This window comes from Cydia strobilella, chromosome 11 (assembly GCF_947568885.1).
Source record: "Cydia strobilella chromosome 11, ilCydStro3.1, whole genome shotgun sequence".
Classification (NCBI taxonomy): domain Eukaryota; kingdom Metazoa; phylum Arthropoda; class Insecta; order Lepidoptera; family Tortricidae; genus Cydia; species Cydia strobilella.
Genome location: NC_086051.1, coordinates 9,428,490 through 9,716,847, shown reverse-complemented (window position 1 = coordinate 9,716,847; position 288,358 = coordinate 9,428,490). Strand labels below are relative to the sequence as shown.

The 288,358-nt window shown below is 38.2% G+C and overlaps 17 protein-coding genes across 19 annotated transcripts in view; 8 read left to right on the top strand and 9 right to left on the bottom strand.

Annotated features, from left to right (window-relative positions):
• The window catches only part of LOC134745215 (cAMP-dependent protein kinase type I regulatory subunit), a 23,394-nt gene extending 15,793 nt beyond the window's left edge, over positions 1-7,601 (bottom strand). The window contains exon 1 of the mRNA XM_063679212.1: positions 7,441-7,601. Coding sequence (XP_063535282.1) covers positions 7,441-7,593 — 153 coding nt within the window. The 5' untranslated portion in view covers positions 7,594-7,601. The remainder of the gene's footprint in view (positions 1-7,440) is intronic.
• Positions 7,602-8,700: 1,099 nt separating this feature from the next.
• Positions 8,701-66,723, top strand: LOC134745204 (nucleoprotein TPR-like). Its single transcript, XM_063679201.1, has 14 exons — positions 8,701-8,905; positions 17,349-22,238; positions 28,357-28,556; positions 28,729-28,818; positions 29,237-29,375; positions 30,067-30,341; positions 30,761-30,889; positions 31,858-31,968; positions 34,873-34,999; positions 37,642-37,741; positions 38,488-38,669; positions 41,914-42,014; positions 53,632-53,740; positions 65,628-66,723. The coding sequence occupies exons 1-14, from the start codon at positions 8,728-8,730 to the stop codon at positions 65,702-65,704; spliced, it is 6,708 nt and encodes a 2,235-aa protein (XP_063535271.1). The 5' UTR covers positions 8,701-8,727; the 3' UTR covers positions 65,705-66,723.
• Positions 66,724-70,346: 3,623 nt separating this feature from the next.
• On the bottom strand, positions 70,347-71,168 carry LOC134745509 (gamma-aminobutyric acid receptor-associated protein). Its single transcript, XM_063679554.1, has one exon. The coding sequence runs from the start codon at positions 70,999-71,001 to the stop codon at positions 70,642-70,644; it is 360 nt and encodes a 119-aa protein (XP_063535624.1). The 5' UTR covers positions 71,002-71,168; the 3' UTR covers positions 70,347-70,641.
• Positions 71,169-73,649: 2,481 nt separating this feature from the next.
• On the top strand, positions 73,650-76,468 carry LOC134745508 (30 kDa salivary gland allergen Aed a 3-like). Its single transcript, XM_063679553.1, has 4 exons — positions 73,650-73,907; positions 74,685-74,936; positions 75,748-75,912; positions 76,164-76,468. The coding sequence occupies exons 1-4, from the start codon at positions 73,794-73,796 to the stop codon at positions 76,299-76,301; spliced, it is 669 nt and encodes a 222-aa protein (XP_063535623.1). The 5' UTR covers positions 73,650-73,793; the 3' UTR covers positions 76,302-76,468.
• A 2,389-nt stretch (positions 76,469-78,857) lies between these two features.
• Positions 78,858-84,218, top strand: LOC134745507 (E3 ubiquitin-protein ligase RNF146-B). The gene is made up of 6 exons (XM_063679552.1): positions 78,858-79,021; positions 79,093-79,184; positions 79,268-79,421; positions 80,843-81,034; positions 81,503-81,704; positions 83,408-84,218. The coding sequence occupies exons 1-6, from the start codon at positions 79,003-79,005 to the stop codon at positions 83,454-83,456; spliced, it is 708 nt and encodes a 235-aa protein (XP_063535622.1). The 5' UTR covers positions 78,858-79,002; the 3' UTR covers positions 83,457-84,218.
• A 2,326-nt stretch (positions 84,219-86,544) lies between these two features.
• LOC134745506 (2-iminobutanoate/2-iminopropanoate deaminase) lies at positions 86,545-101,316 on the top strand. The gene is made up of 3 exons (XM_063679551.1): positions 86,545-86,731; positions 96,159-96,388; positions 101,091-101,316. The coding sequence occupies exons 1-3, from the start codon at positions 86,643-86,645 to the stop codon at positions 101,231-101,233; spliced, it is 462 nt and encodes a 153-aa protein (XP_063535621.1). The 5' UTR covers positions 86,545-86,642; the 3' UTR covers positions 101,234-101,316.
• A 4,992-nt stretch (positions 101,317-106,308) lies between these two features.
• Positions 106,309-116,320, top strand: LOC134745265 (uncharacterized). 2 transcript variants are annotated; one of them, XM_063679258.1, is made up of 4 exons: positions 106,309-106,746; positions 107,569-107,736; positions 113,141-113,396; positions 116,108-116,320. In XM_063679258.1, exons 1-4 carry the CDS (start codon positions 106,698-106,700, stop codon positions 116,253-116,255), a joined length of 621 nt encoding a protein of 206 aa, XP_063535328.1. In that variant the 5' UTR covers positions 106,309-106,697; the 3' UTR covers positions 116,256-116,320. The 2 variants fall into 2 exon arrangements, with proteins under 2 accessions (XP_063535328.1, XP_063535327.1); XM_063679257.1 differs by having other exon boundaries at positions 107,548-107,736.
• A 2,300-nt stretch (positions 116,321-118,620) lies between these two features.
• LOC134745505 (RNA exonuclease 5) lies at positions 118,621-120,772 on the bottom strand. Its single transcript, XM_063679550.1, has 2 exons — positions 120,597-120,772; positions 118,621-120,397 (listed from the first exon to the last, which is right to left on the bottom strand). The coding sequence occupies exons 1-2, from the start codon at positions 120,649-120,651 to the stop codon at positions 118,725-118,727; spliced, it is 1,728 nt and encodes a 575-aa protein (XP_063535620.1). The 5' UTR covers positions 120,652-120,772; the 3' UTR covers positions 118,621-118,724.
• A 9,474-nt stretch (positions 120,773-130,246) lies between these two features.
• LOC134745504 (acyl-protein thioesterase 1) lies at positions 130,247-136,067 on the bottom strand. Its single transcript, XM_063679548.1, has 5 exons — positions 135,881-136,067; positions 135,764-135,795; positions 135,463-135,676; positions 134,989-135,162; positions 130,247-130,733 (listed from the first exon to the last, which is right to left on the bottom strand). The coding sequence occupies exons 1-5, from the start codon at positions 135,929-135,931 to the stop codon at positions 130,542-130,544; spliced, it is 663 nt and encodes a 220-aa protein (XP_063535618.1). The 5' UTR covers positions 135,932-136,067; the 3' UTR covers positions 130,247-130,541.
• Positions 136,068-137,402: 1,335 nt separating this feature from the next.
• On the top strand, positions 137,403-139,919 carry LOC134745186 (uncharacterized). 2 transcript variants are annotated; one of them, XM_063679176.1, is made up of 2 exons: positions 137,403-137,453; positions 138,007-139,919. In XM_063679176.1, the coding sequence occupies exon 2, from the start codon at positions 138,015-138,017 to the stop codon at positions 138,651-138,653; it is 639 nt and encodes a 212-aa protein (XP_063535246.1). In that variant the 5' UTR covers positions 137,403-137,453; positions 138,007-138,014; the 3' UTR covers positions 138,654-139,919. The 2 variants fall into 2 exon arrangements, with proteins under 2 accessions (XP_063535246.1, XP_063535245.1); XM_063679175.1 differs by having other exon boundaries at positions 137,418-137,556.
• A 6,080-nt stretch (positions 139,920-145,999) lies between these two features.
• LOC134745503 (UBA-like domain-containing protein 1) lies at positions 146,000-157,888 on the bottom strand. Its single transcript, XM_063679547.1, has 4 exons — positions 157,712-157,888; positions 156,255-156,329; positions 148,295-148,537; positions 146,000-147,087 (listed from the first exon to the last, which is right to left on the bottom strand). Exons 1-4 carry the CDS (start codon positions 157,820-157,822, stop codon positions 147,061-147,063), a joined length of 456 nt encoding a protein of 151 aa, XP_063535617.1. The 5' UTR covers positions 157,823-157,888; the 3' UTR covers positions 146,000-147,060.
• A 313-nt stretch (positions 157,889-158,201) lies between these two features.
• LOC134745502 (sodium/hydrogen exchanger 8) lies at positions 158,202-167,866 on the top strand. Its single transcript, XM_063679546.1, has 7 exons — positions 158,202-159,523; positions 159,735-159,891; positions 163,405-163,559; positions 164,489-164,640; positions 165,290-165,418; positions 166,151-166,243; positions 166,561-167,866. Exons 1-7 carry the CDS (start codon positions 158,305-158,307, stop codon positions 166,711-166,713), a joined length of 2,058 nt encoding a protein of 685 aa, XP_063535616.1. The 5' UTR covers positions 158,202-158,304; the 3' UTR covers positions 166,714-167,866.
• A 1,130-nt stretch (positions 167,867-168,996) lies between these two features.
• Positions 168,997-170,062, bottom strand: LOC134745500 (probable prefoldin subunit 4). The gene is made up of 3 exons (XM_063679545.1): positions 169,898-170,062; positions 169,588-169,809; positions 168,997-169,400 (listed from the first exon to the last, which is right to left on the bottom strand). Exons 1-3 carry the CDS (start codon positions 169,928-169,930, stop codon positions 169,248-169,250), a joined length of 408 nt encoding a protein of 135 aa, XP_063535615.1. The 5' UTR covers positions 169,931-170,062; the 3' UTR covers positions 168,997-169,247.
• Positions 170,063-183,544: 13,482 nt separating this feature from the next.
• On the top strand, positions 183,545-268,393 carry LOC134745129 (uncharacterized). Its single transcript, XM_063679096.1, has 11 exons — positions 183,545-183,726; positions 193,252-193,464; positions 209,181-209,351; positions 220,990-221,171; positions 223,423-223,566; positions 227,913-228,078; positions 256,412-256,567; positions 261,127-261,192; positions 264,753-264,902; positions 267,382-267,568; positions 267,810-268,393. Exons 1-11 carry the CDS (start codon positions 183,631-183,633, stop codon positions 267,893-267,895), a joined length of 1,617 nt encoding a protein of 538 aa, XP_063535166.1. The 5' UTR covers positions 183,545-183,630; the 3' UTR covers positions 267,896-268,393.
• On the bottom strand, positions 246,296-247,340 carry LOC134745199 (uncharacterized). Its single transcript, XM_063679195.1, has one exon. It carries the CDS (start codon positions 247,015-247,017, stop codon positions 246,613-246,615), a length of 405 nt encoding a protein of 134 aa, XP_063535265.1. The 5' UTR covers positions 247,018-247,340; the 3' UTR covers positions 246,296-246,612.
• Positions 268,394-270,030: 1,637 nt separating the features above from the next.
• LOC134745264 (uncharacterized) lies at positions 270,031-271,630 on the bottom strand. The gene has a single exon (XM_063679255.1). The coding sequence runs from the start codon at positions 271,496-271,498 to the stop codon at positions 270,464-270,466; it is 1,035 nt and encodes a 344-aa protein (XP_063535325.1). The 5' UTR covers positions 271,499-271,630; the 3' UTR covers positions 270,031-270,463.
• Positions 271,631-274,715: 3,085 nt separating this feature from the next.
• LOC134745263 (uncharacterized) lies at positions 274,716-275,309 on the bottom strand. Its single transcript, XM_063679254.1, has 2 exons — positions 275,201-275,309; positions 274,716-275,051 (listed from the first exon to the last, which is right to left on the bottom strand). Exons 1-2 carry the CDS (start codon positions 275,210-275,212, stop codon positions 274,770-274,772), a joined length of 294 nt encoding a protein of 97 aa, XP_063535324.1. The 5' UTR covers positions 275,213-275,309; the 3' UTR covers positions 274,716-274,769.
• Between the last annotated feature and the right edge of the window lie 13,049 nt (positions 275,310-288,358).

Genomic DNA, 288,358 nt, shown 5'->3' with positions numbered 1-288,358 from the left:
GTTTAATATTGGTTCATGCAACACACTTATTTAATTAACACATTGGTCTGCCAGTGCCAATAACATATAACCAATTTTAACATGTAGCAATTTTGATAGCACAGACTGCACAGTCTGTGCTATCAAATCGCTGCAGAATTATCTTGGCCTGACTCTATTTCCTCTATGGCCAATTTGAACTATTCATATGAGTATCAGTAAAGTTCATTTCAATACAATAGGGTATTCTCCTACTAGTCAAATCAGTTTCTTTTTTAGAACTGTCAAAACGATTTGCTAATATGAAATTTATATAAAACATTACACAATATGAATTCATGGTCAACTCACCTACTTTTTATATTGCTATCCGATTTATTAAATAGAACTTGTGTTTAAAAATAACTGTTATCTATCTATGTTTTTCTAATAACTATCTGGTGCTTTACTTCATGCATAGTGTGAAATAATTTATTTTAAATACAGTCGAATACCCTATACAATACAATTAGCTTTTAATCACTGACTCAGTTATAGTTTTGTTGTGTTTCTTTATTATTGATTTTTAATTTTCGCTAGTCAGGTTGTCGGGGTTTCCGACAAAACCCTCTAAAGCTTTCCAGTCTTCTCTGTCTTATCCACTTTGGTGGGAAATCGTCCTCCCATCTCATTTTCGGGTGTCCCTGACCTCTCTTGCTGTGTATAGGGAACCAATTGGTTATATTTTGTGTCTATTTGTCTATTTTCGATCTTGACATGTGACCTGTCCACCTCCATTTTTTTTAAATATTTCTCTTGCATATCTGATTTTAGTTAGTTTTTTCCTGATTGTTGTCAGTCTCTATCTGTCATCTATTATTATTCCTAGCATACTTGTTTGGGGTCATCCATTAATTACATCACACATTTAGGGGGAGGGAGGGGGTCAAAAAATGTGACATGTTGTGACAAGGGGGAGGGGGGAGTCAAAAACTTTGTGACGTCACCTTAACCGCATCCTGCAGCCGAAAATGGTTTCGATTTTTAGGGTTCCATACCCAAAGGGTAAAAACGGGACCCTATTACTAAGACTCCGCTGTCCGTCCGTCTGTCTGTCTGTCCGTCTGTCACCAGGCCGTATCTGTATCTCATGAACCGTGATAGCTAGACAGACAGTTGAAATTTTCACAGATGATGTATTTCTGTTGCCCCTATAACAACAAATACTAAATACAGAATAAAACAAATATTTAAGTGGGGCTCCCATACAACAAACGTGACTTTTTGCCGATTTTTGCGTAATAGTACGGAACCCTTCGTGCGCGATACCGACTCGCACTTGGTCGGTTTTATTCTGTTCGTTGTACAATTAAATAACTAGTTTCTGCAATGATCAATCCTAATCGGTTTGTGGGGTGTTTAACAATTCTAATATTGCTTTATAAAAAATATTTTTTTTTAAATAATAATCCCTAATTTGAATTGCTTCTTTCTGAGAAAAAGAAAATTGCCAAATATGTGACGTCACACCAGGGACCTCCTTCCCTGGTGTGATGTCACATATTTAGCAATTTTCTTGCCAGGTGTGACAAGGAGGGAGGAGGGGTCGAAAAATAATGAAATTTGTGTGACGTAATTTATGGATGACCCCTTTCCATGCCGTGTTGACAAACCTCAATCTTTTGTATGTTTTTCTTAGTGCATGCCCATGTTTCACAACCGTATGTCAAGCATGGCAGTAGACAGGTATTGTAGTTTGGATTTGATTTTCATTGGTACACTTTTGTTTTTCATTATCGGTTACATAGACCAGTATTTGTTCCATGTGTTATTAATCCTTCTGTCTAGTTCTTTGAGCATTTGATTTTCTGGTGATATCACTTGACCTAGATAGATATATTCTTTTACATATTTTATTTCATTTCCGTCAACTATTATTATTTGTATGTCTTTACCATATCACGGGACCATGGGGTCCCGGACCTTTGGGAGGCGTACGTGGGGCCGAAGCCAACAGCGCAGAGACCCTTTAATCTAAAAGCAAGGGATACACGTGGCGGATACCATCCCCGAAAGCACAATGTGATACATCCGGAGATGGTCATCGCCAGGTGCAAAGACTATAGTAGGAGCAAAGATAGATATAACTCCGTAATAGATGGATACAGTCTAAGGAAAAAACGTGCCTCGAAAATCAAGAAAATTTGACTTTCGATTAGAGGGCGCTACTAGCTTTGGCCTACTGTCGTATAGATGGCGTTGATGGTTTCGTTTGTTATTTAACAATTTTTACGCATATCAGTAAAAGAACATGGGCCAAAATCATAAAAATAATTAATGCAAATAAAAAAAATCATTTATCCATATTTAATACATTTTATCGTATTTTTATAAATCTTCATTTTTAGTTTTAAAGTGTGTCGACAGATGGCAGTGAATTTACTGGGGTTACAAAATTTATTATGACAGTACCGCTCTAGTATAAGTTACTCTATGGTAGGAGATACGTTATATATGGTCGACCTTCACCCATACGTCTGACGGATGAAACTTATATTTTATGAAAGAAAATATGTTTTTGAACATAAATAAATAGGGTTGCCTAAAGAAATATGGTCAAGGCTATTTTAAATAAATTTTTGAAAAAAATTTTTCTTTAAATTTCACCGATTTGTCTAACGAACGAAATAACTTCCAATGGCAAGTATACAACTTGTACAACTTGAATAAATTAGGTTGCCTATGTTTTTCCGGTCACTATTATGAGGTTGCCGTGTTTAAACGGGTGAGTTAAAATCGATAAGTGCACCCATCTGTCTGACGCTGGAATTATATATCAAAATAATGGTAATTTTATTGCGAATACAATGGTATAGGGTTGCCTGCAAAAATCCGGTCACAAATAAGGGTTGCCAGGCTTTAAAAGAAAATAAGAAGGAAAGACTTTTAGCGATAACTCAAAAACGGCTTAACTGATCACGATTGTTTTAACTATTTTCGAATGTGTTTATTAATCACTATTTTTGTGAGTTTTTTCATAATTTTTAGATGCATGGTTCAAAAGTTAGAAGGAAAAACCCTTTTTTTTCTTTTCTAAATAATTATTTCCGAAATGATTCACTTTATCAAAAAATGTTGTTTAAAGACCCCTATTTATTTTGAAAGACCTATCTAACGACACCCCACACTATAGGGTTGAAATAATAAAAAAATTGTCACACACATTTTGTTTCTTTCAAAGCGATTATTTCCGAAAATATTCACTTTATCAAAAAATGTTTTTCTAAAATCCCTATTTATTTTAAAAGACCTATCCAACGACATCCCACATTATAGGGTTGAAACGAAACAAAAAATCCTTACATACATTTTGTTTCTTTCGAGGCGATTATTTCCGAAAATATTCACTTTATCAACAATTGATTTTTGAAAACCCCAATTCATTTTAAAAGACCTATCCAACAATATCCGGCACTATAGGTTTGAAATGAAAAAAAAATCCTCACATACATTTTATTTCTTTGGAAGGGATTATTTCCGAAAATATTCACTTTGTCAAAAAATGTTGTTTAAAGACCCCTATTTATTTTGAAAGACCTATCTAACGACACCCCACACTATAGGGTTGAAACAATAAAAAAATTGTCACACACATTTTGTTTCTTTCAAAGCGATTATTTTCGAAAGTATTCACTATCAAAAAATGTTTTTCTAAAATCCCTATTTATTTTAAAAGACCTGTCCAACGACATCCCACATTATAGGGTTGAAACTAACCAAAAAATCCTTACATACATTTTGTTTCTTTCGAGGCGATTATTTCCGAAAATATTCACTTTATCAACAATTAATTTCAGAAAACCCCTATTCATTTTAAAATACCTATCCAACGACATCCCACACCATAGGGATAAAGTGAATATTTTAGGAGACAATCGCTTCGAAAGAAACAAAATATGTGTAACAATTTTTTTTATCGTTTCAACCCTACAGTGCTGGATATTGTTGGATAGGTCTTTTAAAATGAATAGGGATTTTAGAAAAACATTTTTTGATAAAGTGAATATTTTCGGAAATAATCACTTTGAAAGAAACAAAATGTGTGTGACAACTTTTTTTATTGTTTCAACCCTATAGTGTGGGGTGTCGTTAGATAGGTCTTTCAAAATAAATAGGGGTCTTTAAACAACATTTTTGATAAAGTGAATCATTTCGGAAATAATTATTTAGAAAGGAAAAAAAGGGTTTTTCTTCTAACTTTTGAACCATGCATCCAAAAATTATGACAAAATCACAAAAATAGTAATTAATAAACACATTCGAAAACAGTTAAAACAATCGTGATCAGTTAAGCCGTTTTTGAGTTATCGCTAAAAGTCTTTCCTTCTTACCTGTTAGCCTGTTGTTACCTGGTTCTATTTTTTCTTTAAATATTTCTTTGTAGTTTTACATGTATGTAAAATGTATAATTTTGGTGCAATAAAGAATATTTACTTACTTACTTCTTATTTTCTTTTAAAGCCTGGCAACCCTTATTTGTGACCGGATTTTTGCAGGCAACCCTGTATTCGCAATAAAATTAGAAAATTACCATTATTTTGATATATAATTCAAGCGTCAGACAGATGGGTGCAATTATCGATTTTAACTCACCCGTTTAAACACGGCAACCTCATAATAGTGACCGGAAAAACATAGGCAACCTAATTTATTCATGTTGTACAAGTTGTATACTTTCCATTGGAACTTGTTTCGTTCGTCAGACAAATCGGTGAAATTTGAAGAAAAAAAATATTTTCAAAAATTTATTAAAAATTGCCTTGACCATATTTCTTTAGGCAACCCTATTTATTTATGTTCAGGAACATATTTTCTTTTATAAAATGTAAGTTTCATCCGTCAGACGTATGGGTGAAGGTCGACCATATATGCCGTATCTTAGACTACTATTGCAGTGCATAGCTATAATGGGCTATGGGGGGAGACTAGCGGACAACTGCCGTGACAATCAGTCTCAAAATTGTGTAAGACAGGTGGTGACTCGCCAACTCATTTAGTGGGCCCTACAATAGCCACACGCACAGTGCGACAATAGGGCAACACTTCAGAGCGGCTGTGAGGTTGTCGAGAGGTGAGTCTGCGGTAGCCAGATCCTGGTGATCCGTTCAGCAGGCCGCCGGCGTTATGACATTTTATACTTCCAACCTGGAGCATAGGTCCCGCTCTTGCGACTCCCTCTGGCCGGCCAGTCAAGGCAAGCACAAGAGGCGAGGGCCAGATGACAGGGCCCTCCGGAATAGGGGTCCGCGGTGTCGCCACTCACCGTCAGCTCGCCACAAGCTGCCCCCGCGGGTCTATTATTATTAAAGCTTTATTTGTTCTACAGTCAGGTTATTATTATTTTTGTTTTTCTTTATTTTAACTTTGTTTTGGGGCTGACTGCACATCCCATCTGCTGGGTGAAAGCCTCCTCACTTTTTCTCCACTCATCCCTGTCTTGGGCTTTTGGGAGGTGTGAGGGTGGTGGTCTAATTCCCCACGAGGACCAGTCGGCTTGGGGAATGTTGTGTTTGTTTGTTTGTTTAATTGTTGTGGTTGTACTTATTCGTTTTTGTTTTCCGGGTGGTGGGGATTTCTAGTTTTTTGACTGTGCTTCAATGGGTGAGTTGCTTCTATTCGTTTCATGGTTGAATTTTTATTGCTTTGCAGGTTGATAAATTTTTTTCTGATTGTCTGCTCTCCCGAAGTTGTTCGGTGGTGTGGAAGGGGGTGAGGATGGTACCCTTTTCCTTTTATCATTTTTCGGCTCGATTTTATCTATTATTATTAGCTTATTGTGTTTTAAAATAGCGTACTTTCCTGTCTCTCTCGCTTCCAACATTTTTGGTATGAGCGCTTTTCTTTCTTCAAGAATCTCTTTTGTGTAGTCCTCCGTTATATTAATATTTTTTGGGAAGGATTTCTTATTTCTAAGCAACTCCATTTTTCTCCATTCTAATGTTAGAGTTAGTTTTATTGGTCTGACTGTAAACTATTATTGGGTGGTAACCTTTGTTTTGCTTGAATTGATGTAGAGGTCTGTTTTTTATTAAAGTTCATGTCAGTATGTTATTATCCTTTCGTTTAGTACATGCGAATTGACTAATTGTACCTTTCCTAGAATTGGCCACATATGATTCCTAGTTTTTGTTGTATCTTATATTTAGTACAAATAAAAAAAAAAATTATACTTTTTTTTTATCTTACACAGTTCGATCAACCTAGCCCCAAACTAAGCAACTAGCTTGTACTAGGTGGTGTTACTAGGCGAAGATATAGGTACACATACTAATATCTCTCTCTCTCTCTCTCTTTAGCCTTTTTCTACCCTTTGGGTGTAGGCCTCCTTCATTTTGCGCCATTCGTCGCGGTTCTGTGCGAACTGGAGCCACTGTTTCCCCGCAGTCTTCTTAATGTCGTCGTCCCAACGCATCTGGGGTCTACTTTGAGGACGCTCTTCCCCCCATGGTCGCCACTCTTGTAGTCGTTTGCTCCACAAATCGGTCTTTCATGCTATATGACCAGCCCATTCCCACTTCAAATTGACTACGCGTTTTATAACATCATTGACTTTGCTCTGTTGTCTTAGCCATTCATTTGTTTTGTTTGTTCAAAAACAAAACATACTAATATAGATAAATACATACTTATATACATAGAAAACACTCTTGATTCAGGAACAAATATCTGTGTTCATCACACAAATAAATGCCCTTACTGGGTTTCGAACCCAGGACCATTGGCTGCAAAATATTAAAGTCAGAGACGCGTTATTATATTTTGGAAGCAATGGAGACTACCAGTATGGAAATTAATATGTATTATAAATTAAACGAATGCTCTAAAGAAATGTACAACATATATGTATTAAATCGAAAAGTAAAGTAATCTGACACAACTGTTAGAAAAACATTGATGCTTAGCAATCATCATTCTAAGATAAAAATGAGGTTTTAATACAAAGGCAGGGTCACTACCCACTAGGCCAAATCGGTAGTCAAACCGTTGTCCCCATGACCGAAACCAGGTCAGTGGTTAGAAATGAAGGCCAATGTTAGGGCACAGGGTCCCATAACATTTTTTTATGACAATAATATTTATTTTTACAAATCCCATTGCTAAACTTAACAACTTCTCTGCCATGCAATGAGCTACACTCCTTTCCAATAAACATCATAACTAATGTATGATCCGCTGAAGTAGATTACATGTTATCATATTGTCTTTTATCCTAATCTTGTCATTTTTATCAGACTTTGTGACATTCGCTGATAAGAATCTTGATATAAACAAAACTTTTAAATAGGGAAGAAATAGAATAAAATGTTATGTTTTTTTTAAATAATAATATTGATTAGTTTAGTAGGGATTATTAAGTACATTCATTTTTTTATTTAAATAAAAAAAATTGACATGTTCCAGCTAAATAACAAATCGACTTACCCGTTCCAATTTTTGAAAATATTGTCTGAGAAACGTAACTGGATTTTCTGGCTTATTAACACAAAGCTGTACAATACAATCTTTTAATAACAATTGAATGTTATGGCTTTGAATGTAACTTTCACATTCGTGTAAACAGTGTTCTTCCTCCATTTCTGAAATTATCTATCCATAAAATAATAATAGTTCATAGCAGTCAACAAAACTTAATTATTTCTGATATTTTATATACAACCAAAGGTTCTTCATTCTTCGATCGAATTTATGAAATTAATGAAAGTGAAAAGCTATTGAAAAGCAGATTAGCAGAAATGTAATGTCAAATCAAAATGTCAGCCAGCTTTCCCACAGATAACCATATAAAAAATAGTGTAGGGGTTGTGTTAGTACAAGTTACAAATAAATAAAGGTTCAGACAGTGTACACACGTTTTTCAAAACTATAGCCGTAACAACCGCACCGCACCGCGACCTTGGTGCGCCGCACCCATAAGTGAGAGCGAGAAAGAGATATCTCGCTTCGGCTTTAAATGATAAATCCGTGAGCCTGACACTTTGATAGAGAAAGATAGTCTTATTGCGATTCCTAAAAGAGGAAAGAGAAAATAGTGCCATGCTTTGTCCTTATCACCGACCGGGTGGCATCATAGGTAGGAGGCGATGGCGAAATACCAAAATGTATAAGAGTGAAAGAGAAAAAATCCTATGCTGCCCAAATTTTATATGAATATTCTTTCTCTTACCCCCGGTCGCTCGGTGGCGCGTCTATAACTACTTGTATATACTATGTCTATGGCTTCGAGCCTTGGGGCTCGAGGGTTTGAGGAGGGAAACGAGCCACGAGCGAGCCCACGGTTTACACCCGCGTCTCGTGGCGCGGCTCGTAGCTCGGCTCGTCGCTCGGACGCGAATGTAAGCCGGACTACGTAGTATTGGCGTGAGCTTCCACACTACCGCACCGAACCGTCAAAACGGTGCGATCATACCTTACAGACTGCCGCACACATGCGCCAGTGTTGCCAAGTGTCCCATATTTCCATGTTTTTCTTTTTTTTCATGTGAGAATGTGACAAGGACAGACAATAATAGCGCTTTCTCTGCCACTCCTACTAAAAGTTCCAAAGTGCATCTCGTTCGGTCATCTGGCCCATTCCCTGTTTCAACTCTATAATTGTACCTCTGTGCTGTTTGCTTTGCTGTCGTTGTAGCGTACTTATACTACTCTTTGAGCGTACCTCTAGCGTACTTTACTTTAACTACTTTATCTGTGGCTACACTTACATCAAAAATGGAAGCTGCGGGCACTGACGCCGGCGCTAAAAATCATTTGCAAAATGCTTTATCCGAGACAGAAATCGCGAATTTGCCCGCAGCTGTCGCGGATAAAATCAACACATACATTGACCAAAAGTTTGAAGAATATTTAACTTCCAAGGCACTCCATGAAACCAGCAAAACACAAATAGGTAAGTACCCGGTGTGTCTTCTGATTTTCAGCCGTTTTGCATTTAATAATAATGAGAATAATTTGATGCACTATCTGGTTTTATGTATACACTAATCACATTTTCTCTAGGTTCCACTGCTGTGGTTTGAATATAATTCATTTGTAATGTTTTACATGTAGGGTAGGGTTAACTTTTGAGTTGTTCAGTTCTGAAATTGTCTGTTTCACAATAAGAATGATTTATTGCAGTACTATGTACATTTGTAGATGGTAATCATGATACAATTTGTTTGAACAGTTACCCATTTCGGGTATGCAATACTTAATTAACTTATGAACTAGACTTAAATAACATGCAAAGATAATACGCCTTTTTTGTTACCAAGTACTTAAAACTATTATGTGTGGAACATAACAGTCTAACTACTAAATACGTACTATAAAAGCAAGAAATAAATGAATACTGAATACATATTGCTTTGTTCATTTTAGTACCAAGGAATCAGTAGGTAAATGTATTATAGTCATAGTTTTGAATGTGGCCTTAAATACTGCTCCATCTATCAAAAGCATTTTTGTACAATGATGTCAGTACAGGGTTATCAACTGGTGGTGGTGAACTATGGAATAGTGTTGTTAGAAGACTTTCGAACCTTATAGTAAAAGCATTTATCTACAAATAGGAAATAAATCATACTCAAATTACTCAATTTAACATAATTACCTTTTATTTCAAGGACTGAGAATAACAAATATATTTTATTACAAAATACGATCACAGAGTTACCTTGTTGATTCGTTGAGCCCCAAACTAGAAGTGACCTTCCTCAGAATGACTGGCTGTATTTATACCCCGTTGACAGATAAAAAATATATTAAAAGAAGGTAGAATTACAACGCTTCGTTTATATCTACCTGTAGTCTGTTTATTCAATAAAACGAAAGTAAGATTAACTTATTTGTTCACAACCACCCATAATTAGTTTGTTATTGTTACTAAACTCCAAACGAAGCTTACAGTCGGCCATTCTGAAAAAACGAAGTCCTCTCGTTATATAGCATTATTACACCAATCAAGCCTATTAATAACTATATATATAACTCCATTCATTCACAAATAAATTAATATTTGTATCTAGACCTACAAAAACACTAATACATATTATGTATACCTACATACAGTTTTAGGAAACAAAATTAAGGAAAAAATATATATATATAATTTCATTTTCTTGTCTAATTCGTTCGGCCATCTTACCAAAGTAATTGTTCCATCAATTACGTACAATTAACAATCATTAGGTTAGGGCAGACCTTTAGGTAAAATCGTAAGTTTAAATATCGGGTACTTATTCTAGTTTACTAAACGTACAATCATACATATTCGAAAGTCCATAAATACTTAAAAATCAGCCCTAAATAAATAAATATTTATAACCTGATTAGCTAAACACTTGTTATTATATTTCTCACAAGTCTCTTTCAATTACAATATGCCAGTTTCGTACTATACGAGTATTAATTAAGTACCTATTACACTTGATCATTGGAGTACTTGTGGGAAATGTATGCCCACTAAAATATAACTTTTTTTGGGCTATTTACATAGTGATGAATTGAGCACACTCCCAGTTGTCTTACGACTCATTTGTGTGTCAATTTATGCCTTCATCAATGATCATCATCTTGGATTTAACACACTCCAAATTGTCCTTAAGACTCCTTTGTGTGACAATCCAAGATGCCCATCTATGGTCTACACGCCGAACTGAGCACACTCCCAATTGTCTCACGACTCATATGTGTGTCAATTCATGCCTTCAACAATGTTCATTCTGGATTTATCACACTCCAAATTGTCCTTAAGACTCATTTGTGTGACAATCCAAGATGTCCACATATGGTCTACATGCCAAACTGAGCACACTCCCAATTGTCTTACGACTCATATGTGTGTCAATTTGCAGCATAACCAGTATCATTATCCTATCAATAACTTAGAAATTCATTGTATTATCATCATTATCATTGTTACGGTATTATTTCAGTCATCATCAACATCATAATCATCATAGATTATATTTTTTTAACTTCTATTTATTATCAAAAACTATCCTCGTCAGTTCCTCGTATTGTGGTTAACCTGTCTCCAGTCTCTGCCTATAGTACATCGAACAAGGACTCGGGCTCTTAATATTGGAATGTGTTGCGACTTAATGCGTCAACATGGCTCATGCAACTCCCTGGCCTGTATTCAATGAAACAATCGTATTCCTGCAACTGTAGCCACCGTCTGCTAATACGAGGTATCATATCTATACACTGAATAGCAACTTCAGAACTAATCGGTGAAATAAATTTAATTTCTTCAATATCATGGTTCAATGAAGGTAATTGTAGCAGAATTAATTTTACATTTGTTTTTATGAATATTAAACCATCTTGCTCCGTAAAAGTGTGTCCGAGTAATATAGGATGCTTTAACAAATGATCTGGCACTATCAATACTTCAATCGAAGCTTTAACTACTTGCAATCGTAAAGTGCATTTACCGATTGGTTTTATATAGCCGTTGCCAAATCCTTCTAAAAACTTCAAATTATCCGTGGAATATATGACTGATCCCTAATCCTAGAAAAACCACTATGTCTAATCAATGTACCCTGACACCGTAAATCTACAGACACATCTTCGGTTTGACATTAACTAATATAGGAAGAACGTACTTCTTATCTGGCAAGTTTAACTTCTAACACAGACTGTTCTGCCTGACTATTATGGTCGCTGTCGTTGTTTGTTTTGGCTAACCGCCTGCAATTAATACTCTGATGTCCTAATCGTTTGCATACAGTACACGTTATCAAGGGTTTTGAACATTTGAAACTTGCGTGACCAACCTCATTGCAGTTAAAACATTTAATAGTATTCAATCGCTCATTATCTTTTTGTAGTTCACTCGATTTCTTAATGAAAGGGAAACTCCTATTCTTTGAATCCTCTATTTTTATAGACTTTAGGTACGCTAACAACTCTTCTGGTTCATTATATTTACCAGCCTGGGCTCCTAACCTAACCCCCTTATCGTCTAACCCGTATATGATACAATCTACAGCTCGTTTGTCTGTTATTTCACATCTGTTAAGTAAATTAATTTTATGATAAAAATATTGCTCAAGTGTTTCATTATGACTTACTTTTCTGTCCAACATTTCATGTAAGAGTTGCGCGTAATTCTGAACGGTGGGAAATGTTTTCTTTAAATTTTCTTTCCATTCCGGCCAAGTGTAGTTGAGTGAAGGTAAACCTTGGTACCAGACTTTTGCAACACCACCCAATTTAGGCAAGGCATAATGAATCAATTGAGTTTCCGTCCAATTGTACAAAGTCGAACACTCCTCTACTTTCTTAATCCATGCGTCTATTGTTTGCTCTTTACTGGCCGGATCGAATTCCGGAACTGCGTTGGCATTCATTGAAAAATGATTCTGATGCTGAGATGTAGATGAGGGCAACGATTTCATTAAATCCATAACATCTTGCAAGGTAAATGTGTTTACGTTCCTATTTGACCTATGTTTACTATTACTTCGGCAAATCCTAACCACCCTATCGTCTGTACTACTACAAGAACTGGAAGCACTTACGGTTGACCGTCGCTCGCGTCTTCTTTCCCGTCGACTTGCAGACGGCGTGTTGTATCGGCGGCCTCTGGTCGCCTCGCTCCTGCCCGGCGACCGCAATCGCTTCCGCGACGATCGTGAACGCTCGCAGGATGAAGGTGAACGTTCCCTTAGCGCTCGAGAATGCCTTAACGGCGTCCGTAAACGCTTTCTGGGCGTCCGTGAACGCTCCCTTGCCGACCGCGAACGCGGCCTTGATGGCCGTTTGCCTCGCGGCCGTGACTGGATCCTGCTGCGTCGTTCACGCCGTTGCCGCGTGTCGTGTCGTCCTCGTTCTGGCAGCTTCTCACGTCGCCATGCTGTGCCGCCCAGGATAACCGAACCCTCACGCATATCCTCATCGGCATGTTCCTCCGACATTATCCTGTTTCGAACAAAACCATCCATTAGCTAAAAATACCTTTACACTTGAAGAATTATTAAATATAACGGTTAAAGTAAATAAAACTTATCAAATTATATATTGGTCTTAACACTTATAAAAACATTATTAAATAATATTAAACTACATTAAAACTCTGACCGAATGGTATGTGGGCTTGTGAATCCCCATTTCTGAACTAAAAGCATTTATCTACAAATAGGAAATAAATCATACTCAAATTACTCAATTTAACATAATTACCTTTTATTTCAAGGACTGAGAATAACAAATATATTTTATTACAAAATACGATCACAGAGTTACCTTGTTGATTCGTTGAGCCCCAAACTAGAAGTGACCTTCCTCAGAATGACTGGCTGTATTTATACCCCGTTGACAGATAAAAAATATATTAAAAGAAGGTAGAATTACAACGCTTCGTTTATATCTACCTGTAGTCTGTTTATTCAATAAAACGAAAGTAAGATTAACTTATTTGTTCACAACCACCCATAATTAGTTTGTTATTGTTACTAAACTCCAAACGAAGCTTACAATAGACTCACAAACCTTGAAGGTTCAAGCTTTGAAGACTCTAGCGTTAAAGGGTTGAGGTTTGAGCTCAAAGAGGGTTCAGAACCTTAACTACTCAAGCTTTTAAGAGTAAGTCTTTAAGACTCTGGCGTCATAAAGAGCTCAGGCTCTCAGAACTCTGGCCTATTGAGAGCTCAAACCTCCCGAACCTCTAAGGCCTGAGTCAAGCGTTAAGAGCTCAAACAATGAGTGCTCTGGGCATTAAGTATTATTATGTATTAGCTTCTGCCCGCAACTTCATCTGTGTGGAATTAGTAATTTGGGTAGCTTATGTAGCTTCGGATGTGCTTGTGGGTGTCACAAATAAATGTCTCCTGTCCTCTCCCCCTCTCCTATTCTCCACTTCTCCTAGCCTCCTCTCCTCTCCATAAAAAATCCTCCAATAAATCTAATAATTACCTGTCACAGATTGATCTCATTTGTTTAAGGCTTTTAACGCTTTCTAAATGCTCTTAACTTTATAGACTTAAACCTTTGTACACCTTTAAAGCTTAGGCCTAAAGACTTGAGTTTTCTAACTCACAAGCAGCAACACAAGCTTTTTAATTTGAGACTTATTCGCTCGAGGCTTTAAGGTTTGGATCAAAATCTAAGTAATTAAGTCCGACTCACACTTGACTGCACATTTCTAATAGGTTTTCCTGTCATCTATAGGTAAAGAATTTTAGACCCAGTAGTTTCGGAGATAAAGAGGGGGAATGGTAATTTTTTGCCTATTTTCTTGAATAACTTCTAAACTGTTTATCGTAAAATTTGAAAAAAATATATTTACACAAAATAAGCTCTTTCATTTGATATGTAACAGGATATAGTTTGAAATTTTTTATTTCTTAATTATCTCATTTACCCCCAAAAGTGGCTCCCATGTTTAAAATTAGTTTATTTACGTTACATATCCATCTTTGGGTCACAAACTTACAAGTGTACCAAATTTCAACTTAATTGGTCCAGTCGTTTCGGAGAAAATTTTCTGTGACAGACAGACAGACGCACGAGTGATCCTATAAGGGTTCCGTTTTTTTCCTTTTGAGGTACTGAACCCTAAAAAGTGACCATAACATAAAGTATTTGTTAATATTAAGAGCTACCCCCCCGTCCAACCCCCCATAGCGCGGAATCCCATGGTTATGGAGATATCCATGGTTAAAGTTTGTATGAAATTACCATGAAATAAAGGAGTAATGTCATAGCAGATGTCGAATTTCATCATATCATCGAAGGTATTATTACCTTTTATACCACACCACCATCCTCAAGGTCACCATAATCTCAGTCACGAAAATGTTATGGTCACTAAAATCTCAAGGTCACCAGAATCTCAAGGTACCCAAAATGTCAAGGTCACCTGATGATAAACACCATCATAAATGGAAGGACCTGGGACTCAATTTAGAAATAGGTTCAGCGATTTAAGCCTTAACCTTAAGAGGTAACTTACAGAGAGACAAACGAGTTATTTGCGCATTTGTAAAATTAGTAGTAGTAAGCCATTTCCGTGAGTAGAAAAAGACGGCAAATTTAAAAATGTATGGTATGCCTTTTTCTACTGACAAAGTTGTTTGACCGGCTATAAATATTACATTTTTCTTTCCTTGCTCGTAAGTGTAAATATTGAAATCGGATCTCGGCAGCCGGGTCCACAGTCCACACATAGCGAGGAGCCTCGCGAGAAGATTTCCTCGCGCGGCAAACGCCCGGCCTCGCGCGGCCGCGTGCTCGTGTAACATTTGCCTCAGCACGTTTGCCTCACCCGAGCCAATTTGCTCGGCAAGATGGCGTCATTCAGTCAGCTGTTCAAAATGGCGCCTCACGTACTGACTGCCGTGGCTTGCGTTTCTGTTATTTTGCTTTTTAAAGCAATTCATAAGAAAAGAAAGAATCATAGGAGATTTTGGGGGTTTTTCCGTGTTTTGACAACTTTTGACGTAAGTAGTGTAGTGTAGAAGTTTGACGAACAAAATAATCACACGCATCATAAACAAACACGTCTACACTGGCGAGCATTCCGAAAAACCGCCGCCGCTCGGGCGAGGAAACCGCGCGCGCCGCCTCGGCCGAGGCACGTCTACACTGGCCGTTTTGTGCGCGAAGAAATTTCCTCGCGAGGCTGCTCGCTATGTGTGGACCCGGCTATTCAATAAATTACTAGGTTTGGGTATAGAGAAATAAGTAAGCTTAGAGTGCTCATGGACCGCGAGCCAGGCGCAAATTTCGTCAGTCATCGCTTCCCGGGCGAAAACTCGTATAACGGTTAACGGCTAACCCTCGTGAACGTCAGCTGCCGCTCCGTTGGTGGGTTGAGGAATGGCAGCCACCGAAACGCGTAACACGGTCTTTCCACCGCGATACAACCGGCTGACGATTTGTTTTATTAACAATAACATCTAAACTATTATCTGACAAAGTATCAAGCGGGAGGCGATGACTAAATTTTTTTTATAGACTATTTGCTGCCAATCCTCAACCCACCAACGGAGCGGCAGCTGACGTTCACGAGGGTTTATCATACATAGCCGTTAACTGCAAAGACAAAAACCAATCAACTTAAATAATAGTCCAATAGAACAGGTAAAATCGTTTAAATATTTAGGCAGCATAATTACTAGTGATTCCAGATGTACACAAGATATTACTACTAGAATAGCGATGGCTAAAAAAGCTTTTAACGCAAAGAAGTGCCTATTTAAAGCCCGGATATCAGACAATATACGCAAAAGGCTCATAAAAGTGTACATCTGGAGCATTGCACTGTACGGAAGCGAAACGTGGACAATGAGGCAACGTGATAGGAAGAGGCTGGAGGCTTTTGAGATGTGGTGCTGGCGTCGAATGGCTAAGATCAGTTGGACTGAAAAAAAAACCAACGAAGAGGTTTTACGTATAGTAGGAGAAAAGAGGACTTTGTTAAGAACTATAGATAATAGAAGAGGAAAGATGCTTGGGCACCTGATACGACACGACGAATTTATCAAAAACATCATAGAAGGGAAAGTTGAAGCAAAGAGGAAGGAGGGAAGACCAAGGAGAGCGTACATGCATCAAATAAAGGAAAAACTCAACGTCGTGTCGTATCAGGCTGTCAAAGAGAAGGCAGAGGACCGCGAAACATGGAAATTGCTCCACCGACAAGAGACTTACTCTTAAGTATATGATGATGAGCCGTTAACCACTATACGAGTTTTCGCCCGGGAGGCGATTGGTCATGGAAATTTGTTCCTGGCCCGCGGTCTATCACTTCATACATATAGATAAAAACTCATTTTAAGCAAGTTAACACTTATTAATAAAAAGTTTGAGCATACCATCAGGGCTCAAAAACCGTTTTATTTTTCAAATCGTTTTCGTTTATTCACCCGCGAACGAAAATAATTTCGTTTCCGTTTGCGGTTACCGGTTGAAGAACTGCTCTATTGAGATACCAGTTTATACCAATTCGCTCGCCTTACCTTTTTGAGCCAATTGATAATATCGAAGCAAGATGAGTAAGTTATTACTATATTTTTCACGTATGACAACGAGTTTAACATAGTCTCCGATAGCCGAGAGTAACCGGTATTATCGTTCCTCGCGAACCATAAAATTCCGTTTCGTCTTTTTACCGGTTAGAAGAAAGTACGTAATTTTTTAGTTCGCGTTCCGGTTTTTATTGAACGAAATAATATAACGGTTTTGGAACGATATTAACAGATATTTCAATACCGGTTCCGAGCCCTGCCTTCTATTATAATTAAGTAAGGAAAGCCATGTATGGAGTGAGATCTTACATATTTCTCTATGGTTTGGGTGTGCATTTTTTATAGTTTACTATTTGTTGTTTGTTGCAGGGGACAAGATATCTGAATTGGAAGGAGCAATAACTGAATTGACTGCAAAGTACGAAGATGCTGCAAAAAAATTGCTGGTTGCTGATGAATCCGTTGCAGAACTGGAGAAGCAACTTACAACATTAAATGCAGAACAAGACAAAGCGCGTGATAAAATTGCTCGTTTGGAAAATGAAGCCGTATCTCTTAAAAGCGCGCGCGATGCTGCAGTGGATGAAAGAAATGACTTAACACGTATATTGGAAAGGCGAGACACGGAAATTGAACGGGTAACGGCCAATGAAACATCGCTTTCACAACAACTGCGTGCAGCTATTGACGCAAAATGTGAAGCTCTTGCCCTTAATGACGAGACCCAAAGTAAAGAACTAGCTTTGCAATATCGTGAAAAACGAATAGACCAGGAAAGAACTCTTCTTAACTCTCAAATTTCTGGATTGACTGAAGAAGTCAACAGACTTACTTCAGAACTACAAACCGTAAGACTGAATAGTACCAGCAGACTAGTTAATGTCGAAACCCAATTAGCTGAAAAACTCGAAGAACTGAACGCCGCCAATGAAACGATTGCTCAGTTAAATGAGGTAAAAAAGAATTTAAATACCCGCGCCGAAAATCTAACACAGCGCCTTCTGGAACAAAGAGAAGTTGAAAACAAAATGACAGATAATTATAAAAAAGAATTGGATGCCAAAACGAAATTGGCCGATTTATTCAAAACGATGCATGATGATGCTGAGGCAAAAACTATGGAGCTAACTGAAGGTATTTCGGAACTGCAAAAGCTATTGAATGAAGCCACAGAAAAATATGGTGAATTGGAAACGAAATATAAGCAGTCCGAATTAGATCACGAAGAACTGATGGAGAAAAAGAATGAAATCATTTCTTCTTTAAAGAATGAACTAGAACATGCAAATGATCTTTTAAAGGCTGCAAATGCACAAAATCTTGACATGGCTTTAAGTGACTTAGCTCCATCTGCAGCTACGGCTAGCAAGCTTTTGAAATCAGGAATGTCCCTAACTCAAATTTATTCACAGCTAGTAAAAGTCACTGATGAACTAGCACAAGAAAAAGAAGAAAATAGACGTCTTAACATAACCATCAATACTATCGTTCAAGAACTGGAAGAAAAGGCTCCAATGCTTCAAAAACAGAAAATAGAATATGAAGAAGCAATCGAAAGTAATACAGCATTATCTCAGCAAATTGATTCATTGGTGATTGAATGCAACAGGCTAAGAGACGACTACAATGAGTCCTCTAAAATTGCTAACCATTATAGTCGCGAAAACACTAGACTCAAAGGAGAGCTTGCAGATTTGGGAAGACAGGTTTGCTTCTTGTTGAAGGAAATTGAACACAGTCGCGGAGGGTTACTTCCTAATGGCGACCATGATGCCTCTAATACTGCCTCAAATGCAACAAACTCGTCAGATTTAAGTTCATCTAGGATCATATCTAAAACTTTAGTAACTTTCAGTGACATACAAGAGCTACAAGCAAACAATCAAAAACTGCTGCGCATGGTCCGCGATTTGACTGATAAGCAAGAAGAATTCGAGAGACACAAAGAACAATTTGAGACAGGCGAAATGCAAAATAAAATAGAGACACTGAAGAACAGAGTTCTAGAACTAACTGAAGCTCAAGATCGCCAGACTAAAATGGTGAATGGTCTAATTAGACAACGTGACATGTTTAAGAAATTGTATCATGACCTTATGAAAGGCAAACGCCACGAAATGAGTTCCGTATTGGAAGATATTGACATGGAAAAAGGAGACTCATTTACTATGGATACTACTGAAAAACCCCTAAAACCAGCAGTTCAGACACCTGCTCTAGAAATAAAATTAAAAGAAACTGAGAAACACCTGGAACTATTGAAAGAAGAATATAAAACATACAAAGAAGAAAAACTAATAAACGAGAAAATGTTGTTTGAACAAATTGATAACATGCGACAAGAGATATCAAAACTGACGGCGGCAAATAGCAAAAGCTCATCAACCTCGGAATATAATAACGAGAGACTAAAAACCTTGCAAACAAATGTTACTACTTATAAAAAGCAGATCGCATCACTGGAAGAAAAGAACAAAGCTTATAATGCGACCATTGCTAAGCATGAAGTTTCTCTGCAACACTTGCGTGATGAGGCACTGAATGCCCAGGGTAAACTTGCTGCTGCTGAAATACAAGTAGAAAACTTAAGATTGGAATGCAAATTACTGAGAGACACTGAGTTACGACTGCAGACTGAAAAAGAAATATTAAATCGAGAACGTCAGGGTCAATCTTTATTGTTGAAAAACCTTGAATTAATTAAGGCAAGCTTAGAGCGAGTTGAAGTTGAAACCCGCTCAAAAATTGAGTCGCGCTTAGACGAAGCAACGAGAGAATGCTCTGCTTTAAGAAGGAGGCTACAGGAAGAACAAGACAGATTTAGAGAATTAGCGTCGCATCTTGAACGTCAAACTGAAACCGCTAAATCGCGTATGCAAGAAGAAAAAGATGCAGCAGACCAACTGAGAAAGGAAATGGCACAACTACGTGCAGATTTCTCTGAAAAAAATAAAGCTAATGAAGAACTTGCAAAGAAACTTAAGATTGCATTGACACCCAATTCAGATGGTTCGTTTGATTCTATGAAGAAGATAAAAGAGTTGGAAAACAAACTTTCAGACAGAGAGGCAGAAATCCAATCTCTACAAGCACAGTTGAATGTAGCAAGGGAACACATTAAACAGTACTGTGACATATCAGAAGGCGCCGAAAAAGAGCTTAAAACACTTCATACTGAGTATGAAACATATAAGTCTGAATCAGAGGCGAAACTTTCTGACTATACACAAAAATTACAACACCTTGAAGAAAAATGTGGTGAACTTGAAGCAGAGCTTACTCTACAAGCTAATGGAGAGCAGTCTACTAGTAATAATGCTCTAAGGCGAGAGCTCGCAGAAGCTAAAGAAGAATTAAAGACCGCATTAGCTAATTATGATAATTGCCAGTCGGAGCTTGCAGCCATGCGAGCAGAGATAGATAAAATGTCAGAAGCTGTCAATAAAGCTGAAGAAAAATATAATCATGAAATGATGCTTCATTCAACTGACATTCAAGCTTTGTCTAATGTGAAAGAAGAATTATCTAGAGCTCAAAATCAAATTAATGAATTAGTTGCGTTAAAAAATAATGCTGTTGAGAACTTAGAAACGGAAAAAGCTGCTTGGGCTGAGAGAGAAAAAATGATTGCTGCAGAAAACGCTCAGTTGATGGAGCGGTTTAAGGATCTGAATGACCAGAATTCATTGTTACATAACCAGATTCAAGCATTAGGCACTCAGTTGTCCGTTACGCATGCCTCAAGATCCATGTCGGAAAGCATGAACGAATCAGCCAACGATTCGTCCATGAATGTTTCGGTTTCTGAGGAAGATGGAAAATCGTCAGAACAATTGTTCCAAATTGTAAAGTTCCTTAGGAAAGAAAAAGATATTGCTATGGCGAAATCTGACATTCTTAACGCAGAGAACATGCGACTGAAGTCGCAGTTGGAAATTGCGGAGAAACAACTCGATAGTGCCAAGTTGACGTTAGCTACTGAAAGAGAAAAATCAGAAATAAGCATGGTGACTGTGAACAAGCAATCTGATATTCTTAGAAAAGTCGAAACACTCAATGCTTTGACAGATAGCAACAGAATTCTTAGACAAGAACGTGATACTTTAACAAGTCGCGTAGAGGAACTTACTGCATCAACCAGGCAGCTCGAAGAGAAATTAGCTCCACTGCAGGAAAAAATCAATGACATGAGTTCAAGGAATGAGACATTACAATCCGAAAATACATCACTAAAAGCAGATTCTGCTCGTTGGCGAACTCGTGTCAACGCTTTAGTCGAACGCGCCAACAAAACCAGCCCAGAAGACTGGAAGAGGCTTCAAAATGAAAGGGAGACTCTAGCGAAGATGTTAACCAGCGAAAAAGAGAACAACAGAAAGGCAAATGAGGAACTTGGAGCACTTAGAGTCGAGAAGAGTAAGTTAGAAGAGCAATATACAGTATTATCGCGGCAGCAAAGTACTGTGGTTGAAGAAAACAAGAGGTTATCAGAGGAAATAAATACACTCAGGGATGACATAGCTAGAGTTACCGAGGAACTTACCAAGGTAAAAACAGAGCTTGTTACAGCTCTTGAAACAAATGCTAAGCTTACTGAAGAAGTAGCCAGTAAAGATGCTTCTCTCAATGATATAAGAAACAAGGAAATGCAAATTAGAAAAATAGCTAAGAAATACAAGGTGCAGTATGAAGAGTTAGCTAAGACCGTTGAAGAAGAAAAGAAGAAGACAGAAGGGGAAGCTGCAGCCGCCGACGCTGCTTCGGCCGAGAGCGCTAAGAAGATGGATGCACAACTCACTGAAATACAAGCTCAATTAGAATCTGAGAAAGCCAATAATGAGAAATTAAAACAGGAAATTGAAAGTCTTAGAACGGCAAATACCGACAAAGAAGAGAAGGCTAAAGTAGTATTGAAACAAGCTAAGAATAAGATAGTTCAATTGACTGAGCTGAAAAATACACTGAGTCGCGAATTGGACGAGTCGCGTACCAAAATAGGTGCTATTGAGCAAAGTAATCGTGATGAGCAAGACGTGAGGTTGGCTCTGATTAAGTCGCAGTACGAGGGCCGTGTGTCGCGACTCGAGAAGGAGCGAACGGAGGCTCAAGCGGAAAAGACTCGAGAGATCGAAGCGCTACAACAGAAGGTTACGATGCTGCAACGGCAGCTTCAGAGCCAAGCCTCGGCGTCCAAGCAACAGACTGCTACCGAGAAAACCACAACGGACCCGCCCACGGCGAACATCAAACCGATGGCTGGTAAGTTCAATGTCCCATAATTTGATGTTGCCATAATTCGGCTACGACTGCTGCCTCTGCCTAGTTTACGACTTCCTATTTCCTGTCAAATTAGCCAGTTTTTTCCTTCTATACAAATCTACTAGAATTAGATACTACTAAAAATCAGTCATTATTTAACTCGAGGGGCCAGCCTGCCAAATATGTTTCCTTGATCGTTAGAAATAGTTATTTTTAATACAGTTGCTCAAAAAGTGCTACTTTGTTTAGCATGCGGAAAGTTGGTATTCGCGAACTAGTGCTTTTTACTTTTCCAATTTTTTTTAATTTATACTTGTTCCAATTTATGACTACTAATTGATGAGTGTTAATATTAGTTTCCTTTAAACGTCGTAATCAACATAAAAACCTACTGTTAATGTAAGAATACGAAAAATATACATATTACATATTTTATTACTTACCTCTTCATCATTATAACACGTTTATTTTTAATATTGAAGATTGAAAAACCGTTCATAATAAGTTGTCTGCATGGAACGGAATAGCTATGGAAGGTAGAGGTAGGAATAGCTGCTGAAACGCCTGTCAAAGAAGAGGCGTTTTTTCTTACTGCAAGCTAAGTTTCCAAAGGCACCATTCGATATTGTTTTTATTCCTTACTTGTTGTTTTTCTTATTTTTTCGCAACTGTATTAAAAAACGTCGTTCGATACACGTGCGGAAATGTCATTCTTCACTCGTCCCGAGTCTTGCCACTCGCCTACGGCTCGTGGCAAGATATCTCGGTACGCGTGTGGTAATGACATACTTTCCGCACTAGCATCGAAATATACTATTGTTTTACAAGGGCTCGGGTTTTATTGTTTTTGTTGTTTAACCTCTCATGCTAATATTGATACCCGAGCAAGCGAAAGATTCAAGGCACGAGGGTTAAACAAATTTTGCCACCGAGTGAAACAAAATTTTTCACCACATCAACACAAGGAAAATACTAACTGTAAAATATCAAATAAAATCAATTCAAAATGAATGTTCATCATCATCATCATCATCATCATGTCAGCCGATAGACGTCCACTGCTGGACATAGGCCTCCCCCAAGGCTCGCCACTCCGACCGATCCTGTGCCGCTCGCATCCACCGAATTCCCGCGACCTTCAACAGGTCGTCGCTCCATCTCGTTGGAGGCGTACCAGCAGTTCGTCTTCCGGTACGCGTACGCCACTCCAGAACCTTCCGGCCCCACCGGCCATCAGTTCTGCGAGCAATATGCCCCGCCCACTGCCACTTAAGGTTTGCAATTCTGCGAGATATGTCGGTGACTCTAGTTCTACTGCGGATATCATCATTTCTGTCTCTATCACGCAGAGAAACCCCGACCATAGCTCTCTCCATTGCCCTTTGCGTGACCTTGAGCCTTCATATGAGGCCCATCGTTAGCGCCCACGTCTCAGATACGTATGTCATCACTGGCAACACACACTGGTCAAAGACTTTTGACTTAAGACACTGCGTCAATTTGGACGAAAAGATACTGTGGAGCTTCCCGAACGCTGCCCACCCGAGTCGGATTCGACGAGTGACCTCTTTCTCGAAGTTGGACCTACCTAACTGGACTGTTTGTCCTAGGTATACATAATCGTCAACAACTTCGAGCGCAGAGCCTCCGATTAATACGGGAGTTGGCACAACATGGACGTTAGACATGATCTTCGTCTTGTCCATGTTCATTTTCAGACCAACTCGTTCAGATACTCTGCTGAGATCAGCGAGCATCGCACTGAGGTCTCAGCCATGACTACGATATCATCGGCAAACCGAAGGTGAGTGATGTACTCGCCATTTACATTGATGCCTCGTCCTTTCCAGTCTAAAACCTTGAAGGCATCCTCAAATGCAGCGGTGAACAGCTTTGGGGAGATTACGTCTCCTTGTCCGACTCCCCGCTGCAATGGAATAGGCTTCAAGCTCTGGCCCTGTAGTCGGACGGACATGGTGGCGTTTTCGTACAAACACTTAAGCACTTCGATATACCGGTAGTCAATTTGGCACCTTTGGAGAGACTGCAGCACAGCCCAAGTCTCGATCGAATCGAAGGCTTTCTCGTAGTCCACAAATGCAAGGCAAAGGGGGAGGTTATACTCCTCAGTCTTCTGTATAACCTGCCGCAACGCATGTATGTGGTCTACGGTACTATAGCCTTTACAGAAACCTGCTTGTTCGGGAGGCTGGAAGTCGTCAAACCTGCGTGCGAGACGGTTCGTGATGACTCTCGAAAACAGCTTGTAAACATGGCTCAGAAGTGAGATGGGTCTATAATTCTTCAGCAAGGTGTTATCACCTTTTTGAAGAAGTGCACCACCACACTTCTGTTCCATGCTTGCGGCGTTTTTCCTTCGCGCATGACGGAACTAAACAGCGTCTGAAGGGCCTTAAGGACCCGCCAAAGGTTTACCACCCCCCTTCAGGAGTTCGGCCGTAATTCCGTCATCACCTGGGGCTTTGCCATTCTTAAGCTGTTTGAGAGCCATACTAATCTCGTACAGGCTGACGTCCGGGATATCTTCGGTATAGTGTCGAGTTAGTCTAGCTCTAGGGTCTCTAGCTAGATCCATGACGGGTGCTCGGGTTGTTGTGTATAACTGTCCATAGAACTTCTCGACTTCTCCCAAGAGCTCAGGTTTGGATGAAATGATCCTGCCGTCGTCGGTCTTCAGTTTTGTCAGTTGGCTTTGGCCAATAGACAGATCTCTGGCAAACACCTTCGAGCCTCTGTTGCGCTTAATAGCCTCTTCAATACTGTTAGTATTGAATCGGCGTATATCGCGCTTCAGAGACTTTGAGATCTGTCTGTTGAGCTGCCTATAACGACAACGTCACCTTGCGACTGCAGAATCATCTCACGCCTCACCTCCATGAGCTTGAGAGTGGAGTCCGAGAGTGTGTTGGTTCTTGTAATACCGCCGTAAAGTATCTGGGCGTTACGCTTGATGAAAATCTTAATTTCAAAAAGCACATCGAAATAATGTCTACTAGAGTCAGAAAGGTGATATTTATTATGAAGCTGCTACGAAATTCTGCTACGAGGGAATTGCTTAAAATTGTATACACTTCGATATGCGAATCCATCCTGTCTTACTGCATTGGCGTGTGGGGTGGCTCCACTAGCTCTGCACTACTGCCTCTCGAAAGGGCCCAAAGGTTTGTGCTCAAGGTCATTCTTGGGAAGCCTCGGTGGTTTTCAACGGTCACCCTTTATAAAGACGCGGATGTTCTTAGTGTGAGGCAATTAATGATCCTACGAGTTGAAACTCACGTGCATCGAAAATCTATAAATTCCGAAGAATATCTTACCCTAATCCGTAATCGAATCTTCAAAATTCCTACTCCCATCACACAATCCGCATTCGCGAGGCGTTTGCCTAACTCCCTGCATCCGTATATTTACAATACAGTGGTAAAGGCCTGCAACATATCTAAAAAGTCTCCTCTTGAAGCAAAATTCGTAATTAAGAACTGGTTGAAAAGTCTTAACTACAGTCAGACTGAAATGCTGCTGAAGGTCGTCACCTAATCACTTACGTATGCTAACAATCTATGTAGCCTTACATGCACAACCCAACACACACACACACACACACACACACACACACACAGACATACTTTTTCTTTAATTTTTCTTTCTTTAAATTAGTTAATTTCTTTAATTATTACTTCTATTAATGTCACCTAGTTTTTTACTTAACCTCTGGTTGTATATTGCGAATCCGGCTACCACGTGACAGGCATAGCCTAGTGTGGGGCCACAGGATAATATCTAATGTTATTAAGGTTTTTTCTTTTAAATAAATATTCTTATTCTTGTACGACGAGTCTTGAAGAACTTGGACCCGACCGTATGAACAGCTTCCACAAACCCGTCGTTGTAATCGTCCATGTCGCTAGCTAGGCATTCGAACCGGTTTTGAAGTTCGAGCTGAAAGCTCTCGGGGTTTTGGAACTGGGCCGGTGCCGGGCGGAGCGTAGACTTTATCAGTCGAGATCTCTCCAGCCTAAATTGAATATTCAGTGTGCCTCTTACCATACGGTGATCGCTCCCGGTTTTGACCGAATTGATCACAGAAACATCACTGAATATTTGCTTCTTCGTCGACATGATAAAGTCGATCTCATTCCTTGTTGCACCGTCAGGGCTCACCCAGGTCCACTTCCTGTGCTCACGTTTCCTGAAGAAGGAGTTCATCATATAGAGTCCTTCCTTCTCCATGAAACCAGCCAGTAGGTGGCCCCGGTGATTCCTACGCCCCACTCCAAATTGCCCCACTCTCAGCTCTTCACCGTCTTGTTTACCCAGCTTAGCGTTGAAGTCCCCCATAACAACTGCGAAGTGAGTTTTGGAGCTATGCATGGCTCTGGAGATATCCTCATACATAGCCTCCACCTCATCGTCGGAGTGTGTCGAGGTCGGTGCGTAGACCTGTATGACCTTCAACGAATAACGTTGGTTCATGCACTGAGTACAAGGCACGCTACCCTGTTCGACACACCCTCGATCTTCACCACGTTGTTTACGAGGGACTTGTGGACGATAAACCCGACACCTCCCTGGGACTGTTGTTCGCCCTCCTGGAAATAGAGCAAGTTGCCGGAATTCAGAGTTATCATGTCCTCCCCCTTTCTACGGACTTCTGATAACCATATGATTCCCCAACGTAACCTGCTTAATTCTTCCTCCAGTTCTAATAACTTTTCGTCGGTCCGCAGCGTTATTGCCAGGGCCCAGGGTTGTCGGTTATGGTAGCCGGGCCTCTACCGGTGATTCACTGTAGCACCCCCTGCCCCGCCATTACCCTGGCCGCTACCGGAGCCAGGAATATTCGGGGCGGGGCAGGAATAGCCGGGGACTATTTTTTTTGTTTTTATCCCTTGGGGGGATTGCCGTAGTCGCCACGCTTGGCAGGCGGGTTGGCGACCGCAGTTTGATAGAGGTAGTTCTCGGAGGACGCTGCTGCCCATCCACCGGATATCCTTAAGTCGCCTCTTACGACACCCACGGAAAGAGAATAGGGAAAATGAATGTTATTATATGTATTATTTATCATTATGTTCAAAATCATCATTTAAAAGTCAATTCTACCAGCCAACATAAGGAAACAACTCAAAATTTGCATTTGATTACTTTGCCCCACACATGGACAAAATGCAACTTTCTCATCACCATCAGTTTTTGAACAATCAAGAGAGCCTTTAGCTGGTGTGGTGGAATAGTTATTTGTGCAACAAGAGAGGAAAGTTGGTTTTTCTTGCGAGTGTTTATTTTGAGTCCCGAGAAAGCGAAAGATTATTCTAAGTTAGAATCTTGACCTTAGCGAGGGACTCAAAAACACGAGATGTAAAATAACTTTGCTCTCGTGCTGCACACATAATTTTTCACCTCAGTAGTGAGAACATATTAAAGGTTAAAATGTATTTCGAATTACACAGAATAATACAGAGAAAAAAAATTGTAATAAAAGTATGAAGTGGCAGTTCATGGCCTTCACTAAATTAAAAAGCTACTTTGTTTCACTCCAGGGAGTGACGAAAGTAGGCTTGTTCGAGCTGCTGAGGTGAAATAGTAGATTGTTAACCAAGGGATGAAATGCACTCATTTCTGCCGAGGTATTTTGGCGCTCGAACGCAGTGAGAGCGCCAATAGTCCGAGGCTGAAATGATGCATTTCACCCGAGTTAAACACTCTACTTTTCATTTCGAATACGAGGAAAGTAAAATGCATGTGTTTTCTTTAAGACATGACTAAGTATACATTTTTATGGTATTTCTTAAGGGTACTTTCAGTTAACAATTTATGCAAAAGTATCGTTATTTATGGAATGGACAGTCAAATATCAGAATGGAAATTGTATAACAAATCCATTTAAACTAAAATTTCAATTGCTTATCCTAAAAAAAATTAAAAAATCGTACTTCGAACGTAAAATGCTCTAGTGCAGACACGTATCATTTTCTGCACACCTTTTAGAACAACAACGACCCTCTTTCAGAGCATGAGAAATGAAAACAAAATTGCCAGAGAGTTAAGAACGGAGGATTTCCAGTTTTGTTATTACAGCTCGCACAACTAACTTTCGTTTTAGGCGTAGCCCAACAAAGCGCACACACGATGGCGCGCGGGCGCGGCGGCGAGACGCCGCTCGCGTCCATCCGGCCCATGGCGCAGGTCGGCCCCACGGCTCCGCACGACGCGCACACCACGGAGTACATGCCTGCGTCATCCTCGCGCCCGCTGCCCCGCGCCGCGCTCGCTGCATCCACCGCCCCGCCCGAATCCACGCAGGTTTGTGCAAGTCTTTTACACCCGACGAGACGCCACAGTAGCAGATGTATGAACACGCGCTACCTAAATACTAATCAATGTCTAAACAGACTCTCACGCGCAGTGCGCCGGCAGCGTATCTTTAATCCTCCTCAAATATTTCCTAAAAATAAACAATGTTCTTGAATTTCAGGACATGGACACCAGCGAAGCTGGTATGGGCAGTTCAGGTTCTAGTGACAGTTCTGCACAACCTTCGTCGCATTCCCAAGCTCCACAGCAAGTAAGTTGTTTAATACATATGTTATAGATAGAACAATCCGTATATCTACGTTATTTACATAGTAGATTCCTGTCTATAGTACTTAAGCATAAAGTTTTGCGTTCACTTGGGCGGCTTTTACATTTTAGGGTTCCGTACCCAAAGGGTAAAAACGGGACCCTATTACTAAGACTCCACTATCCGTCTGTCTGTCACCAGGTTGTATTTCATGAACCGTGATAGGTAAACAGTTGAAATTTTCACAGATGATGTATTTATGTTGCCGCTATAACCACAAATACTAAAAACAGAATAAAATAGGGCTCCTATACAAGAAGCGTGATTTTTTGCCGTTTTTTGCGTAATGGTACGGAAACCTTCATGCGCTCGTCCGTCTCGTACTTGGCCGCTTTTACTAATAGTCGTGTTATTATTGCAGGCCGTGGCACTCGTGCTGCCGCGTATCGAGCAGCCGAGCGGCGCGAGCTCCGGCGCGGCCGTCTCCGGCTCGGCGTCCGGCTCCGCCGCAGTCACCAGCGTTGCCGCACCGGCTGCTCCTTCTTCTGTTTCGTTACAAGGTACTGTTATTAAGCTCACACACATTTGCTTGTAGAATCGAGAACAGTTTATTGGCGACCATAAACCGTAGAGCGGACAGCTAGTGAAGGCCTTCAACAAGATGGATCGAAGACGACCGTCGCACTAGTAATGCCGCGTATCGAGCAGCCGAGCGAGCTCCGTAATTCCGGCTCGGCGTCGGCTGCCGTCACTAGCGTAACTGCAGCAGCTGCTTTGTTGTAAGGTGACTACTATTATTAAGCTCACACATTTAAGATTCTTGCTAGTGGGACCGATGGGGCAACCACAAACCGTGAGCGCACAGCCAGTGATGGCATTCGACAGGATATGAAGGAACTCCTGTTTGAGGGAAGTGTACAACCGGTCATTGAGGTCATCCTTCAGGGAGGCATAAGCCCTTTAGTGGACGCTTGTCGGCCGATTTGATGATGAAGTGTGTTTAACAAAGTTCCTTGGGATTAAGTGAAAAACTATTTTAGTGAATTGATTTCCAGCCTTTCCAGATATTACCTCTTTGAGGTTTTACATGGTTTACATTTTACCCGTATGGGCCATATGATATGTTATGGGTTACCTGAGGGCCACGGAACGCACGTTGGACGTTGACGCCGACCGCAATTAATTTGTTTTATCAAAGTATGGCGGTCGGCGTCAGTTTCCATAGCGCTTCATATTGACATTGTTGTTTAGGCGCGACCAGCGGCACGCCTACCTCCGCCGCCAGCGCCCAGCCCTCCGGAGGCGTCAGCACGTCCCACGCGCCCGCCGGTGTCAGCACCACGCACCCGCCCGGCGTCAGCACGTCGCAACCCCCGGCGGGGGTCAGCACGTCCCAGCCCCCGGCGGGGGTCAGCACGTCGCAGCCCCCGGCGGGGGTGAGCACGTCGCAGCCGCCGCCCGACGCGCGCCCGCCCAAGCGCAGGCTCCAGTCGCGCCCCGTCACCGCCAAGCGGACCAGGGTGCAGGTAACTACTGATCCCCGACCCGAACTACCCTCCTCTCTCTAGGCCCGATCACCGATTGACGTCCTGCGATGGGTGAACGAGAACGTCACGTGCGATAGAAATGTTCCTGTCTTGCAATGTCACGTTGTACGCAGCGTATGATCTAATTAGATAATACAATTAATAGAATCAGGTGTTATTTTGCGGAAATCCATACTCACAATATCTAGCCTAGTGCAATGATGACAATATTTATTCTTTAAAACCTTACACACACATCACAATTTTGCATTACCTTACATATTGAGAGTGGCTCATTTATTTCATTATTTGCTCTGGCGGTCCAAAAAAGCCAACAGACCTCAAAATTGTTAATAATATTTTGATAATACAACATGTATTATATAATAAGCTCACAATCCCAATTAATTTTAAAGCAGGGCTTCGAACGGTCAGTGGAAGTAGAGTATCAGGTGCCGACGTCGTCCCGCTGCGACCAGGACGACGAGGGCGTGATCGTGGTCGACTCCGAGGAGGACGACGAGCGCTGCTCCGGCACCATGTACAGGGTACGATCTTATCTTTTCTATGCCTGCTCTACACTATCGGCGATGATCGGTGATAGTATCATCGACGAGATCATCGTGCAAGCATCCACACGATCGCCTGTCAACGCAACCACCCGGCGATTCCCTTTGATGCATGCCCAAAAACCGACAACTCACGGGTCGCAGGCGATGATAGACGATGACTGGCGGGGACTGCCGAGTATGCCCTCTACACTATCGTGCCCGCCAGTCATCGTCTGTCATCGCCGATAATGTAGAGGAGCCATTACAGTGAGCTCGGTGGAGATGCGGTAGAGGAACACTAGCTGTCGACGTCGTCCCATTATAGTACCTCATCCGACGAGTGCCGCTATTAGATACTCAAATTGCGATAAATATATGATACAGCACATTTTAAACGAATACTACGTTGATACGGACAATTTTTTGCCAGTTTACTGGGGTGTTTTTTAGGGTTCCGTACCCAAAGGGTAAAAACGGGACCCTATTACTAAGACTCCGCTGTCCGTCTGTCACCAGGCTGTATCTCATGAACCGTGATAGCTAGACAGTTGACATTTTCGCAGATGATGTATTTCTGTTGCCGCTATAACAACAAATACTAAAAACAGAATAATATAAATATTTAAATGGGGCTCCCATACAACAAACGTGATTTTTTTGCTGTTTCTTTCCGTAATGGTACGGAACCCTTCGTGCGCGAGTCCGACTCTCACTTGGCCGGTTTTTAAGTTTTTATTGAATTGCTTCATTGTACTAGTGATAGAAATTTTAAATCTTTTTTGCTAAATTACAACTCCACATACATCAGTAGTGGCGAGGCTTAAATATGACCCAACTCCCACTATCTTGTCAATTAATTTATTGTTGACCCTGGGGGAAAAGTGTATCGTTATGATTTTCCAACACATCAAGTCACAAATATTCATAGACAACTAGAATTACAGTTATTTTTTCTATACAAGCAGGAAGGCGAAGAAGACGAGGAAGATATGGAGGAAGAGCAGGAAGTGGAGGCAGGCGAGGAGGAGGAGGAGGTTGAGGAGGGCACCGACGGAGATGCCAGTGCGGCGCACCAGGTACATGTTACACAACTACTAACAGCATCAGCTATGAAGACTATATAAAGGAGCAAAATCTATGTATGAAAAGTGTCCATCAAAAAACAGTAATTAGGCGGCGCCACCATACACCGAAATGAAATGTCGTAGACCTAGTATTTCATATAGATGTGCGACCGTGAGGGACAGAACATACGCGATGCGACAAAATTAAAAACACGTTTTAACATTCCTGACAACATACCAAAAACAACCTACGTAATTTGGTCGGGTTATTTCGGTCGCGTTCGATCGACACGGACGCCGGCTGCGTCATGTGATTGCACCATGTTCGCCTGGTGTTACCATTTCCACATTTTTGAATTTAGACCAACGTGACTTTCTGTTTCGGTGGTTTCGGTTTTCTTATTCTTTCTTGGTTCCGTGGTGGTTGCTTGGTTCAGTTTCTTGGTTCGCTGGTCTGGATCGCCATCAAATAACAGGATTGATCTTGTTTAAATATTGTTTGGAGCAGGTGATAGGAGTAGTACAGTGAAACACCTTATGTGTGATAGTATATAAGAACCTATATTCTCTAAATGCCTGCCTATATATACATGTTAGGTTGCGCTGACTCAAGCAATATGCGTTTATGTCGCAGTAAACCAAATCGTTACTGCTAAACACGGAAAGTGGACATTTGCCACATTACAGGCTGGACCACACTATAATATGCTAAATGCAGTACAGCTTCTAATTATTGTTTATACTCCGAAATATTTTGAGCTAAGTAATATTATGCTTCATAATTTCTAGGAACACTAACTGTATTTATGAAGTAACAGATGACGTCAATCCAGTCCAAATGAGTAACATGAGTTGTTATTAGGGTTCTGTACCCAAAGGGTAATAACGGGACCCTATTACTAAGACTTCTATGTCTGTCACCAGGTTGTATCTCATGAACCGTGATAACTGAAGCTAGCGTAATAGCTATTTCTGTTGCCGCTATAACAACAAATACTAAAAAGTACGGAACCCTCGGTGGGTGAGTCCGACCACAGATAAATAAATAGTTACTACGTAACAGATACATCATTCCCATATAAAAGCGAAAATACCTACGCTATAATAGCCTACAAAATCTTAATAATAATACCTGCTTCTCAGGACGAGAAAAAATGTACCATATGTACGCGCACAAAGAGTCGTGACTACGTTGCCCGCCGTGCGAGTCACGTGCCAACGCGTCATCGTAAGAATGCGCTAGGGTTGTACCTATGATGATTATTGTAATAAAACGAATGTCAACCACATTTTTTATTAGTCAATCACATATTTAAAAACAACACTTATAATACCTGACTCGAAAAACTCCTTAATTTACGATTTACGTACGCATGTTCAAAGAAATAAATGGTGACAAAATTCAAAAAGATAGATTTAAAATTAGTATTTTCACCTTTCTTCGTCTCTAGGCAATGAAAAAAACGACAAACTATCCTTTGTTTTTTGACTACTGAACAATATGTGAACAATAATTACGTGGTTTTGGCATTTCGAAGTGTAAGCACGGGAAACGTGCGGTGCGGGCGTTCGGCGGCCCTCTGTCGGTTGTATCGTCGACGATACGCCGAGCGGTAGGCATATAGCGCGTGGCCTTGGGCGAGTGACGGAGACCTGGTCCGACTCGCACTTGTCCGGTTTTTTAAAAATATATGTTAGGGTTACTGTTATAGTAAATTTTGTAGTCACAGTAAATTCACTGCCATATCTATTGACACGATTAAAACTAAAAATTAAAATGTTTAAAAATGCCAAAAAATTAATATATAGTTTGTCAAAGGACTGTCTCATTTCAAACATAGACAGAGAGAATCATACTATCATTGTTTATATACTAGACTACTAGCACCCAAAAGAAAAGGATAAGTATAGTTTTTTTTTTCTGGATCCATATATAAGATAAAGATAAAAAATATATAAAAAATGTTTTTATTGCACAGAACGAATACAATTGTAGTACATAGTAAGTACATATCACAAGTTACTGAAAAGAGTTGGCGCATAACTGACTTGACATTCGGAGGTTCCAGGAGTCCCCGCACTAGGCTAGGCCTGTATCGCGGGAGACCAGATGTACGTTTTTATGTCATGCGAGTTAACTAGAATAGTACATTTTACAACTAGTGTGAAAAGACATTTCACACGTGTTGTAAACGACGTTTTTTAATACAATTGCGAAAAAATAATAAATTAATATATCATTAGTAGAATCATACCACCAAACCAAACCAAAACCAAAAGTACCTATATATACAGCTAAGATACGCGAGCTGCCGCAGCCCGCGATACCTTCATACTCGTGCGCGCCCCGGCCGCGGCCGCCGCGGGCCCGGCGCGGGTTGGTCAACGACACCTCCTCATAACTCATGAGGCCCTGGTACCTGCTCCGCGCTAAATTCAATTTTAACTGCGTTTCGAAAGTATAGTTTGGAACTAAAAAGTAAAAAGCACTAGTTCGAGAAATTGAGCTTCTCGCACGCTACGCAGCCACAAAAAGTACCACTTTTTGAGCAACTGTATTAAAATAATATTTTTAAAATTGAGTACAAAAATGAGATTCAGGTTTATATACCTGGATTAAGATAAATGCAATTTCTGTTATTAGTTATTACATTATTGCTATTAAATTTGTTTCTAGGTTAGAAGGTTATAAGGTTATATATATGGATAAATTAATTTTTTATATGTTCTTTCACTGATATGTGTTAAAATTGTTAAATACCAAACGAAACCGTCAACGCCATCTAGCCGAGAATAGGCCAAAGTTGTAGGCGCCATCTGTCCGAGAATCAATTTTTCTTGATTTCCGAGGCACGTTTTTTCCTTGGACTGTATTCATCTTATACGGAGTTACATAGGTCTTTGGTTTGAATGCAGGAATCTCCCTTGCAGTCGCCGATGGGCGGATCGGAGGGCGAGCTGAGCGGCGCCGGCGCCGGCGAGCCCGACTCCGAGCCCGCGCCGCAGGGGCCGCAGATCGAGGCCATCAGCAGCGGCACCGAGCGTACGTATACCCATACCTAACACTCCGGCGAGCCCGACTCCGAGCCCGCGCCGCAGGGGCCGCAGATCGAGGCCATCAGCAGCGGCACCGAGCGTACGTATACCCATACCTAACACTCCGGCGAGCCCGACTCCGAGCCCGCGCCGCAGGGGCCGCAGATCGAGGCCATCAGCAGCGGCACCGAGCGTACGTATACCCATACCTAACACTCCGGCGCGCCCGACTCCGAGCCCGCGCCGCAGGGGCCGCAGATCGAGGCCATCAGCAGCGGCACCGAGCGTACGTATACCCATACCTAACACTCCGGCGAGCCCGACTCCGAGCCCGCGCCGCAGGGCCCGCAGATCGAGGCCATCAGCAGCGGCACCGAGCGTACGTATACCCATACCTAACACTCCGGCGAGCCCGACTCCGAGCCCGCGCCGCAGGGGCCGCAGATCGAGGCCATCAGCAGCGGCACCGAGCGTACGTATACCCATACCTAACACTCCGGCGAGCCCGACTCCGAGCCCGCGCCGCAGGGGCCGCAGATCGAGGCCATCAGCAGCGGCACCGAGCGTACGTATACCCATACCTAACACTCCGGCGAGCCCGACTCCGAGCCCGCGCCGCAGGGGCCGCAGATCGAGGCCATCAGCAGCGGCACCGAGCGTACGTATACCCATACCTAACACTCCGGCGAGCCCGACTCCGAGCCCGCGCCGCAGGGGCCGCAGATCGAGGCCATTAGCAGCGGCACCGAGCGTACGTATACCCATACCTAACACTCCGGCGAGCCCGACTCCGAGCCCGCGCCGCAGGGGCCGCAGATCGAGGCCATCAGCAGCGGCACCGAGCGTACGTATACCCATACCTAACACTCCGGCGAGCCCGACTCCGAGCCCGCGCCGCAGGGGCCGCAGATCGAGGCCATTAGCAGCGGCACCGAGCGTACGTATACCCATACCTAACACTCCGGCGAGCCCGAGCCCGCGCCGCAGGGGCCGCAGATCGAGGCCATCAGCAGCGGCACCGAGCGTACGTATACCCATACCTAACACTCCGGCGAGCCCGACTCTGAGCCCGCGCCGCAGGGGCCGCAGATCGAGGCCATTAGCAGCGGCACCGAGCGTACGTATACCCATACCTAACACTCCGGCGAGCCCGACTCCGAGCCCGCGCCGCAGGGGCCGCAGATCGAGGCCATCAGCAGCGGCACCGAGCGTACGTATACCCATACCTAACACTCCGGCGAGCCCGACTCCGAGCCCGCGCCGCAGGGGCCGCAGATCGAGGCCATCAGCAGCGGCACCGAGCGTACGTATACCCATACCTAACACTCCGGCGAGCCCGACTCCGAGCCCGCGCCGCAGGGGCCGCAGATCGAGGCCATCAGCAGCAGCACCGAGCGTACGTATACCCATACCTAACACTCCGGCGAGCCCGAGCCCGCGCCGCAGGGGCCGCAGATCGAGGCCATCAGCAGCGGCACCGAGCGTACGTATACCCATACCTAACACTCCGGCGAGCCCGACTCCGAGCCCGCGCCGCAGGGGCCGCAGATCGAGGCCATTAGCAGCGGCACCGAGCGTACGTATACCCATACCTAACACTCCGGCGAGCCCGACTCCGAGCCCGCGCCGCAGGGGCCGCAGATCGAGGCCATCAGCAGCGGCACCGAGCGTACGTATACCCATACCTAACACTCCGGCGAGCCCGACTCCGAGCCCGCGCCGCAGGGGCCGCAGATCGAGGCCATCAGCAGCGGCACCGAGCGTACGTATACCCATACCTAACACTCCGGCGAGCCCGACTCCGAGCCCGCGCCGCAGGGGCCGCAGATCGAGGCCATCAGCAGCGGCACCGAGCGTACGTATACCCATACCTAACACTCCGGCGCGCCCGACGCCGAGCCCGCGCCGCAGGGGCCGCAGATCGAGGCCATCAGCAGCGGCACCGAGCGTACGTATACCCATACCTAACACTCCGGCGCGCCCGACGCCGAGCCCGCGCCGCAGGGGCCGCAGATCGAGGCCATCAGCAGCGGCACCGAGCGTACGTATACCCATACCTAACACTCCGGCGCGCCCGACTCCGAGCCCGCGCCGCAGGGGCCGCAGATCGAGGCCATCAGCAGCAGCACCGAGCGTACGTATACCCATACCTAACACTCCGGCGAGCCCGAGCCCGCGCCGCAGGGGCCGCAAAAATTACTTCAAAACAAGTGACAAATTCTCTGAAAATCGACTTAATTTCAACGTAATTTTGATACTTAAACAATCTACAACATTTGCTGAAACTATTCTTATACATCAATTTGTATAATTTACCACCATAATTTTTTGATGAATTTTTAAAAAACTGCCCCTTTTCTTCATATATTACCGGTGACGCACGCTCGCGACCTCATTATTAAAAGGCAAGATGAGAACACGTGCTAATAGAAACCAATACTTGTTATTTAGATATTACGTAACCAAACGTGTATAATTTGAATGACTAAATCTATCAATTTTAAAATGTTGCTCCAAAATCGACTACGGCCTCTTAAATGTAATGTAACATTAAAACACAAGTTACGGTATGTTCATAATGTGACATGTGACGTCCATGCTCATGAAAGTGGCGAAGTGTGAAGTAATCGACTCTATTTTGGTATACAGCCAGCGGAGCCCTGTCGCTCGGTGGCAGCGGCGGCGACGACGGCGACGACAGTATTGTTCCCTCCACCCCTACCCTCTACGTACCGAGACGAAACGACGGGTAACACGACATTTTTTTATTATTCTAATTTTTTAGATACTTTTCGCATCTACAGTGTGTAAATCCAATACAACTAATAAATTAAACTAAATATATAATTTATCTGTGTAATCAACTAATCATTAATTAAGAAGTTTTTTAAATTACACTTCATTACAACCCCGTAATTGATTTTTGATAATTTACCGAGCTGCAATGTATCGCAAGTGCAAACATTACGAGATACGAGCTTTTTATGGTAACTGCCGACAAGCTTTGACAGTTACTTTAAAAAGCTCGTACCTCGTAACTTTTGTGTTGCTTTACATTGCGGGCCGAATTGTTTTGTATGGTTAAAACATTCACTGCCCCCAACGCACATGTGCGTTCACCGCCATACAAGTTTGTTCCTAGGCCACGCTCCCTGGCAGTGAATGCGTTAAATTTTTTATTGCATTTCTAAGAAAAAAATATCTCAATATACTTATTAGGTCCTATGCTGTTTAAATATTCGCCCGTATTAGATTTACCTACACACTATTTCTATTTCGACTAGGATCAGATTGTGCGTCGGCATAAAAAATTACTTCCAGGTCCCACAGACGCCATTTCATACTAAATGTATAAAAAAACCCTGGGAGTCGAGATGGCTAGAACTCTAGGGGTTGAATAGCCCGGCGCTCCCAACTATTATAAAAATGTCAGAAACAGCTGCACGCTGACCGTACGCTTTTGCTGGTTGGCTAATTTTTCTCCTCCATGTTCAGGTTCGGCGAGGCGGTGGTGTCTCCTTTAGGTGCAGGCGGGGCGACCGGCGTGGGGGCCGCAGCGGGTGCGCGCTTCACGTTCGCGGAGGCAGGCACGGCCTCGCACCACGACACGCACGCCGACCTGGCCGCCGCACTGCCGCCCGCCATGCCCGCGCCCAGCCCCGCCATCTCCGACTCACGTATGTAACTCACTTACTTCACGGTCGCGGAGGCGGGCACGGCCTCGCACCACGACACGCACGCCGACCTGGCCGCCGCACTGCCGCCCGCCATGCCCGCGCCCAGCCCCGCCATCTCCGACTCACGTATGTAACTCACTTACTTCACGGTCGCGGAGGCGGGCACGGCCTCGCACCACGACACGCACGCCGACCTGGCCGCCGCACTGCCGCCCGCCATGCCCGCGCCCAGCCCCGCCATCTCCGACTCACGTATGTAACTCACTTACTTCACGGTCGCGGAGGCGGGCACGGCCTCGCACCACGACACGCACGCCGACCTGGCCGCCGCACTGCCGCCCGCCATGCCCGCGCCCAGCCCCGCCATCTCCGACTCACGTATGTAACTCACTTACTTCACGGTCGCGGAGGCGGGCACGGCCTCGCACCACGACACGCACGCCGACCTGGCCGCCGCACTGCCGCCCGCCATGCCCGCGCCCAGCCCCGCCATCTCCGACTCACGTATGTAACTCACTTACTTCACGGTCGCGGAGGCGGGCACGGCCTCGCACCACGACACGCACGCCGACCTGGCCGCCGCACTGCCGCCCGCCATGCCCGCGCCCAGCCCCGCCATCTCCGACTCACGTATGTAACTCACTTACTTCACGGTCGCGGAGGCGGGCACGGCCTCGCACCACGACACGCACGCCGACCTGGCCGCCGCACTGCCGCCCGCCATGCCCGCGCCCAGCCCCGCCATCTCCGACTCACGTATGTAACTCACTTACTTCACGGTCGCGGAGGCGGGCACGGCCTCGCACCACGACACGCACGCCGACCTGGCCGCCGCACTGCCGCCCGCCATGCCCGCGCCCAGCCCCGCCATCTCCGACTCACGTATGTAACTCACTTACTTCACGGTCGCGGAGGCGGGCACGGCCTCGCACCACGACACGCACGCCGACCTGGCCGCCGCACTGCCGCCCGCCATGCCCGCGCCCAGCCCCGCCATCTCCGACTCACGTATGTAACTCACTTACTTCACGGTCGCGGAAGCGGGCACGGCCTCGCACCACGACACGCACGCCGACCTGGCCGCCGCACTGCCGCCCGCCATGCCCGCGCCCAGCCCCGCCATCTCCGACTCACGTATGTAACTCACTTACTTCACGGTCGCGGAGGCGGGCACGGCCTCGCACCACGACACGCACGCCGACCTGGCCGCCGCACTGCCGCCCGCCATGCCCGCGCCCAGCCCCGCCATCTCCGACTCACGTATGTAACTCACTTACTTCACGGTCGCGGAGGCGGGCACGGCCTCGCACCACGACACGCACGCCGACCTGGCCGCCGCACTGCCGCCCGCCATGCCCGCGCCCAGCCCCGCCATCTCCGACTCACGTATGTAACTCACTTACTTCACGGTCGCGGAGGCGGGCACGGCCTCGCACCACGACACGCACGCCGACCTGGCCGCCGCACTGCCGCCCGCCATGCCCGCGCCCAGCCCCGCCATCTCCGACTCACGTATGTAACTCACTTACTTCACGGTCGCGGAGGCGGGCACGGCCTCGCACCACGACACGCACGCCGACCTGGCCGCCGCACTGCCGCCCGCCATGCCCGCGCCCAGCCCCGCCATCTCCGACTCACGTATGTAACTCACTTACTTCACGGTCGCGGAGGCGGGCACGGCCTCGCACCACGACACGCACGCCGACCTGGCCGCCGCACTGCCGCCCGCCATGCCCGCGCCCAGCCCCGCCATCTCCGACTCACGTATGTAACTCACTTACTTCACGGTCGCGGAGGCGGGCACGGCCTCGCACCACGACACGCACGCCGACCTGGCCGCCGCACTGCCGCCCGCCATGCCCGCGCCCAGCCCCGCCATCTCCGACTCACGTATGTAACTCACTTACTTCACGGTCGCGGAGGCGGGCACGGCCTCGCACCACGACACGCACGCCGACCTGGCCGCCGCACTGCCGCCCGCCATGCCCGCGCCCAGCCCCGCCATCTCCGACTCACGTATGTAACTCACTTACTTCACGGTCGCGGAGGCGGGCACGGCCTCGCACCACGACACGCACGCCGACCTGGCCGCCGCACTGCCGCCCGCCATGCCCGCGCCCAGCCCCGCCATCTCCGACTCACGTATGTAACTCACTTACTTCACGGTCGCGGAGGCGGGCACGGCCTCGCACCACGACACGCACGCCGACCTGGCCGCCGCACTGCCGCCCGCCATGCCCGCGCCCAGCCCCGCCATCTCCGACTCACGTATGTAACTCACTTACTTCACGGTCGCGGAGGCGGGCACGGCCTCGCACCACGACACGCACGCCGACCTGGCCGCCGCACTGCCGCCCGCCATGCCCGCGCCCAGCCCCGCCATCTCCGACTCACGTATGTAACTCACTTACTTCACGGTCGCGGAGGCGGGCACGGCCTCGCACCACGACACGCACGCCGACCTGGCCGCCGCACTGCCGCCCGCCATGCCCGCGCCCAGCCCCGCCATCTCCGACTCCGCTCGAAACGGAAAGTACGGCTGAAGTGAATGTCACTACGGCGTCATCTACTTCAGCTGTTAAACTCGGGACACGATTTTTTTTTAGACTACGGCTCGTTAATAAAATAGCATAGTTATATTGTATGATAATTTTTACATCTCGTATGAAAGTTTACAGTTCAGTCCTGTATAATCTCTGCCGATTAAGTATTTTCTACTTTATGATAGGAAACTCGTACCGTGCCAAACTGTGCCGTGCCGACTGCCGAACGCTTGCTATGCTCTTGATGTGTACGCTCTCAGCACGGTTCACGTACATTCCCAAACGATGAAGTCTTTTTAGTATACTATAGATAGATAGAGTTAGACCAAGAAAAGTCTGCAGCGATTTTGATAGCACACGCAGTGCAAGTGTTATTTATACGTCATAATTCCATAATCGTGTTAATTTAAACGTTTGACGTTTAAATTAACACTTGCATTGCGTGTGCTATCAAACTATATCTAAACTAATCTAACTCTATAGTTAGACCAAGAAAAGTCTGCAGCGATTTTGATAGCACACCACTAATGCCCGTTCTCGAAAATATTCAGAAATTTTGTAAAGTAAACCTCGTGAAGGGTAAAGTACCTTGACACCTTGGTACCTTGACATGACTCACGGTGCAACGGTTAATTTTCATAGCCATTCTAGAAACTACTCTTAATATTTACAAATACGTTCAATGCGTTTTGATGTTATAGGATCGGAAGGCAATGAGAGTCGCGAGTGGGAAGAATCTCGCGTGGAGGAGGAAGCGGTAGCTGTCAGCTCTCAAGGCAGCGAACCCTCGTCTCCACACCAGGTTAGTTTAGTAGCTACAATGAATCGTAGCGTAAGAGCGTTTTCACATTGTACGATCCAATATCGGATAGCAGTAAACTATATAACGTATGTGCTTTCTATATTTAATAATACATTAAACCTTTTCGACGCCGTGTCAAACACAAGAGCTGTCATGCAGACGCCACGTCACCGAAGTGTCAAAACTTAAATTGAACTTTATGCATATGCATGTAGGTTTATGGTGCTCTGTGGTCTATGACCGATTAATCGGTCTTTGGCGTTGAACCTGCGGTGCGTATATATCGGTCATTGGCGTCCAAAAGGTTAATAAATCTGCATGGCAGAAAAAAAAATTACGCAAAAAGGAGGAAAGGAGGACTTCATGCCACAGGGCACTTTTTAACTTGCTGTTTTTCTCATCATCAGGGGTCATCTGACATAAAATTGGCACTTATAATTTCAGACATGTCGAAGGGACATGACCATGACCCCTCTTAGCTGTCAGAAACCATATTTGTGACATGAAGATAATAATCCGTCATGATATTTACGTCCACCATGTAAACACAACACGGTCGTTTTGTTTTCTTTATCATGAATCGTTACTTTCTGTCCTGAATATTTTAAACACGAACGAAAGGAAAAAACGGAACCCTTATAGGATCACTCGTGCGTCTGTCTGTCACAGTCTATTGTCTCCGAAACTACTGGACCAATTAAGTTGACATTTGGTACACATATGTAAGATTGTGACCCAAAGACGGACATGTAACGTAAACAAATGAATTTTAAACATGGGGGCCACTTTTGGGGGATAAATAAGAAAATTAAAAAATAAAGTTTTTTAAACTATATCGTGTTACATATGAAATGAAAGAGCTCATTGTGAGAATCTCAAATAGAAAATAGCCAAAAAATAACCACCCCCCCTCCCCCCCCTTATCTCCGAAACTACTGGGGCTAAAATTTTGAAAAAAATACACAAAATAGTTCCTATAGATCACAGGAAAACCTATTAAAAATGTGCAGTCAAGCGTGAGTCGGAATTAATTACTTAGTTTTTGATCCGACCCCTAAGACATTTAACTCACGTTTCACATAAAAAATACATTATTAAAAATTGTGTAATGTACGGAACCCTTGGAACGCAAGTCCGATTTTTTAAATTTTACGAGTGTTTATTTTATTGTAAGCGACAATAGCGACATAATCTATGCAATTGAAACGGTCCCCTTAGTATGACGAGTGAAAGAGAGAGAGTTCAATTGCTAATTAATTTATTCGACATTGTGTCAGCACGAACTACGTTTCTGATTAAGAAAAAATAAAGTCATGCATGACTGATAAGAATCGTGCTATCAAGCGATTATGCGCATTTTGATTTAATTAGACATTTGCGTTGGTGATCAAGGTCAAAAATAGATTTACAAACATAAATCCTCCACACATTTGTTCATAAAACACACAGTGTACTTCTAATAAATCTAGTCGGTCAACCAACTTATATGAAATCATTTTGTTAGAAGCTTTTTCAACCCAATCATAGCTTGGTTTCGTAAATCTAGCTGTAAAATGTAATATATGTATACATATTGCTGAACTTCTAGAATCAGTGGATAATGATATTTCAAGTAGAAGGGAACCAACTAACTACATCAATAGGTAATTTACGAGCTATGCGTTTGGCTGTGTTGTAATAATGCTTCCAATAACCGAGCCCCGAGCATTACTTGGCATTACTAATCGTCATATCAACGTGTGCAACGGAAATCGTCGCGTCAGCGACTGCTTAACATAATGGCCGTTCATCACCGACTGAATGATGCGTTTGGAAAAAAGACTATTCATAATAGAAATCGCTTTGCGGAGATAATATGCTACTTATGCTAGTAATTTATGCCAACGTAATCGGTTTAAACTTGAATGTGTATTGCACTGCCGGATGGCGATTTCGCTAGCATGCAGCTGGCGCGTTTAAGATATTAATTGTAAACTAAGTGCCAGTTGCACCATCCGCACTTGACAGACTGATCAACGTCAACCGGCGCGCCGCGGCGGTTTACTATAAAACTTTCCATACAATGAAATTTAGCGAACTCTTTAACGATCACAAACAGTTGGTGCAACCGACCCTAACTCTTGTCGTTAAATTTGACTTAATGATTCGGTAAAAAAAATATTGCTATTACCCCTAAACCCCTACTATCCCTAAAATTATTATGAATGCGAATGTAACTCAATGTATCTGTCTGTTTCTTACCTCATCACAGAACCGCTTCACGCTTAACCTCAACGCAGACCCGCTGAAATATTGTATGGAGATAGTTTTAAGCCCGGGGAAGGCTACGTAGAGTAGTTTTTTCAGTCATCATCATCATTCCACTCAGAACGCAGACGAAGTTGCGGGCAGAAGCTAGTAGTAAATAAATATCCATACTAATATTATAAATGCGAAAGTCTGTCTGTCTGTGTGTTACCTCTTCACGCTTAAACCGCTGAACCGATTTAGTTAAAATTTGGCGTAGAGATAGTTTGAGTCCCGGGGAAGGACATAGGATAGTTTTTATCCCGAAAATCATCCCTTAAGAGGGTGAAAAGCGGGGTGGAATCATGGTGGAATTGAGATAATAAATGAGTTGCCTAATATTTGTGTGCACATTATGCTCAAATTGAATGATTGCTAATATAAGACTTTCTCCAGGCGCTATTCTTACTCTAGCTGGGGTTACTAAGTCTACGCAGACGAAGTCGCGGGCAAAAGCTAGTAACAAATAACCTAGATGTTATCCGAGTGTCATCTTTATTAAGTTGTCTATTGACTTTAATTAGCATTTATAATTAAGGCCTCGTTAAACCCCTATGCCAGCTGTATAAACTCTGAAGTGGCTGTAAACATACGTGTAAGACTGTAAGGCATAAATACCTACCTGTTTCAATTTGCAACTCTACCTAGTCGGCTCATAAGTTCTGTCATATACATAGTATCAAATAAAATCAAAAGTTTAAGTTTATTCCGTATAATTTGTACAGCGTTTGAAAGCTTATAAACTAGAGAATCTAAATGTATAACATTTATTCAAAATGACCGCCATAATTATCTACACAGGCTTGAAGTCTTCGTGGCCAGTCGTCAATGGATTCACGCACCACTTTCATGTCGATATTGGCCACTGCCGTAGCAAGAGACTTTTTCAGCGAGTCTAGATTTGCATGAGGTTTTGAGCACACCTTTTCCTCTAAATACTGCCATATTTTATAGTCTAAAGGATTAAGATCTGGGCTAGAGGAGGGCCAATCTTCATGCCGTATAAAGTCGATTTTATTGGAGGCGAGCCAGGCTTGTGTAGACTTTGCCTTATGGGCTGGAGCAGAGTCCTGATGGAAAACCCAATGCTGGTTTAGAAACATCGTATGGGATAGTGGTTTCACAATATTAGTCAACACCGTGTCTTGGTACACTTTGGCACTAGTTTTTACTCCTTTCTCACAAAAATGCATACTAGTGACGCCCGCATAAGAAACTCCCAGCCAAACCATCACCGATGAAGGGTGATGACCTCTTTGAATACGGGGAATGCTATTAGACGCTTCTTTACTATTGCGAGCGTACACTCTATCATTTTGTTTATTACAGTTTTCTTCTATGTCAAAAATTTTCTCGTCCGAAAACAGTATACAACGGTGCTTATTTTTAGCGTACTTCTTCAATAAAGCTTTAGATCTTTTAAGCCTTAAAGCTTTAAGCCGACCATTGAGAAGATGGCCAGTTTTTCGTTTATAAGCACGAAGTCTCAGGTCTTGCTTAAGCACTCTTTTCACCGTGTTTTTGCTCAAACCCATCTGGAGGGCCATAACTTTTTGTTTCATAGCGGGATTTCTGGCAATGCGTGCCCTAATTGCTTGTACAACCGCTGGAGTCCTAGCTGTACGCGGACGACCGCTTCTTTTCTTGTCATTTAAACTAGAGACCTCACTGTATCTTTCTATGGTACGATACACAAATCTTAGAGAGAATTTTAAATTTTCAAGTAGCTTAAAAATTTTAGTCGGCGAGTGACCACAACGATATAGTGCAATTATTGCGGTACGGCTATCTTTAAGCGTCCACTCCATGTTGAAGAAAACAGAAAATTGCAAAATTATTCGCTCCGTGCAAAGCGGGTGGTGAGGGAAGCCGAAACGATCACAGCGCTCACTACGGCTAAAAAAGTCAACTACGTCGGGAGGCATGTCCTGTCAAATGTATGATTTTGTAGTAAACATTCGATGTTTTTAAGATAAAAATGGTCTACACAGCAAGCTGTGTTGTTATAAATTGTGAAAACACTAGCAGAAATAGTGACTGCAAATTTTATAGATTTCCTACAACATTGTGGAAACAAGAACAGCGCAATAAATGGATAATTGCCGTAAGAAGAATAAAGTAAGTCACCTATCCTAACCTCTAAAATCATACCTTCCTTAAATACGCAATAATTTGATTTATGTTGTAATCGTATGAAGTTTTGACGGTGAATTATTTTGTTACAGTCCCGATGGATCTATGGCACCCAAAACCGGACGACAGAATTTGCAGTGCTCACTTTATCAGTGGTAGAAAAGCTGATGAACAAGCCAGTCCCAGTTATGTTCCAAGGATATTTCCCCCTGAGTACAAATCAAGGCGGATTGACGAAAATGCCGCAATATCGAGGTTTCAACGTTATATGGAACGAAGAAACGCGAAAAAAATAGAAGCAGTTAGTGCTAGTGCTAGTAATACAAGTGAGTTTGAATTGCTAGAAAATAGTGTTAGTGTGTCTTTAAAAATTGATAGTGAATGTCAAGTGGACCTATATCCAGATGGACAAAATCCAGGAAAGACGTTTACCTGTAACAGGTACATATTTTATGGAAAAGAAACATGTGATGCTGAAGTTCAAACAGAAATAGATATCAGTACAAAGATTATGAAGGATTTTAAAATAACAAAACACCGAGGCTGTAATACTGCTAAAAGTATTTCTGTGGATCGAGCCACCATAACTGACAATAAATATTTTGCTGGATTTCAATCTATTAAAACCGATGAACAGCTTCTAGATCTTGCAGGTGTTACTCTTAACAACTTCTACTTTTTATTAAAAACTACACAAAAAAATCACAAATATATGGTGAGCGAAAAAGATAGACTTCTACTTTTCTTGATGAAAATGAAACTTGGTGTCACATTTTCAGCACTGAGTGTTTTGTTCGGTATTCATAGAACAACAGTGTCAAGAATATTCTGCTCATACGTTGAAGAAATAGCAGCTGCTACATCGAATTTGGTTTTTTGGCCAAACAAAAATGCTGTGGAGCAGACAATGCCAGAATGCTTCCGTCCAGAGTATAGTAACACTCGAGTAATTATTGATTGTACAGAGTTTCCTATAGAAGTACCATCAAGTGTCGATAATCGTGTGTTATGCTACTCACACTATAAGAAGGGTTTTACAGCTAAAGTGCTTATTGGTATTACTCCAGGAGGCTTCATTTCGTTCAAGTCAAAAGTAAGTGGTGGAAGAAAAAGTGACTCACAAATAACAGTAGAGTCAGGATTAGTCGACTACTTAGAAAATGGGGACATTGTATTGGCTGATAAGGGATTTCCGGCAATAAAAAAGGTAATTGATGAAAGTGGAAAAGAAATTGCTATTATTATGCCACCTTTTCTCAAGAATAAAAGTGAATTTACAAGAGAAGAGACAGATGCAAATTATAAAATAGCTCGAGTCAGAATTCATGTTGAAAGAATAATGCAGCGACTAAAAATTTATCAGATTTTACATAAAATTCCTGAAAATTTATTTTATCACATTGATGATATTTTACATGTTTGTTGTGTACTGGTAAACCTGCAACCACCTATATTTTCCAACAAATAAAACAACAGTTTTTTTTACAATACTTATGTATTTGTACATTATTGAAAAAGCTATTAAAACATTGCATTTTAATTTGTTTTTATTTCACACATAAAACCTGTAAATGTTATGTTGCTTTTCATGCCTGATGGACCCTTATGCACATGGAGCACAAGGAACCATTATTAGGCATTGAACGCCACATATTTATAACATGGGCCCGTGGACCTATGAAAATGTGATAATCAATTTAAGGTATGTTATGACCTAGCACTGGACTGATCAAGATCTTCACAAGTCTACTGTACAGTCAAGTTCATAAATGTGTGTAAATTTTATCACCATATTGCAATGGATTAGGTGAAGAAATGTATGCATATTTATGAATTCGACTGTACATACCTACCATTTGTCATATATTTAGGTATGTTAGGATTCTAGGATATTAAAATGTTAAGTTCCTTACTTACATTTAGAAATGTGTATTGCAATTTTGAACTTAGTGTGATACTGCAATATTCAGCTACTTTACTATACCTATAAGTACATATAAAAAAAACAGTAATAAACATTTTCAATTACAACATTTAAACATTAATATAATTTAACTCTGTTAACTAAAATTTTATAATTAATCAGTATTTAGTACAGCTAACAACATAAATAGGTGATTCTTTTTTACACAAACATCTTTAATTCAAAACATAACACAAAGACTTGGAAGAGGAAAACAATGTAGAAGTTGACTTATGTCATTTATATTTAATAATGATGCTAACTGTACTTATTGAGATCAGTAATAGTTACCTTTTATTACATATTTGAAATGTTAATTACCTAACATTGTATTAATTATATTTTTACCTGTAAAACTACGCTGGTTTTTCTCACTTTGGCTTGTTCTTGTAGAATACAAGAGCGGTAGATAATAAGCAAAGTAAAATTCTTCACTTTTTAAAATTGCTGCTTTAATAAAGTCTTCGTCTCTGTCTACTCTTACTATGCAACTACCTTTTGGTGAATATATAAAGAGATCACATATAGTCATACCAGTGACATACATTTGCACTTGGATTTGGGTATAATATAATTTGCTTCTTTTTAGTTCTGGTTCATCATTCACAAACTCCAAATATTGCACGTTACATTTTTTTATATCAAAATCTACAATAGGTTGGTTTTTACAAGATATAGGACATTTAACTTCTACTAACATTCTGACACATTCATCGCATACAACTACACCGTCTACACTAGTGCACAACCAAGGCTGATCTTTGCTAACAATCACTCCGAGTCTAATTACTCTGCAGGTTGTCAAAATTTGGTATTCTTCCAATACATACTTTTCATTATTTTTACCATACTGAGTAGCTGAGCAATCAATTGGATTTGGAAATAAAATCTGTTGTGCTAGTCTCTCCACTGTTTTTGTTTTACGTACTTTTATGTTGTGTACATTAGTACTGGAAGAAGTTCTTAGCTTCCTCGCCGAGTACCACTCTTCGCACATTGATTGTTCTATTGTGTCACTACATAATTTAAAAATGTCTTTATCTTCCAACACAACATTTGTTTCATAAAAGTTTTTTAATGTTTTTTCTATAACTAGACTAGAATCACTTTTGTATACTTCAAACTCTTTTCTAAAAATATTAAAGTTTTCAAGGCATGTCACACAATCTTCTCTTTGAATATTAATATCAGTCTGTTCTACTAAATTTTGGACAACTTTGCTAACGGAAATTTCAATATCTTCTGCACAATTTTTTGCAGCAGCTTCCAGTACACGTTTCAAGGCACAATCTTCCTTAAAATCTCAGACACCAAACTGAAAAGCCTCACACTTGTGTTTTTTTGATGTAGGATACATTTCGTGGAAGTATCTGCCTTTGGAATACTTTTCGTTCGTAAATTGTCGGACACTTGGCTTGCCCCATCTTTGTTCCTGGCTGGTTTTAGTGGAACTCTCTTCATGATTGATGTAGTAAATTAGTGCTGCAATGTGCTTGCATTTTCCACTTTTGTTATAAACACAATCGCATGTTACACTTGTAACATGACGATTGGTATTAAGAATTAAGGCTGTCTTGTACGCTGTCGCCGTCACAGAGGCTTGACGAACCACTCTGGCTTTGATCATGTAGCTCCTGTCGCCTTGCCGGATGTCTTGCACCTCCACTACGTGCCCAGCTAACACCAAATTTTTGCCCTTATTCATTGTTTCGGGCTGGAAGATAATTTCATGAGTAATGGCACGAAACCCTGTTTCCGTCACAAGCACGTTCATTTTTAACTGAAAACCACAATGCTAATGTAATTGGCAATACAACCACCGTCCAAATATGTCTAATATACTGTAAAATCATTAGATTTCATTGAAATTATTACGATGTTTACTTACTTCTCGTTTGAAAATTTTGTGACAGATTATCCCAAAGTTGCGCCCGCTAGGCGGCGCTGTCGTCGTGCACGGTCCCAATACTACTCAAATATTTAATAAAGATTCGAAATTCAAATGCAGAACGGTTTTTGTTTTAGGAGTTCCAAATTTAAATTTTAAAGGCCAGTGACAGAACTTATGAGCCGACTAGGTATACACAATCAAGAACGACGTTCGTTCCGCATGGCTGACAACCATTGTACTGGACTTTTGTTGTTGTACTGGCATGACTGGCACTCTAGTGTATTAAGAAATATATGACACATTACATGTGTGTTATCGATACAGTATGTAAGTTTTGGGTATAATACAAACAGTGACAATAGTTTGTTACTTTTATTTATAAGTTATGCTTCGATGAGTTAATACGATTTTTTTTAATTGCTGATTAAATAGTACGGTCGGCGTGTCACACAATATGAATAGCGCGCGTCAAAAAATTTACAAATAACATTATTCTTGCTGCATCACACATACCAAGATTTGAAGCCAGTACCAGACTACCAATCTACTACCAACCTACTAGGCTAAACTGGTTGTTAATTTTAATGTTACTTCTTATGACTAAAGCTAAAGACGCCGGTTCGAATCCGGCCTTCACCACTGGAGGGCTTCGTCACTTTTTCTTTAATATATGTCATCTATTACAGTTTATAGTTACTTCTTATGCTTTGAAAATTTGTCTTTGACGATATTTCTAATCGACGATTCAAGTGTTTGTTGCTAGGTCTACTTGAATAATAATAGATTTTACAACAAGGGCATAAAAGCGATCCATTTTTACCCGAGGCAATTTATTGGTCCGCGCCCAGCGAGGACCAATATAGTCGAGGATAAAAATGGACATTTATGCCTGAGTTATACACTCTGCTTTTCACTTCTCATGCTCGTAAAGTTCGATTTTAAGTCGTGCGTAAAAAATAAAAACATCTATTACGACCCTTATCGACTCAGCAATAAAGTCCAAAATCTGCCATACAAACTGCCAGCCCTGCCGGCGCGCCCCCAACCGGCGCACTACCGACCGGCGTGCCCCGCGCCACGGACCGGCGCGAGTACAATTTTTTTTAGTCTTGAATAAATACGGTAAAATAACCTACAATATTGGATATTTTTGTATATTTTATTCACAATCGAAGTGAAAAGTAGAGTGTATAACTCAGGCATAAATGTCCATTTTTATCCTCGACTATATTCGTCCTCGCTGCGCTCGGACCAATAAAATGCCTCGGGTAGGAATGGATTGTTTTATGCCCTTGTTGTACAATCTACTATTTCACTTCAATTGTCGGTAAAGTACCTATATATAAAAATATCCAATATTGTAGGTTATTTTACCGTATTTATTCAAGACTATACTCGAACCTGGCGGGGGCCCGGGCAACGCCGGTCCGGGGGGCGCCGGCGGGGCTTGCAGTTTGTATGGCAGATTTTGAACTTTATTGCTAAGTCAATAAGGGTCATAATAGATGATTTTACTTCATGCACTAGAGCTTAAAAAGCGATTTTATGTCGTCTACGCACGACCTCTAGCCGAACTTTACGAACATGAGAAGTGAAAAGCATATTTTGTATCTAGAATATTTATTTTCACCTCAGCAGCTCGAACAAGCCTACTTTCGTCACTCCCTGGAGTGAGGAAAGTGCGACTTTCCTCACTCCACGTGAGTGAAACAAGTAACTTTTTAATTTAGTGAAGGCCATGAACTGCCACTTCATACTTCTATTAGAAATTCGTGTTTTTTTTTGTTTCTGTATTATTTTGTGTAATTCGAAATACATTTTAACCTTTAATATTAATATGTTCTCACTACTGCGGTGAAAAATTATATGTGCAACACGAGAGCAAAGTTATTTTACATCTCGTGTTTTTGAGTCCCTCGCTACGCTCAAGATTCTAACTTAGAATCACTCGCTTCGCTCGTGATTCAATTATATAATCTTTCGCTTTCATGGGACTCAAAATAAACACTCGCAAGAAAAACCAACTTGCCTCTCTTGTTGCACAAATAACTATTGTATTGTATGTCGTGTGCGGGCTGCATTAAATGGCATTCTATGCACTAGGCTAGGGCATAAAGTCAAACATCTATTACGACACTTATTGTCCTAGCAATAGAGTCCAAAACCTGTCACACAACCACCGTGCAGCGAGGCGCGCGTCGTCCCAGCATTCGGCGGCGCACGGGCTCAAGTACTAATTTATTTAGTCCCGAATTTAACCTTTTGGACGCCAATGACCGATATATACGCACCGTAGGTTCAACGCCAAAGACCGATTAATCGGTCATAGACCACAGAGCAACATAGACCTACATGCATATGCATAAAGTTGAATTTCAGCATAGAGTAACTTATACTAGAGCGGTACTGTCATAGCAAATTTTGTAACCCCAGTAAATTCACTGCCATCTGTCGACACACTTTAAAACTAAAAATGAAGATTTATAAAAATACGATAAAATGTATTTAAATATGGATAAATGATTTTTTTTATTTGCAATAAATATTTTTATGATTTTGACCCATGTTCTTACACTGATATGCGTTAAAACTGTTAAATAACAAACGAAACCGTCAACGCCATCTATACGACAGTAGGCCAAAGCTAGTAGCGCCCTCTGAACGAGAATCAATTTTTCTTGATTTTCGAGGCACGTTTTTTCCTTAGACTGTATCCATCTATTACGGAGTTATATCTATCATGGAGACTGTATAAAGGAGCCAAATCTCTATGTATGAAAAGTGTCCATCAAAAAACAGTAATTAGGCGGCGCCACCATACACCGAAATACTACCAAAAACAACCTACGTAATTTGGTCGGGTTATTTGTTGCCTTATATGGTTCATGTTAAACTCATGTCCCAGAGCCTAACTAGCGCCACCGAAGAGATTAGGAACTATTATTTAAAGCTTAACGCGGTCACTTTTACAACAATTCTGCCATAAGAGATTGCGATCTTTTCTATACCATCCATAATATCTATCTTTGATTTCAGTTTTGACACTTCGGTGACGTGGCGTCTGGATGACAGCTTTTGTGTTTGACACGGCGTCGAAAAGGTTAAACATCATACAATACGCCGACATATGTATTATTTCGGTATATTGTCCTCGCAATCGAAATAAAAAGCAGTGTACAACTCTAGCATAAATACCAATACAATCCTCGATCTATATCAACCCTCGCTTCGCTCGGGACGGGACCCATGTACGGCTTCGAATGAAGTCGTTTTATGGTCTGGTGTGGTCTCGTACAATGTAGCATTTACGGTGACAGTTTTATAGATATACATCGTCCTCGCAGGTCGCCGAAGAGGGGCGCGAGGCGGAGGCGAGCGCGCCGGCGGGCGCGCCGCGCCGCGGGCCGCCGCCGCGCGCGCTGTCGCCGCACCAGCGCTGGATGCGAGCCGCCGGTACGTAACACATTACATTACACAACACAAACCCCCTTGCCTTGTACTAATTAATGAACTTCACTCATCTTTATTACGTAGCGAAATCTTGCTTGTCATCGATCCCAAAGGTCAGGGTTCCAAATTATCCAGATACGATTATAGTCTTTGATAATTATTGCGATAATTATCCGATAAATGTCGAATAATTATCCCAGGTATGGATGGTGCTATATTTATTTTCTTTGAATTCTTTGATAGTAAAAAATAATGATTGGGGCGTATTTTGCTATGTACAAATAAAAACGGACCTAATATTGATTCGTTTTTTTTATTAACCATTGAAATATAAGATAATCATCATGTAACAATCTAATTATATTTCGTAAATTTTAGGTTATAACCGAATCGATAATTATCAGGCACAAAAATCACGATAATTATCAAGATAACTATCAGGGATAATTATCCTTTCGAACCCTGCCAAAGGTCTGTCAATACGATGGCAGATCTGCTTTTATTTTACTGTTTTTAATCACTCGAAGCGCACTTACATAAAATTCACGCATTGTGATTCGCTACTTGCCTGCAGCCTTCTGTTCTGCTTCAAAACACGAATGACAAATATACGAGTATGAGACTGAGACGGAAACCCTCCTTTGGAGTTGCAGGCGTACATAGGCTACGGAGACTGCTTAACATCAGGCGGGCCGTATGCTTGTTTGCCACCGACGTAGTATAAAAAAAAAACCCTGCACCCCACCTTACCACACGACCACACGTAACACGTTCAGTAATCAGCAATCAGTGTTTATTGCTGTCATAGGTATACAAGTTGGTACATTTTATTGGTTCAGCTATGAAACCCTGTAGGGCAATGCAATATAACTTAAATCTAACTTAATTACTATGGCTTAAAGCTATCCCTAATACATTGCTTATAATGACCACGCATCATATTATATTATATTATATACATCTTTCAAACGGTTACAGATATTTTTAACTTGCGATATCAAAACTACTATACTATACATGTTTTGTCACAAAGAAATGCAAATATTTAAAATGTCATGTGTATTGCATGCTCAAATTACTTATACCTACTCTATTACAGATGTATATCATTGGGATATTCTTGAATAGTATAATATGCCTTAGGGGCTAAAAAGGTATACAATGCAGTTTTAAATTCTTTAATGTTTTCTAGTTTTAGGATGCTTAAGGTGGTTCGACTAGGTTACCCAAAGCTTAAACCCCGCTAGATGGCGTCACTTTCGCAAATTTTCAGGTTTTATTTTTTTGTGGAATAGTGTTGGTATCTGTATACTTAAAACTATGTTTAGCGCACTCTTTACATAAATATTGAACTATTATAATAAACATTGAATACTTCATTAGTGCAAAAAACACTTTTAAAGTCGACAGAGTGTTTCTGTCATGCTATTTCCTACTATTACTCACACACGCAAACAGTGTTTCCGCGATGCTTGTAGTAGACAATTTCATGCAGTGTAAGTATGCTGCAATGGCGTTGCGGTATGTTCGTGGAAATACGTGCAAGAGGATTCGGGTTCGAGACTGGTACGTCAGGGGTACTTTTTTTTGTCCTTTTTGTGTTATCTTATGTTTCTTATACCTTTTATTCTTCGAATTCTTGTCCGATTCCGATATAATCGAAATATATTTCAGTGATATCTTAAACGGCTCTAACGATTTCGATGAAATTTGCTGTAAGGGGTTCGATCTAGCTAGGTCTTATCTCTGGGAAAACGAGCATTTTTGAGTTTTTACTTATGTTTTCTTTTTCTCCCGGATATTCAGTATTATTAATAAATTCGTTTATAACGTTTTATAAAAATATGTGACGTTTTGAACTAAAAGGTACCACATTGTCGGTTGTCGATTAGGTTGATTTCATTTTGAAGCTTTATGGAAATATGACAACAATAAGTAGGTACCCGTTTGGTTGAAAACGCCACATATATTGAAAACCTGACTTTCACAAATCTCACCTTTTTGGGTTCTTCCAACTCAGAAAGGATGGAGAATACTGACGATTCTTAGTAGCACTAGCCCAAGGAAGTCCTTGTTTGTAAGTGTCAGGTATCAGTTTTTTTTTAAAGCGCTAAATATAGTTCTACAAGTAAAGCAATCCCTTACTGCCCAGCCTCTATAGTATTTTTCAAACTGGAAGGGTACGATGATAGATTTCATCTCCATACAATTTATAACCTAATAATGCCAAATGTTGCAAAATTATATTGAATTGAGATCTATCATCGTACCCTTGCAGTTTGAAATAGTTATTTACGATACAAGTGCGGAAAAGAAAAAATTCGAAACGAGTGGCGACAGATTAAAACACGACCGCAGAGAGTGTTTTAAATCGACACGAGTTGCGAATTACCTATTCGCACGTGTATCGTACAACGTTTTACAGTACATATGGCCCTTTAAACTTTCGACATATGCATGAAAAGTGCTCTTTACGCACTAGGGCGAGAAAGTTGCACCATATGTACTGTAAAATACTTTTTAGTACATATGGTGCTACATATACGTTACCGCCCTAGTGCGGTAATTAGTACAATACGTGCATATGTCGAAAATGTAAAGGGCCATAATTATGTACTGTAAAACGTTGTACAATACACGTGCGAAAAGGTAATTCGCAGTTCGTGTCGATTAAAACACTTCCTTCGGTCGTGTTTCAATTTATCGCCACTCGTTGCCAATTTCCTACTTTTCGCACTTGTATCGTAATTTACTAATAATAAAGTAGTAATTGTAAAATAAAATTAAAACTTTTTTTATATATTTTTTTTTTGGATTCAAGTAGGTACAGTGAGTAACAGTAGAACAACATTGCATGGCCTTCTAATTATAACTATTATAGAAAACGGGATATTTATCATGTTTATTTATATTATTTATTTCTCGATATTTTGGCCGGTCTTGCAAGACCAGTCGTTGTGGAGATCCCTGGGGAGGCCTATGTCCAGCAGTGGATGTCTTGTTGATGTAGATGGATTCACACAACAAATGAAATAACATTTTTTCATATTTGTTATCCGTAGTTGTCCCTGTACCTGAAAGAAAAATAATATCATGATAGCACAAAATCTCTAATGTTATAGTAGTGGAGTCAATATAAAGTTTAAGTTACATTAAATGCACACTCAAATTTTTCTACATGGGTGAATTCTATATCATATTGAATACCCGTCTGTAAAGTAACAACTTGATATCAGTTCCCGTTTTTGAGAAATAAAACTTTTTTTTAAATCTTTTATACTACTTAAACAATAATTCCCACATAAGTCGTCAAATTGTCAATAAGTCAAATTGTCGTTTAGATGTCCAACCTTTCGTACCAGGTCCGCTTATTTGTTTTCTATTCCATTTAGTCGAAAAAGATATTCAAACAACAAGTATTTAGTAAGAGCATGTAGTACTTATAATAAGAAATATTTACATATAGACATGTTTCACTTAAATCCCCGTAAATTTGTATCTGCAATAAAAGCATCAAAATCAAATAAGCAAACAAATGATAACAATAATAAAAAAAAAAAAAAAACAAATAAAATAAAAAAAAAACTAAACAACGAGCACTAATTTTTATTTATTATTGTTTTCCATTTATTTTGTTACACTAGCAGCTCTTGGAGCTGATGCGTGTTAATGTAGTAAATCAGTTTAAAATTTCTTCTTCTTTCTCTTTTTTTTTTAAATATTATCATTAGTTTACTTGTTCATAAATTTTGTCATTAAATTGTATAATCTTAGTTTCAGTTTTAGTTTGTAATTGCCTTGTTAATTTACGAATGTGCATGTACTGCATGTTGTTTCTCTCAGAGCAATAATTGTGTTACCTATAAGTGGAAACTGTTCTGGCTGTTGTGTCAACTCAATTTGTTAAACTATGTGTGTGATTATATGCTGTTTGTTTCCCTTTGCAATAAATAAAAAAAAAAAAAAAAAAAAAAAAAAAAAAAAAAAAAAAATAAGATATTTTTTGTAGAATGGGTTATGAAGCTTATACGACTACACGGTCAGAATATCTCTCGACAATAATGTAAATTATAGATTTATTGAAACAAATTATTATTTTGTAAGTTTTTCATGACCGAGGAACTCCCACACCGAGAGAAAAGTTTACTATGGTGGTTATGAAGTAGTTGTATCGATCATGTTTAAAAATCTCCCGAGTCACTACTATATTTGTAGAATAGCAGCAAGATTTTGGAAACAAACAGCAAATAATGTTCTGCACAATTAATGGACATTTCTAGTTTTTTGCCAGTAACTGCACAAGTTATGGAAGAATAACGTATTCATTTTTCTCTCGATAATTAAATCAATTTCCAGCATAAAAAAATTAAAAAGTATGCGGTATTTCCAGGCATTCACAGAGGCCAATTCGAACTTTATTTAAGATGTCAATAATATATCATTTTGTTATCATTCGCCCGACCGTCTCGCTCGCTCCAAAACATATTTTAACTAGTACGAGCGAAACGCACACGCAAATTAAAAAAAATGATATCTTTAATAACAAAGTTCGAATTAGCCTCAAGGTATATTAGGAAAGTATACCTTATGGCTTATGGCATTGCGTTAAGGTTCAATAGTTCAATGCATTAAGTGTCTGTCTTTATATGAAAAACGATAGCTGTCAAATTTTTATATCTATTCACAAAACGTTTAGAATACTGGATGCTGTGTCAGATATAAATAGACCCTTGAAGTCTTACAACTATCTATTATGCTTGATCTGAATCTTACTGGTTAGTAAGGACCGTCCACTTAGTTATACTTCGAATAGCCGCACGGACAAATTATAAAGCTAATTTCGAATTTTAAATTTTGACAATTCACGAGAAGAGTAACGTAACGTCAAACGATATGTTTGTCCCTTTTCAACGATCCTGTCATCCGATGCTTTTAGTAGCGGGAGCTGTGTGAGTGAAAAGACGCAAATGTCAGCAATTCTTACCGCTTGGTATTTGTCAGCGAGCGCATCGCGACATGAAACCAGTATGAACCTGGCCCTCGATTACGTATAATTGTAAGGAAACTTGGGATCAAGTTATATTAGTCTAAGGTCTAACAGTTGAGAATAAGACGTGCTCTGAATACACAGTGTGGAATTTTTTTATGGGCCCTGAAGGGAAAGTGCCTTAAAACCTTAAGTTAGCTCATTTTATTTTTAAAAAGAAACAAAACTGCATTCAAAGGTTTTTTGAAATTCGCTTGTCTCGCCTGGGAATCGAACCGACTAAAAATTCCAAACAATAAACACTCCCTATTTTATTCTACTAGTCGATACCACGTCGATACAGTTAATGTTAATGATAACATTTATTCAAGAAACATTAGGTCTTACACTCGTCTGTCGTACAAAATTTCCATAAAATCGAATATTTAGTACTCAAGAATATTTTTAGACAAGCAAAATTGAAAAAAAAAAAAATTAAAAACCTTTGAATGCAATTTAGGTTCTTTTTAAAAATAAAAGAATGTAACTTAAGGTTTTCAGAGAATTTCCCTCCAGGGCCCATTAATTTGATTATTAAATTATAGTGGTAAGTAAGCGCATTGAGTATGCACTTTTGTCTCAGGCGATGCCGCTTGGCACGATTGATTGTTCCTTAGGGCAAATAAAACTGATTCAGCCCGGTAGCCACGAGATCGTAACGCCCCCCAAAAGGGGGGTGAAAGGGTCGGCTCCCCAAGTCCAATCTATGCTATATTTCTTCCTGTTCTTAGCAACTAGGGCAACTTATATATCATTTTCGTATAATTTAGGAACGAGGAATTCATTTTTGAAAAAATTATTAGACCTTTCCATACAAAAAAAATGAGTTGTTTACAAAAAATTTAAATGTTATGTAATTTTTTGTGACAATTTTCCCTGTTACAATTACAGTGTGGCGATTTGCACTAAATAAAAAAATGGACAATGTAGCCCATTTATTGTTCATTCTGGAAAATATCACTTTAAAGGAATAGCTGCCGAAACGCATGTCAAAAAAGAGGCGTTTTTTCTTACTAAGCGGCGTTTTAAGTTTCCAAGTTTTTATTCCTTACTTGTTGTTTTTATTCCTCACTTGTTGTTTTTATTATTTTTTCGCAACTGTGTTAAAAAACGTCGTTCGATACACGTGCGGAAATGTCATTCTTCACTCGTCCCGAGTCTTGCCAAGATACCTATCTCGGTACTCGTGAAGTAATGACATACTTTCCGCACTAGCATCGAAATGTACTATTTATTTCATTTGGGCACCAAGAAGTATGTTGGTAGTAAACCTTTTTGCGAGTAAAATAGTATGTAATAATGATTTAATATAATATTGTTAATTAACTAAAGTTTCATTATTGCGTCATTTCATCTCATAACTCTACTACCCATTGAATTGAATGACCTTTTTCACGTTTTCTGCAGCAATGCAGTCGACTGCAGCAATATTGAAGCGCGACAATGCTGTCGACTGCTACGGCAGTAGCCGTAAATGTCAAAATCAAATTTCCTGTCTGGATTTTGACGTTCATTTAAAATAAATAATCAAAGGGGATCATCGATTTTGGGCCCGGAGGACAAACTATCGCGTATATTATGGTACACTACACAGACGGTTACAGTAATTATAAACGCATTTGATTACGGAAAAAGATATAATATTGGGTGTAAATGAAACGGGAATGTATTATACAATAAAATAAATTATATCTATTATTAATTTCCGTAAATCACACCATCATTTTTATTAGCATAGTATAGCTTAACGCTCAATTTCGCACAAACCGTGAGGTTTTCACTAAGGAGTTTAAAATTCTCTTTGCACTAAACTTTATGGTTGGTAAAAAAGTCTGTATTCTAATTTGGCACTAACTGCCACTGTCTGTCATTGCTATGTCATAGCGACATAGCCTCATAGCTGACATACGTGAGATATATGCCGCAATGTATGCATTGCGCGTTTTATCGGAGCTTTGCCTGAGGTGTGTTAAGTAAGCGCGCAATCAAAATTAAACATGCGTAAACAATCTTTACGCGTACCGATGAAACTGGGTAAGTTAGTCATGGGAGAATTAACGGTCGACCGCATCGCGAACTCTCGGCAGTTCAAGCGGACCGATCGTCTACCGCGAACATTGAAGTGAGACGGAGATATGGAAGTCGATCAAACGTTCTCTACAGTGAATCAGTACCCGTCAGTTAGTGCCTGCGTGGGTAATTTAAATAGCTTGGACGTCGTAATAATTATGGTTGTATTCCATACAATATTACATATACATGAGAATTTTTTTGTTATTACACTAACATGAGTAAGAGATTTATGAAGGTGAAACAAAAGTCTAATGTCCATTTTCTATAAGCAACAAAAAAAAAATCGAAACAAAAATGTTTAATAGTAATTAAACGGATTCATTTACGTTAGAGATTTTTTTGTAGAATATAGTAAATATAAAGAGCTTAATTAACATGTAATTTTTATGTACACATTAGTTGTTATTTTTATGTAAAAAAATTTTTTAATAAAGAAAGTTATTGGGGGCAGGTTTCTGTGCCAAGCTGGAAGAAAATATAAATACTTAATGAGTATATGCCTGAGAACAGCATATTAGAAAATCTCTAGTGTGGGGATTGATGTTTTGGTTTATTTCTCTCTTTTAGTAATAATTTGGATTTATAAAAACAAATTGACATATTTTGTGGAGATTTTTTTCAAAATATATTATTTGTAACATAGGTAATCACATCTCAAAAAATCTCTAATGTGAGAATTAATGTAGATTTCTCATACATTTTGAACTATGCGGACCGGCCTATAGGAAGAAAGATGATGCAACAACATGGATTCTAATAAAGTTATCATTTACTTACCTAGTAATAATTGTGTTTTTTATTCATAGACAAAATTCCATAATTTTCATCCCGAGGAAATGTTTTATTTTACTTTATTGCAGTGAGGATGTCCTGATTTTTTCTGGCTAATGAAGGAAAACATTTTATTTCCAAGAATGCCCCTTCATTTTGCACAATACCTAAAAAAACCTAGAGTTAGTGACACATTGACTATTCGGCAACCAAAACAGTAATAATTACATTATATAGGTATTGTTCACTGCTTATTATCCTACCATTACGGAAGAAGTGAGAATTATTTTCTAAAAAGATCGGCACGAGAAAATTACAATGTACAATGAAGGAGTGAAACTGTACCTTACGAAACTTCACCATCATGAATTCCGCTTCAATTGAGTCTGAATTTTCCTGGATTTTCGCGGACCAGAACACCGATGATTTTTGTAACTTGATTTAGACGTTGCTATCATTTTCAATTTATACAAACATTAGTCACAATAAACATGACCCTATGTGTCAGTGTCAACACTGTCAACAAAAAATGCACTAAACATGACGGCACTGCAAATCCTGCCAGGTCGGCCAGGCAACGTCGCCAACGTCATAGAGTGGCAACGCCGCACACAACGTATTGGTACACGACATTTGTGACACACACATACGTAAAATTGATGAAAAAATTACGTTGATTTATGTATGATTTCTGTATGAAACAAAGTTTTTCTATTAATTTAGCGCAAACGAATATTCGAAAGTAGATAAATGAGCAAATATTTGTGTAGTAATAGTGTGTAGTGCCTTAATTAAAGCAGATTGAATTTTGTATGAAAATCGAACCACCTTAATGGTAAGTTATTAAATATTCGGGGCGTCATACCAATTATGCTTTTAGACACAAAGGCGGTTCTGGATGACTTATAATTAATTTTTTCCTGTTGACGCAGGCTATTGTATTTTGTAAATTTATTCATATTACATTTGACATAGGTTGCTATTTCATACACATATAAACAAGGGACTGTCAGTATTTTTAATTCTATAAAATGAGGTTTACATGAATCCATGGTTGTAATACCGCATACTGATCGTAGACATTTCTTTTGACTCATAAAAACCGCTTCACGATCAGTGGCATTTCCCCAAAACATTATCCCATACCTTAAAGTAGCCGTTACATGTGCATGATAGACTGTCAGTACAGCTGATTGATTAACTACTTTCCTTAAATTATACAATGCATAACTAAGTTGATTAAGTTTTGTACATATAATGTCAATTTGATTTTTCCATGTCAGACTACTATCTAAGCTTAAACCTAAAAAATTTGTAGAGTCAGTTTCATTAATTATTTGGTCTTGGTAAGTAGTAGATTAGGTGTATTTTTGGTCCGCAAATTAAAGTTCATAAAATTAGTTTTTTCAAGATTTACATGTAGGTTATTCTTATTAAGCCAATCAATAATACTATGTAGGGCTTGATTGATATTGTCCTGATGGACCTGCATGTCTGTCTCCGTAAATATAATTGTGCTATCATCGGCAAACAATACCATTGGGCGGTTAACGGCTTTAGGCAGGTCATTAATGTATGCAAGAAATAGGAGTGGACCTAAAACACTGCCTTGTGGTACGCCGTAGCTTATTTCTTTAAAGTTAGATACATACTTGACTTCCTTTTTGGTCTTTGGACATATCCCATCGATTTGGGTGCATTGTTTACGTCCACTTAAATATGATTTAATAAGTTCATAGACATTGCCCCGTACTCCGTATTTGTATAGCTTTGACAAAAGTATTTGGTGGTCAACAAAGTCAAAACGCCCCTCTACCGGCATCCACTTGGTTGCTAAGCTAGCCCACCTCTCCGGATGCATGCGGTAGACGTGACCGGCCCAGTCCCATTTGAGCCTAGCGGTTTTCTCGCCTACGTCAGCGATCTAGATAATTATTTCAAATAAATTTATTCGAAGATAAATTCAATCACAAATAGTGCGTTGACAACTTTTTAAAGATAAATTATCTAGATGAAGATAACTGACCTATGTTATTGAAGTAAGCTTATAATTTATAGTTAGTACATTACTACAGAGGCCGAATAGAATAGACGGCCGGCCGGCCGGCCGGATAGTTATGAGGCCGGCAACCCCTTTTCACGCCGAGGTATGTATTGTGATTTTCTCAAACATGGTATGAAATAATAATACAAACATGATAATGATAATGATGAATTGATGATGATTGTTTAATGTCGCAGTCGCAATGTGATAGGTTTTTTTTTAACGCATTAACGCATACATTTCGGAGTATGTTTGAGAAAAATAAATTATTTAAAATCTATCTAGAACTAATTTATCTAAAAATGAAACTGATCTAGATAAATTCAAAATAACAAATGACGGATTTTTTAGTTATTTCAAATAAAAGATGATTTATCTTTTATCTTCCCGGTTATTCGTAAATAGATAATTTTTGCCCAACTCTGCGACAGATACGACCGCTAGGTGGCGCAAGCGTTAGCAAGCGTCCGTTCACTCCGTTCCGTAGCGGCGCGCGGCAACTACCAAAATTGATGTGGGCTGCATGTACTTGTAGCGACGCAACGAAATCGCGGAGTGAGCCACGCCTGTCTTAAACTCAAAGCTTATTTTTTCCTAAATGCTACTTAGAAAGGGACAAGATTTCCCACGTGGTCTCGCTCGACATGTTTTTCTCTTTAGCAAGCGAAATTGAACTTCAACCAAATATAAATAACCAAATAGGACATTCTATTTATTGACTAGTTTATTTTTGAAAAACATCAAGTTTTTTTACCACACCAGGTGGTAAAGGCTCTCTTGATTGTTCAAAAACTGATTGAACTGAAGAAAGTTGCATTTTATTCACATGTGAGGCAAACTAATCAAATGAAAAATTTTGAGTTGTTTTCTTGCTGTTACAATTGACTTTTAAATGATGATTTTGAATGATAAATATAACATTCAGCTACCGTCGCCAGCTCAAGTGGCTTCCCATACGTCAGCGCCGATCCTTTAAAATACTCTCCTCACTCTTCTCTATCTTATTCGAGCCCTCCACTCCAGAATATCTCAAATGTAACTTCAGCTTTATTACCCCCCGCCCCCCGGCCAGGCTGCGAGCTGCGCGCTGCCCGTTCTCTTAAACTCTCTGTCCTCCCTCACCATACCGGTTTTCTCACGTCTTCTTTCGCTGTTCAAGCAATCCGTCTTTGGAATTCGCTTCCTCTAACGATTAGACAAGCCCCAACCAAGCTGACTTTCAAACGAATGCTCTACAAGCACCTGCTAGATACTGTCTAGTGGGACCCCCCCCCCCCCCTCCTCTCCCTTCCCTATTTATGTATGTTATATAATAAGTTTGTATATGTATTTATATTGTTTATTTAGGTAGTTTATAAAGGTAGGTTAAATATTACTAGTTTGTATATTGGCGTTAGTATTAGGATTTATATTTAGAACATTTTTTTCGCATCGCACTGCACCCACCTTAACTAATTTCTGTTTGGCCCAGTGGTTGACTGGTAGAGAATGCCTCAAGGCATTAAGTCCGCCTTTTGTACTTGTTCTTGTGCAATAAAGTTTAAAATAAATAAATAAATAAATTCATTTTGAATCGATTTTCTTTGATTTTGTTTGATATTTTTCAGTTAGTATTTTCCTTGTGTTGGTGTGGTGAAAAAATTTATATTTCGCTTGGTGGAAAATTTTTGTTTTACCCTCGTGCCTTGAAGCTCGCAACGCTCAAGCCACATATTTTGACTAAGGTGTAGAGTTTGTGAAGTTAAGTATCTACAAGAAATCTGTCAATTTCTTGACAGTGCGAGCCTTATGGTGTCTTGGCAACATTTTACATGAAAATGTTTTTGGTGGGATCAATATTAGCACGAGAGGTTAAACAACAACTTTGCCCCCTTGTAAAACAAATAACTAAAATTACATCATCAAACATTTTTTAGAGGCGAAAACTCCCAAAAAAAAACACATAAAAAAAATATAAAGTTCCTTTTTTTTTTCAGATAGCGAAAGCGGACCCAGAGGGCGCGGCATGAGGCCCCGCGGAAGACCGTCACGGAGGGCTCACTATAGATACTAAGAATGACATATTCATATTCACATTTCTTCCCACATATTCATAACTATTTTCTTAATAATAATAAGTCAGGTATTAGTTCCACGTACTTTGTTGTTGTGGACATACATAATAGAAATGATTGTTTTGCTATTACTGTGATTATTCTGATAATGGCTAGGATGAACAATAGTGAGTGAATGCGTAAATAAATGGGGCCGACTTATTGTTTAGTAAGTAAAGTATTAAATATATGTGACATTTTCAACCAAACCTATAATATTGAAATAGCGACTTATCGACAACCTACAATAAGTACCCTTTTGGTTGAAAATGGCACATAAACTATCTATTGAACGAGGCGTCATATATCGTTCAATGCGTTTTGCTTCAAGTACAACCAGCAGCAAAAGTAAATTAATCTGCCTATAACCCTTTCACTGCGCATAAAGGGAAATACATACTTGTTATGCGCTACCGCCACGTCATATCGACAAGCCGCGAAGTGAAAGTTATTGGCCGATTACGTTGACAATTGACATACGATTTTACTAATATAATATGGTATGGTACCTATTATACTTCTTATAGTTCTTAAGTGGAGTAATATAAACAGAGCTTTGCGAAATTTCTTTAATTTGGTTCAAACTAAATGATACTTAATGTAATGGTTCATGATGGGGTTCTAAATAGTTTTTTTTTACATATAATTAATAATATTAAAAGGTTACAAACGTTCCTTTATTGTATGTCATGTTTTTTCTGTAAAACTCGTAACATGTACCTATCATTTTATTAAGTAGGGGTTACGCTTGCAGGAAACGTTTGTCGTGTAAAAATGAGGAGCTTGAGTTCCTTAGTGGTTTCGTGGTTAATAATTACCATCAGTATGTGACATTTAAATTCGTAAAATTTATAATTGATTAATGTATCCAATTAAAAAAACATTTATGATAAATAAGTCATTATTATAAAGTAAGTTAAACAAAGCAATTCCATTTGTAATAATTTCCTTATAATTTACCAATAAAAAACTAAAAGTTTGTGGTATTTTCATTATTCTTTGTATTATATATATATAATATATATATATATATATATGTGTGTGTGTGTGTAAAACACCTCTAAACGCTATTATGTATAAGAATGTAGGTTGTAATTGTATGTAGCAGCAAGCATCGACCTGTGCCCTGTTTATCAAAAGCTTGTAGCTTGTAATACAAGCGGAACTCACTTTTTGACAGCTTCTGTTAGAAAGGGACTTCCGCTTGTATTACAAGCTACAAGCTTTTGATAAACAGGGCACAGCACAACTAGCACAAGTGAAAATGAATTGTTATCGCGGCGCAGTTAGCGGCTTGCCTACGCGTCCTCGTCCTTGGCATGCCTAATGCCTAACGATAACATAGTTAATCGTGTGCCTTGCAAACGATACAATTCAATCATCTATCAAATTAACTTCATTTTTAGGGTTACTTACCCAAAGGGTAAAAACGGGACCCTATTATATTACTATACTATAGATGGATACAGTCTAAGGAAAAAACGTACCTCGAAAATCAAGATAATTTGATTCTAGATCAGATGGCGCCACTACCTTTACCCTACTCGCGTATAGATGGCGTTGACGGTTTCGTTTGTTATTTAACAATTTTAACGCATATCAGTGAATTTTAAGAACATGGGTCAAAATCATATATAAAAATAATTAAGGCAAATAAAAAAATGATTTATCCATATTTAAATTAATTTTTTGATATTTAAATTTTTAGTTTTAATCGTGTGCCGATGGCAGTAAATTTACTGTGGCACAAAATTTACTATGACAGTACCGCTCTATCCTATTATATCCTCTTTGCTAAGACTCCGCTGTCTGTCACCAGGCTGTATCTCGTGAACCGTAATAGACAGTTGAAATTTTCAGATGTTGTATTTCTGTTGCCGCTATAACAACAAATACTAAAAAGTACGCGACCCTCGGTGGCCGAGTCCGACTCGCACTTGTCCGGTTTTTGTATTATTTTGTAGTACTGTAAATGATCAAAATGGCTTCAAGAGTCATTTGTTTATAACGGGGCAAAGTTGTTGTTTACTCTTCGTGCCCGTGCCTCGTGCTCAAAAAAATCAAAAATTGATTGTCTCGCTACGCTTGTGGTTCTAAAAGCGGAATCGAGACCGTTGCGAAAGTTTCAAGGCACGAGCTTTGCTACTGAATGAAACACTATTTTTCACCACACCATTTTTCTTTAAAAACTGATGGGAAAGTTGCATTGTATCCACAAGAGGCAAAGTAATGCAAATTTTGAGTTGTATAGTTGGTGGAATTAACTTTTGTTAGTATTTTCCTCGTGTAGGTGTGGTGCCTTTTTTGTGTTTTACTCAGTAGCAAAGTTCTTTAATCCTCGCAATGCTTAAGAGTCCATCGACGTGCTCACTAGCGCCACTGCTAAATAATTGTGATTATTTCAATTTAAATTAAATAAAAATCTAATCTACGTTTATATTTTCCTCTCTGGATATTAACATTATTGAATATATTATTTTAACACAATTTGTTGTCATATCAACCACAGCTACGTTCACGTTTGATTTTTATCGAATTTTTAATTAAATAAATTATAAGAGTTAGGAGCATTTAAAAATTTGTGTGAAATCTGTTTTTTGCTCCTAATTTTTACAATAACCAACAAAATCGAAAAAAGTCAAACGTGGGGGCATAACTATGGTTAATATACATCAAATTATGTAAAAAAAAACACTAGCTTTTGCACGCGACTACGTCTGCGTGGAGTTAGTAATTTAGGTAGCTTTTTTATCCAATCTGCTTTTTATCGATTTCCCATACAAACTTCCACCCCCCTTTTCACCCCCATAAAGGATGATTTCTGGGATAAAAACTACCCTATGTCCTTCCCCGGGACTAAAACTATCTCTATACCAAATTTCAACTAAATCGGTTCAGCGGTTTAAGCGTGAACAGACAGACAGACAAACACAATTTCGCATTTGTAATATCAGTATTAGTATAGATAATGTCGATTTCCAGAGAGGAAAATGGGGACTACGTTTGTATGGAGAAGCGGCCGTCCTTTTAAGCGGCAAATCAAACCAGGCATGTTGCCAATATTCGCATCCGCAACCGCGAAACTTCCGCATTATTTTCAACATCCGCATCCGCATAAAATCGATGCGGAGCTTAATGCGGATGTGGTGTGGAACAGGTAGGTACAGGAACGTCTTAGCGGCGGCGTAAGTGCTAGGTAATTTCGTCATTAGTCAATAGAAATCTCGTTTCGTTTTTGTGATTCGTCGATCGAGCACTTTAGCCTATGACGGACAGCGACAAGAAGTGAAAAGTTTGTTTTATTTGGACTTTAGTATAGAAATGCGATTGTGGGGCACCTATATATATTCTTGTTCAAAAACTAAAAATTTCGTTTTTTATAAATAAAAATTACTAAAGTAGTATTTGACGTTTTTCATGTGCCTAATCTCGACATAATTAAAAATCCGCATCCGCGGATGTAAAAAAATCGGCATCCGCAACATCCCTGAATCAAACCAATAATACCATTGCGCTCGACGAAATGTATGAATGAATTGAAACATGACCATAACACAACCTGTTTAACTATTTATCATTATAAATAAATATCAGCTAAAGTAAAAAACATGAACTCAAATTTGCATTAAATTATGTACCTACTTGGCACTCTTATACAATGCTAAGCGCTGCTTTCAATGAATATTGAGGGCCTTTCCGAGCTGGTGTGGTGAAAAAGATGGAATTTTCTTCTAGGTAGGTATTAAATCAATTACTATTATTACTAATTTAAATTTATTATACATTTATGTATGTAGAATAAATTAACGTTCAACTAGGTTTAAATTTTGCATAGCCATGGAATTCTTTATATACCTACCTACTGAGTGATTTTGTTATGTCTCACCATATGCTGAGAGGTAAATTGGATATCCAAAGGTATAATTTAATTCTAAACTAGCGACCTGCCCCAGGCTGCGCACGGTTGCAATGCTGATGTATTATACATATAAACCTTCATCTTGAATCACTATCTATTTAAAAGAAACGCATCAAGTCGGATGCGTAGTTTTTAAAATCTAAGCATACAATAGGAACAGACAGACAGCAGGAACCAACTTTGTTTTATACTATGTAGTGATTAAGTGTGATTCCAGCAATTTATATAGGTGTCTAGTGTCCCACTGTAGCATTAAAATGACTAGGCCGATTTTGATAAACAAGTTGTCAGTTGATTCATCAATATGGACTCATGAATCATGCATTTTTAATAACCTTTCATACAGACGGAGGAGTTATATATGAACAAATCTGTATTTTTATTTTTAAATCATCTTATTTCTATGTTAAAAAGATTTTTTAACATTAAATATCATCGTATAAAAAGGGTATTTTTATAAATTGTATATACAGATGTCAATCACAATGAAAAAATCAACGATGATCACAACTCTGGTCAACGTGGCAACGTGGGAAGAGTTGTGATCATCGTTGATTTTTTCATTGTGATTGACATCTGTATATACAATTTATAGATTGTAATAATGTGGTACGTCCCACAATAAAAAAGGAAAAATATATTAACATTTAAGGGTATTTTTTATTTTAAAGTGAGAAACAATATTAGTTTTTTTGGGTTTTTATTATTATAGAGAAATAATTACAAATAACTAAACCAAACATAGAGATTGAAACAATGCATCATTATATTTTACCCATATTTTGTGTAATTCTATAAATATACCAGTGTAATTTGCAAACCTGTGTCTGGAATTAGCAAATAAATCAATATCACCTTTAACACATAATACAAGAATATTAACTAAGCCTTAAAACTAGGTTTCACCATATGGTCAAATAATTCTACACATAATATTTTAATAATTAGGTATACATTTAAGAATAGATATTATGAAATTTAAGCATATTTGCCATAAACGTTTTCATCAGAGAATGCTATGTACAGGAAGAAGTCTTCATCGTGGTGTTCTTGGTAAAGTGAGCCCATAGTCGCGGAGGTGGGAGGGATAACATTGTTGACAAAGAAAAACAGCGCGTCCTCCGGCCGAAGGTGAATGCGTTTCCTGATCAGGAAGTAGAACTGGCCGACGGTCAAATCAGAGGGCACCAAATACTTCTTCTTGTCGAGGTCTCCCAAACGTGCCTTCGGGGCTTTCTCCACGATGACAGGCACGCGATCCGGATATTTTCTGCGTATTTTCTCACCCTCGGTCTTCCTCTTCTCGAAAGAATGCTCTTCCTTGTATTGGAATTTCATTTTGGAATATTAGCACTATAATTTCCAAAATAATCACAACAAAGCCAAATTCGATATTGCGACTTGTTTTTTGTTTTTTTGTCTTTACAGGCAATGACGCAATCAGCTGATATGACAAGGACGCGACTACGACGCTACGCTAGCTCGATTCGATTCGATCTATCATGAAGTTTGCCAGATAAAGCAAGATATTTTCCCTATAAAAATACGTTTACAAGGTTCTTTCTCACTTATGGCTCCTGTACACCATGGCCCAGTGTAGACCAATCCAAGGGACGCATTTATGCGTTAGAGGGAGCAAGTGATATTGCTATCTCATTCCACCGCATAGCGTCCCTTAGACTGGCCTACGCTGGGCCATGGTGGACAGTAGCCATTAGTTTTGAGAGAGAGAGAGAGAGAACATTTATTTATTTTCATATATTTCCTCTCTTGTATGTTTTTCTTATAATTATCTAGTGCTTTATTTTATGCATAGTGTGAAATAATTTATTTTAAATCCAGTGTAATACCCTATTTCTAGGAAACGCGTGAAACCTTGCAACACTGAAATTTGTGCTGAAGAATCATAGACATAGCTATACAAGTTGTTATAGACGCGCCACCGAGCGACCGCGGGTAAAGGGTCCTCCACACTCATGCACGAATCGCGGCACGAAGCCGCGAAAGCGAGTATGGAGTCTAGTTCGCTAATCAGCGAAATCGACTCCACACTCGCGTTCGCGGCTTCGCGTCGTGTAGTCTGGAGCGCCCTTTAGAGAAAGAATATTCATATAAAATGTATACTATGCAATTTATCCGTTTTGCATGTCCAATGTCTTTTCTCTTTCACTCTTATAAATTTCGGTATTTCGAAGGCATAGACCTAGCATTACATAGACCAGCTATACGCGTGCGCTCGTAAGGGATAGACATAGATGACGTCATAAACGTGGGGATACCATGTTGGTAAAAATTACCCCAATATTTGATATCACGTTGGGGCGATTACCCTGGAGGCAAAGTTAGCTTGTTTGACGGTATTAAAAAATTGTTAAATAAAATGTCAATGGGCCGTTCTTTTTAGGCGTATAAACAATGAAATACCTCCTATAATGCGCGCAGGTGGTACAAAACTAAACATGTTTAGTAAATAAAACGTAAACTAAAATGTATTATGGGTTTTAATTTAAAGAAATCACAAATCGCAATCACACCAATTAATGTACACCACATTTAATCTTCACAACATTTGTTTATTTATTTTTTGGAATTAGAAGTACGAAAAAACTTCGAGGTCAAAATTACCCATAAAATTATGATATTTTCATCTGGTATCCCTAACATGATTGTTATGCAGCTAAATTAAGAAGAAGTTTAAAAATGGCTGACCTCAGACTCCTACCTACCTACGTAATTTGGGCGGATAATTTTACAAATAATGTTTTGTTAATTTGCGTAAATAATTGTGATATTTTTATTGAAATCGTTTGATTCCACATTGCTTTGAGTGTAACGTAATTTTACGATGTTATTCTCACATATTGCGTTAAGAGGAAGGTGTAAAATACCGTACTTACGTGTGAAAGGTTATGTTCTCATATTTTTGCTCAGAGCGGTTATTACAGCCGATTACAGAACAATTCACCAGTATTTTATCAAAGTTCAAGCATTCAAAACGCTAACCATCACTATATTTCATAAGAGAAAGCACAATTTCATACAAAACAACGATAATTAAACAAGCAACGAACAAACATGACATGTCACGTACTTATTTGTTTGCCACAACCTCGGTTGTGGCAGCGGTGGAAAAGTGAAACTATGACAAGGACAAACAATAACAGCGCTTTCTCTGCTACTCCTACTGAAAGATACATAAGACTATCCCGTTCGGTCATTTTCCCCCACTCCTCATGACCGATCCAATGTTCGAAGGTGTTTCGCCATAGCCTCCTTGCTATGATGCCCACATGCAAAGATAGATATAACTCCGTAATAGATGGATACAGTCTAAGGAAAAAACGTGCCTCGAAAATCAAGAAAATTTGATTCTCGTTCAGAGGGCGCTACTAGTTTTGGCCTACAGTCGTATAGATGGCGTTGACGGTTTCGTTTGTTATTTAACAATTTTAGCGCATATCAGTGAAAGAACATGGGTCAAAATCATAAAAATAATTAATGCAAATAAAAAAAATCATTTATCTATATTTAAATACATTCTATCGTATTTTTATAAATCTTTATTTTTAGTTTTAAAGTGTGTCGATAGATGGCAGTGAATTTACTGGGGTTACAAAATTTACTATGACAGTACCGCTCTAGTATAAGTTACTCTATGCCACATGATGCCATAACCGGACCATGAAAAATGCCCGGTCGGTGATAAAGACAAAGCATGGCACTATTTTCTCTTTCCTCTTATAGGAATCGCAATAAGACTATCTTTCTCTATCAAAGAGCCTGTCAGCCTATTGTGTCATTTGTGTCTATCAAAAATAGTGAAATATAATATTATATTATTTACGCACACATAATTAGTTTTTGTAATTTTAAGTACTTAAAAATAATTATATAGAAGTTACAACTGCACTTGTTCGTGCCTTGATAAATAATAATTGAGAAAAAACACTCAAAAAACATTAAACCATAACTTTTGTCTATGGCAACTTAACAAGCAAGCGGGCAACGGGCAAGCCTTGTCGATTTGCTGAAGCGTTGCTTTGCTTGTCTGCCTCGACTTTATTAAAAACGGCGTGGGTTTACCTTTATAGGGCATTTTAATCATATATCACATTTGAACCACTTTAAATATGCGTAAACGTAAATCTCTCAAGAAAGACGAAGATTCTGAGGGCTCAGAGCCCGCAGGCGAAGGCGAGCCAGAAGAATTTCAAGACTCAGGAGAAGATTGGACGCCGGACCCAGTAAGTTGAAAATGTTGAAATGTAACATGAAATATTGTGTTTATTATTTAAATATATTGGTTATGATATTGTGATTATTGATTATGAAATTTCGCGCATCTTATTTCATGCGCCTTTAATGACAACGGATATTTGATTTTTGTATATGATGCTACAAACAGTAACTGCTTAGGTTAGGTTTTATTCTTGCTGTATTGGTGATTGCAGGCATTTAAACTATTATGCTTTAAGCGATATTATACTTTTTAGACCATTATCTCCAATTCCCGCCAACTGCTCATGATGAAACCCAGCAGTTAGAGTTAGACCAAGCTAAGTTGGCAGCGATTTTGATAGCCTAGAATTTGCAAGTGTTATTTAAAGGCAATAATTTCATAGAAGTTTGACATCACTACATAGTATGAAACAAAGTCGTTTTCCGCTGTCTGTCCGTCTGTCCCTATGTATATCTTTAAAACTACGCAACGGATTTTGATGCGTTTTTTAAATAGATAGAGTGATTCAAGAGGAAGGTTTATATGTATAATTTGTAAAGGTTTTGTGTAAATTAGTTGAACTACCCGTGCGAAGTCGGGGTGGGTCGCTAGTTTAAAATAATACTTGCACAGTGGGCTATCAAAAGTGCTGCCAACTTAGCTTGGTCTAACTCAAGATTCTTTGGCTCTGAATTCCTAATTAATAGTATAAAATTTCTATTAGTAATTGTTTATACATATCACCATTTGTGTTCATTGTTGTAAAGACAACAATATTTTAAATTTGGTTGTTTTTTAACAGAATGAACAACCAGGCGGGCGTCCTGGTCGCAAGCGGTCATCTAAAGGACCATCACTGAACAATTCAAAAAAGAAACGCAAGGACGATTCCTCAGAAGAAAGTGAAGGTGAGGGTGAAGAGGACGAAGAAGGAGAAGGAGAGGAGGACGAGGGAGAACTGGATGAGGAGGAGGGCTCTGATGACGAGAAGAATGGATCTGATGGAAATAAGTCCGATTCCAGCCAATCTAAGGATGTACCAAAGCACTTCCATGTAAGATTTTTTTTTACATCCATTGTTTATTTATTTATTTAATTTATTTAGAAACAAACAGTCTCTTATATTAATAACTTGTTACAATGTAGGGTAATGGACTTATAGACCTACAGTTTCCTAAAAAATAGTATGAAAACCATGTGACATATATAAATACTAAATTAAACTAGAAATATAAATTCCAAGTTGTCAAAACAATGTTACAACAATACTCTTTCATTTTAACAAAAATAAAACAAGAATGGAAAAATAAAACAAAAATGGATAAAACTAAAATGGATAAATTGTAAACAAAACAAAAGTGCAATTAAAGTTAATTTTCTAATTAAAGCCTGTTAAAGCCTATTAATACACTTCAAGGTCAGGCGTTTGAAGGTACAAAACTTGTTATTGAAAATATCTAAATTTTGAAATTTATTATCATACATCCTGCAAGCTCTTCTAATGAAACCGTTTCACGCGTATGAAGTTCGACTACGGGGAATATAAAAGAGGTTCTTCTTTCTACATACTCGCTCACAACGACGGGGTACTCTAAAGGAAATAGATTTTAATAACTCAGGGGCGTCGATAATGTTGTTAATGACCTTATACAGAATAATAACATCAGTGCGTTCGCGACGCAAGCTCAAGGGAGAAATATTATGTCTTTTTATAGCGGTAGTGTAATCTATGTATTTATTACCAGTGCGGTAATCAATTGCTTTTACAAACTTTTTTTGCACTTTTTCTATTCTATCGCTATGAATTTCATGTTAAACGATCATATTTTATTATATCAATATTTTTAACTTTTTTGCTTTTTCAGTCTGGAAACTTTGTACTATTGAAATCTGATGTCAAGTGGGACGGAGATACAGTAACATCAAAATTGGATGAGTTGAATTTGTGGAAAATTGATGGAAAAGCACTTCTACAGAAATTTATCCCTATGGAGTCTAGTGGGAAGATTTTGCACAAGTGTACTTGTGTAGTAAGTATTTTATATAAAATACATCATTGCCATCAATTATGATTTTCAGCTCTAAGGGCCAGTTGCACATTGGTGATTGCACAAACCAGGGATTAACCGGTTAAACATGAAGTTACCATGGTTACCAGCACAATTTGACACTTGGTTAATTGTTTAACCGGTTAACCCCGGATTAGTAGGATGGTGCAAGTGGCACTTAATGTGCATTTAATTATTTGGGTATGGTTGTAAATATGTGTCTTGTTTTTCAGTATTCAGGATGGAATGTGGACAACCGTGACAATTACTACCCTATTACCGAAATATTGGACAGGAATCCACGCACTGATTCTAAGGAAATATGTGTAGCTTTAGATCTAAATGATCTTATCAAGGTTCGAGACAAGTAGATTCCTGATGTTTTTTTACTTAATTCAACTAACTAGATAAGAGGAAATAAATTAATAAGAGATAAGGATTCTTTGGCACTTCATTCCAGTTTACTTTTGTGTAATTCAAACATTTTATAACAAATGGGGATTAAAATGAATGTTCAATAAAGTAAATCTTAAAATTGGTCTCTTATTTCCATCTTTCAAGCTTATATCCCAGTGATTTTCTTATTAACTTGACTTAATATGTGTTCACTGTCCGTGCCCCATATATGGGTAACATGAAGCCTATTACAAAGCCAAAAGGTAAACAATTTAGATTGGGACAGTTAACATGTTAGCTAGCTGCAGGCCCCCAAAGTAACATATATTTAGTGCAGCTAATAGGTGAACTTTCAGCTTGGGCTGATGGAGAATTATAGCTGTACAGGCCACTAAAGTAGAAGGAACGCAAATTTTGGGCTTTAAAAAGTAATTTGAGTGTATTTAACAATTTATATGCCTAATCGTGTTGGTAGAATTTTAACAAGTTCGTAATGCCTGCCACATATTATATGCATCACTCGGCTGTAGCCGACTTGTGCCGTTTTAGCCAATTTTACAGTCTGGCAAAAAAGAGCGGAAATTAAAAAGTGGCAACACTGTGGTGTCGTCCCGTTTTACTTAGATTGATTTGAAAGGGACGACAGTACAGTGCTGCCACTTTTTAATTTCTACTCTGCTTTGCCAGACTGTACTTTCAGTGGAACAGTGACGGTAAATGGAATGAGGGCTATCGTTTTTTTGCTCACCAGTTGGCGCCTCTGTTGATGGTGGTCCAAAAGACAAAAGAACAGCTGTCAGTCATTTAAGTGACATTTCGAACTATGGAAAAGACCACCATCTACACTAGCGCCCCTAGCGGCGAATTCATACGCGTTAGCCCTCATTAGGGTGAGGTGATTATTTGTGTCGCGCATACAATGAGGGCTAACGCGTATGAATTCGCCGCTAGGGGCGCTAGTGTAGATGGTGGTCTTTTCCATAGTTCGAAATGTCACTTCAATGACTGACAGCTGTTCTTTAGTCTTTTGGACCACCATCAACAGAGGCGCCAACTGGTGAGCAAGAAAACGATAGCCCTCATTCCCATTTTTCTCCAATGAGGGCTATCGTTTTTTTGCTCACCAGTTGGCGCCTCTGTTGATGGTGGTCCAAAAGACTAAATAACAGCTGTCAGTCATTGAAGTGACAAGTGACATTAGACATTTTGAACTATGAAAAAGACCACCATCTACACTAGCGCCCCTAGCGGCGAATTCATACGCGTTAGCCCTCATTTGGCTTGGCCGATTTGGTAAAGGTTAAGTTTAGGTATATGATATACCAGCGATGGTTCTAAGATGTCGCTGTTATACATTTCTCTAGGATTTTTAAAATTAGACAGTTATGTACGGAACCCTCAGGCAGAACCGCAACAAAGACATCTAAAGGACATAGTTTTTTTTAACTTAAAGCTCGCTCCAGACTACGCGGCGCGAAGTTGCGAACGCGAGTGTGGTGTCGATTTGATTAGCGAAATCGACTCCACACTCGCGTTCGCGGCTTCGCGCCGTGTAGTCTGGAGCGGGCTAGAGACAAAATAGTTGCGGACACAAAAGTCGCTCTCGTGCGCGCATCACAAGCAACTTAGTCGCCAGGCGATTTATTTGTCGAAATCGAAAGCGACAAAAAAATCGCCTGGCGATTAAGTTTCTCGTGCGTGCATACCCAGATTCATGTTCCCATCATTCCGTAACAGACTACCGCACGGCTTTAAGGAAGGTGTGTAGCGTAACTTTTTCGATGTTGGCCTAGGGCCGATTTAACAAAATTTGTTAACATTTCATCATCATCATCATATCAGCCCTTTATCGCCCACTGCTAAGCATAGGCCTCTCTTCCAGTACGCCACTTATCCCGGTCCTGAGCTAATCTCATCCAGAAGTGACCCGCAATCTTCCGGATGTCGTCCACCCAACGAGCCGATGGACGCCAGGGGCTTCTTTCATTCGAAAGCGGCCACCATTCCGTTAACATTTTAGTCCACCTGCCATCACTCTGCCTAGCAACATGTCCCGCCCAACTACATTTTAGTTTGGTAATGGCGAAACCAACGTCTTGCACCTTGGTGCCTCGACGGATCTCGACATTCCTTACTCGATCTTGAAGCTTGATAAAGCGCGCTCCATGGCTCTCTGTGCTACGCGGATTTTATGCACAGCCTCCTTAGTGAGCGTCCATGTCTCGGCACCGTATGTCATGGTGGGCAGGACACATTGGTTGAAGAGACGAGTTTTCAGGCATTGTGGAATGTTAACAGGGTTCAGGATGTCCGCTAATTTATTAAATGCCGCCCAATCCAGCTGGATTCTCCTGGAGATCTTCTTCTGCTGCCGTGCTTTGTCAAATGATAGAATATGTTAACATTTAATGTTTCCGAACGAACGACTGATAGTGGTTATATACTCTTTGGATGGAGTTTGAGTTTTATGACAGCCTGACAGTTCCTTCCATTAATTTTTTGACATAATAAATTAATAATATTGTTTGGGTTTTGAGTTTTTGACTAGGTGACCCAGCTTTTGAAGAAAGTTTCTACTAAATATTTGATATATTAGTGTAATTTGAAAGCAATATTACCGTAACGCGTGTTTGAATTGTCTATTATTGTTATTTAAATGTGTCATAAGTTAACGCAATGAGTAATGACCCGCAAGGTAGGCTAATTGCTACATTAGACACCATAGAAACAAAATATGGGTTGTAAATTCACATAAACATTTTACAGTTGCAGAGCAAGATTGCGCAGTTTGCTTACAAAAATGTCATCATCCTACCCAGCTTCCTTGTGGGCACATCTTTTGTTTTCTTTGTGTAAAGGTGAGCTGAAGGAAATTTTAAGTTTACGGCTTACAATTCCTAATAACTTCCTGATTATTAATTCTTATGAATATGTTTCACAGGGAGTGGCAATTCAAAGTAAAAAGTGTGCTATGTGCAGAGCAGAGATCCCACTTGATTATTTGGACCATCCAGTACTTTTAGAGAAAGCTTCCCCTCAAGCTAGTTCTGAGGAAGTGAATGAAGGCTACCAATGGTATTATGAGGGAAGGAATGGTATGTATCTATTAGGTTAATAATAGTATAGGCCTAAATCCAATGTTGTACATTCTGTAAAAGTATAATGTAATGTGTCTTTTATTAGTATAGTAGTAGTAGTAGTAGTAGTAAATCACTTTATTGTACAAAACAAAAATTGTTAACATGAAATTCATATAAATTTAGGTACAAAGGCGAGCGTATCCCTATAAAGGGATTTCTTCCAGCTAACCTTAGAGTAAATGAATGGAAAATTCGAATTAGATAGATAGACAAACTTACAGAACGTACAATAATATTTAAAAAGGAAAACTACAATATTAACGTCTACGAATAACTAAAATACATCAATAGCATTATGCAATAAAATAAATATGTACTAGCATACATAAATATATATATATATATATATATATATATATATATAATATATATATATATATATAACATATAAATAAAATATATATATTAGCACTCAACCAAATCACAGTTCGTGGGAAAGCCAAAGCTTTTTCAGATTAACTTTGAGTGATGCTACAGACCGGGACCGTTTGAGCGACAGGGGCAACTCGTTCCACAACTTCACCGCGCGCACTGTGAATGAATTTGCGTACGTTCGAGACTTATTCGAAGGGATAGCAAGCGTAAGATTAGCACTAGAACGTAAGCGGTGATCACTTCCTTCAGCCAGATAGTTAAATCTCTCGGTTAGGTAAGATGGGGAACAGGGGTTGAAGAGTATGTTGAAAAGCAACGACAGAACATGCACATCCCTGCGCTGGCGGATCAGTAACCACCCGAGCTGCTTACGAAAATCAGAAATGTGGTCATATTTACGGAGGCCATACACATACCTGATACAGACATTTTGTAAGCGCTCAAGTTTATTCAGCAATTCCTCATTAAGATCCAAGAACGCATACATGTGCAAGTTGCTGAAAGTTTCCAAATGTTGGAAAAGTTCTCGGAAATTTAACAGACACAGACACAGATTGACTAAGTCCCACAGTAAGCCCAACGGGGCTTGTGCTATGGGTACTCAGACAACAATATATATAATATATAAATTCTTAAATACATAGAAAACACCCATGACTCAGGAAAAAATATCTGTGCTCATCACACAAATAAATGCCCTTACCGGGATTCGAACCCAGGACCATCGGCTTCACAGGCAGGGTCAGTACCCACTAGGCCAGACCGATCATCAAAATCAATCAATTTGAGGAAAATTTCACAGGAATTTTCAATTCCCATACAAGTATATGAGAATTTTTCCATGTGGAAATATTGCAATTTTAGAAACTTTCCAACAGCACATCTGTAGTTATAAGTGAAAGTGAGGAATCTCTTTTCAAAAGGGCTTGTTTTTGTATGGTGTTCATAGAGAAATAAGCCCTTTTGAAAAGACTCCTCAAGTAATCATGTATCTTTATCAGGTTGGTGGAAATATGATGAGAGAAGTAATGTTGAATTAGAAAATGCATATAATGCTGGAAGCCCCGAGTGTACATTACTACTAGCTGGAGCTGTGTACAGAATAAACTTTCAAAATATGGTACAGATGCGACAGAATGATAGGACCAGGAGACGCAGAGTTCAGAGAGACACCCCTGCACTGCCAGCCAAAGGTAATCGTGCATATATTCATTTAATTTTTAAATTTTTCCGAATACATACTTTTGATTAAATTATTGTTTGCTTCCGAAACAAATTGTCCTACACCAGGGGTCGGCAACCTTTGAGAAAAAGAGCCAGTAGCAGTAGAAATCACCAGTCTTAGGAAACTCAATGAGCCACAAATGTTGATTTCAGGGGTCTAAGAACTTCAGTGTTCATTTTTTCGGTCGAAGAGCCGCATGCGGCTCGTAAGCCGCGGTTTGCCGACCCCTACCCTACACAATGGTCCAGTGTTGGAGTAAATCACATGAAACCAGGATCAAACAAAACTATCTGTTTTTTAGGTTTCCAAGTATAGTGACAGTAAGCTTGACAAATAAGTATTACTGTTTTAGTATTGTTCATATCCAAAAAAATTTTTGCAGTCAGTGATGGCCTTTAACAGAAATACTCTAAGTGACAGCCTATTTATCTTTCAGGTATTGCTGGTATAAAGATTGATAATCCCAGTAATGAAGCTAAGAATGAATCTGATGCTTCAAACACTATTGATCTAACCAGCAATGACAATGACAACAGTAGTGACGCTGAACCAGTGGAGATTGTAGATAGTGATGATGATGAAGTCAGTGAGATTACTTCTCAAGATAATGAACTCAATGAATTAGTTCACAGAACCAGGTAAATACGAAGGCAATGCTTGAATTTTAAATTATTTTATGGTTTAGACTCACTTTTTTTAGTCACTCGCGCCACATGCTTCGGAGAGCTTAGGTCTCCTTTCTCAAGCACTAACAGTGCAAGCAGCGTTCACGAAGTGTACCGCGTACCGAAGAAGAAAGGAGACCTAGGCTCTCCGAAACAATGTTAGTATGTCTAACAACAGTTTAAATTCGATTACAGCATTTACAGCAATGCTTGAAGTTTAGCATGAACGGAAACTTAATGTATTCATAGTTTTGCTTTTATGTTTGATATGCTATTACCATCACGAACTGTAAAACCTGTACCTACTCATGTAAATACACTGCAGTTGTTACAAGTACAATGTTAATAACACTGCAGTTTTTTTGTAGGCTTTAAATATCCAATGTTCAATGTAAGTCTGCATCTTCTCAAATGACTTTTTCGCCTAAGATGGTCATCTGTTAAACAAAAGCCATTGTTCCTTTTATGTGAGCGGTCGCCCATTGTGTACCATTGTCTCTGACAATGGCACGCGCTCAGACTCAATGGTACACAATGGGCGACCGCTAACATAAAAGGAACAAGGAACAATGGCTTTTGTTTAACAAATTACCATCTTAGACGAAAAAGTCATTTGAGAAGATGCAGACTATATCCATATTTAGTACTTGCAGAAAAATGTTTGTCTGCAATCTTGAATATATTTGGTTTCTGTCCAAAGTTCTATGTTTAATACAAGCTTTGAATTATTTTCCCCATCATTTATAAATAATAACTACTGAGATAAAAGAAATAGTTACCACTATTATGGGTTATTTATTCCCATTAGTTACCTTGGTGGTAACTAGTGGGAATTTTTATTCTCAGTTCTTGTTACCACCAATTTTTTTTATTGTTTAATACTGACAAAAATACCTACATAAATGCATAGTAGATTTAACTTCCGATTAAGTAAACTGCCCTAAAACTCAACAAACGCTAATTAATAAACATTTATTGGTATACCACTGATTTAAACTTTCACGATTTTTACTCATTATTATTCACAACGACGGGACTTAATCGCGTAAAACAAGTTTTAAATTTACCTCCGACGTTTCGAGGACGGCGTTGTCCCCGTGGTCTCGGAGAAGTGAAGTGAGTCTTCTCCGAGACCACGGGGACAACGCCGCCCTCGAAATGTCGGAGGTAAATTTAAAAATTGTTTTACGCGATTAAGTCCCGTCGTTGTGAATAATAATTTATTGGTATAGTTACCTGCAATAATATGTTACTCTTCGAATGCCGCAAAAATATGTGACATGCTCTTATGGCTGTACAAATAAGGTCGTCAGATATTTTTGCAGCCTTTATTGTGTAACATGTAATAAAATTAAGAGCTATATTTACACACACACACACACACAGTTTACTGCATCACCTGTCGTCCTGTCGACGTAAAACATTCCCACTTCATATTCGTATTTATGTATGTAGTTATTTTTATCAGTATTGAACAGTACAATATTTTAGTGGTAACTACTGAGAAAAATACCTGGTGTTAACAACTGGGAATTTTTTTGTCACCTTTTACCACTGGAAACAGGTGAGGAAAAAATTCTCAGTTGTTGTTATTACACTAACAACTTGGTGGTAACTAGTGGGTATAACTCAAAATTCTGTCTTACCTTTGGTAAATTTTCTATTTTTTTTTATAGTGCAATCAACTTATTGGATCCCACCAGGCATGCAAATGAGGACACATGATTTAAGACATACCTATGATTATTAACTTTTTAAGGTATTGGTCCTAAGTAATACAATAGAATCCACTTAATATGATTATGTTTAAAATTATCTTCTTCATAATATGCCAGTCCCTGTAACTTGAGCAATCTGTATGTACTATGTAGTATTTATGTCATACATTTTTGTGGCAATATGCATTTTTTCACCTGTTCCTTTTATAAGATGATTCTTAAGCGGGTTTTACTGTTATTATAGTAGACTGCTTAGACCAGGAGTCCAAATATGTTATTTTAACAATAAATTTGACCTAAAACTAGTTTGCTGTTGCTGTCCTGGGCTAAGCTCTTGTTTGGCCACTTACTTTCTGCAGGTTGGACTTTTGGTTTGGAGACCTCTGGTATAGAGCTAGGCTAGCATGTTGATATACATTTTTGTGTAAAATAGTTACTTATTATACCTCCACAGAACAAATACTTACATGTAACATAACAGAAGACCTAAGTAAATTTCAATTCACATATACATTTGTATAGCAAGCTATAAGAAATGTTAAAAATAAATCTGTTTTCTTTTTAACCTGCAAAATTTCTGAAGTTAGTCATAGTTAAAGAAAATTGTTATTTTATGTAGTTGTAACTAGGTTATTTCAACCAACATTGTTATTTTTTTTTATATATAACCCTTTACCAGGCTATACATATATTTCCCACATACGGCACTTCAAACATGTGTTCTATTTTTGATGAGTAAGACCGACATTCTATTGTCATTTTTGAAATGTCAGCCTGGTCAAGGGTTATGATGTAGTTTAAATAAATATACTTCTATGTAGATTTCTACTATTATCTTTTATTCAAATCTTCATACCTAAATTTACATGAGAACATTTTATGCTAAATATTCTATAAATGTACAATAAATTATTGATCAAAATTCACCAAGCACGCACAGGGCTTTGTGTAGCATGAGTCAAAATCCATGTGTTGTGAGGTTTGGGTTTCATAGCCATCTGTTTGTGACGAGGGAACTTTGGGCATATAACATACGATCTCTGGTCTCGCACCACGATATAGCAGTCCTTGCAACGCCTTCGAACGCGACCTTTCACTTTGAACGAACAAACTTGACTAAATATCGGCGAAGAGGTCGGTAATAGCTTTTCTTGAAGAACAGGGCTTCGAAACGTACTGAAGAAAGACGGTATCATGTTAAGAGTTCCATTAGGTATAGTTGGTTTAAGATTTGATACAATTTTTGCTAATGATATCAGTCTCTGCATTTTACCTGAAAAATAAAGACAATCTAAATGAGATACTTAACATAAAATAAGTAAAAAAATTAAACGGTTTCGTTACAGTAATAAAACTCACTTGTTTATTATACTATGTTATTAGTAATTATGGAAAGAGTAAATATTTGAGGTTATATTTGAATTATTTTATTGGTCACGACCTGTCAGTGTCAATTGAAGTGCGTCCGGGTGCGTTTTGAAATTTTCATTTTTTAATCACGCGACAACGCACTAACTTCGCGCTATTTTCAAAAATATTCGTGTAGCATATCATTCTCAGCGCCCTCCACACACGTGCGCGAAGCCGCGAACGCGAGTGTGGAGTTTTGCGGCTTCGCGCCTCGTAGTCTGGAGCACGCTTTCTATAGAAAGGCAGAAAAAAAATGAAAAGCCGTATTAGTGCAAATATTGCGAAGTAAATTTTTTCCTTCAAAATATGCGCGACTTTCATTCACTATTAGGGTATGCGCGCACGAGCAACTTTTGTCTCTCACATCATGTGGGTTAGTATGGAAGTGCGTACACGTAGCGACGCGACTCCCTGGACTTTTTTGTCCGCGGGTTCGAAGACAAGCCGAATATTGGTTTCAATGCAAGTGCGTGCACGGGCGACAAAAAAGTTGCCGGTCGGCCAGCGAAGCGAGCCGCGAACCACGTTCGACGTGTTGCCTCTCTGTCGCACTTGTAAATTCGTATGTAAGTGTGACAGGAGGCAACACGTCAACTTCACGATTCGCAGTTTCGCGATCAGCTGATCGAGTTTAAATGCTAGTTATCTATGGCATCATACGTGATTTAGCTATTTTTCCATTTTGTTTTGTAGTAAAACCGTAAAATATAGCCGCTTTATATAATATAATAATTATTTATCTTGCCACATATGAGTCAAAATAGTGTGTAATGTAGAGTCTTGCCAGTTCGCGCTTCGCGCCTCCTTTGACGCGGGCTAAAAAACCGACAAAAAACGGGGAACTAGGCGCGATGGCGTGAACAATCTGCGAAATCGATGCCACACTTTCGCGGCTTCGCGCCGTGATTCGCGCATGTGTGGAGGACCCTTCAGATCAACGTTCAGTAATCAAGAATCTAGTGGTCAGTCCGGACGAGACAATTAAATTGCCAATTAGATCATAAATTAAATTGGTGTCAATCTCATTGAGCGTCCACACGTACAAAATTTAATAGTGGGATCTGCGCGGGAATTTAATTTTTGCGTCCGCATCACCAATTAAATTGTCAATTCAATCAAATTGTGTGAAAAATAGTCCCGTCTAGAATGTCTAGATTCATTATTTTAAAGTGTATACTACACTACCACCACCACATACTAAGGCCCCATACTCACGAGCGCTTTTACAACGCGCGTTAAAAAAGCGCTTAAATCTGCCCGCACGCTAAATTCGATTTAAGGACCAAGGCTCGTGCAAATGGGGCCTATCGCTTTCTCGCTCTTACTTATGGGTGCGTCCCCCACGCAACGCTTTTTAAGCTCTCGTGCGTATGGGGCCTAAAGCCTCATACTCACGAGCGCTTTTTCAACGCGCGTTAAAAAAGCGTTTGAATGACACAAATGGAAACATGTGTATGTTAAACAACAACTTTATTGAAATAATATTTATTGAAATAATCGTCACCATAAATATCGGGATCGGTAGAAGGTTTTGCGTTCTTTAAAATTTATTATGTTTCGTTGACATCTGTGTGTCACCGTCACCACTTTTATCTATTAGTGAATGTTTTTCATTGTATTCTTGTTTGCTTAGTTGATAATACTCTTGAATAATAACGTTATCGCGCCGACGTTGAACTTTTAACCCTGGTCGTACAAACTTCATTAGGAAGTTGAAATATAAAGGCGTCGTGGAACTTCTTTTTTGAAACAGTTTAGGAAATACAAATAAGAAGTATTCAAAATGAGTCAAGAGAAGGTTCATGTCCACAACAAGGCGACGAAGACCATAGTTTCTTCACCGCACATATACAAGCCCGTTGGACCTTACAGGTTAGTTAAGTGTTGGAATATAATTGATACAATAGGTATTTTTTACTGTGTAGAAAAAAGTATTCAAAATTCATGAAGTAGACTCCCAGCATTGATGACAACTTGTGCCTATCGGATTTGGTTTGGACAAACGAACTTCAGTAAGTAAGAGTTGGCACGATTAAGGTAAGAAATATCACGTTGTTCCATGGATCTGAGCGCGCTCCAGACTACGGCGCGAAGCCGCGAACGCGAGTGTGGAGTCGATTTCGCTGATTAGCGAACTAGACTCCACACTCGCGTTCGCGGCTGCGTGCACGAGTGTGCAGGGCCCTTTGGAGTGACGGGTGCGTTCGGAAATTTTGAACTATGTTGCGTCCGGTCCATGTTGGGCAGATTGCTGGGTGAGCGTATAGTTATTTCAAAAAGTTGAATTTTAAATCATTTGCGAAATAAACCTGCAATCAATTGGGCTCTTGAAAATGTAGGAAATTATACTTCGGGCAAACATTATTAATATAATTTCAACCAAAAAAGGGGAAAGATTTTCGAGGTTCTAATAATCGGATTTAAAGTCCCCGATTCGCGCACGAGTGTGGAGTCAAGTTCGCAGATCTGCGAAATTGACTCCACACTCACGTTCGCGGCTTCGCGCCGTAATTCGGCACGAGTGTGGAGAGAGCTTAAAGTTTTGGGAGATGCGATAGGTAACCGCCTTGATAAGGTTTAAAGTCTAAAAGTAAATAATTACTTAATGCAAAATTCAGTATTTCTATTTTACCCAGGCGATGTTATCTAGATGAAGTTTATGATTAGTCATCAGTCTTAGTCGTGTTTTTTAGGGTTCCGTACCCAAAGGGTAAAACGGGACTCTATTACTAAGGGTATGCGCGCACGAGAGCGACTTTTGTGTCCGCAACTATTTTGTCTCTCACATCAGTCACATCAAGTAGGGTAAGTATGAAAGTGCGCGCATGTAGCGACGTGACAAGCGGGAGACTTTCTAAAGGCCTAACGCGAACCACGTTCGACGTGTTGATTCCCTGTCACACTTACAAACAAATTTACAAGTGCGACAGAGAGGCAACACGTCGAACGTGCTTCGCGGTAGGCCCTCTGGCCGACCGGCGACTTATTTGTCGCCCGTGCGCGCACTTGCATTGAAACCAATAGGGAAGGAGACAGTTTCGTCGCTGGCTTGTCACCGAACCCGCAGACAAAAAAAGAGTCACGTCCTCCTGGGAGTCACGTCGCTACGTGTGTGCACTTCCATACTAGCCCATAGACTTGATGTGAGTCTGTGAGTGACAAAATAGTCGCGGCGACAAAAGTTGCTCGTGCGTGCATACCCTAAGCCTCCGCTGTCTGTCTGTCTGTCTGTCCGTCTGTCACCAGGCTGTTTCTCATGAACCGTGATAGCTAGACAGTTGAAAGTTTCACAGATGATGTATTTCTGTTGCCGCTATAACAAAAAATACTAAAAACAGAATAAAATAAATATTTGAGTGGGGCTTCGAACCGGCGTCTTTAGCAATCCGGGCTAACGCCTTGAACCCCTAGGCCACCCCGCCCCGGTGGAACCCGTTCCAATTTCTCGACTATATGCCATGTCCCTAAAATAAAAAATGTAAAGCCTTATGTCGGATATGGCTTAAAAATGCCCTCAAATCAAACCTTTAGAACATATAATACAAAATAACACATATAACAACTGTTAGACCAGGTTTTATCTGTATTTATAATAAATGATACAGTCCTTACTGTTAAAAGACATGTCTAATATTATATACCTTAGTTGCACTAGGTAAAGTCAGTGCCATGGTGGTACATACGTTCCGTTCGCAATTTGAGTCGGATTCCGCTGTATCGCGTGCCAAGTCAAAGGCAAGGGTGTTGATTGATGGTTTTGATTGCTACGTTTATAAAGGCCTAACATCTTATTTTGTACAAGCTTGAACATAGTCCGTCAGGTCAACTCAGGGCGTGGATCTTAAGGGTCCTCCACACTCGTGCGCGAATTGCGGCGCGAAGCCGCGAACGTGAGTGTGGAGTCTAGTTCGCTAATCAGCGAAATCGACTCCACACTCGCGTTCGCGGCTTCGCGCCGCGTAGTCCTGGAGCGGACTTTGCGCGTTTGTTATAAATTAAAATCATTTATGGGTGATGGGTGACATCGTGTTTAGGTGCGGGCACTTAAAAACATGGACTTCATTCAGGCGTAAAAGGGCCCACGCACGGTGGGCTGGATGGCTCGAAAAGAGGACATTCGCACTTTTTTCAGAAAATCATTTTTTGAAAAATGCTATCCAATAGAGAATTATATGAGGAACAATAAATGTGGTATACATTTTTGCGAAATAAGGCATATTGACAGCAGAAAAAAATAAAGTCTGTTTTTTTGTATGGGACCCAAAAATAGGTATCTTGTTTCTCAGAAACTATTAGAGGTCCCGTCTTCTACCTTTCAAGACTTTGTTTTTCTACTTTTATAGAGTAAGAAACGATAAGCAGATTTTCTATTCAGGTGCTGTTTTTTTTTTTAGTCCAGTAAAAGTTAACACATTTTCGATTTTTTCGTTTATGTCTTTTTTGGGTTTTTACATTATATTTCGATAGTTAAAAGTAAAAATGATAATAACACATAGTATATGTAACGTTTATTAAGTTATAAAAAAATCCTAAGTACATTTTTTACATTTTTCATACAACTAAAAAGAAATAATCTAATGTTTTACAATAGACACATGTCATTTAAAATAAACAATAAACAACAAAAAACAATATGGTTATGGTATAATAATTACGATACATAAATAACATTTCTTAAAAAAATACATATACCTAAATACAAAAATTACTACACTTAGTGAAAAAGTTATTCATTGATATTTTCTAACATTTCAAAAAGATTATATTCATGGTCGTCGCTCGTATTATTTTCTATAATTAGTAATTCTAAAGCTTCGGGTGAGAGTTTTTTAGCTTTCTTAGTTAGTCGTGGCCTTAGAAGAGTTATTTGTGGATCAGAAGATATAAGAAAGTTGTGCAAAATATCTTCATTCGTCATGGTTCTGCTACATTTTCTAGCATGGTGTTCTCTCACATTGCGAAAATCTTTGTTCCTCGCTTCTGATGCTTCTTCTGATAATTTTCCAATTGGTAACATGCCGAAATGCTTAATTATGTCAGCCCCATGTATTAAAAGCTTGTGTACGCTAGATGGCATATAATACCACGCGTATAACTCTTCACTTGTACACAAAACTGCAGTTTCACGACAATAGTCAGAAAATTTTGTTATATTTACATGTTCTCCAGAAGCAATCACTTGCAAAATTACATGAAATCGTTGAATCACATTGACATCGATTCCCGTAATACGGGCTGTGATTTCAGGGTTGGAGAAGAAGCGTCTGGCAGTGTTACCATCGTTTGTTGTTCCAGCTCCTTGCTTAACGACATCAATTAGTAATCCCAGTTCAGATTTAAATTCGTCTTGAATCCGTTTCTTCGCTTGTTCCTTCAAAATCTTGTTCTCTTTTGCTGCGGTCCATTTCTTGAATTGCAATCTGTAAGCTAAAAAAAATAATGTTATTACCAAATGACTCAAAGTAAAGAGTGTAAAGCAAAAAATACGTTTATAATAAAAAAGTTAAATTACCTATATGAAGTAAGTATTCCATACACCTAATCCAGGCATGTAATGACGACAACCCATATTGTAACATATCCTCTCTGATAATTTTTTTCATTTCCATTGGTTTAGCACGGCAAATATCACATGAAGCTGTTGAAGTTTCTGACAGATATGAAGAAATTTTCCCATCAATCATTGTCAAGTGAAGCTCGTGTTCTACTTTCGTAGAAGATTCAGTAATTTCAGTATACACAAGGGCATCTATTTCCGCCTGTGTTTCGGATTTATATTTTTCAACCATGCTTTTTGTTTCCTTTGTAAACTGAAACATAATTGGACGACAAAACCCAGTAGATGATGGTCTATCATTCTCCCATACAGTTTCACCATCACATGTTAACTTAAGTGGTACTAAACTAGCCATAAAAACGCTTGACACATCAAATTCACTTTGCGTTTTCATTTTGTAGTTGCTTTGTGCAGAAGCTCCATCAAAACCCCATTTACTCTGCAGCTTCAAAACTTTGTTTTCGTATTCACCTCCAATCGCCTTCAAAGGCCTTTTGGCAGTTAAATCTAATAAAGCTTGTAATTTTATTCTGGCACCATCTTCAGTTATAACAACATTTTCATTCGAAGGGTAGCACATTTGTTTTTCGTTCTGAATGGCAAAATATGATGGATATAAATTTACTCCTTGGTCACTCGCTACATCACGTAAATTAATATACTGCCACTTAGTAAGTTTCAATGAAGTCATTAAGGCTAAAGCTTTCTCTGGTGATAGTAACTTATTCATTTTTTGTTTGTGTATGTAGTCATCTACATTTTTTATGTCTTCTGGGTGATGCAGCAAATAATCAATAATCTTGTTTAAACTCGCGTGGCCACCCTGCTTTAATTGTTTACAGTTAACTGCACTCACTTCTTCGGGCGATAAGGATTTGCTTATCCGCTCTAATCGTCTTCTCTTCTGTCTCGTCGAAAGGTCTTCAAAAGTTTTCCGTGAAGATGAAGGTGTTGCGGGATCAAATGAAGATTCCACAATGTTTTTATTTGGTGGAACATTTTCAGCGTCATCGTCATCATCATCCTCTTGAAAGTTTTCGGCCACCGACATATCATCTTTTGGCCAACATATGGCCCTGCTTAGCCATTCCCTGTTATTCTTCATAAAATCGCCACGAATGCGATTAGACTTTCTCCATCTTCTTTGGATATTTGAGCAGTACCTTTGACAAAACTTCACATATAACTGTTCTTGTTCTTCAGATAAGTTTAATGTCACCTTCAAGTATCCATATAACTTTGTATTGTCCGATAAAGATACAATATTATTCAACACGTTAAACAAATCAATATTGTTAACAAGACTTTCCATTATTATTAGTATAGTCAATTCCGTACTAACTGAGAAACGATAACCGAGTATTGTTTTCGAGAAACTAATTTATGTGTTAAGTATATCACCCTTTTATTATAATTTTAGCTTATCCCCACTTAAGTGAAACGTAATCTGGGGTTCACCCTTAATATAAAACTCATGAATGTTAGGTAAGAAACTACTACCTAATAGTGTAAATCACTAATTAATAAGAGCATCGCTACATGGTGATAATCTCATCAATTAGCGATGAGCATCGAGGGGCATTAGCAATGACATCATTAGTTAACTGAACTCTTCTAAATTAAGTATTATGCATATTGTTTATCAGTTAAACAATTGTAGTAAATTAACACGCATTTACAATACAATAATCTTTAACTAAAGACATTATAAGATATACGTTTATGCAATAATTAAGTGGTGGCCTATTAGTTAAATCGTTATTTTAAATGAGTCTTATTTGACCATATTGTAAAATATAATTAACATTTTATGATTCATTTTGTTTTTGCGAATAATAATTGTTTCAAGATAAAAGAATACTCACTATTTCGTCTTCCATAAAATGATTGAGTTGTAAATAACTAACAACAAATTTGAACCAAAATCAACTGTTTCCCAAAAAAAAGTAAAAATCGTCGCATCTGTAAGTTGTTATTAATATTATAGAATTAAACTATCAAAAAATATTGTGGCATCCCAAAAAAGACATAAACGACAAAATCGAAAATGTGTTAACTTTTACTGGACTAAAAAAAAAAACAGCACCTGAATAGAAAATCTGCTTATCGTTTCTTACTCTACTATAAAAGTAGAAAAACAAAGTCTTGAAAGGTAGAAGACGGGACCTCTAATAGTTTCTGAGAAACAAGATACCTATTTTTGGGTCCCATACAAAAAAACAGACTTTATTTTTTTCTGCTGTCAATATGCCTTATTTCGCAAAAATGTATACCACATTTATTGTTCCTCATATAATTCTCTATTGGATAGCATTTTTCAAAAAATGATTTTCTGAAAAAGTGCGAATGTCCTCTTTTCGAGCCATCCAGCCCACTGTGCACGCCACGTCTGAACTTGGATCTTCGTCTAGCTCCAGATGCGGTTCTCAAAATTGAATAAAATCAAACGTTTAAGCCGATTATTGCATTCTAGAAACTAATGGTTTTAATTCATAAAAACGACGGTTTTGTACCTGACTATACAGAGATAATGGACCCCCTGCATGGAATTCTGTTTGCAAGGGGGTCAACTATCTCTGCAGCTGACTGTACCATGAGTTCCATGAGGTACTGTTTTGCGGCTGAATTGAGATGATTTTTAGTGTTCCGTGCAAAACTTTGTTTTGACAAACGGAACACTTATGGGATCACTTCGGGCTTGCAAATCAGTTAAATGCGTTTTTCTCAGAGACCGTTTGACGTAGATACCTAAAATTTTAAATAGTTATAGCAATTACCACATTTACCTCCACTAATATTGAAAATAAGTCAAAACCGCTTATTTCTTATTTTAGGGGGAAGTTTAGGGGGTTGAGAGGGGTAACCAGATTTTTTATTTCATTTGTAAGAATCGTGTGTGGTACCATTAGAAAGCTTGCAAAAAATTTAGTCGATGGACTGATTTTGACTTCATTTTAGACTGCAGTAGTTCGATAAAAAATGCATTTAAAGTTGCAAGTTTTCATACAAAAATATTCGCCTCTGTCCTGGGGTTTTTCGCAAAAACTATAGCTAACAGGCAGCTAACCAGACAATAACCAACTAAAACGAGTATGAAGACGGCGGGAAAATTATCAGGATAACATAACCTTTACTAGTTTTTTGACTGCAGCCTGATCTTAGGTTACTTAGGGAATCAGTACTTGCTAATTCTGCACTTTACAATGGTTGACCCTTAAAAAACAACCTTATTCGAATAGAAATAAGTTTAAATTTGGAACGGAATTTTTCACATATTTAAGTCATTTAGTAAATTTGTTTGTGGAATTTATATGTGCATAGAGTTACTAAATCGTAGATAGCTAGATAAATTAATTTAATATTGATTTAATAGTGTTGATGATTTCAAATTTTGACTATGACTGACAGTTCAGTTTCTGATTAGTCAAAGTGGTCAAATTATACTGTCGAGTTAAGTAAACCTGGATAAGGGTTGTGTGATGGACAGCTATGATTTAGGAACCTAATACATATTACAAATTAATGGTAATTTATATATACAATATGGTACAACACAGGTTCATAGCAATAATGTATGTAAATAAATAAATAATTATTTCAAATTGATTGCAGTTAAAACTAGTTTTGACTTTTCGGGAAAACTTTTTGGCATTTTCACTAGGTGAAACTAGTTTTCACTGTAGGTATTCTGCCAGAGTTAAAGGATAGGTGCGACGATGAGCAAAGCGAGGAGTATGTTAGGCTAACCGTGACCAATCAGCGTGAATTCGAGAGAATGGCGATGAATTAAATGTCGCATAATTTATTACAGAAACGGGATTTAATAGAATGCACTTACTTTTATCATTTTGGCCTGACGTTTTGAACGTCACATTACGTCCGCGGCTACAGGCAAACCAAATCAATATAGATAAAATGTATTTTTTCTTATTGTTACTTTCACATACCTCTTATTAAAATTTTCGGTAAAGGAGAAACGAACTTAAGAGACAAAAACTGACTTTTCATTTTGAGTCGTGTCCAGTCTATAAGTTTCACATACCTACAATAATCATAGGTTATAATAACATGAGGTTTTATACCTACTTACTGTTTTTGACGTATTTAGTTATTTAGTTTTTACATACGAAGTTGTCATTTTTATTGTCAACTTTGACGTATATTGTGTTTATTTTGGTGTTTGGTGCCTAAATAAGGATATAAAGAGCGATTTTATGCTACTGGACGTGAGATATAAGAGGGACAGTAGGTGTCTACGACACGGATATCAAATAACGCCTCCCTCTGTGCATCCTATTAGACGCCGCGGCAACAGAGATTGCCGCAAAGTCCACCGTCGCCTTCGGTAATGATGGGTTCTTTGACCACGTTCCCCCAGATTATATTATATTATTATAAGAGTTAGGGGCGAAAACCAGGTTTCATACAATTTTTGAAAAACTCCTATAAGCCGGGCATAGCTATGATTAAAATATATCAAGATGTGTAATAGTTATTTGTTATACAAGGGTGCAAAGTTGTATTTTACCCGCGAGTGTAGAATTGAAACACGGGCAAGCGAAAGGATTCTATAGGTGAACCACGAGCGAAGCGAGTGGTTCTAAAATTGAATCCTGAGCGTAGCGAGTGTTTCAACACACGAGAAGTAAAATACATTTGCGCCCGTGTGTAACACAAAACTTTTCACCTCACTATAGCGAGGAAAGTGCAACATCCACAGGCGTTAGATCATCTTCATCACTGGAATCACTCATTTCTATACAATATTATAACAGAAAACTCTGGAAGTTGTGTATTTTTACGCGAGTCGGTGAGAAAAGGTTTTAAGTAAATAATTTGTTGACATTTCTGATGTATGAAATGTCAACGATGCGTTTTGAAATTGCATCGACTCAACTTGTGCGTTCAGAATCATTATAAAAAAACAAACGTTTCTTAAGGAATTTTAAGGTTTATGACTTAAATTCATTAAATAAAGCTAAATTTGGTATTTTTTATTAGCTTCTCAAACCATTTATTTAATGATAATTAATATCGAACGAACCATTATCATGAGCGTTTTACGTTTTGTTATCTGTCAAGCTACTTAAACACGCTCCATCCAAGGTCAAATTACTTTCCCCACTAGTGGATAAAACGCGTTTTTCCCCGCTTGTATTGAAGGATAAACGACAACTTTCCGAGCTAGTGAGGGGAAAAAATATTTTTGCGCCTGTGGATGTTGCACTTTCCTCGCTATAGTTAGGGGAAAAGTTTTGTGTTACACACGGGTGCAAATGTATTTTACTTCTCGTGTGTTAAAACACTCGCTACGCTCAGGATTCTATAGTTTAACCACTTGGTTACTATAGAATCCTTTCGCTTGCTCGTGTTTCAATTCCACACTCGCGAGTAAAATACAACTTTGCACCCTTGTATAACAAATAACTATTATCATTTCATAGTGTTTGAGATATGCCTAAACTTTAATGCGTCATAACGATGCGTACAGTCACCTGCAATAATATGTTGCTCTTCAAATGCCGCAAAAATATGAGACACGCTCAGGCTCTACAAATAAGACCATGTCAGATATTTTTGCGGCCTTCGAAGAGTAACATATTATTGTAGATGACTGTACGATAGTAGATAGATTACCTACTCACGGAACTCTTTGCTGCCGCAGTTGTGACTGCGGGCTTGGCCTAATTATTTTGTGTTAATTAGGTTCTGTATACTTACATTATAAATTGCTGATTATAGCCAGGCCATCCTCTTGGACAATAAGACACTGTACGTGTCAGGCACGCTGGGCCTGGATGCCCAGGCACAGCTCGTCTGCGGCGGCGCTGAGGCCCAAACGAGGCAGGCGCTCACCAACATTAAGCACGTGCTGGAGGCCGGCGGCGCTTCGCTGGAGTCCGTCGTCAAGACCACCATCTTACTGCTGGACATGGCGGACTTCCAGGCTGTCAACCAGGTTTACTCAGAATGTAAGTAGTTTGGCACCCATTTATTATTAGAGGCACTCATTTTATCATAGGTATCAGACCGCATTAGTGACAACACAAAAAATTCCCAGAAATTCAGATGATGCTCCCGGAGCCGAGTGTTCTATAGGTCAGCACCAAAAGCTGAAGAAGCTGGTACAAAATCCTGCGTTGGCCACCGGGTGCCACCGGGGACATCTAGTACTTATTCTCATTTAAGTTTTAAAACTAACCTTCTCCTAATACGGTTCAGGGTGCCTAACCAACGTGCCAATCGTTTACGCTCCAATAGCGGACGAAACGCAACGTCTCTGTCGCACTAATATGGAAGAGTGATAGAGGGAGATGACTACGCTACGCTACAGAGCGTAAACGATTGGCACGTTGGCTAGGCACCCAGGTAGGTAGGTAGGTTTCGAAATACACGGTTTACCTTACCGTGCTTTATTTATTCCTTGTCGTGATGTTGTCCCCAATTGCGGCAATTAACACTATTTCATTGCCAGCGTTTAGGATCTCCGTGACATAGATTTGTTTCCGCGTTCCGTGTTAACTGCTTATTAAACAGGCGAGCTTAATATTAACGATTGTTATTTCATTTGTTAAGAAAGAAACAACTGTTTCAATCAACGGTAATGTTTTGCCGTTTGTAAGAAAACTGCGATGAATTAAATAGTTAGGTTAGGTTAGGTATAAATAGCAAGAAAACTGTTTATTAAATTAAGCATATATGAAATTAGAATATACAAAGACGAACTGCATTCCTATTCCTACTGAATCTGATAGAGAAATAGTTATTTGTTATACAAGGGTGCAAAGTTGTATTTTACCCGCGAGTGTGGAATTGAAACACGAGCAAGCGAAAGGATTCTATAGTTGAACCACGAGCGAAGCGAGTGGTTCTAAAATATAATCCTGAGCGTAGCGAGTGTTTTAACACACGAGAAGTAAAATACATTTGCACCCGTGTGTAACACAAAACTTTTCCCCTCACTATAGCGAGGAAAGTGCAACATCCACAGGCGTTAGATCATCTTCATCAACTGGAATCACTCATTTTTTTTCCGATATTATAACAAAAAACTCTGGAAATTCTGTACTTTTACGTGAGAAGTTATTAAGAGCGCTATTATATTTCGGCGTTGAGCGAGTTTAGGTATTTTACGCGCTGCGGCGGGCTGTGCGAGCTCAGTATGCCGATCCCTTCTACCACGTTTTCCCTCTCGCTCGCACTACAATGATGGATTAAATAATCTTGATCCTTCGTGAAGCATACTGAAAACAATTATAACGACACTAACTGTACTTAAATTTTAAAATCCTAATTATTGTTATTTGGTACGAAAATACTAAATCCAGTGCAAATGTACTTACTTTTGTATTATAAAAGAATTATTTTATACTAGAAAGAAATTATACTCGCTTGTTTACATGTTTCGTCATTACATTTCGTACAGGTACAGGGTAACCGTACCGCTTGGGTAGCGAAACTATTTTAGCTATATGTAGCAGTGTTGGCCGTAATTGTTAATTTTAATTAACCATTGATCAATTGCATTAACCATTAGTTACGCCATTAACCAATTGCATTACGCACCAATTGCATTAAAGTTAATTCGAATTAAATTTTTGAGACGTTAATGGCCATTGAAGTTAAAGTTTTGTTTAGTGTTGTTTGACATATCAGTCAAATTTGACAGATTGACAGTTTTTGTCTTCTTTTTGTTTGACTGATATGTCAAACAACACTAAACTATGTCACTTAGTACCAAACTTTAACAAAACATGTTCAATTCAATTTTTCAGGTAGTATGGCTCCATCGATACTGTCGATGATTTCGCCAACGTCAAAGTGGGATCCACGTGGGATCGAATTAATATTTCTTGATTAAAACATATCGGCCATCGGCCATAGCCAGTGTACGGTAAACAATAAAATTATGGGCCTCTAGGGCTCTAGCCAGACACGGTTAGAGGTAGAAATACCAAATGCTCTTAGAGCACGACGTTGTTCGGTGGTTGTTGTAGTTGTCTCGTAAAACCGATAGCTGGATTTTACGAGAAGCACGTGGACTACCGGCCGTTGACTCCAGAATGGTGGTTAAACACGCTTTGAGATTAATTCTCCATTCACTGCACACTACCACATTAGATTATTGAATAATAAAGCTATCGATATTACACATTAAACAATATTAATGAGCAAAAAACAAAGAAATTAATCACGAGGCTACTATCAAGATGGCGATCGAACCGGAAGTCAACAAAACATGTTAATTTTCACTAAAAATGACAAAAACTGTCAAACTGTCAATTTTGACAGTTTTGACAGATGTGTCAAACTACATTTTCCATCCCATGACTAATGTTGAAGGTGCTATCAAAATCGGACAAACCGTTTCGATTTGGGATCCAAAACTGTCAAAAATGTCAATTTTGACAGATAGTATAAATCTACACTTAACAATGTTACTTGGTGCTAAATTCTATCCCAAAAAGATAATTTTCCCTGAAAATGACAAAAAAACTGTCAATCTGTCAAATTTGACTGATATGTCAACCAAACCTTAGTTCCACTAGGTACTGCCAGGGTTCAGCATCAGCTCTATCATGGGTACTGCTCTCCTAAGTGGTCATCAAGACGAGTCGGATGACTAAAACAGCGTGTGCCTATGTTGCACCAAACCTTAGATCCACTAGGTACTGCCAGGGTTCAGCATCAGCTCTATCATGGGTACTGCTCTCCTAAGTGCTCATCAAGACGAGTCGGATGACTAAAACAGCGTGTGCCTATGTTGCACCAATCCTAAGTTCCACTAGGTATTGCCACGGTTCAGCATCAGCTCTATCATGAGTACTGCTCTCCCAAGTTGCTCATCAATCGAGTCGAATGATCAAAACAGTGTGCGCCTATGTTGCACCAAACCTAAGTTCCAGTAGGTACTGCCAGGGTTCATAAGGAGGATGAGTAATACATACTCAAAACTTATACAAGTTCAGTCTTAGTTATATCGGAGCATCGTTTATAATGGCGTAAACGCCATCGACAATAAGGTCCCTTTTTATAGGAAATACCACATTTTATTCTGTTTTAGTATTTGTTGTTATAGCGGCAACAGAAATACATCTATGAAACTTTCAACTGTCTAGCTATCACGGTTCATGAGATACAGCCTGGTGACAGACGGACAGACAGACAGACAGACAGCGGAGTCCTAGTAATAGGGTCCCTATATATTTAAGTGGTGCTCCCATACAACAAACGTGATTTATTTACCGTTTTGTGCGTAGTACGGAACCCTTTGTGCGCGAGTCCGACTCGCACTTGGCTTTTTTTTTTTTTTACTACCTATAAAATGTCAGGTAATTTCAAATATTTTTATTGTTGTTCGTAAGTTTGTTATGTTACTATACTATATTATAATACTATAACAACAAATACAGTACTCGGATCAAAGTTTCTCAGTCGCAGTTTACACGCACACAGTATAGCGTTTTACACGGCGCCTGCCGCACACAACGATATAAAACCTCGTTGTCGCCGTCTAAAACGTGCGGAGCCGACCGACACAGGTCCGACCTCTTCAAGCTCTGCCGCGGTACTGAGATCGCCAGCGCGCGTCATCGGCAATATAGAGTCGTTTTCAAAAAATTGCCAAAAAATTAAAGTAGAATTTGATAAACACAAATGTATACCAACAGTATAAGCAAACGTTGTAGATTGCTCGTGTATAAAAATGACTTCGATACTAAGTAGATTTTCGTAGGAATTTACACTTGTTTCGAAGAGAAAATTCAATTCGTTTAACATTGATTTTCTCTTTCTTAAAAGCATGTAGGAAGAATATCGTTCGATATTCCTAAAGTACAGGATATTAGTAATACAAAATATCCAACTTTAGCAGAGTAAACTTCTCAAAATTTACAAATAAGAGCTCACAATTCAGTGCTTCACGCGGTTTTTCGTAAACGTCCATCAGAAAAAAAATCATTACTAATTTAATTAGTCCTTTTTCTAAAATGTACAACGATATTCCTAAAGATAAGAAGACGCTCTTACTGGAACAAGTACTCTTTATTTCTAATAATGAGCGTAAAATCTTAAATCTTGTCGGGAATATCATCAATTTTACATTATTTCGACTTTTCTTGTAAGAACGCTCTTAAGTAAAATTTTCGTTGACAATGTTGACATTTCTGACGTATGAAATGTCAATGATGCGTTTTGAAATTGCATCGACTTAACTTGTGCGTTCAGAATTATATTTAACATAATTATTAAAAAACAAAGTTTATTATGGAATTTTAAGGTTTATGACTTAAAATCATTAAATAAGGCTAAATCTGGTAGTTTTTATTAGATTCTCAAACCATTTATTTAATGATAATTAATATCGAACGAACCATTATTATGAGAGTTTTACGTTTTGTTATCTGTCAAGCTACTTAAACACGCTCCATTCAAGGTCAAATTACTTTCCCCACTAGTGGATAAAATGCGTTTTTCCCCGCTTGTTTTAAAGGATAAAAGACGGCTTTCCGAGCTAGTGAGGGGAAAATAAACTTTCCCTACTTCTTGAAGGTATGGTGTACCTATATCTGCTACCTATACTTATCCCAAATTTGTATTTCTGCAGAGGTCTTAGATTCAGTGCAGTAGAGTAGACTATTAGACGAGTTGAATAACTGTTGTTTATTGTTCCAGTTTTCCCTAAAGACTGTCCAGCGCGTGCGACGTACCAGGTGGCCAAGCTGCCGGCGGGCGCGGCCGTCGAGATCGAGGCCATCGCGCTCAGCGGCGACCTCGTTGTCGCCGAGGCGGGCCCGTGCCCGTGCTCGAAGGAATGACTAGCCGGAGACCACAAAATTACATCCAAAATATAAATTTGTACTCTGTTCTCACGTGAATATATAGTATATACGAGTTTTAACTCTCCGAGACTTTGTTTACCTAATCATTCATTCATTTGTTTTTTTTTCACAAATGAGTGAGTAGATATCGTACAGGGATCATCCAGTCATTACATCGCATGTTTAGGGGGAGGGAGGGGGTCAAGAAAATGTGAAGTCCGGTTTACATTCCCGTGCGAGCCACGGTGGTAAACGGTGGGGTGGACTCGTGACTCGAGGGGTAGAGGGAGGAGGGAGACGAGTAACGAGCCCACCTACACTCGCGTCTCGTGGCTCGCACGCGAATGTAAACCGCGGACTTCACATGTTGTGACAAGGGTGAGGGGGAGTCACAAACTTTGTGACGTCACTTTAACTTCATCAGTAACCTATTTTTTTAAATTCGTTGTAAAGTTAAATAACGAGTTTATGGAAAGATAATCGTTTCTTTTTCGTTTAATTTTCTTGCCTAATTGATTTTATGTTATAAAATTACTATCTATCTTCTTTTAGTGACTGCATGGCATCGGCCAAAACAGCTTCGGACGTAGTTGTTGGGTGTATTTAAATTGTGGGCATGAGATCTTACCTTTTTGGAACAGAAAAGACAAATGAGAACACTTAATCAGATTTTTCTATAGGGCCCTCCACACTCGTGCGCGAAGCCGCGAACGCGTGTGGAGTCTAGTTCGCTAATCAGCGAAATCGACTCCACACTCGCATTCGCGGCTTCGCGCTGCGTAGTCTGGAGCGGGCTTATGACCTTATTACCTAAGTAGGAGGGTTTTACTAAAGAGGATGCGGAGACGGTGCTAAGTGGAGCAGAAAAGGCAGGAAAGCGGCAACCGGGATAAACGCTAAGAAGAGAGAGAGAGAGCCCTAATTAGGATGATCCCTTGACCCCTATGATTATGCGTTGACTACAACCACCCGAAAGGAACTCTCGTTTGGACGTAAACGTAATTTAGCAAAACTACGAACAAGGATCCACCCTCTAAAATTTGTCATTTAAATGAATGACCTTTCTTTTTTACAGAAAGTTAAAATTCTATTGACAGATTTTTGTGGATCCTTTTCCCCAAATGACGTCTGTTTATCCCTCCTCGTTCCTCGTTAGTCGTAAGTACCCGCAGAAGATAAGGTGATCCTAGTGGCATCATTTGGCAAATTTCACAGAAGAGAGTGTTATTCGTGACAATCGTGACATAACATATTATGATTACTTGAGAGAAGAACTTACAAAAGTGCGAGTGTGCGAGAATATCTCACTCGAGTTTTAGCTTATTATTAGGTACTATATGATCTGTACCACTAGTTTAAGTTCCAGACTTAATAGTTTATTGTTCTCTCGGTAAAAAACGCAAATGAAATTTGGACAAACATCGGCCCGGCCCACCTCACCTTAAGTCATTAAAATGTAAAATCTAGGTAAAGAATGCCAAAAATCTGAACATAAAAGCTGGTTACAGCATACCTATACCTAAGTCCTATTATATTACAACCACGCTACCGTTCGTGTGGCCCTATTCATATTCGTACCTAGTAAAAATCAAATAGGTAAGTAGATATAGGCCAAGCAATAAGAAGGTATAAAGGGGAAATGCAAGGAACACAATTTTTAACTTCGTAGCTTTGTTTGGACTAGTTAGGAGATGAACATATCAAAAGTCCCCGGCCGTAACCCTGGTGCTGGGGGGGAGAGGGGGGTTTGAAGGTTCCATTTTTCGGTTTTTCGATTATATCTCGGAAACTATGCGTCTGAGCGACTTGGCCACTTATACCAGATGAAAAAGTTTTATTCAGTCAAGTTTTTCGATATCTTGTATAGTTTTTGAGATATCCGCTCTTGAAGGTTTATTTAGGGCTCTCATTTTTATCTTGATTATCTACATCAGTAAAGCTGCTAGGCCGGGTTTGGTAACGTTTTCGTATAAATCGGGGGTGCTGAATTCATTTATGGTATCAACAATACACCTTTCCTAAGTAAAAACATATAAACTTTAAACAAATAACTTTTTTTTAACTCCTCTTCACGCTTAAACCGCTGAACCGATTTAGTTGAAATTTGGTAAATAGGTGTTTTAAGTCCCGAGACAGGATATAATATAGTTTTTATCTCAAAAATCATACTTTGAAGGTGTGAAATTTGGTGTGAGGGGAATTCAGCTTCTTCGCCGAAGTTGAATTCCTGAGGTTAATACTGTTTAAATTTAGGTTTGAAGTCATGTTTGGTATCATTATCAACTAAATCAAACATGTAGACCATCCCAAATATTATTTAAATAGGTTCAGCGGTTATTGATTCCCCATACAAATTTCCACCCCACTTTTCACACCCTTTAAAGATGATTTTGGTTATAAAAACTATCCTATGTACTGTCCCGGGACTCAAACCATCTCTGTACTAAATTTCAACTAAATCGGTTCGGCGGTTTAAGCGTAAAGAGGAGTTTTATAAAAAATCATTTTTTAAAATTTTGTTTTTACTTAGGAATGGTGTCAATGTTGATACCATAAATGAATTCAGCACCCCCGATTTATACGAAAACGATCCCAAACCCGGCCTAGCAGCTTCACCGATGTAGATAATCAAGATAAAAATGAGAGCCCTAAATAAACCTTGAAGAGCGGATATCTCAAAAACTATACAAGATATCGAAAAACTTGACTAAATAAAACTTGTAACAAATTAAATCTCTTTTCATTTTGTATAAGTGGCCAAGTCGCTCAGACTCAGTCCCAATCCCACACTTGCGTGCTATGGACTGTTCGAAAATTAGTACAAAATGCTCTTTAAAAATACGACGGCAAATAAACGCATTAGATTAACACTAATGTGCCGACAAACATGGTACGGATTGCGCTAAGAAGGTTCAACCGTGTATGTTGAGGTGTGTTATTATTAGGTACCTACAAAAAGTACGTTCATTGTCGTCGTGTAAGGCAATCCAACGTACATACTTACTTATATTTCATACTGTTATGCTGTACAACTATTTTTTTTTAAATAAATAAATATAGCCGCATATATATCCTTACCACCATATTTATCCACCAAAATCATAGTATGCTTCTAAATCTGGCTTGGCACCGACTTCAAACATATCAGTTGGTAACGCATATATGTAAAAAAGGATAATATTTAATTTCAGCCTTTTTGAAGTCGGTTTTCTTAAAAGTCGGTTTGTAAAAAGTTTTTGCTCAGCCGTTATATGTACCTATTACTCTTTGCAGAATAGTATCTTTGTTATATTGGCAGTGTCGGGTGCTTATTTCTGGCCTTTTTCGCGATTGTAGGCAATTCTGATAATCTTGCTCAAGGGCTCGTTATAGTAAATATTTTGCTCCGGTCAGTTCAGGTTCAGACGTTCTAAGTATGGAGTAATTTTTTCGCCTCGACGAGTGACGTACTGAACTACTGACTGACAAATAGCCAAGTATGAGGGTGTTTGCAAGAGTAGATAGACGCTGCGATGCCTGCGATGCGGGAGTTCTTTGAGGAGGGAGACAGTGGTCCGAAAGTCGATCTACGTTATCGCCAGCATTTTCTCCAGCTCTAGGTACTTATATCTAAGGTGCACTGCATATATGTCTATTCATCAGACATGGAAGGAGTTTCGCCCCATACTTAGTTGTATGTTTCTTACCATTTAATTATATGAATACACACTAAACTATACACAAAAACTTAATGCCCAGTTGAACGTTCAATTAGTAGACAAAGGCCAAGGTTCTCGCTACTCGCGGTAGTAGTATTAAATTAACATTCCGATGTCCATACCCACCACAAGACCTGCTTCTAGATAAGAACATTTTATGCTAAAGCGGCCTACAATCGCGCTCGTTATGCAAAGGCAGGCTATATTGTATTAGTATGTTACATTAATTAACTGCGAAAGTAAATTACCCTTTCTTAGGTACACATTCGCAGGGCAATGCTTAAGTAACAGTTTTTTAATCGTATGCAGGTTAAACGGTAGCCTTTAGTTCATTTTTGCTTTCGAAATAACAATGTTGCATTTCCGGACGCGTGCCATGGTCACATTAGAGTCGCGTTAAAATAACAAAAGTTGAATCCTAAAGGGTATTTTGCTATTTAAAAACGGATTTAGAATAGCAACAGTATGGCCGTGAAAAGAGAACAGCGGGCGGGTTCGGTGTGTTGTTCCCTACCATCTTTGAGCGCACCAGTTCAAGTAAGGTCTCTCTCTAGCTAGACCCGCAACAAATCTATTTATGCTGGTGTTTCGAGTCGAATGCTCCTGCAAACAATTGGAGTATAGGGCGGTCGTACGTCGTACGGGACGGGCGGGGGCGGCATTTATCAACTCGAGGTAACTGTTGCGTGTACTCACACCCGTTTTGTACATAGTTTGAGAACAAAGAGCTTACACTTGACCAGCCTTTAATTACACCTTGGTGTGTGAGATCATAAATAATTTGCTGATCTATTAATCAAAACGCAAGATTTTTTGCCTACGTAGTGTATACTTAGGTGCCTTTTCGTTTCATTTTTATACTACAATGATGTCAAAAGCATGCTATTAGTATTAGCCGATGGTTATATATATAAACTGTAATATGCCTGACCGCGTAATATGGATGGCCATAGACTATGGACTTAGGAGTACTAGAAGTCCCTCAGGGTTGCAAAAGAAAGGCAAGGGCAAAGGGTAGAAAGTGAGGAAATGTTTGTCACGTTAAGTACATATTCAGTATTTATTTTGGGGAGGCTCAGCCAGAATCAAACTCAATAGACGCTATCTATGTATCTTTAGGGGTAAAGGGGTATCACAATGCGCTCTACTTGAAATGTGTAGCCTAAAAGTAGGTACCTATAATGGTACAGTTGGTGTTAAATTTTCTTAGCGCCACTTGTACCATATAACCCCGGGTTAGGTTAGGTTAGAACCTAACCTAACCCGGGGTTATCCGGTTAAACCATTAACCGGATGTTGAATTTGTACTGGTAACCATGGTAACTCCAGGCTTAACCGGTTAACCCCGGGTTAGTGATTGGTGCAAGTATAGGAATTCGACGTCACTTTTTTATGAATAAGTTCATCTAGAGTAACACAAAGCCTTCACATTGAAATTCCGCCCGTGGAAGCAAAGGTCTCGCTAAATATGCGCGTCAAAGTAAAGGAATGTGTTACGTTGGTTTAATTGGAAAAACGCGATGGGGGTGCGAGGTCAGTTGAGTGGGCTCCCTCCTCCCATAATAGGCAGTTACGATACGATCTCAGGGCGAGCAGTCGAGCTGGGTGTTGGTGATGCTCGGCAGTGCCGCGTGCCGCGCCGATCGCCCCAGCGGTCGCGAACCACCGGTTCGCCGATTGTCACCAAACATTGGCAATTTTTGAGTGTAAAATACAGAAACAACTTTACATATGGCTGCCGGCTAGTACTGGACCCATGAAACATGGGCTGCACGAGCAGCGTTCCAAGTATAGCTCCAGCGAATGCCACAGGTTTGCATTCGGACGTTCTATTTTTGTTTGTTTTCTTTGGGTTGACCTTTGAGAAGAAAATCTCAATCCGTTTTTATGGAATATTTAAGACTAAAACAGGGTTTACAGTAGCAGAAAATAAATTCAAGCTATTTAATTCATTATTTTACCACTTTTTAATACTTAAATGGTAATACTTTTTAACAAATTAGTAATATTTGTTAAATTATTTTTTTCGGTTAGATAATCAGTGTTTAACTATTTCTCGTACACTGTAGGTTGGTTGGTGGGGCCGGGACCTACTCTTAAATAAGATACATTACAAGTACGTGAAGGCAATCATACATACATATCAAATGGTATTCTTTGTTTGTTTTGCTAATCAATGTGTTTTTGTCGCTCTTGAGTTGCTAATTGTAGCAATATTAAATGAAGTTGGCCCTTTCCGCGCCTTTATTACTACGTCCCTTTATTGTTACGTCCTGTAGTTCTGTATTTACATACATATCTAATATCTGATCAGGTACTTGATTAGCTACCTTAGTTATTTCTTAATGAGTTTGTCCTTGATTGCGCGTAAAGAAATTATACCATTTTAAGCTTTAAGTTAGTAGCCAATAAATCCAAGGTTTTTTCACTACTACAATACTATTAGGTACCTAAGCTAATCTCGTAGCGCTACGCCGTAGCAGATAGCTATTACCCGCTTTGTAGCAAAGGCGTTAGCGTAACACGTAGCCGTAACGTAGTGAGAACGTACGATGTAAAAGTTAAAATAAGTGTAATTAAAGATTATTAATTACTAAACATTTCATTTTTCAGAAAGAAATATATCATTTGCAGACGAAGAAGAAAAGCCAACGGAGGAATTAAAGAAAATGGAAACCCAAACAAAAGCCATTATTGAAAATAAGGTGCTTCCTAATATGTGTGATAATTTAGATGAATCAATACTATTGTCTCAAACCGGCAAATCTATATTAGATACTGCAAGTCAGCGAATAGATAAAGGTGAGAAGCTTAGAGCAACACGGAAGGGAGGCGGCATTCGCACTATTTCCCTTCTGCCGAGCTTGTACTGCGAAATACTGCGAATGCCGCCTCCCTTCCGCAGCTGATCTAGCGCGGTCAGTTCCTTGAGCAGTACTCGGGCTGTGGCCTTGCAGGTCATAACTGAGCTAGCTGTTGCTAGAAACCGCAGCACACTGAACACCACAAGCAGAGAAAGTACAGTTAGAAGCCAGAACAGAAGTAACTGTCTAGACTCTAGACTATACAGGACGCGTAGTAAGAGTGAAAGACAGACATAATTTGAAAGACACTGATAATAAAAAAGCTCTCTTCGAGTACGGTTAGGTTATGCATTTAACTTGGACTTATATTTTATTGTAATCTTTACAATTACATAATTTTATATTAGAATTTTATTACTAAATTTAAGTATATTTAACACTAGGCTTGTGTAGTCTTCTTCTTCCTGCCCTTAATCCCAACTTCATTTGGGGTCGGGCCTTCTTGTGCGCTTGCGCCAGGCCAGTCTGTCCTGGGTTGTCAACAATGGGATATTCTGGGTTTTTAGGTCCCTCTCGACGGTGTACCACCAAGTGGAGGGCGGTCTGCCTCTGCCTCTTGGTCGCTGCGTGCTATTAATGTCCAGCACTGTTTTTACGGGGTGGCTATCGTCTCGCCTCATGACGTGCCCGTACCATCTTAGTCGCCCCTCCTTGACCTTCTCGGTAGTACATGTACTAAAATCAAAAAGACACGATTCCCTTCACTGTACTAGACCGAACTATTCCCTAATGATTCTGCTCTTAGTACCTTTTAGTACACTACACGCGAACGAAACAGAATGGGAGCGAGGACCGAGGAGTGACAATGACAGCAAAGCGATCCGAGTGATCCGACTCATCCGACCGAACTAAAACTAAACGTCGACTCTCTGTGTGCTACTGTACCAAAGAGGATATAATAAGATGAGCGATACTGTCATAGTACATTTTGTAACCACTGTAAATTCACTGCCATCTATCGACATACTTTAAAACTAAAAATGAGGATTTATAAAAATACGTTAAAATGTATTTAAATATGGATAAATGATTTTTTTAATTGCATTAATTATTTTTATATGATTTTGACCCATGTTCTTTCACTGATATGCGTTAAAATTATAAATAACAAACGAAACGCCCTCTATACGAGAGTAGGCCAAAACTAGTGGCGCCATCTGATCGAGAATCAAATTTTCGTGATTTTCGAGGCACGTTTTTTCCTTAGACTGTATCCATCTATTACGGAGTTATATCTATCTTTGCTATAAGTATCTATTAAAAACCAACACCGATAAAGTACAAAAAGTGACAAACGTATTCTATATTCCATCGGGCCGTTGCAATGTATTTTAAATAGAATGGAACCATATAAATCGCCTACTGTTTTATAACATGAACATAATTTAAAAAAACACCGCAGAAATCACCAAAACACATACATCATACATGTTCGTACATGTGTTGTGATCGTCATGAATAAATATCTTTTATCTTATCTTATCTTAAGGGTCTCCGGCAAGCTCGGTTCTCCATACAAACGTAGTTTCCGTTCTCATTTTAAAACGACTAGCTAGATTGCTCTGAAACTTTTTGTACTTACAATATATATAGGATAAGGTGTGTCGTCTGTAATTAGTTTATGTAGCTTCAGATACCATAGTTAAATAAATACAGCGAATTTAAGTTTTTCATACAAAACTTGTTTTTGCTCGATTTTGTTTGTTTTATAAACTGGAGCTATATAGACTAATTTCAGACCTAGATATACCTCATGTCTTTGTATGCGCAAAGTTTCAGTACAATCCAACACGTAGTTTTAAAATGAGAGCGGAACTTCGTTTGTATGGGAAGGTGCAATTCCGACGAGCTTGCCGGGGACTCTTAAAACGATTCTAATCTAATTCCAATACGGAATAACGCCCCAGATCAGAGTTCAAGGTGACGATGAGAACAAATTGGTGCCAACAACATTCCACCTCTAAACTCCTTACTAAACCACGAGCACAAAATCCTTTCGTAGGTAAGCTACCGCTACTTGTTAAAATATTACAGGCATTTAATATTGCAAGGGGCACGAACACTACGAACAGCGATCTTTCGCGATAGCTCGCCCTCTTCTCCATTAAGCATTAGGTCAAATTATTTATGAGTGTAGGTATTTAGGCACATTGGCACGCTACACGCGGGAACTAAGTTAGCTTGTAGTGCTACTTACAATGTCTAAGTACATTATACTTATACAAACAGTACAAATGAATGCTATGCCTGATAAAGTAATGTACTTGTCTTATACCTATACTTCTTTCTTTTCCTCTGAACACATTTCCTAATGGGAAAATAATTGGCAGTAGTTTACATTACCATTAAATGAAGTATAAGTTACTAAAGTGCTGAAATGGAACAGGACGACAAATAATAGACCATATATGTTCAGCGAAAATAATTAATTGGAAAAATTATAGAATTTGCGCTAATCTAACTTTTGTAACGTGATAACGTGGATTTGCATTTAAAAATGTATGAATTTAAATCGAATATAATAAATATAATAATGGACAGGAGACCAGAATCTCTGTATTATGTGTTATGTTATGTGCAAAGCAATACAACGATTTTAGTATTCACGTTTAATTGCAGTTGTCACTTATGTGTAGGGGGATCATACTCGATAATTTGTTACACGTTTCGTGTCTCCGTAGGTACTATAATTTTATCATCAATAGTAGCGAATGAAACAACGCCCCAAAAGTATCTGATATTCCGGATAACTTATCCAAATATGGATAAATATCTTCAATTTACGTTTAAAAGTATATCTTTTACATGGTTGTACATATAGAACCATCAGTTTTTGTTAAGCTGCATGTTGCAGAATGGTAAATACTTTTGACACCTTGATCCGCTAGTTTTGATGCTGATACGAAAGGCGAAATGCTACATGCTAGAATTATTTGTAGCAAAAATTTATTGGTAGGTACTCTACCTTTTATAAGTATTTTTTCTTGATCCTAGGATAAATAACCGAACTCATTGTCTTACTATGAGGCAAGGGCCCTAATGCCCTATACATCTAGCACTTTTCCGGTTGCATCCTAAAGAAACCAGGGGTGTACGTCTGCACCTAAACTTTTCTCTATAAGCCAGGATTCGAATCCTCGACCTTGGATTTGAAAGTAATGCCTAACCAAATTTGCTATCACCTATATACCACTGGTCTGCGTGTAGTGCAAGTGACTTAGATATGCATATATGCATACTGGAATTTAGATTTGTTAGATACTTGGAACTGTCAAAGGGGCCCACTGATTACCAGTCCGCCGGACGATATCGGCCTGTCAGTTGTTTGGAATTCGGAACTGTTAAATTTTTGTTCTAACTGATAGGCTGATATCGTCCGGCGGACTGAGCAATTCCAGTATAGATGCCCCAGTGGGATAGATGCCTCGATTTTAATTTCTACTAGTAGCAGAACTGTTAGACTAAAACTCCACTACATAATAGCAAGCACTCCCCCTGCAAGCCTCAGGGCCGCTGTTAACATAAGCGCGAGCGTATACGCGTTTCAGGTTTAAGAATCTTTATTCTCAAGAAGATATAACAAAACTTCATGAGAAAAATTTACATAAAAAAGTTGTTAATAAATTATGTTATTATAGGTGTTTAAAAGAAAGAATGGCAACGCGCATGCGACACCTCTGGGGTTCATCAGTGAATGTTACTTTTGACTCGCTTGTGATTCCTGTTTTTTATCAATAGGTTTGGGTGCACTGAAGCGTAAGCTGCATGGATAAATATATTGTATTTTAATTTTATTATTACTTATTTTTTTATTGAAAAAGGCATTTATCCTCTGCAAAAAGTATAGTTGCCCCGATTTTTGATCGGTATAGATGCCCCAAGAGCATCCCTAGGGGCATCTATCCAAAACTATTTCAAAAAATTGTTATGTAGCAGAGGGGCGAAATATCTCGTAAATATAAGAGGAAACAGGGTGCTGTCCCGCGTAGCATCGCCTAGTCAGAAGAAAGCATGCAAGCAGCCTTTGAGAAAATGAAGAAGGAAGAAAAATGAATCAACGATATAACCAAAACATCCGGAATACCGTCTAGAATACGACGACGACGTTTTCAAAATAATGAATGTAAAAGACTGATAACTTTTAATTTAGCTTGTTTGATTTCAAAGGGCATCTATCCTCTGACCCATTTTTGCGATGAGTCATCTATCCCTCACGGTAGGCATCTATCCCATTTTTAAGAGGTCAACAAAAACACGATTTATACAAAATTAGTGAGACTTAAATTAAAAATAAGTACAGTATACGTATAGGACACATTGCTATAAAATTATGAATTATTGAGTTATAAAGCTATTTCAAACAGTGGAGCATCTATCCTGGAATTACCCTAATCAGTGGGCCCCTTTATTTGAGTATATTTGTAACTAACAAAATATGGATTGTAATATCGTCCGAAATAAATGTATTTTTTATTTTATTATTATTATTTATTTATTTTTATTTTATTTTTTATACGACCCTCGTTATCACTGTTATCAGTCACTGTTAGACAATCGACCAAGTTTTAAAAACGTTACATTGTATCAACTTTCTTGTATATCACATGACTTGAATATTTTCACAACCTCGTTAACCTACGTCTAGCCTTCGCACTTGTTTTATTTCACCAACTTTATTTCGGTATGACGTGACGGTATATTTTTAAACTTCGCCACCATAAACACAGCAGAGAAAGAGCTAAACAATTATATGCAAATTTGCCTAACGCTTGCGAACCGGGTCGACTTACGGTATCTGTTTTTTTACTCTACATTTTTTCTTTCGCCGTAATTTAGTTTCCCCCGTCTCACGGCGTTTGTTTTTTTAATTAACTAGTTAAATTTGGCACATTTCCCCTGGTGTTCGGCTGAGCTTGTAGTAGGTATTGCATAGGTTCTGCAATCATCACCAGCGATAATGTTTTACACATCGCAGCGCGCAAAATGTATGGCGTACTCTTACGTCTACGAATATTTGTGGGCTCGTCGTTGTGCAAGAAATTTTTGTAGATGGCTGTGGCTGTACAACAAATCAAGAACTGGGGCCCGTTTCTCAATAGCTTATCGTAGCTTGTAACACAAGTGGAAATCCCTTTCAAACTAAAGCTGTCAAAAAGTGATGTCACTTGTATTACAAGTTACAAGCTTTTGAGAAACGGGCCCCTGCTCTGATGATCTGACAAAAGCCCGAGGGTCTGTAATAAGTAATAAAGCAACTCAACCCGAACGAATATGAGACTTACAATCGTCTGGCCGAACCTGTGAGCTTATGTTTTTGACTAATATATGTTTCTCTTTTTTAGATGTACAGACGGATAGTTTTAGGATAGATAACCAAAACGCCTGGGATGAAAGTTTTAGATTAATGCATGAAGAAAAAGAGCACACTCCAAACTTAGAAGAAGTGGTCGAGCAAGTGGTGGAGATGTTGCATTCAGATAACAACACAAAGAGTGCGAGGAATACTCCAGAAGAGCCGGCAGCTACCCCCGAGGTCGCGGAGGTCAGCGAAGAAGTCGACGCTGACGCTGCGGACACTGCAGAAGAACTAGACATAAAGTAAGACTGTGAGCTGTAGACCTCGCGATAAGCTTAAAAAACTTAAAAATTAGAAATACATAGTTCATTGAGTCACTATCGTAGGGAACTCACAATGGTCTTAAGTGCCATAGACCCTAGTGGCGCTTAAGAGTCCGTCGACCGTCCAGTGGCGCCCTCATTAGGGGAATTAAACCATTTCATTGCTGTATAAATCAGTATTTTAATATTGTTGTCCTGCATTCGCCACATTTTAGTAAATTCAAACAACTGTAAATAAAATATTAACTTTTTAGCATGATAGGTTAGATTAATTTATTTGTAAATTACTTTAATAATTTTTGTTCTAACAATTACTACCCGCAATAATCTATGTCATTGTGTAATTTTCGCGCTACATGTTGTTAGAATACTCGTATCTAACTGTGCCGGCTACCTACAGGACAGGCTCTGCCTAGTGTAGGAACCATGTATAAATTACTTCTGATTTATATTATTCGAGTACCTGCTTTATGTTTTATGATTATTATGTTTGATCAACATCATACTCGTATATGTACTGAAATAAAGATTTACTTTATTGTGCCCCAACTTTTAGTCTTTATCACATAGTTTTATTTTGCTTTATCAACTAAACAGAGAATGCCCAACTAGCAAACTAAGTCGTATAAGCTTCACTCTTTCGACTGTGAAGTCGAAAAACAGTCTTATGAAAGATCTTCGTTATCAAAAAGCCGTATTAAAGCAACTCTCTCGACTGTTTAGCATTGAACGCTTTTTGGCCGCATAAACTTGTCAAATAAATGTGCTCTCGATCAACTCATATCGCTTTTACTCGATAATTGTATCTCCATCGCCTTCTTGACGGTCGTATGAAGGATGTATAAAAGTAACCAAATTGCTAAGTTGTCGTCAAAACAGCTTTTATAGCGCCATGTTTCGACGTTCAGTTCTTACAAGCACAATTGCTGGGTAAAAGCGGTTCATTCAACAAAATAGTCGTATAATGGCTGTCTGAAAGATTTTCTTTCAACTTGAATATTGAAGTTGAGAAAACGCTGTTTTAACGGCTATCATACAGCTAAATAGTCGGATGAAAGCTGAGTGAGGGCATTAAGGGTGACAAGTACGATGACAAAATGGCGAATTCATATTGACTTTAAATTAATATTGTTTCTGACAAATTTTCTACTGAAAAATCTTGCGGCCCATAAATTTTTTAACTAACATCGAAAAATTTCATTCCGCACATGAAAGGACCTACGACCTTGTGTCGTCAAGAGTTACATAATATCATTATGGCTGGCGTAAAATTCAACATCATGAGCATAATATACTCTTTACCTTTTACTTTTATTTTCTGTCACTCAAATTTGACAAACGTCACGGTCTTCAATAGATGCCGAGAGTGCCGTAATGCATGCGCTCTCACGACCAAAGAGTCGAGTGATTGCAACCGCGCTGCTATATTACCTACGATAAATAATCTCGAATGAAAGCGATTTTGATGGCTATCAATAAAATTATCAATTATCTTTCAACAAATTTGGCTATTCATACGACACTTACGATATTCTTTCAACTAAAAAGCTTAAAGAAGTGCGCCCAAATCGCGTTGAGAGAACGTGGTCAGATCCTTCTTTCGACCTTTTACAGACCTATCTCTCGACGGAATAGCTGAAAGAGAAACGTAATGCTGCCTTTCTTACGACATAATTTGCTAGTTGGGTGGTGGTCACATTTTTCCGTTTAGGTGATAAAGTCAAAAGTAAGTAATATAAAACTATATCACATAGATAAGTAGGACAACAATATTAATATACTGATTTATACCGAAATTAATTGGTTTATTAGTAAACACATTAAACACAATTCCCCTAATGAGGGCGCCACTGGACGGACGATGCCCTCTTAAGTCTTTTATGCCAATGCCAATTTTTGTCACAACTACAGAAAGTTTTTGTCTAAAACTACCGAACCCGCTCACTAAATTTCACGAGATTTGGTTGACAAATGCGTTACCTGCAGAGGAGAACATCCCGACATACGAAAACATTTTTGCCCAAGCTTGGAGACCTTCGCTAACGCTCAGTCAAATACAAGGTTGTCACGAGGAAACCGAAAGATTTTAACCACGCTTTTCTGAGGCCAAAAGAAGGAAAAAAAATAATAAGTTTAGGTCAAATTCGCAAAAAAAATAACTTTTTTGATTTTTTTTTTCGATTTTTCAGATGTATTTGTACATAAAAAGAAAATATTATTGGTAAACTTGTCACTTAAAATGGACTTTTACTTTTTTTTTCGTAAAACGTAAGTTTTTTTTTACAAAGTGTTACTTGTCACTTTTTGACATTTATAAATAAGGTTACTTAAGACTACGTCCCACAGTGGCAACATCGTCATCAAAAATGCGTTTTGCACTATGTAACAATAAAAACTTGTTTTTTTTTTAAATTGGTATTAACTCTGAAACTAGGCAAATTATAGAAAAGTTTATAGGACATTTTAGTCTGTAAATATGATCAGTAATACGCTGTTAAAATTATTCGGTATCCTCATGTTACACCGTGTATAACTATTGTTCTTGCGAATTTATTACAATTATACCTACAAGGTTATAGTCGACAAGGAACTTATATTTTATCGCCTGTTCGACCATCCGTGGCGTTTTAGAGGTCGGAAATATTATTGTCCTATACAAATTTAACATAAATATAGGAATATTTTTCCAGTTGCGAGCATTTAGAAGAAATGGTCAGCCCGAGTCAGTCGGAGAGCAGTCGGGCCACACGCTGGGAAGCGCTGGCGGACATCGCGGCAGAGCTGCCGCCGTCACTCGCCGTCGACCCTCTTACCGGACAAATCTACACCTTAAAGTGAACAATGCTCAGGCGCTGGTTGACTTCAGGGCCTAGTTAACTCCGGCAACCTTTAAAACTCTAATTCAATCTACCTATAATATATTCATGTGATAGTTAGGTAGGTTAAGGTACCTACTGCGTTTTACGATGTCACTCAATGTCCTAGCCAGTCTGAGGAGTAGTTTTAGGGCCCCAATTTAAAACCATGCTCAACAACAAGCTAAAAGTTTGTACTGGTTACGGGCTCTAAACTATATCTTCGATCGTTTCTTGTTAGGCATATGACTAGAGCGCTTCGGTCTAAAGTGCTGGCGGGAGGATATATTAATTTTATACCTCAAAAAAATCGTTGGTTGAAATTTACCTAGATGACATCAACGACTCCTTTTCAAAGTTTAATTCAATCTATACCATAGGTGACTACCTATACTATAGTAAACTTAGGCTCTTCCGAACTTATCGGTGCAGAACCAGTGCAAATAGATAAGTATGCATTAATTCTAGCTGATTGGCGCGGAACGCAGGAACGGGACGTAACATTTTCAATTAGGCACAATCACACAGGCACTGGATCTCGGTCTCAAGTTATACCTACCTGGGATGAAATAACAGATGTAAATGTACCAACGCATTCTTTGCCAAGGGGCGTAGCCTAGGAACAAACTTGTATGACGGTGAACGCATATATGCGTTGCTGGTTGCTGCATGGCAAGTGGCAGTGAATGTGTTAAACATCTATGATGTGCCGAAATTCACTTCGTAGTTTTTTATTGAGTTGCGTTTGTTGTGAGATTATAAAAAACCGGCCAAGTGCGATTCGGACTCGCGCACTAAGGGTTCCGTACCATTACGCAAAAAACGGCTAAAAAATCACGTTTGTTGTATGGGAGCCCCACTTAAATATTTATGGCAACAGAAATACATAATCTGTGAAAATTTCAACTGTCTAGTTATCACGGTTCATGAGATACAGCCTGGTGACAGCCGGACAGACAGACAGACAGACAGACAGAGGAGTCTTAGTAATAGGGTTTTACCCTTTGGCCACGGAACCCTAAAAACGTAGTCCTTATTTTTCTCCCTGGATTACGTACCTATATTAATATTATAGAAATTGTAAGTATTAAATTTGATGTATAGGTACAGGGTGTAACAAAAATAGTGGGGATCCGTTTAAGGGCATATTCGGTATCGTGTTCTGATTAGGAAAAAGTAGAAAAAAGTTTTTGACGCGTTTTTTTTATGTAGAAGGCCGTCTAAGTCGGTCAACCATCCATACAAAATTTCTTTAAATTTTCCTTATCAGAACACGATACCGAATATGCTCTTAAATGGATCCCCAGAATTTCTGTTACACTTGTCTTGTATTAACCACCGCTTTTTTTATTGTTATATTATAAGTTAAGTGTAAGAGTTAAGACATGTTAAAAATATGTATGGAATTTGTTTTTCGCTCCTAACTCTTATAATAACCCAAAAATCGAAAAAGTCTATATCCAGGGAGGAAAATGGGGACTTCGTTTGTATTTGTATGGAGAAGCGGTCGTCCACTATCATATGAAGGTCACTGAGGGCGATCTGCCAAACTTTCCTAAACATGTCAAACGAATAACAAAAGTGGATTGCTTCACTGAAATGCAACACAATACAGAACCACGAAGTGAGTTGCGGCATAAGGATAGTAGTCTACGCAAAGGTAGCAAAATCCCATGATGAAAATATCTAATTTTTTATCTCCTAATTATGTATTACTTATAGTGTTCCAAAAATATAAAGATTTTGAACTTGAAAGATGATAGGATAAAACCACTAGGTCAATCAATATACATTCTTGTTCCCATACTGGGTGTTTTATTCTACCTAATACCTATCTAATAATTTAGTTTACATTGAAGGCCCTTGTTACCTAAGTACTTTATAAATAGATACTAGGTATAAATGGGATAGATTGAGGGTGTATGTGTATGTATATTACGTATCTGTCTGTATACAGAGTGATTTTGAAATCGACACATTTCCTTTAAGGAACTAATACTAGAGTTAATTTGCAACATAAGTTTTAAGAAAATATATTTTTAAAATTGTTTTCTTATAGCGTTATTCATAAACACGTTACTGGCCTTAATTAGCTATGCATCGTTTGTCTTTATCTGCCATTTTGACTTATGTCACATGTAAGAAAGGGATAAAGCATAATTTAACTAAATCAAACCCATAAATTTTTATGAATAAGGAGGTTATTTTCTAACTTGCCATCAAAAAATGAAGGGCCATCATGTCAAAAGTAGTAGATGAAATAAACTCTAGTATTAGCTCCTTAAAGGAATATGTCCATTCAAAAGGTATCCTAGAAGAGCATTTTAAATAATAAAATTCTTCAAATGTTTTATACCAAATATGATATTTTGGTACATAGATACATGTTTCATTGACATAAATCAAATGTGTTCATTAGGCTTAATCTAACTATAATATCATATTAGGAAAGCTACAAACTACTTTTGATCTTTATCATAGCAAGTCCATTATCATCAGTGGTTCCACCAAACACAACGGCACACAGCGCTGCATGTGGCAGACTGTTCCACACGATTTGTATCCAGTTATCTATTTGCTCTATTTGTTTACTCTCATTTTCACTATCTATGTCTAGTTTCAAATGCGCCATAGAAAAGTTGTACTCCTTTACAGACTCTGCTAATGATGAAATCACTTCCTCAACCCCATCAACAGTTTTCAGTTTAACCCTTTTCGGTTTCACTTTTTTAAATTGTGAACTTAAACTTTCTTTAGCTTGGGTCAGGTATGTGTGATAATCACCTGTTATGTTGTCACAGCCAACAACTAGAGAAGTTTTCTTTTGCTCTATCATATGGTTGAAGATTGATAAAGCATATTCTTTTGCAATTGCCAATTTAAAATTCTCCTTGTATTTTTCCCTGTTGGTATGCACAGCATCTCCAAATTCTAAATGTTTACCAAGTTTAAGCTGTACTAGTTTGAGTGATGCCAGTGAGTCTTCTACAGAACAATGGCCATTCTTACCTGATTGGATATCTAGTTTCAACAATTCTCTTGCTAATGCTTTGAGCTTAGGTTTGCGAGTTCTTTCTCCAGTAAAATTAAAGATTACACTAGTATCTATTACATATGGATGCATCATCCTTAAAGCATGCAAATCTAAGTTTAAGGATTGTCCTACTAATATTGCATCTGCTGGCAACAGTTCTCTGATATCCTTTTGGACATCTTCAAGGCGCTTGGTCACATCACTCAATAGCTTCTTTGTTATCCCAGAGTATCTTGTTAAATAGTCTGTAATATCATTATATGGCTTTACAAGGGAATCATAGATCATATTGTGCTTTTCATCTACCAAGGACACTCGAGTCAGCTCAGAGCCTGCATTGGTAATGCACATTTCACAATCTAGACCAAACATGGGTGATTTATCTGTAACTGGCATATACTGATCTTTTGTCATGACATAATCTGAGTAAGCACTCTCCAGCTTGCCTTTTAAAGGAACTGGGTAAGATTCCTCTATCAGTTGCCATGCTGATAGCATTAGTTGTGTTCTTGGGAATTTATCTTCTGAACTGATTTCAAGTGGCTCATTGACTTCCCCTGTGATGGGAAACACTGCCCTCATCATAATCATCAAGTCTTTTCTTGCTTCTAGAGCCAAGTTCATACTTCCATACTTTTGAATCAGAATATCTTTTTCATTTTCTGATAGAGGAACTAATGCTAGTTCTTGCACCAGAGAGCCTCCATACACCGATGGTGTAAGGACTTCCACATAATCTTCAAATATTTTTTTAGTTTTAGGGAATTTATCTTGTAATTTATCCCAATGCTGCATAGAAATGCCCTCCAGAACGAGACATGTAGTTTGTTTGATATTATTGCATTTGTCAAGCACATACCACCGGGGTGGTTGCGCTAAGTTTAGATTCCCCAGCAATGAGTGCAGTAACACGTACTGTATATCAGTCAGGGTCAACGGGATTCTTTCACTACTAGGAGTACACAAGGAAGAGGTCTCACCTGAGGTTTTTAGCCTAAACTTAGGCATATGCTTTGGACGGGCCCGTTTATTATCATTTACGTCTACGGCGGAGTCACCGGTTCCATTTTCTTTTCTTAAAACATCTTGCTCTGAAAGGTTAGAAAAATCGTTTTAGTACATTTGCATATATTTCTTAAGCCTGTGATTACAATGTTTTAATGTACCTTGACACCAAGCTGAGTAGAAACCTTTTCAGTGACCTTTTAAACCGTTTTTGTGACATGTTTTTGTAAATTTTTTGCTGTTTAAGCGTCCTGAATAAATTTTATTCTATTCTATTCTACTTACGTTGGCTATTAACGTTGCCTTTACGTCGTTTTTTTGGGGTTGGACAGTCTACCATTTTTTAAGATATTGTTGTAAATTGCCTTCAGAATATATTTTGCTGTACTTTATTTTATACTAATTCGTAAGTAATCGTAAACAGAGAACACGACACGCGCCCAGGCTGTCAGTAGTGTCAGTGTCAACTGTACCACTGGCACTACCACATTCACATTACCACAGAACAGACTACATATTACTACAGATACATAGTATACAGTGTGTAAATTTAATACGGGCCAACATTTAAACGGTGGTTAGTATAGTACCTAAGAAATAGATTGAGATAGATTTTGCTTAGAAATACAATGAAAATTTCAACCATACAAAATAATTCGGCCCGCAATGTAATACACCGCACAAGTTACGGGATCGGGATACGAGCTTTTTACACGACTGCCCAAAAAAGGAGTGTATTGTTTTTAAAGTAACTGTCTACGCTTGTTGGCAGTTACTATAAAAGCTCGTATCTCGTAATGTCATGTCATCTTATGTTTCTTAATGTTTGCAGTAGGTACTTTTGGTTATTGCCGAAACCGAGCAGATTGCCGTGAGTGATTTGGCTGTGTTATGCAGATTAAAATAATAGATATTTAAGTGGAAGAATTAGACCAACTCGAGCGAGTTGGCTGCTTTTAACCGGTTTGAACACACATTTTATCGTTGATCGTTTTAAGAATTTTCTTATAAATCTGTGTAATGATTTGCTAAAAATTAGTCGCTTTAAGTGGAATGTAGTTCAAAAAATCTATTTTATGGTAGACTAGCTAACTCATTTCAGCAAAAAATGGCTTTGGTCGCATTCTGCATAACCAGGCCTCCTTCACTTGCTCAAAGCCACGCGCTATATGCCTACCGCTCGGCGTATCGTCGACGATATAATCGACAGAGGGCCGCCGAACGCCCGCCTGAGCGCTCGCACCGCACGTTTCCCGCGCTTACGCTTCGAAATACCGAAACCACGTAATTATTGTGCAGTAGATGGGTGTAAAAGTCAAAAAACAAAAGAAAATTTGTCGTTTTTTTAGGGTTCCTTACCCAAAGGGTAAAAACGGCACCCTATTACCAAAGATAGATATAACTCCGTAATAGATGGATACAGTCTAAGGAAAAAACGTGCCTCGAAAATCAAGAAAATTTGATTCTCGTTCAGAGGGCGCTACTAGTTTTGGCCTACAGTCGTATAGATGGCGTTGACGGTTTCGTTTGTTATTTAACAATTTTAACGCATATCAGTGAAAGAACATGGGTCAAAATCATAAAAATAATTAATGCAAATAAAAAAAATCATTTATCTATATTTAAATACATTCTATCGTATTTTTATAAATCTTCATTTTTAGTTTTAAAGTGTGTCGACAGATGGCAGTGAATTTACTGGGGTTACAAAATTTACTATGACAGTACCGCTCTAGTATAAGTTACTCTAGATGCTATTACTAAGACTCCGCTGCCGCTGTCCGTCTGTCACCAGGCTGTATCTCATGAACCGTGATAGCTAGACAGTTGAAATTTACACAGATGATGTATTTCTGTTGCCGCTATAACAACAAATACTAAAAAGTACGGAACCCTCGGTGGGCAAGTCCGACTCGCACTTGGCCGGTTTTTTCATTTCCGAGAGACGAAGAAAGGTGAGTAGTATTTTAAATCTATCTTTATGAATTTTGTCACTATTTATTTATTTGAACATAAGTAGATAAATCGTAAATTAAGGAGTTTTTTGAGTCAGGTATTATAAGTGTTGTTTTTAAATATTTGATTGACTAATATAAAATATACGTACAAACGAATGTTGCGAATCAACATTCGCAACATTCGTTTTATTACAATAATAACATAAGTAACAGTACAACCCTAGCGCATTCTTACGATGACGCGTTGGCACGTGGCTCGCACGGCGAGTAAGGCAGTCTCGGCTCTTTGTGCGCATACTTATGGTACATTTCTTCTCGTCCTGAGCAGCAGGTATTATTATTAAGATTTTGTAGGCTATTATAGAGTAGGTATTTTCGCTTTTGTATGGGAATGATGTATCTGTTACGTAGTAACTATTTATTAATCTGTGGCATAACTATGGTCAACTCGCGGTCGAACCGAACCGCGTCCTTGGTCCGGCCCGAGGCCTGTTCGATCGCGTGTGTGACCATGTGTGACGTACGGCGGTACGTCCGTTAAGGACACAGCTATAAGTGGGAGCGAGAAAGATATATTTTGTACGGTACGCCCGTCTGCAAGCAGCTAGATTTGGACGTAACAGAACTTACATGCGATTTTTGGTCGCGCGTCTAATATATAGTATAATAAACTACCACACAATATAAAGGAAGAAAAGACAGAACATCTATTTGTAAGAAAATTAAAAGAAACCCTTATTAACAAGAGCTATTACACTGTCGACGAATATTTAAATGATAAGTTTTAAGATGTAATAAGATTACAATTTAACATTTTTATTTGTATTATATAGGTATAAGTTAAGTAATATTGTTATGCCCTTGCAGGGCTCATGTTTGAAACCACTCATTGTTATTTGATACCCATATGTACGTACAACATGAATGCAAATAAAGAACTTGAACTTGAACATTGTACTCTGTCTTAGAGGATATAACCAAACGGAGACGCCATGTCTGTAATTGTCTGTACAAAACAGTCTGCCGATTTTTGCGGGGGAGGACCACGTCAAATGTATACGTAACGTAAAAACAGGCCAAGTGCGAGTCGGACTCGCGCACTAAGGGTTCCGTACCATTACGCAAAAAACGGCAAAAAATCACGTTTGTTTTGTCACGTGTCTTTAAAAAATCCGTAGGGGTCGGATCAAAAAAGTAATTAAGTCCGACTCACGCTTGACTGCACATTTCTAATAGGTTTTCCTGTGATTTATAGGTAAAGAGCTATTTTGTATAATTTTTTCAAAATTTTAGACCCAGTAGTTTCGGAGATAAAGAGGGGGGGGAGGGGGGGAATGGTAATTCTTTGGCCATTTTCTTAAATAACTTCTAAACTATTTATTTTAAAATTACAAAAAAAATATATTTGAGATTCTCTTAATGATCTCTTTCATTTGATACGTAACACGATATAGTTTGAAAAACTTTATTTTATTCTCATTTACCCCCCAAAAGGCGAGGCCCCCATGTTTAAAATTCATTTGTTTACGTTACATGTACAATAATAAATAATAATAATAATAATGTCCGTCTTTGGGTCACAAACATACATATGTGTACCAAATTTCAACTTAATTGGTCCAGTAGTTTCGGAGAAAATAGGCTGTGACAGACGGACAGACAGACAGATGCACGAGTGATCCTATAAGGGTTCCGTTTTTTCTTTTTGAGTTACGGAACCCTAAAAATGTGAGACTGTGACAAGGACAAACAATAACAGCGCTTTCTCTGCTACTCCTACTGAAAGATACATAAGACTATCCCGTTCGGTCATTTCCCCCCACCCCTCGTGACTGATCCAGTCTCGATCCAGTTATACTAAATTCATGACAGAGAGTGACTAAAATAGCAAGACAATTTCGTAAGTTTCCGTGAAAATACGATGGAAAATAATTGTGCACTACATCAGTAATTCTGTACACGGTCGTAAACGACTAAGTTTGCAGTGCTTGGCAGTCTTATCGCTTACAAAGCTTGCTAGTTTCCAGGTATTTCCAATGCCGGTGGCCGGTATAATGATATCAAGGTACTGTCTTCCGAGACTCGCGAACCACGTGACTGACACAAGCCTACGTCATCGTGAACCTGTGAACAGCATGATGACGTAGGCTTGTGTCAGTCACGTGGTTCGCGAGGCTCGGAAGAGAGTAGCAGGCGGAGTATATTAAATATTATAATGGGGTCCATATTGGGTCCACTTTATGCAGAAAGCAAGCCGCTTTGCCCAGTGATACTAGGGACCAATCTGAATGATTTCATCCGAGGAAACACAAATTTCGTCCACTAGAATTCAAGATGGCGGACCTTTTCCAAAATGGCGGCTGCAAAATTTAAAAAAATTGTAGACACAAAACGGGTGCACCGATTTTAGTGATTGATATATCAATCAATTCGTATTGACACCTGAAATAGGAAAAAAAAATACCATTTAATAAATTAAAGATGGTGGCCGAATATTAAAAAAAAATATGTTTTTTTTTTGTTTTTTTCCTTCTACTGAAAAAAAACTAAATGTTCTATAGTATGGTTACATATTCTTTCATTTAAATGAAACCTGATAATATTAGCTACAAAATAGAATAAAAAACTTGACAATCCGTTAAGTAGTTTTTTAACTATACGCATTACAAAAAGCGCGTAACTCCCGTCCGGAACGGCCCCCTCGCGTCAAAACTGACAACTTTGATGATATTTCTTTATATTTAAAGGTAAATAAATGTATTGCCGCTTATTATTTGTGACGTTCCACGGAAAAAGAAACCTTATGGAGGCTGGCGCTTACGTCGCATAGCACCGCGATAGTATTGGAGCGGCGTTAATAGCTTAAGCGCCAACCGCCATAAGGTACCTTTACCCGTGGGACGTCACATTTACTCCTCTTTATCATCTTCGTCCGATGTGGTTTGAACTGTAAAAAAAAAGAAAATTCATATGAAATCAGAACAAAATATACCTACGTAATGTAATTAAACTGAATTATATAGAAATGAACTACGCCAAACTGTCCCGCCCCTCCAGTACTATTTCAATGTGTGTAGTATCAATGAGGATATAATAAGATAAAGCGGTACTGTCATAGTAAATTTTGTAACCACTTTAAATTCACTGCCATCTATCGACATACTTTGAAACTAAAAATGAAGATTTATAAAAATACGTTAAAATTAATTAAATATGGATACGTTTTTTTATTTGCATTAATTATTTTTATATGATTTTGACCCATGTTCTTTCACTGGTATGCGTTAAAATTATAAATAACAAACGAAACAGTCAACGCCCTCTATACGAGAGTAGGCCAAAACTAGTGGCGCCATCTGATCGAGAATAACATTTTTTGGTTTTCGAGGCACGTTTTTTCCTTAGACTGTATCCATCTATTAAGGAGTTATATCTATCTTTGGTAGTATTGAGGTTTCATGAAGTGCCTGAACAGTATATAGCATTAATTCAGGATATGTATACCAATGTCATCACCCAGATAGTTTGTCCAGCTGGAACCTGTGAAAAGTTTGAAATAAGCAACGGAGTGCATCAAGGGTCAATATTAAGCCCGTTATTATTTAACGTCACCATAGATTACCTAACAAGGGCTCACCAAAAACCAGTGCCATGGAACATATTATATGCTGATGACGTCGCCCTAATATCAGATAATGTCGAAGACCTCCAAAAACAACTAAATATTCGGACTAAATCATTAGACGAAAATGGTTTGAGAGTAAGCCGTAAGAAAACAGAACACATGTCATGTTTGTTTGACGGTACAACAGATCCCAACTCAATCAAGCTCTACATAAATGATGTCCCACTGCCTACAGTGAGAGAACTTAAATACTTAGGGTCAATAATCAGCAACGATGGTAAAATTGATAGACGTAACTCATAGAACCATAGTAGGCATGATGAAGTGGAGGCAGTTGACCGGTGTTGTGTGATAATGATAACAGAATGCCTTTAAAAATAAAGGGTAAATTATATAAAACCGCAGTGCGACCCGCCATACTTTATGGAACCGAATGCTGGGCATCACCAAAACAACACGTTCAAAAACTGAATATAACAGGGATGCGCATACTTCGCTGGTCAGCTGGAGTCACCCGGAGGGATAGGATCCGTAACGAATACGTGAGAGGCAGTTTTAAAATCGCTTCTATTGAAGAAAAGCTGAAGGAAAAGCGACTACGCTGGTATGGTCACGTACTCAGGCGGTCTTCAGATCACATGCAATGCCCTTATTCTTGATGATGCCTCTGTGCCATTGCCACCCTCTTGGGGTTGGAAGTCTTCTAATGAAAGTTGGGAACCGCAATGGTCTGAAGCCAGGGAGATAGGGCATGAATTATCATACCTGGACCATTGCGGTTGTAAAAAAGGTTACGAAACAATGCGCTGCACGTGTCGGAGGGTGGGTCTACCCTGCACAGTGCAATGCAGAATGCAGCACATGCAAAGGCAACTGCAAAAACGAAAGGTACTTATAGATAAACTACGCCAAACTGTCCCGCCCCTCCATTACTATTTCAATACTACACACATTTGAAATAGTAATGGAGGGGAGTGACAGTTTGGCGTAGTTCATTTCTATATATTCAATTTTATTATATTAGGTAGGTATATTTTGTTCTGATTTCATATGAATTTTCTTTTTTTTACAGTTCAACCACATCGGACCAAGATGATAAAGAGGAGTAAATGTGACGTCCCACGGGTAAAGGTACCTTATGGCGGTTGGCGCTTAAGCTATTATTAACGCCGCTCCAATACTATCGCGGTGCTATGCGACGTAAGCGCCAGCCTCTATAAGGTTCCTTTTTCCGTGGAACGTCACAAATAATAAGCGACAATACATTTATTTATAGCTCAGTAAATATGTATTATTTTCTTTTTTTATAATATCATGAAATATCATGAAAGTTGTCAGTTTTGATGCGAGGGGGCCGTTTCGGACGGCTGTTACGCGCTTTTTGTAATGCGTATAGTTAAAAAACTACTCAACGGATTGTCAAGTTTTTTATTTTATTTTGTAGCTAATATTATCAGGTTTCATTTAAATGAAAGAATATGTGACCATACTATAGAACATTTAGTTTTTTTCAGTAGAAGGAAAAAAACAAAAAAAAACAATTTTTTTAATATTCGGCCGCCATCTTTAATTTCTTAAATGGTATATTTTTTCCGATAACAGGTGTCAATACGAATTGATTGATATATCAATCACTAAAATCGGTGCACCCGTTTTGTGTCTACAATTTTTTTAAATTTTGCAGCCGCCATTTTGGAAAAGGTCCGCCATCTTGAATTCTAGTGGATGAAATTTGTGTTTCCTCGGATGAAATCATTCAGATTGGTCCCTAGTATCACTGGGCAAAGCGGTTTGCTTTCTGCATCAAGTGCAGCTTTCGATGAAAATATCGCCGTAACCGCTAGTACTATTATGGACTAGGTACACGAGGCGGGCGTATAGTAGCATCAGGGTACAGTATAATGATGTATATCGTATCCTGATACAAAAGCCTAGATACTGTAGTGCATCAGACATGTTTGCGACGGCCAGAGTACCTGACTTCTTCGCGATTCTCAGAGCCAGAGTAGCCTCCTTTTGGGAAGCTATTAGAAGTTCCAAAAACGAAATTCTGAGGACGATAAGTGAGAACCCAAATAGTTATGTTTTTAGGCATTGGCTATCTGTTCATCAGAATGAGAACCGGAAATAACAATATTGAGTATTGAATTATATTTAATACTCAATATTTTTATTTTTATTTTCGTTAGTTTAGCTAGTTTATAGTTAGTTATTAAGAAGTGTATGGGTTTTTTTTAATGCCTGCAATAAAACATTTTATTATTATTATTATTATATCTTTGATACGCATAACAACTTGTGTCATGATCATCATTACGCATACAAATCAAATGCCAAAGCAAAGCAAATTTTTAGCCATAATATTTGATGCTATACTTTGCAATTGTCATACACTTTTTGATCATATACATTTTAATTATCATGAATTCATCATCATATCATCATCATCATCATCATCATATCATTTATTCATAAAAACAATTTTACATTGTGTTTGGATGAATTAAATGTCATTCAAACTAAAAGCATATTTATCGATACTTATAATCATAAGCAATTTCACATATTCCAAATAATATTATTATATCTCTCTTTCAGCTACCATCGTGACATGGTTTGGCCAAAACTATGTTTGGGGAACTTCAACTTTACCACCTAAGTTTGACGATAAAATCTGGAGCACGAAAAAAACCTTTTCCCTAATCTCCGTCCAAACCCTTAATTCGACGAAGCTCCTATTTCTGCGTAGTTTGTGTCCTTTGGACATGTAAAGAAACCTAACGAACCTAACCTACCTACTATTTATATATATATAAAAATATAAAACCGTTACTCCTACTGGAGGGGGCTCCTCTGCTTTGATCTTCTCTTTTATACGGTCTTTGTGTGGTTATAATTATGACTAAAGTAATATTTGCTTCATGGCCTTCATGGGTTCCTCACAAACATACATATTTATTATTCATGCTTTGTAACATTTATGAAAAAACATATTATGACCACTAAATATATGACTATTTTATGTCTATATTAATAGTATGCAATGCACTGCAATACTTCGAACGAAAAACCATTATGGATATCAAGCATATGACTTAAAATTTTATGCGAATTAAATTAATGACTAAAAAATTATGACATAACTCATTTATGACAAAAACCCAGTTATACACAGGAATAATTCTGACTAAAGATATTTATGACTTACAATTTTATGCATAAAGTGTTATGACAATTAAAAATATGACAGTAAGTTATTATGCGACCAGAGGGAGCCCCATTATAATGGTATAAAGCACCCAGGCCCGGATAAAGCAAGGATGTTGCGGATGCCGATTTTTTGACATCCGCGCACGCGGATGCGGATAATTAAAGGCTCACAGCCGCGGAAGTGGATGTCAAGATTAGGTACATAAAAAACGTCGAATATAAAGAGCCCTCCACACTCGTGCGCGAATCGCGTCGCGAAGCCGCGTAGTCTGGAGCGGGCTTAACACCCTTCGCCCTACAACCGCATTACTATAGTAAAGTCCAAATAAAACAAACTCATCACTTCTTGTCGCTGTCCGTCATAGGCTAGTGCTCGATCGACGAATCACAAAAACGTAACGAGATTCCTATTGGCTAATGTCGAAATTACCGCCGGTCCGGGCCGGTTGTCGGAATTATTTACGCCGCCGCTAAGACGTTCCTGTACCGACCAGTTCCACATCCGCATTAAGCTACGCATCGATTTTATGCGGATGTTAAAAATAATGCGAAGTTCAATATGATGTGCCAGGTCACATTATCAAAACTTAGTAGAGTGGACCACGGAGTGGACAATGGAACATGTCTTTGGTGCTGCAAAAAATATAATATAAGTAACGTTCTATTCTAGAGCCCAATCTGCTTATGAACATTCAACTTCATTTTATTGAATTTCCAGACAAAAGAAACAGCCTTATCCATTAGGAATGTAGGTGAAAAATTCCCCTAACAGCGGTTAAACGTCATTATGACGCCATAATTACGTCAATATGACGTCGCTGACGTCATTTTGCTACCTGGGTCACTAACAAAATCTTGGAAAGGTGTACGCACTACGCGTACAGCTACATAAAATACTAAATTGCAAGAAGGTTTTGGATCCGGTTGTCTTTAAATATAAGTAAAGTGCCACATATTTTAATATAGCCACCTGACCTTCCAACCTAGAGAGGGAACTAGGCCTTATTGGTTGGGGCTCTTCATGAAACTCGGTTTGGAGCGAGCTGAGGTTGGAAACCGCCACCTCCGTTTTGACACTTTTGAATATAGCAAGCCTTTTACCATTTGAATACTAAATAGATTTCAAAGAAAAAACATTCATGTAGATGTAATCCTCGAACTTTATTTTGTACTAACTTCACGTAACTCAAAAATATCTAATTATAAGTACTCATAGATATAATATACATACTATATTTGGTAAGTCGCGTCGAAGACCGCCATACTTCGTTTAGTTTAGACTAGACCAATTGGATCTCGATTAGTGGATTTATGAATTTGCTAATACATTTGGGTACATGCTATTTCATTTTTTGTAGGTAAATTTTATTTCATAAGGATAAAAATAATCAACTTTTTTGAAGCGGATCTTTCGAAATATAGTATACTTAGTATTGTTTATTTAGAGGCAGGTATCGTCCTTTCAATGAATGCCCGCATGTCTTTAAGTTCGGTCTCTGATGACGAGTGTGTCAGTCCCTGATATGTGGTGAACTCGATGTTCTTCATGAAGGTCTTGAGGAAGGAGGCGGTCATTTGACCCCACTTGAAGGGGACTACTGGGTCGCAGTCACCGTGGGCTTGGAATATCTGAAATAACAATGTAAGTATTCAACGCTCGGGCACAGTGTAAAAAGTATACAGTGGACCGACGCCTTTGACGTGTACGGAGCTAGAGTTAAACCAAGAAAAGTCTGCAACGATCAAGTGCAAGTGTTATTTTTACGTCATAATTTCATAGAAGTTTGACGTTTAAAATAACGCACTAGTTGCACTGCGTGTGCTATCAAAATCGTTGCAGACTTTTCTTGGTCTAACTCTAGTAACAATGGCGAATGTATGCAGCTCGGGTGCGCGCGGTACACCCCTCGCCCCTCGCACCGCACCCCGCACTATGGAAGGTAGACGAAAGGAAATGAATCTTCATGTATCAAAAAGTGAACGTAAAAAACAAGACGGCGTCACCATACACTGAAGTACCTAGACCATATACCTAGTATTTTATATATATGTGCACCCGTGCGATCGTGAAGGACAGAACATACGCAATGCGACAAAAATAAAAACACGTTTTAACATTCCTGACAACATACCAGAAACAACCTACGTAATTTGGTCGGGTTATTTGCTGCCCCTCCCCCATTTCATCTCTACATTATTATACCTCTATGGTTCATGTCATAGAGTCTCCTATATATTACAATACTCTTTGGTCTCAGAGCCTACCTAGCGCCACCGGAGAGATTAGGAACTATTATTTACAGCTGAAAGCTGGTCACTATGGAAGGTATAGAAAGGACGACAATCTCTTAGCTTTCAGCTGTAAATAATAATAATGATAATAGGCCCGCAGGGCAGCTTGTGGCGAGCTGTTGGGGAGTAACGACCCCACGGACCCGAGTGCTCCCGAGAGTCGGTCAGGGTCTCCGTCTCCGGCGTGTCTTTGTCGGTCGGAGTGGACCCCAAGGGGACCCGCAGGACTCTCAGCTCTGGCTTGCCTTCATTGGCTGTCCAGAGAGGAGTCGCTAGAGCTATATGCTCCAGGGGTGGAAGTGAAAGATGCATAAGACGCGAGTTGGCACAGTGGCTGCTAACAGCCACTGGGTAGAAAGCGGCGCACACCTCTCGACACCCCTGAGCCGCTCACACCGGTGTTGCTCCTGGTCGTCATCACGACGGCAGTTTCAGGGGCCCATCTAGTCAGCGGCGAGTCACCGCCTGCCTCGATATCGTGTACAGACATTGTTATGGCAGGTGTCCGGACCTCTCAGCAATAGCCCAATCTTTTGACCAGCCAAACTTCAACACCATAACCGGCACTCTTTTCCACTGTGTTTATAATAGCCCCTACGCCTGTTGGAACCGATTTACAGGTATCTATTTGTACCCGTGAATGGGTTCTAGCAGGTGTATTACATAACAGCAAACTTCTCCAAAGGGCCTCTACGTGTTGGATCTGTATCCCCACGGACGCCTATCAAATGACCGGGATGTATATACCCGTGAGTTTATATGAGATACAAATAATAATAATAGTAGTAATAATAATAGTTCCTAATCTCTCCGGTGGTGCTAATTAGGCTCTGGGACATAAGTATAACATAAACCATATAAGGAAACAAATAACCCGACCAAATTACGTAGGTTGTTTTTGGCAGTATTTCGGTGTATGGTGGCTCCGCCTAATTACTGTTTTTTGATGGACACTTTTCATACATAGAGATTGGGCTCCTTTATATTCTCCATGCTGGTCACTTTTGCAACAATTCTGCCATAAGAGATTGACATCCTTTCTATACCATCCATACCCCGCACGATTACCCTGTCTTTTCGATTCGTCAAATGACTGTGACTCGGCTATACAAGTATACAGGATAGATTTCGTTCCACACTTTCAAACTTTCCTGAGAAGTGATGCTTTATATATCGGCATTTTTCCAAAGGGTTAAGGTCACGTTGTATAGCTACATAAACTAACACATTTGCATAATTAATAATTCAATACGCCAGGTCTTAGGTCTTGGTTGACTGCACTAACTTGGCCTTGGAGGCAAGTGCATTTGAATGCGTACAATAGAATTTCAATAACTAGGTACGTAAAAATTAAGTCAGGTCCCCACAGAAAACCAGCGCCACGGTTTGCCGCGGCATTATGCTGAGTGGGGATCCTATTTAGCGTCCAAATGTTTTTTTATGTTTGCATGCCTTTCTTTTTTATTACAAGCTTTTATTTAACTTGCAATGTACCTATGTAAGTAAGTATGTATGTAATTATGTTTGTACAGTCGCCATCAGATATATCGGAGCGGCCGACGTACGCCTCTATTGTCAAGGCGTTAAGTGCGTGTTCAGATATTTGTGAGCACCTTGGTCGCTCCGATATATCTGATGGCCACTCTACGGGTCAAATCTTGCAAGTTAAGTTTGACCTACTTCCCAGTTTCCGATGAAGTTGAATATTTGCATACATATGTAAATCAGGTGACAATGTAATATTATGGTACCATCGAGCTGATCAATTAAATTTTAATTTTAATTAACATCCCAAAAATGGAATTTTAAGCCTAAAAATAATAATGACATTGCCGTAATTAACTACTAAACACCTAAAAGATTAATTAGGTACTTAATTAAAATGCCATACAAAGATTTCAACATTATTTCGTTAATTATCTCAATTTCACCCCGCTTTTTACTTTCTTAAGGGATGATTTTCGGGATAAAAACTATCCTATGTCCTTTTTAGGGACTCAAATTATCTCTATGCCAAATTTCATCTAAATCGATTCAGCGGTTTAAGCGTGAAGAGGGAACACACAGACAGACAGACAGACAGACTTTCGAGTTGTCTTCTGGCAATGCAGAAGGATGATTGGTAAGAGGTGGGGACTCAACCCAAAAATTACTCTCTGGCTCTATAAGACAATAATCCGCCCCTTACTCTGTTACGGTGCTCTGGTTTGGTGGCCAAGAACAAACCTAGGCAACGTACAAGACAAGCTACAAAGACTCCAAAGGCTCGCATGCGCGGCCACCACTGGCTGTACGAGGTCCACACCGACTGCAGCCATGGAGGTCATGTTAAGCCTTCCACCGCTGCACCTACACATACAACATCATAGGAGCTCTTCACACAACTTGCCTGGATAAGGTATATGACGAATTTCCAGTGCTCAATTCGGGCACGGATCGGATTCATAAACAAGCTATCTTCGACAAAAGGTACAAAATACAGTTATACAAGGACGACAATTACGAAGGACTCAATCCTCGGGAGCTCAGAATCTTCACTGATGGGTCCAAAACAGACAGCGGATCGGGCTCTGGAACCTTCTCAGAAGACCTGAACATATCAATCACCACTCTGCTAGGAGCCCATAACTCGGTATTCCAAGCTGAGTGCATGGGCATCCCAAATGCGGCGGCTGCCATCACTGCAAGGAAGGTAGTAGGATCCTCCATCCGCATACTCTCCGACAGTAGAGCCGTCTTGATGGCTCTAAAAAGCCATATAGTCACATCCAAACTTATACACGAATGCCACAAACGACTAATGGAGGTATGTCATAACAATAAGATCACCCTACAATGGATCAAAGGATACAGCGGATCCCGGGGTAACGACGCTGCGGACGAGCTTGCCAGGCAAGGATCGAGTGCGGGAGCGATTGGCCCAGAACCGATCCTCCCGATACCGTTTAGCAAGGTACGCTCAATGCTGCCGGCACGTACAGGGAAACTACACACAGAACATTGGCTAAACCAGACTGGATGCAGACAGGCCAAACAAGCCATGCCTGGCATCATCGGAAAGCTCACAAGGGTGCTCCTTTAATTAGGAAAGACCCGACTGAGCATGGTAAACAGTGTCATAACAGGTCATGGACTATTTGACAAACATCTTTTTATAACAGGTGTCACAGACAGCCGATGCAGAGGATGCATGGAGACAGAAGAAACAGCCTCTCACATGGTGCTGGAGTGCAGCGGAGTGGCCCCATACAGGGCAAAACATCTCGGATCCCCGAGGTTCTACTCAACATCAAAGGTTTGATAGGTTTCCTCGAGGAGCTGGGCTGGCAGGACTAGCCCACCCCCATGTCACGCAAAATAGGCGCCAGTCATCGAGTTGCGGAAAATCGCCCGAACTACAATACAATACACCACAATACTATACAGACTTTCGCATTTATAATATTAGTATGGATTATCATGTATAGGACACAGAACTAGACTAGCTGGTTGCCCATAGTAAAACACACAATATAATATTTTCAATCAGAAACTGTTTCACTATGAATCTATGGCTAGAGCCTCTGTGACTAAGATAATAAAAAAATCATACCGGTAAGTCCAAAGGAGCCTTGACTGCATCAGGGAAGTAAGCATGTCTCGGAAGCCAGCAAGACAGAGAGATAACTCCCGCCAGTGGTTCAGGGTAAGTCAGGGCGGAATGTAAAGCTAAAGCTCCACCTTGGGAGAATCCACCGAGTAGCACCCGGTTTGCAGGAATGCCAGCCTAAAAATAGTATTTATTATTAAATGTGTCTTTAATCAATAAGTTAAGATTTAGGCAGTTCATGTTAAATACAATAACATGTAGTAATGTTGTTATTAATTTAGTCATCTTTGTATCAGCATTATAAACATTTCATTGGAGTATGTAACAATTTTCAGGATTCATTGTTTAATTCCATAGTCTTTTAGCACACGCAAAAACACTTTTTAACAAGTTATTTTACCATAAAAACCGAAAAATTAAATAAACTATTAGTAAAAGAAAAATCTTTTGTGTAATTCGACTTTCTATAGTACTTACTTTAATCTCATCCAAAATCAAACCATGAATTAGGCCTGTAGCCCTCATGATTCCATCTTCATCTTCAGGGGCAGTTGCGTCCAGCGTTCGCAGGTCGAACCACGATGGCATCCGGAACCCAGCGTTCAGCGTCACTGGGATCGTGGCAGCCGTTGGGCAAATTACTTTTACGTGAGGCCCCCTTATTGCGGCAATCGTGCTCGCCCATCCGTGGCTAAAAAGTACTTTCCGATTATCTCTTTTTATTCACGAAACTTGATCTACGGTATAATATCAAATCATTAAACAAATAAATACTAACCCAGTATCACCAAGTCCGTGTAAAAAAATAAGCTGAAACATAACATACCATAAAAACAGGACTTTAATCTCGCTAATTTTATCTCATATCACTAAAGTAGAATTTCATGGGACTTACGGAAGCTGTCTGTTTTGCAGTTGCTGCAATAATCACAGGATTCGGTTCCATTTCGTAATGAAATTATTGAATTTGTGATAATCAATACAGTTTTCCGCTACTGCAAGTACTTCAGACTAGTCTAGCTAGCTAGACAGCGGCTAGCGGAGGTGCGCTGTGAACTCTGTCTGAAGAGTGAAGCTGCTTACTTTTACTTACAGTGCTTTACTGTCACTGCCACAGACAATAGGAATTAGGAACTGTCAGTTTTGACTTTCATTTATTTTGTAGTCCATATAATAATAATAGCTGCGGCGCAGCGGTTCAAAGAGCACAGATTGAATAGGATGCCCAAAAATTGCCATTTAGGGGAAGTAATTTGTGTATAAGCGAATTTTGGCACAATTATAGAGAATGGTGTATTAAACAATATATGTAACTCCGTTAATCGAAATGTTAACTTCGTTAATTAATAATTAACGAGTTAATGCCCAGCTATGGTAAATATGTAGCTGCACCCACCGGGTAAAATTGTATTGATTCTCACTGTCCTTGTCTAACATCAACATGTACACATACAATTTATGGCTATTAATATAAAATAAAAAATATCAAAAAATACATACTAAAAGTACTGATGGATGGGGGTGGCGCTAATGGGTAGGAGGGTTTAAAAGTCCCTTTTTTTAGTTTTTAGTTAATAACTCTTAAACGGTAGCGCATAGCAAAAAATGTTCTTCTACATAAGTAATCTACATAAAATTGCCTACGAGAAAGATCCCGTACAATTTATCGCTAGGATCAATATTCAGAGAGATATTAACGCGGGAAAGTTAATTATAATCAATTCTAGTCCGAGCAATTTTCGTAAATAACTCCTAAACGGTGGCCTATAGCTAAAGAAATTCGTATAAATAAATAATCTACATAAATTTTTTTGCAAAAAACATTTGGAACACTTTTCTCTAGGCTCAATATTTAAAAAGAAAGGAAGCAAGTTAATTACAATCAATTCAAAGGTCACTTTTTTAATTTTTCGTAAACGGTGGCCTATTGAACTAAGAAAAAATAATATAGAGTATAGTTCGCTAATCAGCGAAATCGACTTCACACTGTTCGCGTTCGCGGCTTCGCGTCGCGTAGTCTGTAGTATATTTTAAGGTTCCTACACACTCATGCGCGAATCACGGCGCGAAGCCGCGAAACCTTTACAAATACCTTAAGTCGCTCCAGACTACGCAGCGCGAAGCCGCGAACGCGAGTGTCGAGTCGATTTCGCTGATTAGCGAACTAGACTCCACACTCACGTTCGCGCTCGAGTGTGGAGGGCCCTTTACAGACTAACATATATTATATATGCATTTTATAGACTTAAAAACTAAACAACGGTGGTGGATTTATGGCTTAGGTTTATGGTGGGCTACAAATCTACTCGTTGCGTATGTTCTGTCTGTCCCTCACGGGTGCACGCGGTAGGCCACTTCTATAGGATCCTACATTCTATGATCTTCAATGAATGTTGCTAGCTTGCTTTGTACGCAACAACAACAACAACGATTCTTAATCTGTGGGCTGTGGGAGTGATAAACAAAGCGTACGATATTCATATTATTGCATTTCCTTAATTATTCACTGATTTTGTGGTTATTTATAGTAATAATTAGCGCTGGCAGATTATACGACCTTTTGATTAAGCGGTAAGTGACTGGACAAATATAATATCACGATAAGAAAACGGATCCGTAAGATTTGTTCTAGAAGTTGACAGATATTCGTAGTCGTATTTGCTTACTCAATACTTATAAACTATTTTTATCTTGCATGCTATTCAAATTTAATTGTCATGTGTATGAATCACTGTATGCAAATGTTTACAAAACTATCGGCCATACATGATCCTGACAAATAGTACGCGGGAAACAGTGATGTCTATTTCTTACGTGTTGTTTGTCGCAATTGACAGACAGATTCATCCATTTATTTCACACATACTCGACCTCACTTTCACAAATTCATGTCATGTTTACTAGATTAGCGAAATCCGCCATGCTGACAAAATTAAACTGAATTTATAAATTTGAAATGTTTCATCACATAACCAATGTGTTTTTTGTACGTGGTATTACCTTAAGCTTTTCTATTTGCAGTTTGCATAATGGCTAAAGAAGACATATCACTACCAGTGGAAATGGGGAAACTTGAAATTCAACCTGTGAAAAGCAAAAACAATACTGATGCTAACCCATTTTTTCACTCACAGCCACAGCAACGAAGACATTTGCTCTCAAGAAGCACTCAAACATTAAGGTGCCACTGCTCAACCCAAATAAACAAAAGTTCCATGTCAATCTGCAAAAAGAAAAATACCAACAAAATTCTTAAAAAACCAGTCTTGAAATTGCTACAAAACTATTGTAAAGATATTGAAGAATCTCACAACTGCTGTTCATATCCTAATAAAATAGTGACTCCATTAATAGGTGTAAATTCGGAAAATTCTGTCTTGTGTGCCCTAGTGCAAAACTGCAATCAATTGAGAATATCTTCTGAACGGGACAATGCTGCAATTGCATCATCAAGCAATGATACAAAATGGTGGAAAAAAGAGTCACCTTGCAACAGTATTCAGAGCAGAGAATCCGCAATGGACAAAGGTAGATCCGGCCCCTCTTGTTCCCAGGAGGCCCTGAATCCACCATGTGATGTCACTATTGATGAATTAGCTAGTTACTTTGAAACTTTTGTTCATATACCTAAAAAAATGTCTTCTATGGCTGAAATGATGTATATTTGAACTAGGTTTAATCACAGTAAGACCTTGTGTTCAATTAGTGGTCCATTTTTACAGGCCATTTTCTTCAGTTTAATTACTTGAAACACAAACACTTGTTGTTTGGTCGCTTTGCTCGGAAAACATATAAAAACTCAAAATGCGCGTTTTCCCAGAGATAAGACCTAGCTAGATCGATTTTTCGCCCCCGAAAACCCCCATACAGCAAATTTCATCAAAATTGTTAGAGCCGTTTCTGAGATCCCCAAAATATTAAATATACAAGAATTGCTTGTTTAAAGGTTCATGATATATTTTCATAATAGAAATTTGACATTATTGATGACATTGCCACACTCTCATTGCAAATGCCATGCAGAGTTAGCTTGGTCCTGGTCTGACTATGTTACTTTTTATATCATGTGAAGCAATATAAATGATCTAACATAGTTCAATAGAATCTGATACTTTGATGCATGTAGATTTTGCAAGTAGGAAATAGCAAAGGGGATATAATATTATAGAGCGGTACTGTCATAGTAAATTTTGTAACCACAGTAAATTCACTGCCATCTATCAACACACTTCAAAACTAAAAATAAAAATTTATAAAAATACGATAAAATGTATTTAAATATGGATAAATGATTTTTTTAATTTGCATTAATTATTTTGACCCATGTTCTTTCATTGATATGCGTTAAAATTGTTAAATAACAAACGAAACCGTCAACGCCCTCTATACGAGAGTAGGCCAAAGGTAGTGGCGACATCTAATCGAGAATCAAATTTTCGTCATTTTCGAGGCACGTTTTTTCGACTGTATCCATCTATTACGGAGTTATATCTATCTTTGGAAATAGTTATTTGTGCAACAAGAGAGGAAAGTTGGTTTTTCTGGCGAGTGTTTATTTTGAGTCCCGAGATAGCGAAAGCCTCTATAATTAAATCACGAGCGAAGCGAGTGATTCTAAGTTAGAATCTTGAGCGTAGCGAGGGACTCAAAAACACGAGATGTAAAATAACTTTGCTCTCGTGTTGCACACATAATTTTTCACCTCAGTAGAATGTATTTCGAATTACACAGAATAATACAGACAAAAAAAAGTAATAAAAGTATGAAGTGGCAGTTCATGGCCTTCACTAACTTAAAAAGCTACTTTGTTTCACTCTAGGGAGTGACGAAAGTAGGCTTGTTCGAGTTGCTGAGGTGAAAAAATTATTAAAATTTTTCTATTGTAGAATAAAGTGTTAATCTAGCATAATAAGGCCCAAGACACATTTGTAAGTTTTACTTACGTAAGTAGGGGTGTCCATACTTACTCATCTCTCATTCTGTAGTATAGCTGCACAGCTATACTACAGAATGAGAGATGATGAGATGTTAATATCGTTATCTCATTCTAACAAATAGCTTTGTCCCTACTTACGTCAGTAAAACTTACAAGTGTATCTCAGGCCTAACGGCCCGGCCACGACATCGCGCGGCGGCGGCAGCGGCGAGCGGCGGCCATAGGTGGGAACGAAAGGTCCGATCGCTGTGTCTCGCTCCAACCTATGGCCGCCGCTCGCCGCTGCCGCCGCCGCGCGATGTCGTGGCCGGGCCGTAAGGTTTAATTAGGTAATGAGTCTGAGCAGTCCCAATAATGTGTATGTAATTACTTTGTTTATATTTGGTGCCACCTATGATAAAAGCGGGTTATGAAACAAAAAACAATATTTTTGTAAGTAGATAATCCATTATGAAAATAATTCTTTTTTCTCTGTCTGGTTCTTGTCCTTGGTTAATTTATATTTTTGTGATGAATATTAGCATTTAGAAAGCTTAAGCCCTAGGGGATGACACAGGCAACTTTATAATTATTTGGAAATACAAGGGCAAGGAAGGGGAAAACTGACAGTTTTAAAATATTAATTATGTAGCTTAACGCTGCAAATATTAAGTCAGTTGACTGCCAGTTTTATAATTAAATCAAACCATTATTAATTGAATTGAATGTGTAAATATTATAGGTACCAATTGTTGAACAATAAAATATTTTATACAAAAGATAAAATTATTTTATTTAAATGCCCTTGAAAACGTGAGAAATTGCACATGAATAATTCCTGGACTTAATATGATACAGCTCTAGACTTAGGGTTCCGTACCCAAAGGGTAAAAACGGATGATGATGACGGAGATGTATTTCTGTTGCCGCTATAACAACAAATACCTACTAAAAAGTACGGAATCCTCGGTGGGCGAGTCCGACTCGCACTTGTCCGGTTTTTATGAATTTGATGCTATTTTAAGGATTTCATAACTAATAGTTGAATGTGCTTAATGAAGTTATCATCTTAGCATTGTTACCAATTAGTTGTCGGCCAAGGCTGCAAATCCGCCACTGCTACTTCTTGAGACCTTTCTAAATACTTAAGTCCTTTGGAGACCCTTTACATCTCTAAGGATAAATTGATGCTTTTAGTCAGTGTATAGATTCTTCTTTCTGAACAAGTTTCGATTCTACGTAGCTTTGTAGCAATCCGTTGATTCGCGTTGTTCACAACTTTCTTTAGCTTGACTCTGGCCTGTAGTTGCCATTTCACTCTCCGCGCGACTTACACTATTCGAGTGCTTGCTCAATTTAAAAATAAGCTAGAATAAAAAAACGGAGGTGAGAATGAGAAGAGGTGACACTAACTGCAGGTCTACCCACTTATTTCAGGCGGTTGGTAAAGAAGTTGCGCGGTGATTTTTCTAGTAGAAGGTTGCTGAGTTTTGGGACTCAAACTAGTAGGTACTTAACATAAATTACTTTCTGATGTAATGTAACCTACGCCGCGTGCCGCATTATTTATTTACCTCCCACTAGAGATATACGAGAATCAGTCTCTCTCTATCACTCTTCCAAATTAGTGCGACAGTGGCGTTTCGTTCGCTACGGAACGTAAGCGATTGGCATGTTGGCTACCCGGCCAGCTCATTATTTATATTGGTGCAAATCAATTTTTTCTAGGGCCAGGAAATCTTGATGCTATTAAACAGCATTCTAATTCTGTGGCCCTAGTGAATAAGGGTACAAGTGTCGGGCAGCGCAGGTGTAAAAGGGCGTAAGTTCCACGTAACACTTATGGCCTTTTACTCGTAACCGTAAGCTGCGCGAGACTTTTGTACCCTTTTTCACTAGGGCGGTAGGGCCACAGAATTATTTATCAGGATGGCGATTGCGAAGTAAGAAGAATAAAGCAATTTCTATGCCTACCTTGTAAAATCTGGGTTTCTCGTATAACCATAACAATAATACAGAGGTGATCACGATACTAATTGTAAAATTTAAATAATTAGTTGAATACCTATATGCATTAAGAAATAAATCGCGAAAGCAATGATTGTTTTTCATTTCATCTGTTTTACTTCACATTGCACACAATTGATATGACAGAAGTCTAAAATTTGATTGATCACTTGCTATCACAGAGGTACAATTAATAGATCTTATAAATGCATGAGCACCAAAGAGCTACGTAGAGATGTGGCCTCGCTCTGCATTTTCTATCGCGTGTATAACGGGGAGTGCTCCGAGGAATTGTTCGGATTAATCCCTGCAGCTTCTTTTCGCCATCGCCCTACGCGACAACATTACCATCCTCACCAATTAGATGGTTGGCAGTCCTCAACTGTGCGTTTTTCTAGAAACTTCCTGCCTCGCACAGCTAAACTGTGGAATGAACTGTCGCCTGCGGTATTTCCGGACCGATATGACCTTCAAACCTTCAAGAAAAGAGCGTATTCCCATCTTAAATGCCGGCAACGCACTTACAACCCCTCTGGTGTTGCGGGTGTCCATGGGCGGCGGTAATCGCTTACCATCAGGTGATCCGTCTGCTCGTTTGCCTCCTATTTCATAAAAAAAAGAATGTAATACTCACATGAGCACCGACACGAGGGTCTACCGCGAAAAACGAAAAGCGTAATTTCTTTATCTGCCTCTCCTGCAAGAGCGATAGGGAGGCAGATAGCGAAATTTCGATTTTCATCTGTTGTGGTAGGTCCTCTGGTAGGTAGGACTGCAATGTAGGAAGTGTGTGAGCTATATCCTACTCCGCAGTCCTGCGAGGCGGACTGCATTGTAGGTGTGAATGGGGGGCTTTACTAGGTACACTTATGTATACGTCACTTATACATATTGACTAGCCTCCGCGGCTTCGTTTGCATTGAGAATGAGGATTTCCGCGATAAAAACAATTACCTAGGTCACCAAATAAATACCTAGTTATTTGAAAGAGAAAAAAATCACAAATCGGTGTCGTGAGTGTTGCGATATTTGGTGTTGCGTGTACTTAGGCACCCGACTCAGGAACCAGGAACAAATATCCGTGCTCATGACACAAATAAATAATGTCGTTACCGACATTTGAACCCAGGGGGCCTTGGGGCCTAGCCAAGATGATAATCGTTTGTAGAAAACTAAACGAAACGCTATTGTCTCTCTATCACTTGCATATTAGTGCGACATACCTAGCGTTTCGTTGTCGTAGCGCAAAACCGAACAGTTGGCAAAGATCACATAGGCTACATACATCTAAGGCTCTTATCGTTTTAGAGTAGTTTTTAATTTAATAGTAGTAGGATTTAATTTAATTTATTTTAATGTAATTTTAGTCAATTTAACTTTAATTTAATCTTAACTGTAATATAATGATATTGTCTTCGGTTACCGCGATAGTTACTCATGAAATAAAACTATGAAAACGGATTATATCGCGTATATTGAATTTATAATACATCCCGACGTTTCGAACGCTGTAAAGAGTTCGAAACGTCGGGATGTATTATAAATTCAATATACGCGATATAATCCGTTTTCATAGTTTTATTTCATGTAATATAATGATTTTATGTAATAATTATAATGTAATATATTATGATCCTAAGTTGATTGAAATAAATTAATGTATTATTATTATTATGATAGGTTCGAATGAAGACCGACGACGGCAGGATCATCTCATCCAAACCTGAGCTCTTGGGAGAAGTCGAGAAGTTCTATGGACAGTTATACACAACAACCCGAGCACCCGTCATGGATCTAGCTAGACTAACTAACTCGACACTATACCGAAGATATCCCGGACGTCAGCCTGTACGAGATTAGTATGGCTCTCAAACAGCTTAAGAATGGCAAAGCCCCAGGTGATGACGGAATTACGGCCGAACTCCTGAAGGCGGGTGGTAAACCAGTCCTTAAGGCCCTTCAGACGCTGTTTAGTTCCGTCATGCGCGAAGGAAAAACGCCGCAAGCGTGGAACAGAAGTGTAGTGGTGCTCTTCTTCAAAAAAGGTGATAACACCTTACTGAAGAATTATAGACCCATCTCACTTCTGAGCCATGTCTACAAGCTGTTTTCGAGTCATCACGAACCGTCTCGCACGCAGGTTTGACGACTTCCAGCCTCCCGAAAAAGCAGGTTTCCGTAAAGGCTATAGTACCGTAGACCACATACATGCGTTGCGGCAGGTTATACAGAAGACTGAGGAGTATAACCTCCCCCTTTGCCTTGCATTTGTGGACTACGAGAAAGCCTTCGATTCGATCGAGACTTGGGCTGTGCTGCAGTCTCTCCAAAGGTGCCAAATTGACTACCGGTATATCGAAGTGCTGATGTGTTTGTACGAAAACGCCACCATGTCCGTCCGATTACAGGGCCAGAGCTCGAAGCCTATTCCATTGCAGCGGGGAGTCAGACAAGGAGATGTAATCTCCCCAAAGCTGTTCACCGCTGCATTGGAGAATGCCGTCAAGGTTCTGGACTGGAAAGGACGAGGCATCAATGTAAATGGCGAGTACATCACTCACCTTCGGTTTGGCGATGATATCGTAGTCATGGCTGAGACCATGGAGGACCTCAGTGCGATGCTCGCTGATCTCAGCAGAGTATCTGAACGAGTTGGTCTGAACATGAACATGGACAAGACGAAGATCATGTCTAACGTCCATGTTGTGCCAACTCCCGTATTAATCGGAGGCTCTGCGCTCGAAGTTATTGACGATTATGTATACCTAGGACAAACAGTCCAGTTTGGTAGGTCCAACTTCGAGAAAGAGGTCAATCGTCGAATCCGACTCGGTTGGGCACCGTTCGGGAAGCTCCACAGTATCTTTTCGTCCAAATTGCCGCAGTGTCTTAAGTCAAAAGTCTTTGACCAGTGTGTGTTGCCAGTGATGACATACGGATCTGAGACGTGGGCGCTAACGATGGGCCTCATAAGAAGGCTCAAGGTTACGCAAAGGGCAATGGAGAGAGCTATGCTCGGAGTTTCTCTGCGTGATAGAGTCAGAAATGATGATATCCGCAGTAGAACTAGGGTCACCGACATAGCTCGCAGAATTGCAAACCTTAAGTGGCAGTGGGCGGGGCACATTGCTCGCAGAACTGATGGCCGGTGGGGCCGGAAGGTTCTGGAGTGGCGTCCGCGTACCGTAAGACGAGCTGCCGGTAGGCCTCCAACGAGATGGAGCGACGACCTGGTGAAGGTCGCGGGAATTCGGTGGTTACGAGCGGCACAGGATCGGTCGGAGTGGCGAGCCTTGGGGGAGGCCTATGTCCAGCAGTGGACGTCTATCGGCTGACATGATGATGATGATGATGATGAGGTTCGAATTACACCTATTTATTTATTATTTGTTGTAAATCGACATAAAAATTAATTAAGTATTTCGACATTTTAAGTCCGCGACAAGCTCAGTTCTCCATACAAACGTAGTTACGCTCTCATTTTAAAACGACTAGCTAGATTGCTCTGAAACTTTGTACTTACAATGGGATAAGGTATATCTAGGTCTGTAATTAGTTTATGTAGTTTCAGATACCATAGTAAAGAAAAACAGCGAATTTAAGTTTTTCATACAAAACTCGTTTATGCTCTATTTCGTTTGTTTTATATACTAGAACTATATAAACTAATTACAGACCTATATATACCTCATGTCATTGTATGTGCAAAGTTTAATTACAACCAACACGTAGTTTTGAAATGAGAACGAAACTGTTTGTATGGGAAGGTGTAATTCGGCCGAGCTGCCGGGGACTCTATTTTCAGATATATTTATTTTGTTAACAAGACACTGTCTTTGTCGACAGGACACAGGACAGGACGACATTGTTGTTAACTCCTCGTGCTTATATTGCGATCCGAACAAGAGCGTAACATTCCAAAATTGTATCTCGAGATTCTCGAGCGTAGCGAAGTCGAGATCGGTCTTGGTCGTGGGAGCGACATAAACTATCTATGAAAACGTGAAATGCTAGTGCTTGCCACTTAAGTAGCGAATGAGGTAAACATAGTGTGAACGTCAAGACGTTCTGGAACTGGAAAACAAGTAAAACTTCTTTTACATAGGTAGGTACCTTTTATAATCGATAAAAGAAAATATTGATAATTTTAGGTTTTTTACACTCATGATCTTCAACACATTGACTAATTTAGAATGAATCTTATAAACATAAGATATCAAAATATATAAATTAACAGGAAGTACCTATTTTAATTATTATAAGATCTGTTTCAAAGCTATGATCTAAAACATTTACAAGTATAACTACGTTACGTAGTATAGTATAGTACATTATATAATCGCCAAAACGAATATTAATTGAGCATAACAATTTGAAATTAGAAGTCAAAGATGAACTGGTATATAAGGTAACCTATCTGTTATGTTATGTTAAATTTATTATTAATATGTAAAATTGTAATGAATGTATATAAATTGCTAATAAGAAACCTAAAATTGTACAGGCTACCTATAACCTAAAATTGTACAATGCTACTTATAAAATTATTTCAAATCTGAGAATTATGCAGATATCATTAACTGTGTAGGTGTAGGTGGTAGTAAGAGACTATTAACATCCCACTTTCTTTATATTGCATTGTTTTTGATTACAGCATTTAGTATTGTCTTTTGCGAAATGCAGCTTATCCATTTACTACATACACTCTGTTGCATCCAATGTTTTCTAAACAGTGATTACACTTGTGTAAAAAATGTTCGACAGTATAACACTTACCAAATAAAATATTAACATTGATTTCAAACGTTTTACCTTATTATACAGTAATTAATTATAATATGATTTCATATATGTATTGTACAATACCAAAATATTATTAGGATCACAGGTATAAATTTTGATTACCAAAAACTGTAACACAATAATTAAATAGGATGTTCTTGTGCATATTGTTTCTGAAACAACTGTATATAATAAAGATACAATATTTTATAATATATTTAACATGATTGACTACAACACCCCGATAGTACGCGAGCGCACAGCAGCAGGAAGTCTCGTAAAGTAAACATTTTCGTACACAATTCCACAGCTCACAATGCGCACCATTAGAAAAATAAATTATAGATGCTCCTAAACTACTACTTTCAAATTTATCTTGGCATGTGTTCACTGCAGACCTGAAACACATCATTGTCAATTAAATTAATTGTTTTTGCATCTTTAGCTTTCCGTAACAGGTTTTACAGGTACCTATTTCCGAAGATTCTCATATTACCTACTACCTGCAAATATGTAGTAGGGGTAAAACATAGAGGTTTGGGAAAAGGCCAGATAACCGAACGAGATGTACTTATGGAACTTTCAGTAGGAGTAGCAGAGAAAGCACTATTACTGTTTGTCCTTGTCACAGTCTCACATTTTTTTTATTCCCCACCATAAATTTAGTATGGTTTATGGTGGGTAACAAATAACCCGACAAAATGATGTAGGTTGTTTTTGGTATGTTGTGGCAACCAAAGTGATTTGTGACATTATCTATAAAAAGGGACCTTATTGTCGATGGCGCTTATGCCATTAACTACGATGAATATAATAGTAGGTTAAAATTCTGAATTCTGACTCACCTCGCTTCGCTCGGTTTGATTTCCAATTTAGCGATTAAGTTTCTGTAAATAAGTGAACATTCAATCTTGCTGTCTATAGTGGCTATTTACCCTGGCAGTACCTAGTGGAACTCAGGTTTGGTGCAACATAGGCATAAGCTGTTTTAGTCATTCAACTAGTCTCGATGAGCACTTGGGAGAGCAGTACCCAATATAGAGCTGATGCTGGACCCTGGCAGTACCTATTGGAACTCTGGTTTGGTGCAACATAGGCACACGCTGTTTTGATCATCCGACACGTCTTGATGAGCATTTGGGAGAGCAGTACCCAAGATAAAGCTGATGCTAAACCCTGGCAGTGCCTAGTGGAACTCAGGTTTAGTGCAACATAGGCACACGCTGTTTTGATCATCAGTCATTAAGACGAGTTGGATGATTACAACAGCGTATGCCTATGTTGCACCAAACCTGAGTTCCACTAGGTACTGCCAGGGTGTATAGACAGTAGGCACTATAGAAAGCAAGATTGAATGTTCACTTATTCACAGAAACTTAATTGCTAAATTGGAAATCAAACCCAGCGAAGCGGGGTGAGTCAGAATCCAAAAGTTTAACCTACTATTGTATTCATTGTAGTTAATGGCGTAAGAGCCATCGACAGCAAGGTCCCTTTTTATAGATAATGTCACAATTTACTTTCACATGAATGAAAAATATGAATCACAAAGAGGGAATCGGCACATAATGGTGCGAAACCTAAAACTTATCTGAAATGACTTACTGCGGTGGAGCAGGAGAGTGGTGCATAATTGTTCTGCGAGTTGGGTGATCCGGGGAACGCGTTCATCTGCATCTGCACCTGCGGCGGGGGCGGCGGGTGCGTGGCCAGCGGCGACACGGGCGGCGCGGCGGCCGGCCCGGCGCCGCCCGCCGGGCTGCCCGTCGTCGACAGCCGCGAGAACGCGGCCAGCGCGTCCGGGAAGTTGGGGGGCGTCGCTGGGGTGTTGCAGGGCGTCATCAATTGCTGGAACGGGTCACAATACAGTTTTGGTTTTGTTGTAATCGGAAAATAAAACTGCTCCTACTGTCCGCGCGCCAATTCCGTGTATTCGGAGGTGGAGGGGGGGGGGGGGGGAGGGGGGGGGCGCGCGGCGCACCCGTACGTACAAAACGACACCACTCTTGTCATGACGCCCAACATTCCTAACATTCCTCAGCCGTGCAGGGAATTCGCGCGCGGACAGTAGTAACAGCCCTATAAGTAGTCTACTCGCTAAATTTGATATTTAATTGTTATACACTGAGGACCAAGATTTTCATACAAAAAGTGCCTAAGGAAAAATGGGCATTGGGGCCATTTTAATGTAACATCAATTAATCAATAAGCAGTTTATTGTCATTGGTTTGTGTTAATCAGTCAGTCAGTTTTGTATTTTAAAAAGTTAATAGCATTTCTCTGAATTTGAATATATATTATTTGGGTAAAAACTTCCTATAGCATTCTTTATTTTTTTAGTCTTTAACAAATAATTATTTTTCACCTGCTGGAACCTCATATTATCTTTTTCAGACATTTTAACTTTTTTATTTATATTTTAACTTTAGCATTGTACACTCACCTGCAATATCTTACACTATGAAGCGCTAAAATGCCTGATCTCTGATATCTTATTAGTAGAGCCATAAAAGTATGACATATACCTAGTCGGCTCATAAGTTCTGTCACTGGCCTTTAAAATTTAAATTTGGAACTCCTAAAACAAAAACCGTTCTGCATTTGAATTTCGAATCTTTATTAAATATTTGAGTAGTATAATTTTGCAATTTTCTGTTTTCTTCAACATGGAGTGGACGCTTAAAGATAGCCGTACCGCAATAATTGCACTATATCGTTGTGGTCACTCGCTGACTAAAATTTTTAAGCTACTTGAAAATTTAAAATTCTCTCTAAGATTTGTGTATCGTACCATAGAAAGATACAGTGAGGTCTCTAGTTTAAATGACAAGAAAAGAAGCGGTCGTCCGCGTACAGCTAGGACTCCAGCGGTTGTACAAGCAATTAGGGCACGCATTGCCAGAAATCCCGCTAGGAAACAAAAAGTTATGGCCCTCCAGATGGGTTTGAGCAAAAACACGGTGAAAAGAGTGCTTAATCAAGACCTGAGACTTCGTGCTTATAAACGAAAAACTGGCCATCTTCTCAATGGTCGGCTTAAAGCTTTAAGGCTTAAAAGATCTAAAGCTTTATTGAAGAAGTACGCTAAAAATAAGCACCGTTGTATACTGTTTTCGGACGAGAAAATTTTTGACATAGAAGAAAACTGTAATAAACAAAATGATAGAGTGTACGCTCGCAATAGTAAAGAAGCGTCTAATAGCATTCCCCGTATTCAAAGAGGTCATCACCCTTCATCGGTGATGGTTTGGCTGGGAGTTTCTTATGCGGGCGTCACTAGTATGCATTTTTGTGAGAAAGGAGTAAAAACTAGTGCCAAAGTGTACCAAGACACGGTGTTGACTAATATTGTGAAACCACTATCCCATACGATGTTTCTAAACCAGCATTGGGTTTTCCAGCAGGACTCTGCTCCAGCCTATAAGGCAAAGTCTACACAAGCCTGGCTCGCCTCCAATAAAATCGACTTTATACGGCATGAAGATTGGCCCTCCTCTAGCCCAGATCTTAATCCTTTAGACTATAAAATATGGCAGTATTTAGAGGAAAAGGTGTGCTCAAAACCTCATGCAAATCTAGACTCGCTGAAAAAATCTCTTGCTACGGCAGTGGCCAATATCGACATGAAAGTGGTGCGTGAATCCATTGACGACTGGCCACGAAGACTTCAAGCCTGTGTAGATAATTATGGCGGTCATTTTGAATAAATGTTATACATTTAGATTCTCTAGTTTATAAGCTTTCAAACGCTGTACAAATTATACGGAATAAACTTAAACTTTTGATTTTATTTGATACTATGTATATGACAGAACTTATGAGCCGACTAGGTACAGTAGAACCCACTTTTTAAATAACAATATAATTTCTGTTTTACTTAAAGTAATTATTTATTTTAGCTAGATTTTAATATGGTTACTTTTCTTGCAGTGATAATGCTTTTCTTTTAATTTTTGGCATCACTGAACTAACGCTAACACAAATGAAGGTAAGAATTTAATAACTCACAACAATTGAAACTTAAAACAAATCAAAACACCGCAGCAGATAATGAGCGAATGAAATCTAAGTGTAGGTAGGTAGGAACCAATTAGCTGACCGCTTAGTCAGGGCTACAAACTTATCGGGACAGGCGGAGGTGTCGCCTGAATCGCATCCCATTGTGTAATATTAGTACAGCATGGTTAGTCCCAATTTGTTTACCCGCATACAGTTGCTAACATTGTACGACGATGCAAGGTGTGTAATATATAATAACTAGAGGCCCGTTGCAGCGTCAACACGCCGCTAAAGTATGGTTCTAAAAGTTAGGTTGCCTGTCCACTGGAGCGGAGCGGTAAGAGGGAAAAAAATCCAGCAATCGGAGATTTTTCGTCGCTTCATCGCTCCGCCACCTCGCTCCGCTCCTGTAGCCTAAGCAGCTCCCAAGCTCCAGGCAGCCTAAGACTGAACGCTTAATGAAATCAGGAAATGTGACGTCTTCAGATGAATCACTGGCTGTCACTATCTATTTGATGCTGACTATACCCACAGAATATGATACTATACTAATCCATACTCCATACTAATATTATAAATGCGAAAGTCTGTCTGTCTGTATGTCTGTGTGTTCCCTCTTCACGCTTAAACCGCTGAATCGATTTAGATGAAATTTGGCATAGAGATAATGAGTCCCTGAGAAGGACATAGGATAGTTTTTATCCCGAAAATCATCCCTTAAGAAAGTAAAAAGCGGGGTGGAATTGAGATAAAATTAACGAAGTGCCTGCTAATTTGTGTGCATAATATGCTTAAATTTAGATTGCTATGAGAATTTTTCCAGGCGCTATTCTTACTCTAGCTGCGGTTACTAAGTCCATGCAGACGAAGTCGCGGGCAAAAGCTAGTAATATTATAAATGCGAAAGTCTATCTGTCTGTCTGTCTGTGTGTTACCTCTTCACGCTTAAACCGCTAAACCGATTTAGTTGAAATTTGGTATACAGATAGTTTGAGTCCCGGGGAAGGACATAGGATACATTTTATCCCAGAAGTCACCCCTCAAGGGGGTGAAAAGGGGGGTGGAAATTTGTATGGGGAATCAATAACCGCTCAACCGATTTAGATGAAACTTGGTATGGGGATGGTTTGAGCTGTGGGAAATGATATAAAATAACTTTTATCCCCGAAATCATCCTTTAAGGGTGTAAAAAATGGGGTGGAAATGTATAGTGTGGACCAATTTGGGGGTGAAAAAAGGATGGATTAAAAAGCAGATTTGTTTAAGAATTAAGATACCCAAATTACTAATTCCACGCAGACGAAGTCGCGGGCAAAAGCTAGTTTCTTATAAAATGGCGACACGTTTTTATAATTTTAGCGTATTATATTTCGGTCTCGTAGCACCTACCAGCGTGTTTTGTGATCGTTAGTTTTGATGCAAAAAAGACATAATTATTGTCTATCTTTTCGCATCTTTCTAAACAAAAAATCATGATACGCGACCGCGATATGATACGGTAAATCAAGATTTCGTGGATAGGATGCCTTCTTGTCATTTGGCTCCCATGCCTAAAATTTCATAGGGCTAGAGTATGATTTATATTTAATTATCTTTTTCCTATTATTCATGAGACTGAAGTTTACAAACATTTTACAAACATTCCGTGACATTCCGTGTCTGGGCTATACCGCGAAAATCGAAGTTCAAATTGCGGGCATCTTTCTCTGTCATTCTAATTACGCCTTCATTGGAGTAAAAGAGAAAGATCCCCGCAATTTGCGAATTTCGGTTTTCGCGGTAGACCCTCTGACCTAATAATAGACTTAGTATATACACGTAGTTATAGACATGAAACCGAGCGACCAGGGGTAAGAGAAAGACATATTCATGTATTGACAGTTTCATGTATGGCAGCATAATCCTTTTTAGGGTTCCGTACCCAAAGGGTAATAACGGGACCCTATTACTAAGACTCCGCTGTCCGTCTGTCTGTCACCAGGCTGTACCTCACGAACCACAGAACTATATCAAGATAGAAGAAAAGAGCTCGGCAATTTGTAGAGAGACCGAGCGTGTAACATTTTGCGTAGGTACTTTGACGTCACGAGCGTAATTTAGTGATGCGAAACATAAGCCGCGCGAAACGATTCAAAAGCATCGATTCACAGATCGATTAGAACACGGCATCGATTCTAAAATATCGATAAGAACCGACAGAGGAAATGATAATTCACGTTGACGATTCAACGGAGCCACGCCGTTCTATTGCCAAAGTAGTGTTTAGTTTTTAAGTTTATGAAATTTATACGTATGTCAGTCTATAAGGTATATGTAATATGGGTCTTGTTGCCCGAATTAAATTTTAAAATAAAAATCACAGAACTATATCAAGATAGAAGGAAAGAGTTCAGCCATTTGTAGAGAGACCGAGCGTGTAACATTTTGCGTACGAAACCATTTTTTACGACCAGTTGCTTCAATCCATTTATTTTTAATATTAGGATCATTCGGAAAACTAAAACAAAATTGCAGTATAGAAGTAACCATAACCTGTTTGTTAATAATATTTGCTTTGCACTACGTACATTATATAGCTGCATAATAATATAAGAACGTAATTATCATTTCGTCTGTTTTCAAAATCGATTTTAATAATCTAGTAAGAAAATCGCAGTGTACAGCACTATTCTTACTTTTGACAGAAAATATGAGAAATCGGCCTTGAGCGTGACTCGACAGTTTGAATAGCTTATTTTTACATCGCTAGTTTTGAACGCACGCCAAGTCTGGCTCGTCAAATTAAAGTCGCAATGGAAAGCTAGCGTTGGCACACAATCGTCCGCTACTGTTTTGATGAAAATAATGAAATAAATAGTGTTTTAATTAATAACAGATATTTAAGGACAAATTATACTTACCTATGAAAGGAAATACCTCCATTAACAGCTCCAACTTTATTGGTAGTGTTTCAACAGTTAATTATTGCGCAACAAACCCTTTTGCTTTTAAAACCTGACGTCGCAAGCAGACATCGATCGGGAGCAGACTGAAGCAGGCCTCCTTCACTCGCTCAAGGCCACGCGCTATATGCCTACCGCTCGGCGTATCGTCGACGATAAAACCGACAGAGGGCCGCCGAACGCCCGCCTGAGCGATCGCACCGCACGTTTCCCGCGCCTACGCTTCGAAATGCCGAAATCACGTAATTATTGTGCAGTAGATGGGTGTAAAACTCAAAAAACAAAGCAAAATTTGTTGTTTTTTTTCATTTCCGAGAGACGAAGAAAGGTGAGTAGTATTTTAAATCTATCTTTATGAATTTTGTCATCATTTATTTCTTTGAACATAAGTAGGTAAATCGTAAATTAAGGAGTTTATTGAGTCAGGTATTATAAGTGTTGTTTTTAAATATTTGATTGACTAATAAAAAATATGGTTGATTCGCAAAATTCGTTTTATTACAATAATAACATAAGTAACAGTACAACCCTAGCGCATTCTTACGATGACGCGTTGGCACGTGACTCGCACGGCGAGCAAGGCAGTCTCGACTCTTTGTGCGCGTACTTATGGTACATTTCTTCTCGTCCTGAGCAGCAGGTATTATTATTAAGATTTTGTAGGCTATTATAGCGTAGGTATTTTCGCTTTTGAATGGGAATGAGGTATCTGTTACGTAGTAACTATTTATTAATCTGTGACTGAAGTTCGCGGCTTAGTTTTTTTTATTTACTTTTTTGAAAGTATGTACAACGACTGGACCGCGACCTTGGTACCGTCAAAATATCTCTTTCTCGCTCTCGGCGTACGGCAGCCCACCTTAAGCGCCTAATACATTACCGCAACGCACTGGTCATTGTGCGATGCACCTATAAGTAAGAGCGAGAAAGAGATATTGCTTTCTCGCTCTTACTTATGGGTGCGTCACCTTGGTGCGGTGCGGTAATGTGTTAGCCGCTTTATAGCCGTATTTAACAGACTTAACCGTACTTAAAAGCCGTTAGAGACTACCACACCTCACCGCGACCTTGGTGCGATGCGGCGCACGTATCGATAGTGCGCAAGGTGGTCACCGTACGTACGTTAACGACGCAGCTATAAGTTAGAGCGAGAAAGAAATATTATAGCCGTATTTAACAGACTATCGTAAAAGCCGTTAGAGACTACCACACCTCACCGCAGCCTTGGTGCGGTGCGGCGCACGTATCGATAGTGTGCAAGGTTGTCACTGTATATATGTTAAGGACGCAGCTATAAGTTAGAGCGAGAAAGAGATATTTTGACCGCACCAATACGGCTTTTCGAGATATTCTCTTTCTCGCTCTCACTTATGGGTGTGGCGCACCAAGATCGCGGTGCGGTGCGGTAGTCTGTTACGGATTTTACACACGATCGCACATACGCCGCACTGCACCAAGGGCGCGGACCGATGCGGAAAATGGGGTTGGCCGGTCGAAATAATTAACAGAGGGCGCCAGCATAGCTTGCCCTGTCAATCCCTAGAATTGTGTCAAATTTTTGTTTTTTTAATACCCTGGATGCCAGCCCTTTAAGCCAAATCTTATAGAAAAAGGGGCAAGCTATGATGGCGCCATCTCTGCAAACCTTTGACAGTTGCCAACCCCATTGGCTGACCGTTTACCTTAAAGATCCGACATCATTTAACATCCTCATAAGAACAAACCTCGCCGTACGTGCTTTTTGAAGTAAATATAGATGCTTTTCCCCACCGATTTGTATGGTTTATGGTGGCCTGGTGGGCTACAAATTCTGTCCCTCACGGGCGCACGCGGTACGCTACTTCTATAGGATCCTACCTTCTATGTGCCAAAGCAACAATAAAATAAACATGTGTCATTTTGATGAGTACGATGTGGATGACACATGTCTGACATATTGTCAAACACAATAATAAAATTTTATGGTGTTTTAATATAATTTTTAGTGTGGTGTATGCATGTTACAGTCTCAAAACAAATATTTGAATGGATTGGATACCTTACATACATTGGACATAGGTTTGAGTTCAATTCAATCTCAAGTCAGAACAAAGGTCATGTGGTACATTTTTTCAAATTAACTTTTTAGTACTTTTTCGGAAAAAAATCAAAAAACTAAGAGCTTATTGCAAATCTGTAGCATGAGACGAATCTAATGACATATAATTTATTAAAATCGAACCATAACTGTAGATCTGATGGGATGAACAAAAATCGGCCTCGCGTAATTTTTATTTTTATTTATTTTATTTTATTGAAAACACATTTACATGACTTTACAGTATAAAACTAATGCGCCATGAAAGTTAATTACATTTAAATTACAACTAGTACTATGGTATATTTACAACACTAAATTACTACAGTTGAGCACCTATCATCCATCAGTAATATATATATATAGATAGAAGATAGATAATACCTACCTAAAAAATGTATGAAAACAGGCCTAAAGTTGCAGGAACCGGCGTTAAATGGCGTATTATGCGGGCTCTACTGTAGTTTTGTATGTGACTATACATACAGAGTAATATATATGTATGACATGGGGCCTCACAAAATTTAAACAATTAAGATGTACATACCTGACGAAAAGGTGCAGCAATGCCATTTGCCCCAGCTGGTATGGCAACCTCTTGGAAGAATATTGATAGTGCCGTCTGTAAGCAAAACAACAGAGATTAGTATGCAATACCTGATTTTTAGGGTTCCTTACCCAAAGGGTAAAAACGGGACCCTATTACTAGGACTCCGCTGTCTGTCTGTCTGTCACCAGGCTGTATCTCAAAAAACGTGATAGCTAGACAGCTGAAATTTTCACGGATGATGTTATTTCTGTTGCCGCTATAACAACAAATACTAAAAACAGAATAAAATAAATATTTAAGTGGGGTTCCCATACAACCAAACGTGGTTTTTTTGCCGCTTTTGAGCGTTAAGGATTTGCCACATTGGATGCGTTCTACTGGTAGCGGTCAGGTCAAACTTCAATGGCTGCTGTCAATGCTGTTCATACATAATGCGGGTTTGACCTGACCGCTGCCCGCAGAACGCATCCAGTGTGGCAAATCCTTAATGGTACGGAACCCTTCGTGCGCGAGTCCGACTCGCACTTGACCGTTTTTTTTTGCTTTCTTTTGATTAAATTTATTGTTTTTAATTACTTATTCCTAAGGTATTTTAAAGTCTCTTGACGCCTAATAAACATCTTTTTAGCTTGGTTGACATATTTTTAGCACCTAAGATAGTTATTTAAGTTAACCATAGTTATAAGTTTTATTTAACAACTAACAAAATATGGACAATGTCTGAAATAAATGAATTTAATTTAATTTTTTTATTTATATTATTTTTAACAATATTTTATTGTTATATGTTGAAAACTATCCCTCATAACTAGGCAGAAAGCGGGATATAATTGTGCTTTTCTATTCATATCTCTGTAATTGATGTTTATATTTATATTTGTACTTACATACAAATGTAATATAACAAATAATGGCTCCTTGTGCTTTTTATTAATATATTCGTTTATCTTTGTGGGTATGTAATTATGTATTAACTCTTATTCAAATTATACTCCAATGTTTTTTAACCTACAAAGCAGATAAATGGCGAGGAACGTGCATTTTATAATTATGACCTCGAAATTATTATAAGTGGACTAGTAAAACAGATTAACAGTATAATTTTGGGTCAAAGAAAACTGCATAAAATAAGATTTATGATAAACATTTACCGATTTGTTATCAAACATAACATTGTCAGTCGCCATGAATACACCTACCTACATACCTACTTATTGCGTATCATTTCATTCATCAACATAATTATACAGATCGAGTAATGCAGGTGTGATTAGAGGAATATTCCTATTGGGTTAATGCTCTATTTTCGCTGTTAAGTGGATCACAAAAATAAACAATCAGGGCGACACCATTAATACATCTATATCAAATCAAGGCTATTGCAAAACACTTCGTCAAATTATGTAGCAGCCATTTCATGATTACTGTTTGTTTACATATACTAGGAAATTTACCTCAAATTGCCAATGTGCAGCTTGAAGTAGTTGTTTAGCTTGTTCTCGGGCACATCCTGCTGCTAAAACGAATTGATTTATCATAACTTGCTCACGTAAAGCTGAATCCATTGTACTAAAAATCAAATAATAAGTCCACCACAGCCGGAGTAGGAAATAAATAGTAAGTAAATGATGTCAATTTCTGTTGTACTATGAGTAAGTGTGTAGGCGTACTATTTGAAATAATCGGCGCTAGTGATATACATAGAGTAACCTAGTGTAAAAGAGAGATCCGATTAGTACTTATTTTTTGCCACTTTTCCGCAGCACAGACTAAACAAGGAATAAGAAATGTCATTAAAAATAAATCAGGTGCGTTTTAGCTGAAGACTTAGCAGTGTCTTTATGAGTAGGTGAAACAGCTTCCGTTATCACAAGACAGCTGTCGCTGTCACTTGCGTCATCTATCCTTCAACCAGTTCAACCTTCAATTCCAATCTACTAAAAAAACATAAATCCCACTTGCTGGTTGCTGGGTTATCAAGGCAACGTTAGCCATATCTTGCAGTGATTGTAAATAATACGATCGAGTACATTCTACAACATTCAAAATGGTCCAGTTTAAGTTTACAGTGATATTCATAAGCTTTTTTCTTGTGTTCAAGTTAACCTACGCAACAGATACTAGTCAAGTGTCTACAAACGAAAGGCAAAATCGTGGATCGATATCCGAAGAGACATTACAGTCGCAATTGATAAATACTTACGGCAGAAAGTATGACCGTATGTTACAGAAACTTTCGAGGTCGAAAAGACTAAGTGAGGGTAATTCTAGCGAATCAAGTAGTATTTCCAGTGAAAATGGAAACTCGTCCAGCAGTTCATCTACAGAAAGCCCGCACGTCGTTTATGAATTCGGCGCCTCCAATACTTCTTTATTCGCGGTGGTGCCAGTTAACGTTTCGCCGTCCGCACCACCCAATGCGTCCTCCGTCGGACCTTCCGACGCCGCGCCACTGCCGGAAAAAAGTTCTGCTGAGGATGAGCACAACAGTTCCATGGCTATATTCTTCGTGTTGTGTATTTTGGCTCTTGGAATTCTCTTGATACACATTATGCTACAAACTGGCTTCTCCTATCTGCCTGAGAGTGTTGTTATTGTTTTCCTCGGAGCCCTAATCGGAATGATCATAAACATGATGTCCATTCGTAACATCGCGAATTGGCGTAAAGAAGAAGCATTCTCACCAACAGCCTTTTTTTTGGTACTTTTACCACCTATAATATTTGAGTCTGGATACAATTTACACAAGGGTAACTTTTTCCAAAACATTGGTTCAATATTGCTATTTGCTATTGTTGGTACAGCTATATCTGCATTTGTTATTGGAGCTGGGATTTATTTGTTGGGGTTAGCGCAGGTGGTGTACAAGTTGAGTTTTGTGGAATCCTTTGCCTTTGGTTCCCTTATATCTGCTGTAGACCCAGTGGCTACAGTGGCTATATTTCATGCCCTGGATGTGGACCCTGTGTTGAACATGTTGGTATTTGGAGAGAGTATACTGAATGATGCCGTGGCTATTGTTTTGACGACTGCTGTGCTCGACTCCAATGATCCATTTATGTCCACTGGAGAGGCCATTCTATCTGCCATTAACAGGTTTTGGTTAATGTTCTTTGCATCAGCTGGTATTGGTGTCCTCTTTGCACTGGTCAGTGCTCTTCTATTAAAGCATGTGGATTTACGCAAAAATCCTTCTCTTGAGTTTGGTATGATGCTGGTCTTCACTTATGCACCTTATGTCCTGGCTGAGGGTATACATCTTTCAGGTAAATTAAATTTTACTTTTATAAATCCTTTTCTTGGTAACATATCTTACAAATTTACACCTTTTTTTGTATATTTTCCATTGAGCATTTTTTTGTTCTATCAAGCGCAAGCAAGGCTTGAACACCTGATTTTATTTAATTTGCCAAGAACAGGTTAGCCATTAACCAAGTTATTATGTATGTAACTACAAATGCTACTTTAATGTTGCAGGTATTATGGCAATTCTATTCTGTGGTATTGTGATGTCCCACTACACCCACTTCAACCTGTCCACCGTGACACAAGTGACCATGCAGCAGACAATGAGAACATTGGCATTTATTGCTGAGACTTGTGTCTTTGCCTATTTGGGATTAGCCATTTTCAGGTAATTATTTAACTGATAAAGCATAAAAAAATGTATATGCATACTAGTGTCTGACCGAAGTGTCGTTTTAATGTTATAATGTTTTGACAGGTTTCATCACAAAAATCATGTTTCGGCCCAACAATTTCGGCTAAAAAACTGCCGAGTGTTTCGGCCGCGTGGAAACTGTATTTTCGGTAGTGTCTGGCTGAAGTTTAGGTTTCGGTGTCAGAAGTTTTCGTCATAAAAATCATGTTTTGGTAAACTAGGGCAAAAAATTCGCTTTCGGTCAGACACTAATGTATACCTATTTCAATGTTCTTTCCTGTTTGTAACTTTGATAGCCTGACTTATATTTTTATGTATGATAATATATCTGTCGGCGGCAGATCGTAAAACCGGGCATATCGAGATATTCCTAGGCATATCATGAAACTCCGCCATTTCACGATCTGACTAGCGACTACCAGCCATATCGTTCAAACCTCAACGTTTGACGATTTGCCCGGCGACGTTTAGGCATATCAAATAAGTAGGGTGTGATATTCCTAGGCAGATCATGAAAACCTGGCATTTCAGGATCTGCCTAACGACCACTAGCCACATCGTGCAAACTTTAAGTTGTGATATTCCTAGGCAGATCATGAAACGCCGGCATTTCGTGATCTGCCTAGCGATCACCAGCCATATCGTGCAAACCTCACGGGGTGATATTCCTAGGCAGATCATGAAACGCCGGCATTTCATGATCTGCCTAGCGACCACTAGCCAAATCGTGCAAACTTCAAGGTGTGATATTCCTAGGCAGATCATGAAATGCCGGCATTTCGTGATCTGCCTAGCGATTACCAGCCATATCGTGCAAACCTCATGGGGTGATATTCCTAGGCAGATCATGAAACGCCGGCATTTCATGATAGGCACGACCACCAGCCATATCGTGCAAACTTCAAGGTGTGATATTCCTAGGCAGATCATGAAATGCCGGCATTTCGTGATCTGCCTAGCGATTACCAGCCATATCGTGCAAACCTCATGGGGTGATATTCCTAGGCAGATCATGAAACGCCGGCATTTCATGATAGGCACGACCACCAGCCATATCGTGCAAACTTCAAGGTGTGATATTCCTAGGAAGATCGTCGCATCGAAATCGCCGTGAAGTTGTGCGAGTGTGGAATCATACGTCAGCTCCGCGAAGTCGCGCCGCGATTTACGCACATAGTCTGGAGGGGACTTTACCAATACACAATTTTCACAAAAGATACGTACTTACAGGGCCCTCCACACTCGTGCGCGAATCGCGGCGCGAAGCCGCGAATGCGAGTGTGGAGTCTAGTTCGCTAATCAGCGAAATCGACTCCACACTCGCGTTCGCGGCTTCGCGCTGCGTAGTCTGGAGCGGCTTACGATATTCCCTCACGCCTACATTTTTTAAATTTGCTATGCACTAATGGGTACGATCTGGCAACACTGGCGGACGCAGGGCCACATAGAATGCAGCGCCACCAGTGGTAAAAAATGCAATTATTTTACGATGCGCCCGGTATGAAGCTAGGAATTTCGACGAATACATTGCTCCTATCGATTTGCCGCATCTTTTATAGGGCATATCGTGATTCGCCTGGGTTAATCTTAGTCAGATCATGAAATGGCGGCGTTTCATGATATGCCTAGGAATATCGCAATGAAGTTATTTTACGATGCGCCCGGTACGATTCAACGAATGCAACTGGTATGATCGATCTGCCGCGTCTTTTATTAGGCAGATCGTGATATGCCTGGGTTAGTCTTAGTCAGATCGTGAAATGGCGGCGTTTCATGATATGCCTAGGAATATTTCGATATCTACAAATGTACACAGTACTGCAATAAATCAATCTTATTCTTGACTTATATTGACCGGGATATAGACCGTGATTACCTTTTGTATTATTTGTGAGCTCCCGATATTTCGACGCAGTTACATGCATCATGTTCACGGGTGACTGAAGATAGCGGGTGGGTGTCAAAGTTGTGTAGACAGCGCTCTGTCTACCCTCATTCTTGCGCGTCGGCTGCGTTCACGCAGTTTGGTGTCACTACGCGTATTTGATTCGGATATCACTGGTTTTTTACACAAAAAGATCACAGGATTCCACACATTTGACAGTTTAAACCCATCTTCACGATTGAAATTTTTGTATTTGTGAATTTCAACGGCTTCTCTTACCAATCTTGGTATATACCTATAGTGGCGTTCTGTCGAATTACCTTGGGACTATGCAACTCGATCCAGTGATTTGTGCCCGACTCAAGGAGATGCTGAGCAATAGCTGACTTGCGAACGTCATTGTTCTTGACCGCAGCAATGTGTTCTTTAATTCTGCAGGCAATAGTGCGTTTGGTCTGCCCAATGTACGAACTACCACAGCTGCACTCAACTTTGTATACACCAGGTTTTTCTAGGGGAAAATTGTCTTTAGGCGACCGCAGAAATTGTGCAATTTTCCTGTGCGGGGTGAAGATAGTTTTTACAGAGTAGTTATTTAGTATTTTTGATATCTTGTCTGTCACACCCTTGACGTACGGCATAAACGCTGGCTGTCTCTCAACGCGATGAGTGAGGCGCGTGGTGTTTGTGTCCCTCTTGTCAATGTTAACTCTGTAGCCATTCATCCTCAGGACACTGAACATGGTTCAGCTCCTGGTTTAGATGTAGCGAGTCACACAGAGCGTGTGCTCGATTAGTCAGTGATGCCACAACCGAGTTTAACTGTCTGGGATGATGGTGCGAGCTCGCGTGTAAATAGCGGTCCGTGTGAGTCGGTTTCCTATAGACTGAGTGTCCCAGTATGCCACAACCTGTAACATTCAGTCTCACATCCAGAAACGCAATACTCCTTTCTTGTTCCATTTCCAATGTAAACGACATGGATCGGTGCATGCTATTAAGGTGTCCTAGCATCAGTTCAGCTTCCTGTTTACCACCCTTAATTATGCAGAACACATCATCCACGTACCTCTTCCAAATTTTAACGGGAACTGGGGGCGCAGAAAGGGCTAGGTGCTCAAAGTGTTCCATCCAAATGTTAGCCACCACTGGATTCACCGGACTGCCCATCGCTACTCCCTCTGCCTGTATATAATATTGTTGGTTGGTAACGTTGAAAGTGAACGCAGCCGACGCGCAAGAATGAGGGTAGACAGAGCGCTGTCTACACAACCTAGACACCCACCCGCTATTTTCAGTCACCCGTGAACATGATGCATGTAACTGCGTCGAAATATCGGGAGCTCACAAATAATACAAAAGGTAATCACGGTCTATATCCCGGTCAATATAAGTCTAGTGAAACTAACCGTGAATCATTCAAAACTCTAATCTTATTCTTATGCCCGATTTTACGATCTGCCGCCGACATATCAATCATATTCAAAACTGTTTTAGTTTTGGTCTGTACAATAAATGAAAAATCCCATTGCATAAAGTAATATTGATTAGTTATTAGTATAAATATTAAATAATATTAGTTATTATTATAATATTTTCAGTTTCAAGCACCGTGTGGAACCAGCTCTAGTGGTTTGGAGTTTGGTGATGTGTCTCCTCGGCAGAGCTGCAAACATATTCCCATTGGCACTACTCTGCAACAAGTTCAGAGAGCACAAGATCACTAAGAAACAGATGTTTATTATGTGGTTCAGTGGTAAGTACTATTATAGACACAGATTAATCTAAGTTTTCTAATATGTTTATTGATTATAGGGTATACTACCCAGTTCAGTTCAGTTCAGTTTTTGGTTCTTATGGCATCTGTCCATTGGGACAATTTTGCCAGCATCAAGGTTGTGGGAGCAGAATTTCAGTATCAGAACTTGATCCAGTCCGTGTAGATGCTTGATCGGTTGAAGAATCTAAACTACTATAGGAATAAAAATAGAAAAAATGGACGGCCAGAAAAACCAATAGAAACTATAGAAAGTAATGAGCCAACTGCCAGGATCAGGTTTTTTTTTTTTTTAAAAGAACATTACAGGAAAGTTTGGGTAAACAAACAGGTAAAAACTTTTAAAAGGAGCTAAAGCTTGATATTAAAATCTTTCATAAACTTAGCAAGGACATAAACAAAGGTAGTGTTAACCAAAGTAAGGATATGGTTTATGTTAACAGGACGTTGAATATAGTCAGGAAGAAAATCATAAAAACTGGCATGAGTATTTGGACAGTTGAAGAAGATGTGATCAAGGGTTATACTACCCAATAATTGGACCTTTAATTAAAGTATTGTTATTGGTCCGCAATTTTTGTAGGAAAGTCACCAATTATTCCCCATCAAACCTACCAAAATTGAAGGGGCCAATCCAAACAGGGGGGTAGGAATTATTAAAGAGTTCGAGGCTTAAAGAGCATCCAGGCCATAAAAAAAAAACCATGAATTTGACACTATTAGTAGGATTGACAGGTAAAAACCTATGCTGGCGCCACCTGTAAATTACTTCGACTGGCGAACCCCATTGGAACAGTGTTGTATTTATTTTGTGTCGTGCGATTTAAAAAGAAATTCGCCTTTATTTCCCACTCTACTTTTTAGGAGTATAAATCGTGAGGCCTTTACAAATGTTTTCATGTTGTCAGGACTCCGAGGCGCCATATCGTACGCGCTGTCCCTCCATCTCGGATTCTCGGACGAGACGCGCCACGTGATTATAACGACCACCCTTATTATCGTGCTGTTCACCACGCTGTTCTTTGGGGGATCTACTATGCCCCTGTTGAAGTTTTTACGGGTAATTGCTATAAATTCAATAGAAGCAGCATTTTAACACTGTGTAAAGTCCATCTCATAAACAGTAAACACACATTTTTACATTATTTCAATGAATGAAGGTTGAGAATTGTATACATAGTTATGACCTTGACTGACTGTACACTCGTTTTCTTTTGTGAGTAAGATGCCTAGACAATAATTATAAATTAATTAAAATATTGTATCCTGTAGACTTATCGAACAGTCAACAGCAGAAGTAGTTAAGCCAGCTAGCTGATCAAAATGATCCCGGTTTTATTAAGTTTGTGGTTCTGAATAAAAAAAAATTTAACACCTTACCCGCGTAGATAATTCTACTGCTCTAGACCAATTTTAGAGAAAATAGAATGTATATGACCTTATAGTGTAGCAATAAAGTCGTGTATACATTATAGAAACTGAGAGCCTACCGCGAAATTCGAAAACTCGTTGTCTACCTCTATCTTTAATCAATTGTTTTTTTTACTGAGGTGTGCCAATAAAGAGTATATCTAACGGTAGGCCCTCTGGATGAATAGGTATTTCAGACCTTGAGGGTAAATTGACCTCAGATAACGAACATCAATTTCGTCGTAGTATTTTTGAGCCAGGGTAACTCGGAATGTGTCTTTATACATTAAACATTGTAGGCCAACAAGAAAACAAAGAAATCGCGGTCATTGCGTAAGCAGAAGGAAGTGAGCTTGTCCAAGACAAAGGAGTGGGGCCAGGCCATTGACTCGGAGCACCTGTCGGAGATAACTGAGGAGGAACTGGAGGTAAGAACTAAGTCTAGTATCATATTCAACATATTTGTGGGTTCCCATGTGTCCACGCGCTACGTGACTAAAGAGGGAACAGATGGGAAAAATCTTGCATATTTTTTAGATAGTCCCATGAGAGAGTTCCTGATTGTAGAGGTGTAAAGTCCACGAGTTTGACAGCTGAATTAGGTGGTACTGCTCGGCGCCATATGGTTTATGGTGGCTGTAGATGAGACGCTGTTGTGATCGCACAATGTACCTACTCTGTAATGTACTCTGGTATTGAGGGTGTCCATGGGCGACGGTAATCGCTTACCATCAGGCGATTCGTCTGGTCGTTTGCCTCGTATATCATAAAAAAATGTACGGGATTGTAAAGCGACATCTACAGCTTGTCTAATTCGAGGTTCGATTTTTTTCTTAGACTACCTACACTTCTACTTTTACTCACTTTTTGGTAAAACTTTAGAAGTTTAGCTTGTAACAAAAAGATATGCGTTAGGTGGTTATCACACAAATGCGGTTTTCGGGTTCAGCGCGAGTGTAATAAGCGCCTTATTAGGGAGAAATATATTTTTTAATTCAAGATCTAACCCACACTGTCCTAGAAATACTATTTAGAATATGTTTTTGCATCGCTATTACATTATATCCATACATTAAACCGCTTGGTCATGCGCACGAAAACAAGCGTAACGTGACCGGAAACAAACCCAAGTGACGTAAGGTAAAAATTGCCGTTTTCAGGTGAATTACTCGCATGCGACCCGCCTGCGCGGCTTCGTGAGGCTGGACATCAAATACCTGATTCCGTTCTTCACTAGGAGATTCACGCATCAGGTAATATGGAAAATGATGACTACAGGTAGCAAAGGTTTAAACTTCGAATGAAGTTTTGCAGTCAGTTCTCGTTGTTTATTAATTTCAAAGTTCAAAGTGTTTTTATTAATAATATAGTGTAATTTATTAGTTGTATAACATTTAAATAAAGGTAACAAAATAAATTCGCGATAGACCCGATTATAAATGTGATTTAATATGATGGGCTTTAGCCCTGAAAATAATACCTGAGATCCATTTAGTATATAACACAATACAGAATTTACCAGTATATTATAATATTAGGTGAAAAAACTAAATTTTCTTTTTTAAATCAGGAACTGAAGGACTGTAAAAGCCAGATGACCGACCTGACCAACCAGTGGTACCAGGCTATACGAATAACAAACGATCGCGAGACGGATGAAGAGGACATCTTGCCGCAAAGCTCTCTGTCTAATTCCAACACCAGTCTCCAGAGGGGTGTCTAAAATATATGTCTGTAGCCGTGTAGCGCAAGCCAGTAAGCTATGTAAGTAAATGCACAGATGAATAATGAAGACTACTAATCTCCATATGAACTAGCTGAGATATTTTTAATAGATGACAGAATACTTAAAGCCATCCCAGCCAGGTCAGACCAGAGGGGTTCTTATGCTTCATCTTCAATAAGGCCGTTTCTATCCGAATTTCAGATGGAAGCGTCCTTATCGCACTTGAGGCATAAAGCACCCTTCTGTGATGGAAAGCCACATTTTATGGAACTAAGACCTCGGATGTGGTGACGCCGTCAATTGTAACTCTTTATTTATCAGGAAATTAGGGAGTTTTTATCAATGACTCATCTGTTGTTAAATGTTAAACATATTGATTTAATCAATGTTGATTGTCTGCGCTTCTAATGTTGAACGTATATTTGTGATTTTTGGATTATTATAGAAATTATAATTTGTTATTATTGTAATTATAATTGAGTATTGTGACAAAGTCAGTGATTGTGATAGCATATTGTTAGATTTTCTAAATAGGTTGTATAATGCATATTGAAATTAAAACAGTGCAATGATAGCTTTTTGTTTATTAGAGGGCTGTAGGTTCAGAGCTCTATAAGGGTTTATTTAGTAAGAGTCGTTGCATAATTTTCATATTATTTTATACCTAAAAGTATTTTTTTTTCAGTTTGTAGTTTTGTAAATATTTGTACTTAATTATTGTACTTTATTTTGTATGTAACGTAATGTACCTATAAGATAGTTTTATAGTCATTGTGAGTACACAAATGTGATATAAGTTATTCTTTAAACAAGTGACAACCATTTGTATTGCAAATACGTTCCTACTTAATACTTATATTTTATATTAATTTATAAAACAGTGAGGGGGATATTTCAGTCCTGAACTGGAACATTTTATTGTTGAGGTGAGAGTGTAACAACATTATATATTTATTAGTTACCATTATTTATTATTTTAATGATGATGTTAATGAGTATATTGACGATTTTTTAAATTATTAAAAAAAATACGAATAAAAGCAAAAACCGCAACAGGGTTGGCATTTAATAAGCACTCTTATATGTTCTTTTTAGGGTTCCGTACCCAAAGGGTAAAAACGGGCGGACCCCTATTACTAAGACTCTGCTGTCCGTCTGTCTGTCACCAGGCTGTGGCTGTATCTCATGAACCATGATAGCTACTAGCTATCATGATTAGCTAGACAGTCTAAATTTTCACGGATGATGTATTTCTATTGCCACTATAACAACAAATACAAAAAAGGACGGAACCCTCGGTGGGCGAGTACGACTCGCACTTGGTCGGTTTTTATTTTTAATATGCTACGTTAGTAGCAAACAAGTTGGTCTGGTTCTTAACCCCCTGTATGCTTATAATAATTATAATATTTATTAACCCCCTGTATGCTTAGACAGGGATCTGGAATTTAAATCTATTGTTTTAAATGGCAAGGTCACTTTTTCATTGATCAAATTTGACAGGCGGCCGCATACAAAGGGTTAACCTTTTGGACGCCAACGGCGGATATATCGGCACCGCAGGTAAAAAAGGGACCCTATTACTAAGACTCCACTGTCCGTCTATCTGTCTGTCACCAGGCTGTATCTCATGAACCGTGATAGCTAGACAGTTGAAATTTTCACAAATGATGTATTTCTGTTGCCGCTATAACAACAAATACTAAAAACAGAATAAAATAAATATTTAAGTGGGGGCTCCCATACATCAAACGTGATTTTTTTTGTCGTTTTTTGCGTAATGGTACGGAACCCTTCGTGCGCGAGTCCGACTCGGACTTACTTACTTCGCTGGCTCAGTGACCCGAAGTGGATCTTGGCCTCCGATACTATACGGTACCGATACGGTTTCGCCATTCATTCCTATCCTGTGTGACTCTGACTTGGCCAGTTTTTATTGTCATATATCGAAACGTCGGAGGTAAATTAAAAACTGTGAATAATAATGAGTAAAAATTGTGAGTGTAAATCAGTGTTTTAATGTTTGAACATGTTAAACCTTTCATATGCGCATGTCAAAAAATTGCCATATAAATAGCAATTGTGACAACTTCATGTTTAAGTTGAATATATATGGAGCATGGAGCAGATCTGCGCCTAAGCATACGAAAGGTTAAAAATGTAGTATCATTTATATAAGCACAATTAAATATATTTTTAGTGTTCATTTAGAATGATAAATATAATGGAGTAATTTGTTTCACTGGCACAAAAGTTTGAAGGATAATAAAACAAATAGTATTTGAAACTAATATCATTTAAGCATTAAGTAATTGGTTATGTAAATATCTTAGCAAGGTTACAACATGTTGATTAATATCTTGCAGTTATTGAGGCTGCAGTGAACATCTGCCATTTCATACAACTTGTAAGAACATTGATACTAGTTATTGTTGTACAAGTCATAATAAAATGTAAGTATTTTATTCAATAAAAATTGTGACACTGCTGTGTTAGTTTTGTTTCAATATCTGAATATTGCATTTAATGCGTCATTCCTCCTCATTTTCCAAATTAATATGGCTTCCGAACTTTCCATAAAGGTGTGCCTTCAGTTCAGCCATTTGAGACTTGAGTTCCTCACATTTTACCTCTAATTCAGCTATTTCATTTTCTTTTTTCTGTTTTGATTCTTCTAATGATTTCTGCAAAAAATGATGAAAATGATTTCTTGTTAGAATCAATTTATTTTTATTAACAAAAGCGGAGGACAACGCAGTCTTAGTAATCGGGTCCCGTTTTTACCCTTTGGGTACGGAACCCTAAAAGTGAAAGAATAAGAAAAAGAAAATTGCACATTAGGTGACTATAGTTGCTAATAATAATATGTACCATGGTGTCTTCAAGACTCTGACAAATGAATACTTCTCCAACTAGATAAGGGATCTTCTCGCTGTCGTCAGCAAGCGCCAGCTCTTCGACAGCTTCTTCTAAATTCTTCATGTCGTTTTGTATTACTTTCAGCTCATCTTTGTAATCGTCAACTTTAGCGTTCAGACGCGCAAATTTGTTAATTTTTTGTTGATCTTCAAAGGAAATATGGACGTCGGAGTCCTGAAATTACATGAATATTGTTAAATCAAACGAAAATGACGACAGGTGTAGCAGTGTTGAGGAAATTTGATGTAGTGGAATTACTCACCGGTTGAAATGTTCCTTTTCCTGAATTGGCCATGGTGCTTAATAATAAATAATGTATTGATCTGACCGATCGAGGTTCTTTTAAATTAAATTTCCACAGGATTTTCCCGTTTCGAAAATCAAAAGTAACCTCTGAAATAAATGTAAACTTTGACGTTTGACTTTGACGTTTGGCAATTTGTCATTTTTTTAAAACAATTATGGCCTGGATGCGAGTCCTTTAAGCCATGGCAATTTGTCATCTCTAAGGCGTTTTAACATGATCTAATGGGTGTAACACACCATCGCACCGCACCAAAGTCATTGTGCGACGCAACCATAAGTAAGCTTTCACGCTCTTAGTTATGGATGCGTCGCACAATGACCTTTGTGCGGTGCGTCGGTGGAGTGTGTGTTACGACCTTAATGCTTGCACACCACACGGATCATGTTATTTGCACATGTTCAGGTTCAGCCACTTGCGCAGATTATGGGCTACCAACCTCACCGATATCGCTTGTGCTACTAAGCTTGTGATAAAATGCTAAATTTGCTCGATCGATTGGATTTGCCACACTTCAGACATACTGCGAACGCCGAAGTTCGCAAATTGCGGGCATATTTCTCTGTCACTGTAACTACACTTTAATTGGAGGAAAAGAGAAAGATGCCCATAATTTGCGATCATACGGTGTTCGCGGTAGGCCCTCAGTGGTCGGCAATCTTACAGTCCGTTAACTCTTAGAACGACATTCGTTTTTCGGGTAAAATCGGACGTAATCGCGTAATAGAAAGTGACAGTTTCTTACTGATTTAGTCTCGATTTAGTTGCAATCAACATTCAGAGTGCAATCGTATTTTCAGCCTTAAAATATATAGAGTAGTTAATACCACCATAACTAGTAGGTAAACAATATATTTAATTTCATAACTAAATGGGGACTCGTCTCAAAAAGGGTACTTATTTCTGTAAATGGTCAATCACGGGAAATCATATATAATGTATACAAATATTTTTCAAAAGAAGCGGAAACTTTTAAGAATAGTGATACGTGTAAATATTTTAATAAAATTCAAGACCGGGTGATAGAAGCAACAGGAATTTCAAAACATACATAAAGAAAAATACTAAGCGAAGCCGACCAAAAACCTCCGTCCATGCCCTTTGAAACGCCAAAGAAAAAGAGACCAAAAAAGGACTGTTAAATCTGAATAGTTTTGATTACGATGTAATCAGGAGGATGGTATATGATTTCCATAATAGATTCAAAGAACTTCCGAATTTGAAAAATTTGCGGTTGAAGCTAATAGAAGCTATTAATTTCAAGGGTTCTACAGTCACGCTACGAAAAAGGGGATTTCGGTACTGTAAAACAAGGGATAATCGAAAAACTTTGATGGAAAAGCATGATATGCGACTGAAAAGGACCAAATATTTAGATAAAATTAAAATAAGCAGGAATGAAGGAAGGGACATAGTGCATATGGACGAGTCGTATATACACACGTCGCACGTTGGTAGCAAAGGTTGGCCAGACTCAACGCAGGAATTAAAAAACCAATTTCCAAAGGACAACGTCTAGCTCACGCCGGCAGTGAATGGTTTTATAGCGGAAGCCGCTCGACCCCAATTACAAAGAAATACCGCAAATCGATGTACAGGTTAGCCGTTTGGCACACGCATACTAGAGGTCAAAACAATTTTTTTTCCTAAAAAAAAATATCGGGGGGGGGGGGGGGATGGTAAAACATTATTTTTTGTACGGGAATTTTTTTTTTTCTAAAACCTATCGTGTGTGGTATCATACGAAAGGGCTTTTTGAGGCGACTGTAAAAATGTATCACATCATTACATTTTGGCCATTTTTTTTAAATTAAAACAAAAAGAATTTTCGAAACATACCAAGTTTAGGCTCCTCCAGATACGATATGGCTGATATTTTTTTTGTACAATATACCACAAATGATACGTGATATCCTCATATCCAACCCCAAGAAAGCAATTTTGAAAATAATATCATTAACATTTTTTTTTTCAATTTTACAAACTGACACAGTTCTACTTCAATCCCTTTTTTACGAGACTTATGGAACTGTACTGCAGATGCGGTGCATATTAATCATAAAATGATACGTAATATCCATATATCGAACGGGAAATACCTCTTTAACCCTTTAACTGCGCCTTTTCATCGGTTGGTATAGTTTTGTTTTTGACACAAAATATCAAGATTGTATCCTTCAGATACGATATACCTTATCGATTTTTCTTTGTACAATATACACTATACGTAATATCTTGATATCTAACCTCAAGACAGCTATTTTTTAGCCGACGAATTCAGTGTTAGTTGTTGATAATGCCCCATATCACAACAAGTACACCGAAAAACTGCCCAATTCTAATACCAGGAAACAAGACATGATAGATTGGTTGACAACACATGATATTCCAGTAGACCCCAGCTTAACAAAACCACGAATTTACGATATTATCCTGCAACACAAACACAAACATTATACAATATTCCATAGATAAAATACTGGCTGAACATGGTCATTCTTTTCTGCGTTTACCTCCGTACCACCCAGACTTTAATCCTATTGAGAATATATGGGCCCCATTAAAACAATACGTAGCTCAACGTAATGTTGACATGACTTTGACAAGCGTAAATAATCTACTTCAAGAGAAGGTCAATATGATTGGTCCAGAAGATTGGAAAAAAGTTTGTCAACACGCAATTAAATGTGAAGAAGACTTCCGTATATATGAAAATAAAATAGACGATTATAGTGACCGATTTATAATTAATACAAATGACTCTGATGTTGAATAGGTAGTTTTAAAAATTACAATAATATCACCAGGCGCGGATCCAGCCCCCAAAAAAGGTTGTGGTCACAGCCACACGAAAATCGGCAAGTAAGAGTCAGAGTACGAACTCGCTCATGAACAATCATTACTCTTGAACGATCATCCCGATCTCAATAGATCGTATAAGTGTGACGTCACATGTGTTGTGTATTAGGGGTACCCCCCTAATGATTCCCCTACCAATGTTTCGCAGATTATCGATTCACAGACAACATTTCGCCAAACATCTAACTTTTAGACGACATTTGCTAGTTTTACCGTTCAATTCGCTTCTGTGTTAATTAGAAAAACAATTATTGTAAGATTTTATGCATTTTTTTTATTAAAGATTTCGTTAAGTAGTCGACAAGTTCAAATCAAATGGTGAAAAATAAATATACTGCTCCTAAAAATACTGTCTAGATATGTAGGCCTATTCGCGAAGCACATAAAAAATTGGAAGAGTTATATAATATACTAGCTTTTGCCCGCGACTTCGTCTGCGTGGAGTTAGTGATTTTTTTATCAAATCTGCATTTTATCGATTCCCATAAAAACTACCCTATATATGTCCTTCCCCAGGACTCAAAATAATTATCTCTATACCAAATTTCAACTAAATCGGTTCAGCGGTTTAAGCGTGAAGAGCACAGACAGACAGACTCTCGAATTTATAATATTACTAGTTTTTGCCCGCGACTTCGTCTGCGTGGAATCAGCAGCTAGAGTAAGTTTAGCGCCTGGAGAAAGTCTTGTAGCAATCATTCAATTTGAGCATAATATGCACACAAATTATCAGACAACTAATTAATTATCTCAATTCCACCATGATTCCACCCCGTTTTCGGGATAAAAACTATCCTATGTCCTTCCCCGGAACTCAAACTATCTCTATGCTAAATTTCAACTAAATCGGTTCAGCTGTTTATGTGGGAAGAGGTAACACACAGACAGACAGACTTCCGCATTTATCATATTAAGTATGGATGGTAAGTATTTTGTTTTTTGCCAATATATCGTAAACTATTAATATTTAATAAATGAAAAAACATTTCTAAAGGTACTTATTAAATTTGTATAGATTAGCTTAAAATAATTTATAATGTAATTTAATATTATGAAATAAATCAATCTGAATCTAAATCTATTTAAAAATTAAAAAAAAACTATGGTGTATTTTAAACATGTTATAGTAGATTGTTAACCAAGGGATGAAAGGCACTCATTCCTGCCGAGGTATTTTGGCGCTCGAACGCAGTGAGAGTGCCAATAGTCCGAGGCTGAAATGGTGCCTTTCACCCGTGTTAAACACTCTACTTTTCATTACGAATACGAGGAAAGTAAAATGCATGTTTTTTTTAAAACATGACTAAGTATACATTTTTATAGTATATCTTGAGGGTACTTTCAATTAACAATTCAGGCAAAAGTATCGTTATTTATGGAATGGAGAGTCAAATATCAGAATGGAAATTGTATAACAAATCCATTTAAACTGAAATTTAAATTGCGTATCGTAAAAAAATTAAAATAATCGTACTTCGAACGTAAAATGCTCTAGTGCAGACACGTATTATTTTCTGCACACCTTTTAGAACAACAATGACCCTCTTTCAGAGCATGAGAAATGAAAAAGAATGTTACTGTTGTTGGGCAATTATTAATTAACACATTTTTCTCGAAATTTCGGCTTTGTTGTAAATTAATAAAATGTTAAAATAATTGGCGTAAAAATATTTTTATACATAGTTTTAGTTTACGAAAAAGACGTAAATTCAAGATTTTTTTTTAATTAATAATTGCCTAACTTATAAAAAATATATCTTTAAAATAAATTTCTAACAGTAGTACATGCTTTGACGTATTTAATATACACCACATTTTTTCAGTTTTAAATGAATTTTGAATACCTTATAATTAATAGAGTTAGAGTAGCGAAAAGGAATCTTGAGCGTTGCGAGGGTTACAAAAAATTTCACCACACCAGCCCGTAGAAAATATTTACTGTAAGATATCACACAAAATCAAATCCAAAATCCAAATATTTATCATTCTAACTAAATCATCATTTAAAAGTCAATTCTACCAGCTAACAAAGAAACAACTCAAAATTTGCATCTTATTAATTAATTTAATTTAAAAATTGTAATAGATGTCATATATTCAAGAAAAAGTGACGAAGCCCTCCAGTGCCGGCCTTCACCACTGACACCACCACCACCACCATATGACATCTATTACAATTTTTAATTTATATATAGTAGTGTGACTACTTAAAAAAACACAAATCAAAATAATTTGATTTGTTCCCAAACTTGTTAATTTAATTTAATTTAACTTTCTCATCACTTTTTGAACAATCAGCCTTTACCAGCTGGTGTGGTGAAAATTTTACAGTTAAATTAGTAATTTAGCAATTGCATTACTTACAACATTGATTCATTGAGTCATAAATAGCACTTTTTATACATAGATAAATATAAAACTGAACGCTACGCTAACTACGCTAAAAAAACTCCTACAGCTGTAAATTAAAAGCTGGCATTATTTTAGGAAATTGTACTAATATTTGTGAATGTTTAAGATTTATAACACCCATAACTCCCACAAGCTAAAAATAATTGCCCCTGTTAGTAAATAATCTTTATTCTTGCAAATAATTAGGACTGTGGCCAGCTGATATTAACATGCAAGAATTTCTAATGAATACCACATGATCACTCTACTTACTGGTATTTCGACCAATGGTTATCTACTCGGGTAATCGTGACGGAAAACGATCATTCTATGAAAAGTAAATCCGCGTATCAATATTTCTGCGAAAGCGTGTGCGAAAAATCGGCGTAATTTTACTCGGGGACTCAATTAAGGTTGTGGGCATGCCCATCGTGCCCACAACGGTGGATCCGCGCCTGAATATCACAATTTTCCAATTGTATAATTTTACCATAAAATATGAACTGAAATATTATGTGACTGTAATACGGTGTGACCAAAGATAGATGTAACTCCGTAATAGATGGATACAGTCTAAGGAAAAAACGTGCATCGAAAATCAAGAAAATTTGATTCTCGTTCAGAGGGCGCTACTAGTTTTGGCTTACTGTCGTATAGATGGCGTTGACGGTTTCGTTTGTTATTTAACAATTTTAACGCATATCAGTGAAAGAAGTCAGGGGTCAAAATCATAAAAATAATTAATGCAAATAAAAAAAATCATTTATCTATATCATAGAGTAACTTATCTCGTTCACTCGTTTCGTATTTCCTCTTTTCCGCACTTGTATCGTAAATAACTATAAATTACATAGTTTGATGTAGGAGGTATATTAACCACAATAGCTATGCCCCTTCGTTTGACTTTTTTAGATTTTCTGATTATTATAAGAATTAGAAGCGAAAAACAAATTCCATACAAATCTTCAAATGCTTCTAGAGTTAAACCAAGATAACTTTGCAGCAATTTTGATAGCACAGACTGTGTAAGTGTTATTTATACGTTATCACTGCACAGAAGTTTGACGATTAAAATAACACTTGCACTTTGCTTGAGTTATCTTGGTCTAACTCTAACTGTCATAATAATTCGAAAAAAAAAATCAAACGAATATGCCCCTGCTGTGGTTGATATACCTAACTTAGATCAAATCGTGTCAAAATGTTTATAAAACCGTTACTTCCACTGGAGTGGGCTCCTCTCCTTCGATCTCATCTTTTATACGGTCTTTTGTGTGGTTATAATTATTGTAAAGTAATATTTGCTTCATGGGTTCCTCACAACCATACATATTTATTATAACATTTATGAAAAAAACAAATTATGACCACTAAATATATGACTTAATTTTTTATGTCTATATTAATAGTATGCAATGCACTGCAATACTTCGAACGAAAAACAATTATGGATATCAAGCATATATATGACTTAAAATTTTATGCGAATCAAATTAATGACTAAAAAAAATCATGACATAACTCATTTATGACAAAAACCCAGTTATACTCAGGAATCGTTCTAAAGATTTTTATGACTTACAATTTTATGCATAAAGTGTTATGAATAACTTTATTAGAAACAAGGCGTGGTTATGTGCTTTTCCACGTGATTGTACAATGTTTTTTATTTTAGACGAATTTATAAACAATGATTAATTTATGATGCAAATGTATAGCAGTATTGTCTTTGTAATCAATAGGTGACAGCATAACGCTGCGTCTTACGTAAGCGAACAACTCGCGAACGCGAAGCGAAGCGGCGCGGCGTGGCGCAGCGGGCCCACGGCGTTCGCGTTCGCAATGAGATCGCCCACGTACTCCACGTAGGACACTTCTATAGGTATCAAAGAATTGATTCACCCTGCGCCGCATCGCTTCGCTTTGCGTTCGCGTGTTGTTCGCCTACGTAGTACGCTGCATGACTATAATGACAAATGTTACGTTACGTAACCTGCGTAACCACCGTCTATATGAAAAAAAAAATCGAACTTGATTTGACTTTCGCAATACGCCTCCAGTGTCCGTAATTATATTTTTCACATCACCAATTCGAAAAAGGGGTTTTTCTTCCCTGCTAGGAGGGATCAAAGTGGCACTTTTCTTCCCTGCTAGGAGGGATCCAAGTAACACTTTTCTGTTCTAGGACACTATTAAAAATTTTTTTTGCACATTATTTTTTTAGCTTAAATAATATTTTTAACACAGTTGCTCAAAAAGTGCTACTTTTCGTGGCTGTTTAGCGGGCGGAAAGTTGGTTTTCGCGAACTAGTGCTTTTTATTTTTCCAATTTTTTTAAATTTTTACTTGTTCCAATTCATGACTACTTATTGATAAGTGTTAATATTAGTTTCCTTTAAACGTCGTAATCAACATAAAAACCTACTGTTAATGTAAGAATACGAAAAATATGCATATTTCATATTTTATTACTTACCTCTTCATCATTATAAGTATTATAACACGTTTATTTTTTAATGTTGAAAAACCGTTCTTAATAAGTTGTCTGAATGGAACGGAACGCCTGTCAAAGAAGAGGCGTATTTTCTTACTGCAAGAATGTTTTAAGTTTCCAAAGGCAACATTAGATATTGTTTTTATAAATATACGATACACAAATAATCGTAAATAACGATATTTAGGTAATAATAGTACAATGTTTTAATATTTACAATTGTTTCTGTCTTATAGAACATGCATGCATTTGAAAAAAAAAAACTTTCATTAAAGTGGGTTCAATAATAATAACAAAAAACACCTCTTCATAATGTCAATGTCGCCATAAATGTTATAAAAAAAAAATGTCAATGTCAATGATGTCAGTGTCACAGAATTAATAATATAAAAGTAGTAGTAGTAGTAGTAGTAAATCACTTTATTGTACAAAACAAAAATTGTTAACATGAAATTCATATAAATTTAGGTACAAAGGCGAGCTTATCCCTATAAGGGATTTCTTCCAGCTAACCTTAGAGTAAATGAGTGGAAAATTCGAATTAGATAGATAGACAAACTTACAGAACGTACAATAATATTTAAAAAGGAAAACTACAATATTAACGTCTACGAATAACTAAAATACATCAATAGCATTATGCAATAAAATAAATATGTACTAGCATACATAAATATATAGTACTAAATAAATATTAAATAAGTAATAAATAAATAAATATATATATATATATGCACTCAACCAAATCACAGTTCGTGGGAAAGCCAAAGCTTTTTCAGATTAACTTTGAGTGATGCTACAGACCGGGACCGTTTGAGCGACAGGGGCAACTCGTTCCACAACTTCACCGCGCGCACTGTGAATGAATTTGCGTACGTTCGAGACTTATTCGAAGGGATAGCAAGCGTAAGACTAGCACTAGAACGTAAGCGGTGATCACTTCCTTCAGCCAGATAGTTAAATCTCTCGGTTAGGTAAGATGGGGAACAGGGGTTGAAGAGTATGTTAAAAAGCAACGACAGAACATGCACATCCCTGCGCTGGCGAATCGGTATCCACCCGAGCTGCTTACGAAAATTAGAAATGCGGTCGTATTTACGGAGGCCATACACATACCTGATACAGACATTTTGTAAGCGCTCAAGTTTATTCAGCAATTCCTCATTAAGATCCAAGAACGCAATGTCACCATAGTCTAGTAGAGGGAGCAAGAGAGAGCGGGCAAGAGTCAATTTGGTATGAAGAGGGAGGAAATTCTGAAGTCGTCGAAGAGAGTGTAGGGAACCAAACATTTTTTTACTCACCTCAGCCACGTGGGGTTCCCAGGAAAGCGTCTGGTCCATGATGACACCCAAATTTCGGACAGTAGAGGAAAAGGGGATTTTAGTCCCATCAAAAAAAATGTCAGGTATCACCATGTCTGAGAGCTTAGCTACATAGTAAGGGCCACCAATGACAATTGCCTGCGACTTCTGGGCATTAATCTTCAAACCGAATTTGCACGCCCAATCCCGTATGGACTCTAAATCAGAATTGATTTGAGTAATAATTGAAGCACGATCATCTATATTAGCCGCTGCATAAATCTGTAGGTCGTCCGCGTAAAGATGGTATGATGACGTAAGTGCTTTCGTGATACCATTAATGAAAATAGAAAAAAGAAGTGGCGAAAGTACTCCTCCTTGCGGGACGCCAGCGGAAAGCTCACACCATTCTGACAGCTTGTCGTCGACTCTGACACGCTGGCGTCTGCCAGTAAGGTAGCTACGAAACCAGGATAGAGTGGTTTGGGATATGTTAAGACTGCTGAGTGTGCCCAGAAGGATGTCAAAGTCCACTGTGTTAAAGTTTCGAATTCATTCGAATTCCATTCCTTACTTGTTGCTTTTCTTATTTTTTCGCAACTGTATTAAAAAACGTCGTTCGATACACGTGCGGATATGTCATTCTTCACTCGTCCCGAGTCTTGCCACTCGCCTAAGTGATGACATACTTTCCGCACTAGCATCGAAATGTACTATTGTAACATCATAATTACCTCATAGGTGATGTGAAAAGCAGTATGTGTCACATGGTAGCAAAATTATTTCCATCTTGGGCGTAACACACTTGAATCCCTCACTACGCTCAGGATTCTACTTTAGAATCCCTCGTTGCTCTCGGGATTCTATTATGGAATCCTTCGCTTCGTTTAGGATTCAATGTACGCCCTCGCCGCAAATATGTCATTTTGCTCCCTTGTAACACAATCTACTATTTATAGAAATACTAGCTTCTGCCGGCGACTTCGTCCGTGTGGGATGATGATTGATAAAAACTATCCTGTCCTTCCTCTCCAATTTTAACTTCCGTCTGTAACAAGGTAGCTTTTTTGTAGGTAGATACTTACTACTAACATAATTAAGAAAAAGGAAGTATGAAGGAGACACTTACTCTGTATTAATCTTTACTTTCGTGATTTTTAGGGTTCCGTACCCAAAGGGTAAAAACGGGCCCTTACAACTAAGACTCCGCTGTCCGTCTGTCTATCCGTCCATCTGTCACCCGGCTGTATCTCATGAACCGTGATAGCTAGACGGTTGAAATTTTCATTGATGATGTATTTCTGTTGCCGCTATAACAACAAATACTAAAAACAGAATAAAATAAATATTTAAGTAGGGCTCCCATACAACAAACGTGATTTTTTTGCCGTGTTTTGCGTAATGGTACGGAACCCTTCGTGCGCGAGTCCGACTAGCACTTGGCCGGTATTTTAAATAACTATCACGGTATTCAATGACATCAATTAAAGTTCGCAAAAAAATTACAAACATTTCACAATTTATCTGCGTCTGAAGATCTTGATCAAAGAAACTATGCAAAAACAAATTATAAGACATAGACATCTAGACTTCTTTGTTGTGAATGTTGTGATTACTTTATACATATATAGCTTAATCAAACGTGTTATTTTAATGCAACAACAAGATATGACGATAAGGATTTTTTTGTAGAAGAAAGTGTTTTTTTTTGTTCTGTTTCATACAAAAGTCAATTATAACAATCTTTCAATCATGACTATAATAAAACTACTGTCACTCCCTTTTTCACAAAGCATGTATTATTAAAAACGAAGTCTAAATATCAATAATCAACTATTTGTAAGACTTGTGAAAAACGCGGGGACGTTTGAAACGTTTCAATTGTCCCCAAGTACGTTGTTTCAACCGTCCCCACGTCACATGTTTTACTTCAAGGACCAATATTCTTTACAAACAACACTCCATCGCTGTTTAATGACAGTTAAAATATTCCATAATTCCCAACTCCAAAAGAATTCAAGTACTTAAAATACATAAGTAAAAAAATAAATAACGAAAAAGTATGCGAGCACAGGTCCTTCACTTTATACCGCGCAATTTTTGAACGGCTCCTCAAGACTGCTGCGTTGCTCGCGCGCTCGCTAGTATTGCGCTACATGCATAGGTATTGTAATTTAAAAAAAAAGACTTGTTTCAATCATAACGTGTTTCAATTGTCCCCATCCTACCCTATTACAAATAGTCTTCTCTTCTTAGTAAAAAAATTAAAAATACGTACAAAGCGCTAGCCCCCGTTTAATTCTGACAGAATGGTAACTACGGAATCCTACACTGAGCATGGCCCGACATATGCTCAGTGTAGGGTTCCGTTCCGCCAATTTTTACTTTTGTACTTATGTCATAATATTTTTCTACTGGGTAATAGGTATTAGGTATATCTATTGAAATCTAGTCGAAGTGCAGTCACATTTGTCAGACGCACGTTGATGTCATTTGTTCTATAGACTGAGTAAGTAATTAATGCATATTATAGTTTTCTAAATTGGTGCATTATGAGTATAATAGTTCACTAAATCGTTGTATAATTAGTATTTAAATTCTGTTAGAAGTGGTGTAATAAATAGAGTAGGTAACACTTAAAAGTATTCTATTGATAGCTTGATAAAATGATAGGTAAATATTGAAATAGAAATTCATGCAACGAAGTGGTAAAACCAATTTAGACATAAATGACCGATTTCCAAGACCGAAGTGATCCCATAAGAGCTCCGTGAACAAAGTTTTGTACGGAGCTCTAAAAATAGAGGAGGGAAAGTAAATCCCTTAACCCTACATATAAAGTGGGGATTTTACACAAACGTAATTTGCTTAAGGTACGGAAAATCACAAGTCTCGGGGGGCACGTAGGATACGGATGGTATGTAGATAACTGTAGCTATCTTCTGTCGAAGCTCTGTTGTACATGTCTCTAAGGCAGCGGTTCTCAAACTTTTTTGGCAACGGAACCCTTTTGGAAAGCGAAATATTTGACGGAGCCCCAAATTAAAAATGTTCGTTCGTCACTATTGAAGAGCTGGTTGGCTGGTATTGGAGAGCTGGTTATTGTTTATTTTGTCTTTTTTCTCGCGGAGCCCCCTTTGGGCTGTGACTCCCTAGGGCTCCAGGGGTTCGCGGAGCACACTTAGAGAATGGCTGCTCTAAGGTTTACCCACAAGCAGTTGGAACGCCTACGTCAGTCAAAACTTATAATTTGATTTCCGACACTTAGCTACTTACACTAAGTACTTGAATATTTTAAATATTTTTGCCCGTTTTTTAGGGTTCCGTACGGTAAAAACGGGACCCTATTACTAAGACTCCGCTGTCCGTCTCTCTGTCACCAGGCTGTATCTCAGGAGCCGTGATAACTACAGTTGAAATTTTCGCAGTTGATGTATTTCTGTTGCCGCTACAACAACAAATAATAAAAAGTACGGAACCCTCGGTGGGCGAGTCCGACTCGCACTTGTCCGGTTTTCTTCTTTCGGCTCTGTGTGTGTAGGCATAACAAAAAATATGTATATCGGTACCTATTATACACAGACCACCCCGGCGGTTTTCTGTGCTATTATAAGATAAGTATCCAAATCGAATGTATTTTACAAGCTTTTATTATTACAAGCTTTTTATTAACTTGCAATGTACCTATGTATGTACTTATGTAACTATGTTTGTACGGGTCAAATCTTGCAAGTAAAATTTGACCCTCTTCCCGACCTCTAATGAAGCTGAAAATTTGCATAGCCATGTAAGTCGGGTGACAATCTGACAATGCAATATTATGGTACCATTCGAGCTGATCTGATGATGGAGACAGGAGGTGGCCATAAGAACTCTGTTCTGTGATAAAACAACAAAACCTAATTGTGTTTGGGGTTTTTAGAATTGTCTCGATGAGTATTAGTTGCCTGTGGAAAAAAAAGTACAGTCAGCGATAAAAACTTGTACAAAAAATTATTTTTTTGCCAAAAACTTATTATTAGCTTGCAATGTACATATGTACCTATGTATGTTTGTATGGGTCAAATCTTGCAAGTTAAATTTGACCCACTTCCCGGTTTCCGATGAAGATGAAAATTTGCATACATATGTAAGTCGGGTGACAATGCAATATTATGGTACCATCGAGCTGATCAGACAGGAGGTGGCCAAGATAAGAACTCTGTGATAAAACAACCCAACCTAATTGTTTTTGGGGTTTTAGAAATTGTCTTGATGAGTATTACTTACCTGTGGACAGAATAGTACAGTCAGCGATAAAAGCTTGTATCAAAAATATTTTTTTTGACAAAAATTCATTTTTTTACAGTTACCTACACAGATCATAATTATGAAAAAATATAATTTACAGAATATGATTTTGACAGATCACAAATAGCATGTTGAGCTCAAGCGCATGTCGATGACGGCCAATGTGACGTCGGCACTTCGGCAGCTAGGGAAGTGAACGCGGCGCGGGCGCCAACGGCGGCCCCACCACGGCGCTGCGCCGCTGCGCCTACTCCGCTCCGCAACATTCACCCGCGCGCACTTCTACTTCGAACGTCAGACATCGCGCGCGCATACAAACATTTACCTTTAATCGTGATCAGTATTAAATTGTGATGGAGAAAGAACATCAGCCAGATTCGATGGCTACGATCACCATGAAGCCGGAGTACCCGCCGTCGGAGTATAGCGCCTCATCAGAACCGCCACCGGTATGAATTAACCTGTTACCCGCTTTGATTTAGGATGTTAAGCACGTAACGCTCACGGATCTGCTTATTGTCATCCATTTTTTTGGTTGTGACACTGTTCTAAAATGAAGGTTTATCTTCTGAGAATTGCCGATTGAATAGACTGGATAAAGGAGTGAGACGTCAGTTGCGAAGTAAAACGGTTCGATGCGGGAAAGCGCCTTTCTCTTGCGCTGTGCTGAGCTGACGTGTTAGTGGCTACTTGTTTGTAAACAAGGGCTTATTTGCCCTTGATATACCTACACATTCTAGTCGAAAAAATGTTTGCCTAACTTTAGTATTGCAAAAAAATCTTGCATTAATAAATCCATGTATAATGTAACAATTAATTCACAGACAACGTTAAACAGTTTTAGTAAGGTACCTATTCAATTCAAAGTATGTAGGAAATAAGTCTAAATAGACATTCAGGACATTGATTACTGCATGGTATAATATTGTACGTTATTAAATTAACTACAATAATTTCGATTAAATAGTACTTATTATATCGTCATTTAAAAGACGTATTCAACATACTTTTACTGGGAAGGTGCAATAACATTACCATTATGGTACCTTGATTCATAATAGCTCCTAAGTCTATTGGCTCCATATTTAGTCGTCATGGTTCTCTTGCCAAAGGCAGCGGCAGCCGGGGTCAAGTTAGATATTATTTGTCTGCGGTAAACAAAAAACATATAATAACATTTATTGTCAATGCAATGTACAGTCACCTGCAATAATAAATGTTACTCTTCGAAGGCCGCAAGAGTATGTGACACGTTCTTATGGCTCGACGAATAAGATCGTGTCAGATATTTTTGCGGCCTTCGTTGTTTAACATATTATTGCAGGACTGATGTACCTATACAGAATTTATATAAAAAAGTTTAACTTATCTAGATAAGCTGTCATTAAATAGTATTTAGACATAGGTCAGCTTAATGGCTGTTCGTGACAGATTTTATCAATTACCTACTTCGTAACAAGTGGGATGTTTAGCCATTCACAACAAAGGCCGGTAATAACTATGACAGTAAAATTCAAGGTTGATGACTGACGTGTTACAAAACTACTTATAGGGTATTATGAAAACTAGCCTTTGATGTTTTCCTTTTCTACTTAAGGCAATGTCTACACTCTACACTAGTATATTAGTTGCCATAGGCTTTTGGGTGATTTATGACATTGAGTATTCTAAGTATGAAATCGAATAAAATCTAAAATATTGCTAGCAATATTATAACTAAGAATTATGGCAGAATAGTTTCAAGTAGATAAATAAATCTAGCATGTTTATTACTTAACCGTTGTTCGGTCAGTATATATATGAATAATATCCCACATTGATCAAATAGTATTAATACAATTTAAGTATCGAAGTATTTTTTTCAGAACGCTATCTTTGGATAGGAATGTAGAGTAACGGTTTTATTATGGTAAATATTTAAATCGTATTCTCACTAAAATAATAAACATGACGTTTATGAGTAAGAACAGCAAAAACGAGTTTACTCGGCATACTTAAATTACTTATTTATGATCAAGTTAGTCTAACCCACAGCATGTGTTTGGATGTTTGTTGTTCTTATATTTCTTAATTTTCTTAATCGTAAATGTAAGCAAAAACATCAGGAATTATGATAGCGGCTCCCGTCCCGGTCATGCAAATGCGTTTGACGTAGCCACCTAAATGAATTCTTAAGCGTTCCTTTCCGAGAATTGCGTCGCGTACGAATGTGGGAAAATCATTGTTCTATTGTTCCTGGCCATCCATTAACATTGCCAGTTATCAGGCTCCTGCAGCTCACGTATTTATCTAGCCATTATATTACTGAAACTTCATCTCCTTAAAAATAATTGCCTTGATTATATTATAGTTACAGGTATCTAGTTTCTAAACAGATATGGCACCAAAAGGTAGGTTAAGCGTCTCGTATTGAATATATACATTCAGTTTCGCATTAAAGGTTGTTTAGGGACCTGTCAAAATAAATTACCAAATAACTACAATGATACATACCTACGATGTTTTTAAGGATATATAGGTATCCAAACATCAACAAAGAAAGATACCTGTCTGCTTAACTAAACATACTTGAGCAACTATTAGTCAAATTATTGTCCAATTCAGACCTGTAAGGTGCGAATTTTAGCACTTATTGAAAATAGGTTAGCTTACAGCAGTAGAGATAAATAAACAATAAGAGCAATTGCAGTGAAATCGTTAGTATACTATAGTATAGGACCGTTGACCGAACGTGGCCGCAGAGCTGCCGCGGTCTTGCGTCACGTCTGAGTCGTCTGACGTCCGACTAGCCATCAGCTTTCCACATCCTGCTCAATGTAGGTGCACAAACAAATCGTTGATTCCAATGATTATTAATGCCAGTCTAATTATTACAATACTTTCCGTGTTATAATTTCGAACGCTCAAAAAATGCAGCCGCATCGTCCGCATTAAATAAATGAATAATGTAACTTTATGCAAATCATAAACATTTCTATTACGAAGCTGTTAGTCGAACAAATTCATATTTTTAAGCAGAACAAATTTCCATAGCTCACGATGTCGGCTTCGCCACCGTGTACAGTTTAGTTTTCCACAGATATCTACCTAAAAAGGTACAGTCAAGGGCATAAATATATATACATTCCCAAAGTTTCAAAAAGATGTGTACGCTCTTACACCTTAGACAATAAAGTCGTGTTCACATATTTTTGAGCCATTTGTCTGGATCGATATTTTTGCCTTCGACTGTACCTGTTTAGTTTTCGTGACGCTACTAATATATATTGCTGGTTTTTACACCGTTGACGTGATATGTAAACATATTACCAGCAGACCCAACAGTAGATATTAATTCGATCGTTGTAGGTACCTACATTGAACAATCATTATGAATATCAATGAGGCTGTTTATTCGAGACCGAAGCGCACAGACAATGGTCGAGAGACGTATTCATATTTTATAAATAAGATGTTAATTCGATATTTTTTTCATTTCGTCTAGTACGAATATATTTGAGTGCGAGCTGTGCGACCGACCGCTAAGATAAATATAAAATGAAAATCAAATTGCAAAATCTTAATACGCTTTTGGCTCTTTACTTACTGCGTTGGACATGTACAATATGTACATGCTAAGTCACCCAACACTCCAAATAATAACAAAGATATATTCGTACTTACGCCTACCGACCACTATCTGGGTACCATTATAAGTCTGACCTCCGATTATTGATGCTTGTTACGATTGGTGAGGTTAAGATACACTAGGCTCACAGTCGAGTTGAGACAAAATGTTTTGAGAACGCCTTCAGTAGAAAGTGGCTATTCTTAATATGGCTGTTGTTATGATGCACGAGATGGTTTTAAGTATAAAGCCATTAGATAAAGCCGCATTCACATTTGCCTGTCGTGTTGTGTCGTGTTTGCACCAGACAAATGTAAACGCAACTATATTAAATGTATGAAACCTATACCCGTCAACACAACACGACAGGCAAATGTGAATGCGGCTTAAGCCTCCACTGGGAACGATCATTATTCAAATATTACTTTAATATGATACCGAGACCAATTGTTTTTTTTTTTACCACACCAGCTCGTAAAGACTCTCTTTATTCAACAAAAACTGTCGAGAAAGTTGCAATGCACAGGAGTGGCAAAATAATGTGGTGCAAATTTTGAGTCGTTTTCTTGTGTGATAAATATTTAATAGCGTTCATTTGGATTTTATTTGCTAATCTCGCATTGGTGTGGTGAAAAATTATGCGTTTCACTCGGTGGCAAAGTTGGCTTAACCCTCGTGCCTTTAAACCCTCGCAACACTCAATATTCCACTTTTCGAACCACTCACTACGCTTGTGGTTTAATTTTGGAATCTTTCGCTTGTTCGGATATCAACTAGCACGAGGGGTAAACAACAACTTTGCCCCCTAGAAAGCAAAGCCTTTTAAATTTAAAGAAATAATCTTTAATAATATTGTCACGTAGGTAACTTCTTTGCTATTCTAGTTTTCATTTTTTACTTTGAATATAACCTACATACATATTTTAATATTGCTTATCAAATATATTTTCGATCTCTGTCACAATCCAGAAGGCCTTTACCTAACCCCTAAATTATACATACATATGTAGATATATCACAGACCTGGCATTTTTATGCTTAGTTCTGTGAGGTATTTACCTACCATCCAAATGTCAGGGTCTTTTTTAGGGTTCCGTACCCAAAGGGTTAAAACCGGACCCTATTACTAAGACTCCGCTGTCCGTCTGTCTGTCTGTCACCAGGCTGTATCTCATGACCCGTAATAGCTAGACAGTTGAAATTTTCACAGATGGTGTATTTCTGTTGCCGCTATAACAACAAATACTAAAAAGTACGGAACCCTCGGTGCGCGAGTCCGACTCGCACTTGGCCGGTTTTTTTTATTTTGACCTCCCCATTATCACTCTTTCAGCTAGGCAATTAACAGTTAACTAATTTGTAACAATTGGCAACCCGTCATGATGCAGTCGAGTGGCCGCTGAGAAAAATAACTTCGTTTTTTCACAATACATTAACAGGCGTATTCGGATTTTTATAATTAGATCTAGATCAGTTATGGATCAGATCTGTCAGTGTGAAGTGACTGAAGTGACATTTCTGCAACCAAAAATGTCACTTTTGACTGATCCAGACCTAATTATTAAAATCTGAATACGCCTGTAAGTCTATGCTCGATAGTGATTTGTCATGTTACTTATGTTGGTCTGCCGTGCGTCTCTACTGTTACATTATTTTAGTTTTCGATTCGCGTGTGTGTTTACATCTTATAAAATCAAGTTAAACATGCATAAAATGCGCAGTGGTAGATTCAATTCACCTCAATAAATATTTCTCTTTCGTCATTCAATTTAATGAACAATTATTTTGCGATTTCTCTTTGCTAAAAGTAAATGCCAGTTATGTAAAAAACAAATATTACCTGATTGGCATGAAAATAATTACCGTCTAAAAGTGACGGTGATATAGTTTACCTACTTAGTTAGGTATACACGGTATACATATTACAGATGAGAACGAGCTTCCATAATAAAACATATTATCAATGTATTTTGTTTAACTATACGGAAATTCATTAGCAGTTTCTGGTTTCCTACATCGTAAGGAAATATTGCACGTAAGCTTAACGTTTTATATAAGTGAGTTAAACAGTTTTGTAACAGTTGAACAACTGCGAACGTATGGTTGAACGCATGACCTAACATGAGTTCTTTTATTTATAAAACATCACATTTATGATAATATAATATACAAAATCTCTTTATTTTGAACGATTGATTCAAGTAAATGATCGCACTAGCGGCGAGGCACTTTAGCAGAGCAAATTGTGAAGATCGAAATCGACGGCATTTGCACTCACGAAAGATGTTGATGGATTTCTCGAATGCAATCATGGAAGTACTTTCACTGGCCCCTCTGCCCCCCCGAGGCCGGCGCGACTTCGTCCCTGCAGTACGCAAGTTATGTAACACTGCAATTCTGTGGAAACAGATTCGGAGTTGTTAGTAAACCGTCACTTCATTAACTTTGCCCCGCTAAAACAACTTCATGGCGTTCGAAGTGCGAATTGGTTCTTTTGTGATGAGCTCCGTGGGTATTCAAGTAAAGTGAAATACTTTGCGTTTTTTCCAACGTAATTAATGAGAGTTGCTTACATAGAACTATTATGTAATCTTACGGGTCCTGACCTACGACCTACGAACCCACACGGTATAGGTAGTCGTTTTGTTCATAGAAAGAACTTTTTACTTTATCACTATTTGTCTACCACTTCAATGCAACTATACCTATATAATTAGTTGAAATAACTCAGTACAACCTAAATGTAGGTGCTTGATATTTTTAAATAATTAGGAACCTTAGATACATACCTAATACACTATAAGATTGTTTTAAAGTGATGTGGTAATACGCCTACCTCATATTTTGTTTTAAGCTTTGTTGTACTTACGTATCGTTAGTTACCGAACTAATTAATCGAAATAATCAAGATACAGACGAAGGCAAAAGTATCGATCCAGACCAATGGCTCAAAAATATGTGAACACGACTTTATTGTCTAAGTTGTAAGAGCGTACACATATTTTTGAAACTCTGGGAATTTATATATATTTATGCCCTTGACTGTACAACGGAACTACAGTCATATTTAAATTGTAGAAGAATTATAGAAGATATTAATTATTTCAGTTTATTTTCGAATCGTAATCAAGCCAAAGGTAGCTGAACTGAGTGTTAGCGACCGGAAAGTGTTGCTACAGCCAAAACTAATCGATTTTAAACAATGTTTTTTTTTTTAAATTAAATTATTATTTAATGATTCTTCATCTACATGAGTATCGGCTTTTGCACATTCCTATATAGGTATAGAGTCGTAACATAATTATTATGTAGGTACACGTATGTTTAAAATGAATCGTGTCACAACGGACGTTGTAACGAAAATAGCATGAAATGATGTACCTATCATTGACGGTGAATATTCGGGTGGGACACGCAATTTCAATTTCAATTCCCAGCTATAATTTGACATGAAAACACACAAAATAAATACAATAAACATCTAGGCACTCTAGTTGCACCATTTCTCAACATCTGTCGCTGCCATATTATTTAGTGTAAGTATTCAAACACATTGTTGGCGCGATTAACATATTATACTCATACCAAATTTCAGCTTTTTACTCTTTCTAGTACTAACTATCACAGAGCTAAACCGCGGACGGGCACAGACACAAGACAGACATGGCGAAACTATAAGTGGTCCTAGTTGACTATGGAACCCTAAAAAGGTGTGTTAATAAAACAACCTTTCTATAAAGCAGTAATTAATTCCGTTTATCGTCCTCGTGCCACTCTTATTTCGTGCATACATACATTGATAAACATATGTTTGTCTTTTTTATGTCATCATACTAGCCCCACCTAATTCAACTCGTATTATTTTTATATGATACGTACATACATTATTTAGGGTGACACAGAACAGTAGTTTATGCAACTGATAGGTACATAATGAGAGGCCTTAAAACACAAGTGTGGTTTTATGAAACAAGCGTCAGCGAGTTTCATAATAGAATCACACGAGTATTTTAAGGCCTAATTATGTACAGTTGCATACACTACTTTATCTACGCACATATCATAAGTACTCTAAGATGGGTTCAGAAGCCGTAGAGAAATGACCTGCATTGCTACTAGTGCTACCTGTAAAATATCTAAAGACTATAGATATTAAAATAATGCAATAAAAAATAAATTTGAACAAATACAGAAACAAACTACTCATATTTTCAACTAAAATGTAAATTACAAACATCACAATTCTACTTTCGTAACAGCAAAAAAGTCAAAAAACCAACAAACAATAACAACAGTAGATAATGGCGGCAATAGGGTATTTGACAACATTAAAAATATATAACGAATTGCTGTCATCCTGAAAGATAATAAACTAATAATAGTTATTTACGATACAAGTGCGGAAAAGAGGACGACGAGTGGCGAGAAATTGAAACACGACCGCAGGGAGTGTTTTAAATCGACACGAGTTGCGAATTACCTGTTCGCACGTGTATCGTACAACGTTTTACAGTACGTATTATGGCCCTTTAAACTTTCGACATATGCACGAAAAGTGCTCTTTTACGCACTAGTGCGAGAAAGTAGCACCATATGTAAAGTATATTTCACTATATTTGAATGTAAATTATGTTTATTTTTTGGAAAATAAACGAAAGAAAATTTAATATTTTTTGAAATTTCATCAGGGACGTGAACGCTCTGTGATTGGTTAACGCTCGGATGACGTCACACGTCACTTACATTAAATACCTAGATCTTGTTTCGTTAAATAACAAAATCCGCTGCTTTAATTACCATATTTATTTACAGTTAAATATTACTTACATCGAAGTGGTCTTTACACATAAAAACATTTCTATGCGCTAAAATGCTCTTTGGGTCTCTTCGCGCTAGTTTTAAACACATATTTCTTTTTTTGGGATTCGTTGGAATGGAAACAAACGATTTGTCTGGTTTTTTTATAGTCGTACTTGAACATTGCGGCACTATACACCATTTATATACCATTTTACAGTGAAATAATGAATTCAATGCACATAAACCATAAGATTAACTAAGGTCATTGACTGAGTTTACTTGCGCGTGACGTCACACGTGTCACGTGATTAGCCCCTTTGCAAAAACAGCGTTTAAGGCGCGTTCAAAATAAATAAACTTTAACATTGTTTTTTTTTTAAATATTTAATACAGGAAATTTTACGGAAATATCAATGTAGTGTAATTATTAAGTCATAAACAATCAATTAAAACCATTTTCAAAAATTAGTCAAATAGCCTATTTGATCCTCCGTCAAGACGAATGTTTTTTTTTTAAATTATAGACAAACGAATGAAGTCCCTATTCTCATGTCACTCGGGAACAAATGTCGTGCGGTTTTTATTAAAAAAAACATACTGAATTGACGTTTCGTTTCGATACTGTTTTAATATCTATGGATACTAGAATAGGGACCCACTTAAGTTCCGACAGCTGTTCAAAATTTAAACTCATAACCTTACAAAAATCTATAACGTAATAACATTAAAGTACAGATTTTACCTACTATCACAGATAATAAAGTTCTCATAGTAAAATTGGTTGTAATAATGCTGGTCATTTCCTACGGTTTCTGAACGCATTTTAGAGCACTAAACGATATGTGCGTAGATAAATATAGTTAGTAATTTCCCATTCCTGTTAAAAAATCAGACACTATAAGGTTAAGCGCAAATACCTAGGTACCAATGTATATCAAATACCTATTTATAAATACCTAGATCCTTTAGAGGATATGGATTAAATAACCCAACAGACCAATGGGGTTGGCAACTGTCAAACGTTTGCATAGATGGCGCCATCATAGCTTGCCCCTTTTTCTATGAGATTTAGCTTGTCAAAATTCTTCTTTTTTTAATGGAATTTTATGCCCTGGAATTGGATGCCAGCAGCCCTTTATGGCATCCAATTCCAGGGCATAAAATTCCATTAAAAAAACAAAAATTTGACACAATTCTAGGGATTGACAGGTCAAGCTATGCTGGCGCCATCTGCTAAATACTTCGACCGGCCAACCCCATTTTAAGTATGCCGACATGGAGAAATTCATTGTCTCGGGCCAGACTCGAACACGCGATTCGCTTTAAGAATTGTAATGCTTGACGTTAGATGTCGGTAGGCGCCTCCCTAAGGCGCAAATGAAGGATATGGTGGAAATATTCGCTGTCATCGGGTAAGAATGAGCCGCGAGTTTTTCCACTTTTCCTTTATTTCAAAGTATTGTCGTATCGCTTGCTGCTTAATTAATACTTAATACAAAATTAATTGGTTGATTTACTACTTTTGTTAAAGAAATCGAATAGCGTTTAACATTTGTGTGTGTTACAGGCATACCGACAGCGGCAGTCGTCTTCGGTGCAGATCGCGAGGATCGCGGCGCTGACGGTGGTGGCTGCCTCTTTCATCCTGGGCACGTTCATCCTGGCCTCGAGCTGGATCTCCGCCCGCGCCTCTTGCCACCAGCTGGAGCAGCTGGACGCCATGCTCGACAAGGAACTTGCCCTCGAAGGCAGAGCATACGGAAATGATGCTCTTGTGGCGGTGAGTACTTAATGAGTCATTATTTTAGGCTAAATGTATCTGACGATAAAAAATCCCATATGGACGCTACCAATCTCAAAATAGGTATACACCTATACCCATGAGTGGGATGATCAAGGCAACCATCTTTTTTGACAAATCCCGTGCTATAGCGTAAACCTCGAGAAAGCCAGAGCATTTAAGGAAAATAATTTCTCTAAAACCCACTTTTCCATTCAGTTACTGGACCTCATTTCTTTTTAATTTCTTTGGATTGAGGCATTATTAATCCTAATATCCAGCGTATTGCTACACGTATACCTGTGTTAATATTGACAATGGGCTTTGAAAGTCTACTTACCCTGAAGTTACCTATCGTTAATTTACTGCACAATGTAAAAGAAATACATCTGCAAAATAAGTAAAAGCTTTTTAAATAACTTCATTTGATGCCAGACATTTACGTCGAAGGACTAATAAATTATTAGTAATAATTCCGGCTTCTAGTTAGTCACATGATTGTATAAAATAATACTAGGTATATAGTGACTAATTCGTGCATCTCATCTTTATTGTGTTCAGTACAGTGGGATGTGCAACACAGACAAGCAATCTCGTTTAGCTTAGTCGTCAGCCTTGAGTCGCCGCTTACGAGCTTTTTAGGACGCCTCATATCGCATTATCCATAGACACCACTGACGGCATTGCAGTGATTCGTTCTGTGTCAACGAGTCTTGTTATTGTACGCGGGATTATTTACTTTTTATGCCGGTAATGTTATGTTTGCCGGAGTCATTATGTAATATTTGCGAGTCTGTCACAGTCGTAGGTACTTATATGCCAGAAGGTATGTACATTAAACTAGCGTTGTGATTGCTACACGGAGATGTTCACTCGCAGGCCAGCACCATTCGACGACGCGCGACGCAATGACTAGTTCACCTTGAATATGTTCTCGAGTGTTACGCAAAGATGCGATTCGAAACATAGTTTTTTGATTTAACTCCATTGATGGTGCAAAACGATAAAAGGTTAATTATTTAAGTTAGCGCTACCTAGTCTCATCGTTTACATGCAAAATCTAATATAGACTAGGCAGAGTTCTATCTGTTCTATATGAAGTAGGTTTTTGCCTTAAATGCGCCCCGGGTCTGCATAATATATGTGAATTATACGACATTGTCGTTTTCCTGGCGAGCGATTCGAAGTCACTATTAGATTGCACACAAACAAGTCGAATGACTGCGCGTGAGAATAGAGGCAGACAAAAGATTTAACGATGTTAAGTTTCGAGTTTCGAAACTTAAAATTTGGGCATCTCACACAGTCACACTTTCATTTCCAGTTATGGTATCCAAAATAGTCATAGCTCAATAGTTAACAAATGCAACTACTTATTTCCGCTTAGTTAACTTGCAGACAAACATGGTATAGGCAGGCGACGCAGGCGTGTCTCACCGCGATTTCGTCGCGTCGCTGGTATAAGCATATTATACGGTAGCGGAAAATTTTTTCAGATACGTTTGCATTTTTTTTATTAGTAATTTCTCAAAAACGGGTTTAGCGATTTCGATGAAATTTACATCATAGGGACGTATGGAAAGGACAATTCGATCCAACTAGAGTACATTTTAAAAATAATTAGTTTGCCGGAGTTTCCGCGGTAGCCCCGTGGGTATTAAATTTTAAAGTAATGATCTGATTTAATTTTCAAACCAGAGGCTAACGAGGGTAAAGAATCGATCCATCTAGATTCTAGGTTTTATTGTTGGTAAGATTAGCTTTTGAGTGTTTTAATATAAGAAATAATTGGTATGTGTGAAGTCCCCAATCCGCATTGCGCTAACATGGCTGCCTGTTGCCACGTGCTGTGGGACGTAAGTAAACGAGTACATATATATGGTCGTGACGATGATACAATTATTGTTTATATGCCTGTTGTTTAACCTCTCCTTTTCTGTATTCTTTGTGTTGTTTTCTGTAATGACTAATGAGGTGTGCAATAAAGAGTATTTGTATTGTATTGTATTGTATTGTACCTATATGATGTAAAGTCTAATTTCACGAATTTTCGAATGAATGCGCGCAAGAAAATAGGAATATGATAGATTTTTTGCCACTACTGTAATAAATGTGCATCAGAGTAAAAGGTACGTACCAATACCTGTTTCTAAGATTGCATCATTAGTGCCGGGTGCAGTGAAGTGAAGTGAAGTTAGCCAAAGGTCATGTCAACCACTAATGAGCTTTTATGGGATTAATGGCTACGGGTTATTATTATGTCTGACTTCATGCCGGCGACATTGCAGCGAAAGTTGCGCCGACTGGCCATTGAACCCAGGTCGCCAATAGCGGATGCATCTTCGTCTCCGGCACACAATTTCTTGTGCATTTCGAATATAGCACTTGCGTGTAAACCTCCGCGTGAAAGTGTATATTTATCACATAAGTTTATTTGAAAGGAGAAGAACGAGGGAGCGCATAATACAATAACTCCTACAAGATGTCAAGAGGATTGTTGACATTTTACCTATTGTAAGTAGGTATTTGTACAGCCGTTGAATTCAAACTGAAGAACACGTCATAACATATCTTCTTAGTGATTTTTATAATTGGCATGATGACAGTAATTTAAAGTCACTAAAATATTATATTTATTTAATGAAACATTAGTCGTAGAATACGAAAAACGCATTTATTTTTTTATATTTGGCGAGATTGGTAAATGTTTTGTTAAAATAAAATTACAGAAGGCGGTTAAAAATACGCAGGTCCCCCATGATTCGGTGAACACCAATCAGAGCGAATGACGTCAAGTTCATGTAAACAAATATCCAAAGTACTGAAAGTACTGGTTCTACTATGGTTCTCCTGCTATTTTATTTACGATTCAAGGATTCAATTTAAGTAGTTTAAACCTAATATTAACTAATAATAATAACTTGAATCATGGAACAAGGATTTAAGAGTGCTAATTTGCCTAGAATCGATGTGATGATGCTTGGAGAGTTTTTACAATCAAACGAAGACTTTTGTTCAGCAGAATTTAGAAATGTCAAAAGTTCCTTGTAAGTACAATAAACAAAATTTATAATTATATAAAAATCATACTAATTTAAGTAATTAACAAAATCCTCATCCTGTAAAATCGCTTTTTATATGTATTCCATAGCAGGTTAATATTAGAATTTGCCATTACAACACTGGTGTAATTTGAAACCTAACCTCAAAAACCTACTCTTATGCAACTTTTATATTAAAGTTACGCCTCAAACAAGATAGATACTGTTAGGTATAGAAACTAAAAAATAAATTAAATACTTACATCGAAATGATGTTTGCAAAAATAAAGATGAGTCTTAGGCAATACGGCCATTGTCTCACCTTGCAAGTTTAAGCTACTTGTTTCGTGTTGTTTTATTGTGTGGAACATGCATAAATAACTTATTAGGAGGTGTTATTGATGTATTATTACACTGAGGAACCGCACAACTTTGGTATTCATATTTAATAATACGAAATAAACAATTTATTTAATAAGATTCTAAGGAACGCCTAGAACGTGCGTGTGAACTTGACGTCACTAGGGACGCCATGAGACTTACAAGCGTTTTGGAGTGAATTTAAAATCTAAAAACTAAAATGTAGTTTTTACATACTAAAACTTTATTAAATGCAGAAATATGTTATTCATAGTGCATAATTTATGATTCTTAACATTATAGGACAGTTTTTCAAAATCAGTCATCATGCCTATTTTCTCTGAAAAGCGGATAATATATATATATATATATATATATATATTTATTTATTTATTAACAATATATTTCCACGGCATTACAGACAAGCCAATACACCGAGAAATTAAACATTGCAAAATACTATAATATATGATTGTCTGCAACGACTGCAACTTCTACAAGAGACAGATACAGATAGTACTTAATAGTACGGGCAGGGACCGTATGATCTGCTACGTCATCTGATACCCTGATAAGCCCCATGGCACACGTTCATAAAAGTGATGATAAGTTACGAAAAAAATGTAAAAAAAACCGGCCAAGTGCGAGTCGGACTCGCGCACCGAGGGTTCCGTACTTTTTAGTATTTGTTGTTATAGCGGCAACAGAAATACATCATCTGTAAAAATTTCAACTGTCTAGCTATCACGGTTTATGAGATACAGCCTGGTGACAGACAGACGGACAGACGGACAGCGGAGTCTTAGTAATAAGGTCCCGTTTTTACCCTTTGGGCACGGAACCCTAAAAACTAGAATTTACCGAAAGCACAAAAAAAAGTACCACTTCCGGTGAAAAAAAAAATTACGTCATCTGATACCTAGATGAGACTGGTGTCACTGGTGGCAACAGATAGGAATTTATATGTAGCTTTAGAAACTACTCGTCTGCCAGTTCCTGTATGGCTGGAAGTGCGTCTGCCGAGCATTTCAAAGTTACGTCATTAGTAGATGGGGACACCTTTGAAATGCTTGGCAGACTCACTTCCGGCCATTTGAGAGCTGGCAGACGAGTGTTTTCTGAAGCTACATAGAAATTGCTATATGTTGCCAACAGTCTCATCTAGGTATCAGATGACGTAAATTTCACTTTTTTTCGTACCTTTAAAGTGCCCGGCAGACGCACCTTTATGAACGTGTACCATGGGTGATGGGGCTTATCAGGGTATCAGATGACGTAGCAGATCATACGGTCTGGGCTGAGCTTAGTCTATTCTGCTGGCGAATACTGCGCACCAGTCTGGCTCAATAGTGCACACACAGAGAAAGTTGATGTGCAACTGCGTAATACCATGCGATGTATATCGGGTCCATATTGGCTCACATAAAATTACTTGTCATATTATTTTTCATAATAACGCTTTTTGATCATAATAGTAGTAGTAGTAGTAGTAGTAGTAAACTCTTTATTGTACAAATATACACATTAAAAATTACACGGTACAAATAATAAGATGTACAAAGGCGAACTTATCCCTTAATAATCATTTGTCATAATTTTTTTGCGTACAAATTTGTTGTATATAAATTTGTATTACCAAAATCATTGCTCATAATTATCTGTAGGCAGATTTTTTTAACAACATAATGTCATTTCCAACTATTCGTCACGACTCATAATGGTTTTTATAATAAACTTTTTAATTATAAACTTAAATTGTATAAGTATTTGAAAGCATAACATATAAAGTATGGGTGTATTGGAACGTACACAGCGATTTTTAGAAAATTAAAAGTAATAAATAAAGCCAATTACATGTAAAGTTATTATTTCATACCCAATTTAATTTAATTATTATTATTAATTTTTATTAGTCATGTCCCCGCATTTTTTTATTTTTCATGTACCTAGCCTATTAAGCTATCTCGGCCCGCCAAGGAGTCGACGAAGCCCCGCTTCGCGGGGCTCCTTTTTCCGCTCTAAGGAACACAAGAAACCTAACACTCCTCCTCGCTTCGCTCGTCGTCGTACCTATCCCGACTCTGGGACTGTATTTCTTTTTTGATAGCAAGTTGAATGTGGTGTGGATGCAAGATACCTGACAGTTTATAAATAAAACCAGGTAAAGTTTAAAATAAATATTACATAAAATTTTATTACTTAAAATCGTTATGTTAAAAAATTAATATGATTTAAAATTTTATTATTTAAAATCGTTATATTAAAAGAATATATGAAAATTAACATTACTATTACAGATATTTATTATGATTGACATTATTAACATGAATGATTTGGTGTTACGATAGTTATGCGCAAAGACAAGTTATAAGTAATGATCATTATGATATAAAATTATATAACAAACATTTTCGGACTTCCAATAATCGAAGTCGCAATTTTATGTGAACTTTGGCGCACCCATGTATATCAGGTACGGTCAAATCCACACCCATACAAATGGCTCCCAGCCCTAAGCCACATCCCACCACCTCATCTTAGACGACAGTTGGCACTGGTAAAAGAAGCGAACAAAATACACAGTGACCCGAATCTGCCGATCCACCAGGAATTCCTTAACCCACCACAGCATCGTCTGAAGTCCCGACACCCGCCCTATCAAACCGCTCAAACCCTGACGCAAGGTGGCTTCAATATCGGAGGAAGGGGCTGGCGATTACGACCCAACGAGATGCTCCTCGTAGGAGGAGAAGCGGTCCAGGTTAAGGCCCACATAAAATATCTGGGTCTCATTTTGGACCGCAAGTGGAACTTTGAGGAGCATTTCTCACAATTGGCTCCTCGTCTTGTCGGCACGGCATCTGCATTGGGCCGACTGCTGCCAAATGTGGGAGGACCCCAAACCCTATGCCGGCGCTTCTTCGCAATGGTGGTGCGAAGTATGGCGCTATATGGGGCGCCGATATGGGCAGAGCACCTCAAAGACAAAGCAAGGGCGCTCCTCCGAAGACCGCAGAGGATAATAGCCCAGAGAATGGCCAGGAGCTACCGCACGGTGGCATATGAGGCTGCATGCGCTCTCGCGGGCACTTTGCCATGGAAGCTCGACGCCAGGCTCATGGCGGAGCGGTACAGAGAGCGGGTGGAGGCCAGTAATAATGACGATCGTCTGGCCCCACAAGAGATTGATGCAAGACGAAAGGCGCCAGCCAAAAGGGAGCGGGACCGGTGGAAGGACCAGCTGGAGGACGCCCCATATGGTACCCGCACCATAGGGGCGCTTCTACCGTCGTTCGACAACTGGCTAGACCAAAAAAGAGGGTGCCTAACATATAGGCTGGTGCAGGTAATGACTGGACATGGCTGCTTTGGTCATTATCTGTACCAAATTCAGCGGGAACCGTCAACAGTCTGCCACCACTGTGGCGAAGAGGACGACACTGCCCAGCACACCCTTGCGGATTGCCCAAGCTGGGTCTTAGAGCGCCACGAAATGGTGGCAATATTGGGGGTAGATGATCTCTCTCTGCTCAGTGTGGTGTCATGTATGCTGAGCAGCGAGAGATCGTGGAATGCCGTCACGAAATTCTGCGATTTGGTGCTACAGAAAAAGGAGGTAGCGGAACGGGAGCGCGAGGAGCGAGCAAATGCACACCCGCTCCGGCGTAGACGGTTGGGGAGAAGGCGGTTACAATATATTAATCGCCTACTCCCCCAGTAGGGCCTGTGGGATGGGGATCCACAACATAGGGCCTTACACGTCTGGGGGAAGGTTCAGTGCGTTGCCGATCCTTCCCTCCTTTGGAACGAGGGTGCCCCCGGTATTCTAACTGGGGCAGCTGGGGGGACTACATGGTGGAATGGTCTGCGACCCCGTGGCCTCTCCCAACAACGGTAGAGCGGGCAACGCCGCAGGGGATGTTAGTGGGTATTCTCTTCCCCTCCCTCTGCCTTGCAGAGGGAGTTACGGGAGGAGCGAGTCCCACATACCACCCCCCAATGGGCTTCTCCAGCCCGGGGGTGAGATGCGTAAATGCATTTACCCCTGCATCAAAAAAAAAGGTGGCTTCAATATAAAAGACGCTTGGAAATATGAGTGGCAATCCAACCTGCCAGACCCCAGCCTAAATAATTACGACCCTACCAAAAAGCCGTATGGCTTTTCAGCATCTAGGAACTCTAGGAAGCAATGGTGCCAATTAAACAAACTTCGCCCCGAACATGGACGCTGTGCGGACTACCTGTTTAAGTGTGGTTGGAGAGACTCACCAGCGTGCGACTGCGGGGCCCCGGTACAGACTATACACCACATTATGCATAATTGCCCGATACGGAAATTTATCGGAGAGGTCCTAGATCTTCACTCACCTAATGCACACGCTGCCCAATGGGTGAAGAATTTAGATATCATATTGTAATTAATAATTAGCGACTGTGTATATGCCATACGAATAAATAAATAAATACGGTCTCTGCCCGTACTATAACTAGAACTGTGCTCATTTACGCCTTTTGTAAAACCAGTTATGGCCCGCATTGACTAGCATAGTGTCTCTGTCGTTACAGTTATCCGTGCATAGATTAATATTGTTTTCGTATTTTAAAAGAGTGGCCATACTTTCTTTTCCTCGTGTATTGTTCGCAAGTCGGCTACGATGTAAGCGCTCACACTTATTGTCATGCTAAGATTGCTAAGTGGCTGGCTAATATAAAAGCGATTGTCACGCCACTGCTTTTCGTTAATTTTGGCGCCTGACGTCAATGTCACGGATGCGAAATTAAAAGGAAAAGCGGTTTAAATTTAATTTCGAGGAGTTGTGCCTATCAAGATGTCAAGTCTGCTTGTTTAGATTCAGGATCAGATAAACTAAACTTTTTGCAAACATGGCATTTCACTTTTGTAGCAATTTTTAATTATTTAAAGATTTTATTACGTAGGTAGGTACTAACCTACCTGCGAAAATATATTGTACTTGAAACCATATCTAAGAAATGTAATACAGTTTAAAATGTGGCAAACCCAAAACATTATTACATTGTATATAAACATTAGACAACCATGAAGTCCTTGATTGACCCATCGTGAATTTCAAATGCGTATAGTATTCTGCTATCAGGCATGGCTGTAAATTTCAGCATAATTGGGAATTTTAATGAAAGTTAGAGGGTATAATAAATTGATAGCAGTTAAATAAGAGCAAAGATAGATATGACTCCGTAATAGATGGATACAGTCTAAGGAAAAAACGTGCCTCGAAAATCAAGAAAATTTTATTCTCGCTCAGAGGGCGCCACTAGCTTTGGCCTACTGTCGTATAGATGGCGTTGACGGTTTCGTTTGTTATTTAACAATTTTAACGCATATCAGTGAAAGAACATGGGTCAAAATCATAAAAATAGTTAATGCAAATAAAAAAAACCATTTATCCATATTTAAATACATTTTATCGTATTTTTATAAATCTTATTTTTTAGTTTTAAAGTGTGTCGATAGATGGCAGTGAATTTACTGTTACAAAATTAACTATGACAGTACTGCTCTAGTATAAGTTACTCTATGATAAGAGCTAATGAATAATTAATTCTAACACAACTGATACAAATTCTTGAAAGAGGATGGGTTTATTGGGACGATTTGCTAGGCATGTACATGTTGTTGCTTACCTTACATGTAAAGTGTAGATAAAACCGAATCTACAGATGTAGTGTATAATTGTTTTCCTTCGTATTTTCTCGGAAACGTTCGTATTTGTCATGCTACTTCAGTCAACCTCAGTACTTTTTGTACCGAGACTAACTGAAATAACAAGAGACGTTCGTACGTATCTGTGAAAATACGTAGTAACGCTACATGCAAAGTTTCATGATTTTGATACCACTATCATAAATATCATAATGCGGTACGGCACGTATTTTTTTTACATGTTTATGCGACCAGCTGAAGGTCTTTCCACCGCGAGACAACCGGCTGATATTTTTATTAAATTCACAATAGCATCTAAACTATCATCTCACTATCATCTGACAGAATCAAACGAGAGCTATGACTAAATTGTTTTTTTTACGTGTTTCGGTTACTGCCATTCCTCAACCCACCAACGGAGCGGCAGCTGACGTCCACGAGGGTTCATCACACAGCCGTTTACCACTATTTGAGTTATCGCCCGTGAGGGGATTGGTCATGGAAATCTGTTCCTGGCTCGCGGTCTATATATATATATATATATATCTCCAATTTGAAGACCGATCTCTTTTAGACAAATAAACATGTTTGTATTTGTACTTATTTTGCGTACTTCTGAAATGCGTATTCTTCGTTGGGCAGGAGGAGTTACCCTTAAAGAGTCCGAAATGAATATATTCGGGGTACCTTCAAGGTGGCACCAGTTACCGAGAAGATAAAGGAATCCAGACTAAGGTGGTTCGGACATGTGATGCGTAGACCCGAAAACCACGTTGTGAAAAAGTGCCTTTCCATGGCTGCAGCAAAGGGAGGAAGGGGCAGGCCAGTAACTACCTGGCTGACGAATGTCCGGAGAGACATGAAGAAGTTGGGCCTGTCCAGTGACGATGCTTATCAGCGAACAAAGTGGCGCCTCAAAATTAGGAAAGCCGACCCCGCGTAACGTCTTTCTTTCTTTCTATTTTGTACTTACTTAATCTTAATGGCAAAATATTTAAGCATCAAGGCATTCTCTACGAATCAAACATTAGGCTGAATTGGTTGGGTGCAAATTCTAAGAACGTAAACAATACGTAGATTTTTCACGGTGGATTGATTGTTCAGTTGAATTTACACAAGCAATGAAGGTTGTCATTATGGAAGGTAGAGGTAGTTGTCATGTTTAGAATAGGTCTGTTTTTTTATTCCGTAGACTAAAATGACGTTTCATGTGTAAGACATGACATTTCTTAGTACCACATGAAATGTCATTTTAGTCTACGGAATAAAAAAACGGAATATAGGTATATTAAACAGCGCATTTGACAATGAGGGCTATCGTTTTTTTGCTCACCAGTTGGCGCCTCTGTTGATGGTGGTCCAAAAGACCATGGAGACTGTATAAAGGAGCCAAATCTCTATGTATGAAAAGTGTCCATCAAAAAACAGTAATTAGGCGGCGCCACCATACACCGAAATACTACCAAAAAAAACCTACGTAATTTGGTCGGGTTATTTGTTGCTTTATATGGTTCATGTTATACTCATGTCCCAGAGCCTAACTAGCGCCACCGGAGAGATTAGGAACTATTATTTAAAGCTTAACGCGGTCACTTTTACAACAATTCTGCCATAAGAGATTGCGATCCTTTCTATACCATCCATACAAAAGACTAAAGAACAGCTGTCAGTCATTGAAGTGACAAGTGACATTTCGAACTATGGAAAAGACCACCATCTACACTAGCGCCCCTAGCGGCGAATTCATACGCGTTAGCCCTCATTCCATCTTCATAAACAAAGTCCGAATTGGAATGTCATGAACGTCATGATATTATTAGCGTTCGTAGGTAGGATTGCGAGCGGAAGAGGTCGATTTTCCGCGCCCGCGCACTACAATGATCTTCAGTCACATCCGTCCACGTCCCATCGCCATGCAGTCATCTGACTAATTAATGACTTGCTCCGAGCACTAACCGTTGAGTAGCCTGCAATGATTGAGTAGCCTGCAATGATACAATCACGGAACACCACGTAAACTTGCGCGTTGTTGTAGGTACCTAATTAAAAACAGAAGAATCATGCTCTGTGACCGTGTGCAAATGGCGTTTCTTGTTAATGTTTTAACTGTGTCGCCAATTATTAAAGACGGCAGTAAAGAGACACCGGGAAATACAAAAAACTACTTTGAGATAAACAATGCTTTTAGGATTTCGTACCTCAAAAGGAAAAAAACGGAGCCATTATAGGATCACTTTGTTGCCCGTCCGTCTGTCCGTCCGTCCGTTCGTCCGTCTGTCCGTTCGTCCGTCTGTTTGTCAAGATCCTTTATCTCGGGAACGCGTAGAGGTTGAAAACTAAACCATATACGCAGGTCCGTAGGTCCCTTAAGCTGTAAAAAATCAAACTTCTAAGTTAACGTAAAAAAAAAACCTACGGCCGTTTAAGCCGCATAAAACGTATATTTCGACACTCTCAAAGGAATCAATATTGACCGGGTACTTTCCGTTCACATAAAACTATGAAATTTGGTAAGTAATATCGTCTTACACTATAAATACAGGGAAATATCTGAAAACTGTAAATTTGTAAAAAATAAAATATTAAAAAATAAATAAAAAAACCGGCCAAGTGTGAGACGGACTCGCCCACCGAGAGTTCCGTACTTTTTACTATTTGTTGTTATAGCGGCATCAGAAATACATCATCTGTGAAAATTTCAACTGTCTAGCTATCACGGCTCATGAGATACAGCCTGGTGACAGACAGACAGACAGACAGACGGACAGACGGACAGCGGAGTCTTAGTAATAGGGTCCCGTTTTTACCCTTTGGGTACGGAACCCTAAAAATTGTTAAATTTGTACGGAACCGTCAGTGTGCGAATCCGACTCGCAACTGGCCGGTTTTTTTAATTAACAAGTAGAACATAGCTTAGTAGTATAGGTGCCTATCTGCCTATGTTTAAACATCCATTTGTATCTTCTGTATTGAAGGTAAGGCTTGTTACAAATTATTGTGATCATCATATTATAGTTTCAACACACTGTGACATTTCAAAAAGGTTGCTACCTATATACTATTTTGTTGTATGACTATTTGTCTTAGTAAATTTTTCGCTTTGTCCACACTTCTCCATTTCTTACGAACTTTGCCAATAACCTACCTTTGAAAGTCTTCTTGATTGCCGTCAACTTTTAACTGTGGGTGTGGTTAGATCTCTTCAATTAATTAGTTTTACAGCCCTTCTTCCAGTTTTGATTGACTTGCGGCTCTAGTTCGTGAAATGGGTTGGTAGGTACAGTTTGCTTATACAAATAAAATTAAGGAACACCGACGAACGACGTTTCTGAAAGTGTGCCACGATATCGACGAATGTAGTTTTTTACATTACAGACAAGGGTCAAAGCAAACAACATAATTTTGAGGTGGCAACCTGGCAACCAAGAGTCAATATTGCATTGCACATGAATCACAGGATACATGCACTGGTATTAAAAAATTTAATGTGTTATAAACCCTATACCTCCCTACATCAGTTCAGAGTATTTTAATAGTATATACAGGTTGTAAAAAAAATAGTGGGGATCCGTTTAAGGGCAGAAGGTTTTTTTATGACGCGACAAAAGGGTCAGGTCATCTAAGTTGGCCAACCCTCCATACAAAGACCAAACATTTTTCGCGTCAAAAAAATTTTCTTCTACTTTTTCCTAATCAGAACACGATACCGAATGTGCCCTAAAACGGATCCTCACTATTTTTGTTACATCCTCTATATTTGTAGCTGACTGTACATGAATAAGATTTTGGTAGTCGCAAGTCTAGAAAACATAGATGGTATCTTTAAAGTTTCTCTCCAACGGTGCAATTTCCTCGTTATCACGCAACTCAAGGCAGACGACAGCAGTTAAACGCCTTAAATGTTTCGCAAATCCAGTAAAAGTGTTGTGGGCGTAGTGCACAATGCGACAATAGTGCCAGCAACGTAATCGCTGTTTTCTATCGGTTCGGTTGCGGTGTGGTGTCGCGCTCGGCTGCGTCCCCGTCAACGTTCGGCACTTCATTTTCACACTGTTTAGCTCATTGTACGAACAGAAAGTTACTTAAGTATTTTTTTAATGGTTTATGATAGACCTAGACAGTAAATTGCGTCGGCGTCGGTGAAACTTTGACGCCTTTGTAAGGACTGGTGGGAGACTGTTGAAGGTCAAGATACCTGGTGGAATAAGGAATGAGAAGGCCAGAAAGAAGCATGCATAGTCTATGTTCGCAGATCCTCAGTGGGATCTTTTGTCCCCCGAGTTCCCACAACGACAATATGGTTTTTCACATTGTTTTTCGATCACAATAATAAAGTTTATAATTGATAAAACCGGCGAGGCCGCACGACCTTGCACTTTTCCTATGGATGTTTTTTCAAATGCTTTGCATGATTGCGTTGTTGGCTCCATCGATTACCAGTGAGAACAAGCAATTGTCATGAACAATTACTAAGCTCTATGTAGGCAGATAAATATTCCTCTGTGCGCATTGAGCCACTACTATACCTAACTACAACTGCATAAAATGCGTGTTGGTAGGTATATACCAATTTAAGTACCTACTTGCTGGTTATCATGCAAAAGTAACCGCCATCTTACGACGACCATTTTGATGTTTATTGCGCTAAAAGTGAACGGGCTTGTGGCCAATGCTTTTGCTTTGTAATGTTGGTAAAGGTTCATTATTTAAGAAAAACTTGGTTTTGGTTTCGTAAATCAATTCGTAAGTCACGTTCAGTTTACGTTCATACTATGAATGTAGGTATTTGTATGACAAGATAATTTATTTGGTGTAAGTATTTAAGGTATAAGTGTAAGGATTTAAATTTTGGTTGAATAAATTAATCTAGAGTGGGTACAATGACAAATTATTATTTTTTAGTTCGTTTGTTATTTTAAGCATTTGTTGTAAAGCATCAACACACTATCAGAAACCTGATAAACGAGAAATCCAACATTACTCCATCTGAAAGTAGCAGTAATCGAATTAATATATGTAGAAACGAGTTGTTAGGTACCCGCTCAAATTAAGGTCCTTACTCAGATGAGTAGATTCCGTAATATTCCCTCCGAAGTCGCGCCAAAACCTGTTAACTAGCAATCAGATACCTCGCATGAGTTGATTCGACATTTGGATTTGGACTCTGTCAGTACGAACAAGATGAAATATCAACCTCAAGGTCTTAATTGTCTGGTCATGGTAAGAATATGTACGTATTTTATTTCTTAAAAATCTTTTGATTGAATATGATAAAGCGGTCTCTTTTTAACCAATAATAGGTACACATTACCTTGTGTAATATCTACTATCTTCATATATATCTTACTTTAGAAAACACTTCGGTACTTAAACAAACGGAATGTAATAAACGAAAACACGAGGCGAGAATGACGAGATAAACTTTTTGTCTCTGACTCGGAATGTATGTTACCGGCGCTGGACATTTTTACGAGTATGTTGTCACATTAAAGATTTAATGAAATAACAGAAAGTTTAAGATACGAACATTGAAAACGTCCTATTGTGCTAGTCTAGTAACAGGAGGTATTATTTACAGCTTAACTAAATCTGTCTTTTGAGATATGAAAATTTTTAGTTTTCCAGTCTTCAATTTCATTTTCTTGCTGGAATCAGACAGACATCTTTCTGATTATCTAAATATACATCAGTTTTTTTGTCAAAATATATATAGCTTTTAAATAAAAATCTCCATGCGGCTATTGTTGGATGGAATACGTAGCTAACTACTGCAACTTTTTTTTTGTAGGAGGGGAAAAATGCAATGACGCATACCACTCGGGAACGGGGACGAACCCGAGTGGTTATGTGGGACTCCTTGTTTTGGGCTAATGGGGCCCCAAGTCTAAACAACCCCCCCCCCCCCCCCCCCGCCATTGTGCTGTAGCGGTGGGCTGTAGGAACGCTCGCGCTTTACTTCTACAGCACCATCAGCACCAGTCCGTGTTTGCATACCACCGCCTCCGGAGGCCCTTGATGGCCTCGTTTCCTTACGTATCCAGTACGGTCGCCCTCTCAGGGACCACGTGTGTGAAGGATGGCAGGCGTCCCCGTGCCTGTCATCCTGAGGTCAACCTACGGAGGCAGGCGGCGGTCATGTGCGACCCGTCTGCGTCGAGTACGCTTGCTGTATGTCTTTACAGCTTGCCACGACCTGTAACTGTCGACCATGGACTTGACCACGGCCGGCAGCGACAGGTCCGGCCCCACTATGGCTATTATGTCAGCCCGCTCTGGCCCCCACACTGGGCACTCCTCTAAGGTGTTAGCTAACTACTGCAACTAGTGCAACGTGCACCATTGTGCATATTCAATGATTTTGATTAGTATTAAGTACTTACATATGAATTATCATCCGATCCAATCCAATCCGGCCTTCACCACTGGAGGGCTTCGTCACTATTTCTTTAATATATGACATCTATTACAGTTTTTAATTTATATATAGTAGTGTGACTACTTAAAAAAAAACACATCAAAATATTTAATAAAATAATTTGATTTGTTCCCAAACTTGTTTACTTACATATATATGGTTAATTATGCAGAAAATATATTTAATTTATATATATGTATATATTTGTTTGTTCTAGGACGAGCCCCTGCCGATCGCCAATGCGCACGCGTTGCATGGTGTTCCGCTTCCAGCCGCGTCAACGGCTGAGGCGCTGGCGCGCGCGCCCGCCGCGTCCGCCGCCAGCAGCCACACCAAGGAGGACGTGCTCAACCAAGCAGAGTCTAAAGTAGACGAGGACAAGTTACAGGTACTTAGCTTTCAATGTTGATGTTTACGACAGTTACGATAGCGGCCGATCGCCAAGCGCAGGCGCTGCAATCTGCACGGCATCCTACCGTCGACCTCGACCGCCACCGAGGCAACACTCCAACGAGGCTTTTCCGCCGTCCAATTGGAAGAGCAACAACTATCTTCTACTCTGCCGATAATAATTATTAAGGCAATAAGATTTTAAATTTTAATAGGGATTTGTTTTAATTCTAAGATTTTAATAGGGAAGATGGATTTAACTTATCGGCAACTTGGGGACCAGTGACCCAGAAGTTAAAGCCAAGGGATCTATCTTCGGATGTGTGCGTGGATGTTATGAGTGTTGACAATAATTAACATTTATGTATACGTGTAGTGGGTGGTTTAAAAATGTGATCACAAATCTCTGTTTTGACATTTTGCTGGGACGTGTCCTGTGTGTCCTGTGTGACCTGTGTCGAAACGTCGGTAAATAAAGTTAACAAAATAATTCGCGACAGACTTCATTGTAAATGTGATTTTGGACAAAGTATTTTTACTACGGACGTCTGAAATTACCTTCTACGGTTTTGAATTTAACCTTTATGCTTTAATTGTAAATTGATTCTGAGAGCAGCTCTTAAGCTGAATTAGCGACGGATAGCTTAAAAAATCTTAAGGACAGGTTGTCTATTCAATTAAGAAAACCCCATAGGTACTGTACCCATATGTCGAGTTTCACCTTTGGTTTGGGGGGTTATGGTGTTAAACATAAACGCGCTACAAGCCTCAATTAGCTACTAATCATAAAATTCAGGCCCGTAGACAACATGCCAATCGCTAACGCTACGTAGCGAACGAAACGCAACGGTCACTGTCGCACTAATATGGAAGAGAGATAGAGAGACACAAAGCGATTCGATGGCGAATCGCAAGCAATCGTCACCTTGGCTAGGCCGCCAGGCCTGTAATGTTTTATAAGGGGGGTTAGACTAGAGTCGCCTCAAGAAAAACTAATGAGAACGATAATTTAACCATTTTTTTATTTTACAATTTATTTACACAAAATGATAAATCATGAATTATGTAATTAAACCAAAATTTTCAAATGTACCCGGTTCCCAACAATTTTCAGAATTCTTTCGTTTACATAATAACGAAGATTCGATAACATTGATGTTTTGTTTATCTTGTCTTGTTATATGAATATATCGATTGCCTCGTAAGTCTGGTAGGATTTGTACATAAGATCAATCTTTCAACATTCAACATCATATCATCAGGATGCCTGCGGCAATTGGAAATCGTGAATATCGTGTAATAAATTTTGCTAGTAGACGTTCATACCAAACTTTGAAATTAAGCTAGGTACCTATCAGTAACTTTTATCTCATTAGTATTAACACCGTTTTAGGCAACTTAACTTATTAAATTCAACCGATAGATCCAAACGGCAAAATACTTAGATTACTTAGCAAGTATGAATTTTCTATAAGTACCTACCTAAATTATACATGTAGGTACTAACTTAAAACCGGACAAGTGCGAGTCGGACTCGCCCACCGAGAGTTCCGTATAAATTAAACTTTTATTTTAAGTATTAATTTATTATTATTCTTATTTTTCACAACTTTATAGTTTTTTAGATTTTTTTCCTGTACTTGTAGTATAAGACGATATTACTTGCAAAATTTCATAGTTCAAAGTCAACGGGAAGTACCCTATAAATTATGATTCCCTTGAGAGTGTCGAAATATACGTTTTTTGCGGCACAAACGGCCGTATCTTTTTCTTACGACTTAGACTTTTAAGACAACTTAGAAGTTTGATTTTTTCAGACCTTCAAGGGACTGTAGACCTGAGTATATGTTTTTAATTTCAACTCGATACCTCCACGCGCTCTCGAGATAAAAGATCTTGACAGACAGACAGACGGACGGACAACAAAGTGATCCTATAAGGGTCCCGTTTTTTCCTTTTGAGGTACGGAACCCTAAAAACCTGGCCAAGAGGTCGGGCCATGTTCTGTGTAGGGTTCCGAATCCGTAGTTATCCGTTGTCCGTTCATATATCCTTAAAGAAAATATTAACTAAATATATCAAAAATATTTTTTAAGACTCCTATTCTTTTTTAAAAGACCTAATATTTTAGGTAGATCTATACGTAAACTCAATACACGAGTAACATGGTTAGACTATCTAACGCCAACTAAAACATAAGTGCGGCGTTTTAGGGTTCCGTACTCAAAGGATAAAAACGGGACCCTATTACTAAAACTCCGCTGTCTGTCTGTCTGTCTGTCCGTCCGTCCGTCTGTGACCAGGCTGTATCTCATGAACCGTGATAGCTAGACAGTTGAAATTTTCACAGATGATGTATTTCTGTTGCCTCTATAACAACAAATACTAAAAACAGAATAATATAAATATTTAAGTGGGGCTCCCATACAACAAACGTGATTTTTTTGCCATTTTTTGCGTAATGGTACGGAACCCTTCGTGCATGAGTCCGACTCGCACTTGGCCGGTTTTTAATAAACCCCCCCGTAAGCCAAGTGAAGGGCGTTTAATCTCGGCAAAAGGAAAGTCCGTTTGAAGCACATCCGAGCTGAGAGAGCCTAGCCTCCACGAGGCGAGGGAGCAGACGCCTACCTAGTATAGGCGAAGCCCGATTAAAAAATAGTCACTTTGAGGATTGTTATAAAGGCTTGTTTGCAAGATTGCTGTTGTTGTTATTGGCATTTAAAAAGACGATAAATCGATAATCCTGATAAAATGTGTTAGAAACTGTTGGAACTGTTGTTGTGTGATGGAACTTCACATCAATGATTTGATTACACGTTGTATCGGGGATATTTTTTTTATTTGTGGTTTACATACCGTTAAACATAACAAGTGCGAGTCGGACTCGCGCACGAAGGGTTCCGTACGATTACGCAAAAAACGACAAAAAATCACATTTGTTGTGTGGGAGCCGCACTTAAATATTTATTTTATTCTGTTTTTAGTATTTGTTGTTATAGCCGCAACAGAAATATATCATTAGTGAAAATTTCAACTGTCTAGCTATCACAGTCCATGAGATACAGCCTGGTGACAGATGGACAGACAGACAGCGGAGTCTTAGTAATAGGGTCCCTTTTACCCTTTGGGTACGGAACCCTAAAAACGGCTTTATTAGATAAAATGTCCTGAGAAGTTTATACATATGTCAAAAGTACCGTCATTAATGTCATTATACTCGTATTGAGGAAAAAAGTAAAATTATATCACGTCGACGACCTAGAATTATTCATGTTTTTACAAGAGTTCCACGAATAATAAATCTAGTGAAACAAATGATAATTATCATGCATATTCATATTTGAAGGCGGTGCCAAAAATATTACTTGCACAGTTCATTTTGTAAAGTTAAAGATAGTTTATTATTCAAGGAGGCATATTACAATGCGCTTATGAACGTCAAATGCCGGCTCTAACCCTACACCTCTGCCCCGAGAAGAATTAAATTCCCCCTCAATTGGAGGAGGGTTTCCTAATATGGGACCGGCAAAAAACTCGGCGTGACACATCTTTTCAAAACAACACATCTTATAATTAACATGCATTACGAGTAAATAAGAAAAAATACAATTTAAATTACTATAGAATTCATGTAATTACATACAGTAGGTACTATTCTTTATATAAATAGATTTAAAAATATATATGTAGGTACATCAAATCATATCATGTCATAAGTTAGTACTTAATTATACTTATCCATAAAAACTATATAAGTATTATTTAATACACCTATATTAACCTGCATGTAACTACTGTTGTAGCTAGGCGTGTCGGGCCATCTGCATGAAATCTTGTAGTTTTCCTATTTTAGAGTTGCACTGCATGAATGTATCACCTTATCTGTATTTAGAATTGTAATTGTGAAGCAAGCTGTCGAATTGTCGATATTTACGATCATATTGTGAATAACAATAACCATACCTATTATCGGAATTCGATTACGCGCAGATGTTCATGTAACAAGGCGGCTAAGTAAATCCTTTGTATATAACTTCTGCGTTGTAGTTAGCTGTATGTGCAATGAAGCGCAGTGATGTGTAATGTCACAGTCACAGCTTTCACTCGTCGGGCGGGAGTCACTTTGTCTGTCATTTTTATCGCTTTGCGATCATATCACTTTAGGAGAACCAGAGGCCCTACCTCGAACCACGTTCGACGTGTTGGCTCTCTGTCGCACTCGGAAATTCGTACGTAAGTGTGAAAGGGAGGCAACACGTCGAACGTGGTTTTCGGTCGCGGTAGGCCCTCAGTATAGGCAACATGTTGCGGGAGTCTAGATGACGATATATGCCAGTGGAACAATCTGCCAGCAGCGTCAAGGTATGAAAATCAAAACTATAGCTCTTCCGTATCCATTCTCCCTTCGTAGGCAGAGGGTCACTACTAACTAGCCTAGGAAGCCGTTAGTGATAACAACTATTCATAATCGGAGGTCATAATACCTATCCTGGCTTATACTTGACAAATTTTAAGTAATATCTATACGATTTCATATTCACTTAATGCGGCCTGACGACACTAAACCTGTCACGCAAGTAGCTTAATGGAAAGAAAGTAGTAATTTGAATTTTATATATTGTTTTAATGATATCAGATATATTATCCCAACAATTTTTTTTGTAGTTTTTATTTAACTGTTCAGCCGCGTTGCATGATTTATGCATCCATGCCAAATTGCAGCTTTCTAGCACTTAACGGTTACGGAGCAAAGCCGCGGACGGACGGACAGACGGACAGTCGGTCATGGCGAAACTATAAGGGTTCCTAGTTGACTACGGAACCCTAAAAACTCGGTCAAATCATGTATTTGTATTCTTGCTTGCCCACTCTATATTTATCACTAGTATCCTATATAAGTATAATAAAATATGTAAAAAAAACGATTGAATACCTGACACAAAAATAAGTACATATGGCGGACTTAATGCCTTAAGGAATTGTTCTACTGTTATTATTGTTGCAGATTTCTGTACTTAACAATCGTGTATGTAGGTATGGTCCGGTATGCTTTATTGCTTATTATTTTACAACACTCGATTACAATGTAATTATTATTATAATACTGGTGACCGGGTGAGTGGAGCAGCAATATTCGCCATAAACAATATTCCCCGATACAAAGCCAGGCTAGCCTGTGTTGGTAGTCAAAGCCCCTTTCAACGGCAGATGTTAATTCGGAGAAACATCCCTTGTAGCATCCGACAGCTTTGCTTTTGTTATTTGGGATAGTATCAGTTGGAAGCAAACGCGATTGCCCGTACGTTGTAACTCGTCATTTTGATTTGAGTTCCGGAACAAACTTGACTAGTTCGTTAAATATAAACTTAAAAGTGGCAAGTTGCAGCGTAAATACAGTACATAAATGGTACCTAATACCGTGCCATATGACTGCTTATTGTAGGTGAAATCCAGATAGGTGTGCTACTCAAGTAAAATTCATTAACTTGCGAGACTAACGTAATTGATTTATTTTTGCAGTCAAAAGTATTTATGAATCGATTTTACTTGGCTGTTAAAAATTTATTCGATATAGCTAAACACTTTCGTACTTAAGTTTTATTATATTTGACCGAAATATGATTTGGTATATTGGCATATTTCTCTTATTGGTATGGAAAATTGGTATTATTCGTTTTGTAATGTTCTAATTTAATAAAGGGGCCCACTGATTATCAATGATATCAGCCTGTCAGTTAGAACAAAAATTTGACAGTTCCGAACAACTGACAGGCTGATATCGTCCGGCGGACTGGTCATCAGTGGGCCCCTTAAGACTTTCTCGGATTCGTGTACATGCTTCTGATATGTAGGATTTTGTTTTAGACAATTGACATTTAAGGGGAAACCAAGAAGGTCCAGAAGTTTAAAAAATATACTCTATCTAACCATCCACACAACACACACACACCACACATGGACATCACACCACCACACATGGACATGGTCATGGACTCGACTCCATGTGTACAAACTTATGTCTTTGACCTTATTTAAGAATAGAATAGAATAGAATATAAATCATTTATTCAGACAACACATCAATACAACACATATATAGCAAATACAAGACAAAGATAAACAAAACAGTAGAAATAGAGATGTGAAGCCGAAATGGTCTCCACTCAGCAATGCAGCTGGCACGACTAGCGTGGTCAACGGCGCTGGTTTTCTGTGGAGCCAGCGGAGTGTGCGGGACAGCATAGTGCGGGACGGGACACGTTGTGGACGACGTGACATAATAATATTGAGTACTACTAATATAAATATAAACATTTAAATTTAAATGATAGCATTAAACCTTTCTCGGTAATTAGTCAGATAGGAGAGCCGTTACAAACACTTACAGTAACGACGTACTAAAGTACTAAAGATTTCATGGAGTTCACTGACTGAATAATTTTTTTAAATGCCATTTTTTAAATGTGGTCCGCTTTAAACAGTAAAATCTGGATTATGGATTCCCTGAAGACCAGCTATTCAGTTTCATTTAAAGCGACAATATCCCACTTCTCTAAATGTGGACCTGGGTAATAATTTTCAGTCTAGTTTACCTATATCAGAAACAACGAGCATTTCCACTTTATAAATTGTAGCATTATACCTATTTAAACCAAAGACAGTTAATAGTTAAGTACCTATCAAGTATCATAGACAATGCATATTTACGAGGTTATGTTCTCTCATTAGAGACTCGAGTTATGAATGGTTGGAGGCTTGCGTCATTATTTACATAACTAACCAATCCGTGGTGCATGCTGCAAGCGTTTTAATTGTCAATAAATAACCTGACATATTTATTTTATAATGATTATATATGAAGCCACTTTTCAATCTTCATATCTCTAGCACCAGCACGCGACTTCGTCCGCGTGGATGTCATTAAAATAGAACTCACAATTAACCTAGGCACTATAATAGCCGCATGCATCAAACTCTCTTAACTAAATTCGTAGTTAAAACTGGATGACCGCTGCCGGTGTTATACTTCAGAGGAATGAGGGCGGCCGTTTCTACATACAAACGTGGTCTCCATTTTCCTCTCTGGATATTGACATTATAGGAAATATTATTACAAATTTTGATGTGAATTAATCATAGCTATATGCCTCTACGTTTGACTTTTTTAAAGCGAAAAACAGATTTCGTAAAAAAAAATTAATGCTCCTAACACTTATAATAATAAAAAAATCGAAAAAAAACGTCCCTTACGTTATGTGTTATAGCTGTGGTAATGTAGTTGATATTATACAACAAATTGTGTTATAATATTTTCGATAATAATCTATATAATATTATGTATATAAATATGTGTGTCCTGACTTACTGACTGGTTAAAAAGGGGATAGAAGTTGCAACTTGGTAACAGGACATTATATTAAAATAGACGAAAACTTATAATCGTTTTTGAAAATTTATTCCCTAAATTGGTGAAAAGCGCATCATTGAAAGTTTGCATCGGAAACGACATTTTTTTATATATAGATAGTGAATTTGAAATGTCGTTAAAAGACACAATAATAGAAAACAAGATAAGTAATTTCAGCGTTTTTAGAAATTTATTCCCTAAGGTAAGGTAGAAACTTTGTATCGGGAGCGAACATTTGGTTGACTTGAAAATCTTCTAAGGGGGTTGAGATCCTATATCAAGAACAATTTTTTTCAGTTAGGGACTTCGTAGGTTGTGTTGTGTGACAGACAATTTTCATGCGTTGTATAATTATTAACAAATGATTAACCGTCCCTACTGCTATATTTTGCTGCATAATGTTCTATGCTCATGTAGAATATATAACCACCAACATACAAATCCACGCGTACGAAGTTGCGGGCAACAGCTAGTTAATTATATTTGCACTTTAACTTAGTAGATGGAACCATTGCAAAAAATCCCTTTAGCAGGCAGTCGAAGCCCTGGGCGAAACCTATGTATATAAACTGGTGGTCGCGAAACTCGTGTAAAGTATAGTTTTATACTTGAATATAATAGAACTCCGTTCTGTAATTTTGCGCGGTTATCCTTATTTTGCGGTTTTGAAATTAACACAAAAAGGATAATGTTTTTGCTTGTAAATAGTAGGTATCTAGGTATAGATAAAAAAATAAGATTAGAATAAGAGGGCCGTTAAGGGGCTGCCGCTTAAATGGCAGATAAATATACATTTTCCTGTTTTGGTAAAACGATTTTAGAGGTATTATGGCTATCTGGAACAATAATGTTACTAGAGAGTCGTTGACCTAACGCTATACCTAATTTAATAGTTATTTTAGTCTGGTAGTCTGGTGATTACATTTTTAATATTAGTAGGTTAAAAGTTGGCTTTTAAGAATTTTCAGGACTACATTCAAAGAGTAGCGTTATGGTGCTCTCACATTGGCTGTTATTAAATGTTAAATATACAACAGGGTGTAACAGGGACAACTATAGGGACAACATAATAAAACACTATCAATACTGTCATGCTGTCCCTGTCACACAATGTTATATACCATTTTATAACAGCCAATGTGGGAACACCATTAGATAAGCGACAGGCTCATGGAACGCTTCGTCAACGCGTTTAATAGGCTCTGTGCATTCTGAAGCCCTTTTCCCATTCTTCAACTTCCTCAATGTCCGGCTACTATTACTTATTCTGTGCTTGCGTGATGCGGCTATACATGTGTGTGGATAAAGCGCCCAACACGTGACCAACAACACTAATTATCGTTTGATAGCCTCGTCTTACCGGCCCATTTGCGTTCGCTACATAAGTACCTACAGTTACGACTTACGACTACTTACGTCTACCGATCGTAGTTAAAAGAAAAGCCCTAATTGGATTATTAAATTAGTAGCCTGTTTACTTCCTTATTTTTATCGATCGTGTAGATATTTATTAGAAAGCGGTGGTAGCTGCAAGCAGCATGGAAATATCGATAAATTTGGTTGTAATAACAACTTTATGTCTGTGCACTATGGTACTAACAAAATTTTTTTTCCGTCTTTAGTACGATTGTGAACTAGGGTTTCGATATACTAATACGTACTAGCCTCTGCCCATGACTTCGTCCGCGTATAGAAGTCGTGAAAGTCCTCAACTATATAGGAACATCACTACTTACTGCGTGCTACTGCATTTCTATAAAATAGTCTGCCATACATAATAATATTATTTCATGGTATTAAGTAAAACTTGGTGTTATATAAGTCTGCAAAGAAGTCACACTATACATATAAATATAACAGAGGCGGCGCGTCAAAAATATTCGTGGGGAAGCTGGAGTTAATTTGGCTTTCCTTTTCTTCATGACCCTTAATAAAATTACTACTTATAGTTATATGACTGAAAATTAAACGATCTGGTGGAAATAATTTTTTTCTACTCGTCGACTGTAATGGTTGAATTAAGATTTCGTATGAAAAACTATAATTGTGCGTCTTTTCATGTATGGACTCCCAACTCAACTATAATATTAATTTCGATACGCTGTAGTCAACTTTACAAGAATTTGACCAATCACGTGCCGCCGCGCTGCCATAGAAAAGACATAAACGCGCGACTATTTTTGTCTACTGAAATACTTACCAATTTTCATTAATATTTTAGGTTTTATAGCAAAACAATAATAATTTTAGATGACTCGTAGAAAATAGTATTTTATACAATCGTGATATAATAGAGAGCTTTTCAGTCGACTACCGTGTTTAAGCAACGAAACTTGCTGAGTTGCTTAACTAAGGTACGAGATTGAAAAGCTTGATTATATCACTATTGTATACAATACTTTTTCTACGAGACAAAAAAATAAAATACTTTCAACTAGTAGAATCATACCACCAAACCAAACCAAAACCAAAAGTATACAGCTAAGATACTCGAGCTGTCGCGACCCGTGATACCTTCATACTCGCACGCGCCCCGGCCGCCGGGCCCGGCGCCCCCGCCGGGTTGGTTAACGACACCTCCTAGTAACTCATGAGGCCCTGGTACCTGCCCCGCGCTAAATTCAATTTTAAGACAGTTTTTTTCTCGATTTTGGCCACCGTAGCCTATGTAGACTAACGAGCAACGCTAAGCGGTTTTCGTAGGGTATGGATGTTGCTATATGAAGGGTGTCACATGCGGGTTTCTGACTTATGAAGCAATTGTTTCTACTACCTACTACAACATAAAATAAAATGTTTTTGTTGGCCAACCCATCACAAAGCAGATGCGACGCGTGTTTAAGTAGGCATTTGCATTGAATCGAGTCTCCTTAAACAAGAAATATTTTATCGAAATGTATGAAGTTCCATTTTCAAAATTTTTATAATTGACTAAACCGTATCGATAAAATTCTTAACGCTTGAGTCGGAAGTGCCATAGACTATCCAACGTTAAAAAGAGTAAGGTCGTAGTGTTGCATGTGAAGTTGTAATATACAGATTATACTCGACGAGTAGAAAAAAACTTAAAATGTTCTCATTTCGCAGCATATTGACTCCGCCCATGTTTTGATAAGTGATAAGAGTCGGTGTCAATTTAATTGCGGGTGATATTTAGGAGCGAGGGAACAATGGTGCGCGGGCGCATTGTTCGGACAGGATGTCCGAGCCATTGTGGCCGGCAAACAGCACAGAACGAGATCTAGCGTTCATGTTTCATGCTGTTTCATTGACTGTTTAATGCAATATGATGCGTTTTTTTATGTAGAGATGTTTGTTTACGCTCATTGTTTTTCGATTTTAAGTCATTGTAACAGAGAGCAATAGAGCATGGAGAGCATATAGATAGCATCATGTAGTCATATCAAGTTAAGCTACCTAGTGAGATTAACTTAAAAAGAAAATTTACATATTTTTTTTAATACTACGTCGGTGGCAAACAAGCATACGGCCCGCCTGATGTTAAGCAGTCTCCGTAGCCTATGTACGCCTGCAACTCCAGAGGAGTTACATGCGCGTTGCCGACCCTAACACTCCTCTCCCTCGTTGAGCTCTGGCAACCTTACATTTACGATGCTTGATTACTTTACAAGAATTCTAAAACGTGCCACCTAAACTGTATGACCATAAAACACCGAATTAATTTGTGATTATCAAGTAAAGTCTAAGGAGGTACACTGTTGCGAATGCGCACGTAGCCTCGGTGTATGAGCGTGACAGCGTGCGTAGCCGCGTATATAGCGATGTCCCGGTCGCACACCGAAGCGATGTGCGAATTCGCATCCAACGTGAAGACCGCCTAAGACTTCGCTTGATATCTTTCATCTCTTTTTATTATTACATATATCAAATAGGTAATTTTCTTCGTTGGCACGATTCTATGCTAGCCAGGTATCAAGTAAATCATTTTCGTAAAACCAAGAAACGTTTATTGTTAAAATTAGCTAATGTTATAATAAAAACAAATAAAGCACCAATGCACGACTTTAAAATTGCAGTCGTGAATCAGATAGAGGATAGAGGTACCTGCCGAGACTTGTACCTACGTGGTTTTACAATACAATTATTTATGCAGTCGTATTTATACGCCTGACATAAGTGTTTATCGAGACTGGTTTTTTTCACCTTCTGTGGGTCCTTGGCATTCGTTCGAGTACCTAAATAATTGATATCATTTGTTTTTCAGAAAATTGACGATGTCAATCCGAAGTTCGACGCTCCGAACTCTGAGGGAGGTGAGGACAGCTCCGAGTCGGACAGCTCGGCTGAAGACGACGATGATTTGGATGGTGTGCGACCCATGTTCAAGCTGCCCATCCAGTTCGACCTCGACGAGCTCGCTGGCGCCTTCCTGGCCAACAACCAGAAGTAAGCACACTGATAGTTACAGAAAAACTGAAATCCTTAACCTATGAACAAATATAATCCCTCATTTCTTTTGCAGTATATAATTATAAATGTAATCAGAATCGTAGAATGACATACACACACACACACTCATACACAAACATACACATACACTTAAAGAAATGTATTGTGTAGCTTAAGTTAGTTTAAGTTGGTTTTTAGATTTGTAAATTACATTAAATTAAATTGCTTAAACGAAATTGTCTGGGAAGAGCCCTATCCTGTCACAGCTGGTGTATTATACTTACTAGGAGACTCCATTAACTGTATTATCAAAACGAAATATTTACCTAAATAAATAATTTTTCATTTTCATTTTCAAGCACACTACTACCAGTCAAATTCGATTGTTTTGTTTTTGTGCAAAAACGCGTTATTCTATTTATAGATGGCAAAAATATATACGATTATTAATTTGGTACCTATAGTGATAGCAGATAGCCAAAAAACGATGCAAATGGTGTTAAAGCTATGAAAATCGGCACGATTGATCTTTAGTCCATATAAATCAATTTGACCTGAAGCACCAAAAACTGAAATAAAAAGGAGAGGAGTTATGACGTCATCTTTTTTTTGTATGGAAAAAATATATTTGTATTCAGAAACCTATCGTGTGTAGTATTAAATGAAAGGGCATTCTTAGCCGATTCTAAAACATATCACATCACTACATTTCAGTCACGTGTTTTAAATAAAAATAAAAAATAATTTTCAAAACATACCAAGTTTGGGGTCTTTCAGATACGATACAGTTGAATATTTTTTTTGTAAAATATACCACAAATAATACCTAATATCCTCAAATTTAATCCCAGGAAAGTATTTTTGAAAATAGTTTCATTTAGTATTTTTATTAAATTTTTCAAAATATTGAAAAGTTATACACATGTGACATAAGAAATATAAAAAAAAATATTGCTTTCTTGGGGTTAAATATGAAAATACTACGTATCATTTGTGGTATATTGTACAAAAAAAAATCTGCCATATCGTATCTAAAGGAGCCCGCGAACTTGGTATGTTTTTAAAATTATTTTTATTTTAATTTAAAATCGTGACTGAAATGTAATGATGTGATATATTTCTAGAACCGGCTCAGAATGCCCTTTCATATAACACTACACACGATAGGTTTCTGAACAAAAAATATTTATTTTCCATACAAAAAAAAGATGTCATAACTCCTCTCCTTTTTATTTTATTTTTTGGTGCTTCGGGTCAAATTGATTTATATGGACTGAAGATCAATCATGCCGATTTTCGTAGCTTAAACACCACTTGCAGCATTTTACTCAATTTCGGGGTGATCCGCCAGCACTACTACATTAAAACATATTCTTATATAGCTTCCAAAATTAGCCGAAACTTTGTAGGTATTCTTAACATTATTATCTAAATAATAATTCTCAATTGTATCTTTATGGACATTTACTTTTTCATATACATTTAGCGAAATTTCCTAAATGATTACTATTTTAACATACGTGACAATCATAATCGTCTGACATTCGCAATAAATATAAACAAGGAAACGTATCCCAACCAAAACATTTATTTACATTATACCTACATATCCGCACAAAGCTACGATTCAATTATGATACAGAAATACGTTCCCACCGGAGTCTTAATACCTATATTTACTTATGTATTTATATATATTTAATTGAAATTATTAATGATAATAATTATTGAATAAATAAAAACCGGCCAAGTGCGAGTCGGACTCGCGCACGAAGGGTTCCGTACCATTACGCAAAAAACGGCAAAAAAATCACGTTTGTTGTATGGGAGCCCCACTTAAATATTTATTTTATTCTGTTTTTAGTACTTGTTGTTATAGCGGCAACAGAAACACATCATTTGTGTAACTTCAACTGTTTCACGGTTCATGAGATACAGCCTGGTGACAGACGGACGGACGGACGAACGTACGGGTCGTAGTAATAGGGTCCCGTTTTTACCCTTTGAGTACGGAACCCTAAAAACTATTCCAAAGTAACCCAAGTATAGAGCAATTTAATTAATTGAATAGAGACTTCTTATGGCTCCATAAATTTCAGGACTCCTCTATTTTCTTAAGCTGAACAGGTAGCAAGGCTGGACTGCCTGTTTTAATGTAATAGTGCTGGCAGTTCACCCCGAAATTCAGTAAAATTGCCTGCCTCTTTGGTTATCCTGCCATAATAAAAAAGGAATATGTAAATTTCAGGGGCCGCATGAACTGCGTGGTGGAGCGCCGCCGCGACGACCCCATGGAGAGGCGCTTCCCTTTCAACATCCTCGGAGCCTTCGCCCCCCGCGCCGCGCAGGCCGAGCGCATCGCTATCATCTGCCATGGCGGAGATGAACCCAGGTACATACATATTACAAAGAGGTTGTAATTAGGGTGTGTAGTACCTACTGGTTGTCCATACAAAATCAGTCCCGTATAACTGGGAATTCCCGATTCTCGCCATACACTTTTACTTAGCCTATAATAAAAGGCACGCGCTAAGTAAGATGACAGTATCTTCAGTTTATTTCTCGAAAGTTTTGTGTTTTGTCATGGAAACATGATATATATGAGTATACGCAATTTATCTTTCTTTCTTAAAATTGCCGCCATCATCCTCCATCTTTACTGACGTTAACTATGTTCCTAGTGTCCCCCCCTGATGTTCACTAAACTACTCATATCAGTCTTAAAAATAAGCTCAAGAAGTGGGCATGACTATAAAAACTTTCTTTTCCCCTCACTAGCTCGGAAAGTTGTCGTTTATCCTTCAATACAAGCGGGGAAAAACGCGTTTTATCCACTAGTGGGGAAAGTAATTTGACCTTGGATGGAGCGTGTTTAAGTAGCTTGACAGATAACAAAACGTAAAACGCTCATGATAATGGTTCGTTCGATATTGATTATCATTAAATAAATGGTTTGAGAATATAATAAAAAATACCAAATTTAGCTTTATTTAATGATTTTAAGTCATAAACCTTAAAATTCCATAAGAAACGTTTTTTTTTATAATGATGTTAAATATAATTCTGAACGCACAAGTTGAGTCGATGCATTTTCAAAACGCATCGTTACATACATCAGAAATGTCAACATTGTCAACAATTTTTTTACTTAAAACCTTTTCTCACCGACTCGCGTAAAAATACACAACTTCCAGAGTTTTCTGTTATAATATCGTAAAGAAATGAGTGATTCCAGTGATGAAGATGATCACATTGCACTTTCCTCGCTATAGTGAGGTGAAAAGTTTTGTGTTACACACGGGCGCAAATGTATTTTACTTCTCGTGTGTTGAAACACTCGCTACGCTCAGGATTCTATTTTAGAACCACTCGCTTCGCTCGTGGTTCACCTATAGAATCCTTTCGCTTGCTCGTGTTTCAATTCTACACTCGCGGGTAAAATACAACTTTGCACCCTTGTATAACAAATAACTATTCCATTTTCACAGTGTTTTACGTGGTTTTTGCAAACGGATTATGAGATGAGCTATTGTATCGAGTTACAATGAAGTCGGAATAAGGTCAAATTTCCGTTTCTCCTCTAGACGGTTGGTCACAGACAGCTATAGCAATGATATTCGGTATAACGTTCGATAGGTATACTACTATTGGACATAATAAAGGCATTGACCGGGAGAGTAAAGTTTGAGCTGGACCCTTTTTTATCCGACTGAAAGAGAGACGTTTTAGAATGTCTTAATAGACAAACAAAATGCATGTCTGTTTGTTACCTTTCGAGAAAAGAACCGTAAAATACAGATATTAACCGATATTAATTAGGGGTAAGCAGGGTCTACAACTCTACAGTGTGTAGATATCTATTTCTGTCCGAATACTGTATTAGGTACGTAGGCAAAGGTGCTTACAAATACCTGAACATGCCGCTATTGTCAAGGCGTTAGAGTGCGTGTTCAGATATTTTTTAACACCTCGGCCGCTCCGATATATCTGATGGCGACTGTTACCAATGGACCTAATGGTTGCAATAAACGCTAACTCCTAATGAAACCTATTGTTATATAGTATTGTAACAAAATTCATGTTATATCTAGACACGCGGGAGCGTGTCAAGCCAAGTTCAAAAGAAGAGAACGCAGCGGCCGTGTGTTATATTACACGAATAATTTGAAGCCACTTTGACCCCTACGTAACTCAAAATCTATTAAACATAAACACATGAAATTTGGTTCATTTATTAAAACCCTTAAGGCTAACTAGAACCCCAAATTTCATGAATATAGCTCAACCGGTTATTGAGATACAAACATCTAAAAATCGGGATTTTTCTCACTGACTGACTTAGGTACTGACGTACTCGCTTACCATCAAAAACCTTACCCACTTCCAGATGTCCTAGCAAGTTGAAATTTGGCATCCAGCTGGGCAATTGTGTGATTACGAAACTAAGATAAAGAAACAGTGTTTTTTTTTAAAGATTATTTTCCAAAGAACAGTTTTTATTTGCATACCAAGCGCCTATCGAATTTGTAATAGCAATAAATAAATTTAATTTCGATATCAACTGAATGATGAATACTAATAATCTCTCTAAAAGTAATGATATCCCATCAAAGACATAAATATGAAATGAGAACCAAGTTCAATTAAGAATATGCGTCGTTGTTGACTTCGCCGGAAAAATAATTGAGATCTATGTAGAACTAGAACTTGGCACCCAGTTCTAGTTCGCTTGGGATTAAAGTTCAGGATTTGACCACCGACTCCGACTCCGTTGGTTGGGCCATCTTGAGAGAATGGATGAAGATCGGAACGTGAAAAGAGCATACCTGGGCCGCCCAGCAGGAAGACGTCCTATCGGATGCCCCAGGTATCGCTGGTGCGACATGGTGGAGGCGGATCTGCGCGAACTTCGAGTCACCAATTTGCGAGAGGTCGCGACACTTCTCACGTAAGCGTGTGTTAGTTTGGTTATATGTAGGTAACTATTTCAATTTAGCTCCTAGGAGGCGACAGCACTGTTCTAGTTAGCTCCATCGGTAGTTTCTCATATTTCCGCTAAAAGTCTGAGCAAACTGTAAACCTATCTTGTTAAAGACGCATTACAGTTTTCAAGGATAAATCGCACGTCTCATATAAACTAAGTTCTCCGTAACTACTTTACGATTTTATGCTAATACCTAAGCCAGCGTTTTTCAACCTGTAGCTCGAGGCTCGTCGGGGGTCCCGAAGCCAATACGGGATCACAGGTGTTGCAAAAAAAAAGTTTGTGCAATGAAAATGGTAAAAAAAATTGGTCTACGTTAATTTCCAATGGGCCAGTGAGCCGGTCCTTAGCTTCTTAGTAGGTAGGCAATCGTCTTTGAAAACATCATCATTGGTTATTAAATATCGTTTTTATATTGTCTTATTTTATAGGTAAGCTAATAAAATGTTAAAGTTTTTGCAATAGCGCAGAGAGATATAATAGTAACCTACGCAAATAGATACATACAATCAAGTCGCAAGAATGATGTAAGTAGACTACAAAGCAGACAACTAACACAACATGGCATGGAAGAAATGTAAAACATTCATTTGTTTCAGTTTCAGTACACTGAGTAAGTATTTAATAGCAAATAAATACTTTTATCAAGGCATGATAGAATATCCATTACCGATTGTTACAGTTTGATTTCCATCAACCTATGTTTTGCGATGGTCAAAATGTTTATCATATCATGGATCAACCGCAATTAGCATATTAGTTATATTAGTATCTGGGATGTAAAAGCAGAGTTTACTATAAAAGTAGGAACGAGGCTCAAAGTTTGACAATCCCAATCAGTGTATAAAAGCATCATACATATTAAAACATCTTTTTACATTATATAACATACTTATATACATCAGTTGGTCTACGCCGACCACACGCTGACCATGCCAACCATGACGGACAGACAGACAAGACAGACGGACAGAGTTGCGCCATAAGGGTTCCTTTTGTACCTTTTTGGTACGGAACCCTGAATGACACTAAAATAATTTACGTCCATATAGTGCGTGTCATAATAATCACAATTTACCCCAAGGCGTACCTAAACTACTTTTTGTGAAGGAATTTCATTCTGGTCTTCATGAACCGTTCCATTTCACCAAATAGCACTGGGGCCCTATTCGAGATGCACAACTGTCAGTTTCGGCTTCAACATCAGTTCAACAGTGGAATGAATCATTTGTTCATCAACTGTGGAAAGTATCATTTGGTACGACCAAAAGTCATTCATTGAAAAATTATGCAACAAAAATCAACTTTGTTTTCTTACTACTATACGGTTTAAAATGGTTTGGTTTCGTTGTCACCTAACTGTGGATTGCTAATGTCAAATTTACCTATTCGACAACACAAGATTTCTTTCATTCAACTGAAGTTCAACACGAAACGTCACTTAACGCATGTCGAATACCGCTCCTGTTTAAATGTTTGGTTTTTAGATGAAGAAAAAAAAATCGCTATAAGTAGGTATGCTCAGAGTCAGAGTCAGAGTCAATATATTCTTTATTCAAATAGGCCTAGCAACAAGCACTTAAATTGTTAAGTTTTAAATATTATATTACCTTAATCTAAATATCAGAGCAATTTATTGATGCAGTTATTATTATTGTTAAAAACATTGAATTATTATAGATATGTCAAATTTAATAATCTCTGATCTGTGTGAAAAGTCGAACATCTCAACTGACGTAACTGTCTTGTTTCAGGGCGATGAACTTCCCAGACCCGCAATCGCAGGTATTCGCGTTCCCGCTGTCCGGGCCCGTGAGGCTGCCGCTGCGGCCGCAGCCCGAGCGCCCCATGCCCGCGCCGGAGCCCCGCATGCCTTTCGCCCCCATGAGCCCGCAGCACCGCGGACCCTTCCCCCTGCCGGTGAGTACACTTTGCTTTTATAAGACGCTGTAGAGTACTTATTGTCAAACGATAATACGAAGCCAAGCTAGGAGTCTTTTATTTTTCTTTAAACTCCTCTCACTTACGTAAAGAACAAAATATCTTTTTTTCTGTACTGTGTGTGGATAGTTGTAAAAGAATAATGGTCCAGTCGCGTCGCGTGGTAGATTGCTGGAGCGCTCGTGACATGTTACATGCGCCCCTGAAAAGGAAAATAAAAAGGTAATAGGATTTCACGACGTTTTCCTTCGTCGTAAATCAAGTAATATACTCGAGCATCTAGCATGGTTGTTAGCTCGACCCATACACGAGTAGTAGGTGCTTATATTAACTTTTCAATTAGGTACATACGAAATCGCGAAAAGATTTCACAACACGTGTATTGGGGTAAATCAACTTTTTCTTGTCACTCGTGCTTCGGTTACGTCTCCTGGGTTAGTTCTTTAAAATCACAAAACAAAAATAAGGACAATGCAACATTTCAGTACAATTTTCACATTAAGTATGAGTGAAGGGCGCAACTGCACACCAATTGCCACTGGATTTCAGTTTTTATCGCAGTAATTTTGAAAATAATAAAATAGAAATTAATAATTAACTTGAGAACAATTTAATCGGTTCGCATCATTAAGAGTTCGGAAAAATCTAATTAAGTTATACATTTCGAAATGAAAACCTTGAATTTAATGTTAATCTTGATTTCCCGAAATCCCTTCCAAAAAGGAAGTTAGGTTATCAATTCGACCGTATTTTTATTAATTGTTATTACGTACTGGCATTGTTCACATTACTAGTATTTGTAGGTACTAACTCGTACTGATTTAAAGAGCAACGAAACCTCTCTTGGTAGATTCCTATAATTTTTTTATCACTTAATCCGGGCACCTGGCAGCTGTTCATCGGCGGTAGTAAAACTTTGACTGCTGGTTTCTATTGTTTGTTGGTAAGAAGTATATTTTTCTGTACATATTATCCTATCAAGTTTGAGGTTTTTTATTTGATTTTATTTTTAATTCAAGATATATACAGTGGTACTACGTAAACGAAATTAATAACTAGCTTAAATCTAAAATAGGCCCTTGAGGCATTGTACCAAGGATGCTGGCGGCATTTCCCCGCTGTATCGCAATGCTGATACGTTGTGAGAGAAAGCCGCCAGCTCTTCGGTCACCAGTTACGTCAACCAGACGCTTCGCGATTTCTGCAAACAACTTATGCGCGCTGGGACCCCATGGACCTAGAGTTTCAACTCCAAATGGAACGAAATGATACTCTCTACCGAGGCTCTTATATTTATTACGTTTAAATGGGAAATGCCGCCAGCATCCTTGGTACAATGCCTCAAGGGCCTATTTTAGATTTAAGCTAGTTATTAATTTCGTTTACGTAGTACCACTGTATATATCTTGTATGTAAATAAATTTGTGAATTACACTTTTTAATTCTGGTTGTTGTATTAGTGGCAAATAAATGCATCATATAAAAAAATGTTCTATTACGGATCTTGAGCCCGGTGACGGATAAGTAGACAGATGGATGAATGGACTTATACCCTGAGGGTAATCCCGTTTGCAACTCTTCGGTTATGGAATCGTAATAAGAGCACAATGAAATTCGTTTCAAGATATATTATTCATTGCAACACAATTTACTTAGTTTAGATACGTTTTATTTAAAAAAAATTAGGACCAGTTTGTTATTTTAGGTATTATGAAAAAAAAATTATTATTTGTACAGTCAGCAATTACTCAGCACCAAAAGTAACTGAGCTAAAAGCGCGTCAAAAGTTAATACCATTACCATTATTTAATAACTTAACAAAAAGAGATATGTTAAGTTAGTTAGTTAAATTGTTATTATATAACATTATTGATGACCAAACATAAAATTTACTAAATTTGATGTTGTAAACCACGGCACGGCACTCATAGTTAAAAATAAATAAAATAAATGGTTTATAATAAAATAATAAACATGATAAATACATATCTAGGTACTATCGTAGTAGTATAAATAGTTTGTGTAGGGTTTATTTAGAATCTAGTGTCGATTCGTTCTCAAAATAGCTAAGAAATAAGTACAACGCAGTAATAATTAACTAATCTCCTTATCTGCTTAGGTAGGTATTATAAATTTATAAATAGGCACCATTTTCTTCTACCGTGCTACACTTAGTTCAAAGAATTCTTTGTGAGTGCCTTAAAGTAAATGCCTTAATATTAATTATGAGTAAAAGTCGCCAGTTGCAGACACGAGGGGCAGAGCATAAAGGGACTTTGTACCCCCCAAACAAAAACGTACCTACTAAACGAGTCTCAGCTATACATCATTATATACTTACAGCGTTTCTACATTTAGTTGCAGCTTGTTTTGAATCGTAAGTTATAACCACAAGCATCTACCACGTTTATAGAATCTTTCTACTATTCTTTCTAGTATCAATATTTTGCATAATGTTAATAGTTATTAATTTTCTTCAACCATGAATCAAGTTTCCCACACCTTTACACACTTAATGATAAAAGTTACGAACAACTCGGAAAACTTCTGAAATTCAGAAGAGATAAGATAATTTTCATAATTAATTAACCGCGAAGCTGTGACTTGGCGAAAAGGAAAATACTTACTAGTATTTATATACTTTAGGTATCTACTTATTCGTAATTATGTACTTAAGATCAGTTATTTGTTTTACATGGGGGCAAAGCAAGCGAAAGATTCCAAAATAATAAAATGGAATCTTGAGCGTTGCGAGGGTTTCAAAGCACGAGGGTTAAGCAAATTTTGCTCCCGAGCGACACAAAATTCTTCATTTTTTTTAAAGATATGATAGATAGATAAAAAACTTTATTCTTCTCATGATTACATGCTCTAATTATAAAACATAATTTTAAATTTAAAAGAAATTACAAACATGCAGAAATAGTTGGAACAAACATGCATTGACTTAAATACCTAACGAGTACCTACAAAAATAAAAATAACATGTGTGTAAGAACCAGTTTATTTATTTTTAGTAATCTGTATTAAAAAAAAAAAGCCTTTTATTTCGAGTCCAAGTTAATTACATTAAATAAGTCAGTTTCGTTACAGTAAAGCATTTATAAATATAATTTTATGTATTTTTAGTATGTCAATTTAAATAAGTCAATTTTTCACATGTATTATTAAGTAATTTGATATTATAATCTTATAACAAAAATTTAGTTTGCGGACAAGAACCCCTCATCGGGTGAAGGCCTCCTCCAAGGACTTCCATCTATTCCTATTTGCAGCTACATGTCTCCAGTTTGTCCCGACTGTTTTATTTATGTCATCAGTCCAGCGGCTATTTGGTTTCCCGGAGCGTCGTTTGCCTGCAGGTCCTTTCCAGGTGGTAGCTAGCAAGGTCCAGCGCGAGTCAGACAGTCTGGCAACATGTCCTGCCCATCTCCATTTTTGTGTTTTTGCGTGCTTGAGAGCGTCTATAAGTTTTGTTACAGCCCTTATATTTATATGGGGTATTTTTTGCACTCTTTTTATGTTTAGCAAGCTTCTCTCCATTGCTCTCTGGCATGTAGTTATTTTAGATTTAATTTTTGCAGTGAACAGCCAGGTTTGACTTGCATAGGTCAGTGAAGGCAAAATACACATATCCATAACTTTTTTCTTGATTTTTATATTCATATTACTTTTCAGGATTTCCTTTAGGCTCCAGTACTTATTCCAAGCTATTTTAATTCGTCGGTCTACTTCCTCTTCGTTTCGTTGACTGTTAAATGATATCTGCTTACCCAGGTAGATATAGCTGTCTACATACTCTAGTAGCGTCCCATCAACGGTTATGTTCTTTTGAATGCTATTGGTCATAAGTTTTGTTTTTTGAAAGTTCATTCTTAGGCCGACTTTTGCACTAGCTTCATGTAGAGTTTGTATCATGTATTCTAGCTGGGCGCAATGTTCTGACATTAATATGATATCGTCCGCGAAACGCAGATGGTTCATATATTTACAATTGATGTATATTCCTATATTGTTCCAGTTTAGACTATCGATTACTGATTCAAGTACCGCTAAAAATAATTTTGGAGACAACGGGTCGCCTTGCCTAACGCCTCTGTCAATTGGTATATCTGGTCCTAGTTTGTCTAATTGAACTCTACTGGTGCAATTTTCATAAATGTGTCTTATTATTCTTATGTATGTAGGATCTACTTTGCACTGGTTCAGAGCGTCCCATATAGAGGAATGTGATATTGTGTCGAACGCTTTAGCGTAATCAATGAATGCTGTGTACAACGGTCTTCGGTATTCTTGATATTTTTCTATAACCTGTTCCAGAGTGTGTATATGGTCCATGGTCGAGTACCCGCTCCTAAATCCAGCTTATTCACATGGTTGGCGCCTGTCAATTGCTTCGCTTATTCGGGATAGTATGATTGAAGAAAATAGTTTGTATGTGCATGACATTAGACTGATGGGCCTGTAATTTCCTATGTCCATTGGGTTTCCTTTTTTATACAAAAGTATTATGTTTGACTGCGTCCATTGTTTGGGTGCTGTTCCTGATTTAAGGATGAGATTAAATAAATGTGCTAAGGGTGTCACTAATAAGGGAGCAGCGGTTTTTAATATTTCATTTGTAATGTTATCCGGCCCAGGACTTTTCCAGTTTTTAAGTTTTTAATATGTTTCATTATAACTATTTCATCTATTACTGGGACTTCACTGAAGTCCCAGTAATCTGTATTTATATAGTATAAAATAAAAATAAAATCATATTGAAAATATAAGATTGTTTGATTTCTCATTTTTATTGCAATGTACTTAGAAATTTTTTGAACAATGCAGTTTGACAATCTTCACTTGCCGTTTTCCACAATACCACAATTGCATTTCCATTTCACAACTTGTTTTATGCTTTTAGGAATATCATGTTACGAACAAATTATACCAATTAAATGTATTTTATCTTGGGTAGTCAGGAAGTCTCTCCAATCTAACCTCTGGCAGAGGTTTTTCTATGGAAGACAAATTTCTGTAAAAACCGGCCAAATGCGAGTCGGACTCGCGCACGAAGGGTTCCGTACCATTACGCAAAAAACTGCAAAAAAAAAATCACGTGTGTTGTATATGCCCTACTCAAATATTTATTTTATTCTGTTTTTAGTATTTGTTGTTATAGCGGCAACAGAAATACATCATCTGTAAAAATTTCAACTGTCTAGCTTCCACGGTTCATGAGATATAGCCTGGTGACAGACGGACAGACAGACAGACAGGCAGAAAACTATATTTATGACACGGGTCGCATAATAATAATTGATTGTCCTAATGTAATGTTACGCATAAAACTCATTTCGCATAATTGTTATTGTGCTGAAACTATTCACATTTCTGAAAAATTATAAAACAAACGTAACCTAACCTACCCTATTCTACACAACCTATGCAAAACATTTTCGAAAATACTTTCTGTTTCAGCTGGAGAAAAAATATGCGAAAAGAGTTTTATGCGTAACATTACATTAGGACAATAAATTATTATGCGGCGAGATACGCACCCTTATGACGGGTCTATATTGGGTCGCATAATAATTGATTGTCCTAAATTAATGTTACGCATAAATTCTCTCAGAAGACGCTGTCCTAAAAGTGTTACGTCCTGGCCACGACTTTGCACGACTGGCTTCGGCTAAGGCGACAACCATAGGTTGGAGCAAGACACAGCGATCGGACCTTTCGTTCCCACCTATGGCCGCCGCTCGCCGCTGCCGCCGCCGCGTAAAGTCGTGGCCGGGCCGTTAGGAGAGATGTAATATAAAAGGCGAAAACTTGAATTCGCCCTTTTATTTTAAAAACGATTGTATTTGATTTTATAGAATAGTATCTACAGATTACTATAAAAAATATTACAAAATATAATGAAAAATCCACATAATATGCTGCCACTTTTTTCCGAACCACTCCTTGTATTAGATTTTCTTTACCTCGTTTGATTTTAGAAAAATAGAATTAAAATGCCAGTCGGTTTATTGGTTAGCCCAAGGCGTTTAAAGCGAGTCAATATTATTATTCCGATCGACATCGTCAGTGAACAACGGGCAGTTTGTGAACTTATAACTACATACTTAGTTAATATTGTCTTCGGTTACCGCGATAGTTACTCATGAAATAAAACTATGAAAACTTATATCGCGTATATTGAATTTATAATACATCCCGACGTTTCGAACTCTTTACAGCGTTCGTGGTCAACGGGTGACTAAGGAAAAACTACAGTGCAAAAATACCCACATACTAAAAATAATGAACCATCATAGACTATAAACTTTAAGGCTGGTTGTATATTCAAAATCGGTTCATAAGGCTAGTTATACAATACAACTATTTTCAAGTAAAGATATATATATATATATACGCGATAAAAACTACGCCGGCTCCAACCCTACACCTCGCACCCGTGAAGATTTAATTCCCTCCTAAATTGTAGGAGGGTAATATATATATATACCTATATATATCTCAGTATCAATCAAGTTTGATAAGCCTCTGGTTCTTGCCAAGGAGAAGCGAATGCTACGCGAGGCCATTGAGATTAAGAAATATCCAAACTTTAATAGGGAATATGGCTTTTCTTTACCACCAGCTTGGGATCCGGTAGTCCATCTGATAAAGGAGCAAGCGAGACATAGACTGTGAGACCTTAGTGTTAGATGATGTTGGACATTCTGATTATAATATGTTTTGAGAAGATGTGTTCCGCCGAGTTTGTTGCCGGTCCCATATTGGGATACCCTGAATGAATGCATGAATTGTTCGAGCCCTGCACATCACATATGTAAATAAAAAACCGGTCAAGTGCGAGTCGGACTCGCGAACGAAGGGTTCCGTAACCATTACGCAAAAAACGGCAAAAAATTCACGTTTGTTGTATGGGAGCCCCACTTAAATATTAATTTTATTCTGTTTTTAGTATTTGTTATAGCTGCAACAGAAATACATTATCTGTGAAAATTTCAACTGTCTAGCTACCACGGTTCATGAGATAGCCGGTGACAGAAGGACAGACATACTGACAGATAGACAGACAGACAGCGAAGTTTTAGTAATAGGGTCCCGTTTTTACCCTTTGGGTACGGAACCCTAAAAACACAGTAGGTAAATAAGTATTAGGCCATTAAGCGAAATAAAACGGTTAAGAAAATAAAGAATGTTGTGGTTTGTTTCCAATTTTATTGTCGTAACCGTGTTATATGATAAATGTAATTTAATAGATAATTTTAGACGTTTAGTTTTTGTCGGCTAGTTGAGATGGTTGTTAGATCTCGGCTCCGGGGCTTGTACGTGCTGTAACGTCAAACCGAGTTGCGGTGTAATTAGTGGCTGCCAGGACGTGCCGCATTGTGCCTCTTGTATAACTTACTACTTCAATTAAGTTATGAGCTGAGTATTAGAACTCCAGGGGCCCGTTTCTCAAAAGCTTGTAACTTGTAATACAAGCGGATGTCACTTTTTGACAGCTTTTGTTAGAAAGGGCCTCCACTTGTATTACAAGTTACAAGCTTTTGAGAAACGGGCCCCAGCTATATTATTCATCGCTTGTAGATCTCTTTGTTAAGCAAGTAAGTAGGTGTCCATGAGTTAGCAGGAGAACAATGGGTATAAAGCGACTGGGAATAGACTAGAAGAGGTGAAAGATACAGTATAATTAATTTAAGTCGAAGATATTTTGCCACATTAACGAAAATTTAAAGTCAATGTTCTTAAAAAACATATTAAGTAGATACTTATTTTATCTACAACCATCTGGCATCACGTGAAAATTTCAAAGTCATTGCGCCTTCACCATGAACTGTAGGTACTTTATGTCCGTATCTCAGTACCTATATTTTATTGCAGTTATGTGTCCAATAATATATCCTTTCAATGTTTTGCTCGTTTTCGACCCACGTATACTCAGAAAATTGTTCCGTTATGTGAAGTCTGTGAAGGGCGTCATAAGTCGTGATTCTTTTTGCAAGTTTTTATTTTTAATTTACAAAAATCAGTGGTATGCGGTCGATGCACCCAATCCGGTCTTACAGACTGGTTGCAATGAAATTATGTAATGTACCTACTCATCCGGTTTGGGACAGCATGGTTGTAAAGTTATCGTTTGGTTATTGTGGTAAATAAGCAGAATGGACGACAAAGATAATCATCACTACATAGTATAAAACAAAGTCGCTTCCTGCTGTTCGGATGGATGTCTGTCTCTATGTATGCTTAGATCTTTAAAAGTACGCAACGGATTTTAATGCGGTTTTTTAATAGATAAAGTGATTCAAGAGGAAGGTTTATATGTATAATACATCAGCATTGCACCCCTGCGAAGCCGGGGCGGGTCGCTAGTAGAATATAATAATATAATATACCTAGGTATGTTGCTGATGTTGCTCCGTGACAGCAATCAAACTTTATAATTCCAATTATCGCAGTTGCTCTAGGAGTTTGCCTTCAGACGGCAGAAGTGCATTTGTATTGTCGGCATAGATCATACATTTGCAGTGTTTCCGCGTATATACTCGTACCGTACTTAAGTACCTAGGCAAATACCTCAATTTGATTACTAAGAAGCGTTTGCGTTATGTATCTACGAATATGAATAAATCGGCTAGTGTTTTGACCCCTTATTTTAAAAATCTAACTTTAAGATTGTTGCGGAATGTCAAATTCCGCTTTGTAAAATTTTCGATAAAAAACTTATACCTATTAGGTACATTTCGGATATTCAAGATCGTGGACAAATCGGACTTTACAAACGATAATGACAATAAATATAACGAGTATCTGCCTTATCGAGCTAATATTATTTAATAACCTTTTGTCTTTCTACTAGCTCAAGCCGAGAAGTTCTCTGATATTTATTAGTTATATTATAATATCACCTTCTAAAAACCTTAGTTTGTTCAAAATGGAGCGTAGAGTCGATTACAGTATTTTTAATGACAGATGTTTTATATTTTTACCAAAATATATTTTCTCATATGTTACGTAGCTAAATATATTTTATCTATTCTTAGATGATATACAGTTCTGGACAAAAAACAAGGAACGAATCTACGAATCGAGTAGAATAAGGAAGACTAAACATAGAAATGTTTTTAAGAAAAACGAATTTATACTAATTCAAAGTAATAATTTGTATACAACTTACACCAGCAGAATAGATTTACTGGTTTTCAAATGTATAATGATACATTTTAACAAATATTTCAATGTAAACTATGCTTTAAAGATTTAAACTTTTATGTCAAGGTATAAGTAGTTAACTAATACCTGCAAAAAACAGTTTATGGTTTGCTTATTTTACTCCTGTTTCTTATGATACTAGGAACTGATAGGAATGTGGTTACAGAGTGGTTACGATTATCCAATACATAAAAATCCGCCAATCCGCCATTCATAGAATACGGGCATCACTTCATTTTCACTTATTAAAGTGTACTTAATGATTATAATCTCCTTTCAAATTTCGTCTCACAAAGTTTAATAAATTAACGTCTTGGGGCAGGGTGCGGTAAAAATGAAGGCGTCTGAAATTGGAAAGCGTAGCATAAATTAATGTAAACGCTCTAAGCCAAAAAGCAAACACGCGTGCCTCGGCCGTAGAAGGAGGTATTTTTACATTTATTGGTTAGAGTTTGGGTTCCTAAACATTTTTGCGTCGAGCCCCTTTTGCGCAGAAATATATTAAAAAAGCATTGGCTGAGCGTGCTCACTCACCCTTTATCCTATTGAATTTGATTTATCCAACTAGGTATCTATTGAATGATAAACGATATTAGAAACGAAAACTGGATGTGTAAGAACAAAAATAAACATATATAAGTATCGGTAACAACATACGGCACTCTGAATGACACATATGGCGGTACATGCGACGTCTGTTTCGATATAGGTACCTGCTGTTCAATAATACTTATACTTATAATACTTGGCTTGGTATATTATATAATCGTACTTCATAGGTGCGTGATTGTTAGGCCTTGGTCTCATGGACGCATGACTGGCGTCTAGACGCTGCTGACCGGACTCAGTACACTGGCGTATCTTGTCGACAGTATAGGTGTAGATGCTGGCCGTCATTAATACTCGGTACCTATAGATATTCGTACCTATTCCAAAATATAAAATTAAATCCTTAATAACTAATGTAGTATTTACCTACATCTCAAGACTTGCAATCAAAGCCGTAACCAACTCGCGTATCTACTGCACGTACTTTCGGTCCTAGTAAGTACCCAATTCCTGTGTTCATCAAGATCGTATTGATGCCGCGTGGGTTCTGTTAACGAGTCAACAAGCAATAAAAACATATCGGAACATATCGGTCCAAATATTTGCGCGGGGACGCCGCGGTGTACGTGATCTCGTTATTAGAGGCTGTGGGCTCCTTCTCATCGGTTTCTAAGCATTTGTCTCAGGAGAACCAGTCTAAGTATGATCTGTTCCAGATCTCGAAACAACTTACCTACTCTAGGTTGCCTGAAGTGAACGCTCGCCTGTGTTCGCTAAGAGATGGAAGAAAATACATGTTTCCATTAATGCAGACATAATCTAAAATTTCACCAGAACAAATCCAAAATTTTATGGAACTACATTAACAAATAAGGAAGTTACGTTCCGTTGTACCTTTGAACCGCTGTCCTGCAAAATCCCGATTTTGCACTTGCCTCATTACCTCATACTTAGGAGGTATCGACATAATCTACTGGGTATGACGCATGTAATGAAAAAAAGTGTCGTTATTAAATGTAAGATCATTAACATAATGATGGACCGCTTAGTGATTGCCATCATGATATTATGTTGGTGCGCATTTGCGGCATCGCTATCGCGACGCTGTATCAATTTTTACGTCGTAAAAATTATCTTCGATTTACACAGGTTTTTCTTTGGGTATAATTTAAACATGTATTTGTTATGCATTATTTAATATTAAACAATTTTCTTTTAATCGTCTTGGCCTCGATATAAAAAAATCGATTTATAGACTATGACCGCATAGTGTACGATATCGTACAGCGCCATCTACATTAATTGTTAAATTCCAAGCGCGAATTTGTCTTAAGACTATATAACTAATACAATCAAAGAATCTTTGCTAATACGCATGTTATGTAGTACCAAAGATAGATACAGATCCCCGTAATATATGGATACAGTCTAAGGAAAAAACGTGCCTCGAAAATCACGAAAATTTGATTCTCGATCAGAGGGCGCCACTAGTTTTGGCCTACACTCGTATAGAGGGCGTTGACGGTTTCGTTTGTTATTTATAATTTTAACGCATATCAGTGAAAGAACATGGGTCAAAATCATAAAAATAATTAATGCAAATAAAAAAAAACATTTATCCATATTTAAATACATTTTATCGTATTTTTAGAAATATTTATTTTTAGTTTTAAAGTGTGTCGACAGATGGCAGTGAATTTACTGGGGTTACAAATTTTACTATGACAGTACCGCTCTAGTATAAGTTACTCTATGGTAGTACGGTCAGTCGGGAACAGATTTAACTGTACCTCAAAATGATCAAAATGAATTATATTTTACTTTCCATATATCCTCATTGTTATAAAGTACTTAGTGTTTAACTCGGGTAAAAGTATTATGAATATTATGATGGTCGCTTTTTATCCTTTAGAACCTCCCTAATATTTGTGGTTTTATGAATGTTATCTTTTAATATCAAACTGCGTATAAACATTTTTCGCAACGTTAACACCTACCTTACAAAGATAGCTTTAGTATAGTAAATAACTATAAATTATATATATATATGTGCGCAGTGTTTTTTTAACGGTTACGCCTGCGCCTTTCAAAAGAAGTGTCCTGGTTTCGAAGCCGAGGCTTGTGCTAATGACTTTCAGAACGAGTCATATACGAGTTTCATTTTATATCTATAGGTACCTTCATAAAGATCTTCAATTTGATAATTACTTGTACTCGTATGTACGTTCTCCGAACTTTCACCAAGTGTTTTCGATGCATCTGAATTAGTGATACTTTGCATTTACGAGTACATAGAAAGCCTACCCCGGAAGGCAAAACTTATAAAATCGCACGTATCTACATACCTAGGTACCTACTCTTCGTTTTTTGCGAAAACGAGATGGTGACAGTTATTAAAATATAAAATGTTTTTATCTAAATATACATATAAAACAGTTCCATTATACACCTAGATAGTAGATACTGACAGACAACGCACTAAACCGTTAAAGGTATTTAGGATCTTGAAATATACCTAAAATTACCTTTAAATGTTCTAGAGCTACACTAAGAAATAAAAAGTGTAATCAAGTCGCAAAGGGTGAAAATTGGGTTAATAGATTTTATTTACGTCGACGCGGGTGGATCTACATCCACCCGCGTATTATATTATATTACCTACGTATTACATTAGGTTTTTTGCACAAACTCGGATGGTACCTATGCTTATTTTAATTCATCAATCGCTCATTTGTCAGCTCCTGCACCTGCGGTCACTGCATCTGCCCTAAAATGGCTGTATATAGGTACATTATTGTAAATAACTGTTAGTGACACATTTTGAAATATTTGTAAATAGCCTTTACTGGGTCACACAAACAATTGGCAGCGGAAGCCATGCCCGAAAACTGATAGTATATGTGTATTTATTGAAAGAGTACGTACGTAAAGATGACGGCCGCTTCTCCATACATACGTAGTCCCCACTTCCTCTCTGGATATTGATGTTATGGAAAATATTTTTACATAGGTAATTAGTTGAATATTAACCATTCTACGTTTGACTCCCTACGTTTGACTTTTTTCGATTTTCTGATTATTGTAAAAATTAGGAGCGAAAAACAGATTTCATACAAGTTTTTAATTGCTCCTATTATAATAATTAAAAATTAAAAAAAAATCTAACGTAGGGGCATACCTGTGGTTGATATACAACAAACTGTGTTACAATATTTGCAATAATGTTAACATCCAGAGATGAAAATGAGGAATATATTTATTTGTATGAAAAGGCGATTTGGCGCGGGTACGCCACTTTCGTCTTAACTGTCTATGTATGATTTAGTGAATTCTTGTTTAAACAGTTGAACTGTCACATAATAGTTATTTGTTATACAAGGGTGCAAAGTTGTATTTTACCCGCGAGTGTAGAATTGAAACACAAGCAAGCGAAAGGATTCTATAGGTGAACCACGAGCGAAGCAAGTGGTTCTAAAATAGTATCCTGAGCGTAGCGAGTGTTTCAACACACGAGAAGTAAAATACATTTGCGCCCGTGTATAACACAAAACTTTTCACCTCACTATAGCGAGGAAAATGCAACATCCACAGGCGTTAGATCATCTTCTTCACTGGAATCACTCATTTCTTTACGATATTATAACAGAAAACTCTGGAAGTTGTGTATTTTTACGCGAGTCGGTGAGAAAAGTTTTTTAGTAAAAAATTTGTTGACAACAATATTGTCTTCGGTTACCGCGATAGTTACTCATGAAATAAAACTATGAAAACAACAACACAATGTTGTTGACAATGTTGACATTTCTGACGTATGAAATGTCAACGATGCGTTTTGAAATTGCATCGACTCAACTTGTGCGTTCAGAATTATATTTATCATCATTATAAAAAAACAAACGTTTCTTATGGAATTTTAAGGTTTATGACTTAAAATCATTAAATAAAGCTAAATTTGGTATTTTTAATAAGATTCTCACACCATTTATTTAATGATAATTAATATCGAACGAATCATTATCATAAACGATTTACGTTTTGTTATCTGTCAAGCTACTTAAACACGCTCCATCCAAGGTCAAATTACTTTCCCCACTAGTGGATAAAACGCGTTTTTTCCCGCTTGTATTGAAGGATAAAAGACAACTTTCCGAGCTAGTGAGGGGAAATAGTTATTTGTTATACAAGGGTGCAAAGTTGTATTTTACCCGCGAGTGTGGAATTGAAACATGAGCAAGCGAACGGATTCTATAGTTGAGTTCTAAAATAGAATCCTGAGCGTAGCGAGTGTTTCAACACACGAGAAGTAAAATACATTTGCACCCGTGTGTAACACAAAACTTTTCCCCTCACTATAGCGAGGAAAGTGCAACATCCACAGGCGTTAGATCATCTTCATCACTAGAATCACTAATTTTTTTACGATATTATAACAGAAAACACTAGAAATTCTGATTTTTACGTGAGTCTGTGAGAAGAACAGTAAAAATTTTGTTGACAATGTTGACATTTCTGTTCTGACGTATGAAATGTCAACGATGCGTTTTGAAATTGCATCGACTCGACTTGTGCGTTCAGAATTATATTTAACATCATTATTAAAAAAACAAACGTTTCTTATGGAACTTTAAGGTTTATGACATAAAATCATTAAATAAAGCTAAATTTGGTATTTTTTATTAGATTCTCAAACCATTTGTTTAATGATAATTAATATCAAACGAATCATTATTATGAGCGTTTTACGTTTTGTTATCTGTCAAGCTACTTAAACATGCTGCATCCAAGGTCAAATTACTTTATAAAATGCGTTTTTCCCCGCTTGTTTTAAAGGATAAAAGACAACTTTCCGAGCTAGTGAGGGGAAAAATATCTTGCTTTACTGAATATCGAGTACTCAGACGTAACTAACTCTTTCTTATGTTGTTTTGTATCTTATACTTTACTTTGCGCTCTACAAGTTTACTGTTCAGGTAACAGTTACTTGCTATAATTTGAGTCCCTATCTACTTAAATAAGTTCATATTTATGAAACAAAGAATCAGAAGGAGCTCTTACTGTAAACCGGAAATGGAGACTGTCAAATATGAATACTAAGTATTATAGCAAAAGGATGTAATGATTGTTAGTCGCCACCAAAGTTTATATGCTTTTACGGCTATGGCTTAAAGGTGCCCACTGACAATCAGTCCGCCGGACGATATCGGCCTGTCAGTTAGAACAAAAATTTGACAGTTCAGAACAACTGACAGGCCGATATCGTCCGGCGGACTGATAGTCAGTGGGCCCCTTTACACGAGAGAGTAGCGGTACCGGGTCGTGAGTGAACATTAAACAATTACCTAGGTGTCAGTGGGGCAGCTCAAATGATCGCTCATCTACAGTCGGCTAACTGTACATGACGTTGATTTCCTCGACAGCTCTATAGTTTCGTCTATCGAGGTCTGTATTAGAAAATATGAATGTTTAAACCAAATTATGTTCACAGTTTGCGTCTGGGCCATGATACTGAAAATTAATTAAAAACCGGCCAAGTGCGAGTCGGACTCGCGTACTAAGAGTTCCGTACCATTACACAAAAAACGGCATAAAATCACGTTTGTTGTATGGGAGCCCCACTTAAATATGTTTATGAAATTAAATGCTTTTTATATATTTGATTGAATGAAAGGTAAATTGCGGTTTACGATTTATCATTCTCTTATTTTAGAAGTTACAGGGGGAACACATTTTACCACTTTGGAAGTGTCTCTCGCGCAAACTATTCAGTTTAGAAAAAAATTATATTAGAAACCTCAATATCATTTTTGAAGACCTATCCATAGATACCCCCCCCCCCCCCCCACACACACACACACACACGGTAGGTTTAATTTTTTTTTTTATTGAGTTTCAGTTTTAAGTATGGGGAACCCCCAAAATTTATTGTTTTTTTTCTATTTTTGTGTGAAAATCTTAATGCGGTTCACAGAATACATCTACTTACCAAGTTTCAACAGTATAGTTCTTATATTTTCGGAAAAAAGTGGCTGTGACATACGGACGGACAGACAGACAGACAGACATGACGAATCCATAAGGGTTCCGTTTTTTTGCCATTTGGTTCCGGAACCCTAAAAAGTACCTGCGTCAAAGAGCCGTAGGACTTATTTGAATAATGTGATATATTTATTGGCTCTTAATACGATATTTATTTACAATATTATAATATAAAATAACTGATGGAGATTTTATATCGTGTTCATATATATATTGCAGGTCTATTCCGTGCGGTAGAAATCGAAACTATAACCCCTGACTACCTGATCAATTTATCTCACAAATATGTATATAATGAAATTCATAAATCATATAAATAATATATAGTCACGCGACAAATCACGTATCTGTAACAACATTAACTACCTTTCAGTTAGCATTACCAGTACATTGCGAATCGCGATTTTTTTAAAGAAGCTATTTACTGGGCATTCTACAACGCGAAGGGTAGGTGTTATGCTAGTTCACCTTCTATAGAGCAGGATAGGGCATTGCCACGAAGAAAACATTATTATGACAAAGTGAGGCGAGTGGCATCAGATAAATGGTTCGGTCACCGATCCCGAGTGCTCACTTAGCGACTTACAACATGTACCTCATTTTTAAAAGACGTAAACCTTATCAAAATACTCGCGTATATACGACTTTATGCTGTTATTTGAGAAAGCAGACTCCATCTAAAATGTACAGGTTTTATCTTAGTTCTGAGGCACATACTATCTTTTATTGTTATCCTGCTAATGCCGGGAGCGACCCTCAGACTGCATGTCTGTCATTCTGCCAAGGTGTATTAAAAGCGCACGAGATCATTGTCTCTTAGAATAACCAGTGGATTAAACTTGTGAAATTGCTATGGCATATTTTCATCGCTTGTACCTAGCTCCGAAAATAGTCTTAATTAAATAACATTAGATTGGCGTAAAAACACATTTAATTCAAACTACAAACATGTCCTACCTAATAGATTGCTTTATGTACTAACTGCTTTTTAGTTGTATATATGTATATAGTTACATATGTATACCTACATAAATATAACATATTCTGAACGATTAAAATCTTAATTTAATATATTAGTCACGGTTTTTTGGGATTAGTGTCGAGTAATGTGTGGAACTCGTATGTTTTTAATTGGTTCGGTTCTAGGCTCCAAGTCACATTAGTTAGTGAAATCTGAACGGGTCTAGCACGGAAATGGGCAGTGCTTCGTTGCTAATGCTATTCCATGACCGACGTACCAAGTAGACCCCAGAAACAATTGAACTGTGTCTGATTGTTGCACCGTTTACGACATTGCAAACAACAAAAGTGACAGGGCAACTGCTGCATGCTGGCTTGGTTTTATGTGAATTGACCTATGCATGCAGCAATATTATAAAACCAAGACATATAAGTATGGGTATTATTCCTGGTTAATTTATTTTATTTATTTACTTATTTTATTTTATTTATTTGGAGATCCAACAGCTGTGACATTAACATGAAAATTATAGTAGATACAGGAAGCCAATTATAGGAACTCACAGGTAGTGACATGGTACTAAACTAATAGGTACTATCTAAGGTTGCGCAGTCGCACTATCGCAGCCGCATATGTTAACAGAGCCTATACAAATGATAACTAATAAGGGAGTCACTAAAATACAAATTAACTTAACTTATTGAAGGATGCCAAATTTCTGTTTTTTCGGCGTACTGATTAAATAAATAAGATATTCCAGTGCATTTATTATCACTTTTAGATAGTAGATACAGTGGTAGCACCCCAGTGGTGGCACAGCTTTAGATCGCTAATGTATTATTACAAGTATTACCTACCTATTGTTCCCATTGCAACACGATAGACTCTAATTACTCTAATGTTCTCTAAGTACCAATCTGCTGCACTTATATGCAATACGAATATTATTATGCATATTACTTGTAGGCGCTTATTGAATTGCAAATAATTTAGTACTCTATGAAATGTATTATATCTGACTGAGCATATAATTACTATAAATATATAACATGTATTCAAATTGCCTATGTGTAGCGTATATGTGCCTTAGTTACTATATGTATGTGTACAGGGCACTTCACATAAAAATACTTAATGTTTTCTTTTTTTTATTATTATTATGTCACACAGCCTAGATTTTAACTCTATAGGAAATATCAAAATTCCATTCTTGAATGCAGAACAAATTGGTAAATATTAGCAGCTGAAGGCATCATACCAGGATATACTATTTATCTAAGTATAACTCAACAACTTTACTTACGTAAAATTTTTTGTTTAACCTTCGCGATAAATGAAAAAAGTTTAATGTAATCAATTCTTGGCAAGAAACGTTGTTTATTTATACCTAAGTCGAAAAACTTGTTTGACCAGTTGGTGTAGAAACATAAACAAAAGTAATATCTTAAAACACTTTATAATTCCATTATTGTTTACAGAATTTATTTATTTGTATAGGTACCTAACTTAAAAATATTTCTTATTAACGTCATAATGTTCTCTATCTATCGTTATTTCCAAACCGCTCGAGGAATGGCAGAACGGAGCGTCAGAACACAGCCACTTCATAATTAATATAAATAACAGTCTGTGAGTGTCACTCGCCCGCGCAGAGAAGATGCGCTCGAGCGCACAGGAGGCGGGCCCGCCGCCGCCGTAGAATAGCATCAGCGCGGCCTTGACATTTGAGGCGCGGGCGACGCGGGCGCAGGCCACTAGCCCCAGCGGCGGACGCGGTAGAAGCGCGCCACCGGCAGGTACGGGTACCGCGCGGGCACCTGCACGTTCTCCAGGTTGTACCCACGCCGCCGCCTTACCAGCTCCTCGCTCACTTCGTTCCCAATATCCCTTTTCGTCGGCCTCACGATTTTCACCACATTCGATTCTAACAACACGTCATCTGCGATCACCGCCTCCTCGGGTCTATGTTTCGTGACGAGCTTCGCTCTGTTCTTTTGGGCCGCTAGGTACTCGTTGTTGAGCACGTAGTCCAAAAGCTTTGGCACTTGGTTGTATCGCGTGGCATCGATCTCCCGCTCGTAGCCGAGCCGATCCCGGGGAACCGCCGCCGCGGCGAGCGCGACGATGAGCGCGGACGCGAGCGCTAGGTATGCGTGCATTTTACGTTGTGTGCGTCGACTGTTTGAGCCGCGCGCGATCAACACACACTTTATATATGCGAGTGATCGACATCATTCGTTCCAAATTTGAGTGTGTATTTTTAGTGATTGATAAAGGCTGGAGGCGCTCTTGAACTTGATCGGTTGAGATGCAGGTGCGCTACGTCTAGCGGGATTTTGTGTCCATTGGAGCGTTCGGGTCGTGTCCAAGCTCAAGTAGGTACTGCAATTACTTGTATAATTTGATGCACCGCAGCGCACCGGTGGCTACGAACGCTCATGAACCTTGTTCCACATACATTAGCCGACATTACCCGACGTGGCTCTCGACTTTACAAGGTGACCACCACGGCGTATATGCTTATCATGGTGTTTACACCTTGCCCTGTCATTAATATTGCCTTTGAACACATAACAGTAAAAAATTATGATATAGCAAATTACACCTTAATCGTCTTGTACCTAATACCATAGTAGTATTAGTTGACATCAGTGGGGCGTACGCTATATCCAGCTTATAATGATAACCTTTAACCAAACAGGTCTTGCTTTTAAATACTGTTAAAAAGTAAGAAGAGGTTACAAGGTAGGTAGGTAAAAAAACGGAACCACACAAAACTAAACTAAAGGGGGCTTTAACGTCAATTTGTTCGCTTTGCTGAGAAGATAATCAGCACAAATTGCCCATTTACATAGCACACGACTTATTCAAGGATATCTGTCGTCTTATTTAAAACATTTATGGATGAATACTTATTACGTTAGAACAGCGTTATTATGATTGGATCCCACAAAAAATACGTAGCACAAATTAAAGCTGGCGTCACGACAATGCAGGTTTCGATTATTGTACCATGTTATACCGTTAAGTTGTTAGCTGCTAATTGATCATGGTCAATAATGATCGATAATTGAGCAATGTTGATTTACTTGCTGGCTACTGCCATTGTGGCTTAAATATGTTCTATTTTCATTTTAATTACGCTATTAATACTTCCTTCCGAATTAATAAACGTAGTAGCAACTTAAAATGCGAATGTCTTGTAAGTTGCGTTGTATTTCTAGCTTTACTTTAAGTGAGCAATGGCGTTGGTCGCCGTTGGTGTTAAAGACAGAGATTATACAATTTATAAATCTCTGGAAAATAGGTATAGTTTCTTGAATTTTTAAAGGAACTTAAAGCACTTTCAATGCGATTTTTCTTCTGTCTTTTATGCGCTTTTAAGTGATTTTGAGAGAGAGCTTTATTTAACATAGGCGATAAGATTTCGTGTTAGTATGCTTCGTTTTCAAATACCCAATTCATTGATATGTATATGGAAATCGAAATTGTCTTTTGAATGATAGGTAGAAATAGAAAGCCAAATAGACGAGTTAATCCGGAACCAAAATTCGAGGTCATCTTCGAATGTAATATAGAAAATCAGAATAACTAGCGGAAGCCATGAGTTACCAACCTTCTGAGATTTGTTGGTCAGGTAATGATGTGTGTTTGTTACAGTAATAACATGTAATACTGACTGGCATCTTGAATAAAAATTAAATTCTAAAATTGTAATAATTCTTACCTAGTCCTTTTTTACCTTAGTCGACAAAACAAATGATGTAGATAAAATCTATTTTTTTTTAATATGTACACACACAGTCTTCAACAAGTTCTTAAGAGGAAAGGGGACGGTTGTTTCTCCATGCAAACGTAGTCCCCATTTTCCTCTCTGGATATTGACATTATGGAAAATATTTTTACATAATTGGATGTATATTAACCATAGCTATGCCCCTACGTTTGACTTTTATGATTTTTTGATTATGGTTAAAATTAGCAGCGAAAATCAGATTTCATACAAATTTTAAATGCGCCTAACTCTTATAATAATAAAAAATTCGAATAAATCAAAATACTTTCAATAGTGTTAAATGTCTCCACTTTTGTCTTAAGGCGATACGTATATAAGTTAGCACGTATACCTACGTACTCGTATATAACTTGGGGTTGTGTTGTTTCACGTTTAGAAAAATGGTTATTGAAGAGAGTCCATCTTTATCACTCGTGGAGCATTCGAGTGACAAGGATGCAGATAGACAATTTTCCAATTTCGATGTTCCCGGTGCTCCCCAGATCAAGTGAACGCACAAAAAATGCTCCGGTCGCAAGCATTCGTCGTGCTTTATAATATGGCAGCCTTCCATGAGATGCACTAATTAGGCGCGCAAAACGTGCGCTGTGTGTTGTACCTATGTCAAATTTCAGCACATACTCAGTCGTAACCTGCATAACATGTAACTTATAATCAAGGGAAGTAAATAAACTATAGCATATTTAAACCTAACATTAAGCAAATTAAGCGAAATCAAGCACGTGTTCTTAATTTAACTGCCTTTAGGCCTTGCTGTACTAATATCATTATAAATCAAGTCTAAAACTGGTTTCGTTTATTTATATGCACATTTGATTAAATGAGGCGTAAGATTAACTTCTTTGAGATGCGCTGTCAGTATTAGCCGAAACAAAATTATATGGTTAAATAATACGTATTTTTTTGAGATTGCTTCTTCTACAATTTTGTTTTCATTTTATACAAGTGATCCTCGTACACAGAGCACCAAGAGCGAAACAAGATACCTTAAAAACAATATTCAGGGCCAAGTACAATGGTATTTCCAAAATGTTGCTCGTACCTAACTCATCTGTTCTAATGATTTATCACATAAAAATATTTGCAAAATTAAATTAAATTCCTAAGAAGTTGAAGACCTATTAAAAATTATATGTAATTCGCAAGTTCATGTATTCTGTAGGTAATGTTTTCAGTGGTTTACCACGGTCCGAGCTCTACCTTACATAATTCTGAAAAATAAGGCCGAGCATATTATAAATTTATCAAAATATACCACTTTAGTACGATTATATAAACATAGCAATGAGATTTATCGTGTAGTAAAACAGCGGAAATAACTTGGAAGTAAACGGAAGTTGCTCGATCTGAAACTCAATGTAAGTAGGTAGGTACTAGGCGTATTTGCGTCTCTCAAGGCAAATCTGAATACCCGCGCAGCTGTATTTATTCGGCTACGTCTTCTGAAATGAGGCAGCATTTAGCGACACCTAATGAATTTCGAATTTAGTTTAAATTTAATCTGAGCATGAGTACGTTAGGCGTTTTACGCATTTATTTTTATGTGCGGGCATAACATTTATAACAGACAAGATAGCGAACTGAAGTTTGGGTCTAGCATTTATATTTATTAGATATCTCATGTGCCATAACTATTATTCAAACTACACATACATTGCGGGGTTTATAAAAAAATGTGCACTTTAGTGTAAGCGGTCGTGTATTTATGAACTATAATTAATTTAATCTTTACACATGTCACACAGTTTCACATTCAGACAAATGTACGAGATTATCTATACGAAGGAAAATATTTAAACAAACTTACCAATAACATACAAATTGTAATAGTTAAGATTAAGGATTACTGAAATTTTGTACTAATTCTACCTAAGTGTCTTTATTGCATCAAGTTGCATTAAATTCGCCTTACTTGTTTACCTATGCCACAAATTGTCTAAACACTGAACATACATTGTCTTCTCGTAGGTACTTCTGAAACCATGCGTTATTTGGAACAGAATACTTAGAATTTTCGCTTTTCCGCAAAATAATACCCAGCTCAGATTAATTTACAAATTAAACACAATTGAAGAGCTTCAGGGAAGTCTGATAAATGTTATAAAAGATGCTGCAAATCATCTTTGTTTAAGTACCTACTGTAGATATTTAAAATCTTTATAACATTTATCAGACTCCCCTGAAGCTCCTCAATTGTGTTTAATTTGTAAATTAATCTGAGACTCAACGATTTGAAGTGATCGTTTTTGCATCTCATTCAACGATTCAAATTGATTTCGATAGTCAAGGAAATGTAAATTTAAAGAGCCTGTCGCTTAATTAAAATTATTTTATAGGAAACTCTTTCGCAGATTTATAATTTTTTTCTAAATATGTCTTATAGTGAATACAAAATTTTAATATAAAAAAAAAACAGTAAACGGTTTTTGATAAATTTCCCTCCAATACCCTCCAATACTATGACTATTATGCGCTACCTACAATCAAAAATAATCTCGCAAACAGCTATTATGTATTCGCAAACAGGTAATATTATCTACGCAGTACATGTATAAGAAAATGTTAAAATACTAAATTAATAAGTTATCGACTATAGTCCAGAAAAAAGCCCGTAGTCGGTTTGCAGTGAGCTTTACGTTAGGAACTTATCTTAGTCCTTAAAATACATAGAGACTTATCATACATTTGCACATTACTACTACACTAGCATTATACATTTGATATGATATGATAATATTTCCTAAATACATACTTACGTTGCCGACCCATTTTTATGGATTGCAACCCGTTGAGCTTCCAAATTTCTATAGGGATATATAGGACCGTTCATGTTCCGAGATTTCATACATTTATGTATGCAGCTAGCGTGTAGATCAACGGAGCCTTATGGCCCGATTCGAACAATGCTTATAAGAAGTTACGGCGGTACGATACTGACCTGTCAATGTCAAAAGTAACGTTTTTTGGTTGATAAAATGTCACTTTTGATACTGACAGATCAGTATGGGACCGCTGTGACTTCTTATAAGCATTGTTCGAATCGGGCCGTTAGATTGATGCGTAACGTAATGTTAGCGGTGGCAAGATGTTTCTGTACAATGCTCACCAAACGACCCCCGCCCAAGGACTCGCGGACAATGCGTATAGCGATAACGTCCCTCTTCCGCGTTAGCTCGTTCCGCTTTAATCACACCAGCATCGTTCTGAATATTAATATTCTTCAACCAAATTCGATTAACTCAATACTCAATACACATTGCCTTTGTATACTTGAACCTGCCTTGTTGTCTTCAAATTTAGTAGACTAAGTAGAACTATCATACTAACATTATAAAAGTACAATGTAGACTCCGTTTAACCCTTACATGCATGATTTTTTTCTATTTGACTGAAATTAATATATGTGTACTTGTTTACCGATTCTGGAAAAAAAAATTAAAACATAAATTTTCACTGCTAAATCAGTGTTAGAATTTACATAGGGTAAATCAAAATTGATGTATAAATATACAATTATTGGTAAAGATATATAAAAAATCTTACTACCATTAGAAATTTACACTATTTGTAATATACCTACAATAAAAATTGTAAATATAAAAAATTACAAACCCCGAAAAAAAAACCGCCTAAATTACATACTAAAAATCATCAACTATTCCAAATTTTCCGCCATTTTTTTTAAAACTAAAATACTGCGCAAATTTGAATAAAAGGAAGTGTATTAATTTACGATCAAAATAATTATACAGGACCAAATCGATTTTAACTAATTATGCATAAAATTATTTGCTTTTTCTTGTGTAGGCTGCATCCATCACTATGCATTTAAGGGCTACCTTTCCACCGATTTGAATATATTATGCCGTGCAGAGTTAGCTTGGTCCGTCTCTAGTAAGGCTGTTTTTGGTCAATAGTTACATACAGCTTAGAAACTATTACAAATATTCACACCCCAATATGTACACCCTATTAGGGTATAGGGTATATTGGGGTGTGAAAATTTGTGCCATGAACGAGTTTCTCGCTGACGATATCGCGGGCACTGCTAGTATCACTACACCTTATAACACAAAGTCCCGCGCCGCGCCGCGTCTCTCTGTATGCATGTATTTTCTCTGTACTGAACGAAATGTACTGAACGGGTTTTCATGCGGTTTTCACCTATCAATAGAGTGATTCTTGAGGAAGGTTTAGAGGCATAATTTGTTAAGAGTCCCTTGTCGGCAAGCTCGGTTCTCCATACAAACGTAGTTCCGCTCTCATTTTATAACGACTAGCTAGATTGCTCTGAAACTTTGTACTTACAGTAGGATAAGGTATATCTATGTCTGTAATTAGTTTATGTAGCTTCAGATACCATAGTTAAAAAAATACAGCGAATTTAAGTTTTTCATACAAAACTTGTTTTTGCTCTATTTCGTTTGTTGTATAAACTGGAGCTATATAAACGAATTACAAATCTAGATATACCTTATATCATTGCATGTACAAAGTTTCATTACAATCCAACGCGTAGTCTTAAAATGAGAGCGGAACTACGTTTGTATGGGAAGGTGCAATTCGGCCGACCTTTTTTTTTTAATACTACGTCGGTGGCAAACAAGCATACGGCCCGCCTGATGTTAAGCAGTCTCCGTAGCCTATGTACGCCTGCAACTCCAGAGAAGTTACATGCGCGTTGCCGACCCTAACACTCCTCTCCCTCGAGCTCTGGCAACCTTACTCATCGGCAGGAACACAACACTATTAGTAGGGTCTAGTGTTATTTGGCTGCGGTTTTCTGTAAGGTGGAGGTACCTCCCCAGTTGGGCTCTGCTCTAGATCTGCAATGACATCCGCTGTCCTGTGCCCTACCACACAAAGCGAGATGTCATTCATAGTGCCCATACCTTGCCGGGGACTCTTAAGGTTTTGTGTAACCCGTAAGAAGCCGGGGCGGATCACTAGTTAAATATGTATTATCTTTTGGAGTTCGGAGTCAACTAAAAAAAAAAACTAAAATTTCATTACAAAAATGATTTATATTTTTTACTTAGGGCCACTTGAACCATCCCACTAACCCGGGTTAACCGGGGGTTAAATACTGATATTTGTGAGGGTTCGGCATTTTGTAAATAATAGAAATCCTAAATAAATACTTAAATGGTGTCCGGCCTATTAGAGCATACATTCAAAACCTTGCGCTTTGATCTTTATATTTACATGTCGATAATTTGAGCATGTTTAACAAATTCATAAAATAAATGAATAATCATAATCAATGACTGTGTTTGATGTTCAAGTTATTCGTAGTGTCTTGTTTACTTACTGTGTTTTAGGGAATGTTTATGTTAGAGCTCGGAGAAATTATTGAAATTACTTGAATTAATTATTAATGGATATCGCTTCACACTCGCAAAACTTTAGCTGTGTGGCTTAGTCACCTTTCTTTAGCGGCTAAAGAAAGGTGACCAAGCCTTCCAGTGGACGAGGTCATTATAAAAAAATATATTTATATATACATATATACTCGTAGATGTTAGTGGTACCTATAAATTATTATTTTTGTATAGTTCATAATAAACATTAAAACGCAAACCCACCTCTTTGGTTTCGTTCCTGATATTTAAATAAATATATTTAATTTTCTGTGTGTAATTAGTCTAAGCATAAATATCAATGCACTGGATTTAAATGTTGATCAAAAATTTTACGTACTTCTTTTTCTTTTAATTGCTATAAAATTAAAAAAAAAAACCGGCCAAGTGCGAGTCGGACTCGCGCACCGAGGGTTCCGTACTTTTTAGTATTTGTTGTTATAGCGGCAACAGAAATACATCATCTGTGAAAATTTCAACTGTCTAGGTATCACGGTTTATGAGATACAGCCTGGTGACAGACGGACAGTGGAGTCTTAGTAATAGGGTCCCGTTTTTACCCTTTGGGTACGGAACCCTAAAAATTAAAACCCTAAGCTATTAAGCCAAAAATATCCATTTATGTCAAAAATACGTTACATCATTTTCGAACATGACTAAGAACCACCGCAAGAGGAAACTCGTTTTCACGTCAAAAAAACCGCATCCGATGGAAAGCTACGATGCCACAGACAGACAGACAGACAGACAGACAGACTCTTTTTGCATCGGGGGTAAAAAATGGCTTCCATCTAATTTATGATGAATTCACCAATGTCAAGGGCAATGGTGCCGGAGAGCACGGTGTTGTTCGGTAGTTGCATTTAGTAAAGTGATAGCTGGACTTCACAAATAGCCACGATGGATTGCCGGGTGTTGACTAAAAAACGATTAAACGCGTTTCAAGATTAATTCTTGATTAGCTGCACACTTCCACGTTAGTTCAGTTATTAATAAGCTCTCAGTATTACACTATAAACATTATGAATACCACAAAATATCCTCGAGATGACTTTTCCATTTTGAAATTTAATCCGAAATCCTACATACTTATTTGAATAATCCATTATTGCACTGTCAGTGAGCTGAAGGTCGCTATAAGAACTGTGTGAGATAAATAAAACAATAACGCACTTATAGTGCGAACAATCCTAGTTCTTTGGAATTGTTTATGTCCGTGCAATGAAAATCCACTATAAAAGCTCAATAAAAAAACGATAATTTTTCTAGAAATATTTCTTTCAAACAACAACCTAAGGTAACCCATGTAAGGCCCAGTGCCTAACAAAGCTCACTTTTTAAATATTAGATCCTTTTTACGGAAACGGTTACATTGTTTTCTAAGCCAAAGCTACTATTAAATAATACGTCAACGATTCAGTAAATAATTTAATAAATTTTGCTTCTTTCTTCACATTCATAGTTCTATTTTGTGTCTAAAAATAAATAAGGTCTTACATGGGTCCGGTACCTTATCTACTATGGGTTATATGGGTAACCGCTTTGTTTGTACGGGTTGGTGCTCGCCTGCTCGTCCTCGAGTGTCACCGGCACCGGTCATTGCTTCCTGATCAGCGGCTTGATGATGTCTCACTGTGCGTTTGCGTAACGCCACCATGCATTATTCATAACCGGCACGAATGCCGCTATTATCCTTTGTTCTCCAGTAATTTCATCTCACAATGCTAATACGCTTATCATCGTTTTGTTGCGTGCCGTCGATATATTTATTCTATTACAGTTGTTCTGTTAAAAGTTGACGCTCATTTCAACTTTTTATTGGACTAATTTTCTTTTATTTATACTTAAGTAAACATTCCAATGTGGATCTGAATTACAGATTTACTAAGTTTGAATCTCTCTACACTATCGCGGAGCGCGCTTAACTAAGTAGAATAACCAGCCCCGAGATTTCTGAGTAAGAAGGCCATGAAAATATATGAACATAAATAAAATTACTTGTGATATTTTTTACCCGATTCATAATAGGTATAAGATGTTAATTCTCTGAGAGTAGATCCGTGACTTCCTTGAGTCCAAATAGATAAATCAATTCAGTGACTTTTTTAACTAGAAAACTCGTTGTTGTTTAAGGTACCCGTGCGTCCTAATGTCAGATAGTCAATCGATGTCTCATTTGATTTTATATCTGAAAGATTTCGAGTGTATTTCAACTATGATTCTACTTAAAAAAATCTTTTCTCACTGGAAGCTTATAAAGCTCTGTTTTCGTAGTTTTTAAAAGTTTAATTTCATTTGTGCCACACATCTCAGAGTCGCCAGAGTCCACTGTTCCTTATACTGCTGCTTTGTGTCCGATTCTTCCAGAAGTTTAAACGTAAGTTATTATTGTTGCAGATGCCATGGGACTCGTCCGAGGAGCAGACAGGCGCGCCTCAGATGCGCATCCACGTGCAGCGCGTGTTCGCCGTCCCCGCGCCACATAATATGCCGCACGACAACATGGGCCCCTTCGCGCCTCCGCCGCCGCCCCAGCAACAAGACCAGAACGAGGTAAAACTCTTCTCTTCTTTAGGTACTACTCAGCTACAGAGGGTCTACCGCGAATAACGAAAATCGAAATTGAAAGCCATGCAAATACAATAATAAAATATCACATAAATACCTAATTACACAAAGCCAATAATTAAGAAATAAATTCGATTGCTTAAATTAATTGAACTTATATCTATATATAGAGAGATGTCAAAATAGCTATAATTTGGTCCAGCCCCAACGAGCAAAAAGCGGTTTTATAATTATCTTAAGACCAATTTTCAATAGACATAGCGAACTTATAAGCGCTTACAAGCCCGGAAAAGGGCCCACTTTATTAGTGTATTAAGTTTTTTAATAGTCTAATAATACCCTCACGGAATTCAACTCACGACTGTAACAGCCGATAGTGGCATTTTGTAAAACCGTACACTTCTACGAAATCTATTATTAGTCTCTTATAAAACTAAACTAGATTGTTATGCACTTCACAATTCTTCTGCAAGTTCTTACTCGTTCATTTCGTTCAGTCAATCATTCAGTTCTTCGTGTAATAGTAAAAACTTTATTAAAATACTTAATAATATTTTGGACATTAATAAGGTATGTTATATTATAATTTATCACTGTTCGTTATTTAATGTTGTTAATCAAAAACATACAGGGAACTCGTATTTTTCATGCAACATACCAAGTTTCTGGTTAAAATTTTAAAGCGCCTCTAAAAATAAGCAATTATACATTCGTATTCATTATTTTAAAATAACAAAATCTTCCCCATTAGTCATTTTCGGTAGCCATTTTAGGCTAGCATTTCAAAGTGTTTTACAATACCACTATTGGCAAACTCGGTTCTATAATGTCCCATAGTCACTGCATTCACTCGCCATGTTGTTATCATGACTTATAATAACTTTGCCAACGAATCAATAAGTGTTTCTTTGACAATAACAGCATTGAACATAGCTCTTATAAAATCATTACGTTTATAATAGCATGCGGCAAGTATGTTATTGAAATAAGTAGTATCATTAAGAGAGTTTATAAGCTTGCATAAAACTAGATTCAATTACGACTTACAAATGCTTTTATAAAACTATTTTATTTGTAACGGATCCAAATATCCCTGGACCCCTATATACTTATTAGCGCTTATAAAACTGAGTAACAAGTGTAAATGGAATCAAGTGTATTTACACTTATAGGCAGCTTTAATAGGAGATTCGGGTCTATAGTAGCCTAATAAGCAATCTTAAAAGCGCTTACAAGTGCTATTTATAAGAAGCTTCATTCTTAAGTCTGATTGCTCTTACTAAAAGCTTTTAAAAGAGGGTGCGGCTTATAGTGGTTTATATAGTTAGTTTTATAAGCGCTTAAAAGGCTAATTATCAGAGTAATCGTGATCAAATACTAAATAGCATTTTCTGAGACGCATATAAGAGTAATTGCGAACGCCAAAATCAATATAAGAATCTTATAAGTGTCTTATTCCTATAACATATGTGTTCTGAGACTATTTTACTTGTTGGGAGAATTTCATACAATGTTAAATGTCAATAAGAAGGACTATGTCAAAATATGAAACTAATTAAAATTGGGTAAAATAATTTAATCAAAAATCAAAATCGAGTATAATTATGGTTTAGGTCAGTTCCTCATGTACAAATCTCAAGACTGCAAAAACGGATAGGAACCTATAGGGACCGTGCGCGTTGGAGGGTCTGCCATCTAGTGGCCTGAATCGGAACCATAAACATGTACATCACATGTACATTGACACTTCACGCCAAAGCAAGTGCTGCCATCTTGGGGGCTACTTTGGAAGCATAAACTACACATTTACGCCTTGCGCCAATAATCTGACGTCTCCTGTGCTGCCCCCTACAGTTAATGCACGCTCCCTATATACGTGCATCCTGTTATTAGTGACAAAGCTTCATAAAGACTATAATAGAAGTCATTGAAGTATTCCATCCAACGAAGGATTATTAATAAGAATTAAATGCATCGTATTTAAGTAAAGTACCTACTTGAATACGCCTTGTCAAATATAAGTTTAAATTCCGTTGCAGTCTTCGCTTCGTGTTGACTTATTTAGCACCCTTTCTTCTACTTAATAAAGTGGCATCCATGGCTTACAAAGTTTAGAAAAGGGTTAAACAATTCTTGGAAATCTCTTAAATGTAGCGTTCTTTATTTTTAAAACTTTTATTCAGGATATTAAAGATGAAGGAGGTCAACTCTTTTTGCAGAAAATATTTACCGCGTATAGTCGTCGTAGCTCGTAGACACAAAGCGTTAGTAAGTTTAGTCAAAGAGGATATAATAAGATAGAGCGGTACTGTCATAGTAAATTTTGTAACCACTGTAAATTCACTGTCATCTATCGACATAGTTTAAAACTAAAAATGAAGATTTATAAAAATACGTTAAAATGTATTTAAATATTAATAAATTATTTTTTTATTTGTATTAATAGTTTTTATATGATTTTGACCCATGTTCTTTCACTGATATGAGTTAAAATTATAAATAACAAACGAAACCGTCAACGCCCTCTATACGAGAGTAGCCCAAAACTAGTAGCGCCATCTGATCGAGAATCAAATTTTCGTGATTTTCGAGGCACGTTTTTTCCTTAGACTGTATCCATCTATAACGGAGTTATATCTATCTTTGGTTTAGTGAACTTTACAATGCTTAATGCGTTTTCGGTATTTTTATGTCATTACCTTTCACTAATTTGAATTTTAAAAATTACTGTGTCTATTTCATATATATTTTTATATAGCCGTAATATTTAGATTTGAGCGGAGTAAACTGACATTTGCGCACGCGTATACATAACTTTTATTTTCATGGTACAATCTACACTTTTTTATATTTTATATGAATGTATGAATAATATTTATTTCATAAGTATTCATAAAAATCCATACTCTTATTAGTACACATACACGTCAAGACGTTGGTTAGTAAACAGTTTAAAAAAATACAGTAAGTGAATTAAAATTAAATAAAATCATAAGCATAACACATAATTAAATTTAATTCAAAACTATATCACCATACATTTGCCGGATATTAATTAGGTAGGTAGGTATAACAATATTTTTGGGGTGATACAACTCGATGTCTTATGTATTTTCACTCAGAAAAATAGAATTGGGTTGTCCCATCTCTCAGCAATGACTTTCAGTAAGCTGTTGTGGTGGTGCTGTGTAGTTTTTTTCATATTGCATTTTACACGATTGTTGCCTAATATGCCTACTAATCTAACTTAAGTACGCAGTCCGTAGTTTCTGGACGAAATTCAATGTCGTGTTAAATAAATACAACATGGTTATTTTTCATAATTTTTCAATCGGTGTCGAAAACACAAATCTTGGCATTTTTTTAGTTACAATTTTATCTCCTTAGGAAGACTTATTTAGAAAACTTCGTATGCTCGATATATTTCACATTCTGGTACGTTGGAACATTGATGTTCTCAAAATAATAGTTACCTTGCCTTAAAGTTCCATTTTAAGTGACATATAATTAGTCCCCCATAAATCACATTACGCAAAAACAGCTGTTTTTGTACATTTTTGTCGGTGCCACATATTCAAAGTTATTTATTTTATTTTCGGAGACGGTGGCCTAACTTTTCTTGAATGTTTGCCGATGTCCATAACTTCAAGATATCTTTAAACAGTTTTACTGCCACATTTAAATAATCTCATGCCCTCTTTGTAAGATTTTGTGACTCTACGGGCCGTTATTTTCTTCCATCGATCTCTCCCAGGAAAAAAAATGAAAATGAAAATGAAAAATGAAAATGTATTAATAACATTAGGTTACAGGTCAGGGTTGTATAAGATTTGAAATTCGTATATAGTATCAATAAATACAGTATACAAATACAGAAACTGGCTAATGCTGAAATGTTCCAAGTTGTGTCTCTGAACCAGAATTTCTAGCCGTAGTTTTTTTAAAAGAAAAAGGATGCAAACATATTAAAAACATACTTTCAGCTCTAACCCGCTTCCACAAAATGTTCTACTATCTTAGCTTTCGGCCATAGGGAAATAGTACTGGAGAAATTACATACAGTTTCACGATGGTGTTCTTCTAGATTGACCACAATTTCAAGATAAAGAATCCAATGCTCATGAAACTTACCGGATTAATTCACAGATATATAGACTTTAAATTGGCAGTTAGATATAATTTCAGTTGAATTTTTTTGTTTACTTTAGGTATTACATCGAATTCAGTGAAGCGTTTTCTCTCTGGAGGTTAAAGAACTCTCGACACTTGTTAGCATACGAATGCCGTGAATATTTGCGTTCATTTACAAGCGCGTTATATCAACGTACTTTCACAGACTCGTATCTCTGATTTATTTCATTGTGAATTGTGTTATGTATTTCTCATGGTAAAGTTCATTGTACAGCTAACTTTTTATCGAGATACGAATATGTCAAGTGCGCTGACGATTAGAAGCTCGAGTGTTTTCAAGCATTATATGCTCGCAATGAATGGTCTTTTACGATTAATAATGTGTGTAATATTCTGTGTCTCTGTTTCCGCAGCAACCCACCGTCCTTCACCAGTTCGTGCCGCAGCCCGCTCCTACGCAGGAATTAGAACAGCCTGAGGTAACAATATTTATTTGAGCCCTTTCAAAGAAGGTCGTTTGTAATTGATAACACGTGCGTGTTAACATCGCTATTTCGCTACGCGTTAATTGATTACGTACAAACTTTATAGTTCAAGATATTGATGGGCACCGAATTAAATTTTTATGAGTAAAAATTTATTGCCATACTAGCTCGTATAGACATGTGATGCTGTAGATCTGATCTCTAGAACAATCTATCGCCTTTGTAAACTTCTACAGATATTGTCGTTTTCGTGAGCTCATACAACTAATTCATATAATAAATATAGCTAATATTATTATGACATTATTATTTCCAGAGTATTAAGTAGCATTCCAACTAATCAATAATGGTCTTTTTTCAACTTTTTCCTATGGACAGTGTAGACATCATAATTATGTTTAATGTTTGACCTCAGATTAAGTCCTCATTCCAGTTTAGTCAAATCGGCCCGTAATCGATCAACTGATCAATATCAATATCATTAAATAACACTATTTAATTTATATGCAAACTACCGTTCGTTTCATATATTCTAAGTATAAGTATTAGCTACTTGTACTTACTAAGTATCTATAATACATTTATTACGTAAGTAATCTAATCTTGAAATGTTTAATTCAAGGTGATATCCATTAAAAACTTACCATCTAGTCAGCTCGTCATTAGCCTTTCGATAAATGAACTAATGCTTCCATTGTTTTCCTTTAATGTTTTGTTAAATTGCGTGTCAGAAAATCGCTCTATCATGTTGTTGAGTTCGTGCCAACTTGTGAATTATTAACGCTTCAAATTAATCTTAACCCTTTCGACGTCAAGAAAACTTAAGTTGTTGCGAGTTGTCTGACCCTTAGTGCCAAATTCGAGTGTTGTCTCGTAGTATAAATTTATCAAAGTACCTTCATGCTTACAAGTACAGGTACATACTTTAGGTAGCTAAATAAATGTAAACAATGTGTTTTTAAACTTTTCGGTACTTGAAACATTTATCAATTAACCAACCAAATAGAAAACTGCCTGGATCTGTCCCTCGTTCTGGCTTTAACCTATTTCATTTAGTCGTGTAATGTGTTCATCTACCTACAAATGGCTAAACATTACGTCTCGTTTTAGGTTCTCATAGCAGTTTCATTGTTACGTTGAGTAAGTAAAAGTAATATATCGTAGTAAAACTTATGTAAGATTTGACACATCCATAAATTAAGTGACTTGAAGAATATTCTTGCCCACTAAAAGACCTTATTGGGGTTTGTTTACATATATTGAAATACCTAAAGATACAGACTATAGTATTAAGCCCCACCAAGCATAAAGCCATAGGTACATGCTAATGGAACAACAGCTAAAGGAAATATTATTAATTTTTTTTACCATATTCTCGCGCAATGAATTCCAGATTCAAAGTGATTATTCAATGGCTGATACGGCTGGTATGCGAGTTGGGTGGGTGGGGCAGTATAAGGGGCGCACAGCCGTGAAACATTTGTGAAACGGCGAAGAAGAGGGATAAAAAAATCTCTTAGCCTTTTGTAAAATTAATTTCATTAAATTTGACTCTTTGTAATTTGCTGCACCTAGGTATGTCATTTACTTTTTAATTTTGGTAAACGGAAAATATCCCAATTTCAATTTTTATGGATGACGGGTTAAATTTACGTGCTCAAGCTCGTTGAGTTGAGGCATACGATGACTGTTGATTGATTAGATTATTTTTTATTTTATTTCACGAAGCACAATCGAGGCTTTTATCAATAAAATACGTATTTCCGACATGCTCAACAAAATGAAAATAAAGATGAACCTAAGCGATCCGAAAAGTAATTCTTAACAAAGAAAGTTTATGTTTAAATAAACTGTCTTTTGTAGTATCTGTACCATGGTACCTACCTATTGGAAAACTACCTTAATCAAAGCTATCTCTTTTGCATGTTAAAGGCTTTAAAGGTTAAAATGGTATTTTAGATAGGAATAATTAAATTACTTTTTAGCCTTGTTCGCCTTTAAGTGACCTAACTCTAGTCAATGACATCCCGGTCAGGTACTAGCCTCAGCAACACATAAGCTGTTACCTACTCAGTATTATACAAGTCGTTTTGTGCTGTTAAAGTAAATGTAACTACCTACTGATAAAGCATTCAGTTCAATATTAGATACCATAACATATTTACTTGTTTATGCAGAATCACACACAAACAAACATCGAACACAAACTGCTGACGTCAAACAATTAATAAATTCCATTAAAAGTTATTCATTGTCTGTCTTAGATAAATCGGAAGTTGGGAGACTTTTACTTGAATGACTCCTTTTGTTTTAGAATGTGGAGAGAACAAAATGAACGAAAAATTTAATAAAAAATCAATATATAATATAATACCACTGAGCCGCTCACACCCATGTCCTGGTCGTCTTTACGACGGCAGTTTCAGGGGCCCATCTAGCCAGCGGCGAGTCACCGCCTGCCTTGATACATGTTTGTTATGGCAGGTGTCCGGACCTCTCAGCAGTAACCCAATCTTTTGACCAGCCAAACTTCAATATTACATAAGGTCAAACATGTCTTAAACGGCCTCTGCGCTCTTGGCTCCGGCCCCACGCACGCCTTCCAAAGGTCCGGGACCCTATGGTTCCGAGATATGTTAAGACATACAAATATAATATTTGTGGTTTGTGGAAGATAATTTAAGTATGTATTAAACAGTTGGCGACTTAAGTTACTATCTACGATTTGACAAATTGCAAAGTTCATAGAGGCTTGTTCTGGTAGGTATATTATTGTTAGTAAGTAGGAAAGTATAGTAAAGTCTGCCAATTTTGTTTATCTTTTTTTCTTGTTAGATATATAAATAACTAAATATTGACAATATAGACACGCTGTACATACATCCATATTCACGAGAAAATACTGCGTGACAGAAAAACAAATAGGAGGCATTAATGGGACCTTGTCACAGCACAGTCACTTGACATACATAGGTATTACATAATATGTAGGAAAGTTAGGACTAGGATCGCTAATGGACGAGAAGGAATGGGTTACATCTGTCCGGTAATCGGAGATGTCGGCCTGAGTGTGACTAAATATAGTCAGCATTCTGTAGCTAACTTTTACTTTACATCTACATAATATATATTTTTATACACGCTTTAGTATATACATATAGGTTGTATTTAGTAGCAGAAGGACGCACTGAGCAGCAGATGCAAAATATATTTATGTAGTGTGGTTCCATAATAAATAAATAAAACATGTCTAATTATCATTTATTTTCAATTTAATATCGTTACCCATACCATGGCAGTATTATTTTAGTTGTAAATTGCTTATTAATCTTATCATATAGCCGAGGGATTGGACTAGCAAAATTTAAAATGGAAGTATAATTTTAGAGATATTCAGAAAAAACATCAAAACCCGCGCGATCGCGAAATCTTCCGTCGCAAGTTTCGCGCGGCGCGCCTCATCTTTTGTTTCTTTTTAATTCCCTGGTTTTACGTCCCATCTTAAGCAATAATTAGATCTCAGTATCCATATAGTAAGCTAACTATGTCTTCAGATGCAGAAGGTGAACATGGAGGGCAGCCCGGTGCAGATGAACCTGCCGTGGGGTCTGACGCCTGAAGACATCCACGTGATCCACCGCACAGCCGAGGACGCCGCCGCCAACCAGCGCCGCGAGAATCAGATGGACAATGATATGCAAGAGGTGGGCTAATACAATCGTATTTATCTGTCTTATTCCTTCCTCCTTACCAAGCGAAATTAAACTTTAGCTTTATAGAAATAGAGTACATTTTATTATAGTTATTTTGAGTTGTTCCCCTCGTATGAAAACTGCCTATCGTAAGAGTACCTAAATAGTAACTGACAAAGAACACCCAACATATTTAACTGTTTTTAATATTCCCAATATTTATACCCTCAGCTACTCTCTATTCCGATTGTTTGTGAAAACTGTCATAAAGTCCACCTTTGTAATTCACTGATTCAAGTAAACATGAATTAACATTTTACTCATAGTTAGTACCTAGTAAAATAGCGCGTACTGAATATGAATTTGAGTCATGGTTTTCATAAACACAAGTTATAATCGTTTCTTGGGGAAAATAGTTTACAAAAATGGATTCATGACTAATAATATCGTTAAAATAATTAACGAACTGAATAAATAAAAGGATAAGCTTTAAACATAAAAGTCAGCAGCGCTCGATAAAAAGTAGTTTTTCAAAATCAGTATGTGACAACACCAAAGAAAATGAATAAAATAGTCTTGATACTTGTGAAATTTTCTACTTTTTCTACTATATTTACCGTCTATGAAAAATGCAAGCTGTGCATTATGGTTAAATAAATTTAATTCTAAAAATAGATGTCACTATTAATATGTATACATATACTAATATTGATAAATAATATTAAGAGAATGTGACATTTGGCGTCATCAAAATTATTGAGCTTTCGTAATATTCGGAAAGGCCTAGCAGTAAATAGGCACAGAGGGCCTACCGCGAATACCGAAGTTCGCAAATTGAGATAATCTTTCTCTTTATTAAGGCGTAATTAGATTGACAGAGAAATTGCCCGCAATTTGCGAACAGTTTTCGGAAAAACTAAATAAACCATTAAAACAATAAACATACATTAAAATTAAATTTAAGCTCTAACTAGTAGGTACCTATGCCGTAAGCATAGGCATGGAGCTTGTCGGTTCAAGCTCGAAACCCGGCTCGTACCAATGAGTTTCTCGAAATGTAATATGATGAAGTTCACAAGGTAAGTATGCCTATACCTATTACGTGTGTTTAATTTGCTGTGAAACTTTAGTCTAACTAAACCAATATTATATTATCTACATATGGTGCAAGTATTGAGATGTATCATTTCACTTACCCGTCATCAACTCCAAATTTAGTAAACATTGTCGTTTTTGAGCTTGAATCGCCTCGTACTGATTTTTGAAAAAGAAAAAGTAACTTCCGCACGCCGCTTTTGTAAGGTTTCATTTCACCATGGTTTTCCTGTTTATCACAAAACAGGACGAATATTTAAACGATTCTGACAAACACATACCATGTGAATGTTTAGTGACTGCTAAAAACATTGCCATATATAGTTTTTAGGGTTCAGTACCAAAGGGTAAAAACGGGACCCTATTAGATACTACGACTCCGCTGTCCGTCTGTCCGTCTGTCTGTCTGTCACCAGGCTGTATCTCATGAACCGTGATAGCTAGACAGTTGAAATTTTCACAGATGATGTATTTCTGTTGCCGCTATAACAACAAATACTAAAAAGTACGGAACCCTCGGTGGGCGAGTCCGACTCGCACTTGGCCGGTTTTTTTTTAATTCGTTGTCAAATTATTGCGCTGTAGACTTTTCTTGGTTTTACTCTACATATAGTTTGTCAAAGGACTGTCTTATTCCAAACATAGACAGAGAGAATCATACTATCTTTGTCTTACACTAGTACTAGCACCCAAAAGAAAAGGATGAGTATAGTTTTTTTTTGTTCTTATTTACTGACAATTTGGTTTGACCAACTATATAATGTTTATTTTTGAATCAGCTGTCTGTTTTAGTATTACGTCAAAGGAAAATAACTAGGAGATTGCAGTACCGGGTATTGGAAAACTACCTTAATCAAAGCTATCTCTTTTGCATGTCAAAGCCTATAAAGGTTAAAAAGGCAGTTTAGATAAAAATAACGAAAATACCTTTCATCCCTGTTCGCGTTTAGGTCAGTCAAATCCCGGTCAGTTAATGCGATAGGGTCCTACAATTGTTTACTCAGTATTTATAATCATCCAGTAGTCAGTTATTGTGTTTATTGCTTTCATAGGCACTTTTTACAAAAAGGTACATTTTATTTGTTCAGCAGGGCGTATGCCCGGCTGTAGAAATATCTTCTCTCCCACCTGTATAGAAGTTTGTGCATAAAGAATTTGCTACACTGGATGCGTTCTGCGGGCTGCGGGCAGCGGTCAGGTCAAACCCGCATTATGTATGAACAACATTGACAGCAACCTTTGAAGTTGAAATTTAACTTGACCGCTGCCCGCAGATCGCATCCAGTGTGGCAAATCCTTAAGTATTAGGTCAATACCAGCTGTGATTGATTGTAACCACTACTACACGAAGTTTATATTGCACCTACACTGAATTCATAAATGCTCATGTATTTAGGTGAAAACGATCGTGAACACGTTGGCTGCGGCAGCGGAAGCTGAAGCTGAAGCGGAGGCGCAAGAGGAACAACGCCGACAGGCCGAGGCGCATGCCGCCCACGCACAGGACGCGCCCGCGCTTCCCCCCCGCGCGCCACGCACTCTGCTGCTGCCACAAGAAATGCCAATGGAGGAGAGACCGCATTGTAAGTAACACATGTAAATTATTTATTACTAGCGTCTCTTATAAAATAAATATTTAATGGGTGGGTTTAATTCCATTTATTATAAAGTGCTTTGTAAATTTGATTATACGAGTAATTAGCGATAAATTAAATACCATTATAACGTAATACAGCAGCATTTTTATTGCATTATGATTTAACAATGACAGTAATCTATTTTTGCCTAACTAATATAATTTATATTTCCCTGTTTGTATTTCAGACATGCAGCCTCGCTCAGTGCGCAGTGTGGACGCGCTTTTGCAGCCTGAGAAGCGCGTAAAGCGATGCGCTTGTAGCTGCGCTTAAGCGTTCGCGCTCGCGTACGCGTCCGCGTCTGCGCCCGCGCTTACTCGTACTGTGTGCGAAGTTCAGCGCGCCCCATCCGTCCATCCCATCACCGTGACATTAACCTATTCGCGGCTATTCGTACAGATGTAAATAAAATGTCTTAGTTCCGAAAAGTCGTTATCAATTACAAAGGTGGTTGGTTGATAAATAGGAATTTTAATTATTGTTAAATAATTCATATATTTATAATTCGTTTTCTTAGTAAATATCGTTCTGTACAGTTTTATGGTGAGACAACAATTTGGCATTGACGTGAATCTATGTATCTAACTAATGCTGGCATTCTAAGATAGTGAAATATCATATTAAGAAGTAGGGTTGACGTGCATTTCTCGTTGATAAATAGTATTAAAACGTTGTCCGCGCGAGACCACAAACGGCTTTTAAATTATGATAGTTTTAATCTAAAAAATATCTGTTCCATTGTGATCCTACATTAAATTTTTATTTTATTCCCACAGTTGTTTATTTTGTCTAAAACAACCTTAACTCAACTTTATTTCTGTCCCACCACCCATAAGAATCATCCCTACTGCTATCTTTAGCTGCATAATGTTCTATGCTCATGTAGAATATAATTATAACCACCAACATCCACGCGTACGAAGTCGCGGGCAACAGCTAGTTATATGAACCAGGAAAACAATACCCTAATCTGTACTTTAAGGGAAATACAAATAGCCGATACATTCTTTGAAATATTTTATTAATGGTTAGGTATAATCATAACAAATACCTACTAAGCAATATGCATTGACGCACGTAACTGCGGTTGGGGTTTTTGCCCTAGCGAGAAGGTTGGAAATATGTAAGTACCGAATGGTATTACTTAATTAAAGTTTTGTTTTTTTGGATTCATAAGAGTACTGATGTAGTGCATAATTGTTTTCCATCGTATTTTCTCGGAAGCGTATGTATTTGTCATGCTACTTCACTCAGCTCAGTACTTTTTGTACTGAGACTGACTGAAATAGCAGGACACGTTCGTACGTTTCCGTAAAAAAAACGATGGAAAATAATTATGCACTACATCTGTACAGTACAGGGCACCGATTTTTTAGAATTTCGAGCCCTTGCAACTCAAAAATTGGCCCCCAAGTATGCTGATGAGATTGTTAACATAAATAATCTCATTAAGTAAAAAATAACATCCTTAGTGTACATTCATTGGAAACTTCACTAGTTAGATAATAATAAAAAATACATTGCTACCAGATAGCTAGTTTATTAATAATAATATACCTAGTTAACTGGCGGATGTTGCCTCTGCGTGCGTATGTACCATGACATGAGCAAGTCCAGCATCCGCACGGTGTACATCCTTACATTTCATTAAATTATCAAAAGAGTTGTGTGTACCTACTCTACGTGTTTCCTTCCAAATGTCTGGCACACAATTATTCCGTGTACGGAAAAGATATACCTACACATATCAAGAGTAAACATGGATTTATAATGAGATACGTCTGGGTAAGTTGAAAACAAGCGTAAGTCAAAAAAATCCCTCATAATTGCTGAATCACATGTGCATGTGTGTGCATTTTAGAGCCCTCTACATTGTTCCAACTGCCATTTATTTGTGCCCCGTCGCTCAGTGGTCAAACGCCACTTGAAGTGTGAAGTCGTGTGCTACGAGCAAATTTGTCTTAGGTATTAAATTATCGTCATCTACTCGACGATGTGCAATCTTATCCCCATCTCCTGTGACTTCAATTAGAAAAAAATAATAAGTGGGAAAATTCACTGTTTCGGACGAGGCTCGAACTCGCGACTATGGAACACTAGCCCATCGCGCTGTCAACTGAGCTACCAAGACTTCACTCGAGAACAGCGAATATTACAGAATGTCTATTATTTGTTTTTATCTTCTAATGTATAACTTTACAACACAAGCATTTGTGTTTTGCTTTACAGTGGTTCTAATGCAGCACTGCTCATCTTACCCCAACGTACCTTACAGGATCTATAAATCAAATACACCCTCTACCTACCTCATAAAACAATCACAAAAAAAGTACTTATCTACAGTTATTTTTTTTATTGCTGCACGTAAATACTCGCACAATACATCTACGGATAACAATAAATAAAAGTGACATTCAGAATAACATATTCAGGCATATTTAAAAAATATTGGGTATAAAGAGACGGAATAAAAGCTACAATGAAAATAAACGTAATTTAGTATTATACGGGGTCAAATTGTTATGTTTGACCATACGCTGAGCATTGGATATATAGGTCATACTGAACAACTTCCACTATGGGGCCAACCCCGAATTCACGAAAAAAAAATCTGCCGTCTCATACATTTTGGTAAATCACATGTCAATGTTTTCTATGGAACAGATGACTTTTTTTCGCGATTTCGGGGCTCGCCCCATAGTAAAAGTTGTTCAGTATGACCCAGATATTCACCCCTCAGCGTATGGTCAAACATAACAATTTTACCCTTTATAATACTTAATTCTGGACATGATTGGAGTAGCAATATTAAAAATTTCATGATCACAGTTTTATAACTTTTTACTTAAAATTAACATCGAGCATTATTTGTGAGTCAATTTTAACAGAGTATCTCTCCACACCTGGTTGGGCCACCTCTTTATTTATAACACCCACGCTGTAGTTCGAAATAGCGTCAGAATGTTTAATACGATGCTTAAAATTAGATGATATAAGTGCTATATACAAACATAAGACAAGGCTGTTTAAAATGAACCCAGTTATATGCTTAATTACTAAAAGTAAATAACATCGAATTAATCTCGAAATATCTGCTGTTATCGCATACATATTGATTATTAAACATAGCATAAATGTAATGATCGTCAAACTTCTTGCAAACTGTCTACATTTATCTTTCAAGATCTTGCGTAAAATACGAATGTAGAGAATAGTCCCCATTAAAGTAAAAGTCCATTTAAATAAAATACAAAATATGACGTCCACCAAAAACTTGTCGAAAACATCATAAACAGCGAATGCGACCCAAGTGGTAGTAAGAGGAATAGGAAATAACCATGCAAATATCGATACTTTATAGAAACGGTTTTTGCTGATTTTAACAAATATCACAATCAATGAATCATACATGTGTTTAATGAGAAAGAATACAAGAAATATTGTAACAAAATTGAAATAAGTAATCAAGGTAAGGTACGGTAGACAAGGTTGCTTACTATTATCAAAAATATTCGGTTTCTTTTCCAAAAAAATGGCGTAGCTCAAGATGCGTTGTAAAAGCCGCGCGAAGCTAATTTGTGTCAACATCAGGTTCCTATAATTTCTTCTCCATTGTTTTAGTTTTGAAATTGCTAAAAAAGTCAATATCAGTTCTGCAAACATCATAATTATTGCCATTATGTTTAGCACTTCAAATGTTAGTTGTAAGTCTGGTTCTTCAAGAAAAGCAAATATGGTATCATTATAACCGCTTTCTGGTAATGTACCATTTTCTCCTGGGTCAAATCCTTCAAAAGGCGCAGATGAAAGCGTTGTTATTGTGGCATCTGTTGGTAGGTTATTGGTTTCACTGTATTTTTCCGTTGTAATATTCATGGTCAGTTTAGTTATCCTTGCTTGTCATCACTAATATCTGTTTTCACTTAATAACTTATTAATAATAAGTCAACACTGAGCAGGTTTCAGAATCGGGTCAATATTTCATGAACACATCTAACGTCTTAAGCTTTCAACCTGAAACTGGTGATTTTGCTCCAGACTGCTTGACTGTGGTATAACAGGAAATAAACAGTAAATATTTGATACTTACTAACATTACTCATTTGTTATGCTTGTTCGTTGTTTACGTTACGAGTATATAGAAAAAAAGTCGGTTAAAAAGTAAGAATGGATAAAAAATAAAAGTAAGAACTTTCATGCTTTACGAGATTGAAATTTATCAGTTGCTATTATCTTATTAGATAATGATTCTTTTTTTATAAATAATTTAAAGTTAATCAAAATGAAAACACCAAATTTTTTATCCTTAATTAAACTTACAATACAGAATTTTGCAATAGGTTCTTTTTTTTTTCATCTATGTTGGAAGTTGTAGGTCCTCGCTTTCAGTACGGGCGGCAATAGGTTCCTGTTAAGGAATATATAGAATATATGAACTTTTATTTGCGTATGAGCGACTGTGCGAGGTATAAAACGACGAGCAAAGTCGGGAGCATAATACCTAGTGTTATATTCTCATTGGATCGCTGCTGTGGGAACTGCATGGAAGTGGGACTATCTACTTTGTGGTTTTAGTATCAGTTTTCTAGAATTCGTAGCTCCTATGACCCGCAGTTAACGCAGTTAAGTAATTGACAGTGGAATTATTTTTCGGTACAAATAGTTTCCTTTGTAACGCTATGAAAAGTATACTTTGGGATCCACATACCATGATATAAGTTCGGTTTGTTTTTGCATCTGAACTATGTTATCCAGAGTTACCGTACCTAAAGAAATTCGAAGTAAAAAAGAAGAAGATAAAAACGGGCTTCTCTGTTTAGTAATGTCGTGCAGTAATGTATTTGATATACATTATATAAACAAATAAAATTTCAATTAAATAAACGATAACGAACGGGGTTGACTAATAGTTACCTCATGTAATTATTTGTATTTATAGATTTAATTGTTAATAGTTAATTGTAATTTTAATTTTCTAAATGACACTTTTAATGTTTAATAATTTCAAAATGTAAACTATGACACGTTAATAATTAAATAAATATTATAGGACATTCTTACACAGATTGACTAAGTCCCACGGTAAGCCCAAGGAGGCTTGTGTTATGGGTACGCAGACAACGATATATACATATAATATATAAATGCTTAAATACATAGAAAACACCCATGACTCATAAACAAATTTAATATCTGTGCTTATCACACAAATAAATGCCTTTACCGGGATTCGAACCCAGGACCATCGGCTTCACAGGCAGGTCACTACCCACTAGGCCAGACCGGTCGTTATATGTATAGTACATGTATAGTCTGCAAATTAAATAAATTACTTAGTCACTGGAATATTTACCATGATGAGTTGCATGTTTACATTAATAAGTATACCTAGGCATATAAAATGATGTCACTGTCTTCAAAGTATTTGTTACTAAGTCATTTTTTTATACCACGACGGTGGCAAACAAGCATACGGCCCACCTGATGGTAAGCAGTCACCGTAGCCTATAGACGCCTGCAACACTAGAGATATTACATGCTTGTTGCCGATCCTTTAAAAACCTGTACACTCCTTTTTTGGAAAAACCCCATACTGTAGCCCCTCGGGAAAACCTCGGCAGGGAGCTCATTCCACAGCCGAAGCGTCTGCGGGAGGAAATTCCTCTTAAACCGCACAGTAGGCGACCATTTAGGTGCTAGTGTGAGGATGAACATGGGGTCTGACTTGCTATTTATATAGCAGTAGTCTTTGCCCCGGAGTAAAGTATCGCCTCGCTTTATTGAGCACACCGAGTTTTTTGGATGCCAGTGCAGCCTTCCCTTCCAGGTGGCTACGGAATTGGACGTCACTGGAGATCTCGACACCGAGGATCCCAATACTCCCCGACATGGTAAGGGCTGTGCCTTCGAACTGAGGGACGACAGTAAATGGGGTTTTCTTAGCGGTAAACGCGCAAACTTGTGTCTTGGTGGGGTTGATTCGCACTTCATATTTGAAATACGTAAGTTTCTGGTTGAGTCTAATGCATTTTTCAATTTTGTAAAGGCCTAAATATCTATTTTGTTTGTACACTGTACAATCCATGGTAAAATAGGGCTCTAAATACTCTAATCCTTGTCCCATGGAGGCGCTTGTCTCAAATTCTGTTATACTAAAATGTATATATGACTAGCGACCTGCCCCGGCTTCGGGATTTTGTGTAACACAAAACCTTAACAAATTATATACCTACCCTAAACCTCAATAATCACTCTATTGATAGGTGAATCCGCATTTAAATCCGTTCAGTAGTTTTTGAGTTTATCGCGAAGGTAGACAGACGGGGCAGGGGACTTTGTTTTATAAAGAAGTGTAGTGATGTAATAGTGGCTAGCAGCTCGCACATTAAGGCTCACTTGCACCATCCCACTAACCCATGGTGAAGCAGTTAAACCGCTAACCCAGTGTCAAATTGTACTGGTAACCATGGTAACTCCAGGTTTAACTGGTTAACCCCGGGTTAGTGGAACGGTCCAAGTGACAGTGGACGACCGCTTCTCCTTACAAACGTAGTCCCCATTTACTTCCCTGGATATTGGCATTATGGAAAATATTTTTACACCATTTATTGTATATTAAGAGTCCATCAACGTGCTCAGTAGCGCCACTGCTAAACAATTTTGATTATTTATATTTAACGATAGATATTTAAAAAAGGGGGCTGCAACGTACTGTATTTTGTATTTAAGTACCTTTTAAATACATTATAATAGATTTTACGTTGCTGGATTCGTTAATCTATGCGTCCGCAGTTAAAGCGGCCGTTTTTGTTTTGATTTCATAGATCGACGAACGCAGCAACATAAAAACTATGTATTTAAAAGGTTACTTAAATACAAAATACAGTACGTAGCGGCCCCTTTTTTTAAATATACATATATCGTTAAATTTAAATAATCGCAATTATTTAGCAGTGGCGCTAGTGAGCACGTTGATGGGCTCTTAACCATACCCTCTTTGTTTTTTCAGTTTGCTTTAGTGTTCTTCTTTGTTGTTTTATCTAATCCGGGAAGCATACAAATTTTGACATGAGCGTTTTTAAAACAAAATTCCGGGGTAAGCAAACTTTATTCCAATTATCACAAACGAGTCATGGCTAAGTTCAGTTTAAAGGGTGACAACGGGAGCGGAGTAAGGGTAAGGGGCAGCAACGTAGGGCGCCGCGACGTACGGAGCCGAGGCCGCTACGTAGGGCGCGGATGCGACATATGAAGCAGGCGCGGCCACGTACGCGGCCAGCGCGTTGTTGAAGCGGTGGTAGTACTGCGAGCTGGAGGCCGTGACCACGGGGGCCGCCACAAGAGGCGCGGGGGCGGCTGCCACTATAGGTGCTGCCAACACGTCCGGTTTAGCCGCAGCGATGGCGACCAGGGCAGAGATGATTACGATCTGAAAAATTACAAAAAAATGGTTAAAAAAATATCGTAGGAAATTGTTTAAATTGTTCCAGGTATCTGTTAGTTTTTAACAACCCCATTTAGTAGAAAAAAAAACCGATGTGTTCATTTATTTATATTTATATATAAATATGCACTTACAATTTTCATCATTTTGTTGGTTTTGTTTTAGTGTTGCTTGCTCGTTGATAAATTGATGATAAAGCAAAGGACTGATACTCTAAGATCGGCATCGCCGGGTATTTATACGAGCTGCGCTACACATGGCGCAACGGTGTGCCCGTCTGCGGCGACGTCTCTGGCATTGGCCGGGGCGTGATGAGAATCCTACAGTTTGAAGCTTAGAAGACTAATGTCACATTGTCCACTATGTTTCTTAGCCCATGTGACATTTATACTGTTCTCTGTGACACGAGATCTGGCTAGTAACTAGGGATAAATTACTATCGGTTTTATTACAGAATACTGTTACGATATCCCATAATTTATGTTCCTATCTAAAATAAAATTAAGAGCAAAGAGAACGTTAGAATATTCAGTCACTTAGTAACTGAATATTCGTACATAACAGAATCAGATATATAGTTAAACTGACGAGATTCAAGATAAAACAAAGTACTTACCTATACAAAATTCCCAACCATTTTTCCCCGTTCAATTCGAATTGAAACGAAGAGAGCGTAATCCTTGTGCTTTCCGAGCAATTCATGTATCTGGGGTTTCCTAGGTTTTGTTTACGACGAACAAACCACATTTCCTTGCAACTGAGAACTGAAAATAACAGGAATTTTATGTATCTACCTGTAGGTAAGTAGTTGAGTACCTATTATACTAACAGCACAGGAGTGTTTAGTAGGTAGTCAGCAACCGACTTGGCGACTTCGCCAAAGATTGACTTAAGAAAGTTTTACCAGGAATAAAACTGTTGTAAGATTGATTATATTGTACGTTTTAAGAAATAGTACCTATAACTTTTAGAACAAGAACTTAAATATGTTCGTCCTTATTTACAAACTTTACAAGCCTAAATTAGTTAATTTATGTTATATCCTTTTTTTTACAAATGACGCGCGTTTGTGAATAACGCCATTTATCATTTTTAACCAACTTTCTTTCCAAGAAGGAGGAGGTTCTGTATTAGGTAGTGGCACTGTTTTTAGGGTATAGGGGTAGTAATGCTACTAGAAAAGTGGGTGGTTTTACCTCCTTTTCTACATTATTAGGCAAAAGATGCTGTCTTTTTCATTTCATTGTCTGGAATCTAACAATAAACAATAAGTTAACAATAAGTGAACTTTCAGCGACATCCCCCATTGAAGTCGGTTTTTTTTTCTTAAAAATAATTTTATATTACTGATTGAATAATTTTGAATATATATAGAGGATATTCACAGTCACTTCAGTCACTTGGTTTGTATTTCGGAATAATCCATTCAGTAGTTTTCATTTTCAATCTAGAGCAATTCAAAGTCAACTCTGCATTGTGAATTTTTTTACGTTTTCTTACAATTTGTTAGACCAAGTAGTGAAAATGTTATAGTATGTTATATATTTGTAATCTACTCATAAAGCCCTCATATTTTATATCCCACATGGTATGTTTAAAAGAAAAACTTTGTACATACCGCCGACTTTATGACGTCACAGTTACTACCCCCCACCATTTTTGCGCTTGTCATCTCATATATTTGTATTCAGGACATCATACTGAATGCATTGATACCATATCCGAGATGACTTGAACGGAAAGTAACCTAAAACCTGATTTGCCATACTACTAAATAGTCCGTTTGTCTGTCTGACAGTACTTACCTATTTGAAAAACGCTACAAGAAACTGCGTTTTCTGTCCGTCAACGACCTGTATCTATTAAACTTTACTAGGTAGACAAAAAAAGGAATTTCTATTGCCACTATAACAAGAAATAACAAAAATCGAAATGTTGCTTTGTTTTCCGTTACAGATTTAAGGACCCATGTATACAAGAAACCCGACTTTTTGCCTTTATTCCTATGGCATTAAAGTATGACTATAATTATTATTAATTATATAATTCCTTCCTTCTTCCTTCCATTTTGTGTAGTTCGACTTCGACTTACACATGGCCGGTTTTCCGTATTTATATTTTTCGAAGAAATGGTTACGTTCACATACTCGTTTGTCTCTGGCGGCAGTAAAACATCGTCACAAGAAATAATGAGGTTCGTGTTCGTGTCTCATTCTTGAACTGTGAAAAATATTCAATACCTACTTACCGCAACAGGAAAAATTCATTATATACGCACACGATAGCTATAGTTATAATGTACCTTTAAAATTAATACTTTATTAAATTCTAAGAATAATTATTGGGTCTGGGTCAATTTAACGCCAAAAAATTAGTTAAAGGAAGAAACAAAAGAGAGGCAAAGTTGTATTTTGGACAATTAGGCAAAGTATGAAATTATAACACATTTCATAATGAGTACGGTTCGCTAGCATTCTTACCTAACTTAGGTACCTACTTACTTTTTTCCGTACCTTAGTCGATCAGTTAAATGTTTTAAGAAATAGCTAACTGCGCTGTACTTATATATCCTGCGTAGTATCAACAATCGATTAAGAGGTTATGAGGTAAGCTTAGATGGCCAGTAATCGTTCAAAGGAATCGCCTTATGTCAGCACCCAGAGGTTTTATTAACCTTAGTTTTCGTTCCCGAGCACCCCTTGCATACTAAGTTAAACGGTGATTTTGAGTCTCAACCGGGCGGAGAAAAGAACAGCGCCAATATCGCATATTGCTCATTTTTCATGAATAATTTAAAACAAACTTTTAATCACATACTTAATTAATGTTTTTGGTATAGAGTTACATGTCATGCTTCATATGTTAAAAATAAGCAATTAAGCAAACAATTCGTCGCAAGTTGGTGCTCAGCAGGGGGATCCATTAGGACCTCTAATTTTTTGCTTGGCGATACAGAAGGTTATTTCCTCTTTGGATTCACCCCTAAATGTTTGGGACACTTGGGGGTAATCCAGAGACAGTGTTGAGTGATTTTAACAAACTTGCGCTAGCGTTGAAGGGGATCGGGCTGGAGGTGAACCTTGCTAAGTGCGAGCTCTTTTGCTGCGGCTCCTCCACGAATTAATAAACTAGTGGATGTGAAATGACTCCTATTTAGTATGAAAACCAGTGTCGCTAAACTCACACATTCATAGCCACGTTAAAATACGTCACACACAAAATTGCTCTGATTCGTAGCAACTTTCCATACCAAAAGATTGTTACCGGTGGACATTTCTCGGACGAATATCAACTGTAGGCTACATGAGTGACGGTTTAAAATATAATGTCAAAGCTATATGACATACGACTCTTTCATTATCTCATTCATCTCACAAAAGCTCGCTCAACGTTCACCTAATACAACTACTTGACACCAGATGGCGTTATTTTATATAATTTTAAAATCACTTACTTATTACAGGCGAGAAAAGGGCTAAAAAACCAGTATAAGTAAGGTCTAATTACGCATGGTTTGTTACGGATCTCACGGTCACGTTACACTGGTCTTTTCGAGATCTCTACACGCCTGCGAGTAGCTAAGCGTTGGAACTTCTTTCCATTCGACGATATAGGGAGGGGACAGTGTAATCGGAGTGTTTTATCGATAGTTGTGTGTTCAGTTAGGTATTGATATTTCATTACCGTATGTTTTAACACATTTAGATGATACTTTATTTATGATTATAATATAGATAGTGATAATCGTGATTGTATAAAAAATAATATGTAGTACAGTACAACAAATATCTAACTAGAAATTTGTTTCTTATTAATTGACCAACTAGGTTGTTAATGTGAACATTAAATATATCTTAAAGTCAAACAGATAAAATCATAGTTCTTTAAAGTTCTATTAACTCGGTATTGCTGTTATTTTGTAATCACAAATCTGCAATTACTTACATAGGTAAGTATTCGTCTTTAACAATATATTTACTTGTAGCAGCATTTAAGGCCAATCTAGACGGGACAACCTGATTAAATTGTCAAATTAATTGTATGGTGTGAAAGCATACATGAAACTGGCCCATCGATCCCACTTGATTTGATTGTAAGATTGTGACCTATCAAATCAGGAAGGGGGGCGGCAAAACTCCAATATTTGACGCTAGTTTGCGTGGTACGGAATACTTTTTATTAGTTTAGTGAGCCCGAATGTCACTAATAATTACTAAATTAGTAACTAAGTTTTAGGCGTGTGGACGCTAGATGAGATGTATGGCAATTTTATCCCCAGAAATCTTTCTCTAAGAAATGCTCCTAGCAAATGGTGCTATATTTTTGCGGAAACTAATTTTCTTGCCCAGTAGCATTGATCCATTTATTTTTAATATCGGCATCTTGTGGTAACCTACAATAATTAATAATAAAGAAATAGAAAATATAAAACGTTTATTCATGGCACATTGCATGCATTGTACGCATAAGTGCATTAAGTACCTAGTCTAATTATATTAACGATGAAAATATGATGGGTGTAAAAAACAAAACCGTATGTAAAAGAATACGAAGGTTTGAAAGGTTGCCATGAAATGACCCCGACTTAACTTAGTGCTTGATGACCAGAGCTGCCATATTTACTAAGACATTGATTATCCCAAATAATAATTAGAAACGTGTCTAAAATAATAATTTATTACCGAACCAAACATCAAACTTGAAATATCGTAACTCTTTAACTTTATCGATATAAATATCGACATTGCGCAGCATCTGAGTAGCGAAGTTATTTGACATTTAGGATAGCGAATATTCCAGATAAACGTAAAGAATAGAGGATTGTGAACTCTAAATTCTAACTGATAAAATATAGATTTACTTAACGAACATTCGTAAATAATGCAAAATAAACAGATTTTTCGTATTTATCGGATTATATTTAAATAAATAACCACCGGTGATAGGAAATACCTCCACGTGAAAGATTTTTTAAACCGCTGTGATTTCTGCAGCTTAATACTGCACAATACGGCATTTTAAATTTAATTATCAATTTTTGTTAGACGAGCGTACGTAAGACGTGAATGTCATTCGAGCATGAAGTTTACACAACAACTGAGCATAGTCTGTGCATAAAGTGAGTCGGTCGCTACTAACTGTCGGATAGACGGGAACGCCCACTTGCCATCTCCATCCTACTCCGTGGGCTCCTCGGTGAACGGAAGTCTACGGTCGGATTTTGAGGAGGTGTTGCCTGGCCTGCGGCACCTTCAGAAGTCTTCTTTGAGCCTTTTGGGTGCGCCAATTTTCCCGGAAGGGGTTAGTGCTGCGCTTGAAGATAAAAGGTTAGCTTTGGTTGGGGCAAGGGAACACCTAGAGAGCTTATCTGCGCACGTCTAGCTTATACTGCTACGGAATTGCTTCGCGATGCCGCGCATAATGTACATTTTGAGAACAGCTCCAACTTGGTTGTTTGAGGCCGAAGTCGCAGGGTTAGACGAGACGATCAAGGTGGCGCTTGAATCCATCTTAAATGTGCATCTGGATGAAGCGCAGTGGTGTCAAGCTGCTCTCCCTGTCCGTCACGGTGGGTTGGGAATACGTCGCTGTAGAGAGGTCGGGGTGATGGCGTTTCTTGCCTCGGCTCACGGTACTTTGGGTCTTGTCACTCGGATTTTGTCTAACAATGGTGATATTACCCAGGTACCGTTTGTAGCGGAGGCACTAGACAAATGGACCACTTTCTGCGGTGGCGATGAGCGGCCGGATAATCCCATCGTTCAGCGGGGGTGGGACGATATATTGTACAGAAGGACCATGGCGAATATGTTAGGAGAGGCAGTAGGATCCGACTTGGCGCGCCTCAAAGCCGCCTCGAGGGTTGAGTCGGGGGCGTGGCTACACGCATTGCCTTCCCCCTCGCTAGGTACACTTTTAGATAATGATTCCTTAAGAATCGCGGTTGCCTTGCGCTTGGGGTGTAAGGTGTGCGAAGCACATCGGTGCATTTGTGGGGTCATGGTTGAAGAAGACGGTCACCATGGCCTTAGCTGCATAAAGTGCGAGGGTCGTTTTTCGAGGCATTATGCCATCAATGATGTCATCCGCAGGGCTTTGGTGTCGGCCAATATTCCTTGCGTTTTGGAGCTTCCAGGGTTGTGCCGCACGGATGGCAAGAGGCCTGATGGTCTGACATTGGTTCCATGGCAGAGGGGACGATGCCTCTTGTGGGATGAAACGTGCGTGAGTACATTTGCGTCGTCCCACTTGAGTCTCACCGTCAGGTCTGCTGGTACTGCCGCGGAGTATGCCGCCAAAATGAAGCATGTCAAGTACTCTGCCCTGGAACCAACGTACGACTTTGTGCCGGTTGCAGTCGAGACTGCGGGACCTTGGGCTGTGGAGGCTAGGGACTTTGTGAGGGATTTGGGTCGGCGGCTGAGGGACAGGGGGTGCGACCCTCGGTCCGGATCGTACCTGGTCCAACAGATCAAGTTGGCCATTCAGCGCGGTAACGCTGCCAGCTTAATGGGGACATTCAATTCAATTCAATATATTCTTTATTCAAATAGGCCTAGCAACAAGCACTTTTAAATTGTCAAGTTTTAAATATTACCTTAATCTTAATATCAGAGCAATTTATTGATCCAGTTATTATTATTCTTAAAAATATTGAATTATTATAGATATGTCAAACTTAATAATAAGAATTCACAAAAGGATCGTCTTACACCAAAATTGTATAAAAAATACTAGTCTAGAAACTTTCTAGAATAAAAATCTAAATGTCAAAAAATACGGATTACTTAATATAGGTATTCATTGAATTATCAACTTCATCATTATTAACACAATAATAAATAATTAATTATTTTCAATCACAATCCCACGGTGTTTCATCATTCATGTAGTCTTGTGTGCTATAATAGGCTTTAGAGATAAGTTTACGTTTAACATATTTTTTAAATTTATTAACAGATAATTCAGTGATGATATTTGGAAGTTTATTATAAAATCTTACACAGTTACCCATGAATGATTTTTTAATTTTATGGAGCCGAGTGAAGGGTACTGCAAGCTTATGCTTATTTCTAGTATTAATGTTATGTATGTCACAGTTTTTCTTAAAACTGGCAATGTTTTTATGTACATACAGAATATTCTCATAAATATATTGACAGTGCACTGTCATTATGTCAATTTCCTTAAATTTTGAGAAACATTTGAGCCAGGTGCGATTCGTGACGGTTATTTTATTTAAACAAAAAAAAAGTGACGAAACCTGTTGCGGATATCATCATTGGTATTTTTGGGACGAAGCATGTTGCTGATTTGCATTTGTAGCCACCTGACGAAGCCTGCGTTGCGGATTTTTATTATTTTTAAGATTTTCTCAAATTCTGTATTTTATTTTTAATGTAGTGTGCAAATTAAATAAATATTTTACATTTAATATTTATTTTAGCGTATTATGACCGTTTTTATTTTTGGATATTTTTAAATGAAATAAATTTTCTTTTATCTTAAAAAAAAATTAAGCAAAAATTTCTCGTACTTAATTTCAGGCGTACACAATTGCTTTCTGAGAGATAATAAAAATATTTAATAGTTCCCAGGACATTTTATCGAAGTCATTGGAGCCGGCTATTCGGCCGAAGTGTAAACGTTGCATCTATCGATGATGCAGAAAACTGCCGATAAACGCTCTCTACTCACTCGCATACAAGAGTAGCTTTTTAGATTGTCTAGCAGGTAAAAAGTCCCGCCAAAATGATATTTTTTTGTTAGAGAATATTTTTTATTAATATATATACCCTGTAGAAATTTCATGCTGCCTCAAATACATTTTTAAGGGTTCCGTACCTCAAAAGGAAAAAAACGGAACCCTTATAGGATCACTCGTGCGGTGCGTCTGTCTGCATGTCAGTCCGTCTGTCACAGCCTATTTTCTCCGAAACTACTGGACCAATTAAGTTGAAATTTGGTACACATATGTAAGTTTGTGACACAAAGACGGACGCGTAACGTAAACAAATAAATTTAAAAATGGGGGCCACTTTTGGGGGATAAATGAGAAAATAAAAAAAATTAGTTTTTCAAACTATATCGTATTAAATATCAAATGAAATAGCTAATTATGAGAATTAGAATATTTTTTTTTTGTAATTTTAAAATAAATAGTTAAGAAGTTATTTAAGAAAATAGACAAAAAAGACCACTCCCCCTTTATCCCCGAAACTACTGGGTTCTAAAATTTTGAAAAAAATACACAAAATAGTTCTTTATCTATAGATGACATAAAACTATTAGAAATGTGCAGTCAAGCGTGAGTCGGACTTAATTTAAGTTTATTTATTTTATTTTTTGAAAACTTATTTTGCACGCTTCATGCAAGGTTAAAAACCCGACCAAATGCTCAGGCTTAATTTTTTTATTTAGATATTTAACTATTTTGTGTAAAAATTACAGACTGCCTCAAGAACCTTTTTTGGAATTTTTTGAAAAATTATTTTGCACGCTTCAGGCAAGGTCAAAGACCCAGCCAAATGTTCAGGCTCATTGTTTTATGACTATTGGGATACTTAAGTGACTGGGACTGTAAAAATTACAGCTTGCCTCAAGAACCGTTTTTGGGGCCCAAAAAAAATATTTATAAAAAATATAAGGGTTGATTTAGCCCCGCTACCCTGCAGCCTGACCTGCAGTGCTGAGTTAGGGTATGATAGGAGAAGTATCAGGCAAATTTCCAGCTTGCCTCAAGGACCTACTCCAAAATGTCTACCAGCTCTCCGTCTAGTAGTGCTGTTGCCAATGAGTCTTTTAGTGCAGTTTACTTCTTAAATAGTACGTATATGATATAAATGGTTAGTGGCTACGGAACCTTAGGTACAGTAGCGGCGAAAAATCTATCTTATTCCTATTTTCTTGCGGCATTCATTCGAAAATCCATGAAATCAGGCTTTATATCATGTAAACAATGATTGTGTCGTCATCGCGATCATATTTATATACTTACTTGCCACTCCAATAGGCAGCCACGTTAGCACAATGCGGATTTGGATTCATACGCCCCTATATTGTAATGTCATCGAAATCGCTAGAGCCGTTTTTGAGAATTTACCAAAATAAATATACAAATGTACCTGAAAAAATATGATAGATTTTTTTCGCTACTGTACTCTGATTATGGCTAAACGTGTTCTTGGCCCTTTTTTAAAAAAAGGTGTGAATTAGGTTAAAACAATTAATTCTTTAGTTAACCTCGGTAAAAAGAGAATTTTGCTCTACCAACTCTTGCTGTGATATTATACCGTAGAACTCATATCTATATTATTTATACGCGTTATATTATTTTATTTAGGTGCGCGACGCATATATTATTTAGGCGCGTTCAAAAAACTTTCTTAAGTCTGTGTAAACTCACAAAGGCGCAATTTGATTTTGAAATTATAATTTTTGGGTTTGCTGCATCTCACTAAAGGCAGGTCCTGAGATTGATATCAAATAATTTCAAAACCAAATCTAATACCAAAGATAGATATAACTCCGTAATAGATAGATACAGTCTAAAGAAAAAACGTGCCTCGAAAATCAAGAAAATTTGATTCTCGTTCAGAGGGCGCTACTAGTTCTGGCCTACAGTCGTATAGATGGCGTTGGCGGTTTCGTTTGTTATTTAACAATTTTAACGCATATCAGTGAAAGAACATGGGTCAAAATCATAAAAATAATTAATGCAAATAAAAAAAATAATGTATCTATATTTAAATACATTCTATCGTATTTTTATAAATCTTCATTTTTAGTTTTAAAGTGTGTCGACAGATGGCAGTGAATTTACTGGTGTTACAAAATTTACTATGACAGTACCGCTCTAGTATAAGTTACTCTATGCTAATACGCTAGCACGGCACAGAAGGTGACGTGGGTAGCTGACGGGAAGTGAGGCGGCAAAAGGGGCCGCGAGTTTCCAGTCTCCGCTCGCCATGCTCATTTCCGGCCGGCAATCGATAATACTTTAAAGGATATAACCAAACGGAGTAGCGATTAATAGGCATTCTCCTCTGCCGGAAATAGTCGGTCAATGGTCATACACAATGTATGGACTGACCTTTATCTGACATGGCTATTTTTACGTTATGTATACATTTGACGTTTCCCTCCCCCGCAAAAATTGGCAGCAAAAATTACAGACAGGACGTCCGTTGGTTATATCCTCTAAGGATAACACTCGTAATTTACATGGACGTGCACTGCACAGATTGACTTCGCACTCCACCGGGTCCGTCTTGAATGTCGTGATCGACGTGGTTGTCGTGTAATATAACGGTCTCCTAACTTAGTCGGCAGGTTCTCCGCCTACGAAGGTCGGCAAGGCGGGGGAAGGTCCTGAGTTTGAATCCCGGTAAGGGCATTTATTTTTAAGTCTGCACCGACTATTCATCCGTCCGACTTCATAAAGTAGGTATTTAGTAGGTAGGCGATTGAAATTAGAACATAATATTATTGCATCATTATAATTGTCTGTTAAATTACCCCTTATACTTCCAGTAATAGAGCCGCGAAAACTGTTATATTACCCCTTATACTTCCAACAGAGCCGCGAAAACTTGTGTATGGAAATTAACCCTAGAGAGAATGTTGTAAAAGTAGTATTTACATTTAGACATTTTTTACTATAAGTAGAATATCAAGTACAAATACAAATATTTCCTTCTATACCTTTTTTTGGGCATTTTTTGGGCTCTTGAAATTTGAATCCCTTATTTTATGTCAAAGTTGCATTGTTCAATAGATTCTAAGACCATTGTTACCAGCTGCCAGTACTGTATAAATCTTGATTATACGATCCAGTACCTGCAATTATACGAAATTTGGATTGCAGTATACGAGAACATAATTTAAAATAAAAAGGATTAATTTTAAATCGATATTTTAAAAACTGGCGTGTATTTAAGTATAGTTGCCGTTCCATCAAATCATTACGATTTTCAGGTAAACAATATCTAAATACATTAAAAATACAATCACGAAAATTCCTAAGAACTAAGAAATGTAGAGGTGCTATTAATAAAACTAAAAATAAAACTAAACATATAAAAACTAATCGAATAACCCACCCCGCATCGCTCCCGGCGAAAAGGTGCCCATCATGCTAGCCGCGTTTCCGCATTGAACTGCGATGGACAACCTCCGCGCCAGGAACGACCCGGAGCGGGGGTCGAGACCCCTCTCCTGAAAGCGACGCCCCAGTTCCCCAAGAAAATTTTTCGCTTCCGCGCACCAGCACCCCGACGTCACCACGGCAAGGGCTTAAGATTTTTGGTCATTCAATAGGATGGTATTCCATCAGTCCAACATCCCGGTCCAATGCGCTTTGCGTTTCACATTTTGCATAATGAGAGAGTGAGACGCAATGCACACCGAACAAAGAAATTGGACAGATAGAATACCGGGTGGTATTCTAGACATATCAACTAAGTTCCAATCTGGTCAATCCTTTTTAGTACTGGTCACTGATCAGAAAATAAATTGGCGTCAATCTCCAATTTAATCACCAATTTTAGTTTTATGGTGATATTTGAGCGCTCTAAATAAAAAAATGCCCCCAAACGCGTATTACCAATCGTCTAAAATTCATAAGTTGCCATAATAATGCTTGGCTCATTGAGGTAATATGTATACATATATATAAGTCGAAGTGGCTGGGCTACTTGTTATTCACATTGGTGGTAAAATTTTATTTCTGTCTATTAAATTCTGTGTTGCAATATATATATGTTCATAGGTTCATATAACCGTATTGGCACACTGTTTTTTTTTGAAATATTGTCAGTAGTTTAACATCCGTGTTTCGATTATACGAATTTCGTATCCAATTATACGATCTGGCAGCCCGTCAAAACTATTGAGTAATTTGGCTTAACTTGTGAGTTTTGTAAACTTTGTCCTTGGGGGTTTTTGCTGTCAGTTATAAGTTGCTTAGAGAAAATCCCTAAGGCCCGTGACGCCAACATAACAAGGTATTAGTTAGCGACGAAAGTCTCGCGTATGTTCGTCGACTTGATTGAAAATGAGCACATAAAGCTCCGGTCTCATCATAATTTGAATCTCTAAATACAAAAACAGGCCAAGTGCGAGTCGGACTTACGTTCCGTTCTTATATTACACAATTTAAATAATGTATTTTTTATGTGAAACGTGAGTGAAATGTCTTTAAAAAACCCGTAGGGGTCGGATCAAAAACTAAGTAATTATGTCCGACTAACGCTTGACTGCAATTTCTAATAGGTTTTCCTGTAATCTATAGGTAAAGATCTGATTTGTTTATTTTTTTTAAATTTTAGACCCAGTAGTTTCGGAGATAAAGGGGGGAATGGTAATTTTTTGCCAATTTTCTTGAATAACTTCTAAATTGTTTATCCTAAAATTATAAAAAAAATATATTTGAGATTTTCACAATGAGCTTTTCATTTGATATATAACACGATATAGTTTGAAAAACTTTATTTTTTAATTTTCTCATTTACCCCCCAAAAGTGGCCCCCATGTTTAAAATTCATTTGTTTACGTTACATGTCCGTCTTTGGGTCACTATCTTACACATGTATACCAAATTTCAACTTAATTGGTCAGACAGACAGACGCACGAGTGATCCTATAAGGGTTCCGTTTTTTTCCTTTTGAGGTACGGAACCCTAAAAAGTAAAAAAAAATATCGTTATTGTCTGTTTTGATAAAATTTAGATACAGAGCGGAAGCAATAACGAGCACCCTATCGATCGGGACGAGGTCACTCCTAGGAAAATTAGTTTGAGTTTCTTGTAGCTCTCTCGAAATTTCAAGCGTCATTCGGTAATAAATTATCTTATTTTAAATGGGATGGAATGAATTAACTTTTGGACTTCATTAATTAAGAACGCTGTTATTTTAGATTTGAAATGTGATTGTTAGGCCGCTCAATATTTAAATGGGCCAATTTCAGAAAACCTGTCTCCAGAAAGTGTAGTTACTTAAATCAATTTGAAAAAAAAATCAGACTTAAGAGTTGCAGAATTATTATACTTAGGTGCAATTACTTTAAAGTCACAGTCTGCCAGCCTACTTAATTTCGCTTGACTGATTTTGCTAGCCGTGGGAGTAGCTATGTCATTTTTCAAATTCGCACGTAACTAGTCGGGCCAGCATAGTTCAAAATGTATGAGCAATTGAGCAATCTACATTAATTCACACATCAGAGTTTTTTTTAGATGTGATTACCTATGTTACAAATACTATATTTAAAAAAAAATCTCCACAAAATATGTCAT

Coding starts and splice junctions, on each gene's coding strand:
- LOC134745186 (XM_063679176.1), top strand. CDS start 138,015: ATGGCTAAAGAAGACATATCACTACCAGTGGAAATGGGGAAACTTGAA.
- LOC134745199 (XM_063679195.1), bottom strand. CDS start 247,017: ATGCACGCATACCTAGCGCTCGCGTCCGCGCTCATCGTCGCGCTCGCC.
- LOC134745129 (XM_063679096.1), top strand. CDS start 183,631: ATGGAGAAAGAACATCAGCCAGATTCGATGGCTACGATCACCATGAAG. Junction 221,172..223,422: donor TTCCTGGCCAACAACCAGAA/GTAAGCACACTG, acceptor TGTAAATTTCAG/GGGCCGCATGAACTGCGTGG. Junction 264,903..267,381: donor TGGACAATGATATGCAAGAG/GTGGGCTAATAC, acceptor TCATGTATTTAG/GTGAAAACGATCGTGAACAC.
- LOC134745507 (XM_063679552.1), top strand. Junction 79,185..79,267: donor TTTGTTTTCTTTGTGTAAAG/GTGAGCTGAAGG, acceptor TATGTTTCACAG/GGAGTGGCAATTCAAAGTAA. Junction 81,035..81,502: donor CCCTGCACTGCCAGCCAAAG/GTAATCGTGCAT, acceptor TTTATCTTTCAG/GTATTGCTGGTATAAAGATT.
- LOC134745506 (XM_063679551.1), top strand. CDS start 86,643: ATGAGTCAAGAGAAGGTTCATGTCCACAACAAGGCGACGAAGACCATA. Junction 86,732..96,158: donor AAGCCCGTTGGACCTTACAG/GTTAGTTAAGTG, acceptor TGCTGATTATAG/CCAGGCCATCCTCTTGGACA. Junction 96,389..101,090: donor CAACCAGGTTTACTCAGAAT/GTAAGTAGTTTG, acceptor TTATTGTTCCAG/TTTTCCCTAAAGACTGTCCA.
- LOC134745504 (XM_063679548.1), bottom strand. CDS start 135,931: ATGGAACCGAATCCTGTGATTATTGCAGCAACTGCAAAACAGACAGCT. Junction 135,796..135,880: donor CTGCAAAACAGACAGCTTCC/GTAAGTCCCATG, acceptor GTTATGTTTCAG/CTTATTTTTTTACACGGACT. Junction 135,677..135,763: donor CACGGACTTGGTGATACTGG/GTTAGTATTTAT, acceptor AGTACTTTTTAG/CCACGGATGGGCGAGCACGA.
- LOC134745265 (XM_063679257.1), top strand. CDS start 106,698: ATGGGCTGCACGAGCAGCGTTCCAAGTATAGCTCCAGCGAATGCCACA. Junction 106,747..107,547: donor AGCTCCAGCGAATGCCACAG/GTTTGCATTCGG, acceptor TTCATTTTTCAG/AAAGAAATATATCATTTGCA. Junction 107,737..113,140: donor AAGTCAGCGAATAGATAAAG/GTGAGAAGCTTA, acceptor TCTCTTTTTTAG/ATGTACAGACGGATAGTTTT.
- LOC134745508 (XM_063679553.1), top strand. CDS start 73,794: ATGCGTAAACGTAAATCTCTCAAGAAAGACGAAGATTCTGAGGGCTCA. Junction 74,937..75,747: donor ATGTACCAAAGCACTTCCAT/GTAAGATTTTTT, acceptor TTGCTTTTTCAG/TCTGGAAACTTTGTACTATT. Junction 75,913..76,163: donor TGCACAAGTGTACTTGTGTA/GTAAGTATTTTA, acceptor CTTGTTTTTCAG/TATTCAGGATGGAATGTGGA.
- LOC134745509 (XM_063679554.1), bottom strand. CDS start 71,001: ATGAAATTCCAATACAAGGAAGAGCATTCTTTCGAGAAGAGGAAGACC.
- LOC134745500 (XM_063679545.1), bottom strand. CDS start 169,930: ATGGCCAATTCAGGAAAAGGAACATTTCAACCG. Junction 169,810..169,897: donor GAAAAGGAACATTTCAACCG/GTGAGTAATTCC, acceptor ATGTAATTTCAG/GACTCCGACGTCCATATTTC. Junction 169,401..169,587: donor AGAGTCTTGAAGACACCATG/GTACATATTATT, acceptor CATTTTTTGCAG/AAATCATTAGAAGAATCAAA.
- LOC134745505 (XM_063679550.1), bottom strand. CDS start 120,651: ATGGTAGACTGTCCAACCCCAAAAAAACGACGTAAAGGCAACGTTAAT. Junction 120,398..120,596: donor AGGCAACGTTAATAGCCAAC/GTAAGTAGAATA, acceptor CTAACCTTTCAG/AGCAAGATGTTTTAAGAAAA.
- LOC134745503 (XM_063679547.1), bottom strand. CDS start 157,822: ATGGATTCAGCTTTACGTGAGCAAGTTATGATAAATCAATTCGTTTTA. Junction 156,330..157,711: donor CTGCACATTGGCAATTTGAG/GTAAATTTCCTA, acceptor TTTTGCTTACAG/ACGGCACTATCAATATTCTT. Junction 147,088..148,294: donor CACTCTCCTGCTCCACCGCA/GTAAGTCATTTC, acceptor GATGTGTTTCAG/GTCTGCAGTGAACACATGCC.
- LOC134745204 (XM_063679201.1), top strand. CDS start 8,728: ATGGAAGCTGCGGGCACTGACGCCGGCGCTAAAAATCATTTGCAAAAT. Junction 28,557..28,728: donor CCCCGCCCGAATCCACGCAG/GTTTGTGCAAGT, acceptor CTTGAATTTCAG/GACATGGACACCAGCGAAGC. Junction 37,742..38,487: donor GTACCGAGACGAAACGACGG/GTAACACGACAT, acceptor CTCCATGTTCAG/GTTCGGCGAGGCGGTGGTGT.
- LOC134745264 (XM_063679255.1), bottom strand. CDS start 271,498: ATGAATATTACAACGGAAAAATACAGTGAAACCAATAACCTACCAACA.
- LOC134745502 (XM_063679546.1), top strand. CDS start 158,305: ATGGTCCAGTTTAAGTTTACAGTGATATTCATAAGCTTTTTTCTTGTG. Junction 159,524..159,734: donor TGAGGGTATACATCTTTCAG/GTAAATTAAATT, acceptor TTAATGTTGCAG/GTATTATGGCAATTCTATTC. Junction 165,419..166,150: donor TAACTGAGGAGGAACTGGAG/GTAAGAACTAAG, acceptor TGCCGTTTTCAG/GTGAATTACTCGCATGCGAC.